Source organism: Argiope bruennichi, chromosome 4 (assembly GCF_947563725.1).
Source record: "Argiope bruennichi chromosome 4, qqArgBrue1.1, whole genome shotgun sequence".
In the NCBI taxonomy this organism is placed as follows: Eukaryota; Metazoa; Arthropoda; class Arachnida; order Araneae; family Araneidae; genus Argiope; species Argiope bruennichi.
Genome location: NC_079154.1, coordinates 92077303 through 92291530, shown reverse-complemented (window position 1 = coordinate 92291530; position 214228 = coordinate 92077303). Strand labels below are relative to the sequence as shown.

At 28.3% G+C, this 214228-nt stretch overlaps 1 protein-coding gene and 2 non-coding genes across 5 annotated transcripts; 1 reads left to right on the top strand and 2 right to left on the bottom strand.

Annotated features, from left to right (window-relative positions):
- Window positions 1-81499: 81499 nt before the first annotated feature.
- On the bottom strand, window positions 81500-81572 carry Trnak-cuu (transfer RNA lysine (anticodon CUU)). Its single transcript has one exon. It is a non-coding gene; the product is annotated as a tRNA-Lys (tRNA).
- A 1939-nt stretch (window positions 81573-83511) lies between these two features.
- Trnag-ucc (transfer RNA glycine (anticodon UCC)) lies at window positions 83512-83583 on the bottom strand. Its single transcript has one exon. It is a non-coding gene; the product is annotated as a tRNA-Gly (tRNA).
- Window positions 83584-110875: 27292 nt separating this feature from the next.
- Window positions 110876-205395, top strand: LOC129965805 (paired box protein Pax-6-like). 3 transcript variants are annotated; one of them, XM_056080006.1, is made up of 9 exons: window positions 110876-111220; window positions 142320-142440; window positions 147965-148311; window positions 164741-165071; window positions 190094-190237; window positions 198597-198679; window positions 201728-201921; window positions 203072-203256; window positions 204166-205395. In XM_056080006.1, exons 2-9 carry the CDS (start codon window positions 142428-142430, stop codon window positions 204258-204260), a joined length of 1392 nt encoding a protein of 463 aa, XP_055935981.1. In that variant the 5' UTR covers window positions 110876-111220; window positions 142320-142427; the 3' UTR covers window positions 204261-205395. The 3 variants fall into 3 exon arrangements, with proteins under 3 accessions (XP_055935981.1, XP_055935982.1, XP_055935980.1); XM_056080007.1 differs by having other exon boundaries at window positions 142320-142461; window positions 190094-190177; XM_056080005.1 differs by having other exon boundaries at window positions 142320-142461.
- Window positions 205396-214228: the final 8833 nt, after the last annotated feature.

The window sequence follows — 214228 nt, the reverse complement described above, 5'->3', positions numbered from 1 at the left end:
ACATATTTGGATAATTCTTTGCAGCTGGACCAATTATTATTTTATCAGTTTGAGGCTCCCAAGTTGTAGTTCTTTTAGAATGGAACAAATTTCCTCAGTTTTCTCGACGACATCATTGCGTCCTTGGAAAAACTACGCGAAACAATCTTAACTATTCGGGTGAATAACAAGCCATGATAAAATTCATTCATCAATTCCAATCATCACTTTTTTTATCATTTGCAATAATCCAAAAATGCAAAAGATTTTATTTTATTCGCATAAAATAATTGTTTAAAAAAATTCCAGTCTGCATGAAATGCGTTGCTTAAAGCAAAATTATTGCTAAGAAGCATAATCATTTATTTTCATTGAAGATAAAAACAAATTTATTTGTTTGAGGAAAAAAAATATTTTATAAACTCGTATTCTATTTTTTGTGATAAGGAAGCAGCTTATTATCAAGATGTGAGAACTGAATGGTCCAAAGATTAAAAACTAAGCACTTAAAAAGTCGTTGAAATGATTCAGAGAATAGAGAAATTCCAACTGAATAATGATCCGAAACAAAGAAAGAATTCACTATGGACAATAAAATGATAAACAGAAAACGAAAAAAATATTGAGAAAATTAACTGTTTTTTCTCTTGGGCGTTTATTTCTTTAGAACAACATTTTTTATATTTAAATCCTTTTCTATTTTTTGAATTCATTACTAATAGCCTTTTCAGTTCAGATAAAGAACGTTTAGATAGTGATTAATTGCGATTGATAATATTGATTGAGTTGTAAAAGGCTGTCAGTAATAAGGCAATTTCACTGAAAGTAAAAAGAGTTTAGAAAAACAAATTGCGAAGTTTTCAAAATATATTAACAATTGCTAAGCTTCACTACTTAATTTCGCAAAGCTGTTTTCCTCCATGAAACAAACATTTCGAAACAACATAAAAAGATAATTGGGAATTCACATTTTTTTTTTCTGGAAGAAATCGGTTTTGATATGTAACAAATGAAATTTCAATACGGCTAGAAAATTATTGATTGTTATTGGAGACAATCAACTAATATAATAGCTTTTGAAGTATGCCTTATTTAATTTAATTGTAGTAACTTTCTGCTTGAGCCTACATAAAAGTTATTTTGCTTGATCATAATCACAGATTCGCTAATTTCATAACTTTTAAACTTGATTTGTTTATTTCGTCTTTCCACACCACAACAATGGGAAAACTTTTTCTACTCGATATAATAGGTAAAGTAGTCGTAAAATAGTCAAAGTGAACATACTAAAATAGTCATAGTAAACATAATAAAATAGTCATAGTGAACATACTAAAATAATCATAAAACAGTCATTGTGAACAGGTAAAATACTCATATACACAGGGAACTTTTTATGCAGATGGTTTTCGAATCCATGGTCACTGGTCAGGACGCTGGTACTTAGCTACCAGCCCTTAGGTTTAATAATAAATGTTGGAGAGATTAGCAGAAAAAATTGTGTAAAGAATTAACTTAAAGAATTCCGATAAGACTTAAAGTTTTAAATTAATTATTTTTGCAGAAAAGAGAAAATGATTTGCTCATTCAAAAATTCTCTATTACTTTTGTTTATTTAAATAAATAATGTTGAATAGATTACAAAGCATATGGGTTCTCATCATGGTTTTTTTTTGCCTTTTTTTTCATAATATTAATCAATTAATTGCTTTCTGAATTATATATTTTGAAACAAAATTTGAAAAATACAAAGATTACAGAATTGGATTAATAAAACTTTCAGAATTCTGCCTATATTCAATTGAAGTTATTCTGCTGCAAGTAAATTTATGAATTTTTTTATGATGATTAACAAAGAAATATCATTTCACTTTTGTTATATCATCAACTTTTGGTAGTAGATTAGATTTCATATTTTCATTTATCTGAAAATTATTCTAATGATGCTTTCCTAGCAATGATATTTTATTTCTAATTCACAGTAAATTTTCGCCATTGACTACGTTCCTTCCAGATACGAAAAAATTGAAATAAATTTAGTCTATGTCTTTATATACTTAGTGATTTATTTATTTCTGGAATGTGAAGTACAAAGAAAGTATTGTAATCGTCAAAAAATTCGAGGTCGAGATTTTAATGGATCTGAATGTGTCAGACCTCCCAATTTAAAAAATAAATTTTTTTTTGTCAGTGTGTCTGTCTGTCTGTCTGTCTGTCTGTGAACACGATAAGTCACAACCACTTTGAGCTATACGGATGAAGTTAGGTACACGGATTTACGACTAAATTTGTAGATTTCTATCAAATTTTGAACGAAATCCATTCATAGGAAGTCTGTCTGGTTGGCAATTCGATTATGAGTGAATTCGGTAACACCAAAACGCTAAAATCTAAGTAGATAAAAAAATTGGTACACAGGTTTAGCATCTAAAATATAAAATCATTTTGAAGTAAATTTATCAAATGATTAACCGTCTGTCTGTCAACTTCGGCATACATGTAAATTCAATAAGCTCAATGATTAAAATCAATGAAATTTGTCTAAATGGATTCAGCAAAAAGCATCCAAAGTACATATTATCACGATAGATTCAGTAAAAATGCTTGATTCACATATTTTGTAACTTTCGCTCATCAATGTCATGCAACATATTTACTGCATTACCAAAATCCATAGTTTTATGCAAGAGGGGAAAAAAATGTTATTAAAGAGTGCGAGGAACTTTTTTGGAGACCACTTTCACTAGATTTTTAATACATTAAGAATTCTATTTATGTTAGAAAAATCCTGATGTATTAAACACATAAAAATTATATACATAATCATCTGGAATTCAAGAATAGGTTAATATATTTTTCAATAAATTGTATTTGAAAAATAAAAATTGTGCTTACGAAGGGAAAATCGAAGTTTGATTGTACATTTCTCCAACATTTCATTTGTCTAAATTGAGAACAATTTATCTATAGTGAGTGTAATTACGAAAAATTAATCTATTGTCTGAAGAAAAAAGCGGGGGGGGGGGGGGGGAATTGATAAGCTGAGCATTATTCATAATTTTGTGGAAATAATAAGCATTCATAACTGTATTTTTTTAAATCATCATGTGTTGTGCATAAAAAGGAGAATCAAACAAGAATAGATTTGAAAATTCAGATGTTTGAAAATTAATTTGAATATACCCATAACGCACCTGGCAGCATGAATAGCATTGAAAATTAAGCAAAAACATCTATTGTCAAACGGAGACTTACGCATTATCGACCCCGATTAGCATAACAAAGCCTTTTATTTTCGTTTTGCGTGAAACATAATGCCTTGAGAAACTACGAATTCGCGTGGACTCAAAGAAACAATAGCAAAAAAGAGGCACACGAAAAGAAAATTGTGCTAAAACTTTAACTTCAAAATAAATTCTAATCAGCACAGTGCCAACACAATGATCCCAGATAGCTTCACACTTGGCCCTGAAACCTAGTTTCTGGAAGACGTATTATGTCACTGCCAAGCTGTCTTCTCTGATAGAATCATAAATTTCGAAATTAATAAGCATATTACTCGAAAACCAGGGGGCGTGGAAGAAACAGTATATTATCTCGGATGCATACAATGGGTCGTTACGCCATATTTGTTCGTCTTCTGTTTCAGTTTAATAATGTGGACACTCCAGCAAAAAAATCGTAAAAGAAATTAGTCGCAAGCGGAAGTGAAAAATCATAAAACCTTTCAAGAAAAGCACTTAAAACAAGCGTGTATATTTTGTTTATTTTCGTCTGAGACTCTTTTTTGAAGGGGAATACTTAGTTAATGATCTTAAAAATAACTTATTCTTTTCTTAGAAATATGAACTAAAATGTATTTCGCTTTTGTGTGATGTTTTGTTCATTATATATATATATATAAAAAAAGAAATCTAATTTTTTTCTAAAAACGAGAGTATTAACGAAGGGACGAAATAATTTCTTCTCATTTTTTCTGAGAAAAGATTAACTTATTTTTCCATTATTCATATAATACCTGATTCTTATCTTTTCCCAGTGGCAATAACTTTAATCACCACATACACAGATGAAATGGAAAAGAATAGTGTAGGACACACCCCTTACAACTGCACTGGGAATTAGAATAATTGATTTATTTAGGACTATGGTAGTCCTGTACCTTTTAATTTCATGTATTAAGCAATATTACAGATATGGTACAAAATCCTAGATAAGAAAGAAAAAACATTAAATAAAGCGCATACTTTAAATCAACTTTTAAAAGCTATTCTGCATTCATTTCGTTCCTAGATTCTTCATACATACATTAATAAAACTTCTGAACATTGATACTGAAAAATAGACGAGCATTGAAACGATATTTTAAAATATGCTTATATCTGTTCAAATATTTAAATTTTTATATATTTTATAAATAATTCTTAGTTGCAAATAATTTAAATACTTCAGATTGTGAAGTACCAAAACAACTATAAAATACTTTTAAACGAATAGATTACTATTCTCTAGTTCAGAAACTGCAGAATATATTGAGAAATTGTTATACCAAATTGGAACAAAAAATATGAATTGGATTTTAATTTATCAGATTTTTCGTAAGAAAAATCAATCAAAGATTAGAATTTGAGAAAACAGCATCAAAAAATTAAAACAGCACTAAAACATATATTATACTAGTATAAAAATTAATGTAACTTCCCAAAAAATAGAAATAAAATTTTAATGGTTTTATAGAGAAATGTATTCAAACATTAAGAATATCAAATTTTAAAAAAATCACAATTTCGCAACAATCGACTTTTTAAAGTAGCTACTCTTAAACAGAACTAATAATCATAGCTAACCATTGGCTACTTAAAGTAGCAATTTTCAATAATAAAATAAGACATGCTTTTCTTTTTTCTTTTAACTCCAACTTGTAGCCACTTCAACAGCTAGATATCATCATGAGAGAAATAAATTACATTCTGCTCATATCACAGTTATGAAAATGGTGGAAATATATCCCCATATTGATCAACAGAAGCATCTGAAATTAGTGGTAATACAGATTTACTGATAAACCAAGTTTGAAATCAATTTCACAGCATAGTGCACGCTAAAAACTTTCATATGATTTATAAATATAATAAATCTTGAGAAAATATAAGTTATTCTAAGCATGACAATGTCTTATTATCTACTAATATAAATTCATTGAAATATGTGTGATTATCAAACAAATATTATAAAGCAAATTTACTTTTCTTCCAAATTCTCGGTTTTTAAAAACTTCAAGGATTAGCAATATTGACATCTGAGATGGTAATATGTGACGTAAATAAATCTTTGAATATTTTGACTGTTTTGAAGAAACTTTCCTGTTTGCCTCTTTCTTTATTGAAAAGTAGGGTGGTGTGATGACCCTGCCCATTCTTTTTAAAATTTATTGAAGGCTCTTGCAGTCATCTTTCAGACTAAACAACTCGTTAGCATATGTTATGAACAAATATTAAGGAAACCCTACGCTTTTGAATGATTGTAGTTGTGTCTTACACAAAACGTTCAGGGCTTTTCCGCTAAAAGTAAACAGATAAATACGAAATCAGGAAAGGCCAAATGTCATATGAATTCATGGCTTATGTCCTTTTTAATAAAGTGAAAACAAAACATTTTCCTAATAACTAAAAAGCGAATGAGAACTTAATTAGTTGCTGTCTAGTTTAATTGGCTTTTGTATGAGATTGCTGGAAAAGCATTTTTTAGCTCTTTAAAGAATCTAAAACAGATCGCTTGATCATTTAAATTGATTTAATTGACGTTTCATACAAGTGTTAATTATATATTTATATTTAATTCCATTGCTAATTCTTTTAATTTGGATTCAGGTTTTCGTTAGTTGCCGAACTGACACGGCAGAATTTAATACATAAAATTTAGATATTTCAATGTATATTATTCATCACTAAAGATAGGGGAAATTTGCTAGAATTGCATGACTGTGCGGGTTTTAGTGATGAATGTGTAGAATACGGGAAAAATAACTAAATTTACCTTATTTAAAATTGGTGGTGAATTAATTTTGCATTATTAATAATATTTCTTGTAGAGATATTCGTTGTACAAAAATCACTTGATAGCGAATATCTGTATTGGCCTGGTGGTAAGGTCTTGGCTCTTGAGCCGTTAGGTTTCAAGTTCGAGACCCGATTCCACAGAAGAAGTTAAGGGGTCTGTTGCACGCTAAATCAGTCAGGCCAAACGTTCTCCCGCTGGTGTGGTGTGGAGAAGGGGGTGCCATCTCAGGTGTCATTCTCGTCATCTGAACGCGATTCAAAATTACGAGGTCCGTCCCTAAAAAGCCCTAGTGTTGCTTTACAATGGGACGTTAATATAACCAAACAAAATGTATTTCATTGCTGCAATAAAATTCAAATCCTCTTGTTTCGGCGAACATTCAGGACGGCTGTAGTCTGATGGTAAAGTCTCGGCCCTCAAAGGTCCTGCTTCGAAACTGATTCCGCCGAATAACCGTTCAGCATTAGGGCTTGGTACACGTAAATCATTCCGGTTAATTGCTCACTCGTTGGTATGGTGCGGAAATTTGGACATGCGAGTACCGTTTCCGATGCCGTTTTTGTCATCTCATGGTTTTATTCCGTTCCAAAAAGCTACAAAAGTAATAATACGCTTATTATCTTGGCTATTTACAAGAATTAGGAAGTAAAATTATATTTCTATAGAAGACAACAGACAAAAATAAAAATTAAACAGAAAAGCTACTAAAAAAACAGTTTTTTTTTTTTTTTTTTTCATAAAAGAGAATTTATAACATCTTTAATAATGGGTTATAAATTCAAAAGTTAATGAGTTAAAAAAATGAAAAAGAAATGAAATATTCAAAAGTTTACTGTAGTCAAAAAAAAAAAAGTTTGCGAAATTTATAAATGTTTAAAGTGTTTTTATATAAAACCTGATCAATAAATAAATATTATAACTACATTATTTACTTTTAATTATGAAATTGATTAAATTATTCAAATATAATAGAAAACCTTTGCTGTGAATGAATTTATATTTTTAAATTATTGTTTGCTGATAAACACATTTTGTATGTATAAGTAATCGTTGCTACAATTTATAGTAAATTATTCAAATAATATTAAAAAACAAACAAATCAAGTTTATAGCAGCACCATGCATCTAAAAGATCGAATCTCCTTTAATTATTTTCTTATTTCTGAATTGTGGGATCATTATTCTTATAACACTGCTATGAGAAATTTTCTTTGAAAAGTTCTCAAATTCTGAATTTTAACCTCTCTTTCATTAAAACTTTTCTTTCGTTTTCACCGCAGTTCAATACGGGTAAAAGAATCAAAAGCAACCTGCAACGTTAATTGCGATGCAAGAAAAACGTGCTCCAACAAGCAGTAAAAAAAAGTATGTAAATAAGTCATAAATAAAGTGGTGAAATTTAGTCTTATCACGCGATAGTTCTGCCCCCTAATGAGCTTACTTCTAAATGATCAGGGCTAGCAATTATTCTTAAGCCCACACTTCTTTGCCCAGACATTAAACAAGGCAAAAACAAAACGGAATATATTTTTTTATAATTTCCCGATCTGAAAGAAGGTCAGTTTTTTTATTTCCAGAACCGCGATGCCTTCCTGGTTACACGGAATAGTGAACCCGGTTCATTACCAAATTCAATTCAAATAACAAGAGCGGAAAAACTTGACCTTTCTGCTCAAAACTAGTAGTCAACTAAGCACGGTTTTTTTTATATATATTTGTTTCCTCCGTTTTCAGCGTTTGTTTGTTTGCTGAATAATTGACTTTTGAATATTTATGAAAACGAAAACTATCAACTGCTATAGGTGATGTTAATGCTTTAATTAATACTTCTGGAATGATTTATTCAAAATTTTTAATTTGTAGTTTTTCCTTGAGATAAAGCAAAATGATAGAAGATGAAGCCTAGTTTAAATTTTTTTAAATGTTAAGCTTTTTGAATTCCGGCTTAAATTAGGAATTTTATAATGCACTAAACACCTTTTATTATGTTAGTAGGTGGATTAAAAGTTGATAAAAATTGCAATTAAATATTTCGTGTGGTTTGATCTTAATAGCATCTTCAGCACTATATTTTTAAACCTCAAATTTATATAGACGCTTAATTCATACTACAATATTACAAAACTTTACTCAGTTCTGTTGATTGTGCTATGCATATTCTTAATTTTCTGTGTTATCTTTATACATCACAGGAAAGAGTAGCAGTGTTTAACAATAAATACACTTTAATATTTTTTTTGCTTGATTTCCAAAGTTAAAACTTTTAATTACAACAAATATCAAAACTTTTTCTATAATTTATGGTAAATTTTTGCTATAATTGCCTGTCTCGTACTTAAACCTACTCAACAGGAAAAAAAAGTCAAATATTCATATCTTAATCATCAACAATTGAAAACGCAGCCAATATGAAATATTAGCATAATAATGAAATCAATTTGAGTTCAGCAATGGTTTACATTAATGTAAAATACGCTTAAAATATTTTTAAAAATGATTAAAAATCGAAAAATATGTATTAAGGAAAAGATAATGCTTTGAATTTTAAGATGATGTGAAAGTCCTTTTTGAACTGTAATATTTTAGAATCTATTGCGGTAAAAGCTTAACTTTTTATTAATTCATCTTTATTATTTAACTTTTAATTAATTCATCTTTTAATTAAAATTTTTAAGAAAATCGCTTCATAATAGACATTGAAAGGAAGATATGTGGGCCAAATTTGTTCAAAATATTCGGCCTCTAGAATAGTAACATACAAACATATACATGTTTATTATTAGAAAAGATTCAATTAAAGTAATATTATCATGAAAGGGTAGCTCATCAGCTTAAGATCCCACAGAATTAAAAAATTTATTTCTGAAGTTTTGTTATTTATTATATGTGCAAATCAGGGGAAGTCTTCTCAGTTTAACTCTCTTGAATAATTACTCAATTTGGTTCGTTTTGTGTTTACACTTATATAATTTGACTTCTTTCTATGGCCCTGTTTTACACAAAATTTACAATTTTGATATCAAGACCATATATCAAAATTCTTTTATTTTGCTCAGTTTATTTTCGCCCCTTTATCTAACTGTTCACATAAAACAATTTGGAGGATGCTTAACCTAGTCAGATTCAACAATCGCATCAGACCCACAAAAATTGCAAATTTTGGTAATCTCGGGTTAATTGACTATGTTTTTGGTACAAAGCTAGATTTGGCCGTCTGCGCCAATCAGACTGTAAAAAAATGAAAGAAGCTGAAAATTCATATATTATTAACAGATTCTTGAAACTGATTAAAAAAGAAAATTTCAAAAGTAAGCAGATATATTAAAAATGGAACGTTAGAAATCATTTAAGAAAAAGGTAAAAGAAAAAGTCATTCTGGCAAATGAAAATTTTTAAAATGAATAAGAACACCTAAAAGGAATAAAAATGTAACAAACTAATTGTCTGTAAAAACAGAAAAACATTAGGGTGAGAATGGTGGGCTTAATTCTGAGATTCGCTGTTGCTCAGTTTCGAAGTCGGAGCTTCTATCAAACGAACATAAATTTTTATCCTCACTCTTTTAATGAAAATGATGTAAGATCCTTCTCCAATTAAATCAGCTCGGAGTAAAATTTTAAAACGCCTAATCTATTTTAACAAATTAAATTTCATGAATTATCCTAAAAATAATGAAGAAACTTTGCTCCAAATGAGATGCAAGCCTCTAGAGCAATTTATATCGTGCACTTCTGTGCTATTAGTTATAAGTATACCATTTATACTAACAAGAAATAGGTTACTGTCAAGGCGAGTAATTGATTATTATCACTAATAACCACCTTCGATATTAATAATAACCCATAATTATTCATACTAACTAGAATTTTAAATCATTTATCATAAATAATAAACGCGTTTATTATAAATAATTACCGGTTATTATTAATACTAACCAAGTTATTATTTTAACCGTTAACTATATAAGATTCGTTTGTATAATACTTTATTATAGTTAAATTGCAAAAAGTAATTTTTCATAGATGTTACATCTTAGGTCGATTTCCGCATTTTATGCCATAATCATTTAGTTTATTTATTTATTATTTTATATTTTGTTATTTATTCTCATATTCTCTTTGTACAACACAATTTATTACTCCGGTAGAATTTAATTCACTGCTTGTGTTGGTAGTAAATGCTGGTTGATTATAAATTAAATTTTGGATGAATACATATCTTCCATGCTTGTTCTGTGCGATTTTCTTTTTTGACAGTCAGTCATTAACTAAGATGACGAGAATGGATTTTACTAATTAAAAACAAAGCATCTTTCTATCTTTGTTGGCTTTACTTGTTTATTTGTTGTAGTTACAAAGAGAATTATTAGCGCAATTTAGACTTAGAAAAGTCTAAATTAAAGTCTAAAAAAAATAAATTGAAATCCCCTAATATAGCTTCAGGATGTATCTAAAATATGTTTGATACATTTATTTATAATTTTATTTTGGCTTCGCAAATAATGCATATATTTTTTGTTCAGTAAACAAGAACTTAGTTCAAATCTCTTTTTTAAATTTGAATTATATAAATTCGATTTTTTACAGCTTCATGTCCCAATCCTTCTTTTTGTGAGCTGTCAATATTTTTATTTTTCTCTCTTTGTTATGAAACAACTATTATCTCACGAAATATTTAGTCGATGTATCATTTCCTGTCTATTTCTCCCTTTTTAATATTAATAATCATTGATAATGATGTGTTCCGGATATAACCGGAGTTCCGAATATTTTTAAACTCTCCCTAATTTCCGGATTGTGTAATGTAAACTCATTGTATCCGAAAAATAAAGATAAACATAGCAGTTGTTTTAAGTGTTGGGAAACTGTGCAGGTAAATAACTTCGTAAATTGATGCTGTAAATCACGAACTAAATTTTAAAAATATATACTTTTTGTTAAACTAATGAAATTATCTCAAAATTTTTGTGTGTGCATGTTTATCTCATTAATATTCTGAATTATTTATAAATATATCGGATTTTTATTTCAAAGTATATTTTCGTGTTTTTAAAATAGAATCGTTACTTTCATTAGTTTGTTCACTATATTTCAAAATCATTCAGTAATAAAAATATAGGAATGCATTCCGTTTTATGAATGCCATATCTGGCATTAAAAGTTAGTTAATTAATGAAAAAGGAAATTTTCTTCATATGTCAAGAAATATTTAGGACATCTTAGATTTTTTTTTTATTACTATGATACTTTCCTTCTTGTACTTTGTATATGAGAAAATAAAAAAAGAATGAATAACGGATATGTTTGCTTCAAAACTATGAGAGTTTTAAAAAATAAATTATTTTGAATTATTCAAGTTTTAAAGGTCTTAAACATTTTACAAATTGCCACATTTGTAAAATGCTTTTTAAAAATGGGGAGTTATGGTTAACCATAATGGTAATATATGGTTAAAAATTTTATTTAATCTTATTTTCTTTTGGGACATTTGTAAAATGTTATTTACAAATGTAAAATTTAGGTAATATATAGTTAAAAAATATTGAATACTACGCATAAATAATTTAAATATAAACGAAAAACATTTTAAAGTATTCATAAAAAGATTTAAATTTTTATGATATTTAAAATTAAATATCCAAATTAACTCCCGAGCAAAACGAAAAAAAGTACTAAAAGTCCTTGTTGACAGAATTATCAACAGCAGGCTATCATTCATGACAAATCATCACGAGAACCCATTAAAAACATACATTACAAAAAATTGCATATGATTAAAAAAACAGACTCTTATATGCAGACATGGAAAATCACTCCATATATTTACTTTTTCAAAACATTTTCTCAAACAGTGCAATCTTTATAAAAAAGGATGCAGCCTAAAAATGTTAGAAGCACAGAACGAATCAAGCAATTTACTTACAAAGTGCCTTATTTATTATTTTATTTAACGACAACGCATTCCTGGTGAAATCAATAAAAGTCAGAGTCTGTGTTAGATTTATAAGGACGCTACTGCATCAACAACTACTTTTTATAGAAGAAAACTTTTTCTCTTCAACCTCTTCTAACAAGAGCCTAGTTAAGGCCTATATATAAACAATATGCCGGAGGAACTGGGCTGTAATTTCGGGGCCTAATGGGTAATGATTACTACTCTAAATGTCTCAGCCGTCACGCTATGACCTTTTCTTGACCTTCGGAATATCATTCCGTTATGTCATGTCTGGCGTGCTGAATCCAATCGGAGTACAATTAGCGTATGGCTGCTGAAAATTATTCCTCCTTTAAAAGGTTAAAGTTCAGCTCCGTAGGGATTGACAGAATTCGTTTTCATGCGCTATTTTTGGAAGTTGTTTCTCTGGAATTGAATCATTTCTTTCGCGTAAGAACTTATTTCATTCTTCAAAAATTGCGTGATATTCAGAACGTTGATATAACATCATTATACAAATTATCTTGTAGCTCTTAAAATATCTTTCTGTTGAATGTAATGATATAAGAAAATTATTAATGCAATTCAGTTAATTTGCTAAAAAATTTTAATCTCAAAAAATGGAACGTAAGCTTTAATTTCTGCTTATATAAGTACTTTGAACCAAAAAAGACAAAAGTTTGTAACATTTTCAAATAAGGTTACTTATTTCAAAAGAGCTTGATTATTTGAATACTTTTAATTCGAATTCGTTGGTGTTTCGAATTATTTTCCTCCCGCCTGCTTTTTCTTGATATTAAATTATCTTTATTAATCGAATTTACTCCGATTAAATAAAATTAGAAACAAGAAATTGTAAAAAGAAAAATATTTTTTTTAATTGCTTTTAGTTACTAAATACTCTTTACTTTGTATTTTTCGTGTCTGCTTCATTTTATATTCTATGTATTTATTAAAACTGATTGCTTTTTTTAGAATAGTTATTTTTAAAAGTATAAAAATTTATTATTTATAAATAATTGCTATAATTTTTTTATATTAATGATGATTTTTATCTTAATTATTAATTACGTAATGTTTATTAAAATCGGTAAACCTTAAAAATAAATCCAAAATTTTTAACTTAAAAATTGCCATTTCTTTTTTCCTTACTGGTCAGTTTTCCCTAATTCGCATTCTCAATAATGAAATTTAAATTACGATTCCAATACCTTTTATTTACCAATTTCAACAACATGACAATTTCTGCGATTGAAAAGAATTAAACAGAAATCGGAATATAAATAAACTATTTCACTCACAAAAGAAAATCTAACACATTCGCTAGCAGATATGAATAAATTTTGCTATAAAAAATTTTTGGGTGAAAGTTTACTACAATCAAAAAGAGGTAGAGTCTTGAGGAAAAGTTCAGAGAGACTTATATACAAACTGCACTCTATAATCGTTTCTTTACTGCATTATAATTTATCTCAAAAGAGTTAAAATATTCAACACTTCTAAAAATAAAGTTTGCATGGTTTTAGGGAAAATTTAGGTTAATGAAAAATGTAGAGGTTAATTAATTGTTGCGACAACTTCATTGAAATTGTACTCATGCTTCAATGTTTGTGAGTGAAATGTTAATTAGAAGAAAAAAAGAACTATTTACTATATATATCAGCAATGATTTTTTTTAATATTGAGGAAACGAATAAAATATTTCTAATAAAAAACTATACTGTAAATAAATGCATTTTTTTATTATTGCTTCCATTTAAGCTTTATAAACCCATATTTTCAGCTGCTTTTATTTCATTATCAACGTTCTATGTTTAATATCCAAGGTATAAAATAATATCTTTCATGTGCGTTATTTTTAAAACTAACACAAAAACAATTATAGAATTTCATTGGCATAAAACATCAATAACTGTCATTTTGGAGTGTGCAGAGATTCATAATAGTTTTGCTATAGTAAAATGTAAATTTTGTGATGAAATTTTTTTGTTTTGAATCTACAGCTATTTAGTTATTTTTGAGTGAGATTAGAAAATGGAACTCTCTATTTTCTTTTCAATTTTTCTTATTCCTTGACATCATTTTGCAAACAATTCTTCTGATGCTGAGCGTTTCTCCGGTTTCAAAAATATCCATTGTTTAAAGACATTCTCAAATGAAGAAATATAATTGCTAAAGAATCGTCAACAGTGCGGAATTTGAACAATGCATCCATCTAAAATCAAAACGAATAATCTTTTTCTTCGGTTATCAGTGAATATTTGAAATGAACTGTGTTGAAAATAATTCCACATGTTCTTGCTTTTGTTAGCTTTCAATTTAAAAATAATGAATGTCTGAAATACTCTAAGTTGCGATGATCAATTTTATTTCAAAGTTTTACTAATGTTTTGTTATTATTAAATATAAGACTGTCAAAAATATTTTTTTTAATTCTTCATGAAACACTTTTAATTTTATGAATTTGTATATAAAAAACAAAGGGATTCCTAAAATCATTTATTTTCAAATAAAATTGGATGCAATTTTTAAGTATAGTATTTAAGTAGTATAATATTTGAATTAATGAATTAAATGATACCATTAAAAATAAATTAAATATTTAAATTAAATAAAAAAAATATTTAAATTAAATAAAAAAAATATTTAAATTATAACTGTAGACTTTTAAATTGTAAAAACTGACGTTTAAACTTTAGACATTGGCTTTCTTTAAATCGATATATTTATATGAAAAATTTCCAAATTATTTAAGAGAAAGATCATAAAAAAATCTATTACGATTTTCTTTTAGTAAATTCTAAAATTTTCCTATGAAATATTATTGGGTAGTTCCATGCAATTATTGAAGGTCATTGAAGTTGAAAATTGTAATATTATATCGCTGTTTAGCAAACAACATTAACGATCGTGATATGGTATGTTCCGAATGTTTTAATTTGTATTCTTTTCGCATTTGAAAATTTACTAAAAAGAAGAACATTTATCTGAAGACAAAATTCGGAATTCCAATTTCCTTTTCGTGGGAAGGTGCATATACAGCTGCCAGCGGTTTATTTGGTCTGATAGAAAATATAAAACTAAAAATTAATTGAAACGAAAAACCGTTGCCAAAAATAAACATTGCAACACAAAACATAAAAATTTAAAACACTAAAAAAATAATAATAATAAAATATTGAAGTATAATGTATCGTCTTCTGCGATAATAATTATTATAAAAATAAAAATGCATCTCAAGGGACATATATAAAATTTTGGACAATAATATTCTGCAGATATTTTGAGATTAACAACGCTTCGATAAATTTCGGAAAATTGTACAAATTATTCAAAAGTTTTAATCTGCACTTATTAGGAAAAAAAATGTTTCTAAACTTTGCAATGATATAAAAATGATACCTTTTTGACGAGAATATTTGTAGATGAAAAAAGATGCAAGAAAACAGATTTATCACTTGTGCCGATTATTTATAGTTTTTAATTTAATTCCAAAACGCGAAACCGTCTGGATTTTTACAGCGGCGATAAAAACGGACAATAAACAACAACCAGTGAGAATTTTGGCATTTTCACGAAATCCATCGTAAACACGTCAAATTTTATACAGAGAGTTTACGAAATCCATCGAGAAAACTCAAGAGTGATAATAATGTCAAAACGAACACACAATAGAATGTAACACGCAATCACAAATGGCATTAAAAGAGTCACGATCATGAAAATACATATACAAATTTTGATGGGGCAGAAAGAAGGCAAGAAAATTAGCACTGAAAATATTCATAGGACAGCTTAGGTACAAAACAGCAGAATGCTATTTTTGTTCATTTAATAGACACACAACAGCTATTCAAAGTAGTAAAAATACACATGTAACCAATAGACCAATAACTCACGGATACGCTTTATAATTCCGGAAATTTTCTGGATTTCTTCCATAGCGATCGCAATATCAAATTTTCAGGTGTAATCTGATGTTTCATAAATGAAATATTTCAGGCAATCATAAAAGAAGAAATCCAATGGTTTAAGATCTGGCCAGTATGGAAACAAAACAACTGCACCTCCGTGTTCTATCCATCTCTGAGAATACGTGCATTAAATTGAGTTTTCAGGCAGAGAGTAAAATGAGGTGGTTCACTATTATACATGAAATAGAATTCGCATTCCAAATGCAGCTACAAATAACTTTCCTCTGCATTAGATGTTTCGTCTATCTTTTGGAAATCTTTCTTCCTGTCAAAAAAATGTGTGGCGTTTTCTATTGGTGAATCGAGTTGAAGCACCTGAGATCATGCTGAGAGCCCTCGACTCCGATTCAAACCAACCTTTAGAATTTTCAAGGAAAACTGGACCACATTATGCTTTACTTAATCAAAAACCAAAACAATCTACAGAAACGAGACGAAGCAACGAGAAATTCATAGCTAAATTGCACCTTAGGCGCCAACTTTAGGAATAATTCTTGTTCTTACTATAGACAAAAATTAAATCTATAATTTTCTTCCTCCAATTTATGCTCCTTAGCTATGACATTCGATTACCCACTGGGCCACAAATGGATTAGAATAAATTTTATAACAATACAGTGTTAATAGGACTAAAATATTCTCTCCCGTGATTCATGGTTGTGATTTGAGCTATCTGTCTAATTTATAACTCTTCTTTATTATCACTCACGTATAGTCAGTAATAGATTTTGATATTTTTAATTCCTAGGCAGTGCACATTACGAGGCCCTTCTTTAAACAAATGAATCATTTTCACATTTCTATGTATGTTAATGATTTATTTCAGGTTAATCTTTTTTATTTTATCATCTTTGTTAAAATATATTTGTTTTATTTATTATTAGGATTCCAGATTGTCCGACTCCTATTTTACACAATATTGTAGCCGAGATTTGATGCTTATAAATATTATGATAATTAAATTAATGTAATGAGATAATTAGGAACCTTGCAATTATAATTGAAAAGGTGTGTATATTATCCTAAATTTTATAATTCATAGAATTTATTTGGAAATTAAGAAAAGCAGTTTTTTTTATCACCACGCTTTCGGCATCCTCTCAGTCTTGTGGCCCTATAGGCAGCTGCCTAGTTTGCCTGGTCAAAAATCCTCCACTGACGGTAGTTAGGAAGAAGTCATCTATTTAGATATTAAGAGTGGATCAAAGGAGAATCACATGGCAGCCATTGTGTTAAAGAGGAATTTTTATTAAAATTGCATTCTAGAATATATTTTGCATTGAACTCATGCAATTTAACAATTTTATTTTGCTCTAAAATTATTTAAAATAAAAATAATAATTTATTGATTTATTTACAAAAAGGCTTTTGACGAAACAATGTTATTTTTCTATTCAGTGTCTAGAAATATTTTATCTCATGGTCGCTTCATTGTTTTAGTCTCTCCACATGTTTGACTTTCACTAGAAAACTTTAATAACAGATTACTCCTGAAACAAAAATCAATTCGTTGGCACCTTCAAAAAACCCTGGAAAGCCGTCAATAGCATTCAATACTATTCATTCTTGTAAATGTTCTTTTTATATTCAATTGTAAATTAAGGTCACACAATAATTGTCTTGAAAGTAAATTACTTTTCAGATGTCTGCACACGAATTACTACCAGGTGTGTTTCTGAGCAATAAACCTGACAAAGAAACTGTTCTGCTCAACTTTTGACCTTTCATCTGTCTTTGTAATTCCTTTTCAAAATTTATATCTTATGAAAAACATTTGTAACTAATTCTCGGGCTGAAGTACTCTATCTTGTTAGTCAAAGTTGAAAGGTTATTTAAACTAATTTAACTAAACATATATCTTTGAAAAATAGAATAGAATTTGAAACAGATAGAGTTCGTTTATAATCTTTAACGTATAAACTTCCAGAACTGATAGAGGCATTTCTGGCAGAAGCAAATTTTAATTTACATGTAGTATAGGATAGTAATTTATATTTTATACTTGCTTTTTCTGTCTTCTTAAATTTTCAGAAGGTAACTATCTGATAAAATATTAAAAGACTTATTTTTAAGAGCTTAATTCGGATTGTTTAATTGTTTCAAGTTTAAATTATTTCCAACATTTTTCAGTGTAAATTCAAATAAGTATTACGCTTGAAAGAGAAATAATGGCAACGAAATTAATGAAAGTGAACGTTTTAGTATATTTTCTTTAAGATTGCTTTAATGAAATCTAATGAATGCTCTGGGTGTTTTTAATCATATATTGGATTCCGTGTTCGAGACCCGATTCCACTGATGAAATGTCGTGTAAGTGGGTTTGGTACAAGTTCAACCCATTGGGGCCAAATGTCCTCCCATTAGTATGATGACGAAGCTTGGAGGATGATGCCCGCTCAATTGTAGTCCACGCTATCTGACCAGGTTCAAAATTATGAGGTCTGTCCCAAATTAGCCCTAGTGTTGCTTTAAAACAGGGCGTTAATATAATTAAACTAAATTGGATTTTTCGTGAACTTGAATGAAAGAAAAAGTCTTATCTTTTGAAAAATATCTTTTACACGGTTTTAATTAATTCTTATGAAAGTATGTAAATATACTGTATGAATGTATACTTTTACATTTCATGGGGGTTCTTTTCTATCTGTGCATTAAATTACTTGAGAACTTTCAGCCGCTTAACTGTTTTGCCCGTATATCATACGTGAATCGATTTATAGAATTTTGATAGTTGTATGCAAAAAATAAACCATTCTTAACGAATATAATTCAATATTAAAATTACTTCGAATCCATAGATAAGTGAAGTATTCAATGGATTTTCATTTGAATCAAAATAAGAAAATATTCCCAAAATAGGTGTCATCTTATCAGAAAGTCAAGAAAATAAAGGAGTTAAGTGGTTAAAGAGCAGTTTTATTCCATTGACAAATTAGTATATACAGAATCAAATAACATGCTACGAATGTTGGAAAAAAATAAATATTAATAATCGTATTTAACATCACCATCCAAACTATCAATTTTAAATACTGTAATTTCTCAGTAATTCGGCAGATACAAGACCAGAGATATGCTGGATTAACGAAATCGTTAGAACAATGGAGGTTTACTTTATTAAATGGATGTTAATAGCTATGTTTATAGAATAAAATATTCAAACTATTCTCAAGCTTTGTATAATAGATATTACAAAATATAATTCAAAGTCTGAGAAGTAGCCTATTATTTAAATTGCCTTATGGTCATTGGTATGACAGGAAGCACTATATTACAAGTGGTTCTTTACTGAATAGCTTTCTTCTACCAAACTGTCTATTCACCTTTCACAAGTTTTGATAGCTATTATGAAAATTATTGATCAAAAAGCAGTTTTCGTTTCTTCTTTTTTTTTTAAGTGCAAAATAATTTTCAACGAACTAAAATTATGCTGATAATTACCGTAGTATTTGTTTTTCTTTGATACTTCTTTGTTATATTTTTTTAAATTATATTTCTCACTTTTCTTATTTTAAATACTTATTGATAAAGTTTCTTCTTTTAATCCACAGCAAGAATATCATTAACACTTTAAAAATTTAAAAAGTTCTTACAAAACTTTCTCCACGAGTTGCACTTTATAATGTATTTGTTTTATTTTAAAATATATTTCGCAATCCGATCATGCATTCCTATCAAACATCAGCTGTTTAAAGTGCAAAAATTACACATGTGAAATGGCAACATATAATCTGCACTTCATTAATCTCGCATGTCACGTAAGCAAAATCATGCTGAGAAACACGGTGCGTGTGCACTTCATGTGAAAGGATGCGCTTGTTTTACAGACGAAATTCAACCCACCTCGTTCAGATTTTACTGGTCCACAAAGTGAACTATATTTGAACTGACAAGACCTCAGGTTCAGTTTCTTGTTTTTTTCCGAGAGCAAAACATTACAAAATTACTTAAGCAGCAAATTTCGATATCACGATCTTCCGTGCCGTTGTTGTTGAATTGCCGTGACTTCATATTGCGAGTTATCGTTCCTGAGCACTTCAGTCTGGTAAGAAGAGAAAAGAAGACTATACAGCATTAATAAGTGGATTTCTTTTGGACATCTCTACTAATAATGAAGGAGAATGTGAGTGCTTCAGTGCATGGCGGCGCTTTAAAAAGATAGTTTGAACAAATGCCATCAAATTTCTTTCATATCTGTATTGGAGAATAGTAATCTGCATCTCAAAGTATTTCGAAAAAAGAATTAATTAGAATTATAATTAAAGAGAAATTAAACAAAATTTTGGCATACATAAAGAAATTATTGATTTAAGTTAATTTTTACAACAATTTAAAATTTAAAATCGCTTTCTAATTATACAAATTTAGGCATCGTGCAAATTTTTTTTCTGAATTTTACGTTCTATTCCCATAAAGCATGAACAGACACGCGTTCGCTTTTATTAATAATAGAGCTGGATAATAACAAAGGATACATTGAAGCACTTCTTAAAGAAAAAAATTAGAACTACAAATATATTAACACCATTTATTTCGTTTTACTTTATCTATTACAGAAATATGCAAAAGATGTTGAATTATTATATTTCAATAGTTCATGAAATTATAAAGTTTTGTTTCTTTAACTAGATAGCTTTTGTAAAATAAATTTATTTGCTGTTTAGTCGAATAACATTTTGTATGAAGAACATTCATCAATCTTTAACAAAATATAAAGTTGTTAGAAAACACATTCAATACTAAAATTCATTACCTAAATTCTAAATGGTCCATTTTATTCAATCTATTTTATTACCGTAACAATTTTTTTTCTTAAAATTGCATATTTCCTAAACTATTTCTTGATTTTTTTTAATTATAACAATCTAGAATTAAAAAATGCATCGGTACTTTCTTCTAAAAGTTAATGGGATACAAAAACAAATCAATAAAAATAAAAATAAAAAATTTGACTTCCTTTTCTAAGATAAATCGTCACTTATCTGACAAGACTCTTAAACCTATAATAGAATGGAGAAAGCGAAAAGTGTGTTGCAGATAAATTGGATTTGAAAGGTGTTTATCTTCGTAGACAAGCGGTTGTTACCGCTAATCCATCTTTCTCATATGTTCCTTCTACCTGTTTATATTGTCTTACCGCTGATTTGAAATATCATGACGTGGCATCTGAAATACTGTGATCTCTTTTGAAAAGTGCAGATATTCAAATCAATTTTTTGTACTTATTTTGAAAATCTAATGCTATACTCGTATATTTAACTGGAAGTTGATGGCGCTGACTGAGGTGATTTATGTTACACATATCTCATGTAATATTTCTTTTCTGAAGTTTAAAATTCGTTAGAAATTAAAAATTAGCCATCTTTGCACAAAAATTATAGTAAATAATTTCATATTTCATTATAATTTAGATGAAATTAAGTAATTTCTAAATATAGATAACAATAATACCATTATTAAAATAACCTAACCAGAAAATATGTATCTTTTTAAGGCTCTTATATTTAAGGCGCCTTTTATTTAATCTACAACTTTTAACTGAAATAACTTCTCGGAGTTTCATAAGATTTGGTTACAAATGCGTGCAGAAAGAGAGGATATAAAAGGTAAAATATTACTGCAAACATTTATTTAAATTGTCTTCTAGTTACCATATTCAATTTGTTAAGTGCAATGCCTGACAATCCTGTTAAAAGGGTACTGCTGTCGTTGTCACAATCAGAATATATGTTGTCAAGTACAACATGTATTCCTTCAAGTCATGTAAAACCCAGTGATGAAATGAGCAAGACCACCATTCTGCAGCAAATAAACAATAAAATAATTCTGTTTTAGAATGTTTTTAACATATTAATTTATAACATAGAGCTTTTAAGTAATTTGATATTGATGGAAAATTTAGCGGCCTATAGACCAACCGAAGATCATATTTTTATACTAAAAATTATTTGTAAAATTAAGTATTTATTTGTTGAAAATGCTATATCAATTCTTTGTTAATTGTCTTCAACACTGATCCAAGACTTCTAGCGCAACGGTGGAAGACCTGATTAAAAACAGTTTGAAAATTTTGGTTATGCTCAAGGCGACTTCAAAGAATGTTTTTTATTAGGATGTGTATGTGTAGGATGTTTTTTATTAGGATAGTATATGTATGTATGTGTTTTTATTAGGATGTAGGACCTGTTGTATTACATTTAAAAGTTCTCATTTAAAATACTATCTTTTGTATTCTTTTTAAAGTTCTTTTCAACAAAACATTTATAGAACTATCTACAACGACTTAAAAGTTATTGCAGTCCAAATCTGTACATTTATTAAAATTCACAGTATAGGAATACTACTGAAAAAACACCTAAAAAGTTTATCTAAACCCTATTTATTTATCTTAATGTAATAGATTAACATTCTGTTTTGTAGAGATAGAAAACAAACCTTGTCGTTTTGAAGTGTAGTCAGACGGTTAGAACAAATTTGAGCATAATTACAATTTAATATTTCATACTTTAACATCATGAAAGCATTTGAAACAATAGATTTAATATATTTGAAGAAATTATGAGTTGAATATTCGATAGAATTAAGTTTTGAAATCAAAATTCTCTCTACCAAAAGCTGAGAACAATTTTTTGACCTTAACATGTATAAGCAGAAATTTTACATGACGAATGGCAAATAAAACTTCTGACTTATATCTAACTTTCTTTAAATGTTTAGAACAACCCTGTAAAAGAGCCAACTAAACTAAGAGGATGGAAAGCAATCAATTTCGTAATCAGCTCTTGTTCTTCAGAAGACGTAACAAGAAGGAAATCTAATAAGCTTTATTCTTGATACAATACTCTGGTTTCCCTTCAATGTCCTGCTAATCTCTCCCCTTTTTTTCTTGATATAAACAGTAGCATTAAATGATGGGTCTGCTACCTGAAGTAATACGATTCTCTTTATAATTAATTCAAGGCTCGATTTTATTCTGAAGGCGATTCTTGTAAATGAATTTGTATTTTATTTTACTAAATTTTTCCCTTTATTTTTTTAATTTAATTATACTTTGGATTGATAATGTTCTTAATGACAAGACCGTCGCGACAGCATTGCCGGAACTAAGATTGAGTCTTAAACGCCTTCACTGGCCACGGTACAGCCCTTCCCATGGAAAGCACGTCGCATTATCAGTAAGGAAGCAATTGGCCCGATACCATTGCTGTACCCAATCGGGTGGCGAGAACCAATCACCATGTCGGAAGTTTTTCATCCTCATATCTAAAACGCCCCCTACTGGTAGGAGTTGACTTAATAGAAGATAAATATCTTCATAGACTTGTAAAATTTCTTCTCATTTTAGTAATGATTTTTCACAAAGAGATGAATAATTCTTGAGCCATAAATTCCCAAGAAATTCTAAAATATTTAAGTTAATTTTAAAGTGTCTTAGTAAGCTATAAATTCTAAAATATTTTAATAAATGGGTTATGACAGCTCATATTTAATATTTATTAACAATAAAGGAGAAGGCGTACGTTGATTCGTTACAGACAGATCATTTAATCAAGAATTGCCAAATCTTTTAGATTGTCTTGGAGGGTAAGTATGCGCACCCTGATCTGAAATTTTAAAAAGTTTTAATTAAAACCTAATTAATTAAAAATTTGAACAAGCTTTTGACATTTTTTTCATAAATACTGTTCCTAAAATACTATTGCTTAAAAATGAATTTACACCATTCTAAAATTCAATAAATTGTCTTCCTAATTATACCAATTTACTACTGCGCAATTTCTTTTTAATTTGGAGGATCCTTTTTAGAATGTTATTGCGCATAATATTCGATTTTTTTTATTTTATGGTTAAAAATATTTTGCTAAGGGAATCATAAACATCAACATATCGATGAAAATTTTGATTGAAATTAATTGCAACCAATATTCTTAGCGAACCAGTTAACCGCCAAAGACGGCTAGTAATATGATAAGTATAAAAAGCATTGACATAAACATATGTAAGTATACATTTATTAAAATGCAATTACGAGCATTTTCACAACTCAAACATTTTCTTAAAAATGCATAACAATAGACATGAAAACAATTCATAATAAAAAAAAGATTATTCTAAACTGTGATGAAACTTGTTCGACATAAATTAAATCACCCCGTTTGTGCCCTTTTTATGAACCTTATTTGTAAGAAAAAACAACCCGATTTATATAAATCATGAGTTTGAGCTTTATTTATTTCAATCCTTGACGTCTTAGACCATTCATAAACCTTACGCTTTCCAATTATGCGAAACTTTCCTCTTTTTCAATTTACAGTTAAAACTTCTAGAAGGAAAAACATTTTTAATAAGCATTCTCTTGGCAAACGCTTTTAAATAGCACATTGATTATTTCGCCAAATGCGTATTTTTTCCTACATTTGGGTGAAGTACTGTTAAGTATTAGCAATCAGTTTATGTCCGTTTAACGAACTATATTGCAATACAGGTCTTATGTGCTTTATGAGCCTTAACATTGTCTTCGAATTATTAGAGATAATAATATCGTGCGTGTTTCTAAAATTTCTGGTAATTTGTTTGGCTACAATACCAAGAAAAGAGTATATTTTCACTGCAAAAAAGAAGGTCTATTTAGCTGTTGAGACCCTTAAAACTTTGCTTTTCTGTAATCTGAAACAAAAGACAATGAAACTGCTGTGAGTAGAAAATTCTGAAAGGGTTGTGAAATCTACTGTCGTAAGAGCAGCTGTTTGTAACAAAATGTTGTATGTTGTTTCCAATTTATGTCAATTTTTTTCCATCTATTTTTTGGCTACGCAAAAGACAAATTATGCGAATAACGTAATACAAGGTCAAAAATATTATTCTTTGACGTATCTGATTATAAGTTGATCTTATTAAAACAGCCACAATGTCATAATGCAAGCCCTTTTTTTTTGTATAATGAACTGATTTTCATTCTTTTAAATAATACAAAATTACCCATTTAATTAATTATGAAAAAATCTACGTTAATGCCTTGTTTATAGTTTGGAATTTATAAGCAAAATTTAAAATTTTTATAACAACAAATATTTGCATCAAAGAATAAAGTTTTAAACATTTCAGCTTTATTTATATAAAATTGAGAAATTCATATTAAGTATTTTGCTTAGTTTGTGTTTATTTTCTTAAATTTTATTGCATAAATTTTTATCAATCTTATTTAAATATTAACCGACACTGATATAATTCATTTTCACTCTAATGTCCAGAGCTGAATGAAATCTTTAAAATTTAATTTGACTAGGAAAATCGCGGAAACTTTATCAAGAACTATTCGACTTAAAAAAAAAGAAAAAAAAAGTTTAAATCACCTCAAGGTATAAAACCGCTTAATCATAGGGTAGAGGAAAAAAATCAAAAATTAAAATGATTATTAAGAAACTGAAATAAAATTTTGAAAACATTTTTTTTTTTTTTTTATGGTTTCTGTAAAAAAAGCTTGCATTATTTTTCGAACTGCATAAAAATTTAAATAAATCCTTACTTTTTAAAGCTTTAAAATTTTATTCAAAATATCATAAAATTATTAAATTTATTCAACAAAACTTATATACGTTATTTATTTAAAAAAAAAATCCAAATGACAGTTTCATACAGAATTTTGATGAAAAATAATTTTCTTTTCAATTAGCTTCTTCTTACAAATATATATAAAAAAATTAATCTAGGCTGGTATTTTAATTAAATATTTAGCTACACAGAATAGCATAATAAATAGTACAATAAATTAAATAGTATAATAAATTAAAACCGAACTATAACTTGCTACTTGTTTGGTTCTTATTTATAAACGCACCAAATTACTTTTTTCTTAGCGAATCCTATTATGTTAAAATCAATTTAACATAATTCATTGTGATTAAGTCCAAATGTCTTCGAAAACGCAATCTAGTAGAAAATAAGCTTATATGATTTATGTGCAAACATGATTGTTGTCTGAATTGCCCTAATCCTAGTGTCAAATTCCCCGTTTCTGGCGAGCATTTCGTTACTGTAGCCAATAATTCAATCTACGATGAGAGCAACTCATTTAAATGAAATACCTAAATAATAATGAGTTTCTAAATGGTCGAATCAGCCAGTTTTTTATTCCCGAAATAATCATATCAGTCACTAAAGCTTGTAGATCTCATTTTTAAAACCGAAAAAAGAAAGAAATCTGATTTTTATCTTTGCGATGCACACGATTTGTAGATTGACTTTTCACCCTTTCTGCTAAAGAAACGAGCTGGGACGAACCTTTTCATGTAGATTTCTTAAAGATTAAATGATTCGCGGGGCCAATCTTTCGTTAAAAGGGTTTTCGAAACGAGATTAGGTTTATTTAAAAAGTTGGAAAGACTAGTTTGATCATGAAGTTAGTTTATTTACCCAAGTGACTTCATTAATTTGAAAGTCTAAGTTTCACGCAAAGGAAAAGAGTTTATTTTGTGCTTCTTTTGAGAAATGTATTTTTAACACACTTGACTTCTTTTCATTCTTTATAATCCAACTTTTAATATCCTATTTAATCATCCAAATTTTCGGTCATTTTTATGAGTAATTTTTCTTTCAAATTTTGGCACAATAAAAAAAAGCTTCAAAGGTACTTTTGTATTTTTTCTACTAAGAAAAGGTTTCGATACTTTTTAGATACAAGTAAAAATAAATTAATATTTTTAATACGCTTTTAGTACGCCAGTTTAATAATCATTCAATTTTTCTGTTTAAATTTGTTAATTTAAAAAAAATAAAATCATTTTCTTATATATTTTTGAAAATATACCTCTGTTCCATATAAATTGACTTTTCACTATTTCTAAGGATAGTTAATTTTATGTTTTTCTTCCACTGCTAGAAGATAAAAAAAAATTAAAGATTATATTTATTTTACAGCATATTTTGGCAATATCATATAGAATTTTCACCTTATTAATTTAATTTCTTTTATCAATTTTTGTTGAAATGTATTAACAAGATATTATGTAAACTTGGATAAAGCCTACATAACAAGTATAACCCTTCAGTATATCGAATCAAGATTATACAAGTATTATCCTTTAGTATATCGAATCAAGATTATACAAGTATTATCCTTTAGTATATCGAATCAAGATTATACAAGTATTATCCTTTAGTATATCGAATCAAGATTATACAAGTATTATCCTTTAGTATATCGAATCAAGATTATACAAGTATTATCCTTTAGTATATCGAATCAAGATTATACAAGTATTATCCTTTAGTATATCGAATCAAGATTATACAAGTATTATCCTTTAGTATATCGAATCAAGATTATACAAATATTATCCTTTAGTATATCGAATCAAGATTATACAAATATTATCCTTTAGTATATTGAATCAAGATTATACTTGTTATTCTGAAATTTCCTTAAACACAAGTTTTAACTCTCTCACACACACACTTCACTCACTTTCTCTTTCTCTTTTACATTTTCAAACAAGAAAACATTTTCAATTAAATAACCTAATTGATTTAGTTAATAATCAAAAAATTTAACTTGTGCCTTTAGCTGATATTTAATGCTTGCTGTCCGAGCTACACTTTCTGGGTTCTTTTGAATGCTATTTGAAAATATAGTCATATAGCAATCAGCCTGATTTAAACGATATTTTAAAGTTCCGTCATTAAATAAAGAGTTAAGGTGATTAAAGTTCTGATATAATTAAAACTTTAATATCTTTTTGCATTAAACAATTAGAAAGGGCGAAATGTGAATTTGCTGCTATACTCAAAACGGTTTTTCTCATTTTTTAAATAGTCTAAATGAAAAAGAAAACTATTTCCTTCAAAATTTACTTATTTCAATTTATTTATATTATTGAAGTTTTATTCAACATAATTATTTAATTTGATTCGTTAATCTTCTTTCGATAATATTTTTCATAGTAGGTTAATAATTATTTGTGCCAGTGGTCCCATATAGCCATGTATTTCGGAAGAATTTCTTTTAACGCTTTCCTCGCAAATGAATTTAGAGATTATTTAATAATATATTATAAAAGTATTTCAAATCTTTAATTCAAATATTTTTTGTTTTAAAATAAAATTTGCATGTACACGATATATGAAAGCTAACTTGTCTTATATGTACTTCTTCATGGCAAGTTTTTGTTATCTAATTCATTTATTTATTGAAATATCTTTTTTTATATCAATTAATCCTACATTATTTTCAAATGATTTAAATAAATAAGTTATTTAAATAAAAAATTAAAATTAAAATAAAATTTTGATTTAAATAAAAATTTTGTATATACCCTTAGATTACGATATTTTTAAGTTTCTATGCAAACTTTTTGAAAAAAAAAATTCAGAATGGAAAAACAACATCTAAAGTAACTTTTTTTATTTAAAGTTTTTGAAAAATATTTGCTTTTGAATATATTTATATTAACGAATATTATTTCATTGTATTAACAGTATTGTTTGCCAACGGATTCTAAAACTCTCCACGCTTTCGCGCATACGTTTAGATGAGTTTAATTTGACGAAGTAAAGGTGAGGGGAAAGATGAAAAGAGAATATGTTTACATTTAAAAAAAAGTAAATTCCCGAAATGCGCACATCCTTCGACGTCTCAACCCTTAGTGAGATAAAATCGTGGAAAAGTGGTCGTCTCCGGATTCTGAAACGGACAGTACCTCACATGATTATAACTTAGTAAATAACACTCAAAGAAAACCATTTTATGTAAATTAAAGAAGATCCTAATAAAATGATTTTTCAAAATGCTGCAAAATTTCGCCTAAAGAACATCTCTTGCATAAAATATTTCCCTTAAAGTTTGAAAACATACATGAATCAATATGATAATCGCATTCTTCAGTTACGAATTTTCCCTATGAATCAATAACCATAGAAGAGTGAGGAAATTATTTTTCCAACAGAAGGTCATTATGTGTCGATAGTGGTAAAGTTCGTATGTCAACAATTCATTAACTTACCTGTAACTTTTAGCCTTTCGCTTAACTCGGAAGCTTTCGGTAATGAGTAACATATTGAAAACCGTGCAGTACGGTCTGTAGAAAAGCTTTCTGCTTCGCGGGAGGTGCCAGGAATTGAAGAGTTACTTTTAGCTGAACTCGGAAGCATTCAGTAATAAGTAATATTTCAAACCCCGTGCATTATGATCTGCGGAAAAGCTTGCTGCTGCTACGCGGGAGGTTCAAAAAACTGACGAAGAGTTAATTAAATGTGGCAGCAGACAACAGAAGCATACAGTAGTCAGCTTCTTTATTTTCCTACTCGATATTCAATAAACAATCTCTGAGTGGAGTCTTAAAGGAAATTTATCTTTTATCTTATAACTTATCCGGCACTTGATAAAGCAGTCTTCTACTTGAAACTTTCAAGGGGTTTATGCAAAATTAAAACTGCTTCCTGCTTTAAAGTGATATAGGTAATAAAACATAGGATATTGATAGGAACTCTACTATTAAAACAATTAGTAAAAATGTACAAGTACAAATAATTAGCTAATTATTCTTGGAAAGAAAAAAACAATATCAATTTTGTTTATAACAGTTGTTTAAATGTTACAAAATATATCGATTCACATATTGAAACCATTTTTTGAATAAATATTTTTTATGAATGAAAGCATTTTATTTTCACATTTATCTTAAATTTGTCAAGGTTATCTAGTTAGTTCCTATCATGTTACCAGAAATAAAATCAACATACTTGAGAGTTCAAATATGTCTATGTGACAAACGTAAATGTGTGTGTCATCTAACGTCTGATTGCATTCTATGTTATACTGTGTTGTGATTATTCATTTTTACTTTTTCGTATACAAATTATACAAGGGAAAATATTGTAATTGTCAAAGATGCGAACCTCAGACTTCGAAGAATCTCCATGAATTTCCACGTTCGACGAATCTCGACTCTCTGAGTCTTAAAAAAAAAATTTGAATAATTTCTTCATCTGTCCATCCGACTGTCTATCTGTGAACATGATAATGCAAGAAGACTTTGAATTAAACGCATGGTCTCAACTGAAAATTTATAGATTTCTGTCAATTTTGAATTAAATCCATTCAGAGAAATTCTGGCTCGGCTGTTTGAAGAAAATTTAACATGATTTCTATAAAACTAAACGAGCTAGACGGATGAAATGTGGTGCATGGATTTAAAATCTAAAGAGCAGAAATAAATTTGAAATCGAATCCGTCAGAGGATTGGCCATCTGTCTGTCTGTACTTTAATAGCATAGACATGATATCTAAAAACCCTTGGACATGACGTATAAAACTTGATATGTAATGATCTTGTGACTGCAATTGTAATTCACTGTCAAATTTTGGCTTTAATAGAGTTGAAAAGAAGGCATCCAAAATTCAAATTTGATTTTCTGTTACTTTTGTTCAACCACATCCAACGATTAATCGCCAAACATTCAGCAAAGATCGCACTCTAATAAGCTATTCCATAACTATTTTTCAACAATGACATTTGGTTACTAATATATAAGTAGAATTATTAGAGCGAGATAGTATCGTTGAGACCACTCCCATTTTTTCGATAAACTCCGAAATTAAATAATACTTTTAACATAGTTAGAGTGAACGCTGAATTAATCTATTGTTTAAGCAAAGGCTTCGAGGCTTTTGAAACAATAAAAACCAGTGTTTGATATTCAATTTAAAATTCAACTTTATGATGAAGACCTTTAAGAATGCATACACATTCAATGAAATATTTTAAATGTAAACATACATTAAATGATTTTTATTATTCATCGAATTTTCTCTTAAATTTATCTTTTAGCTGTTTATTTAAACATAATGTAAAAAATAATTTTCAAATTTCAGAAAATTTTGATAGATTTAAAAATAAGTATCTATAAATATGTTAAATATTATTAGATATTATTTTATCCACCAATTAATTTCAATGATTTAATCTTTCTGCTGCATTAAATGACAGTTATAGTTTTAAAAATTTGTCACCATTAAGTATTAAATGCAAAAAAAAATCATGTTATTTCTTCAAAACTTTCAATAATGTGTGATTCATTCTTAAGAAAAATGATACTATTTGGATGTCTTTTTTTGAGTATTACTTTATTTTTCTCTTTGCATCTTCACAATTTTTTAAGTTAAAAGTGAAACTGACGTGCATTGAATTTACTGAACAACAGAACTCTTTTATAAAAGAAACGAAAATTCGCTTCAAGATCAATAGAATTTTACAAAATCTTTCAGTCTAACAAAAATTTAAATATTTTATTCATACGAAATTTTTTTATCATTAATTTATATACATTCAGAAATTTATAAGATAAAATTTTATTTAGTGAGAATTTTTATCAACAAAAATTTATTTGCTTGGCTAGTATCTAAATCTACTTTTCATTCCATTAATGTTTATCTTTAATGAAAATAATAATAATATATTAATTATATTAATATTATTATATGAAATAATATTATAATAATAAATATAATATTAGTAATATAAATAATATAAATAAATAATAAATATAATATTATATTAATTTTACATAAAATGAAACATAAGCATTTATTTATCTTAATACAAAATTTATTATTATATTTATTATTATTATCATTATTTATTAGTTTATTTTAATATAACAAGGATATGGCTAATATAAAGAATCATATATGACATTAAGTTCCAGTGAACTTGTGATATTTGTGTATGTGCGCACGTGTGCGTGTCAGTGTATTCATTATTTACATAATTAGGGTTTTTTTTTATATCAGTTTTATTTTTCAAATAATATTAACAAACAATCTGTGCTTCTTGTTTAGTCATTCAATAACTACATAATAAAATAATAAGCATTTTTTCGCGCAACCATCGTGTATCTCAGTTTAATTTAATAACACGCGGAATGTGTGTTGAATTCTTAAATGCAACCTGGCGCACGATTTTGACACTTTAACAGTTCGTGTTGGAAGCGGGTTGTTTAACACTTCGTTAGACAAATAAAATCCTCCTTCATAAACAATGGACTCAGTACATAGCGATACATCCGTTTTGACAGCCTATACTTAATTCTAAGAAGCACTTTTGTATTGACCTGCGAAATATTGATCAGTTACGGGCATAAATTTCAATGAATAATCCTGACTAGGACCCTGACCTTGAAGTGGAAGTAGTTTTAAGGCGGAGAGAAGTATTTTCAAATTGTATGTGGATAAAGACTTCAGAAATGTTCGAATATCAGTCGTTTCGCCTCGAATATTTGTGATTTAAATTAAATCTCTTATTCATAACTTAATATTCATGATTTTTCAAAAAAGGAAGATTATCCATTGAAAATGAGTTCCCTGATATTAGATTGTTATTAAAAGCATAGGTGTCTTAGTAATCTATTTCAAATAATATGTAGCGGCAAAGTTATTTGGTTTTCTGATTCCTTATCTCAAATAATTAGCAGCACTTTTCTTCTTTAGTTTTCAACAATTTATTGGAAATCATGCAATTATATATTTGATGAAGTAATTAATAAATCTCTTTGCAACAGTTATTACTATTCTCGGAAATACAAAATAGTATTTTTAAAAATTGTCAACATTTAGGAAAATTTTTAATGGCTTACTTAAATTGGTTAGATTAAAGAAGTAATCTTTAAAATTTTAAAATACCAGTAGATTAAATTTGTACTGTAATACTTTCAGAAGGTATTGTGAAAAATTGCAAAATTCTGCTTAATTTCTAATTATTTAAAATTCTAGTTAAAAAAATTCTTTAAATCTCTTCGAGGTGCACATTCTCTCCTTCTAAAGTATAACTGTGAAGAATTTGATAACTTTAGATCTGATGGTCTGTCCTGTAAATCTTCAACACACACGTACATGCAAAATCTTTTCATAGACATTCACTCATCGTTGTAAAGTTTCGTATAGGATCTGTCATAATAACCACTGATTTTTTTAACGCTTAAAGCCAATTTTTCTAATTGTTACTGCATGTTTATTACTATTATTACTGTTTCCAACTGATATCATACAGTTCCAACAACTATTAAATTAATTATATAAACTATATGAGCAATGGGATAGTGAGAGTTAGAGAAATCATGTTTATATATTGATATAAATAACAATAATTAAATAACTATATCTCAATTATTTTTATTTCCGTTTTTCAATAAAATTATTTCGTAGATTCATATAGATTATGCTTAAAATTTCATAGTGGAATTTTTAAAATCGTTATCCAAAGACATTCTTTTTAATCTTTTTCGCGTATTTATAATAAATATTTACCAGCATTCTTTATTACTTTTATCCATTTCGTCAATAATATTAATAAAAACCAGAAACAGAAAAGTTTTTCGCAATTATTATGATGAGAAGTATTTTTCTTGTTCATTAGTGATCTTTACCTATATAAGAATTGTACTTATATACTACTAAAGAGCTTTCAGGTTGAAGAATTTAGCTAAAAAAATTATTAAAACTTCAAGGTTAATTTAAAAGCCAAGCGTCACACTTTGTATCTTTCTGAAAATGGATATTTGGTATATTATTATAGCTTTTCTCTATATTTTTTTAAATTTAACTTTAATTAATACTTATATGGCAAGTTTACTTGAAGAATCAGAAAGTGAAGTTACTTTACTACAATAAAGAATATGAGTTTTAAGTGGATTATTCAGACATTTTTACTTATGAATATAATTATGATGTCATATGAATCAACTTCATTGTGCAAATTTCTTATTTATTGACAACATCAAGAGCATCAAATTACGCATAGGAGATTCATTTGAAATTAAGTGCATCCAATATTCCAAACGAATCAGCTATTTGCAAAAGTGATTAGTATTCTTATAAGTATAATGCCAAGATTTGGCGTTCTTAAGAACATTACTTTTTCTACAGATTAGTGTTACTGTAATGCTAATCATACATTATAAGATTATCCGATTATCAACTTTTATACTTGAATTCTTTATATCTCAAAAGATACTTATTTAAACAGGTGGAAATAGTCTTCTCGAAACTTTCTAGTATAAAAGTTTTATCCCCATTCCTCTGCATGGAATTGTGGACTTTGGATAAAACCACAAATGCTTTGCTTGGCATTGGCGAGGGATAGTTACAAAACGCATATCCTTGGCGGAATCTGTGGCGAAAATATGTATTTTAGAGCCTCTTTCCCTGTCGATTGGCACCAAAATTTGACGCAGAACTGTAGTAGTAGTCACAAGATAACATACTGAATTTCAATGATTTAAGTCATTGCGCTTATGGGTCATTTCATTTACATATATGCGACAATATAGACTCTCAGATGGTCAATCATTTGAAGAATTTGTTTAAAAACTTCATAAGTATCTGTATTTTAGATTTCAAACCTTAATGGCAAATTTTAATTATTTTGCTTTATGCGTTTTGTAATTATAGAGTTCACTTGTACTCGAACAGACAAACAGATTTCTTGCCAATGGATTTAATTCAAAATTTGACAGAAAAATACAATTTTAGTATTACATAAACCAAAATTTAGAAGTATAGCTCAACATTTTTTTTGTGAGTTATTATGCTCACAGATGCCAAAAATCTCATAATGCCAAAAATTGTTTTCGGACTCAAGGAAATCTGAAACGTGGAAATTCGTCAGAATATCGAGTTCTAATTTTTCGAGGATTATGATAGTTCCTCTGAATTTTATAGACTAGAAAGTAAAACTTATGATAATGTTATCCTATGGCATTATTTCTTTAAAAAAAAATAGCGTCTAAATAAGTAAATGTAATAGTCATAAATACACAGACGAGTGCTCTTTTGGGGAAAAGTATATCTCTGAGGTTAAAAAATCATCGTTAACCCACTTTGAAATCTAAATGAGGTCAGAAAAGCCATGAACTTGATCGAGAAGCAGGTGAAAATGACTTATCAGAAGTATTTTTCCGATTGCTCGATTCGGCTTGAAAAAGGGGTGGTCAAAATCACGACGATGCCTGTACTAATAAACAAATACTTATAAAGGTCGTCTATACAAAGTTCGAAGAAATTTCCAGTTTCCTTCATTCATTTAAGTAATTCAATCTTTCGTTTTATTTCAGTTTGTATGTAAAGGTGTGTGAACTAGATATTACATGTTTTTGAAATATATTTGAATCACTGAGAACAGTATTGAGTTCAAGTTTGCAGTTCAATGTTTAGTTTAAATATCTTTTATATGCCAAAAATTAATGTAGAAGTAAGTTTTCCAGAATTAAGTTTTTTGATGAAGTTACAGCATAAGTAAAGCTGTATCTTGAATATTTTGTAGCATAGATTCCATTTCATTTAGCTTTATTCCTTTAATCATTCTGCTCTAGTTTCGTAGTGACCTTAAATTTTCGATTTTCAAATTTAGAATTTAAAATTAAATCATTTAAAGACATTATAATTATATACAAAAATTACACATACTCCACAAAATGCCTCAAGAAATCTATAGACTTTTGATTGAATTATTTAAATAGCACATTCTCGAAATAGAAGATTGAATTATTTAATATTATAATGAAAAAAATAATAACAGTTAAATCATTAGTGCTAAAATTTCAATCATCAAAATAGTCGTTAACCATCAATATTCTTTAGAATACAAACCATAAAATATTCGTTTGCTTTTGTTCTTCATTTAAAACTATTATCTTCAGAAATTTAAAGGATAGAAAGAAATATTTTGCTAATCAAACGTTACTATAAATCTGTAGGTTTTTCTTTTATTCAAATGAATTATGAACGATCTAATAGTTCTTTAAATCCGAAAATACCACATTTCATCTATTTCAAAATTAAAATATCTATGAAAATATACAAAATATTAAAGGTTCATATTAAAAAAAAAAAACTAGAAAATGTTTTTATTCCTTTAAAACTTTTTAATTTATTAAATTTATATTTTTGTTTGTAATTTAAATCCTTTCATTACACTTACTTTGTTCTCTAATTGACATTTTTTAAATAACTTATATTTTAAAAACATGTAGGATCATTCAGAGATTTCTTAAAATTTTTCGTAATTATAAATATTTGACTTATCATGTGTTTTAAGACAATACGTTTTTTCCTCACCTGGTGACTAAACTTTTAGCTACATGATTAAATATTTTTTTGCAAATTGCTTACAGAAAATATCTTAAAAGTGCACATTTCCAGCCTGCAATTTGTGCCGAATTTAGTAGCACTAATCAAATGGTCTTTCCTGTAGAGCATTAACACACACACACATACATTCTTCTTCATTATTAATAGAGAATAAAATTCGTAGAAGAAGGATTGCTCGAGTATTACAATGTAACCTTTACCTCTACTTCTCTTTTTTTTTTTAAAAAAAATCTATGCATATATACATTTCAACCTTTTAAAAGCCCACAATGTAATAAGAATAGAAAACCTCTGTTAAGTTTGACAACTCGTATAAAGATACATACGTGTAAATGATGAATATATGCAGGTCAAGGCAACAAGCCATAGAATAAGAAATGAAATATTGTATTTTTCCCCTGACATTGAGCTTGCATGTACAGACAAAAATAAGCTGTCATGCTGCTTTTTCATCCTGCCAGACAAATGTAATGTTCACAGTCTGTTTCATGCTGAACTGGCATCCACGATGATAGAATATTGATTAAATTATCAATACTCTAATACAAGTTATACGAATTTTTGCAAAAATATTGCTAGCTGTCAGAATTTGAAGTTCAAAATATATACATATTTGCATTTTTCGGTTGTTTAATTTTACATAATTAAACGTGTTTTTGCATGGAATGAGTTTTCTTGTTTTTTACGTCATTTAAATTTTGTAAATACCATTTAATTTTATTTTATATTAATTGTTTTTAAATAAGAAATAAATATTAGATAAACACTTCGAATTATATTTTCTTTTCAGATTGAGTAAGCTTAAAGATATATCCTGGTTTTTGATTTCATAAGAATTTGTAACGAAAATTAATCAAAGATTTTCAAATTCTTGTTCCATTCGGTCTGAAAGAAAGGTATCCAAAATACATATTCGATTTTCAGGTACTTGTATTTTAACATGATTCCAAGGGTTAATCACCAAAGATTGCATGATAAATTCAGTAAAAGTATTACTCAAGTCAATTATATTTCTTAACTATATTTCGCCAATACCATGCAAGGCATTCTTGGGCTTATCAAAAGTCCACTATTTTATGTGGGAAGATGGGGATAATGTTGTGGTGAAAGCTTATAAGCCAGTTAACAGCTACGCTACACGAGCAATTGCTTTTGTATTGTGGTCATGTTACTGAGCTGCGAACCATAAGGTCCCAGGTTCTATCCTCGTTCATACCAATCCGCCACAATGTATTAGGAAGTGTGCCAGGGAGTTTTGGAGAGACCATTCCAACTGATTTTCAAAGTACGATTCGAATATCTATTGCTCCTTGAATTCATATTTTCTAATAGATTGCTCTCATTGTTATTCATTATAATAAATTCTGAATTAAATAAATACTGTACATCCAATTAAGATTAATTTATTAAAAGATTACACTAGAAACACTATCAAAGCAGAATATTATTACCAAGTTATGTGAAATGGTTAGTTCTTGTTAGTTATCAAATTTATGATTATCAGAATCATGAATTTATGACAATCAGTTAATCAAATTCATGGTACTTTGCTGACGACTAACTAAAAACACGCTCCCTTGAGAAAACGCACTTAAAAATCTTTTTGATAGGAATCTTTCAATTTAAATGCGAAATTCCAATAATTAACATATTTTGAAAGGAAATAAAAATAAGCTGTCATGCTGCTTTTTCATCCTGCCAGTCAAATGTAATGTTCACAGTCTGTTTCATGCTGAACTGGCATCCACGATGATAGAATATTGATTAAATTATCAATACTCTAATACAAGTTATACGAATTTTTGCAAAAATATTGCTAGCTGTCAGAATTTGAAGTTCAAAATATATACATATTTGCATTTTTCGGTTGTTTCATTTTACATAATTAAACGTGTTTTTGCATGGAATGAGTTTTCTTGTTTTTTACGTCATTTAAATTTTGTAAATACCGTTTAATTTTATTTTATATTAATTGTTTTTAAATACGAAATAAATATTAGATAAACACTTCGAATTATATTTTTTCTTTTCAGATTGAGTAAGCTTAAAGATATATCCTGGTTTTTGATTTCATAAGAATTTGTAACGAAAATCAATCAAAGATTTTCATAAACACTTGAAATTAACATTTGTTAAAGATGAGATATATTCTTTAGAATAGTTTAGATAGTTAGAATAGTTAGAATTTAATTAGAGTTAACCGCCATTGGCAACCAGTTTGTTTCGTCTGAAATATTTGTTTCAATGGCTCTGGAATTACTACTATGAAATATTTTCAAAGTACCGTTTTTACCTATGTATATAAGATATTAAATTTTTAATTATGTATTGAATTAATTTTCCCATAATTTCTATAGTCTGCATGTGAAATTTATTGACTATTAAACAGACGATTTTTTGAGGGAATTATGATTTTTTAAATATTTGAACAGTCTTCTTTATAAAACCGTTATAATTTTGTTTTAAAGTCAATTTTCGGGGAAGTTACACTGATTTTTATAATTGTATGTGCATACGTTTTAATTCTATTTTACATCTTTAGATGCTATTTTCTCAAATTCTAATCTTTCATAGAATTTTCTTACGAAAAGCCTCAAATTAAAATTTAATGTAATTTTTTTGTTCAAATTTAGTATACTAATTTCTAAATATGTTCTATTGTTTCTGAATTTGAGAATAAGTAATCGATTCATTTAGAAATATTTTATACTTTTTTTAGTGATTCACTATGTGAAAAAAAAAATTAAATTTCGTGTTATTAATCAGTCGAACCCCAATACTTAAAAAAAGAATAGAAATGCACCTTTTTATTTATTATTATTATTTTTTTTGCTTAGGATGTGAATAACGTGAATCTTAAGCTATGTGCAAATCTTTAAGCAAATTATTTGATAACTTTTTAATTAGAAGATTTTGGCCTTATAACTCTTTTTACCCCAAAAAAACTTTCTCTAATTTTAAAAGCATTTTTGCCACTTAATTTGTATATTTTGGTTTTACAGATGCTTTTTTCTTTTTTATGCAAATATTCAAAAATATAACTGTCTCAACCCTATTTTATTGAATTAAACTCATCTTAACGGCATACCCAAAGCTAGAGAAGTTTTAAAATATGTTGGTAAACAACAGCCTGGGTAATATTACATAATATTAATTTATAACTACATATAAATCATTTGCTACAAATTGATAAAACAATTAATATTCAATATTTTAACGGAGATTAATGTATAATTTTAATGATAAATTATTTCATAATTGTAAAAAAGTATCCAATGAAAAATTCATGACATATAAATAATGTATAAACTTCAAGTAATACTAATGGGAGATTTTCTTCTGATGCTTAATCTCATAAACTTTCAATAACATCAATTTTTTGCAGATATAACATCGACATGAAATATTTTTATTGTTATGTTTTTGATTCTTCCGAGATATCAAAAACAGTTTATGTTGCTTTATAGTCTGAATTATGAAAGCATTAAAATGTTTAAGTTGTTCATCCTAGCACTATGAAAAGGATGAGTTTTTAGTGTGGATCAAAATAAATCATATAGAAACTTTCTCTCAGAATGATTTAGAGCTCATAAAATGTTTAATTTTTATTAATATGGTTTTTTTATTCCTTCGAATAATTTTTTTTACCTTCATAAATATCTTTTTGCTCTTTCCTTATAATTGTAAAAGTTTATACTTCAAATCTTGAAATATTACCAAAATGGCCTCTCTAATAAGTGTTGACTTCTGAATTAATAATCATATAATTCTACAGTTACAGAATATTCTCAAGATTCCATTTTAATACACGATGGGTTCTGAATTTATAATCCTGCATTTCTACGCATATACAATATAATAATCTGCTTGTAACCAATGAACCGAAAGGGTAATATATTATTTTGATGCAATGAACTCTAATGCACGAACTAAAGTTTTTTTAAGTCATTATATTTTTAAATTATGCGCTTGGCAACTTATGTTGTAATAAAAAGATAGAATACATGCCTAAAGTTACGAACAAGATTAGTTTGGTTTTAAAATGGCTCAACGTAAGTATATGTAAATTTTAAACTAATTTTTTTCTTAAAAAGTCTAAATTCTTTTATTTAAATTTAGATATAATTGAATTTGAATTTGACAGTATATCCGCTATGGATCGGTCGAGATTTTTTTTGTTTTGATATAAAATATTGATGCAATAATTCATTCTTTTTCAAATGGTATATTTTTATATCATTGGTTAATTATTATCGTAAAATTAATGTCTATTTAAATCGTAAAAGGAACGTAGAAACGCAATTTATAAAAGTTGAATGAAAAATACACATTTTTTAATGAAGAATTAGCATAAAATTAACTTTTAGCTTCCAGCTTAATTCTTTTCTCTCTGTAAATTCGTAAATCAAAAGGAAAAGGAAAAACAAAACAGTGTGTGAAACACAGACGATTGATGCATTACTCACTCATAAGGGGATGAAATTAATGTAGACCGTAAAAGGAATTATAGTATTTTCTGCAAACAGTATCGATCAATTAAGTGAAAAAATTAATGCTATAGAACACATATTATTATATATATGATCATTTTTAAATTTGAAACTATGTTTGCTTACTAGATTTTATTTACTTTTAGATTAGATTGTTTAGATACAGACTTACTAGATATAATTTATTTTTCATCCAATCTTTTAAACGTGGTGGGTAAAAAATGTTATTTATTCTGGAAAATCTGAACATGTGATTATATTGTGTAGATACAAAAGTGACTATCACCATTTTCCTCAATTATGTTTTTCCTACATTTTAAGATCATCTGACTCTCTTATTTCGTTCTATTTCTAAAACATATCGAATGACATTCAGTTATTATTATTATTGCACGACATGATTGAAAGGAGTATTTTAAATGTCTGCTTTTAGTTCTTGATTTTAAGAAATAGTAAGTAAAAAAAAGAATTTCCATCATCCATTTATTTCTTTAAAACATTAATTTCTTTATTTTACAACTGTTGAGATTGTATTTAAATTTCAAAAAGACGATACTATTTAAACCCCAAAAAGTGTCTGCAGAAGTCACCTTAAATTCAAAAGGAAAAAACAAAAATACTACTATTCTCTAAAAGAATTAATCCTTTTAATTAATAACTTTTTGATTTATATCTTCTTATAGTTAACTATTAAAAAATATATCCTATTAAGTCTCAAAAATATTACATTTTGCGTTCAAAAACGAAATAATATTTATTTGAAAACTGTACAACGAATTTTCATTCAAATATTTAATATTATCGTAATCAGATGAGATAATCTATCGATAAGTCTTTTAATTATTCCATTCAAATGTTCAGAGAACTTAGAATTAATTAATTATGGGGTATGGGAATAGGCTTAAAAACATTTCATGTATTATTTTTTACCCATTTCGATGATTAAGGAAATCATTCAAAATTAATGATATTAACCCGCAACTTCATACTGACCAAATATCTAGCTAAGATTATTAGGGCAATTACTGTATTTAAAATTAGAATAGGAACTTTAATGCTTTACCTTTTATAAGGCAAAAGGTTGGTATTCTTCAAAATAAAACAAAAACATGTTTCTCTCTGGTTTTATTAACAACCATTTTTTAATTGATCTTTGACCATATCTCAGCCGTTAAAAAAATTATGTTGGCATTTCTGTCATGAACATGTCACGTTATTCAAATAACGGCAAAAAGATTAAATCAAATATGCCACACTGAATCATTAAAGAGCTTTCGAGGCACATTAGAGCAGAATAATTAGAATTATTTATAACTATGAACTTTAATTGAGGTTTGCTGAAAACATATTTTAAATTTTAAAGTGATAAATTTCCTTTAATGTTCATGAGATAAACTGAACAGTCATTAAAATTTTCATCCTAAACATCCTTGTTTTTTTTTTCTCTTTTTTTTCCAAGCATCATAAAGTAAATAAATTTATTGTTTTGGTGATACCTCTGTATTTATTTTACTAACAATTAATTTTGATAAAATAGTTCTACGCTAATCGCTTTTGGTGAACCAGTTGGTTCGTCAAAAACATAATTTGCATTCCGTTTCAATTAAATCGCTTATACTTGATGCTCTCGATTCCCTCACAAAATATTTTAAACCATCAAATTGTGGTAGATATTAAAATTACATTATTGAAATGCCTTTTACTTGTTTTGCTTATTCTGTAAATGATATTTCTTAATACAATCAAGTCTCATGATATTTAAATGCGGTTAAAAATATAATTATCTGAAATTTTACCTATCTTCTAATTGCACGTTGTCTAATCCGTAGTGCTGTAAATTTCACCCTCTTATTCATCTTGCAAGTTCAGCAGATGATTACAGAATCATTAGTTTTGAATAATGGAAGAAAATCATGCGATTAAATATTTCATGAAATATTATAAAAAGTTTGAATTTGATTGGAATACTGAAACATAATGACAAAAACTATACAAAAAAATTTTGAAATTTGTCAAAATTTAGGTAAAATTCTTGCCAATTGGTATCATTAAAAAGCCATATTTTAAGATGTTATAAATGTTAATTTTGTGCTATAATATTTTCTACTATTGTCATGTGAAAGGGTCAAAATCACGTCTAATTTTTAATTACTTAAAAATTCTCATTAAATTTTTTAAAATCATTTCGAGGTGCTCATTCAGTCTCCAATATATATGTCTAATTTGGTATTTCTAGATCAAATGGTTTGCTCTGTAGAGTGCCCACAAACAGACACGTCTTCTCTTGTATTATTAATAAAGAAAGTTTATTATTAAATATTATTAGTGAAGGTACTTCCCAAAAACGTTGTGTTGAAATAAAATGAAGATTTACCATCATATAATTTAAATTTTCAATTCTTTTTATCTATTTCCTAATTTACAATTATTATATACATATATAGAATATGTTCAATTAATTCATTAAATATGAAATTTTCAAATAATAAACCAATTTAATAGGAATTTATTTATCTTGAAAATTTCAACTAAGAAACTGCAATTATTTAGAATTGGCTTTCTTAACATCATATCATTCAATTTCAATCAGAAAGAAAAATTACCATCCTCCCCACAATGAAAAGCAATCAAATTGAAGTATTAAATTTTAATTAAATTTTTTTACCAAAGTTTAGCTAGATCTGTAAATACAAGATGATTTTTCCTATTGATTTTACTTTCATATATTTAAAAAATTGAAGAAAGAAAGAATTGCGAAACTTTTCACGATTCCAAAGATTTTCTGCAAGGTCCCACTTATAACTACTCCACAAGGTTTTACCCATTCTCATCCGTAAAAAAAGAAAAAAAAATCCTCATGAGAATAGTATCAATTATCTCTAGCAGCGGAATGATTATAACCACTTAACACTAATAGCGACATATTCCGCTCTTACGAAATTCTACTATCATTGTAAAACATTGCATGCGTTCTTATGATCAGTCCAAAGAATTTCTAATAAAAAATAATTAATTTTCTACATATAAACTACTAAATTAATTACATGGAATTACGAACTATTTCAGTACAATTTATATACAAATATATAATACAAATGAGTAATATTAATAATGAAGAAAAAGACAATTGATTTGCTATAAAGCAAAGTCATGCGAACATTCTACGAGATTGGAACATCTCAGATAAAAAAAATATCAGACGCATATTCAAAGTTGTAATGTAAATGGGTTGAAACATCCTGATTTATTACTAACCACCTAAATCGACACAGATGACATATTAGTCCCAAGTCGAACAAATTATTATGCAGTTCCTCAAAATGTTTTGAACCTGCGTAGGTTTATTCAACAGTAATAACATGAAGTCTCAAACTGCCTGCAAAATTATCTTTAACTAGTTCTAGATTAGCATGCCTTATCTTTTTCATGCGATTTTTAAAAATCTCTAGTTGCATATTTCAAAGAACATTAAAATAAATTAAGAATACAAATTACTTACTTAAATGTATTTCTAACTCGGCCAACTGCTGTCTTTACACGATGGAGTAAATCGATTGATTTTTTTCTTTTCCATTCATAAGCAGGATTTTCGAACGAATTTGAATTTAAAATTCGTCGTCGTGTTATATTTTCAAAGTAAATCGCTTGAAATTATTACTGATTTCATGCATTTATTCATAGATAAAAGTAAAAAGGCAGTTCGTTGCATGCATTTTCTTAAAATCCTTTTAATTTTCAATCTATCTTCAAATTTCAGAATACTTATGAACTTTTGCGATTTTTCTTGTAATAGGCAAACATATCCATGAACGATTTTTTTTTTTTTTTTGCAGCTGTCATTTTATTTGGAATTTATTTGCAAACGATTTATTTCTAACCGGATGAAAAATAGATTTTTAAAAATTTCACTTGGAGATGAACTCATGATATAAAATAATGTCACCTGCATATTTTTTTTCATTTTTTTATTGTTGATTATATACATATACTAGCCGCCTTTGGCGACCAGCCGGTTCGCCAATCTTAATGTTCGTTTAAATTTTAATAATTAAATATTTTATGCAATTACTATTTTAATAGCTTCTTCATCAAAATATTTTAAAACTTCAAATTTTGATAGTCATATAATTCTCTCATAATATTATAAACGCCTTCAGTCATAACGTAATATGTATCTCTGAAATTTTCTGTTAGTTTCGTAGAATTTATACTATAAATTAAAGTGGAAAGGATTAATCTGCAATTAATATAATAATATTTTTTACTGAAACAAAGTAATTTTTTGTAATATGATTACTGAAAACAGTCACTGAGCGTTTAAACTTTATGGGCACTAAAGAATATCTTTCCTAATTTATGTAATATTTCAAGAATTTGTCAACAAAATATTCTCAGATTCATTATGACCAGAACGATTAATTAACAATGTTTAATTTTAAATGCATCAAACACTAAGAAAATAAAACGAATCGTTTAAAATAATCGGTTGAAAACAGGTTAAAAAAACTAAAAAAACGATGTACTTAAAACTATAAGCGTATACAAAAAATATATAACTCACAAAAATACAATTTAATTACAAAAACATGCAACTAACCTAAAAATAATTTAAATCATCCGTTGATAATGGTTGTCATGTCAACAATCAGAACACAATGCGCATGCGTGAATTTTCAACGCCAGTTACGGTAACGCAAATGCGTGAGTTTTTCTACGCCAGTTGGGGTTACGCTATGCAAATTAGAAATTTTTAATTTTCTTTATTCTGTTTTATTTTAATTCAAAAGTACTTAAGAATGAATCTGAAAGATCGATTCATTAACAATGTTTAATTTTAAATGCATCAAACATTAAGAAAATAAATAGAATCGTTTCAAATAATCAGCCGAAAATGACTGTTGGGAAAAAAAACTCGAAGCCGTACTCATTTGGCTGTGGGGGAAATGAAAGGATTTTTTGGCGGGAAAGTTAGTTTTTAATTAATAATTAAAATTCTAATTAAAAATTCAAAAAAGGGCTATCCTATCTTTTAAGTTAGATCAAACTGCACGCGGTGTTCAAATTTGATTAAAATCGGTTAAGTAGTTTAGGAGTCCATCGCGGACAAACAACGTGACACGTAATTTATATATATTAAGATTTGTTGAATTTCAAAAATAAAAGCTTTGGACAGAAATTTACGATTAATATTTATTCTTTATTAGCAAACGGAAAAAATTCACTAAACGTTACAATTACTTAGTAAACATTATTACGTCATCAATCAGATATTGGTATATTATTTTCTGTTGTGTTACGGATAATATTTTTTTTTTCTTTTTTAAGATCTACTATAAATACAATCGTAAAACACCATAAAGACAGAAGGTAAAATAGTATGAAACATTTGATTATATATCATAAGAACATGAATTGACTTAATTCATTATTTTTAAGAGATAATTGTATTTCCTTTTTTGTATGCGATTTTAAGGATTCTTTTTTTTTATAATTCTGTGAATGAGCTAAGTAATTTTTTATTTATTTATTTATTTATTTATTGCAACCTGAATTTGTATTTTCAGTGTGGAATTTAATTTTGTAATCCCTAATTACTTAAATATCTTATTATAATAGTATACAAATAATTTTAAGCATAATTCAAAATTAAAATTTTATTTACACCGATTAATTTGCATTTTTCTCACACAGAAATCAGAGTATGATTTTAGAATCTATTTTTAAAAATATATAATATAGAAGCATAATATACTTTTTAGATTTAAACTTATGAAAGTTTCCTTGATAGAGTACTAGTTTCATATATAAATTTTTAATAAAAAATTTACATTTATGTTGTTTAAAAAAAAAATCGAAAATTGTGACATGTTAGGGGTTGAATTTTAATACATTTCATGCTAGAAGAGTAAATTAATTTATTTCAGAGCAAACTCAGCAATTACTATAAGATTTTTGGCAAATTTTAAATATCATATTTCTGATTAGAGGCATTATTTAAAAACATATTTTCACAATAAAACTATGAATATAATAATTACTATGCGAACTACTTAAAAAAATACGAATAAAATTTCGAATCCTTCTGATGATAATATATTAAATTATTATATTGTGCATTGTATCTAATTTTGGAAAAAAAAAAAAAAAAAGAGATGCATTTTCAGTTTAAATTTAAATAATAATATGTAGAAAACCCAAAAAATTCATTATTTTTATAGATTATGTCCTCTTTCAATATCAGTTTTCATTTCTTTATTCTATATTTTATTTCCATAATTTGTACAAAAAAAGCTCCAATAAATGGTTTTTATATATTTCTGCATAAAAACAGTTAAAAATCATGGCAGTTCTAAATTTTAAGAACTTTTTTTGTCATAATTAGAAACATCTGCTTTTGTTTAATTATATTTGAGTTTTTGATTATTTTTTTTTTTTGAGATAACTCAATTGGCATTATCAAACTGTAATTTTTTACTTTATAATATTCGGAATATACAAAGAGAAAATATTGTAATCTCGAGTTCGAAAATTTTGACAAAAATTTGAAATTTCAGACATCTCTGATTTCGAAAATCACATTTTTTTTAGTTATTTCGTTCCGTCTTTGAACACGATAATTCAAAAAGTTTTGAGAAGGAGACAAATGACTTAAAAATGTAAACTCGGATAGTTACAATATGTAAAGAACTAAATGAATAAAATTCGGTCTTCAAGTTTAGCACCTAAAGTTTAGATTCTTATCAGATTTTGAACCAAATCTGTCAAAGTGGTGACCATCTATTGATAAGTAGCTTCATATGTATTATTATTAAGAAAAGGCTTAAATAAATGAAATTTGGAATATAATCTTGTGATTACAATTGTAATTACAGTGTCAAATTATGTCAAATTCTTGTTCCATTCGGTCTGAAAGGAAGGTATCCAAAATACATATTCGATTTTCAGGTACTTGTATTTTAACATGATTCCAAGGGTTAATCACCAAAGATTGCATGATAAATTCAGTAAAAGTATTACTCAAGTCAATTATATTTCTTAATTATATTTCGCCAATACCATGCAAGACATTCTTGGGCTTATCAAAAGTCCACTATTTTATGTGGGAAGATGGGGATAATGTTGTGGTGAAAGCTTATAAGCCAGTTAACAGCTACGCTACACGAGCAATTGCTTTTGTATTGTGGTCATGTTACTGGGCTGCGAACCATAAGGTCCCAGGTTCTATCCTCGCTCATACCAATCCTCCACAATGTATTAGGAAGTGTGCCAGGGAGTTTTGGAGAGACCATTCCAACTGATTTTCAAAGTACGATTCGAATATCTATTGCTCCTTGAATTCATATTTTCTAATAGATTGCTCTCATTGTTATTCATTATAATAAATACTGAATTAAATACTGTACATCCAATTAAGATATAGATTTATTAAAAGATTACACTAGAAACACTATCAAAGCAGAATATTATTACCAAGTTATGTGAAATGGTTAGTTCTTGTTAGTTATTAAATTTATGATTATCAGAATCATGAATTTATGACAATCAGTTAATCAAATTCATGGTACTTTGCTGACGAGTAACTAAAAACACGCTCCCTTGAAAAAACGCACTTAAAAATCTTTTTGATAGGAATCTTTCAATTTAAATGCGAAATTCCAATAATTAACAAATTTTGAAAAGAAATAAAAATAAACTAAATCAGTTATTTTTTTATACAAAAATCTTTTAATAGCCACCCAGCCTATTCGGCAGCTTCAAAGAAAACACTTCTGTTAATCAGGGAGGCCAACATTCTGTAATTGCACTGTATTTTTAATTTGGGCATACGAGTTTTACTTGTACTCTGTAGTGTAAATTGCATAATTTGTCAGAGTTTCTTATGTACGTATCAGAATTAATAAGTTTAGCTATAAAAATCACATCACTAAATACAAAAATATCATTGAAAAATTAATATAGCCTGAATCAAAATGAGAAGAACTAGTTTCTCGAGAGAAATCAATCTCTTTACAGCAATTCAATTACAGAGCTCAATAACCTTCTCCAGACCTTGATACTATTTACCAAACTGCATCATATATCACTCTGCATTCCAGTTTACTCAAATCATTACCAATAACCTGCATTCCAGTATTTTCGAGCTCACGGTAATTATCAGCCAACCACTTAAGCCATTGCTTTGTTTTACGAGCAATATTTGGGATTGAGTTGGAAGATCCAAAAAAGAAATAGGACATTGATGAGCTTAAACATATTTGAAGAAACCATCAGCCGAGGGCTACCTCGTGAGGTCCCGACCCTTTTGGAAGACGTAACATCCTCTTATGGGTGATTCTCTTCCCACGCCGCAACTCCATGTGAATATTAATGGAAGGATTGATTTACGATAAAGTGCGATGGTGCACCCTAACTGAAATCATGAAGAGGTACAAGTTCAAGAGGGGGCTTGTGCGTGGACAATTAATAATTCATTCCAAAAAATGCTTAGCATTCAGGCAGCATGATGTTAATTGGTTAATCTATTAACGATAAATTATACTCGTACATGTCTCTCATCACGTTGGCAGTCAGATTAATTCTCTTAAACCTTGTAATAAGACAGTCTGTTGTCTTCATTACAATAAGGGTTGAAATATAGTAAGGAAATATGTCAGATTAATTCTCTTAAACCTTGTAATAAGACCGTCTGTTGTCTTCATTACAATGAGATTTAAAATTTAGTAAGGAAGTATGCTCAGCACGTATAGCTCCTTGAATTGGTTTTATTTAAGGAACAAAGTAGTCTTGTATTTATTTTAATCATTCGTAGCTGAAACAGAACATTTTTTTTAAGATTTTCGGTACATTTGGTATCTTGTAATTAAAGTGGAGCCAATGAATCGATTCCTTTTATTTTTTTCAAAAAAGTTTTTATAATTTTTACTGCAGCCAGAAAATTTTGAAAACTATTTTTCAAACTGGTCATACATTAACTTTCATAAGGCTTGTTATAAGACAACCTGTTGCCTACATTTCAATAATATTAAAAATACAATTAAGAAATATGCCAGGCACATACATTGTCTCTTGGGGTTATATTTATATTAGGAACAAATTAGTTTTTATATTTTTAATTATTCACAGCTGGAGCAGAATATATTTAGGAACAAGTATTATACTACAATTCAAGTAAAACCAATGAATTGATTTATTGCTATCAAAAAATTTTTTAATGCTTTTTACTATAGCAAGGAAATTCTAAAAGAAATTTTACTTTTTCAATATCAGTTCTCATAAGGCATGTATTAAGGCAATATATTATACTATAGCCATGTAAAGTTCGGAAGATTGATAAAGTAGCTATAATAAGTGCAATCAAACCTTAATCACTCATGTTTGAAACAGAGTATTTACTGGAACAATCGATTTCATTTGGCTATTCAAATGGTACCAATCTATAATTTATTATTATTATTATTGCCAAAATTCTGTGAAATGTTTTATGTATAATATTCTGAAAGACATCTTGTATATAAGCTTACTTCGATTTTATGAAATATACAGTACAGGAAATTTATATTTTAGTAAATAATCTAACTAATTTTTATCAGAAAGGATGTACTTAATGTACTTTGAGCTTAATATTTTGCAATCTGAATATAGAACTGGTTTAAATTGAATGCTGATAAATAAAACATCGAATTTCATTGATAAAAGAGAGTAACGAATTTCATTTCATTCATTCATAATTTTATATTTAGCTGAGGGATTTTTATGTAAATAATAACAACAAAATTGGAACTTCTATTATAAATAAATTAAACAATTTTTAAATGCTGTATTGACGTGTTTGCAGGAATAGAAGGTGAACTAGAAAATATAGATGCCATGGAAGACAGGGAGCCATGAGGGCAAAATAATATAACTTTTTAAATTAAGAAATGGTGGGAGTAGAAAATATAATATAATGCTTTAGAAACAATTTACATTAAGTAAATCGTTAATGATAAATGCGATGAAAAAAATCAAATTATTTTTCTAGTGCATTTATCGTAACTATATCATTGCAATTTTTCGTAGTTTATTTCAAATTTTATAAAAACTAAATGTTTGTCTAGAAATGAATTCTTTAATAATCAGTTATTTTATCAGCGTATTTATTGTTTTATTTATAGTTAAATTAATAAATTTCAATGTTTAGTACGAAAAAAGTATAATTTCATTTATAATGCATCATATCAAAGAGTAAAATCTAAATCAAGCAATTGAATTTAAAACAAAATTATTGACAAAAAGAATAACTATATTTTAACATTCCTACCCTCAAAATTGCACTGTATTATAACGCTGATGATCATATCGAATTAAAAATTAATCAACAGCTAAATAAATAAATCAAAAAATGTTTACGTTTCTTTAGTTAATGTTTAGATACGTTTCTTTAGATAAAAAAATGTATACATAAAGTTTAAGTCAAATGGTTGTTCTTAAATACTACTTAAAAATATAAATACTTCCAGAGATTTAACTTCAAAAACTCTTTTTGAAGAAGATTTCAATCAACAAAAAGATGGAAACTAATAAAAAGGATTAAAAAACGACACCGAAATTTATCAACATTTCTTAGATGCTTAGATTCCTTTTTTTAGAGCGTGAAAAATATCCCTCTTAATCCTCTTAATAACGGCCATAGCTTGTCATGCCCTTGCCACAAGCTATGAAATATTACTCATATTCAAAATTTGCGCATTTAATTCTTCTCACACTTTCTGTAAGGAGGTGCAATGCCTGCTGTCGTTACCTCATTATAAACATATTTTTCTTATCAAAACGCACCTCGCTGCAGTCTGGCTGTCCTCTGCATACTTGTCACTCTTGAAGGATGAATGGCTCCGAATACCTAATTCGGATTTAATGTATTCTTTTAAAATCTTTTAAGACGAGATTGACCATCGAGGCAAAGGTGAGATAGAGGTCATAAGCGTTATCGTTGTAGATTATAGGACGCTGATTTGTGTTTCCACCTCTACTCTCTAAAAACGTAATTTCTGGCATGCCGTTCGTAGCCTAGGGAGTACCTTCGTGAGAGGAATAGCCTATGGAGTTCAGAAAGGTTTTTTTTCAATACAAGCATTTGAATGCGTTCAATTTTTACCTTCAGTAGATCAAGCTCTAATGTTCTATTTATTCATGAGAAAAACAATTGCTGATGGCAGAAGATTATCATAAAGTTTATTCATGGCAAACAAATTCAGAATCTTCACCAAGCATTCAAATTAAATTGAATATTATATAACAATTTTGAAGAAATTTAATGAACAATGAATTTGTATTGAGATTTAATAAAAGAATTGAATAATGGTGAAGAGAATGCAAACATCAAAAAAGTTATTAAATGTTTCGTGAAAGAAATGGCTTATGAAGTTACGAAAGATTTTTCAGTGTGTACATTTGTATTTGTGCAATTTTTAACGAGAGATGTGCGATTTTCTAGAAAAGCTTAATGTTCTATTTATTTGTGAGTGTTGACAGCTATTAATAGTACATTCATTTGCAAATTTATTCATTCTAGTCAAAGTTTAAGATCATAGACAAAAATTGAATTGAAGCAAATAAGTGAAATTAAGCTGTATAGTATACATAATGTTAAGTAAAAAAAGAAATAACTGTACTAAAATATATTATAAATAATATGACTAAGAAGCTAATTCAAAAAATTGTTGTCTAGCAAAGTCTTTGGTATTTATAGCTAAAATATTAATCAGTATTTTTTTTTGAAGCTAGCATAAAAAATAAAAGTTTGCATTCAAAATGGAAGAAAGTACTTTTAAATCCATTTAAATATAAAATAGCGATAAGAAATAGACATACTGCTGACCATAACTGTAAAATACAGATTTCGTTTTTCAAAAATGATGCATCAATTTTTTTTTTATTTATAGTATTTTTGTATGAGAAAAGTTATTTAATTATCAAATAAAAAAATGCAGTACTGCAACAAAAACTAATCAATTCTATTTTAATCTGTCAATATTTGTGATTTTTAGTTAATTTTTTGCAAGATATTTCTTGCACAAAAATTATTATTTTGAATGATTTTTTTTTAACTTTATGGTAGTAAATTTTTTTTAAAAAAATTGAAATTCGATTTTCTTTGGTTTAAACGCAATAAAATAATTTATAAAGCAAAACCAAGAAAAACTATGCCGTGGGTTGCAAGCTTTTTTAGCATTAATAAAACAAGGTAATAATATTTCTGAAGTAACAATATGTAATCGTGAATTCTAAATAAATGAACTTAAAAATTCTAGTATAAATTATTATTATTATTATTATTATTTCCTAAGAAATATGATATTTAAAAAACAGTTAGCACTTTAGGAATATTCAAATAGTGCACTTCTACAGAAAATAGTTTCATTCTGAAGAGGAAAAAAGAGGACAAAATTTAATATTTAAGAGGACAAAATTAATTTTCAAAGAAGTAACATTAATTTTATAAATATAATTTTATAAAGACATCACTTTTAACAGTTTGAAAACTGAATATGACCATGATACAATTATTGACAATTAACAAGCATTTGAAACTAATTAATAATTAACAAAAAATGCTTTAATGAAAAAAAAAGTTTTAATGAACATTTTTAATATATTTCTACAGCCAATAAAAAAAAATCTTAAGTATCAGAATGTTTTAAACAGAAAAATATATAATATTTATCTTTTTTAATAAATTACATTTTAAATTCATTGTCTATCTTCATTTCTTAAAATTTTATAAAATAATTTTTTTTTCTATTATTAAGGGAAAAGTCCATTCGTATAAAAAGTTATATCTGCTTTTACTCAGCACAGCCAAGAAGATTAAGTAAACACTGAAAACATTTTGTGTGAAGAACAATTTATGGCCGAAAATTTAAATTTTGAATCTTTGATAACTTTACATTTTACTGTAAACATACATGTCGTTAAATAAATATTATCTAAATGTATAATTTGGATTATGGCCTCAAACATCCGAAATTTCCGAAAACATGAATCCAATCTAAAGTGAACAAAAAAAAAAAGAAAGGGAACAATTGGCTATTCTTTTTTCCCTGAATGTCTTTTAGAAATCGCCTTACAGTTTAAATCTCCATACAGCGATTTCTCATCAAACATGTATTGGAAAGGAATGCGGTTGTGCCGAATACCGATTTTTAGACACAGAAGCCGTTGTATTGATTCCAAGCCCTCTCACCCTTAAATCTGAAGCTTTATGATAGTCCATTTTACTTCCTTATTTTCTGTTTGGGGTGCACAGGGTTAGGTCAAGCCTCGGTTGGGAGACCTATTCTTAGGATTTTCTATATCGATATCTTTCAGTGCATTTAGGTGAATACTCATTACATATTATAGATTTGCATTTCGATGTTTTTCAAAGCTTTTATATTACCACTTTAAAGCAGTCTATAATAAAAAAGTTTTTACATATTTATTAATCTTATTATTATCATAAAATTATTAACGAATTTTTAACATATCACGTAAGAAAAGATTGGCAACATTATGCTATTTATTATTGAATTATTTTTATTACAAAAAATCTAATTTCTTAAAGAAATTTTACAATATAAGAGGATTGAAATGTATATACAGTAGACTCCCGATTATCCGCGCCTGCCGCACAAAGTTTTTTTTTTTTTTTGGTACAAGCGTAAAGCAAAGAAAATAAAAATATTCACAAAACTGAGCGAAACGTTAAATTTGCTAATATCGTGTTTATTTATGGCAAAAATATCCCAGGCCTTCTCGGAATCTTCCCCTCAAGCAAACCCAAGAAGCAAACACAAATGACTGATTTTTTCAAAAAGATGTAGTTTTACAGTTATGCTTTTGTAATTACATAATACATTACAGTATTAAAACAGTACATACGTATTAATTTTTCTGTGTATCCATGACGCCTCCCTTAAGTACAAAGCACTTTTCTGTTTTCATTAACAAAATGCATTTTAGGTTAATTTTGAGTGATATACTAAAATATTAAGCGTTATTCAAACATTTCCTGCTGTTTATTTTACGTTTTATTGTGCATAAAACGATTTTTCAAAGTTGGAATGACTGTTTTCTCTTTTGCTATACCCGATTTTAGCCTTTTTCGGATTATCCGCGATTTTTGTTATCCGCGGCGGCCGCACCACCCAATTCCGCGGATAATCGGGAGTGTACTGTACAAGAATTGCGTTTGCTTACATTTAATAGTTAGAGTATTACTACTCATTCCAATAATATGTTTCTACTAATATAAAAAGGTGTGTTTAGCGTCCGTGTGTGTATGCGAGCGTGTGTGTGTGCGAGAGTGCGTGTGCCTGTGAGCGTTTGTGTTAGCTCTCTTCAGAACATAGAGGTACCAAACTTGGCACATACATAATTTTGAGTGTATGAATGTGCACTCGGTGCGATATATTTTGAAATTTTATTTAAGTAAAAATTAAGCAAAGTTTTAACATTTTTCCACCATCATTCCCAAAAATATAACAGTGAAAAAAAAAACGTTTTTTACTTCAGCTTAATTTTTTTTAAATTATCTTTTCAATGATACTAATTAGTTTTACCTGCAAGCTCATTCTAAATTTTGTCAACTTTTTTTTTTTTGAACTGCCTAAATACTAAAATTAAATTGCGTTGTTGCTCTGAAATTCCAACAGTTTTCATGGTTTCAAATGTTTAATCACTTGATTTTCTTCCATTGTTGGAAACTAAAGAAAAAAAGAATATATTCACTATCCACGTTGCTCACAAATCTAATTAAAAAATAGAATTATAATGCAGAGAAAGTTAGAAGATAGATGAACTGGGCATTTACGTTTTTAATAGTGCTATGATGACAAGGGACTGGTCTCCGTAAGACTTTAAAATAATACGACTTGAATATATGAAAGTTTGATAGAAACGAATTAGTCGCCGAACTGACAAGTGTATAAATAATAATCGTACAATAGCGCAGTTCTTTTTATCATACAGGGTGTTTATAAAGTCTCGGACCCATTTTGATGTTTAATAACTCATAAAATAATGAAGATATAAACAAACTTATGGCATTTATTGATGGAATAACTCATATATTTTCCTTTTCATGTTTGAATATTTTTACTTTTGTAAATATCGTCTGCACGTGTGGTTAACTTCAGATAATTTCATTTTCCAGTCTAAATATCTGTACTTTTCTAAATATCGTCTGCTTATTAATTGCATTTTTCTCTTTTGTTTTTGGCTACTCTTGCAATGTTATGTTTACTTTTGATATGTTTGTTCTATGTAGTACTTTTGTATGTGATGTTTTATTCGAGTGGATATTAAGGAGAATGCATACACCACAAGAGAAAGCACAGATTTTATGGTGGTTCATAAAAACGAAATCGATAGTGCAAGCACAGAGAAATTTCAGAAGAATATACCAAAAAGATCCTCCATCCAAAAACAGCATCTTGCGGTGGAAAAAGAATTTTCTAGAAATTGGAAGTATCGCAGATAAGAAACGTTCCGGACGTCCTTACACAAGTGATTTTGATGTTGAGCGTGTCAAAGAGACATTTTTACACAATCCTAGAATATCTGTGAGATCAGCGGCAACAGAATTCGATATGCCAAATTCGACGGTGTGCAAGATTATTAAGAAAAAATTAAGACTGTGTGCATACAAAGTTCAAATTGTTCAAGTTTTGGAACCGAACGATAGGCCTAGGAGGATGGCCTTTGCAACAGATATGCTAAGGAGGATAGAAGATGCTACCTGGCGTGAAATTGACTATCGACTTGATATTCTCCGTGCGACGAAGGGGGCACACGTGGAAGTTCATTGACAAGGGTCATGAAACTTTTTGAGTCTATTTAACCATTTATGTTATTAATTTTAATCTATCTTTATTATTTTATGTGTTATTAAACATCAAAATGGGTCCAGGACTAAATAAACACCCTGTATTTATTACACGTAATCGTCAGAATCGTTTGTTTGCGAAGTGCAAGACATTATCACAACATCGATAACTTTTGTTCATAATTTTACTTTTATAAGATTTCATTTATAATGTGAATACTGGATTAGCCATTAGAAATAACATTATAATCGATTCTATTGTCAAGATATTGTTTATTTACAATGCTATTTGCTTTTATTTTGAAAAATTTGTGGTAGAATATAAAAACTAAATAGAAAAATTGTAGGTTGTTACTTGTTGAACACGATTGATTCAGAAGATAGAAAAAAATAATATTTTTTCTTCTCGTGTATCAAATATTTTTCTGAAAATCATCACAATTTCTTTTCATAATCCCCCCCCCCCGAAAAAAAAGCAGAAAAGATGAAAATAATTTTTTATGACTTTATACTATTTTGTCGTGTTTATATTTCAGTGGAAAAAAACTGGGTTTATTTTCTTCTTTTCATTTTTATTTAATATTAGATAATCATTTTATTTATTCAATCGATTATAAATTATAAATATGGTTGTTTTGTTATTCAAATACAATTTCATTTCCTTGTATATTTAGAAATTAGTTTATTAAATTAAACAGTATTTTATAAAGGATTACCACTTGTCTGAATTCATTCAAAAATAAATCTGAAAACAGATTTACCTTATTAAAATAAAAGACTAAACAAGGGTTCTGTACGATGAAACATTGTAACCAATATCATAATACTAACAGGCCACCAATTACGATAACTTCTCTAACTTGATTAATCACTTTAGAAAACAACGCGGAAGCCTGAATTCTACTATCTTTTTATTTCCCTACAATAAAGCCCTTATAAAATATTCACAACATGAACGAAATACTTGATCCAATTATAATAATTTATTCAGTTAACTTTCTTGTTTTTTTCTCAGTTAACACATTCTCCATAAGTAATTCGCATTCTTCGGTGTATCGAATGGTTTGACATCAGTAATTGCCTTACGCGTGAAGCGATCGTGCTTTACGAAATAATAACCTTGACAGATCTGGTCATCAGAATTATATTAGGGTGGGAGGATGCGGTAATGCAATAAAGTGTTTAACATTCTAAGCGTGACCATAATCTATTTAATGAACGGTTACGTAAGTTGAAAAGAAGCTGTCGGAAGGCTTGCAAACAAAGTTCGGACGTGCGTAAGGTTGTTTGAGTTCTTGAAACGTTATGATCAACAAGCGATCGATTATCTTCAAAGTTAAGATCAGTAGTAATTACTATGCACGTAGTTTAGTTGCAAAAAAAAAAAAATGGCACTGTTATTGATAAACAAAAGAGTACGGATCGAGATGAGATCCAATAGGGATGAAGAATATTCAATTACAGTAGCCTGTTATTAAACATCAAAATTTTAAAAAGAATAATTACGTATCTTAATCCAGATGTGGCACATTTTAAAGCCATTAAAAAAAAAAAACGGGAATAAGTAACTTTTACATCCGAGTTCAAAACCTTTTTTAGCATATAGCCATTATTTCACTAAATCCGCTATAATGGTCGTTCCTATATGTCCTGTTGTAAAAATGATTGCTTTCTGTGTGCCTTTACTAAATTTAAAGTTTGTAACTGACCTTCAAGGCATGTTGTAAATTAAAAAAACATATGAATAGAGATAACATTCAATCCAACAAAATAGTAAAAAAAATTAAATAGATAACGTCTTTGTTTGTTGTTAGAGATCAAGGGTTAATAAACAATGGTTGAAGTGACTTTAGAAATTTTCATGGGAAGTTAAAAGTCTTATTTGTGATATTTTCAAAAGATTTATTCAGATTTTCATTGCTTGTGCTCAAAAAAATTTCGAAAACCTAAATCGGTATCCCAATTTCTGTTTGACCACGTGGCCCATTTTTTTTTCTATAAAAAATAAACATCTCATTCTTGATATAAATCTTGAATTGCTTGTCTCTCACGATAAAATATTTATATCATCAGTCTCAATTAATTAATATCAAATTCAATAAATTAGTTATGGCAATTTTTCATTGTACTTAAAGATAATTTATTAGAAATATGTATATTTATAAAGGATAATTATAATCTGCCTATCAACCTATTTGCGAAAATTATACTACCAGTGCACAGTTTCAATATTTATTTATTTCTTTTAAAATATTCTAACGTTGTTAAATCATTAAAAAGTTTTTCCATCGATCTTAGAGTTAAATTTTCTTCTATATTGTATTGTATTTATCTACAGTATCACATGATTTCTGAATAAATATCCAAGAGATGTGCATCTAAAATACAATTCTAGGATTTTGCATTTTATTTTATTTTTATTTATTTTGTAAGCATACATGCTCCGCAAGATTGAGGTAAGAGAAAGAAGGTCTACAACCGATAATGCTATTTATGGGAGACCTAAAGTTATTGCCGATGCGCCATCAAACACTAAAAACCAAATTGCTTGATAGACAGTAATCGAACTCAACACCAAGCCTTAAACTTGTCTTGTTAACAGAACCCGCCAGATGCAAGACACGCATTCGACCCGGCGATATAAATAAAAGAAAATGTATTAATCTTAGCTGTTCGACATACCTAAAAGTTCAATGTCTTCAAGAAATAGTATCCTATATTCAGAGTCAAACATTCTGAGGAATTTTCATACTTTATTTTCAATCATCAGTATCCGATAATTTGCAGTACTAATTATTTTATTGAATTATTAAAAAATTATTTTAGTTGATGAATTTTGTTAATAAAGTTCTAGAACTTAAAACTGAGTAATTTAAATGAAAGAATTTCCTTTTCCTTCTTTTTTTTTATGCTTTAAACTAGAAAATGGATAAATATCCATCTTTTATTGCGTGGCTATTTACTTTTCTAATAAAAACATAAAATTTCACAAAGATATATCATTAATGATTAAATAGCAAGAAACATTTTATTTTAATATTCCAGTCATCTAAAAAGTAGATTCAAAATTTTAACTAGAAGTTTATTTAAAAATTTAAGAAATTCCGTTAAAATTGATGAAAGTAATAAAGGTAAAGAATTTCAATTACATATTTTTAACTATGCTTTTAAAAAGTGCTGCGACTTCTCTTCAACTAAATACATCAATAATTTTAGCCAAAGATAATTTTTAAACATTCTTTATATGAATTGGAATATTGAGTTACTGACTATAAGTAAACATGTGTAGTTGTTTCAATCCTTAAAAGTTAGCAATCAAATTATAGATATATTTCAGTATCAGTATTTTATATATATACCTTATTAGAAAAATCATAATGATCTCGAAAGGATAGGAATATATCTATAGAATGCTGTATATATATCTGTAAAAATTTCTGTTAATTATTCTCTAGTCAATTATTTTTAATTAAAGCCCTTTTACAAACTTTTATTTCATCCTGAGTATATAAAATTTTTCTTATTCAGATTTTAACTTATAATTTTACATGAATGCAAAGATTTTAATAATAGAAAAGTAATAATGACCGCCAATGCAATTCATAAATATGAGTCGAGTCAGGAAAGGTAACTAAAAACAAGAAATAATCGTAAACGGGGACTATTAAATGCATCAGTGAGGTCTTAGAGAGCAAGGAAAAATGACCCTTTTTTAAAACGCTCCAGAAGATAAAATATTTTTCTGATTTTTCTCTGTATTATTTTCTGAGGCATATTTACTTTAGTTCCAATCGTGTTTTAAAAGAAATGAAATCAAAACTTTTCCAAGTATCATTATTCGTTCTTTATATCAAATATATGCACGGTAAGTTTCTGAGTTGTATATTTCTCAGCAACTTATTATGGATATAGAAATAGCAAATAAGATACAATTTTCGTTTTATTTTTTTTCTTGAGGAACAGTATTCACCCTAAAACATTTCATCACAGAATAAATGGGAATAATATTTAATAAAAATCTGTATTTTTCATAAATAAGGAATAATTTATTATATGACAAGAAATAATATTAAATATAGGAATGTGTTCGTTCCGCCAATTTTATTTATTATTTTTATATCAAATTTACAACTGACAATTTTTAAGAAACTATCATGTAATTGATATATATATCACTTTTAATGTAGGAAAATTGGTTATAATTTAATTGCTTATGTTTTAATAATAATGTAAAGACTTAATATCAATTATGAAGAAAACAAGGTAACGTTTCGACAAGAAATGGGGATTTTGGAGATGAAAGAAGTGGCTTATTTCAAATCATTCATCGTTGATTTTTCAATAAATATGCATGTTTTAATCGATTATGTTGAAATGGCGAAATTTTAAACAAATACATTCCATATTCATAATTTAACAGTAGGAAAAGTAAATATTCTGGGAAAACAAGCAGATCGCTAAAAGTCATTAATTTTCTTATATTTATTGCTTATAGTGTAGTATTATCTGTACAAGTTGATGTATTTTGTAATATTTTCTATAGTAAACATATCCGTTGCTTTAAAATATGTTTTAATGAACTTCTAGAAATCTTGCACTTCTATTAATCTATTTGTCCTGTAATTTAATACCTGTCAGATTAATGAGAGTCAACTAAGTTAGGAAAAAATACTTTTCAAAAATAAGAACTTGTAATTTAAAATTTAAATTTCTCAAAAAAAATACATCAAAGAATCTATAAAATATGTTGAAATGAGTTTTAAAAAATAATTAAAATTTTTAATGCACTGAAAATAAGTAACGATGTCTGTGTATTTAGTGTGATATAGTATTGTTAATATTTAATGTACTAATACTTTTTTTGTGTATTAAAAAGTATAAAATAATTTTTTTTATTAGAAATGGGCAAATCAAAATAAAGTAACAAAATGCGATACGCTTTGAGAAATATTCTAGATAAACTGAAGTTTACATAAAAAAAATGATTAAAACTTTTATATTTATAATGCATTTTAATGATCATTCAAGAATAATCTTTCTTGTTACGTTCTTAGTGGCTTAATTTCCAATTAGAATTAATTTCAATTCCACAGAGTTTTTTTAAATTTTAATTCTATTTTTAAAACTTTTTAATTAATTTTTATTTTTATTAATTTTTGGACCTAATCTTTTTAGTGAAAATATCAAATTTCCATTTATTATTACATTTATAAAAGAACGCTTTTAAAAGCGACTTTTTTATTTATTGCTTTATGAGTTTTAGAATATTTCTAAATTATTTATCATAAATATTATTGAGTCATGAAATCAAACTTTTCTCATAGTCACTTCATGGCGCATAATCTAAATTTAATTAAAACAAATTATTAAAATTACTAGGAATTCTTATAATATTAAACTAACGCACCTTTATGGCAACAAAATCTTAAAATTCTAATATTTCAAGAAGTGATGAAAAATAACAAAATTCCATTTCAAAGAATTTAATCAAAACGCGATATAAAATGTCAAAAATATGATTTTAATATTACAAAATTTCATTACAAGTATTCTATGAAAGTATAAAGAAGCTCTGAAAATAGTATAGAAAGTATTGCCATCTTATTGCTTTTATTGTAAAACTCTATTCTAAGAACGAATTTCCAACTAGGAGGACTAGGCAGTCGCCTATGGCATTAAGTTGAGAAAGCAGTAAGAAAGTAGATTAAAAATATTATATTGCCAACTGCCAAATAAATATGATTTAAAAATATTAATTCTATGAACGATTAAGTAATAGAATAATATATTTGACAACAAGTTATCAAATATGATTGATCAGACACTGTATGTTTTCATTACTTTCACTTTATTATTAAATTTTATTTATAAAGCGAACATCTAAATCAATTGTATTGTCTAACATGTAGATACTGGGCATTTTGGAATCCTAATAATGAAAAAACTGTATGTTCACAAAGTTACTGAATTATAAAGTATTAATCTGAAATAAATCAGTGACATGTTAAAAAATGTACTGATATTTGAGACTAAGTTACTCGCTTTATTAAAAAAAAAAAAAAAAAAAAAAAAAAAAAAAAAAAAAAAAAGCACCATAATATTCACTGCCTAAGGACTCAAAACATGTAAATCTGCCACTGATTCTATCACATCGCGAAGTGAATAAAAAAATCAATTTTAAAGATAAATTTATAAGACATTTAGCAAACCAAATTAGGTTACAGCATTAAAAAAAAATCTGGATTGACAAAACAAAGCTTCTGTAATGTAAATTGTGAAAAAAAAATATTAGTGTCACACGTGAATCAAAATTTTACTAAAATTGTTCAATGAAATGGTAACGAAATTATGAAATTAGTAAAATATTGTATTGTCATATTGCCATCTGAAACTGAAACAAAAAGCTGTGTAAAATTTTAAAACTCTAGCACTTCAAGAAGTGAGCAAAAATTAGTTATAGAGAACTCGATCTTTACAGACATAAAGCAAGTTAAGTTAAATGAAAGCACATAAAAATAACTCGGGATTGCCAACAGAATTCTTCCTCATAAAATATGATATAATACGTGAAAATTGTCTTAAGAAATAAGAGCTAATAATTTTCAAATAAATCCTCGTGAAAAAAAATGACAAGAAATATCTCGATACCATAAAATTGTAATCCTCTCAGAAAACCGGTTACTTTATATATTATCTTTCACTCTCTCCTTTTAAAAAATGTATTGTAATAAAAGATAACCACGAAAAGGTCAGCCTAAAATTCCATAATCTCATCCTACCCTTGACCTTTCTGAGTGACCTTTCTCCGGTAGAGTCCATCCGGGTTTTTTATTCAAAGAAGCCCTTCAGCCACTTGCTATTCCGATAACGAGTGATCAAAGGGTTAACGATTACAGGTTGCTCTGCAACGATTATTTTTTAACTTCGAAAAAAAAAAAAGGCTTGTAAAGACGGTTCGTTTTGTTTCGTCCCTATCGATAACTAAACGATAAAGTCGTTTATATCGATGTCACGTCTCGGTGTGAAATGGGGTTGAATGTGTGACAGAATTCGCAGTAAAGCGATCGTCGTTTGTTCGTGCCTTTTTGCTACAGAGAATGGATTATATCGCACGCAAAGAGGGCCAGGATGTAATTGAAACTCTTTCCAGCTGGAGGTCGCAGTCGTGACGAATATATCATGCTTAAATTTAGATTAGATTCTTTTCGAACCTATTATTGCAATTATGATTAGAATGTGAGCTATTTTAATGTATGTGTTGTGCATTGGATTGTGAGAAATTATAGCACAACTTTGCGTATTGAAAACTTAAAGCAAGAAATAAAAATCAAGATAAATTAGGTATTATTTTATTGATATTAGTAATGGTGTTATCAACTATAAAAATGGAATATCTTTATACAAATCTGTCAAAAAAAAGTTTCAGTTTAAAACTTGAACCGTTTTGACCAACATGCTAATTGGTGGAGTGAAATTGGTCTAAAGATACCTAGAAATTCCATATACTGATTCGCCTTAATTTTGGAGGAAGAAATTTAGTTAGGAGTTGTTTAAATAAGTGAAAAGTGAAAACATGATTAGAACTTGTAATTATACAGTGATCTATTTTACAGTGACATACGTGGCATTTCAAAAAATTATTCATACAGAGAAAATTAATAAAAAATTAATTACTAGTAGCAAGCGTAGAGTTACACTATGAAAGATAAGTCAACCATCTAACTCTCCGACCCGCCCGAAGGCACACGGATTTAAATAATAAAAACTGAATGACCGCCGCAACAGCAACATTAGTGGGAACTGTGGTTGAGTCCTAAGGGCCGTCACCGGCCATAGTACAACCCTCCCCGAAGGAAGTACGTCCCGTCATCGATGGGAGGATTCAGATCCCCCACCTATTAGTGTACCCTCCAGGGTGGCGAAATCCAACCACCATGCAGGAAGCATCTCATCCTCATTTCGAGGTGCCCCCCGGGGGTTCACTATGAAAGATAAAATAAACCTGTTGATATCTAATATAATAATTGTGCATCAGATTCAAATGCATATTGTTTAATCAATGAATCAATAATAAAATATGTCAAATATAAGACATAAATGCGAATACAAAATGAAAAATAACTATTTGTTTATATCAATTCAAAGGTAAGCATGCTATTAAATATTTAAATGAATGTATAAATAGAATAGAAAAAAGTCTTTATTATATGTAAAAGTGAAAAAATTATTCATGTATACCATCAAAAAAAAAACCTATACTTGTTTTGAAAAGACGTTAAACAGACGAAGAAGGGTTACTATTTTTTTCTTTATTTAATATGTAACAGTGCAATAGGCACTCATATTTCGAGTTATCATTCTGATGGAGCACCACATTTTTCTAACTTAAAGCACTCAAATTCATTAATATATTTGGTATTGAAATGTAAGAATAAGTTTTACCCTTTTACTTACTGAAAAGTCCAAATAAGAGATGAAAATTAGACATAAGGTAATGTATTGTTAGTGATAGCAATGTTAAAGAATAGAAATATAAATAGTTACAGAAATATAAATAGTTACGCATATAAGAATTTTTTTTTTCAAAAATTAAAGCATGTGTCGGGTATTAAAGCATGAAGTCGGGTATATATGATATTTAGTGAATATAACATAAAATAAAAGCTTGATAAATGAGTTGTTTTTGCCATTTAATGAACTTAATATCGCATAGCAAAAAAGGATGAAGAAATTGAAATCAACGATCAGATAAAATTATTTTAAATAATTAATAATAACTAACTTTATAATACTTTTAAATAATTAATATAACTAATTTTATAACAAAATTATTTCTACTTATATTTTAATTTGTTTAAAAAAATTGAAAGGAATTTGGATCCTATAGTTCGAAACACCTTTGCATGATAATGTTTTATAATTTAATAATTTCTCTTTATTTTAAAAAAAATTTGAGCTTAATTTTATATCAGTGCACTCAAAAAAATATACATATTTACATTGTCCCAATGTCCACGTGTTTATAAATGTAATTACTAAGACAATGGAAAATATCGTTACAATTTATATTATAAAAATATTTCGTGAAATGTATTAAAATTAGAGAAAAAAATCATACGGAAATACAAGTGATATAGCTGAAAAAAATTTGTTTTTAATTTTACAGTGATATAAAAGTAGATTTTTATTCTATTATATAGTCTGAAATCATTAAATTAAATTTCGATTCAATTTTAATTAATTAAAAATGTAAGTAAAATTTTTTTAAAGCCCATTCTTTTTTAGTATTTTAGACCTATGAAATAATTACATACCAATTGTGACAGTTTCAACAATCTGCCCTGTACTGTGATATGAACGATTCCTGCATTATACAAGTTTCGCGACTCAATACTGGATAATACACGAGCCTATAAGCAGAATTATAGTAATAGTAATTTCATATTTAAAATTCATTTTACAAAATTGAAACAGATTGTTTATATTGCCATGTATTTTTGGAATGTGCTGTCACTTACATTTAAATAAGAGTCGATAGAAAATTCAGATGTCCTTCTGAGTTTTAATTTGTAATAATAATGCCTAAGAATTTCTGAATTTTATCATTACTAGGTGATAATTCGATATTCTTATGATTTATGGCTAAGTGCTTAGGAGAATAGAAAATAAATACAATTTCTTTAGAAATATATTCTATATATTTTTATATATAATGCTTTTAAATTTTGCTTTTAAGAGAAATATGTAAAACTTAACTGAAGAATGGAAATGTAGTCTCTGTTCTGTAACAGGAAATGCCTATTGAATAAATACTAAAGATTCAAGGGAAGGAAAATGAATGTTTTTTGTACAACAGGTACTTTTACAGAAGTAACTGGTACTTCTACAGGTTTTTTTGAAAAATCTTACGCATAAAAGTAGTAGATAAAATTATTTAAAGTTATTGATAAGTAATTTCTTTACGGATGCTTATGATAGGACTTATGTAACTGATAATTAACCATTGGTTAAAAAAACACTTTTAAAATCGCCAGTAGTAGTCTTCAGAATCTTTTTCGTATATTCTCTAACATGTTACCTCCCTTTTTCTCACTTAAAATTGTAGACTTGTGCAAACCTGTGAATGTCATGAGATTTTTTTTATTTTCGCACGAGAATTGTGCGCATTGTAATATAAAAAAGAAAAGCAGCATATGTGTATTAACTACAAGACACTAGTTAACAATAATTTCGAAAGATCAATCTTTAGCGTGAATCTAACGCTTTCACTGAATATTGTATGTGATCCATGGCGATTAATCGATAGTATACAGTTAATATAAAAGTTCTATAAAATAGGAAGTACCTTGAATGCCTTTTCTCCCAACCGGTTTAAATCAAAATTTGACATAGCAGTTACAAGATTATATACCAAATTTAATTTACCTAACTTGTTATGATTTTGAATTATTGTATTTCATTCATGCAAAAGTATAGATTGACAAACGGTCATCTCCCTTACCGGATTTTCTTTAAACTTTGATACGAATTTACATTTTAGATGCCAAATCTGTGTACCAAATTTCATCTATCTAACCCTTTGATGTTTTATAATTATCGTGTTCACTTTAAATTAAACACTCAACCCCCGGAAGGGCACCTCGAAATGAGGATAAGATCTTCCCGACATGGTGGTTGGATCTCGCCACACTGGAGGATACACTATAAGATGGGGGATCTAACTCCTCCCATCGATGACGGGACGTACTTCCTTCGGGAAGGGTTGTACCGTGGCTGGTGATGGCCCTTAGGACTCAACCACAGTTCCTGCTAATGTTGCTGTTGCGGAGGTCCGATCATTCAGTTTTCTTTATCCGTGTGCCATCGGGCGGTTCAGAGAGTCAGTGATATGATTTAACTTAAACACTCACAAAGACAGACTTCATCTGAATGGATTTCATTCAAAATTTGATAGAAATCTGTAAACCTGATGTAAAGATCATACAAGAAAGTTGATCCTTTTTTCTTAAAGCATTTTTGAACTATCGTATTCATAGACATATGAGTAGACAGACATAACTCCAAAAATGGGTTTTTCTTAATTAGATTTCAAACATGGAGAGTAGTATAACACTCGAATTCGAATTTATTGGCGATTTTCTTTGTCTACGAGCAGGAAGTATTGAAAAAATTGAGTATAAATAGATTTTTTGTAAATAAGAAATGCAATAATTAGGAAAGTAAAAATTAAGTCCCAAATGATTCTAGGATTTCCTTTGATTTCTAGGAAAATTCCTCCATCCAAAGGAAGAGTATTTTTTAAAGAATATATATATTAATATAGCAAATTATAGGATGAATACTGTTTTAATGAACCAATAGGTAATTTAAACCGCTATAAATAAATGTATATTTCTCATTGATAAAATGCTTTAAAAAATAATTATATTCTTTTTAAGTCATTAAATGTACTACTGAAAAAATTACTAAACTTTTATGTAATCTCTATTAGTCATATTAACTATCTATTAGCCATATTAACATGATATATACATTAGTATTTTAAACAAAATAAAAGTTCCAATCTTCTGCAACTTAAACAAGCTAATTTTTTTTTATTTGGAAATAATCGTTAGTATTATTGATTAATCCTTGAGATCGTTTGAAATCATTTCAATCACGGCTTCGAGGATGATCCGCCAATCAACCAGAGACTACTGACGAGCCTATAATTATGAAATTTAAACCTATACCTCTATCGTTTTTAAGCGCAAAATAATAAAGCTTCCTTCATTTAAAATTAGTGTGTCAAGAATATTTTATTAAAGGAAGACTCAATAAAAAATGTAGATTAAAATGTAGTTTAAAATTTAGTTATTAAAATGGTATAAATAGAATGAGCCAAGAATGAATCATTTCACGCCAAATGTGGCGCTATTTTTATTCATGGAATTTCTAATCTTCTATTAATATTACATACCAGAACACGCACTATACACGGCTTTTCGATTTATTTCTGGAAAGACAACGATATTATTTTATAAGGAAAAAATCAAAACGGAAATAAATACATAAAAAAAATCAAAATAAGCATGTAAAAACAAGAAAATTGTTACGCTGTGATAAATGTATGAACGGCTTCAAGATATTAAAAAAAATCTTAAAGGGATAAATTATTCACTCAACATATTTAATCACCTTGTTATACTATAATATAAAAAGCATCTGAAAAAGTGAATAAAACCTACACATATTTCCATTACTTTTCAATTTGGTTATCTAATTATGCGCCAAATTAGCAACATGTTATTAACTACGCTATTCGGCGATTTGTTAGAGTAGATGAATAATGGAAATTTTATTATAATGAGTGTGGATATTTAATTATTCTTAATCGACTGTTCTCGATGAGATAAAATAAATCTAAGAGTTTATTTTTTCTCTGATCAACTAATATTCATTAGAATTATAATAGAAATATGTTATCGATGCGATTATTATAACACAATAATAATGTTTATAAAGTGTTTTAATTAATAAGATTTTGAAGTTAATGTCTTAATCGGGAAACTATTAAAATAAAATTTATATAACAATATCTATTTATATAACAGAGATATTTTAACAAACATTCATAACGCCGTTCTGATAAAAATCTCTATGCTAAATATTCCTAAATATTTTATATATTACTCTTTTGTAGGTGAACTACATTTACTCTCAAATTTTAAATGATATTAATTGCTGTATATTGTCACAAAAAGTAAAATATCGCTCTTAGTTCAAACCTCACATCAAAATTTCTCATGTTTTACTGTTTGGGATTTTTGAATACGACACTGAGTGCCAATATGCCTTTTACAGATAACATTAATCATCCACTGCAGCATATTTCTTTGTTGTTATTATTATTAAAGAATTTTGAAGTTTATTGAAGTTTTTATAATTTATTTTGAAAATAATTGATGATTTCAGTGGCCTCGGAGTAAAATCAAGACTTTAAGCAAGTTTGAAATAAGATTCTACAAAAGATTTCTCTTGTATGTTGGTTGGTATTGAGACGGAATATTAAAATAATATTGAATATTGAAAAATAATATTAGTGTGGCAGAGTGTAAACTGGTTTAGAAATCTGACTTGTCATCTGATACGTGACCAAAATTACGTTTTCAGTTCGACAATATCTCTCATGTTGCTTCAAAATATACCCTTTATAGAATTAAATTTAAAAAAATAATAATGGAATTGATACATATGTTTATACGTATAATCTAATAATGATGCTTATATAAATATGAATATTATTAAGTCGAAAATAATCTTGTAATGTCATAAATCTTGGGTTACGTTTAAAAATTTTGAAAATATTGCCATTGTTTCATAATATTTTACTATATAACGACGACATTGTTATACGAACTTCATGATTTTATGACGATATATTAACAATGTTATCGAAAAATTTGTGCAAATGAGGATTCTATAAAACAGTTAAAGTTCTTTCACAATCAAATTAAAATAAACTAGATTAACACTTACTAAAAAGTAAACGTTCATTTTTATCTTTATATTAAAAGATTAGATAATGCCTTTATCTCATATTATTCCCTTTAATCTAAAACCCGATGTCTTCTGTTTAAATGATTATTACAGAAAACCTTTAATATATATCAAACTTTTTCAAATGATAGTCACAAAATATTCCTTAACGATTTTTTTTTCGACAACCTACTGCAAACCGAAACCAAATCTACGAAAACCAAATGTATAATAATCAGCTACATTTCGAAAGGATTTTTAATCTTCATTCATCTCCAAGATGCCCTATCAATAGATTTCACTATTTAATTGAGATATTATCATTTCAAATTAATTTCTGTTCAAGGATCGAACCAGTTGCGTGAACATTTGCAATGAATAGGTGAGCTGATAGTACACAGCAAGACAATAATATTTGCTATAGAATGCAGGATTTCAATCCACTCATACAAGAAGGAAGAAAATAATTACTTTTGCTCATTGATTCTTCATTAGAAGAAATAAAAATGATAAAAAGATCAAAGATGTCTCTTCAATTAATTGCGTCAAGAATCCTCATACTAGCTCAATAGAGAGCATCACAAGTTCAAATATATAACCCGATTTGTTACAAAAGTAATACGAGTCTTCTCTTCCACAGAAGAGCTCAACAAGATGTATGGATTTTACTAAATATGAAAATCTCAGAATTCTTTATCTGAGTAAAATTGCGTGGTTGGCAGATACTATGATAAAAGCAGAGTATCGCTCTAAATTCAATGTAGAAGACGAAATGAATATAGCTGTTTCCAGTTGAATACCATTATTTCAGTAAAATTGTAGTTTATAGGATAGAGGAATATCACTGTACGAAAAGCTCACAGAATTTTAATTCCATTTCCTATTTTTTTATTCTAGTAAAACTGGGTGGTTGGCAGTTACTATTTTAAAATTAAAGCAGCAAAAATCAAGAAAGAAAAGGGACGAAGATACCCGTGACCAGTGTAATATCATTATCTCAGTAAAAGTGTAGTGATTGACAAGTACATCTATTCTATGGATTATTGTGTATATTAAAAGCATGTTCAGTAATTTTCTTATAACCTAAAATATGGTTTAATTACTTTTACATAATCTATACAAAAATTATTGCTACTAAAAATTGGAGACAATATTCATATAAATGTCACTTTTGTCATTTTTAAAGCAAAATATGAGAAAGGGATGAAAAAAAATAGTATTTTGCCATTGACAATACTATGTTACTACTTGTTGTAAAAAACCTTATTTACGCTAATGTTTTTTAGGCTATTTCTAGTGATTCTGGGGGAGGGGAAATCACATTATGCATAGAGTCCCCCTTAACTTGCTTGACGCCATCGAACTGGAGCTTCTAGATAATGCGCCATCAAAATATTTTGTAATCTGATATTCCTTATGGAATTATCATTGTACTATGAATAATATTCTTTTTTTTCATAAATCTAGCTTTCATGTATTATGAAACTACTTTTTTATTCTTTTTTTTCCCAATTAAATAAGATTTTTTTTGGAGTTATACATTGCGCATTATGCAATAAAGTATCGATTGCCACGAACTTTAGTTCTCATTATTATGCTTCGAAATTACCTGATAATGTGTATCATTATTTAATGATGTATATATAAAAATACAATTGGCGTTAATTCTTTTTTTTCCCCCCATAAATATCCAATTTAAGAGCATAAAATTATTTCGCTGCTTGTCAAATAGCAAAATGTTAGCGCCCTCTTTGAGCAAAATGTTTAGAGAACATTTCTGCTCAAAGAGGGCGCCACAAATGCAATGATCATTCTGGTGAGCAGTTCTTTCAAAGAGGTAGAACACAGTTGGTTAGAAGTAGGAATTCATTAACTGATAAAAATTAAAAAACGTGGTATCTGTGACACAAAAGAAATCTTTTTTTTTAATTTATGCAAATCAGAATGGTGAAATTGTAGTCATTTAAAATTTTCTATAATTTTGAGAACAAATGCACATAACTACTTTCAACAACCTTGCTAAAAGTTAATTTGATGTGTTTGAAACACACAAAAGGATTGCAACATTTATCGACCACAATTACAACGTGAAAGAAAATTTCCTTCCTCTTTCAAGTTATTGTTAACAATGATGGTCTTAATAATCAAGCCAAGAATATAACCACAGTGGCTTTTTAATAATTTCCTAGAATACTGACTGATTTACAAGGCCAAATGATGGGAGATTTGCTGAAATAAGAAAACGAATGTATAAATCTTCATGTTTATTTCTAATATTCCTTCCGTAGAATTAGAAATATTCTTTTCATTTCTTGTATCATAAATCCTTACACTTTTTATAGCAGGCACACCCAAATAGATAACTAAGTTATTTTCAATAGAAATTGACTAGTATTGAAAATATTATTGAGAGTTCCATGTTTGAAATTGAATATAAAAAGAAAATTATTTCAGATTTAAAAAAAAAAAAACGAAAATCACGATTTTTCCCCTTTTATTATTGTTCTGTGAGGGGGAAGGAGGGGGGAGGGAGAAAGTCATCACCAATAAAAGAAGTTTCAGTCAATGTATTATTTAACCCTTATGTTCATTTTGTATAGTATACCATACATACAACTTTATAAAAATATACTACCACTATAAAATATAAATATATATAAAATATAAAAAATATAAAAATACAAAATATAAAAAATACAAAATATAAAATATACAAAATAAGCTACCTATATACATTTTTTTTTATTTATTTATTTATTTATTTTTTTTTTGCTTTTGCTTTTCTTTAAAAAAGCAATCTTGCCACGATAAGGGTTAATATTTTTTCATTTGAATTGTCTTCTTTTTGATTATTTTAATACTTTTATGAAAACAGAAAAATTATTTATTAATTAATAAGCTGTTCTCAAGAAAATTTATAAAAATTTATGAATCAATAGCATTAAATAAGAAAAAGCAGTAAATCGCTTTTTTTTTTTAATACTTAGTGCCGGCTTATTCTAGGTTATGTGGGGCTGTTCTAATTTTAAGTATTGCACAATGTAGTCAAAGTTTTTCCAAGATTTATATTACCCTCTTTTTTTTTAATTAATTTTAAATAGTTAAGTAATAAAAATTATTACCGCATTTTTTTACTTGATGATTACTCTTAATTAAGAAATGAATAATTTTTAATTCATTTTATTTCATTTTAAAATAAATTTTCACAAATATTTTTCATATGATGATTGTGAATGGAATTTAAAAAATGATCTGAAAACTGTAAGTTAAAATAAATTCATAAAAAAAAAGAAAAATATTATTAAATATAAAACTAAAATTATTAAAAATATTATTTCATGTCGTGTCACAATCAAATCGCACGAAGATTTTCACAGATGGATAGACAGAAATGATTATTTTTTGATAGATTTCATCCAAACTTTGATAAAGATTCATAATTTTGGTGGTAAAACTTCATGACTTATTTTATTCCTCTAGATTATTTTGTTTGTTTCTTAACTATTAAGTTCTTAAACATATGGATATATAGACAAAACGTATAAAGTTGGAAGATGAAAACAAAAGGTTCAAATGAAAATATTTGCCAAGATGCTTTATAGGTATGACTATACAAATTACGTTACATCTGATCAGATATTTCTTTCCAAAATCCAATTTAGAATGCAAAAAAGTTCATTTTCAAAATAGGGTGAACAATATCTGTTTTTCAGATTCTTAACTTGACCTACTTTTCTTCCTTATTACTTTTGGGAGCAAGAAAATTTGATAGTATTCTTAATCAGTCACCCTCAAGTGATGTCTCTAACGATCATATGCCGAACTGTTCGAAAATGAGTAAAAAATTATGGTTAATGGTGAAAAATTTGCTATTTCTCATTATATTCAAGAACAAAAAAAAAAGCTGTAGATTTCTTTGGAAAAGATTCGTAATAAGGAAATAAAACAGTCGAATTTTCTGTTATTTCTTTTTAAAAACTTTTATATTCAACTTGACTTCTAAACATTTATTTAACTTAGCCTGAATTTAACTTTCTAAAGATGGGATTTTGTGGTCAATTTTACTCTTACTTTCTGGTGTGCTAGAACTTTCAAATTTTGCTCTCTTCTGGTTTGTAAGAGAAAACACCTTATTTTATTATTTTGGGAATTTAATTATTAGTTAATAGGTTAATGAAATAAAAATTTTAATTTTAATGCTCCTGATACCATTTAATACTGAATTTGATGAAAAATTATTTTCAAATTTCATAATATTTGGTCCACACGACGACACGCCTACCCGAAATGGTGTAAGATCTCGAAGATCGCCGAGAAGAGAGCCATTATTTGTATATTGAAAGGCTATATTTATTGATCGTCAGAATATGGGTGGTAATTAAAAGTATACATTACAGTTCATTTGAATAAAATATTTAAATTAAATAGTAAACTATCCAATTCTGGAGTCAAGACATTTAAATTGGAAATTACACAGAGAAAGCAGTAAGACACATAAACATAATAATATCACACTGTCCAAAGGAGGGAGTATATAATGTACTATATAGCAATATCAAACAACTTGTAAATATTTAAAACAAAAAATGAGCTCATGATATAAAGTGAGTAATAGTAAATAGCATAAATACAAAGTGAAAATACAACACAGATCTAGACATGATAAATCCATAAACACCGGAAAGGAAAGAATATGAGCAGAAACATACAAAAATTGTTAACAATTATAATCCTGAGCGAAAAATAACAATTAGAAGCTGTACCAAAATAATTACATAAATAAAGTGTCAAATAAAACAAGACCGCAAACAACTCAGAGTACAGACCCATCATCTCAGCTTATTCTAAATTTCATCAAATATCTCTCGATATTTCCCCAATCCTTCCCATCATCTTCAGCGAAGCTTCATTTCTGAGTACTTTAAGAAACCAGTGAAGTTTAGATTCGTTAGAAGGACGAATGAGGTGATAAGAATTGGTAAGCGTACATTCAAAAGCGAAATAGTCGGCCGTCTAGCAGATTTCATAATATTTATAAAATTCAATTATAAATTAAAGATTTAAAAGTATACGATAATAGAAAAAACTATAAATTATTATTAATCTCTGATAGACTTACCGAGCTATGCTTCCTATGCTTCCTGAGCATAACAAGAAAGTTAAGTTTTATAAATAGCTCTAAGTGAGGCTAAATGAATGACGTCCTGCTGTGTCGATAAACTTAGCGATGAATTTGGAGGCAAAAAAGGAAGATTCTCGAATATGAGAGAATTTCGGTGATTTCTTCGTTAGATATCACCAAAAAATTCGAAACTCAAGTTCTTTTATTTCTTCTAGAACATTCTTTGTCCTGTCATAGAAGCTATAAAAAACATTCTTCTAGAACATTCTTTGTCCTGTCATAGAAGCTATAAAAAACATTCTTCTAGAACATTCTTTGTCCTGTCATAGAAGCTATGAAAAACAAAGATACAGATGAGTAGATCAGTCGAATAAAAAAATAGTTATATGAGTTTTATTTTTGAAGTGTTTATATCCATCAAGTTTTCATTGAGTGCTTTGTGCTATTGCGGACAAACAAATTGCTGCGTGCGCGTATGCTGTTAATTTTTGCATGTGTGTACGTTTGAATTGCGTTTTATTACTCGTATTTCTTATTTGCCTGTCGTAATCCGTATCGCGTTTGTTGAACTTTTAACCATTCTCTCATCTGACGCATTTCTCATAACAATATTTAATTTACGAATAAATTGTGTTTTTAGTTTACCGAGTTTATTAAATAGTTGATTCTTAGTTTTAAAAGTGAATATATTCTAATTTCCTTCACACATCATAATAAAAGAAGTAGTAAACATTGCTCTGTACAAAAACATTTGGAAGCTTGTAAAGAATTTTGTAAAGAAGCGTTACCGTTTATCTTCACATCATTTAGGAAACAAAAAGAAAAATTTGCCACTTACTCATTAGTTACCACTAAAACGTCGATACACGAGAAAATACCATATAATTTAGTAAATTTTACTTCTATAGAATCCGTCATCCTGTACCCAGTGTTTTTTTATATGAAACACTGACCCTTCTAAAATGCCACAAACAAGATGAACAAAATCTCACATGTTGTCTTTTTAAATATTTAGATTCGAGTTTAATTTTTAATAAAATTGTATGACTATACATCTATCCATGCATTTGTGAAAAAAATAGAACAAAAAAGTATTGTGAGATAATTCAACGAAAATAATTGCCCTCTAGCTTCTAAAGTAAACCAGTAGGAAGACAAGTATAATTTTATGATGTAATATATTACAAATTAATATTTGCTTCTCTATTACAACTCTAAATGCAAAACGTTCCATTGTTAGGAAGCGTTTTTACACATATGATGCTATCCAAGTGTAAATTACATTTTTATAAAAAATTTGAAGTATAAAAGTTCCTACTTTTATTTCTAATTTCTTCCACTGTATAACATATCCTACAATATTTTCTTTTTCCGTCTGATTCTTTCTTTCATCTAACTTACTGATTTTAAATTCTCAATAAATTTCACGTTTCCTGGTTTCATATTTAAAAATAACATCTTATAAACTGAGAGCAAATGTGATATAAACAACAGCTTATAGCTTCTAAAAGGAAGTACACCATGGTGCAAGTGTTATGCAATGCCCCGTGAAAAAAATAAATAGACAATAGAAAGTATTTCTACTTGCAATCGCTTTAAATCTCAAGCATCTTTTGAATAACTCTTATCCGATTTGCTATGATTTATTGGATTTATAAACTCCCGCTGAGGCAATGTTCATAGTCTTAATCTTCCTAAGAATTTTTTTTTCATACAATTTTTTCGTTTAGTTTTTTTCAAAAGCATGGCAGAAAGCGAAATAAACCTTCGAAAAGAAACTTAAATGGAAAACGTGTTTTATCAATTAATAAACTCAATCTCTTCAAAAGCTCTTCTGGTTTTCGCGTGACGTAGAATCAAATCTCATTCTACAAAATTCTGCTTCTAAATGCTTCATTAATTCCCCCAATCTTAATAAATAAATAAAACTGCGTAAAAGCCTTGTAACTCTTCTGTGTCATATAGCAACCTTGATCTTATATACCCCAACAGGACTAAAACTATACAAAAGCAACGATAGCTAATTACTGTCACCGGACCTAAAAATCGTAACCTACGAGACGGATTCGACAACTTTTCAATAACAAACAAAAGATTTTATTTTTTTAATTTGATATTTCCAAGACAACTTCGTGGTGCTGCGATAGAAAAGAAACGAAAAAATCCGATGACATGCTAAACAACCTTATAAAGTTGATATTGCGAAGTGGTTTCTAGAAACTGGATTTATTAATTTGTAGGTACAAGCGGAATTATCATCAAGGACACTGCAAGGGGAGACTTGGGTAATGAGTTTCTAATTTGCGTCTTCGGGTTTTCCCTTCGAGGTTGGCAAGCGGAGGGTACTTTTTATTTGCAAATTTACCACGGGGGACTTAATAACAGTCCAAGCAAAGTCTGCCAAATTACTCTGCCATAAGCTGACCATGCCATCCCAAGAAGAGGGTTAGAAACAAGTCAAAAGTAATTATTGACCCTAGGTTTTACGCATTTAGGGATTGGAATTATAATCTCATTAGGGGACTTTGTTCCATCATGGAAAGGTGTCACAGTGACAAATATATTCATCACTGTAGGAGGACGGATCTCTTAATAGAGAATCGTTCCTTGAGAAACTGGAAAAGAATTATCGGTATTCCATTAAGTGATGTTATGAAATAGTATTCAAATTACACAGCAAAATGAAAACGATGTTTTTATGTTTACTTTGGTTAATTAATGCCAGCTAATGGATGGCAAGACGTCTTCATGCGTTCTTCTAAGAGAAAAATAATGAATACCAGTACGCAAAATTATGGTAATCTATTATCCAAATCCAAAATGAAATTTAATTCTTTCAAGTTAAAAAAAGTATTAGTGTCACTGCATGGAAAAAATAGCGAATGCATGTTTTCTAATATGCGTAAATGATAAGCTAGTTGTCAAGTGTAATGTATGAATTCATTCTTTTTAAATAATAAAAACTTTCTACATTTGTCAAAATTTATACTAAAAATCTGGTTGCTGTCTTCATAATTGTGATTGGCAACTAAATATCATACTTTATATGTGGAATTTAGATGATGGGCAATCAAAAGCTTCATCAGATCTCATTTAGTTCGATAGAATTTAATTAAATATAGAAATTATGACTTCAGAACTGTACAAATAAAATGGGAACTAAGCACAAATTATTATTATTAAAATTTTTGACTGAAGCAAAAGTAGATTATTTTTTTGACTATTGAAAAAATAATGATGACGATTATAATAACAATCATGATAAAATAATTTTTAACCAAAGACGACATGTTCTATATCGGATTTCCAACTGTCGAATATTTAAAAATTCGTTTCTAAAAAGTTATATAAAGTAAAGTTTGTGGCCATATTTTTTCGGCCAATTGTAACTAAACAAACATCATATATTTTTTTTAATTCTTTTTATTCACAATGTCACCTGCGCTGCCTATATTATATTATATATATATATATAAATCAAATTTTAATAGAATTTAAAAGCTACAAAATATATGCTTTCTTTAAAGTAAGTTCAAGACAATATATTTCAATTTGTTCATGAATAATTCTCCTTGTAATAGTTACTTGTTAATCATTGAAGTTTCACAATATCAAGAACTGACATACATACATTTATCTCGGTATGATTTACTAAAAATCTTTTCTGCCTTCCGCGAATTTTTTTATTATTTCATTGCGCGTTTATCAACATTTTTTTTTATCTACCATTTCCAGAAAATTCGTCTGGTTTAAAAACATATAGAAAGAATTGTTGCTTAAGTGTTTATCATTTACCCAAAGTTGACTAAGAAATCTGAAATAATAGTTATTTTTAATCGTCGACATTCAACAGCTGTCGGATATGAAATTTTATTCTTCTAAGAAATAAAATTTCCATGCCTTCAAATGATCATCAAGTACTTGGAATAATTTATTCAGAAAAATTTCAATAAGCTATTTAACCTTTCACCCTTTTTGTTTTGTCTGAAATCTTAAATATTTTATTTTTATTCTGTTCCAGAAAGCTTTCGATAGTTTCGTCATAATCAAAAGTTTAATTGAATTCAATTTGCTAAATGACAAACTCGAATGATTATACATTACTTAAAAGTATCAAAGAGCAAATGCCTTTCATATAAATTATCAAAGCGCAAATGCCTTTCATATAAATGTATTCTTCAAAATAATAATAACAATAATAATAAAGAAAATTTGCACTTTCAGTCCGAAATAGCGTATCATAATCATAGCATGATAATGTTTTAGACTTGAGTCATCAATCTTTTTAATTTATTTTTAGTTACATTAGAATTTTTAATTATTTAACAAAAATATTGTTTAATTAATATCATCGTAACACGTATCCGCATAAATTAAATTTAAAACAATGAAATTTTTTGTTATAAATATACTTAAAATATTTTTAAAAATTTATTAAAATATGCGGTATACAATAATCATGCAGTACTTAAAAGCGGCACTTTTAAGCATCAAAGCGCAAATGCCTTTCATATAAATGTATTCTTATAATTTCTTTTACATAATGCAAAATAATAATAATAATAATAAAGAAAGAAAATTGGACATTTTAGTCCGAAATACCATAATCATAACACAATGTTTCAGACTTGGTTCATCAATATTTTTTTAAATTTTATTTGTTACATTAGAATTTATTTTTGTTTATCATAAAAAATATTGCTTTATTAATATCGCCGCTTCACGTATCAGCATAAATACAATTTAAAACAATGAAATATTTTGCTTTAAAATATGCTTAAAATATTTTTAAGAATTTATTAAAATTAGAAATATATGTACAGAAATAAAAGATTGTGTTATTGAAAGTTATTTTTTTTTAAATTTAAAATGTTTGTGCTATATGAAGATCTAAATTAATTTTAAATTAAAAATCTAATTCAAATTTTGATTAATTAACAAAAGTCTTTAATCAATTTTAAATTTACTTTCTTTTCAAGGACCTAATTTAGAAGCAACTACAAAAATGGTAGCTCTAATGGTAGCGACTACAAAAAATGGTAGCTGTAAATTTAATGGTCTACTGTAGAGAACGTTTTGGCCGATTCATCAATCAAGGATATAGAAATTTACCTATATTATACCAACATATAAATATTGATCTCGTTAATAAGTTATTGACAAAACTTGGTAGTATCAGAAAAGCTATGTGGAAAATCCTTATCCTCAAATAGAAAGTTGCAACATAATTTTATTTCAACAAGACTATTGCATCTGTGATAATTATAGCACAAAATTTGGTTTTCAATGCCATTAATTGATATTCTAAAAATAGAGCATTTGAAGTAAAAAAAATGCTTACTGGGTTTATCTCTGGAGGACATGGGAACATATATTATTTCAGTTAATGGTGAAACCACCATCCATATTTACGTATTTTGTAAACTACGTAAGTGCCAAAGGCAGTATTGTCGCAATATACGTCAAAATGAGTTGTTTGACTGCAAAAAAAAGCGTATCTCAACGAACGTCAGAAATAGAATATTCGATAAATAACAAGAGTCACCGTATGAATTTTTAAATCCTTTGATTTTTTTTTATGGAAATTTTTATAAATTATTCAAACATGTATAGAAGTCATTGATAACACGTTTCTCTGGCAGTTTGTTACAGTTTATAGGCAAGAATATTACAATCAAAGGACTATTTTGTGACAAAGACGATGGTGCAAAAATAATCGTTGGTTCCTGAAGTAAACATATCAAAATTATCTTTTTAATAAGGTGATTTGTTCAAATTAGATTTATAAAGTCAAAATTCATGTAAAGAATGTCATGTAAAGAGCATTATCATTGGTCAGTAATGTACTTTCAGTATTCAAGTAAGCAAAAAGAAATCGTTTGGAATTTATTTTTGTGTGTCGATAACCAAATCCTTGTAATTTATTATTCATTTGAGTTATCATTTTCTTATTTGTTTCATTTTCTTTAACATTTATACATAAAACAATAAAGGAATTTTTCTACACTCTAATTCGTAAAATTATTACTTATATGCTTAAGAAAAAAAATAAAAATTGTTTAAGATTCGGTAGTAAACCTTTTTATTGAAGTCGTTCTGGTTCACGTCAAATAAATCAATCTATTTGGTTAAAATTCTAACCTTTACTTAAACAACTTAATTTCTATAAACAACTGTTATAAATGTAAATTTTATATCATGCCAAACTACAACATTTACATCGTTTCCTGGTGACTTTTAAAATAGTTAAAAAATTATTTAAATTAGAAGGGGGGGATTTAAAAACTATGTAGTAAATATTTTTAAGGAATTATTTTAATTATTAATCAATAATTATTTTATAAAAGATTCAGATTTGGTGAAAAATGTTAGCCCTATGCACACGAAAAAACCTCATGAAAAAAAATTATAAGAGATCTTATAAAAAAAAAAATTGCTCGCCCAACGTGGGGCTCGAACCCACGACCCCGAGATTAAGAGTCTCGTGCTCTACCGACTGAGCTAGCCGGGCGCTGGATAGTCAGTGAAAATTAAGTTCTTTTCCATATTTCTGAATGTAATAATATTTACAAATATGAAAGTTTGTTACTTTTTAATGCTAAAAATGTTTGGTATTCTTTCTCATATACAGTTAATGTTTGTGTACTGCTACAATTTTTCGGCTTTTAAATATAAAGTCATTATTTAAGAATTTAAAAAGTTAACTAATAACAAAATGAATAAATTGATTTGTCTATTTTTAAAGGCTAGAATCGTAAAATTATCTTGAAATTTTGTTAGACAGTCAGAATTAAAAGTAGGAATTATTTTATTTTTCATAATCTGCTTATTTAAAAAGCAAACTAAATATTTTTCTATATCACAGTTTGCAGTTTTAACTAAACTATAAAGTATAATTAAGTTCATTTTTAATAATTATTTTTTAATGCTTTTATGGCAGTTTTTAAAAATAAATTTCATTTCGTGGAAAGAATTAAAATTATTAATATGCTAGTAGAGCTCATGGTGCCATCTAGTGTTAACATTTTACAACGATTTAAAAGAAATTTTAGAAAATGTAACACCACCATGCCGCCATCTTCAGAATTTGTATAGCATTATAAACTTGAAATCAATATGGATTTTTTTTAAATTCAGATGCTAATTTTGGTAAATTTTGTAAATTTAATTTAGGTTATTTTAATTATTGTACTTAAATAATAAATCAATCTTTTCAGTGTCAGTACCTCATTAATTTTCCATCATTCGTTTATTCGTTATTTAAAAATCATTTGCTTAATATCAATGAGAGTATGCGCATTTACACAGTGAAAAATACTTAAATGCTTCACGAATAAGTTAATTTTTCTTCATTTCACTTTTTAAAATTCAAGTCAACTGGAAAACATTTTTTATAAAAATTAATCTAATATTAAAGAATTTTAATAAAATGATATTCATGATCCTTTCCATTTTCCATGAACTTAGCTATATGGACTTTTATTATAATATTTAATTTTTTAAAGATTTTTTTAAAGCCTTTAATTGTTATATTTATATATGGTGTATTCCTACTGGCGATTCTGAGTCTATGAATTTTCAGAATTTTGAAAATTTTTATTAAGAAGGCTCAGTGTTTTTGTCTCATGCAGTGTACTTTGACTAACTAGATCTTTTTAAATTTTACTTTTCTGTGACATAAATTTAATGTGATTTTATTCAATTTATTTTGAATTTTGAGGCAATTCAAAGTTTTATTTTAGTCCTGTCGGCTATAAATTCTCCACTTTCCCATTTATGAGTTTAGAACTTGTTCTCGCTTTAAAAAACATTGAAGGAAAGCATAAATGATCTGAAACTGCTGTTTAATTTCATAAGAAACTTTGAATTTATTTGAAATTCACAAGAAAATTATGTGTTACAGTTCAAATGACTTATTTATAGATAAGTGAGAATTAATTTAAAAGTAAGAATTAATATTTTTTTAATAGTTTATTTTTCCTTCCTTTACCCTTTTCTTTTTTTTTTTTTTTTTTTTTTTTTTTTTTTTCTTACTTATAAGAAGTCCATTTTTGAAGCATTTTAAACTAAGTTACCTTTCTAATGTATTAGTTATCTTGAAAATAAATATGAAGGAAAAAATTTATTATATTATTTTTATTATTCAATAGATAAGTTTTATTTATTTTTATTAATGATTTAGCTCTTTGAATTCATCCTTCATTAATCGGGAAATATATTTCATAAATACAGTTATAGGAAAATAAAATAAGCAATCAAACTAGTTAAGATTAGCCAATAATCATTGGTGGAATCCATGCGATGTATTTCGCATAAAAAGTTTAATTCCATTAAAGAATTTAAAAGTGTTATTGTACTCATACAATTTGTAAGTGAAATACATTTTAAAGCTAGACATTAAGTTAATTAAGACCCTCAGATCGAAAAGCAAAAGTTGAAAAAAGGGTACTTGCGTCGGCCGGGAGTCGAACCCGGGTCAACTGCTTGGAAGGCAGCTATGCTAACCGTTATACCACCGACGCTTCGAAGTCAAGTCATCTCAGATTACTTATATAGCATATTTAAAATTGTGTAATTTACTATTATAAATGTAGATGATGTTTTTGTTATTTCATTGATTTATGTAATTTCTATAGTAAAAAGGGAATTCAAAACATTTTATAGTGAATATGCTCGCAGAATATAATCTAACATATATCCTGGCAAAGTATCAAGCTTTTGTATCGTAAATAAGTATGTCATATGATATTTCAGACAAAAGTAATTGTACTTAAATGGTAGGTTCATGATCAGTAATATATATTGGTTATCAGTTAAAAAATCGTTTAGAGCCGAGGAAAAATTTTAATAGCTTCAACTTTTTCAGTCAATATAATTATACCATTTTCACCAATCTTATGTCCGATAATAAATATTCAGCAACAAAAACATTTTTATTGTGATTTAATTAAAAATTAATTTATTCGATCAAAAATTTGTTTAATATGATCTAACTACTACAAAGTGGATGATGCAATTAGAAAATCAATATATATATATATATATATATATATATATATATATAGAGAGAGAGAGAGAGAGAGAACAAAAGTTTAATATCTATCTTTAGTTAGTCTTTAAAGTTGAGTATCTATCAAACGCTCCATTGTTTTAGAAGTACTACGTAAACTGAAAATCATAATATTAAGTTGAAATACACTAAAAAGATTAATTAAAATAATCATTTTACTTATCTTCCTCATACATTGGAATTTGATAATGAGTACATTTAAAATCAAGAATATTAAAAAATACTTTTGCCAAATAAGTATTAAATCACCATATAATTACTTTTGCTAAACAAGTATCAAATCATTACCATATTAGTATCAAATCACCATATAATTACTTTTGTTTAACAAGTAATAAATCATTACCATATTAGCATCAAATCACCATATAATTACTTTTGTTTAACAAGTAATAAATCATTACCATATTAGCATCAAATCACCATATAATTACTTTTAGTAAACAAGTATCAAATGAAGTTGATTAATTTTTTATTAAATATGTTCACAAGCACCATCTTAACATTTAATACTCCATAATCACCATATGGTCTCCAAGAACATCGGATTTTTTAAAATCACGACTAAGGAATTTGCTCAACAACTGAAGGAAGGATTACTAATTTCATTATGAATTAAAATTTGAATTTCTTTTTAGCTGCTCTAAGTTTATCGGGAACTAAATGCCATGTCTTAACTCCACCCTAGGAGTGACAAAAATAAATATTTCAACATGTAACGGCTTTGAAACATCGATAGGTGATTATTCAATGATATATGACCAAAATAGAAATAAATATTAAGGTTAAATGCAAAAATGGAACAAAAAGAAACAAAGAAAGAAAATATAAAATCTTGCCGGAATACTTTTTCAAGGGTCACTCTCATTTAGGGGTTCAAATCAGAATTTTATTTGTGGGGGATTTGACTTTCGTCCATGTATTGACCCCTCCTGACCTAAAATCCCAAGAAATTCAGGATTTTGAATGATAAGAATTAATATTATAAAATCAGAGACAATAAATTACACAAAAATAAACAAAATATTATTTCAAAATTCAAAACTTAGCGAGACCAAGTCAAAAATGAATCAAACCAAACTACAATAAGATCATTAAATTCATAAAACAAAAAAAAATCAATAAATGGAAAGCAAAGAACATACCAGTTGAAAGTAAAAACTCCAAAAACGTTCATGAAGAAAGTAAAACTATCGGCACAGATTCACAACTTCAAACTAAATTCAACTTTCCCGCGTTTAAAGCTGAATACGCCCATAATGTTTGATCTACTAGTAGTGCCTCGTCATCATAAGAAATAAATTAAACGTTCCTAGTGCCATCTATTGAGTTAAAAAAGAAAAAAATTATTAAAAAAGAAATTATTATTAAAGAAATTAATTATTAATTAAAAAATAATTATTATTATTAATTAGCATTATTACAAATCAAGAAAATAATTATTAAAAGAGAAAAGTTATTAAAAATTAAAATGATATATTCTTTGCATTGATATACTACTGTGACATTTTTGATACATATTTTTCAAATTACCTATTCACCATACATGTAGTCTTGGTGATTTGTTTCAAAGTGAGAAGAAATATATACGAAAAAAATTAAAATCTTTGTCAACATTTTCAGACGAAGAAAAAAAAATCTGTTTTTATATGCATAGTATAGAGAAAGTATAGTAATCTTCAAAAAGTTCGAATTCGAGATTTCGACGTGACTCCACATTTTAGACCACCTAGAGTTCGAAAAACACATTTTTGGGAAATATCCGTTTGTGACATCTATCTGTGACAAAGAGAGTTAAGATGGTTGAAATTGGGTACACGGTATTCACACAAAATTTGCAGATTTCTATCATATTTTAAGCTAAATCTGTTCCGAAGAAGTCCGTCTGTCCGGCTATAAATTAACAGGATAATAACAAAATGAAGAAAGTTAGATAAATAAAATACCGTACACAGATTTAACATCTATAGTGCAGACACCTGTCAAATTTTGAGTCAAATCCAACAAGTGGTTGGCTGTCTTTTGATCTGTAACGTGTCAATGCAATAATTCAAAAACACAATGGCTAAACAAATTAAATTTGATATGTTATTTTGTGAGTACAAAAGCAATTTTATATCAAATTTTTTGTTTCAAATGGTTGAGTAAAATGTGTCTAAAACACAAATTCGATTCTTGGTACTGTTACAGTCTGCAAGGATCAACCATCAAATAACTCGACAAGAATGACATAATAAATTCAGTAAAAATGCTAAATATATCACAAAAATTAACATTCCGGAACTATTATGCGCCAGTGCCATGTCGTGCATTCTCAGGCATAACAAGCTTATGGTGGATTGAATTGAGCGAGGATAGAGACTGTGACCTTGTGGTTCGCAGCCCAGTAACATGACCACAATACAAAAGCAATTGCCCGTGTAGCGTAGCTGTTAGCTGGCTTATAAGCTTTTCACCACAAGATTATTAGAGAGTATGCAAGAAAGTTTTTAGGAGACCACTCCAACTGGTTGTAATTATTTTACTCGTTATGAATTGATTCGAAAATCTTTAATCTAATCTTTCAGATTTTTTTTTTTTTTCTAAATCAAACTATGAAAGATATCTATCTAAAGATGAATAAACACGTGCCAAAATATAAACCCAAATTAAAAGGCAGGAGGACTATAATTAAAAAAATACTTTAATAAATAAATAAATAAATATTTTCCTGTGTAGTTGAATCCTCTTTTACCCATAATAAATTTCATCTGTCTTTAATTTCCTTAATTTCCGTGGGTGCAAAAAATAACTATAACTTCTAATCAAAATTCATGTTGCAAAAGATCTCCAAAGTTAACTATTGGCCGAAGATTTTCATTAAAGATTTTTTCCACATTTCTCAAATCTCTTGAATGAGTAGGATTTGAATCTCCTTATTCAAAGTCGCATTCGAATTTCTCTGGCACTTAACGAAGGATTCATTGATGATGATGATGCCGTGTTATCACGGAAAGGGGGTGCAGTGGCTTAAGAGAGTAAAGACCCCTGAGCACCCGAGGGCAGAAGTCTGACTTCTAGCTCATATGAAGATGAAACTCGCACATTCGCTTGCGCAACCCCTTTTCACAGCAGGGCACATTCGCACACCTCACAGATGAAGAACAACCATGCCCGAACCAGGATTCGAACCCGGGACACCCAGATCACGGGGAAGATGCGTTACCCCTATACAAGAACGCCAGTGAAGGGTTCATTTCAGTCATTAATAGTATGTTTACAACATACGTTTTTTTTTTTTTTTTTTGAAGTTGAATGTCCAGTAAAAAATTTCTCAACACTGAATCTATGCAGTATGTTTTAGCTACCAAATTTAAAGCAACTAACTTTTCTTAGTGAAAGTTTATTAGGAAATATCAAAAAATAACTACACGTCAAATTTGATAGGTAACCTTGCAAAGTATTTCATGCGATTTTTTTTCTCTCTCGTATATGTAGTATATTTATAATAATCGTCAAAAAAATTCCAGATCGAGATTCTGATGAATCTACTTTTTAGATCTCTGCATCCGAAAAGCACATTTTTGGAAAATGTTCGTCTATCTGTCTATGACAAAGATAATTCAAATACGCTTTGATCTAGGGGGATGAATTTTGGTATACGGTCTATACTTGTAGATTTCAAATTTTGTACAAATTACGGTCAGAGGAAATCTGTCTGTCCGGCTGTTCGAATATGATTTAACACAATAATTACAAAACGAAGAAAGCTAGATAGACAAAATTCGATGCATATACTTTATATCTATACTCTAGACAACTAACAAATTTTGAGCAAACCCAACAAAGTGTTGACCATCTGTTGGTCAGTACTTTTAAAAATATATATACTATAACTCAAAGACGCAATGATTTGAATTTATCAAATTTGAAATGGGATTTTGTGACTGCAAGTGTAGTTTTGTGTCAAACTTTTATTTCAGTCGGTTACGATAAACGCGTCTAAAATACAAATTTGATTTTCGTATGCTATTTACCACATGCTAGGGATTAATTATCAAATAACTCCTGAAGGATCACAGGATACATTCAATAATAATGCTATATTCAAGCCAAAGGTTAATATTTCGTAACTATTGTACGCCAATGCTAAGCAAGGCGTTCTCCGGGATAACACCAATATTAAGTCGCGTTCCGACTGCCTGTTGCCTTTACGGTTATGGTCGTAAATCTACCAACCCATTGTAGGACACCCCTGCCTGTGGATGTCGATCGAGAGCTTCCCGCAAATTGACGGTAAAAGGAACAAACAACAAAGAACTCCGGAAAACCACAATAGAAGGGAAAGAGGGCAAAATGCGTCTACCTGAAGGCCACGCAGGCCGCTAGAAAGTTTTGGAGAAGCCTGTCACACAACGTATCACGCAATTTACATAATAAACGTTCCTCTTTTATACTAATTTAAAATTCTCGTTTGATTTGTTAATATGTAAAATTAGATTTATAACGACCAAAAATTTTATCTCTCATTTTGTTGATTGGGCACATTAATTAGAAAATAAAATAACCAAATCCTCTAAAGGATTAAAATATTCTAAATTAAATTTTAAAACTTAATTAGAAATATTTTTTTTAATTGCAGAGAAGTAAGAATCGGATGGTTGATCAAAAAATTTAAATATCAATGAAATAGAAGAAGTGAAATGGTAAAATTTGTAAAGATAAAAGTCTCTAGCAATTAAAAATTAAAATAATCTGTACAACTAATAGTTAAAATACATAAATAGATTGTACGCTGAATAGCTTTTCTTCAAATTTCGTTCACAAATACTATAAAGCAATGAGAGGGGTGTAACGAAATTTTTGTGATCATTAATTAAATTGTAAATTTAAAATTATTTTTTAAAAAAACTACTTTTTTTATACATAAAAAAGATCATATTTTCTTTAGAAACATCATTACTAGCGAATAAAAATTTTTCAGATATTTCAAATATTTTAATTAAATATTTAAGCAATTTTAATTAGGTATCATACATTTTTTGAATATTATTAGTATCTTAAGGAATTTCTTAATTTTATAATGGAATGATCCATTCAGTCATCCATCTTTTTTTCATTACAATTCATTACTTGTCAGCATTATCTTGCACAACTGAAGAAAATCATAAAAAGTCTTTAATAGCAAAGACCATAAAATAGAGAAAGTTTTTTAACCAACGAAAATTCCATCTCCATATTTTTATGGAGATTCCCATTTTTCATTTATTTTCTTCTCCCATTTTTTATTTATTTTCTCCATTTCACTATTTGAAATCTATCCGAGTGCAATATTTTTTTTTCTGGAAAGCCATCAGAATAGCCATCTATATTTCAGAATAGCCATCTATTTGTTTGTTCATGTGCATGTGATTATAAGAATTCAAAAAGCTGAAAAGGATTAAAAGTTGATTCTGAAGTCGAAGAAATATCTGCTTGGCCAACTGATAAAATACAATTATTTTTCTTCGTCTCGGAATAAGAGCAACGTAAAGCGAAATTTTGGAGACTATTGAAATAGTTAAACTGGCATATATAAAGTGCCTGTGATAAAAGAAGCAATGGTGTAAAAACAATTAACATCTATTTTTGTTTTCTCATATAAGTAGCTATACAAATAGAAATACTATAATAATTTTTGTAATGTGTGTGTGTGTGTGTGTGTGTGTGTGTGTGTGTGTGTGTGTGTGTGTGTGTGTGTGTGTGTGTGTGTGTGTGTGTGTCGTTTGTATTCATTGTTCTACAAAGCACAAAACGTGCTTTATTGCATCGGCAGACCTGAGGATACTTCTTCTTGCGGACTTTCCCGTGACTTTTGAAGGTTTGCAGCCGCCTTCGCCTTCTCCCGTAGTACAGAAAATGCATGATCTTACAAGAAGAAACTGATAAGATGCTGCTTCTCTGAGTGTACAAGAAAGTCGAAGAGAGAACACTCACATTATTTAAACATATGCTACTAGGGTAAGTGTATAAAAATGTTACTATAGTCTTATCACTAGAACTATATATTTAGACTAAATCCACCGGTGAAGCTAATAAAGGAGAGAACATAATACTATGAAGCTTAAAAAGAAAAAAACTTTTATTTACAATAATATTTTTACTACGACTGATGCTATTCACATGAAAATAAAATTTTATACACATTTTTGATAATGTTATTTATTTTTATGCATATTTTTGTTCACACAGAATATATCTTTAAAAAAATTTTAATTGTTATGTTTTTATTTTTCTTACCCCAATTTACATTAAAAAGTAAAAGCCTTAACCATATCTATTTCTGCACAATTTATCAGGATTATAAATTAAATTATGTTATTAAAAAATCGTGCATATTAAAAGTGAAAAAAAATTTAAAAAAAACAGAGAGAAAAAGAGTAACCGAACTGACATCATAAATTAGATATCTTTGGTGAATTTCAGTATAATATACCAATTTTTTTTAGGATAGTAGTTTTTGAAATTTATTGTCAATAAATCTTTAAAAAAAAAAGGCTACCGGAAAACAACAGTGTCGTTTGTCCGTAGAATAATGAAATTTAGATATTTTTAGAGATTCTTATGAATATCAATCGAGGAACAATAGGTTGCATTAAACTATTATTTGAATCGATTCAATTTTTTTTCTGTAGTTCTGAAATTAGACTTCATGCCGTCAATAATATAAATCGAGTTTTTGGTAACATCTTGAGTTCTGTATGCTAATTAGCGAATGAGTTAGAGATAGTATTTTTCTTTTTTTACATCATTAACAATGGACTTTGAACATTCTTCTGGAATACATTACAACCCTTTCTAATGCCATTAAAAAAAAAGGAAGAAAGAAAGAAAGAAAAACTTCGGGAGAACTCATTATAAAATGCTCACTCATTAATTACAGCCCTTTAACGGCTATTGTCCCTCTACTTATGCTCAGTGATGTGTTCCCTTTCAGGACGAATCATTTCCATCGATTCTTTTTACCAATAGATGTCGCTACGTGTTTAAGCGTTTTGTCGAAGATCGATCTTCAATTGCCAGAACAATGCAATAAAAATCGAATTACAAAAAATTCACTTTTATCTTCTTTTCAATTCAAATCCACATCGGTTTTTACACGATCTATCCTTTTTTTTTTTTTTTTCTTTCTCTCTTTCTTCTTCTTTACCCTATCATCATTATCGAAGAAAATCCTCCTGCAAATGAAGATGTCTCAAAACCCAAGCTGTTCTTCCCGACTCTGGCTTTATCAATGAATTAATTCAAGCGTTTAGCAATTATACTGTGGTGACCGATAAAAGTAACTTTAACGCATGACTAAAGCCTCTTGTAAGTGGTTTATAGGCTTCTTTTGCGAGATAATTATTTGCGAGAAGAGAAAAGTTATCACTCCAACAAAAATAATTCGAGGTTTTTACTCCAGCAAAATATTTATCGGCTTTATTCACAGAATCATTTTTACTTCATTTATTGTTTTTTTTTATTTTATTCTTTTTCCGCAGACGATCCTTATTGTTGTCTTAATTTTGTCGCGGATTTTTCACGCTAGGTGAAATATCGTCTGCAGCGAAAGCAGCGGGAGAAGAAGAGGAAATCTCATTATCTTACGGAACTGGGGAAAATAATTAAAACAAAGCCGATAACGATGACTAACAATAGCTTTAATCTTAATTGAAAATCGCAATCGCACGGAAAAAGAAATTTTTCGCGTAAACAATACAGCTTCCCGGATTTAATTGGGTTTTGATCATGCGTGCATTTTGTTTACATAGACTGATTGTTAAAGGCAGAATTTGGATTCCAGTGTTTCCTTGCAGCCGTGCGTGGGTTTTCGATAACAGCGAAGTGCTCAAATTTTTATGCGCGCTTATTATACATTACGTAAGGTCACGGATTTCCCTCAAACAAAAGCCGGGCTTATCTCCTCGAAAGAAATTTGTTCTAATGAAATCCCATCTAATATAAATATTATTTCGAGAGAAACAAACTAATTGTTTGAAATTGCAGCATGCTCATTCAGTCAGAAACTGCACACAATGGGCCAAGTTTAAAGTTTTCTATTGAACCTCGCTTTCTCACAAGTTCTTAAAAAATGAAAGGGGTCGCAATCCTCACAATAGGATAATATACCGATTCAAAATAATTCGAACTTCATTAGAAAAATAATCATCTTCCTTTGTTCTAAAATAATTAGTAGCATTTGAGTCAAATTGATTGGCTTATGTGATAGAAATTCTAAATTCCTTTCTTCACTGATATGCTCCTTATAATTTGTTTTTATTATTTCTCGTATTATGTATTTCAATACCTTTTCAAATAGTTAATCCAACTGGAAGAAAGCAAATTATAAACACACAAAAATGGTTCATCATTTTATTTTGCTGATAAAAATTCTTTCATTGCTGTTTTTCTTATCTTTTGATTATACTTGTTATTTCGTGCATGTCTAAGGCTGTATTAAGCTTTCTAGGAGTCTTATAGGCAATATAAATTTTGGGTTTATTTTACCTTCCAAACTTTCAAAACCAAATATATTTTCATCGATTTTATATTTAATCTTATATAAGAAGTTTTAAGCGGCGTATTTTGACAAATTGAAACACACACATACACAAAAAAAAATCCTCAATTGCTCATCACTTTCTATAAAAATTATTTCAGTATATTTCGTATAAAAAATTTACACTTAAAATTTAAAAGTAATTTAAAACAAAACGGTAAGAAAAATGATAACATTTTCCTTAATACCATCTAAATAATATTTAATAAGATAGGAATTTCTTTTAAATTTAAAAAAAAACACACAAATATTTTTTCAGTATATTTCGTATAAAAAATGTACACTTAAAATTTAAAAGTAATTTAAAACAAAACTGTAAGAAAAATGATAATATTTTCCTTAATACCATCTAAATAATATTTAATAAAATAGAAATTTCTTTTAAATTAAAAAAACACACAAATATTTTTTTAGAGTTATAAAATAGCATAATACAAAAAATTAATTAGAAATATGGCTAAAATGATGTTTTAAAATTAATTTAAACAGTACTTGTATCTACTTTGAATAATTCGATTGCACATTCTTTATGATTGAATGAAAACACAAGATTAAATAATTTTTTGAAATTCAGCAGAAAATTCTCCAGGACTTTGTTTATTTATTAAATTGAACCCTATGCTTTTCGTAACGCAGATTATTACTCGTATGAAGGTCATTAGATTATTTATTGAGTTTTTATGCAAGCGTTCTAAAGTAAACTAAAAAAAATTGCGAATAATCTTTAAAAAAAAGCACAGGGACCACCCACTCAAAAAACGAATGATTTGTCTAAATATTACTAACATTTTAAATACTTAAATTATATATGAAATATAAGTAAAAGGAATAAATTACTAATTCAAAGATAGCACATCAATCAAAACTCTCTTTATATTACTTTCAGTTATTTTAGATTAGTAAATTTGTTTTGTTTTAAATTAAATTACAAATTTCTAATGGCAACTTCAAAAATTGTGATTCTCTTAAGCGAATAAGAGAAAAGAAATCTCCTTCAGGTAAGTTAGAAAAATCTTGGTATTCAGAATTTGAAAAAGAATAAGCGTGTATCAAAATAGAAATTCAAGCTTAATAAAGTTCTCCTAAAATGATTCGGATAATAATGTTTCTGCAATTTCGAAGCATATTTATTACTTTTGATTTGAATAAAGACTTGCTTTTGAAATATATTTAGGACTCGTTGTGTAACATTAACAATTACTTGTGCACAAACACAGTTGTAATATATTTTTTAAAAAAAGGATTCATGAAGACTTAATAATGCTCATATTCTGCACAAATTTTTGCCCAGACTGACAAATATGACTTAAGTTTTGATTAAGTTTCTCAGAAAATTCCAACAAAATTAAAATTTAGGTTTAAAATATTCAATTAGAACTATAAATTAATTAATAATGAGAAAACAAAAATTAATAATTAATTATTGCACTAAATGAGAAAATGAAATCCTTCATTGGTTCAAAGAATTTTTGTTTGAATTTTTTTCTATGAGTGTGTTGTGCTTTTTTTTTTTTTCTTTTTTAATTAACATAGTCTATTGATTGACTATTTCAACCGAAACAAACCGACAATCTTTCAAAAGTTTCGAAATAAATTGTGTAAGTTTCAAATGATTAAAAGGAATTTTAAAAACTCCGATAAAAAACACGCCAGTCCATTACAAAGAATATGAATAATCTTGTATATGTATTCAAAATCATGAGTTAATTTCTAATTTTTTTTATTAATTTCAGTGTGGAATATTAAAATACATAGAATATGATTAAATTATATGAGTTCATATTATATCAAACAGAAAAAAAAGTGGCCAAAAATTTGGTTGTAGTATTTATAAAATCTGACTTAAAACATTTCATAAAATTATCGCTGAAATATTTATCAACATCTAGGCATAAACAAAATCATCAAGAGGTAGCGAAATCGAATTATAATTCTAGGCAATTTATGACAATAATTTTTCTATATTTCTAATGAGTGAAAATATCAATTAATACATTTTAACTATTTTTTTTATTATTATTGGTTATAATTAACCTCAGTTTTCCTTTCAAAGAAAAAAAAACAGAAAATATTTGTGTTACTATTTAAAAGTTTTTCAAAAAATTATTTTCCTTCCGCTCTTTCAGATATAAGATAAAAAAAAAAAGAAAAGAAATTACGGAAGAATATTTCAAGAATAGAAATAGAATAGTTTATTTATCATTACTGAAAGAGTTCGGAGTCATAAATTATTTAAAATATTTAATTATATTAAAAACACGTTATTACATTAAAAATACATTATAATTAATTAAAAATACATTATATATTAAAAACACATTAATTACATTAAAAATCTTTTGTAATTATTCGAAAACTATTATTTACCAAAGAAAAACGTAAAATTTAAATGACATAATTTCAAAAATTAACTAAGACGTATTTAGTCTATTTATTAGTTATTTTTTACAGAATATTAAGCGGTTGTGAGAGTGTCGGGACATTATTAGAATTTTTTTCCTGTGTGTATAAGTGAGAAATAATTTCACCATCTCAATATAAAATTCCTTTTTACGAAATTATAGGTCAACATTATTATTATTTTTATTATTCTGTGAAAGTTTAATTATACAAGTTTCATCTTAGAACTTCCGGATATGCTTGGGCAAAACATAACATTCGAATATCGTAAAGAACAAGTCAAAGAAATTTCGAATTCTAATGAACATACGATTCTATCAATAAAAGGAGCAAATCAAATTCGCATTCATTTGGTTCTCGTTCATTTTTGAAAATACTTATAGCATGGCTCTGACCAGTTGGCGGTTTCTGTTCTACCTCAAAAGGTGAAAGCATTACTGAGAGGGGAAAAGTATGAAATGGATAGAGGCTCTCAGGCAAATAATAGGGATGTAATACATAAAATTTTGTTGCTTAAGGCATATTATTTCAATACTTTAAATGATTATTTACGTTATGATTAATTAAATGATTAAACGTCACGGTTATCACCTAGTCAGAGCCAAGTTACACCTTAAGTACAGAATCTTGTGAGAATTTGTTATTTGAATCATATGTCAAGCTTTAAATATTTTCCTAATTCGACAAAAGTAACAAAGACAATCCCAAATCCATCTAATAATCTTTTATCCAAGTTGCTGGTAAAAATAAAAAAATTAAATTAAAATAAGCAAAATATGTTAATTGTTACAGTATTCAATTAAAAACAAAGAATTTATTGATGGTGCACAGATTTGGCATTTATTCATGGATTTTATTTAATCAAATTTTTAGATTTACTTTATTTAAATCAAAACTTTACATTTAATTATTCTCCTAACATAAAGTCACTATTCTCTTGTATTCAACGTATGGCAGTGAAGCCTAACTTTTGTCAATCTCGATAAAAGTTATTACATAATATCATGCAATTCTTTTAATTTGAAAGCAAAATTTCCGTTTAATAAATGAATAAAATTAGAACTAATGATTTTTTAGATCATAAATTATTGCTTACATCAGAGAACATTGAAGAAAGCAGTTTTCAGTTTTCAGTGATGATATTTATCAACGTCGTGTTAAACATTACTTTATTAAAATGATAATTTATGGATAATATTTTTGGGTTCAGCAATAATTACAAGCTATGGCAAACTGCTTATCACTGATAAACTATTATCAGGACTATGATTACTACATTTTTAATATTCTATCTTTAACTTAATAGAAGAGACATGTTCAATTTTACGCTCATGTAATTCTTCTGTCGAACCAGATTCTTTCATTACCAAAATATAATATTAATTTATTCTTTCTAATATGTATTTTAAACAAGATATTAATTACTCGACGAATTTAAATGCATTGATAATGAAATTTAACAAACAAAATTCATTTTAGAGAGATAATAAACGAATTTCTGGCGTTATAAAATTAATATAATTTATTGGCTGCTTCATTTTAATTTATGAAACAAACACAAAAGAAATTGCATAAGAAACAATGTAATAAAGAATTGAATATTAATATTTTCGGAACAAAAGACTAAAATATTTTTTAATCGAACGATATTAAGATTTTCGGTTCTTGTAAAACAAAAGATGCTGATTATGATATTCGCTTTAAACAAATGAAGAAATCGAACAAAACAATCGCACAGTTTTATCAAAACAAGCCTAAAAATTTCATTCCTAACGTTTTGATTCTGGTTAAATAATTTTTCTGGTAATAGATAATAGAAGCTAAAAGCAGTGTGTCTATATTTGCAAATGAAGAAAGACGGCATTGAAAACCTCGCTTTTGATGCAAATGATTTCGAAAGACATTTGCAATAGAATAACCATCACTTTTGTTTTCTTATTCATTCGACTTTTCCTCTTTTCAAAGTTAAACAAAACTCGGTGGCAATAGAAGCGGATACCGCTTTACGCGATTCCATGTTTTTTTGTCCCAATTCTTAAAACTCCCTTTTCATTTAACTTGGAAACGAATTTTTAAATTATACTTTGCTAATGAGCATTAAAATTAGTATTCATGGAATCATTGAAGTGATACTAAAGGACTCCAGAATTTCCCCCTCCCCCTCCCTTTTTTTTTGCTGCTTTCCCTATTTGTTCGAATCTGTTTTCCGTTTTGATACAAGATTCTCATCTGCACATCTTTTGTGTTCCACGGAGAAAATTTTAAAAATGTTCTCAATTCTTTAAAAAGGCTCGAGTATATATCTATAAAGTTAACATAACAAACTGCGTCCATGAAAGAAGAAGAAAAAGAAGAAAAAATATTGGACGTTCTGAGAAAAGAATTCAGAAAATTCCATAATTTGGAACTTCCAATGTATACAAAAGAGTCACGCAAAGGCACTGATCCCCCTAGAGGTTCGCATTGTTATTGTACATTGTTGAATTCTTTTTAGAATTTCGGAATAGTATCTATTGTTATTCAATGCATTCATTAGTAAGCTTATTTTCCAGGGTTTTTCGAAACTCCAGTAATTAGGAATCAAAAACTTGAGAGTAGGATCTTTTGTTGCAGGGGTTTACCCATATATTGCTTGGCGTTTCTTCAGAATTTTAAAGTGGACGTAGGCCTATATTGCATCGGCTTTAAAACACATTCAAATACAATTTAATTTTTGTCCAAATGCAGATTTGATTAGGCATAAAAACTTATATTACATTGTTGAGGTTGTAAGTGGATTTTTTTTTTTTTTACCACACCATAATTCAATTAAATTATAAGTGTCTATTTTCCTACGAATAAGCTTTTATGAAGTTGCAACTATATCTCCACTCTCCCTAAGAATCCGAAGTTGTCAGATGGCCGTCGATGCGAGAGCGCGGACACAAGAATCAGGGTTGCGTCTTAATGACCGTCACCGGCCACGTTGTAATCCCTCCTGTCGGAAATATGTCCCATCTTTGGAGTAAGGGCATCTCCACTGCACAGCCAATTCTTAGACAGTTTAGGGAAACCTTGGGATAGTTGATTAATAGACAGCTTGATTTTAAAAATTGTTATTAGTTCAGTTGCCAAATAAATTTATAATATGTTCAAATTTTATTAAATATAAAACATTGAAAGAAACAGTAAAAGGTTTTGTGAAGCATAATTGATAATGTTCCTCTTTATTTAATTACAGTCACTTAGTTATTTCACTATAAGTACTGGAATAAAATAATTAACCTAAAATAAGAGAATACAATAAGTTTAAAATTTATCCGAAATGTAAAAATAAATTCACCAAATAAAGGGGTCTCATAATGTGCATTGCTGAAGCTCATAAAAGGCTTAAATCCACTGCCCATGACTTTGCTATCAACCACTGAACCTGAAGTTACTTATTTCATATATGAGTTACTCTCCTGTGCTAATTTATAAGATTATAAGGATAAGAAAATATCTAATTGATTGGATATTCTTAATTTCTACTTTTTCGTTTATGAAGCGAAAATGCTGCTATTGTCAACAAATTCTTCGTCGAGATTTTGAAGAATTTTTGCGTTACAGAGTTCCCTAATTCCAGCAAAAGACATTTTTATATTTTTCGATTACATAATTTGAAATAACACCTTAAGTATATATTTAGAAGGACAGGTAACACTGAAATTTATTGACAATGATGATGAAGTTCAATGTATGGCATTGGAAGACAATCGCGTTATTCTCTTTCATATTCTGGGCATCCTTCGCATAAAATCAATTTTTCTATTTTTCTACCATAGGAAAAGTAAATAAGTCAGAAAGGGTTGAGAAGACATAAAATAGAGGAGTTCTGATGTAAGGCCTTTGATTCAGCAATTGCCAACTTATGAGATTGATACCACGGATAGAGTATTGGGCCTGGGAATTTCCTTTTTATATTTGTTTTAGGTACTGGTATCCAAAAATGGAACCAATGAGTTATTAACCTTTTTAAAGAAGACTGTTTAAAGAAAATAAAAGTACTATTAAATGAAAATCAGTCAAATCATATATCATGTGATGAGATGAAAAGCGTTTTTTAGAATAGTTTCTTTGAATTTATTCCGCATAATGTACGGCAGCAGTTCTCATCAATTAGCAAACTTGCACTGAGATATTTAATAAGATTTTCGGCAATTTATCGGAATGAATATGTTTTCCCAACTTTCTTTTAAACATAATTGTAAAAACAAACTGAATATGGAAGATAACTTCAGGCTGCAATCCAGATATTCATTCTGTCGTGTGGGAAAAACAATATCAAAGATCCCTGTGAGGTTTTATTTATTTATTTTGAATCTTGATCTCGTGTTTCTGAATTTTCTTATATTGCGACACAAAATAATGATGATGTCGTGTCAGCGTTACCAAGTAAAGGGGGTGCAGTGGCTACTGAAGGTAAAAACCTCTGAGCACCCGAGGGCAGAAGTCTGACTTCTAGTTCATATGAAGATGACACTCACTTGCACAACTCCTTTTTACAGGAGGGATTCTTTCACACACCTCACAGATAGAACACATGATGAAGAACAACCATGCCCAAACACGGGATGCCCAGATCATGGGGAAGACGTGCTACCCCTCAGGGACACAAAGTAATGACAATATTTTTTGTTTTTTAAGCAATATATTTTTAATCCTTTTACAGTAATCATTTAATTAATTAAATAATATAAAGTATATTTTTAATTCTTTAAATTAATGAGTTATTTTTAATTCTTTTTCAGTAAACTTTATTAGTTTTTGATATATACATGCATATAATATTTATAAGTATGTGTGTGTACGTATATATGTTGAATTTTTTTACCTATGTATTTAATAAGAATGCCTAAAAATTGTTTTCTACTGTTGGTGGTCAACACAACTTAAAGGGTTGGGAACTGCTTCTCTGATAAATGAGAATCTAGGCAGTCTATCCTTATCTTCAAATCATATTACATGGAAAATGGTTATATGAACACATTTGCTGATTTATTTTTCATTGAAAACAATATTAAAGTTTCACTTGCGGTCATGATCTTCGGTGTTATTTTCATATATTCATATCCTCTTTTTTTAAGCTCATACTTTAGAAATCAGAACTGCATGATAAACAACTCACTCCTTTTATTTATTTATTTATTTATTTATTTTGCGATCTGTAATTTAAAATCGATATTTAATTGATTTTGAAATGTTTTCTGAAAATTTTAATTACTGTATTATTAAATTTTAATAAATATTTGTACGTTTATCACAAACGTTAAATGTGCTTTTTAACTTATGTATTGAATGAAGAATTTTAATATTTGTCTCTTAATAAAAGAGTTATTCAATTTTTGTTTCAGATAGAGCGGCGGACAAATCTTCGATTTTCATACATCACCGCAAGAATGGACAATGAAACATTTATAAAATAGATTTTTTTTTTTTTTTTTACTCTTACAAATTATCAGATAGAGCCAAAATTTCAAATTGAATAATAGACAAGTTGAAGAATTTATTTCAGATTCAGTCAAAAAACGTATCATGATTTTTTTATTTATTTATCCCTTTCTCTAATCATTTGGAATTGTCAGATAGAGGCAGAATTTCAAATAGAGGAATAAACTAATTAATAAATTTCATACTTTAGCTAAAAAACAAACAACGAAATATTTTTTAAAAAAATTGCTTTTCCCCCCCTAATTGTATGACCTGTCACGAGGAAAAAAAATCTTTTCCTTTAAAAGTGTATATCATCTAATGTAGTTTATGTTTCATTAAATTTATTTTTGTCTAGATTTTGGTACAATTACAAAGAAATTCTCTTTTAATATGGCTTTATTTGGAATATTTGAAATATAATTACACAGAATACAACATTTGAATTTCATGAAAAAAATATGTTCAAACCGTTATATAAGAACAATTTTTAATTTTTTAATTTTCTGAACTTAATTTCTAAATTTGTATTCGTACGAGCAATGAATATTAATTACTTTTATCTGTATCACTATGCTTATAATTGTTCATAAATTAAAAAGAAACAATGTCTAATAAAATTTCGAATTACTATTACATTTTAATTATGTTTTTTTTAAATATTAATAAGTGATAAAATTTATCCTTGAATAATAAAACTTAAATATTTTCCGTATGCTTCTTCATTCCGATTTCAAAAACACTTTGTTGCCCTGTGTACGAACCAAAAACGCTTTTTGCAATCGCAGTTGTATCAAAAAGTAGAAAAACAAAAATGGTATAATAAATGGATTCATTAAACAAATAAAATAAGGCATAAATGAAAGATCCCTAGAAAAATGTATTTGCTACATTCATTTATAAAATTTTAATGGAATATTTCAAACCAAATTGAATTTCTGAAAAAATTATACTTACAAATATTGAAGTATATGATGATATACTAATTCTATGTCAATAATTTCACGCCTTACATTCAAGCGTCATTTTGACATTTTATTCAAAAATATAAGAATAAATATTTTATCTATATTATGACATAAAACAAACTTATTTTTTATATATAAATATTTAAGATATTTTATTTTATTGCTTTAAAAAAAGAGTGTTATAATACAATAGTAATAATGATTTACGTTTTTTGAGCAATTTATATTATTTGAATTTTTTTTTATTACCCATACTGGAGACGTAACTTTATTTCAATAAAAATAAAATTCAGAAATTATGCCTTCCTTGAATCGAAAATATCTAGCAATTTCTGTCCTTTAAGAAAAAGAATATAAAAAGAAGAAGAAAAGTAACTAAATAGAAGGTCAATTTAGAATTCTACGCCAGTACCAAAAGCTTAAACGATAAAATGTATTTGCTCAATTTGTGCACTGTCCCTTTCAATGCACACAAAACTTCACTCTTCACGTAAGAAACTCGCAACGATCTTGAAAAGGAAGTTCGCTGCTTAACCAGTCGTTAAACAAGCTTGTTGACATGACGAAACTACCTAAAGATAGAGAATAAGGGATTCAAATAAGTAAGAAATAGAAGAAGGGAATGAAAAGAAAAAGATAAAAAGGGGGCAGGAAATCAAAATGAGCTCTACACCCCCTCCCCCCTTTTCCATCCATTCGTTTGGTTCGCTCTTTAAGCAGAACAGCCTTCACTTCACTAAGTCTATTTTTATTCAGCCACCATTAGCATTCTTATGTAAATGAGCCTTTTTCTAATGCTAAGAAAAGCGAGCGAGTTTAGTAGCTCATACCACTCGGCAGAGGTCGCTGCTGCTAATAACCGAGCTGCTCCCGAATTCTTTTTCCTCCTCCTCCTTCACGTTAAGGCTCTTCTTCTTCAAGTCACGCTGATTTATTTCGTGGTCGCTGAAGTGCAGTGTGAAAGTTCTTGGCCACCCATTGGAAACCGACGAAGCACAACGCATGTAATTATAACGCTGAATGTGGCGCGCAGCGAATTGGATGAGAAACACCGAGGCAATTACTCTTGCCGCGAGTCTCGTACCGTGCTGCCATCTGTCGGGTGAAGCAGTCGCTACTTGACAACTGTTGACTTGCAGTGAGAAAGATTAAGTGCAAATGACTAGGATTATAAATTTGCGCCCCGAAACGAAAGTTGACAAGTGGCTGACTGAGCTGATAATATCTGTCATCGTTTCGAAGCTGCGGGAAATCTTTTTCGATGTTTAGCTGTTTTCAATGCATTTATATTTTTCTATGCTATTCATATTAAATTTGAATAAAATCAAACAAATGCTTTTCTGCAGTTTTCTATTAAGGCATCTTAGATAATTCAAGCTATTAAATTGTTGAATCCTAACTTATAGTTAAATCGTTTGAAAAATCATTAAAAATATTTCGTGATTGTTGCCTTTTATTAAAATAATCTTCTCGTTTATATCATTTATTAAATAAAACACACTGATATTTAAAACGAATGTTTGACATTTTCAATAAGAAGTTGTTATTATTTTTTGATTTATTTAAAAATATTCATATTTAAATATTCTTTTATGATTTATGGTTATGATTTATGATTTATATCAAGATGAATGACAATTTTTAAAAATTTGCATTTAATAATCACTTTTATATTAAATAAAGATATTTATTAAATTATCTTTCGATTTTGTCCAAAGATAATTTAATAAATTTTCATTTTTACGGAAAGTCCCGATAGTTTTAAATCTATTAAAATAAATTTTGAAATTTTCTCCAGATTCAAATTAATTCCAAAATGAATAAAATATAAATATAAATATAAACGTGCATCCTGTAAGTAGAATTTATAAGGAAAGTTTAATGCAGAATATTTTGGCAATATAAAAAAAATAACTTTATTTCTGTTTATTCTATCCATATCGAATTTTTTTCATGAAGCAGAGTTTTTTTTTCCTTTAAATTTTGCATTCAAATTGGTAAGAATTTTTGTAGCTAAAAAAATGTATTATGACTAAATTTTTTTAAATTTAAATTTAAAAAAACAAAATACATACTTTTATAGAGTTTTATTTAAATGTCGCAAAACTTTACTATTTAACAAACATATCACCTTGTTATTAAATGCTATTATTATTATTATTATATTTTTTTAAAGTAAAAAAAGCCTACTTGAATATAAAATTTTATGGAAAAAATTAATGATGGACCAGTTTTTAACAGTTCTTTTATAAACTTCAGCAATATTATAATTTATCTAAGAAAAAAAAAACACTTTCATAATAATTATTGATTTTCTTATAATAAATTCTTATTATTTTAAAATTACACACAAAAACAATATTCAAAATGAAGGCTTCTGCATCGCACTGACCATCAATGTGCCAATCTTCTGCCCTGCATGACATAACGGTGCATGTTTTCAAGATCACGGGCTTTAATGCAATAGCATTCATTTTTCTTCTTATCTAAAATGACATGATTACTACAGTGTTCAATTTTTCAATTCATTTACAGATCACGGGAAAATTTACTGCCTACGAACGTGTATAATGGGATTAGATCCAGAACTAATGAATTCTGATCCCGAGCTGAGATTTTCCTTCATTTCCTTCAATACATCGAAATATTCTGGGAAATGCTATTTTCCAAAGAAAGTTGAAATGAAGACAAATAGTTTAATAAGAAGTAACAATACATACTCTTGGTTATAAGAGCATAATCAATTGCCTAAGAGTATTGCATATTTTAGACGTAGTGGGAGATGATTTGATGATATAAAAAGTTGTCTATTTGGAGAATATTGATACTATGTATTAGCGTAACTGACTTGATGGGTATTCGGTTTATTTTGAAATTTCCTTGGATTTTTTTCAATTCAAATTATTCTTAATCCTTAATAAAAATGAAACTAATTTTCAACAAACCGAATTTTCTTCTATTTTTTCCTCCCTTTCTTTTCATTAAGTCTACAGATGAGTTGTATTTTCATAAAGTGAATATGAATACTCAGGGAAAAAAAACCATTATTTTCTTATATTTTATGCTCTTTTTTCCATTTTCTTTGCATCACAAGAATAAAGCAAGATATAACTTTTTTCGATGATAACGGATAATTAAATTTTTAAAAACATTCTGAGATGCCATTTATGGTATTTTCTTGAAATAATTTCTGATAATTCGTATTAAAATATTTTAGAATCTTGAATTTTAAATTAATTTTTGTCTTTATTTTATTTAAATAGTCACTATTCATTTCTCATTCTATGAAAATACATTTCTTAGTAATTTAAACGATATATATATTTTAATTCTTTGTGAATTTAGTACTACATTCAATTCTCCGCAGCGGTTTATTTATCGTTTTAAAGTTTTTATAAATGTTATTTCGGATGTTTCAACTCTACTGCAGGATACGGGAGAAAGTACAAAATAATTTATTTAATTTTATTGAAAATTAGAGAATTGTTGATTTGTGAAACTTCTCTCCTATTGTTATACAAAATCAGATGTATCAGAAAAATTGAGTCTGCGAACAACTCAAACCCAACAAAAGATTAAACTCATTTTTAATTTTCTACTTTGCAAACAAAAAATTGTTTGTAAAATAATAAACAGTTTATTTTCTCAATTTTAAAAGTCATTTTATGCTAATTTGCCCGTTATTAAAATACATTTTTAAAACTTGGGACTCCATTATTTCATTACATATTATGTAAACATTCAACTGCCTTCACTCTTTTTATGACTGGAATTTCCTTCTATATTTATTACATCAATAAATAATTATACATGACTAGTTTTTATCATTTAATCTGGAATTTATTTTATTCAATTATTCGAAAGGAAGTTTAGCCTTTAAACTTACTTCTCACTTAGAAACAAGTGAATTTTTAACACAATTAATTTAACAATCATAAGGCTATTTCAGTATTAAAAAAACCAGATATACATTTGAATCAGATATATAGTTATTCTTATTAATATTCTTCTTCTCAAATTAATTATTGATGAATCTGGAAAATAAAGTATCAGCTAGAAAGGTCCAGTTAGGTTTATCGAAAAGATACTGAAAATAATCAATATTTCCAAGTCTGAAAAGGAAAAAACCGATGCAAAATTTGAGTCAAGAGTTAGTTCGGTGGATTCATTCCTTGCCATATGCTCTCTAATTAAAAAGCTGTCAAGTTCCCATTTGGAAAAGAATAAGTAATAGAATGCTATAATGCACTATTTTTGCATTATTTTTTTAGAGTATGAAATATAAAATGCATGTTCTATAAGCAGAACTGAAATACTGCCTATAAGACAGAACTTTAATAGGCTTACTAAACTAATTTTGGTACAAATTATTTACAAAGAAGAAAAATAATGGTTAATAAATGGTTTTAAGAAAAAAAAAAAGAGGAATCAAGAAAAGGTTTTCCCAAAATTTTAAATTTCTAATTACAATTTATTTATTTATTTTGTAACTTGTAGAGGTGAAATCTTCAGTTATTAAAACAAATATAAAGCTTTACAGTCTGATCATATTTTGGAACATAATACGGCTGCTCATTATCTTTGATCAGAAAAAGATAATATTTATCATAATAAAGTATTGTGCAATATATTTTTCTTTCCTTTTTTTTTTTTATCTCTGTTTATGAAAGTGGCATTTAATTCTTTCCTATTTTATACAACACTAGATTTATACGAAATTTATCACTCATTTCAAGACCGATGAGCTTCCGCAGATCTGCCCATGACTAGCTCGACCGCCTATGACTTTAGAATTCCCCGCACGAGTGCGTAATTTTTTTTTTTTTTTTTCTTTTTTCTTTTTTGCACATCTATCGTATATGATTATGTAATTATTTTTCTCCTCAATTCACAACACCAATATACCTTCATTCTAATTTCCCTATAAGTAGTTTTATTTCCATACTTTATTATTCTGGAATAGACGACACAATGGGCAATAAGAATGAAGCCACATACCTTATTTTTTCAATAAATTGGAGAGGATAAGAAACAGCTTCTCATTCTTCCGCCGAAATTTCTATATGTATTCTTATTTTCAATTACTTGATATTTTACCCATCTGTTAGCAGAAGGTCTTATCATTGAAACATCAGAACTATTTCTAATCTAAAACTTACAATATTAATCAACGATAGTCGAAAAAAATTGCTTGATGTTTTACTTAGATTAATAATTCATCAGCGAATAAAATAAATATTGCAATAAGTATGACTGTAAAATTTTGGGAAAATGTTAAATAAGATAAATAATTTTTCATTAAAAAACAATTATTGTCATACTAACTACTACAATTTATGGGGCAGTGTACCTTATTCGAAAGCTAAACTATATCGCTAATGTCTTATTAACCTCAGTATTCTTCTGAAATGAATTAAAAACCCCCTGGGGGCGTGGGCACCTCGAAATGAGGATGAGATGCTTCCGGCATGGTGGTTGGATCTCGCCACCCTGGAGGGTACACTAATAGGTGGGGGATCTGACTCCTCCCGTCGATGACGGGACGTAATTCCTTCGGGGAGGGTTGTACCGTGGCCGCTGACGGCCCTTAGGACTCAACCACAGTTCCCGCCAATGTTGCTGTTGCGGTCATTCAGTTTTTATGGTTTAAATCCATGTGCCTTCGTGGCGGGTCGGAGAGTTAGATGGTTGACTTCTGAAATAAATTATTGTCAATATTCATTTCATTTTACCTATAATTGAATATTTATATCGTAAAAATATTCAATGCTTATATTATTTACCTATTACGAATTGCTATTTTAATAGGATTATAACAACTAGTTTTTAATCGTGTATAGGGTTTGCAATATCGGACCAAAAGTTCAACACCGGTATTCGGTATTTTTTAATCTTAATACTGGGATACAGGTTTTAGTACCTGTAGAAGAAACTTTAGAAAAAGAAAGAAAACACAAGCATTTCTATGTTTTATTGGCCAGTTTTATTAGAGAGTTTAAGTCCTAAATTCTATTTTTTTTTTTTTCTGAATGAATATTTATATTTAAATAGCGTCTATTTCTTACACTTGTCCATTCATCAAATATAAGACTAAATTTTTCACCATTTACTTTTAATTGTATTAGCTCGTGTTTGAAAGAATTGCGAACACCGTTACTGTAGTTAATAACAATTCTTCTTATAGTGTGAATCGATGTTGGTAGAATTTTTAAAACCTCTGGTGGATAGTGATTTTTTTAATACAGTATAAGTGCAAAACACTCGAAATGGCAAACCATCTAATGCTGTCATTTTACTTATAATTTCATCCAAATTATCTTTTTTTTTTTTTTTTCAAAATAATTTATAATTCCTGATGGTGTGGGCTTAGAAACTGTGCTCAAATTTGTATCTTCATCGCAATTAAATTCTTTCATCTTTAACAAATTTGTATCATGTTTCGTTTTTAAATTTGTATGGAGTCCGCTTGTAGTTCCTCCATTCACTTTAATAACTCTTGAACATTTTTTTACACTGTGCTACCATATTCTTTTCATCATATAAATAATGAAACCAAACCGAAGTATTATCAACTTATTTTTTTATATTCTTTAAATATTCTTATTCATTATTATGGATTATTATTTATAAGTATATATATAATAAATCTGAAAAATATTTTGAACCCTAAAGTATGATATGCAAATACAATGTGAATAGCAAACTCACCAATTTAAAAAATATCGAAATATTACGTACTTTCTACACAACTACAATCTTGTTTTCACAGATACAGAATTCGCGCAGAATTTTACGCGTGTGCAGTATCGCTCGGAGCTGTAATAGGATAGTTTTGACCCGCCTCCTTGGATGATTCACTACCAGTATTTTATCACTTCTCTTGATTGTACGATGCAACTTTGTATTCACAGTCTAATTAATTTCGCCCATTAAAGAGACATGAAAACAAAAACGTATACTATTTTGCTTTGTTGGCTATCAAGTAAATACCGAAGAAACGGTATTTAAACTTGCGAATACCGGTATTACAAAATTGTACAAATGGCTCAAAATACCGGTATTCAGTATCCCGGTATATCGGTATTGCAATCCTAATCGTGCATTCTTAAATATTTCTAGTATGTAAAATTACATGAAAGTCAAAAGCAATATATATTAAAGACAGACGTCGTTACAATTGTAGTAGTCATCAGATATAGATCAAATTTCATCAGATATAATTGATGAATATTCTTATTTAGTGTCCTAACTAAAATTGTTTTCATAAATCTAAATTATGTTACTGAGATTAAGAAAATTTTCACTTAAAATTTTCATACAAAAAATTGTAAAAATGAAAAATTTGTCATTAGTTATCTTAATTGATCACTTAATTGCTGTAATTTGAATACAGTACTCATTTAGCGATTTATTTGCAGCACACATTTTTACTCTGAGTTGAAGTAGCTTTGGAATGAATTCATGAAATTCTGCATTCCGCAAAAGTGTAGATACTGTAATTGAAAAGCAATAATTGTGTTAATTATAATAAATATTATTTTAGAAATTACTATTAAAAATTGGCCATTCCATGAAAAAAAATTTCAAATAGCTTTTGAAATTTTACCTTATTGGAGGTAATAACATAATACTTGAAAAAAAAATGTTTACAAAAATCCATGGAAGCATTAGGATTATACTCCTCTTTCAGTGCAAACTTATGAGGTGCTCTGATTATATTGAATATCCGAGTTTTTAAAATTATGTATGGCGATTCCAAATGGAAGGAATATCTTAGGCTTTTCACAGCAGTATCTTGTACAGATTGTTCAACATTTTTAATATAAATTCAAAAATTCACCAGGGTGTATAAGATTCCATTTAAATTTGATAAATCCTTAAAATTAATTAAATTTTCCTATTAATTGTTGGTTAATATGATGTTTAGTTATTTTATTTCGAAAATTATGGACACGGTAATTTCTGAAGGAAATAGAAACGTAATTTGTTTTACTGCTTGTTAGTACTAGTGGACTACTTTACTGCTTGTTAGTACTAGTGGACGACTTTATTACTTGTTAGTACTAGTGGGCGACTTTACTACTCGTTAGTACTTTCGAAGAATAAGAGCATTCGAAAAGAGTTATAGTTTTTTCGTCTATTGATTTGAAAACGGAAAAAATAGTTTCTTGAATGTAAGATTGAAACCCCATCTTAATTGGGTATTTTGAGAATTCATCAAGCCGAAAAATGAATATTGACAATAGGGGGGGGGGAGAACCGTCTAATTGTTTTCATACTTCACCTTTTCTATGAAAAAAATTATAGATTTTTTAAATTTAAAAATCAAATTGAAAAATTTTAATTATATTTATTTTAAATGTCCTTTCCCAGAATTTTATTGTTTATATTTTAATCCGTTTTATCTTTCTATTCTCAAACACAAAATTACTATAATCTAGCAAAAGTGCCATTATTGTATTTCTTTGTAACTAGTCTTCATTACAAAAAAAAAAAAAAAAAAAAAAAAAAAACCTTTATTCGATCAGTTTTATACGCATAACAAAAGCTGCACATTGTTTGATATAATTCTTTTAAAATCTACTCAAAGATTTCACGGGAAGGTTACACATTTTAGTATCTTGGTCCAAAAATCAATACCTGTTCTGGTACTGCTCTCTTTAAGCTTTTAAACAACACTTGAGCTGGTACCGCACTTTCTAAACTTTCAAACAATATCAGCGCAAAGATGTTTGATTTTTGTTGGCAAACTATCATCGTCCACATCCAACTGAGCGGATACATTAGGCTATTAGAATCGCTGTGCGCCAATTGCAAAGACGATTCTTTGTAGGCTGGCTTCCGAATTTTCCACCAACACTAACGGAGTTCTTTCAGATGAAATGAATTTCATTCTGGCGATTCCTCAAATCACAATAACACAAATTGTTCTTAGCACTGATTAAGGCATCTCAGTTATTCACTCCATATTATTATCTTATTCACGAATAATAATAGCAATAGTGGTGATTACCTTTCATTTACTCATCCCTTAACTTAAATACACTCTAAAGCACAACAAAACATTTTGTTAACAATATTAAAGATACGGTGAAACAGAAACCATCGTATTTAAACAAGAACATCTTCATATAAATCAACAAATCGAGTGGCAGAAACGACACAAATCGCGTGTTAGCCACGTGGATGCGACCCAGATCATCATCAAAATTACCCATAAGTGAAAAGAAAAAAGAAAGCGAAACAACAATAAAAGCATCCTTCATTTGACAACTTTCTTCCCCAAGTGCGTTTCGCTCCTGATAGATGGCAGTCTAGTTCAATTTGAACAGTGGGTGGATGAGAAAGGCGTGGTCAGGAGAGGCGGAGCTCCGATCCCGATTGGACGCGGCTGCTAATCAGATTGTGCACTCACTCGGAACATCTGATTGCACACGCAGTGGCGTGACGTCACGGTCACCTGGCAGCTTATTGGCCATGCAGCCGGACGAGCGGCGGGCGTCGTTTTCGTTGCCACGCTTTCTTTGAAACAGGGAGAGTTTTACTAGTAGTTGGGTGCTTCTAGTGTCAGTCGTACGTTCTTGTGGTTTTGTTGTGCTCTAGTGACTCTTCTGCCCCTGTCATAGATTTTAGGGTTCAACCAAAGTGACAGTTGGAGCTGGACTTCCGCTCATTTCACATTAACGCTACTTCGGCTCTTCTTGTTTCCTGCGGTAAGTGGAACACTTTTTCCATCAACCTCGTTGTATTTTTTTTTTCACTTCTTTTTTCTCCCTCTTTTACAGCGGTTCATTGGAGACACTTTTTATCTCCAACTTGATGAACTTACAGATGTTGAACCACGTGTGTACTTTTGCGCTTGTTGAGTATCTACGAGTTCGAAGGGAGAGAAGATTATTTTTGAGCAACATGCTTTATTTGAATACATTCTTATGTAGTAGCGCAAGTTATTGTTACTTTGTAGCAAAAAAACAGTAATCCTAATTTGTACATATATATTACACCTAGGAAAAATTATATGAGAAATGTTTCGGAAACGATGCTATGCATATCAGTAATAATGATAATCTGCAATCATAATAAAGGGGTTTTCTATCAATATCACTATTCTTTTAATTAGAATATATTTCTTTGTAAATTTATTTTAGTTAAAAAATTCAATTAAAAATCAAAGCCAAAAAATTTAAAACCCCATTCCCGGTAACATGTTTTAGTAAAATTTAAAATTCATAAATGAGATTCCCTAATTCTTTCATCGCCTTTAAAGTTTTAATAAAACAGATTTAATATAATTTTTCGTTATAAAAATTTTGCTATGAATTTTGAAAATATAATCAGCCTAATATATATATTATTATTATTTCATACTAATACAGATTGTGATAGTTAATATATTTATCTTTCAATGAGTATTTCCATTTTGGTAGCTCTTCTTAACTATGGTTAGTATACCTAAAGAATAAATAATTTAAGTTACTTACTTTTATTCAAATTTTAGAAGCGCTATCAAAATTATTTTATGTGGCTATTACATTCAAAAAAGCAATTGTTGTTTGGAATTAACTCTTAAGAAATTATGTTTTAAAATTGTATTATTGTATATTGTATTGTATACCTTAAATAATGACTCATACTTTGTAATTACTTTTCTTTCGCGTAGAATTGATGCATACTTTTTAAATAATATTTAAATTTTGAAAAAGGTTCAATTTATTAAAATGCTACTTATAATTGAAAAAAATGAAACGCTATCATATGATAAAATGGCAGTTTAAACGAGAAAAAGCAACACTGTTTTAAAATTTCTACATTTATACTGTTATTTCATGATTTGACTATTTATAAATCTGCGAATATTGATGTATTTAAGATACCTATATAATTCAGTATTTTATTTATTAAGTATATTTAAAATACCTATATTAAATTATTTTTTAAATTTACTTTTTAACGGAAATTGAAAAGCATTTCATACAAAGAGAGCATAATACAGAAATTTCAATTTATTTAATTAAAAAAAGTTTTAAAAATCACTATCGAGTTTTTCAACAGCTATTAAGAAAAAAAAATTAAGATTATATAATTCGAAATCGTTCTAAAAATATAAAACTTATGTTACTTGAGGTTAGATTTTGGGTGCTAAGAAATTTTGATTCTGAAATCAATTTCACACTGATTTGTTTTATCTAGTAGATTCTAAAATAGGGAATTAAATATATTTTTGCGAGATCTAAGATATTTGCCATGGTTTAATTTTTTAAAAATTAAAACAATGTTGGAAAAGCTTTTTTTAATTTTAACGTATAAACTATAGCTTAGTTGAAAAACATCAATTGAATTGATTATTGATATTTACAAATTAGATTTTGTCTACAATTAAATCTAGAATCTAAATAGATTCTTTAATTTAATCAATCATTTAATAAATATAAAAGTACTATTGAAAAATATATCAATAAATAAGTATCAAAATTTGCATATGTAAAATAAAAATGTTTGATGCATATACAAAATAAAAATGTATCAAAATGTTTTATCTTGAGAGAAGGGCAGGACGAGAGGAAAAAGAATTGTATCCATTTATTATCTATTGCAAAGTTATAAAAAAATAAAATAGTTCTCATGAAGGTTTTTTTTTTTTTCGGTTTTAATTTAAAACCCATAGCTTAGTTGAAAAATGCGTCAATAAATAAGTATCAAAAAGTTTTGATGCATTTGCAAAATAAAAATGCATCAAAAAGTTTTTTCTGGAAGAAGGGGGGGGAAGGAGAAGGGGAAAAAGAATCGCATCCTGTAGTATAAAATAAAAAGTCTTTAAAAAATATATAACAATTTCAATTGTTAGAAAAATGCATTTATAACGAAAGTTAACTATGAACTATGTTAGTGTTATGTTACAAATAGGCAACAGATTTAGGTAATTTTGGCAGGATTTATATAAAATAATAGAAATCTGTTCCAAGAAAATTTGAAATTTAAAAAATTACAATAATAATTAATTAATTAATTAATTTCAATATTTACATTCATCCACGTACTATTTATTATTCAAAATAAGGAAGATGCATAAAATAGAAACTAAAATCTTGAGCATTCATATCTATTTACGATAATTCGTTAAATGATTTCATTGAATGCTATTTTTAGTGTTAAATTTATATGCATATTTCTGTCATCATTCTTTTCATGTTATAAATATTTATTGAACATGTTATATATGTCATACAGACTTACTGAACACTTTGTGAAATATTAAAAACTTTTATTGTAAAGATATATTTCATTGAATATTTCAAATTCAATGTGCGATTTTAGTGCCAAAACAAGCAATTCAATTTCTTCCCAAACATTCTGATTCTACGATAATTTCCACCATAACTGTTACATATAATTTAATCGTAGCTATCATCAACGCTCATTAATTTACATAAACAATTGTGATATAAACCATATATTGATATAAGCATTGTTTTTATTTTCCATTTTTGCAAAGCAAAGCAAACATCATTCCCCATTGAGCATATCAAAAACAGAGGGAAAAACGAAGAATTTACTATTAAATGGAGGAGTATACATGAATTACGACGCGGGATTCCCTAGAAGATGAGATTACCCAAGGAAAAAAAAAAAGGAGATCCCCAGCGTCTGATTCTGATTACCCTCCCAACTCACTCCTCCTGATTCTTCGAGCAATGAATCAGTGGGGAAAGCCGCATATACAATGGGGGGAGGACTCGCGATGCATGCTCAACAAGATGCTGCTGGATTCGCTCGAAAAGCAAATCGATAAATTAAACATCATGGTCGGGGAAAAACGTCTGCCAAATTATTTATCGTTGGCTTGTGTGCGATATCTTGGAGGGAAATTCTGAGTAAAAATTAAATGGAGCAGCTCGCTTTTATGTATTGAAATCTTAGTCAACATTCGGAAAATATGCCTTATGAGTAAAAGAAATGTTTTTCCCCCATTTTGGAAAATACACATATTGTAGATTCTTTAAAATAAAAATAAAATGCATGTGTAAAAATATGTATGAAATAAAAAGCAAAAACGTTAAGAAATTTAATTTTATGCGATTTATTTTTGAAGTTTATTTGTTCAAAAAAATGAAATTTTTTTATGAAAATAATTTTTGTTTAATGTACGGATTAGCAAAGGCTGCTCATTCTCATTAAGAGTGACAAAGAAGTGGCATTCGTACTTTGAGCAGTTTTTTATTTAAACATCAGACGCAATTATTGACGAATTACAAAGTAAAAGAGAGGGAAAATGAAATTTAGAAGAGTAATTCAAATTACAAGCTGAATTTAATTCGTTCAGTGAAATTCAAATTACCCACTCGAACTCTTTCAAAATATTAAATATAAAAGAAATTTTGATTAAAAAATATTGTATTACAACTTTCCAGATTACGTAGCTTTCACATACATATGCTGATAAGTCATAAAAATATATTATATAAAATATTCTTAAATTAAATAATTCCATTTCTATTCTAAAATAATTCTAAAATATTTCCTCGCCTTCTCTTTTAATGTTGTAGAATGCTTTTATTATATATTTGTTCTTAAATATATGTTCTAAAATCACTAAAATTTACACTTTTTTTCTAACGATAATTTTTTTCCTAATTGTCAATTCAAAAGATAATCAAATGTTAGATAATACAAATCTCCTTGAAGGAAATAGTTCTAGCAGATTTTATTAAAAAAGGAAACAAAGAAAGAAATAGTGATTAAAACTGAAATCTTTTGAAGAAAATTATTACATGTTATTTAGAATTCAATGCAGGTAATTTCAGAAAATCAATGATTTTTTTTTTTGTATACTTTCTTTTTTTCTGAATAATATTTTTTGTTTACTGTTTTACCCTCCTTTTTCTTTCTTTAATTTTTTAATGCATGTTAACTAAAAGAGACATTCTTCTATTTTCATTGATTAGAGTGTTTTTGTTTGAAAAATAGTGCAAAAGTACTTTCAATGCTATAATTTTAAATAAGTCATTGTTTATAACGGAGAATATATCTCAATAGCGAATTTCAGAAGGAATTTTTCAACCGAAATTACTTTTTATAAATAGATTGCATAGCATGATAATTAGAAGCTAAACATTCATTCAATAAATTATCTATTTAAATTGCTACTGGTTCACCGCCTGACCTCATATTCGAAGCCAAATTATCATTAAAGAACCGAAAGACTAATATATATATATATATATATATTTACCTGAATTAAATAATATAATAATTTTAGCATTGGCAAAACTATAACTTATATTGTACGTAACTTGTTAACAATTATTACTTTTTCATATCCTAGTTATTGAATTATTGTAATAAAACACCAGCTGCATGGAATTTATAATGCATATTCAAATAATTTTCGGTCTCTACTTTTATTCATGCGGAAGCCAAAAAAGGTAATCTTTATTTCACAATGCTAAAGAAAATAGACTGAAAATATTGCATAAATGTAACCACCTTGATTAACTTTATTTATTATTTAGCAAAATATTCAAAAAATTATTTATCGGTTTTTAATATTCAATATTCATAAAGAGCCTATAATGCGGTTCCTTTATAAATATGTGGAATTTTGAATATATCGTTAAAGCTCTTTCTTTTATTTAAAAGATAATGTAGTTTAAAAGCTATTAAAAACCAGAAAATTGCAAGAAGTTAACCCTAATGAGTTAAGAAATAAAAATTCCTTTATTGTATTAACTGTAAACACTTTTGTACGTAGCATATGAAATCTTGAGATTGAAAATCGTCGACTTTTTTCCAACCGAAAAGGGAGAAAAGCCGAAAAAAAATTAGAAGTGGTAATGTGGCGCCATCTTAAAGGTATAATCGCAACTAAGTTTCTTCATGCACTACTGAAAAATTGCTAACATTAGGAATGACTTTTTTTCCCTCCTTTTAAAAAACTAAATTTCGGGACCAATTAACTAATTTTTTACATCCTTCTAAAATAACATAAACATTCCATAAATTCTGCTAAACAACTGAATAATAATTTAATCTACATTAAATGAAATTATGAAAGAGTTTATTCCTGATAAAACTTTCAAAGCATTAATGAATAAAGAATGTTAAGAAACTCTTCAAACGTTCTTTAGTTTAAAGGAGAAAATTGTAAAAATCTTTTATTGTAATTTAAAACTGAGAAGAGCAATCATTTGTTTCCACTGCCGTATACATGTTTATCAAATTTCCACTTAATAAATTTTGTGAACAAGCAATGAAATTTGCATTAATATTAACCAGTAATCATCAGTTTCTATATTATAAGTATTAATGTAGATAGTATGTAAGCGAGTAGAATGATATTGCTATGAAGATGCTCAGACGCATCACTTTCATCAATTGTGCATTTTCAATTACTATAACAGACCAGCATTAATATGGTTATATATCTCTGGCATGTCACCATAACCCTTAGACAAATCTTTTTAAAGAAAAAGAAAGAAAAAATTGAAGTAATTTTTACGTCTGTGTACATCTAAAAATGACCAGGTCAAAAAGAAAGAGTTTTTTTTTTTTTTTTCAATAGAAAAAATAATTGCTTACATCATTTGTTTTACATTGACAGCTTGCATTGTTTTACTTTGACAGAGGTGGCATTTTAAAAAAACAAGAACATATTAATTCATTCTTCTTTTTCTTTTTATTTGCTCGGCTTTAGTTGTTTACCAAAGATATTTATTAGGAGTGTAAGCAGTTTAATGACAGATTTCTAAAATCACGTGCAAATTTCATTTTTTTACCTCTACACATAAAAAAATATTAGTAGCTTTAAAGCGTAAAATATTAGTAGCTTTATTTATCATCCTTTTTTTTTTAAATCAGCTTATGTATCAAATTCAGATGTTTTTAAATCTTAATGGTGCGCAATATAAAATATAGACATTAAAGCATTTTGGGAGAAATAGTTGTAATTTCAGAGAAAATGTGATATGTTTATGAAAATATTTTTAAAAAGAGGGAATTATGAGAGTTTTTCTTTTGAGTTGGTATATGATTTTTACATCGAAATGAAGTGAAGTGGGTGAAGCCACAAATACCTGTAATTGTAATAATACAAATAATACTAATAAAAAGCAAGTACCCAATTAAAATTATACTTGTAGTTTTTATAAAAAGTAAATATTACGAATTTCTGATTTTGTTTTGGTATATGATTTTTACACAGAAATTAGGCAAACTGGCTAGTAGGACCAGAAATTCTAAATACAAATAAATTTCAAAATTATAAAAAAAATTCTACTTTAAATGTCTTGTTAAGCTTGAAAGTAGTCTATTCCATTTAAATCTAATTTTAAGTATTGTTTGAAGTTTATTATTTGTTTGAAGTCTGATTCTTATATTCTTTTTCGATTTTCCTCTCTATAAAATATGTATGGTATTTTTTTAAAGGTATGGGCGATATACTTTCAAAACAATAAAGATTCTTAGATATAACTGTTCTTCGTGATTTTAATTTAAACTGGCTGTTGGTAAAAGAAATCTTACAAAAATTATTTTGCAAATAAAAAAAGTTATAACTTTCTCTATATCAACTATACATTAATAATAAGCTTTAAATGAAGAAAATTTTCATTTTCTGTTGATGTTTCATACTTCATAATAAAGCAAGTATAGATTTGTTCTATCTCAAAGCTTTCCAATAAAACAACGAAAAAACCTAATTCAATACAATCTAATCCAGTGTTACAATTTCATGGACATTGCTTCCATGGATATCCTCTTCCTTTGTTAGAATTAAGTCGGTTTTTCGTGCACCGTGTATCAAAGCGGTGCCGAAAATTGACCAGATCCACCCCATCGCTTTACACCCCTTAAGAGGCGCCTCCCCCTTTGCTAATACAATCAGGTATCACTCTACACTCTAGGGACACCTCCCTTAACGAAAATCATTAGTCTGATACGATAATAGTCTCTCCTCGTGTTGTATTCAAATGAGAGTGGGAACATAGCATCGGGCAGATTCGTCTCAATTGTCACCCAATTACAACTCAATTCACGCAGACCCCTTTCGGCGTGCCCTCGCGGACTCGTTCTGGGGTTTTTATTTTATTTATAAGCGTCCGACCCACGTGTGGGGGGGGGGGATATTTGGGGTTGATTCGGTTGTCTTGTTCGAAACGGGCTGAAAAATCCATGCCAGATGTCGCGTTCAGAACCCCTGTCAGCTGCACGGTCAGCGCTGACAGCATAAAGCGATATGGGGTAGAGATAAGCGTAGATGATCAGATGTAGATTTCATGTTAATTTTTATTTGTTGCCTAGTTATTATCTTTCTACTTTATTAATGATAATTAAAAGTAGAATGTGTATGTAATTTATGATCAGTATAATTTAAAATCAAATCAATATGATTCAGCTAGATATCAGTAACAATTAAAAGGATATTATTAAGAGGATAAATTAGCAATTTTTTATAATAATAATATTTTTTGCGTGTAAAGCTTAGAAATTGCCTTTAATGGAAATTAAAGTACTATTACTTACTAAAGTACTTTACTATTTCTTTAATCCCTTGACATTCGTATGGCACATCCTATTTCGGATATTTATTGTTACTTGGATAATAATAATATAAGGAGCATTTGAGATATTGAAGCGTTTCTAAGTGATTTTTGCTTTTTTAAATATTTAATTTTGTCCCTTAATTGCAGACTTAAAATTAAAAATTCAGTAATACGATACGCATGTCAGACACGTCATTGTATATGAAGGATTTAATCACTAATCTTTTGCTTTTATGCCGTTCGTTATAAAAAAATGTGCTCTCAAGAAAAGATGCATTAAATGCTCTGTAAATAAGTTTTTATTCAAAGTGCAATTCTCATGTCATATATTTTTAATTTACGAAAGCAGTATTTATTGCAAAAATATACATTTCATGAAATGATGCATTAAATGCTGCGCGAATGATGTACTCCTTCAAAATTGCAATGCTCATGCCTAATATCTGGTTTTTAAAGTATTTATAATAAAAATATGTAGCTTTTAAATAAAGCATTGAAATGAGTTTGCATGGTGCCCCAATACTTTTTTAAATCATTGTATATGTACATGTATGTGTGTGTGTGTGTGTGTGTGCGTGCGTGCGCGCGCGTGTGTGTGTGCGTGTGTGCGTGGATATAACTAAAAAAAATTGATTTTTATCATTCAAAATTCTAAAATTTATTTTTAAAAATTATGTAAAGAAAAAATATGGAGTTAGAATTGGAATAGAAATATTCGATTCCAAATACTGATTAAAATTGCATGTAATAAATTATAAAGGCTAACTGATTAAGAGTCGAACCATAGTCCTGATATATAATTGTATTATATAATTATATTTTTCCTTTTATAGTTGTGTTCCTCTTGCTAATCGCATTTTGTCTGCCGTCTGATTATGCTTTTTTTAGAATAAAAGAACCAGATATCACTGTCAACGTAATGCAAAAGATAAAATCATATAAAATTGCATCAAAGGAGAGAAAAAAAAATTTCTAAATAAAAAATGAAGACATTTATATATACAAATAATAATATGCTTCACTTGCGTTTTGTATCATTACAATTACACTATCTTATTATAATTTTAAAAATTTAAACTGAGAATCGAAATTCTTTAACAGTTATTTTAAATGGGAACATAAATTTAAGTTTCAGCATAAAAATTTTTAAATCTTTTATACTCTGAAAAATAATAAGATACCTAATTATATATATATATATATATATATATATATATATATATATATTAATTATACCTTGAGAGAGAGTAGGGATACATTAGAAAGCTCAGAAATATAATTACAGGTTTATTATAATTTCTAAAAATGAATGTAAGTGTTAATCTAATAATATTGCGAAATTGATGCATCTTTTGGTGGGTCAGACTCGTTGGTTAACTCGGAATAAAAAAGGATTAAAGAGATGTTTCGCATGAAATTTAGGAAATAATATTGTCATATTTTCTGCGCACAGATGACCTATGAAAACTATTCGAACCCTAACAACGACGGGAAAGATGATGAATCATTCTTCAGAAGTTTAATTTTCTTTGTCCTTTTGTTGTCTTTTTTGTGCATGGAGGGGGGAAGTTTCTTCTTTCTTTCTTTTTTTTTTTAAACTAAACTTTATACGAGTGAAAACTTAGTAAAATCAAGAAGAAAAAGTCAGTCCCTGTCCTTGAGACGATTGAGATCTCCGCCTAAATGCCGTAAAATGATAGCATTCTTTATTCTGACTTGACTGCAATATCGGTTTCAACCAGTTTCGGAGATTGGCCAGACACGCTTTCAACCCTGAAACTGGTCTGACTTGTGCACATTTCCTCTTATTTTGTAACCTCTCAAGGATTCCAGAAGTCAATTGTTTGTACTCTCACCTTCCGATTCAATCATTACGATGTTTTAAGTTACTGAACTTGACGAGTTAATCAAGAAAGGACGAAAATGTTTGCGGAAAGATGTTCAACACATTAGAGATAAAAATTTAAACTGACAGCAAGTGTGTGTTGATTTGAAAATGAATTTTTATGTATTAATATGGTTAAATAATTTTTCATTTAAAACAAAAGTTTATAAATTATTCAGCAATTGAAAAAAAATTACTATGCATTTATTAAACTCCTCCTTGAATTGTAAATGACACCTTTTCTTTTTCATTAACACATGATTTGAACGCGTATATTTTATACTAACAAAAGTTGACTTCACAAGGTTTTTATTAACCAATTATTTCATAAAATCAGTCAATCGAAAATTCTTAACACTTTGATTAGATTGGAAACGTCAAAATCCGTTTCAAAAATTTTGCTCTTGAAAGATATTATTATCAGTTTAAAATTCTCTCTTCAAAATAAAAATAAAAAAAAATATTTTATATAAAATAAGATGCGTTGACCCATTGGAATATTGGAATTTTTTAATTCGACGAAAATAGAAACACAATTTTGAGTTGTTCGAATTCAAAAAGTCAATGATCTATAAAATGATAAAAGCATCCGGTTTGTAAAAACATAATTTTGCAAGTTAAAAGCTGTTAAAAATTTGATAAGTAATTTATAAATATCTGTGAAAAGCATTATAAAATATTAGATTATTAATGGAATATTTTAGATTTTCCGTGTAAATACAAAAAAAAAAAAAAAAAATAGAAAATTAATTATTTCAATGACAAAATAAATGCCGCACAGCGCAGATTTTCAAAATAATTGATTATTTAAGATAAAAGAATACGTATTTAATGGCATTATTTTGTATGAAATTATAGAACACAAAGAAAACTTTAAATAATTTTCTTAAACGAGAAATGATTCTGCAATAAGGAGATATTTGAAGTTTTCGGTATCTCTGTCATACATAATCTGATATCAATGAAAATTTTGTAATCAAACCTTTATTTAAATTATTTCTATATAAATAACAACCATAATTTGTTTACATCTTTAAATCAATCCATTTTCTTTTCGTTATACTGTTCATCACTAATGAATGTGTAAAAATAAGCTATTATACATTTATAAAAATCGAACGAACAATTTGACAAAAATATAAATATAAATGCCTTTTTTTTTTTTTTTGAGAAATGGTTTTAATTGGATTTTTTGTTTATTGTAAATAAATATTTACTTATCTGCAATAAATAATAAACTATAAATATTTTAAAGAAAACCTATTTTCTCTTTACAGATAATTCTCTCTCTCTCTTTATATATATGTGTGCGTGCGTGTAAGTGAGTTTGTGTGTGTCTAGGCATAAAAACACTTCTTTTTAAAATCTTACTGAAAAACTACATCACCTGTAATTCTTAAAATAATGATTTAATCCATTCTGTTATTTTTACTAATTTAGAACAGATCTTTGCAATATATACATATATTTTCTTCAAAAAAAATATAAAAAAGAGTTTTTCAGAAATTTTACTTAAGCTTGATAATATCTTCTTAACGATATTCACAAGCGCACATTTGTACCAAAGCCTATGTCTTACTAGCGACTTTAGAATTTGAATTGATTGCACTGCTAGCTGATGCTTGTATACAAGAATTTGCACTTGATTATATAAATATTTTTTTTTTTCTTCTAATCACTACCATCACAACATTTCCTACGGCAGACTAATACATCTGCATTATTTTCTACTGACAATACCGCATTTACCTTGCATAGATTGTGGAATACTCCCACAATGGCAATCACAAAGAATATCATATCTTAACGTGGCACGAAATCCGAAGCAGCAGCGGCTCTGAGGAGCAAAATTCTTTCGCATGCCCTCACTCCCCCTGCGGAGGGCTTTCAAACTCATCCTTCCATCCCTAATGATATTTTAGGCTTGCTTGAGTGCCCTTCTATGACTTGGAGGTTGCAACCCTCGCAGAGGGCTTTATGAAGTGGTTAGGTCCGACTGGATGGCACAAAGACCTTGATGGACGATCGTTTTAATTTGTCGAAACCTCTGTGCTCCGAGATCGACATTGTGCTGTGCCCTCTCTCTCTTTCCCCCTAACTTCCTACAACGTCAGGACAGACTGATTGCTGGTCTCCTTTTCGACAAATGTGTGCTTCGTTACTTAGCTTGAAAGATAACTTTAGGCTCTGTTTTATTATTTAACGCCATAAATTGAGAAAATTGACTGCTGTAATCACCTGCTGTTATTATAAATAGATGTCTCGCTCTAATGATGATGTCTGTCAGTGAGTTGAGTCATAGGTCTTTAAAAAAAGTATGTAAAATTTAAGCAAATTATCGTACACATTTTACTATTATGACTATTTAAGGAGATGTTTTCGTCACTTGGCTTGAAAAGTTATTTTAGAATCCAATTTATTATTTATTATGTAGCATTTTAAATGAAAAAAATTGATTGCTGTAATCAAATTGATTGCTACAATCATGTCTCACTTTAATGATATTGTCCTTTAATCGAGTTCAAAAGCTTAAAAAAAGAAGAAGTATATAGACTTTAAGCGAGGCTTCTTACACTTTTCATTGTTATGATAAGATAAATTAATATTTCTTTACTTGGTTGAAAAAATTACTTAAGGATCTATTTTTAACCACAAAGTCTATTGTATTTTTTAATGATACTGTCCACCAGTTCAATCAAACATCTTTTTAAAAGGAAGCATGCAGATGGGGAAACACGCCTTTTTCACTCATGATCTCATTTCCAATTAAAGTTCTTTAGCGCATAAGTATTTAAAATTATATAAGAAAATGAAACACTACGAAGTAAAAAAATAAATATAATTTTGCATATTAAGTTTAACTTTTGAAAACCTAACCAGATAGCTTTATAATTTCTGTATTAATTTCTGCAATATAAAGTGAGAGCAAATATCAAAATATATATTTCGGAGTTGTTTCTAATTGTGTAATTGTTTACTATTGATGATAAATTAGAAGTAATACTATTTTCAGTATTCATTCATCATTTGAATTAAATTATCTAAATCAGATGATGTTCTTAAGCATTTTTTCTTACAAATATTGTAAAATCTGATAGAATAATAAATACTGAAATAGTCTACACAACTCACAGTTTAAAAAATATTTAAAGTAATGTTGTTTACTAATGCGGGGAAAAATGGATTATAATTTTCTTTTTTCAGTTCTACATTCCAAATTCAATTTGATAGCAATTTTTTTAAAAGAATCACAACCATATCATTGAAAATTGATAAATTTATACCCAATAATTTCAATAACTTCTGGTTTTCCGTTAAATAAATAAAGTTTCAGCTCCAGTTCTTCTTCCGTATTCATACTCTTTAACATAGTGGCATCTGAAAAGAAATATGCATTGATTTTAGAATAAAGCAACTTTTTAAAATCATCTCAGTATAAAATTAAATTTATATCTTCTATTAAAAAAATGTAATGATTTGAAACTCATATTTTCCTTTTTAATTTGTAACTACAAATAAATAAATAAAGTTCTTTTCCATAGCGTTCAATTCTCTTTTTTCTTTGTGTCAGAAAAGATAAAGCAAGAAATTCTATTTAGATACAAGGAAGTTAAAGGCTATTTAGAATCCTTTCAAGTATCAAAATTTTCATATGTTCTGTAAATCGGGAAAAAAATTGTTAACTTATTTACTCACTTAACTGTTTCGACTTCTTCAAAAAATGTGTATCTAAATTGAGGCGCAAAAATTTAGCGATCACGAGTATATTCGTCAAAGACAGAATAAATGTAATATGAAATTATGAATATGAAAATTATGTTGTAATGAAATGACTTTAAAATTTTTTATTTCAATAATCACATTCATTTATTTACTTATGCTAACATTTACATTTTTAACAGTACATTTTTTGCCTATGAACGAAAATAACATAAAAATATTAATTTATTATTTTAATTTGCTGTTAGAGAATGGCATTGAGCAAAGTATGGTAAAACGTATAATAATCTTTTATTTGTTCCTTTGATTTCGACTTGGCTTCAAAATATTTTAAACATCTTGAACTTCACGAATATGTTTGAATTTTTAACGAAATTGCAAATTGTCACTACTTTTTACTCCTGATGAATAAGCTCGTCATAATGCAAAATATTGTACTTTTTCCATGACGAGTATACTCGTTAAAAAGAGTTAAATGGTTAATGATACAAATTTTATTTTTTATCCAAATTCATAAAAGCTTTCGGCTTTTAGTTTTCCTTTATAGCATTTCTGAACGACAACAATAAAATAATTATAAGCAAAACAAAATATTAAACGTTATTTTAATACTTTTCAGAAATCAAAAATTGTTTTGTTGATTCAAAGCAGCTTCAACATTTTACCATCAACAGCAATCCAAATGATTTCCTCAATTCCACACTCCTCCCTAAACAAAATTAAAAACCACTTACGCCATTAGAAACGCCCCAGCACTTCTATTCTGCATCCACTGATGTTTAACTCTTAATGAATTTATCTTTTATCTCACTGAACCAATTTTGATTTTCGAAAACACTATAAAATCGCCGTCGCTTCCGAACACATCTTCCACATAATCCCTCACTCCAAATCATCAAAGCGTAAGAAACGACAATTTAATGCCATCGACGCGCCTCTCAAATTCCATGGCCATCACGCTTCGCAACCCCCTTTCTCAAAAAAAGAAAAAGAAGATACCTCAGTTGCATCCAAAATGCACAAAAGCTAGCTGACAGCCTGTGCAAGCAGCGTCTCCACCCCACATAAACAGCAACTAAACATGTAGTATCTTCTTTTTCTGCGGAGTTGTGCCTCCCCTGGGTACTTACCAGGAGTATCGCCGTAACAACCCATAATCTCGTTTGCCGACGCCTTAGCATTGATATAGATTTGCTGTTCATTAGTATAACAAGATTACGGGCAAAAGCGATTGGAACGCAGACAGCCAGGCCCGCAGAGATCTTCCGCACCACGTTGGGTGTGAGATCCTTCCCGAAGAATATTTGATTGAGAACTGGTGTGTGGGGGTGTGGGGGGGTGTGGATGGAGGTATCTTAGGAGAATGCTCCTCTTTTTCTTTTGCTTGTGGTGCGCAAGGGTGTAGGTAGTTTTTGTACACGTTCCACGGGTATGCTTCAATTAATGTGGGTTACTTGTTGGCAAAACATTGGTGCTTATGTTATGATGATTGAGCTTGTCATCTGGAAAGTATGGTGAAGACGCTTTTTTATTACTTTTTGTTTGGAAAAGATTCTGAAAAATTAACTATGGACAAGGGCTTCTGTTGATTGCTGTTTCCTATTAATTGCTGTAAGTGTCCTGAACACATAGATTTGTTTCTGAATTCTTACAAAACTAATTTCCTCAATTAGCTTTTGTTAGGTTCTTTCAGAATCTGAATTCCATGTTTTTATAAAGATTTATCACAAACCTTAATTACGTCATTTTCGCAGGCTTTCAGTGTTGCTTTTCTTATAATGTGTCCTTAAAATTATTGAATCATAGTATCATAATACACGTATTGTAAAAAATATTTTATTCAGAATATGGTGATATGGATGGATGGAAGTTCTTTGGAGAAACTACATTAATATTTTTTGCTTATTATAATACTGAATTTTGGTAATTGGTACATAAGCTCCTTAGTTATCCTTCAATGAATGAGATATATTAATCGTTGAAAGAGTCCAAACATATGGACATGCTTCATGATTCTAACAGAACTTAGCATTACAATTAGCTTCAGTTCTTTCTTTCATGATTACCTCAATTAAAATGTTTTATAAGGATTTTATTATAATCATGAACTGAATACTCTGTGGTGGGTTTTAATAATGAATTCCCTAAAACGTGTTTGCCCTTCAAATGCGTTAAAACAAAATACCACAATGTTTGCTTTATAAAAAAACACATTTAATTCAGAATAGGGATTGAGGATACTTGGATCTTTAAAGACTAATCCATCAACCCCCTTACATTTATACGTGAATTACTTAAAGTACTATAAGGTATTATTACACAGTATAAAGAATTACTCATTTTAAATGGGAAAAATGATGCTAATTTTAAAAAGAATCATAGCGTTATCAGTTATTGTCTTTAATTTATCCAAGCAATAATTTAATTATTATTACGGGTTGTATTTTTTCCCCTCCCTTCAATGGTATGATATTATTTTTTCATATCTTATTTGCAAACAGTATCAGAAAAGTAACTTATAATTATACCATTTTATTAAAACTGAGAATGAATGCGCAGAGGTGTCTTTGGAGAAAGCGACATCACTTCCACCCTGTCTTTCATGGCTTATAAGAGTGTAGGTATTTTTTCCATTAAGAGTCTTTTATTGGCAAAATACTAGTACTTGTTTCAGCGAGGACTTTAACCCTTGCTCTGGGAAGTATATTTTAGACCTGGGAAGTTTAGATTATGACCTAGTATTAATCTTCGTATGAATCCCCAAAATGTAACTAGCAACATATAACTAACCAAAGATTTTTAGATTTTTCCAACTTAATATTTTTTATGACAATGTCTTAATTTCTGTGTGGTTTTTAATAAATAATTATGAATGTATTTTTTAAGGAATAGTACCTTTACATATCTCATCTCATTTAACAATGCTTTAGATCATTTAGCTATAATTATTGTTTCTGATTAAATTGTTTTTACCTGGAATCAGAGATTAGTAAATATAAAAATCTTTAAGTAATATATATATATATTTATGATTATAGGGATATAATTTTGTAATCAATTTTTTTTATATCATTTTGTTGGAATTTTGGAATCATTTCATTTATATCATTTTGTTGGAATTTGTTTGTTGCGTCCTGGCATAGGGGTAGCTCGTCTTCCCCATGATCTGGGTTGGGGGTCATGATTGCTATTCTTCTATCTTCTATCTGTGAGGTGTGTGAATGAGCCCCCCCCCCCTGTAAAAAGGGGTTGTGCAAGTAAATGTGGCGCATGAAGCAGCTAAGTCGTACTCTTGGCCGTAGTTGGCGCTACTGAAGAAACCAGAGACGCTCATTTGGCTTAAATCGCAGACATATCTGTCTGCGGGCTTGTAAAGTGCCATAAGTAGCAACAACAAAAATTTTGAATTTACACTTAATTGTGTGTTAATTGTTAGCAAACCTAAGAAAATACATTTTTTTAAGAATTCATAATGTGTGTAGGTATTAGTTATGATTCAAAGATTGAAAAGTAGAAAATGATTAAGTAGAAAAATGTTTACCATTAAGACAATTAATAAAAGTTTTTTTAAAAACTGATTTTATTAAATATATTTTACGGACAAATTGTAGTAAAAAGTATTTATCAGTGATTAATAAAGCAATTATGAAATAATAGATTTTTATGCTAGTATAAGTCTCTAAAGCAACTAAGATTTTATAGTTGCTTTTGTGAAAAACTTCCTTCCACATGTTGCTATTTCCCACTAAGTAATAATAAAGTAATGCTATTTTCTCTTTTCCCAGAGGAATTAAATTCTCTAATAAGTCAAATTTTTCCTCCATTTGTTTAGCATTCCTTCTTAGCAATATTCAGCTTGATACTACTTAAAAATAATCATTGCTAAATAGATGAGAAAAGATTTAAAAAAATTTCTTTTAAAAAGAGATAGTTTTTTATATAAAGCAATGATTATAGAGCAATGATTTTATATAGAGCAATGATTATCATGTTAAGCACTAAAACTATAGATTGAAATATTTAATAACGAACCTATTAATAATATTTACCTAGAATTACCGAATATTTAATTGATAATTTTGTAATTAATGTTGATTTGATATCAAACATTTAGCCTTCGAATTGTCGATTATTTTTCATGTAATCGAAAAGATGGATATAAAATTATATTAATAAAATAGAATTAATTTTTATAATAGAATTAATAGAATTAATTTTTTTATTGCATTCAAATGCTTTAAATTTTAAATTAAATTTTTATCATGCCTATCGTAATGTTCTGACAACTTTTTTCTTAGAATTTGAAACTTACATAACATTAAACTTGTATTACGTTATTTTAAGTCATAATTCCACATAGCTGAATAGAAATTTAAATAAACAGTGCAATTGTTGTTATAAAAAAACAAGATAACCGTAATAATAAATTGGATGTTGGCATTTTAAAATAGCTAATTAACTTTCTAAAAGTTGGAATTTTATGAACTTGCACAATTATGAGGGTAAAATAATACCAAGTGTCTTAAGATTGCGCCTTTCCTATTTGGATAAAATCGCCTTGATATAAAACTTGCCTAACGTTGAAATTCGATTCCAGTGTTAGTTATAGGTATAGTCCCGTATGGCTAGCTAAACTTTATATTGATCAGCAGGAATGATCTCCCAAAGCTTTCCCACATTTTCTGTAATAAATTTGTCATGTAGATAATAATAATAATGCCGTAATAAATTTGTCAATATTAACTTTTCGAGTGAATTTAGCATTTTTACTGAATCTCGTCCTTGGCGATTAATCCCTGACATGGCATAGTATCCGAAAATCGAATTTGTGCTTTAGACACGTTTTTCTCAGCCGATAGAATATACATTTAACTCAAAATTGCACTTGTAATCACGAAATCCTATACCAAATTTAATATATTTAATGCCAGCGTCCTGGCATAGGGGTAGTGCATCTTCCCCGTGATCTGGGCGTCCCGGTTTGGGCATGGTTATTCTTCCTGCTCTATCTGTGAGATGTGTGAATGTGCCCTCCTGTAAAAAGGGGTTGTGCAAGCGAATGAATGATGCGTGAGTAGTCAAGTCGTACTCTTGGCCCAAGTTGGCTCTACGATAAAAACAAGAGGCGCTCCCCCTAAGGCTTAAATCGGCTGTCTTTGAACAGCGGGCTTGTCCATAGCGCCATAAGAAACAACAACAAGATATTTAAGTCTTTGCTGTTTTGAATCATCACTTTTACATGTTTCTGAAAGTATGACTGTCAGACAATCAATCCGAGTTTGGATTTGGCTCTAATTTTGGCAGGAGTCTGCACTACAGATGTTAAATCTGTGCACCAAATCGATGCACTGCGTTTTGAAGCTACCGTGTTAATTAATATTCGAATAGTCGAACTTCCTCTGAAAAGATTTTACTCGAAATTTGATGGAAATCTGCAAATTTGGAGTAAAATTCGTATACCAAATCTCATCCGTCTAGCTCAAATCATTTTTGAGTTTTCTTTGTCACAGACAGATAGACCTTTTCCAAAAATGTGTTTTTTGAACTCAGAGAGGTGTAAAACTTGGAGATTCGTGAAAATCTCGAGTTCGAAATTTTTAATGATTACTATACTTTCTCTATACTACGTATACAAGAAAGTAAAAAAGTATTTGTTGCTATAAAACACAAAATAACCACAATAATAACACACTACCACTCGCATGAGAGCTCCCATTTTATCATTTTGCCTCAAACAGCTATTTAACTTCCACAGAGCAGGCGCTCCGAAAACTCGCCACGATCAGGCAAAAAAAAAAAAAAAAATACCAAAGATCTTAAGATTCTATTTCTCTTATTCAGGTAAAGTCGCGTTGAAAGGTCTTTTATCGACAGAAACATTTTACCTCATTTCTCCCCCCATCTTTCTACTTCACTCTTTTTCTTCTTTCACCATTTCCTTCTTCTTCTTACCACGTCAAGATCTCATGACAGTGTCTGTTTGAGACGACATCCCTCTTTCTGTGCCCTTATCCCCCACCGAAATCAAAAGGGAGGGAGGCTTTATTCTCTGCCCTCCTTCCAAGGACTCCCCTCTCTCTTATGTAGTTTCCGAAGGAGTAAAAATGGAATTTTTTTTTTCATAGTTGACGGCCGACCAAGTTGGAGAATAACCCCGTCGCCGAAGAATAGTGCACGAACGTGTCTCCTTTTGAAGTATACTTATACGTGAGTATGATACCACGCCACCTACCTCCCTAGTATCCCAACACACTGAACCCTAGAAAAGATACGCAGTGTACATGAAAAGGCAAAGTGGCCCTATCGTTTACTGGAATGGCGACTTCATATGTAAACAGGCGCCCCTAAAAAGTCTGGATTCTTCAGATCCAGAGGATTTTCGTCTTGATCTGGAGAGGTATGATAATAATAGGGAAACGCGACAAAAGATGGTTCATATTTGAGTTAAGAAGAAGCTATTGGATTTATAAGGAGATTTTGGGTTTACGTAGGCAGGTTAGATAAACATATTCTTGAGATATCTATTGAGGAGGTTATTTTTCTTTGAACAGTTGTACGTGTGAGGTCTATTGAGCGTTATAATCCATCGGATGAATAGAAATATGAAAAATAAGAAGTTGACAATGAGTTTGATTACTATACAGTACTTATACATTATACAGTACTTATACATTGTGCGTCTTAAGTGGAAACCCTTCAATCTTTTCGTATGAAAATTGTAAGCGTAAGCTATTTAGAAGCTGATATGCACTATTTGGAGTTGTTTTTCTTTCTGTTTATGAATTCCAAATTTATTGAATTTCTTATACATGCTATGAATAGCAATGGGTTACAATTTATAATGCATGATATTTGAACAATTCCATTATTTGTGCAAATAAAGAGACAAGTGTTGTATGGGGAGAAAAATCCAGAGAGTTCTTTGTGTGTATGATTAGTCTTCATACAATTAAAGCAACAAGGAGCTAAAAGTCGGAGTTTTTTTTATAAGAAAATGTTAAATTTTTTGATAATTGATTTTTTCTAAAAGAAGTGTTTTCACTATGAAAAAAAACACCGTCTTTTTTTATACATAAAAAGGGATACTTATGGGTAAAATACTAATCATGCTCATACAGAATTTCAATAAAATGAACAAAAGGAAATGTTGCGTATAAAGAAAAGGAGGAAAAGTGCTTAAAAGAATGCAACTATTTGTAAATGAAAAAAAAAAAAATCTCCTTAGTTAGGAATACAAGAAGTTCCGATTTTTGCGAATTTTAAAGATGTGAGTCTAATAGAATTTTAGCTTTTGTATAAGTTGCTAAATATGCTTGCTGAATAGGTAAAAAGTTAAATACGGTAGATATTACTTGAAAATTTATAAAAAATAAAAATATAAACATATCATATATCATAACACATATGATATAAATATCATATAAAATATCAAACATTTATAGATATCAAATGCTTTTTTAAAGATAAGAACGGATTTTGTCTATTGCATAACTTTGAAAAATAAATAAATCTTGCTTTATATAGGCAATTGCTTTAACAGATTTAGATTGAAAAAAAATTGAAAATAAAATTTAGGATGTAAAATTTTTATACATTCTCTAGAGTAAAATTGAGATTGAAATTTAATTGAGATTTGATTCCCTTCAAAAAGTTTTAAATTTGTAATTGATCTTTTAATCGCTTTTCATTGATTACTTAATAATAAAAATGAAACATACTTCACATCAAGCTGTTTATAAAAAATAATTATGCGAATCAAAAATCAAATATTATTGAATTTTATGCGAATCAAAAAATAATTTTACATATTTGTTTGATTGGAAATTGTAAAAATTTCCAATCAAACTTAGCATGGCTAAAATAATCTTTTCATCTCATTTGATTCGCATAACTTTTCACCCAAATTCGATTTTCTTGAATTTATTCTTAAAAGACGACTTTCGTGTCAATAATTATTTCGAAACATTGTTTAGCAATTACAACTCAAACGTTAAGCTTAATTTTTAAAAAAATTGTATATAAACAAAATCTCAATATAACATAATTTTAAAAAAACTTTTCTCAATATTCGGTTCACATATTTTTCCACCCGAATTCAATTTCATTGAATTTATTTGTAATTGATAACTTTTTAACTAGTAATTAAGTTTCAAAAAATGCTAAATAGTAATTATGATTGAAATTTTCGTCCTAATAATTACATTATAAAATTATAATATAATAATATAATCACATTATATATATATTATGTAGTATAATCACACTCTAACATGGTGAAAGAAAATTTCTCTCACATTTTGTTTCTACAATTCTTTTATCAAATTTGATTTCATTGAATTTATTTGTCACTTATGACTTCCATACCGGTAAATATTTTTTTAAGAAAAAGGAACTAAATAATAATTGCAACTGAAATGTTTATCATGATAATTTCTTCAAAATATGTGTGTGTGTGTGTGTGTGTGTGTGTGTGTGTGTGTGTGTGTGTGTGTGTGTGTGTGTGTGTGTGTGTGTATAATCTCCTTCTATCAATATATATATATATGGAACTCAAAAGTCAAAATAAATTTTACTTTCTAGAACTCCGTGATGCATGATGCGCGCACAACGATCCAACTAATTGCTGCGATTAATACAGATAAGTCCTCTCTTATCATGCAGACACTGAGGAGCTACTTGATGTCTTATCAACGTAACTGACAAGGCCTCTGTGACCCGAAAGCAAAAGTAGTCATGAGGGGAGAGGGCAGGGATGTCTGTGTATGAACGGTTGACGTTTACCTCCAGGTCATAGATGCTGGTAACATAATAAAAAAAATATATGCATAAGCAAATCTCAGGAATAGTTTGACGCGTCTTTTGAAGCCGCCGACTATAAAGAAAAGTTTTGCATGCCATGAATACTTATTAAAAAGACCAGGCGTAGTATTTGGAGTTGCCTGCCAACAATTACTCAAACTCTCGTCCATTTATCATGTGTACTTCAGAGGGAGAAATGCTTTGCTATGAAGTTGTGAATAATTTCGGTTGCGAAAAATCAGCTGAAGTCAATTTTAAGCTTATTTTTTTGTAGGAATCAAATCAAATAGGAAATGTAGGCAACTGCCTAGGGTAATCGCATTAGAGACCCCGTAATTTCAATATATTTGTTTTCTATATTTTCTGATTTCCATTAATTTCCTACTTCCATTTAATTTACAAGGGATCTGCCTCAAACGTATTCAAATTCAAATCAAGTATCGAGTAAATGGTGAAACATTATTCTAATAATTCTAATTAATTATCTTTTACAAATTCCATGCTGTTTAAAAAATTAAGAAATATAATGATTAATATTTTTTAAAAAATGTCCGATTCTACAATTAAACGTTATTTAGATTGTTCTCAAAGGTCTTTTTAATAATATTTTGTTTAAAATTGTTTTAAATTTCAGTTTCGAATTCTTTGAATATGAGATATACTGAAATTATCCCATTCGAAAGGGCCCCATAATTAAATACAAATGCTGATAGATACAAGTAATTAAAATCAATTAAAATTATAGGGTATAGGAAGTAGGAGATTGGAAAAAAAAAAAAAAAAAGAGGCCCTGAAAGATGCATTTCTTAGATCCTAGAAGGCTTAAACCGGTCAAGCTACGGACTCAACTTATTGAATATATTTTTTACTTTAAAAATATACTTTGCTCCATAGGAAGAGATAACTTGTGAATTTCGGATTTCTTTTCTAAAAATTAGAGTCTCAAAAACTTTTCCCAAAATTGTTTGATAAGAGAATTTACCGTAGAACATTCTAAAATGTTTTAGCCATTTCAGAACATAAAATGGATGATTAAATAATTGAATTATATGTGTGTCACCTACTTCTGCTTAATTACAGTTTATTACCACAAATGTTTTAAAACCATTATTCTTGTTTTATGTAATAATTTTTTTTTGCGATGCATTTTTGCGGATTTAGTAGTTTATGCAATTTAACTTAAGATTTTCTGAACGTTAATAAGCATTTGACTTTTAAAAAATGTATAAGTTTCACAAATATTCAATATTGTAAAAATATTGCTGGAATTGATTTTTTTTTCTTTTGAAGAATTGATAAGCATTATAACTTTTTTTTTTGTAGATATTGGCATAATTGTTAAAGATAAAAGCTATTGGATTTAACTTTTTGTATCAAAATTTGGGTAATTCTTGTCTTAACCACTTTCGAGCATTAAATGTGATGCTAACATGCATTTCCTGTAAACGCATAATAGTATAAAGAAAGCACCAGTCTAATATCATAACATTTTACAACTTCTATGTAAGAAATATCCTTTTATTAAACTGCAATAATAAAGAAATTGAAGCTACAGAATTTTTAAAAGGATTATGAAGATTTTGATATAACCAACTAATTGCCAAAAAAAAGAGCAATTTCTATCTTTTGAGATTTTTCACATATGTAAAGATACAGTAATTTCTTCTATCTTGGTAAGCGATTAGAAGCATGTATTTATTCTTGTTCCAAAATCTATCTACTGCTCAGCGTCTAATATAACAACCCACAAATCAGTGCGACCAGAAACTTTGTATGTATTCCGAACATACCTTCTCTATTGACTTTCAAAACAGACTCCACCCCTCTGCTTTACTCAGAGGGGGTCGGGAAGGAATAAGAAATCGGGGAGCCTTGACGTTTACGATTTTTTCCATGCTCTTATTAAGGACAGAAAACAGGGGGAAATGTCGAAGAAAAAAAAAGCATTCCCTCTGAGGCTGAAAGAAAATTCTCTCTCTTTTTTATTAGGGCAGGGCTGTTCCATAATTGGCTTCAGAGTGTCTTGGCGTGATTGTTGACCCCTCCTGGGTATTTGATCGATTAGATGTCGTCTGGTTTCTACGGGAGTAAGAGAAGATGTTGACAGTTTAGCTACTGCCCTGTGTGAAACTTGGCGATTGCTATTGTTGTGGTTTTGTTTGGATATTTTTTGCGTGATGCGGTTGGCGACCATTGCCCTTTATGTCAAAACACTAGTTGGCGTATTTTGAACTGGCAAAATCTTTAATGAAAGTCTGTTCCATCATTCGTGCTAAATCATTCAAGCAAAGTTGTAATTCATTCAAGTAAATTCAGGTAAAGTTGTAATACATTCAAGTAAATCCAGGTAAAGTTGTAATACATTCAAGTAAATTCAGGTAAAGTTGTAATTCATTCAAGTAAATTCAGGTAAAGTTGTAATACATTCAAGTAAATTCATGTAAAGTTGTAAATCATTCAAGTAAATTCAGGTAAAGTTGTAATTACTTCAGGTAAATTCAGGTAAAGTTGATGCCACTTTCAATCTATTTACCTAAAAATAAAAATTCTAAAATGGGAAAGACGGATAAGAATGAAGCTTTTAGTAACATTCTATTTCTGCATTACGTAAGCGAAGTATTTTCCAAAAAACTGACAATACCGTTTAAAGTGTTCATGCGTTTTATATCTTTAAATCCAATTATTCTTGTTTATGCCGTGATGAAACAATGATTAGTAATAAAAGTGTAACATGATTAAGAAAGTAGAAACTGCTACTATTGCAACATTTATCAGATATGCATAAACTGATTCAAAATGTTGTTCGTAAATTTTAAAGGAATGTAATAATACCTTTTCACAATAGAATGCGGGGCCGCAAACAAAGAGCGATATGTCACCGCCGGTTCTGTATCTGAGAATTAAGTAAAAGAAAGCGAAATAGCAGAAAACATTTACAATAAAGGTATAGTTGAATATAGATTTTCGATAGCACAATAACATAATTGCAAAATTAACAACAAACGGAGCGTCTATTGCTTTGGACGACAAATCCTTTGAAAACTTATTTAAAGAACGAAATGATTCCTTTTTGATAACTGCTTTCAGCTTTTTATTGCATCAGTTATGCTGTATATAACATGTAATAGTACATATAATAAACATGTATTGAATTATTTTGTTGCGCTATTGTGAATTTGTCTTCCATTACATCGGTGTTACGCAATCCTACTTTGATGTATCCCCTCTTTTTTTTTGACTGATTTATTGACAAAGACCTTTTTTGTTGTGATTTGCAACCCTCTATTCTGCTGTAAAACTGACCTATTTCTTTATATCTGACCACTTTTAAAGTTAAAAGTGACCTTTCTGGGCTGTTTACAAATGCGGCATTTTTGAAATTTAAGAAATCGTAGAAGATATACAACCATTCCTTTGTATTCTTTTAATATTATAGTAAAGCAATGTTAAAAATGTGTTTTTACTAATAATATATAAAACTTACATGCTCGGCTGCTTCAAAACCCTTTTTAACTCTTTTAAATTACAAATAGCATTTAAATGCATAATCATTTGGAATCATTGCATTTCATTTAATCACTTTCGTTTAATCATATCTACATCGTAAAATATTTTTTTAAATTATAAACATCTATGTTTATATTTATGTTTATTACATATATGTTTAAAAACATCTACGGCATAAAAATTATATACCACAAAAATGTTTTCAAAATGGTTGATAATGATGATTTTCAAAATAGTTGATAATGATGATTTTCAAAATGATTGATAATAATAATTTTCAAAATGATGACAGTAAAAATTTAAAGTAGAAATTTTTAACTTGTCATGCCCCTTTCTTTTTGTTATTATTGATGAATCACGTCATTAACCAGATACATAAAGTAAGACAAAATTGTAAATGCCTTATTTCATGTTGATCTCATTTATTGTTTTATTCATAGACCATTTAATGTTTAAATCAATTGTATAACATCTGTTTGCTAATGTATGTAGGTGCTATATGAAAAAGCCTATAATTTTAAAAATAATAATAATTTGGATTATTATTAAATTAATACTATTAAATAATTTCTTAAAGTTTAAGTTTTACTCGAAAGTATATTTTAAAATATTTCTGGGATCAATATTTCATTTAAAGAATGTTTTTTAAGAAGAAATTTTTGAATAAGTTGTTGAAAAATATAACGGGAAAATTCTAAAATACATTTTAAATATTCATTATACAATTTATTTTTCTAATTTAATTTTCTCTAATCTATAATTTTATCTAATTTAACTTTCTAATTTATAATCAATTTAATTTTCTAATTTATTTAAATATTCATTTTACAAATTATATAAAACACAATGTTTTTGAAATATTATTCGAAATTTTTGACAAAATACTTTCTCTACTAGAATTAGAACATTGTCATTCTTTTCCCAACTTATCAGTTACATTTCTATAAAATTATCCATTTTGATAGAAAAATTTGCAATACTTAATCAGCGTTTTTATGAAAAGAAGAAAAAAATGCATTCAAATGCTAACAGTAACGTTCAAAGAAATTTTCCATTTCTTTCAACCCTAGATAATCGCTTGTTAAAGTAAATGTGAAACTTCTATGTTTTATTTACTTTCTACAATTTAAGAGGAAAATTTTGATGCTAATTAAATTCATTAATAATGATCCAGAATCTTTTTATCCTGTATGAAGTGTCAGCATACAAAAAAAAATTATAAATGAATTCGGATAGACTAACTACTTCTGTTCTTTAAAAAAATGACTAATAAAAAATTATTCAAAGAATAAGATTAAAAATGTTTGCCTTATTTTATTCTTTTTTTCAAACATTCTCTCTTCTTAGTCTCTTTTTCTATTTTTTTTAAAATCTTCCCCCTTTTTTTCGGTTATAATGCAGGAAATCAAAAACATCCTTTACGCAGATATTGATTATAAGAGGTTATCCTTATTAATAAGCTGTTTTTGATTTACAGTACGATTGAAGGACCTCTGACAAACAACGATTAAAAAAAACATGAAGCAGAGGAATGCGAATAAAGAGAGAGAGAAAAAAAAACAGGAGAAAGAATATCCGTAAAAAAAAAAAAAAAAAAGAATGAAAAAAATTGAATAAATCCCCCACAAATCCTGTCCGATTTCCCCTCTTCGCGTATGCTGCTTCAAAAGATCCGATGTAGTAGAATAAAAAAATAAAAAAAAGAAAAGAAAAGAAAAAAGAAGAAAGGAAGGGAAAAAAAATCAAGGAAAATAAAAATAATAAAAGGCGTAGACGGAAATGAATTGATATCGTATTTTATCAGGTAGTGCGTGTCACTCAGATGTGATCTTTACCGTTCATTGGCCAGCTCGACCGAGCATGTGATTGGAAAGGCGTTGCCTTGGATTTCCTTAAGCCACGCCTCTTATCTTGGATGCTGACTGTTAAAATGAATGTCTTGAGAGTCGGGCACAAACGCCTGTGGACGGTCTTGCTGTAAAGATTATTATCCCATTTTATTTTTCTTTTCTTTATTGTTCTTTCTTTTGAAGGTCGTTTTGTTTTCTTTTCTTCTTATTGTTTATCTTTTCCGCTTTCACACGTTTAAGTGGAATGGAAGCTAGTTCTTGTCTTTTTAAATCAATAAACTGCTAACTTGAAGAAGATAAAAAGTTATTTCAAAGCATTTACAATCGAAATTAAAAATAGGATCTAGAAGAATAAATTAGAAAGGAAATAAAAAGAACTGATATCATTAATTCATTATAAATAAATAAAAATGACCTAGAATAGAATAGCAATAAATGAATTAAAAATTTTGAAAATATGCAGTTGAAAAAAATGTAGAATTAATAATAAAAAAAATTATTTTTGTGATTTATATATAATTTATAATTTTTCAAAAAGAATTCTATTATAAGATTTATATCTCTAATTTAAAGTTCAAAAAATTATTTAAGTATTATTTTTTTCTTCTGTTAAACGGTAACAAGGAATGAATGAAAGAATGAATTTATTATGAATTCAAATGATGAATGAATGTATTTATTTTTACAAAAATAATATATTTTTAAAAATTTGAAATTTTTTGATTCATTATAAAATTAAGTATTGAAACGAACCATATTTTTTTTTATAAGCTGCTTATTTGTTTCATCCAAATGCAAAATAAATAAAAGATTATAAAAACAATTTTATCTGCTACTTTATCTTTTTCAAATTGAATTTATTTCATAATTGCCCACAAATGTTACTTTTTAGAAGAAAAAAAATTATGATTCCATTTAAGTTTGATAAAATGAAAATCTATTTGATACAAAAAAAAAATCTGTTATAATTATTTTACAATTGTTAAAATCTTAATGAAAAAAATTTTATTGTTTATTATTTGACATTAGTCAAAAAATATCTATTTATTATATTTTCATTTCTTTTAAAATCAAATGTTACTGGAGGGGGGGGGATTATACTCCAGGTCCTGTTTTTTGTTACTCTAATAATGGCTTAATGAATAAAATGATGAATTAATTTCACTATAATTATTGCCAAACTACTGAACGTTTACCATATTGTACAATGAATAATTGATAATGTACTTGAAGGAAAGCTTAAAGTGTTAACATTAGGACAAATTTCTTCTCCATATGTTATTAGAGGGCAATAAAATATTTCAAACTCAAAATCAAATTCTGGATACCCATTTAAGATATCTAATTTTTTAAAGCAACTTAATACAGCCAATAAGTGATAATTTCTATTATATAAAGATTAAGATTTTTTTCGCATTGCTTCATTAGATTTTTTAAAACATCATTTAATAATGTTTTTTCAGTGAATAGTCTTAATGAAAATTGCTATTTGTAATTTGTGTTGTCAAATAAAATACTTAGGAAAATATTTTTGATATGCAAAGATTTATAATCGATATATTTTTGCTAAAACAGCATTTTTTAAACGCATATAAAAAAAAAGTAATAGTTTCAGCAAATACTTTAACGCGTTTTTATTATACTAAAATTTTATATTGCACTAGAATTTCTTTAAAAAAATTAGTTTGCAAATGTTTATAATTGCTGAAATCAATTATGGTTAATAAAAGATTTAGAAAGCTTTATAAACAACATGAAACTAAAGGGCATATTCGAATACATTGTAATTAGGCTGTAATAAATTACTTTTCTAGAAGCCAGCACAAAACTGTCATTTAAAGTCCATTCCCCTTACAATTTTTATATATTTTTTTATACATTTATATATTCTATTCAAGATTCAGAAAAACTCATTAATTCTTTATCATCAGCAGGTAAACAAATTTTAAAATTTCCGAATGCCAAACAATGGTTAAAAAAAAAAAAAAAAAAAAAAAAAACGAGCACTTTTATCGAGGGTCCGGTTTATCTATCAACGCCGTGTGAGGTCCTTGCCATTCTATTTCCAAAGGATTATTTCTTTCGAAGAAAATAACAAAAACATAAAAAGTAAAACAAAAAAACCTACCTCCAAAAACTATATCTAAGATGATGATCGCTAGTCTCTTGACATATTGTCAACGCTCGGAATTTTACTCCACAGAAAAAAAGAGCAGGAACTGGTTTTTCGGGCGACCAGAAGGACGGAAAATGTCACGTGAGGAAAAAATATCTGTTTTCTTTCTTATGTGGGTTATTTCAGGCAATTGTTTTCATTCTTTTTATGAAAATTTGCACATCAGCCTGTGCTGCTTATAATTAGCATGTGTTATCAAAAACAAAATAAGAAGATATTTGGATTTAAAAAAAATAATTTTAAATGCTTTTTTTTTGTGTGCATGTGGTTGATAATTTTAAGAAGAATCGAATTCCATCAGATACTTTCTTTCTTTTACTGATTTTTATTTATTAATTATATAAAGTATCTATTAAAATGCGTTCAGAAATCACTTCAAAATTTTTCATATTTTCTTTATAGAAAAAAGGTTTAAAAAATATTTTTTTTTAATTATTAGGAGGAAAATTTTGATAGTATGGTATTATAATATTAAAAAACCCTTGGACTTTTTATTTTTTTCTTCACTAATTTCTGAGCATGTTGTTTCACAAATTCCTTTTTTATATTATTTTGAATTTCAAAATGTAGTTTTTCGATTATACTAATTTTATTCCCATATATGTTTTTAAAAAATTGAAAAATAATTATTACATTTTCTGATATTTTTTTTTTATGTAATTACATTTATATGCTTTCAAGTTAAGAGGATATGAAATGCAATTTATTTTAATGAACATTGTCGCTCTATATAATAGTTGGGTTTTTTAAGAGTGAATTTAAAAAAATAAATTATTGTAAGCATCGCAGTCATTTAAGAGAATTCCTAATTATTATCAATTGTCCATAAACTTTTTTCTGAAATAAATGAATGCTTTATGTTTGACATAGTGGCGAGGATACTTTTCTTTCAATGATTTAGAATCTTTTTGTAAAAATTTTTATGAGAAAATCTTTTTTTCATCCGAATATCTATTAAAAACTCTCCCTCTCTCTCAAAATAATAATAATAATAATTTTTCTTTTTTTAATAAAACTGATATCGATTATTGTAATCCATCTAATTATGAAATGGTGGTACAAGGTACCGTATCGGTACCGTAGCTTTGACTCCGTGGACAAATTCGGAAAGTAAAATGAATATGTCTTAAAACATTATCATGCTGCAATATTTCGTACTAGAGATACGAATCTCTTAAAAAATTGCTTTGTCAATTAAATGAGTTATAAATTGCCTTGGAATTCATTATCCCAATTATTCTAATTATTTATTAATATCATTTAGTATTTTTGTGATTCTAATTATCCATTATTGTCATTTTGTATGTTTGTACTCTAATGATCCATTTTTGTTTGTAGGTCTCAAAATTTTAGTCCCAAACGTTGCTTCCACTGGGCACCTCACTGGAGTGGCCGATTGTAGGTCGGCCAGGAGGAGGTGCTGCCGCCTTTGGAGCCTACACAACGATGCCCCATAAAGGTACGCACCCTTTCATCATAGGTACAGTAGCTTTTGGTGAAACATTTTAAAAGTGTTTCTTTTTTTTTTCTTTCTTTTACCAATATTAAATAATCCGTGAATTTCACTTTTGAAATTTATAAGTATACAGGATGTCTAAAAAGTCATTTACAAACTTTAAGGATAGATCACGCATATAGAAACAAGTCATTTTTATTATAGGGCATTGGGGCTAAGGAAGGGACAAATTCTTTGTCAGTGAAATACAAGTTAAAATAGAGAAAATATATCTAACACAATTTTAATGGAATTAAAGTCTAACATAATTTAATAACTGTGCAACATATGAGGGGTGTATCACTTTGAAGGTCAAGTCCTTTGAACAGTTACTTCAAATAATATAAAGATATATAGTTACTATTGAAACTGTGTCTTTATTGCTATTAAGGTATCTCTCACGCTTTATACGATTTATTGTTATTCAAAGAACTGGGTTGCTGTTCTGCTGTAAATTTGCATTTCATTATACCTTTGTTGTATATTTTCTCTGGTGCGTCCTTTACATTTACTTATTTCAGCGACAAAAACATTCTGCAACAGGACCTTCCCTACGATTCCGACCCCAGATGTTTTTTAAAAAATGATTTACTTCTATACATATTAATGTCCTTATATACTATTTCTGCTTAAAAATGAAATCGCTACTAATAATTCAAGACAATGAATGTATGCTGGTGCTTTACAAGACAGATCGTTTGACCAAGAACTGTTAAATTCAGTACAAATATACTTGCGAGAATCACAGAGGAACGATTTTTTGGGAGATTTTAATTGAAATATAAATGCTTGTAAATAGACTTTCTAGACATCCTGTATACTCTTATTAACAATAAATTTAATGTAGTTTAATTATTTAAAAATTATTTGTCATTCATTTCATTTATGTAGTAGAGCGAAAAGCTGATGATTTTTTAGCTCGGTTGCGATTTATCTTGGTGTCAGCGCTGGCTTGTCCATTGCGTATTAGGATATCTCTTTAAAAAAATGAAATGATGTAATATTCAGAACGTAGATTATATTAATGTCATTTGAAAATACTAGTGCCTGCAATTTGTATAGAGAATTGGAAGGTTAGAAATAATGCACATCAAATGTTATTTTAGTTCCTAAAATTTCACAGCCGTTGTCACTGCTTGATGAAAAATGAAATAGTTTTCTATTTCGAATTCACGGTTTTGTACTTCGAATGTATTTTTGAATATGAATTCTTTCTGGGGAGTAATTTTTTTCACCAGAAGCAAAAAAGTAATAGTGGCACTAAAATCTTGGTGGGTTTTTTTTGAACCACTAAGAGTAAAATATTTATTATAAACATAAATGTGATACTAATTTTCTGTCACTATCTTAAAAGTGGCGTCTTTGTCACTCATTCCCCCTACCCACAGCGCTCTCCAATCGCACGCAACATTGCTGAAAAATCAGCGAAAAAAAAAATCTTATAACAAAATACAACAGTTGTAGATGAAAGGAAAAAAACAGTTTTTTCGCCCATTCTAGGCAATAAAAATTGGGTTACCTAACCAAGCAATTAAATGATATTCGTTTATTTTTACGCGTCCCGCCATTAATCGCCAAAAAAGTATAAACCGTCTCCAACTTGGTGATCACCAACTCGGCGTTTGCAATCTCGGCGTAATCTGAATATCGCCAAGTAAACCCGAAGATACAAACATTTTGGTTAAATTCATGCATCTTATGTATAACGAAAGTTGGTGGTCTTGACGTAATCTGATAATCGCCAAGCAAACCCAAGGGCATTAAAATAAAGATGATTATTATGTAACATTTCCTTCGAAATAAATTTATGTTATAAATTATATATTTATTTCACAAAACTTATAGTATGAATTAAATTGTTTGGTCAAATTATTTGCTTAAAATCAGCACTTTTCATAATTATCTTTAAACATAATTTCTGCATCAAAAAGAATCTTCTGACAGTTGAGGATCATTACTGAAACATCACAAGAATTTGATTTCACATATTCAGATGCAATACGAGCATGCATCGAATAATTAGTAAGATTGCAATTTTAATGAAGTTTGCAAACGAAGTGCATGAGCAGAAAGAATCAATGAGCTGAGAAAATGGCTATCTTGGCTCAAAAAATATCTTCAAACAATGGCCAACTACTTCAAGTGTCAAAGAAACATATTGTTCAGAATTCAGTTACAAATGTGTTGAGAAGAAAAATCTCCACCACATTTATCAATTCGCAGTGGAAGTGGAAAATAAACGACTGTCGAGAAACCAAACGTTGTTTACAACTGACCAAGCGCTAACGGATATCTTATCTGACATCTCAAACACGGCTAAAAAACTTTGACATCTCAATTTTCCCCTCCTTGCCTTATCTATATTCCCCCTCCCCCTTTCTGATCGCATCGACATCAATCAAAAGGGCGGTTCGCATTCGGGAGGGTCACCCTTAGTCTTTGTGCCCTTGGAGGGACAAAAAACAAAAGATGATTGGAATGGCGGAATGTTAGATATTTAAAAATTCAGCTTGTTTCATAACATAGTTGAAAAATTTCGATCTGTTAAGTGTAGGCTTCTATATCAGATACAAGAGGACATTCCTTATGCTTCTTATTGCTTATATCAGACTATCTAATCAGGTGCTTATATTTCAGTCTCCATACCTACATTTTATGCAAATGATGTAATAATATCTAAAGGAAATTAAAGAAAAATAAAAGCAATCGCAGAAAAATTTGATTAACGAAAGTGGAATTTTAAGAAGTTTTGACTTGAATGAAAGAATGCTAGATATTTAGAAATTTAGACGCTTTTGTAAATTTCGATGCTATTAAGTATATCTGTGGTGGAACTTCTATAGTAAATACAATACATTACTTATGCTTCTCAACACTTTATTAAATTGACTAATTAGTTGCTTATAATGGTATCTTTAATACTTTCATTTTATGCCTATGGTATAATAACTTCAACAGAAATGGATGAAAAAATGTTAAATATGTAAAAATGTAAGGAATTTGGCAGCACCGTTGTAACTTTTTGAGTTATTAAGTGCAAATTAGGTGGATTGATAGCAAAAAGGAGACTCTATCGTTTTCCAATTTTTTATTAGAACAAAGAATAAATTGTTTAATACATTAGCTTATATACTCAGGATTTAATAAAAATTCCTGCAGGTATTTCAACAATATTACGATAAAAGAAAATGTGGTTTGAGGAAAGTCTGGTGATAATGGTATTTTAGAAAATTAATTCATGGCAATTAATTATGTGATGTATCCATTATCTATTTCTTTTCCTCTTTCTCTCTTTTTATTGACAATAAAGGTCATCCTGGCATCAAAAGAATTTACTATGAATTGAAGAGAAAAAATTTAATCATTTTTGGTTTCAAAAATCATGTAAAGAAACTGATAATGATATAATAATTAAATAATCGATAGGTTAGGTTTTCATCTCCAGAAATAACGCATATGCTCTCACGAAACATACATACGAGGGAGAGAACAAATTGTGAAAATACTTTCAATGATTAATTAATTATTAATCATAAATTGAAAATCATAAATTCATAATCATAAAATTAATAAATTAATTCAAAATCATAAATTGCAAATAAAGTATGAGATAGGAATTCTGAGAAGCTTTCAATGAATATTTTACACAAATTTTAGAAATAAGAATATAAAGTCATTTTCTAAATGGATTTTATTTCTAACTGCAGATCTAAATTACATTTTTAAAATTACTTTATTAAATTATACAATTATAAGATAAGATTGATTAACAAAATCCATCCGATTTCAAGCATGTAAGGTATCCGCTCCAAACGTGGCCCAGTAGTTAATTTCTAAGCTATTACATATAAGCATAATTCAAAAATTTTATGCAATCCTTCGTTTCTACAAGTTATATTTAATGAAATATTCTCGACGCTTTAAAATTTTAAACAAAAACAAATGTTTTTCTCTTCTGTGATCAAAACTTACCAAGTTATGAAGCTTTGATTTTTATAATGATAATCCTATCAACAGATGCCTTAAGAAAAAGAAGTTCATTGGACGAGGATGATTTTCATTGAGGCAGTCACTGAAATTGTCTAAAAAAGTAATATTCAAAGTTTCAAAATCAGTCTAGCTTTGAATAAAAAGTGAGTACTACGAGAAGAATAAAAAGTTAATCTGTGAAAGTTTGGAGAGAGAAAGAGACAGAGACTGAATAATTGTGTTTTCAATAGAGCTATGATGTCATGGGACTAATCTCCATCAGGAATGCTCCTGTGCACAATAAATGTATATATGAAAGACAATTGAAATAACACGATTTTATTGTCAGATGGAATGATCGATATGAAATTACGTTTGATCGACTTAACTAAAATTAAATATAACTAATATTCCTGATCAACCATCTGGTTACCTAAAGAAACTAGTTATTAAATAAAGAAAAGAGTTGATTTTTTATGCATATCAAAATCTTCATAATCTTCTTACTTGTTTAAAAAAGATTTCGCCAAAGAAAAGTTTTTGAAAAAATGGATTTATATACTTGCAGTCAATTTTAAAGCCAGGCGGTTTCTTTCAAATATTGGTAAATTAGCATATCAACTTAATATATTATTGTTAATCACAGTCTCTCTCCTATACAATCGAAAACATTCATTTAAGGTTTAATAAAACAAAAGCATTGAAACCTTGGATTGTGCTTCCATTCTATAATATCTATTCAACAGTTTCAACGATGCCACCATAATATAAATCGGATGTATTATACATGGTTGATTCACCTCCGACTTTTGACATCAGCAGCGCGCAATTAATGGATGAAGTCTGCATGGCGTCAGGTTTAGTAAGTATATCATTCTGCGCATGCATCAGTCGTCCTTGTCATAAGCAAAAGCGCTTGAATGATCCTATTTCGGGAAGGAAATTATCGCTGGATATAAGCTGTATATCGCTAGATAAATACTTATATTTCCAAGATATTATAGTTTGTAGATGTGCAAAATATTATATTTATAACAATTTTTAATTAGTATCATATCATGTGAAACATGAATTAAGAGTTTAAGATATAACTACACTTTATCTTCTAAACTTGGAATTTATAAGACCTGCAGCCATTGTTATGTATCGAAAATGCAGTAAACTTTTTCGCGTGTATGCAGATTTTATTAGGTATGCTGATCCCAGGACAATTTTTAACAAGTATTTTCTAGAAGGTAGACAGATAATTTTCATTACATCAACGATATGAAGGTTTTTTATTTTGGTGATACCATAATTTAAATTAATCTGTTATTTTAAATTTATATAAGAAAATACTAACAATAATTCATTTATTACTTTGAAATTATCTGTTAAATTCGTCTGTTGTTCATAAGCCAACACGAAACGAGATTCTAATTCAGATATCTCTTTTTTGTTTTTTAATCCATTACTTTGAATTAAAAATTTCATTTATTATTTACGTTTAAGTTATAACCATAAATTTTTTTCATTTCAGGGCACAGCGGCATCAACCAGCTGGGCGGCGTGTACGTGAACGGGCGTCCTCTGCCAGACTCCACGCGTCAAAAAATCGTGGAGCTGGCCCACAGTGGCGCCCGTCCCTGCGACATCTCTCGCATCCTCCAGGTCTCCAACGGCTGCGTATCCAAGATCCTGGGCAGATACTATGAGACAGGGTCCATCAAACCCAGAGCAATAGGCGGCAGTAAGCCACGCGTGGCGACACCACATGTGGTGGCCAAAATAGCCGACTACAAAAGGGAGTGTCCATCCATATTTGCTTGGGAAATTAGAGACAGATTATTGTCCGAAGGCGTATGCAACAATGACAATATACCTAGCGTAAGTGTAGCTCTCTTCTATATGTATCAGAATGACCTTGATATAAATTTTATGTTTTAGTTACTGCACCATTAAATTATTATTATTATCTATTTTATTTATTACCCCAAAATATATATCATCATGTATATTATTCTGCCTTGAAAAATAAATACACAGGAAACTCGAAAGTATCATACATCATTGTTGAATTTCTTTGTAATGAAATTTTAATTACAAATATTCGTTATGGAAAAAATACATTTTCAAGCTGTTATTTATGTTTAGGAAAGCGATCAAAATTATAGAAACAACAAGTATAATATCCCTTAATTTTTTTTCATTTTTAAGTCAATTGTCAGTAAGTTTCCCCAAACTCAATAAGCCTTGAAAACAAAGAAAAAATAAAAACATATAGATTTCAAGTTTTTGAAGTCGTACTGCTTTAAAAAGGTCGTTTTACAGTTTAAAACTTCCTTACATCATATATCCTAAACAAGAACATCCTTTCAGCATTCGTTCATGTATGAACACTATATAGGTTTCTGCATGTTAGATGAGCGTCCCCTTTTAAAGTGCTCAAGGACTCATTTAAGCCTTGTGTCTTAATTTTGAACCTTCGATAATTGATATATAACATGTGAGGTTTTTTGTGTAAAACATTCTTTGAAGAAACAGGTGTAGAGGTCATTAACGGCTTTAATTCTTCATAATTTTAAGGAAGCAATCCAGTTCTGATCTAGTATCAAGATTATTTTGTTTTGTCAAAGCTATAATAAATACAGAGCAGAGAACTGACTAGGAAAGCAGAAAGCAGGAAAATAAAAAAAGCCAGAGAAAATATCTTTAGCTTATATAGTTTCAGAAAGGAATTTGCCGATACACCATTTTGGTTTTGTGAAAAACTGATATCGCACGTAACTTAGAATTTATAGTGAAATAGCAGTTCGATTGAAATTGCTTTTAGAACGTAGATTATTTAAAATTTATCTCTCTCTCTCTCTCTCATACACACACATAAATACACATACACGCACGCACACATATGTGCGTGTGTTTGTGTTGCTTTTATAGATGAAGAAATTACTCATTTATTTATATGTAAAATTAATTTAAGATTTCTTAACTGAAATTCTAGATATTAAAAGAGAAACGCTTAAATAAGTTTGTCAACGTTAACGCGATCTTCAAAACGTTAAATAGTGAGATTTTAGAACTATGTTAATCTTTCAATGGTAACGGGAGAAAAAAACATAATAAAATTATCGTATTTTTTGTATTTTTTTATTTCTTAAAAGAAGGATGCGGGAGAAATATTTTCACGCTGTTTGAAAATCTCATACGACAACTAATTTATGTTATTTCCATTCTATATTTTTCTGCAGTTATGTTGAAATTTAAATCAGTTTCTGTTTATTTTGATTTCCTTTCATTTATCCAATCTTAAATTAAGCTCTAATCAATCACTCGCAAAATATTAATAAACATAAAAATAATAAACAATCAATATCTTATTACAATTTTAAAGTATTACGAAGATCCAACAGTTTAAAAAGTTTAACATAAAATGAATACCGAAAAGCAATTTCCCAAGTAAGATAAACGGAAGTTAAAAAAAAGGATGCATGTATTTTTTATTGAAGTATTTTGGATCTCCGTTTTTAACTCTGGATGGCGATGAATGCGAGAAAGCGAAAGGGGGCTAAATATAAATTTACGTGTTGCCTAAATAGTAAGGGATCACAATGAATACGCATAATCAAAATGTTTATCAGAATTTGAAGTCAATTGTAAGTTTTTTATAAAATATCCATGCGATATTTTTCAATAGAAATCACTATGTAGTCATTTAATATGAAAAATTAAAAATAAATATATAAAATAGAAATAAGATGCATTTATTCAAGTTTGTAGGGTAAAATTATAAGATACATTTAATAAAAAAATTATTAAAATTTTGATGTCTTCTTATACCATTGCCCAAACTGTTCAAACTGATAACATGTAGACTGTTACAATGTCCGTATATGTTGTGAGTGTTAAAATACATGTTTTCGTATTCCTGAAATCCATGTAAAGACCGTCATGAAATCAAAAGAACATTTGATTTACAAATAAAACAAACACTTTTATTTTTTCTTGTTTAACTCTGAGACGAAATTGGGAGCAGCTTTTGGCAGTTTTTGGCAACCCTCATTGTGCGTTGGAATTCGATACTCTTGGAAATTTCAACCAAGTCAAGTGTCAACCAAATTTAGTAAAGAATGAAAGCACTTTAATATGCAACTTTTGATTTATATTCTGAAATATTTAACCATCGTAACGATATATAGGATAACTTTCGATAGAATTTGATACTCTTGGAAAATTCTCATTGTTGATTAGAAGTTAGATATTATAATTGTTTATTTCTGTTTGATTGTCCATTGTTGCTTTCAAATGGACAATCAAACATGGACAAGAGAAACACACGGAATTTTCAGAAAAGAAAAATTCTGCGCTCTGAAAAGCCACTCGCAAACCATTTTACTGATTCAATTATTGCTCAGAGTGATGGAAAGTGATAAACAGCTCAGCATTTCATTTCTCATACTTTCGATAAGTTTTAAGTTTCAAGATCTATTTTATCCCATTAGTAAAGAATAAAAGCATTTTCAAATTCAACTTTTGATTTATATTCTTGAATATTTAACCAATCGTAACTATATATAGGACAACTTCCCTCCTAGTCGGTTTGAGTAGTTTTTTTAATACAACCTGTTGCATGATTAGCGAAGCCACCAAATCACTATGCGATTCGAATTTCATGTTCACTGACACTCCCAGGTGGAGGGATTCAAGCCTGACTACACGATAGAAAAAAAAAAAAAAACTCACTAGGCTTACCCACTAGGCCACTTTTCCATGGCTTACTTTGTGGTAGAACTCGACCGCCACTGCTTTAACAGCATGAAGCCATATACAATTACTACCCACGGTGAAGCCCCATTTTGTTTTCACTTCAGCAGCCAGTGGCGAGAAGATTATTTCTTTGCGGTAGATTGTGAAATGCTTGAAATATTCCGAATGCAAAATGGTGACACGTGCACATGAATGGAGTTTCCGACATGGGTTGAAGTCCCGCTCGCGAGCCAATTAAAATAAGTGATTGAGTAAATATCCCTTGAATAGGATTTACATTTCTAAAGGGTTTAACAAAAATGTACACACTCCAGAACTTTCCGAGAAATTTCAACTGCTAAAGAGTTATCTAAACAGTCAAGTACTTATCCTCAGCTACAAATGGCAGTAAAATGAGAATTCCACTTGAGTAAAGAACGTTTTGGAATGAATTCCTTTCTATGTAATATCTTTGGTGGTCTAACCGATAGGTATAGTTTGGTGATAAATCATTTATTGATGTTCATTTTAACTATATAATAATATACATTGCTAATCGTTCAATTGCAATATGCATGGCATTCGTAGGATATGTAATTTGATTCGGAAACGATTTGCATTTTTTTTAAGTTTAATTCCAGGTACCGTCGTGAGTGTAACTTCTCTATAATTTCTCAAGTGTTTAAAATTGTATTACCAAATTTATAAGAATATGATGAAAAGCAATCTAAAGCAACATTTTTTTTTTAAAGTACACAATAGAAAAACCAAGTTGATGCAGAAGAAACTTAAAGGATAAAAATATCTTATCAAAAAATTTATCCCTTTAGTAATTAGTTTAATAATTAATATAATTTTATTATTAATGAACACAAAATACCCTCCCCCTCCCACTCAGTAATCAAAGCATTTTAAGTTGAATTTGCTTTACTAATAATATTTATCTCGTTAAATGTAACATTTTTTTTACTGTCCGGAATTTAGAATCTCTTTTTACTTTCTCGTAAACGAAGTATAACAAAGAGAAAACACTTTAATCATCATCATCATCATCAACAACAACAACAGCAACAACCCAACTTGAAATTTTCACAAGTATTTTGCAACCAACAAGTATTTTGAGTTTACGTTTCAAAACTCATCGAGTCCAAAAGTTTTTTTTTTTTTTTTTTTTTTTTGTCTGAAACAGAATTATATCTATCTGAGAACATGATAACTCAAAATCGCTTTCAGCTAAATGCGTGAAATTTTACACGTAAACTTAATACAAAATTTTCAGATTTTTTAAAAATTAAATTTTGAATGAAATTCTGTTTATGAGAAAGCCTATCTGTCCAAATATAAATTAACATGATGATTACAAAAAAAACCTAAAGAGTTAGACAGAAAAAACTGACACACAAGTTTAATATTTAAAATACAATTTCTTGAAAAGTCTTGAACTAACGCTGTGGAAGGGTTGACTGTCTGTTGGTCTGTACTTTTTCACGCAAGTAAACGCAATAACTCAAACTTAAATAAATGAAATTTGGTATTTGATTTTGTGACTGAAACTGTAGCTCGTTGTCACATTTTGATTTTTATTGATCGGAAAAAAGGTGTTCAAAATGAGATGGATTATCAGTATTGTAACCCTATTTGGCATCGATTTATTAACTGTATCATTTAATCGCCACAAGCTAGATTCAGTAAAAATGCTAACTTTGTGCCAAGGATCAGTAATTTGAAAATATTGCCATGCAAGACATTTGCGACTTTAACTTTACTCCACAATTTTATGCGGGAGATGGAGGAGTTGAATCGCACTTTTAATATAAAGTATTTGAGAAACTGTTGAGAAACATTTATTTACCATATCGTTTAATCGCCACTAGCTAGATTCAGTAAAAATGCTAACATTGTGCCAAGGATCAATAATTTGAAAATATTGCCATGCAAAATATTTGCGACTTTAACTACGGTCCACAATTTTATGCGGGATATGCCGGCGTCCTGGCATAGGGGTAGCGCGGTTTCCCCGTGATCTGGGCGTCCCGGGTTCGAGTCCGGGTTTGGGCATGGTTGTTCTATCTGTGAGATGTGTGAATGTGCCCTCCTGTAAAAAGGGGTTGTGCAAGCGAATGAGTGATGCGTGAGTGGCAAAGTCGTACTCTTGGCCCTAGTTGGCGCTGCTATAAAAAATAAGAGACGTCCCCCTCAGGCTTAAATCGCTGTCTTCGTAACAGTGGGCTTGTCAGTGGCAAGTGCCATAAGAAACAAACAAACAAACAATGCGGGAGATGGAGGAGTTGAATCGCACTTTTAATATAAAGTATTTGAGAAACATTTATTTACCGTATCGTTTAATCGCCACTAGCTAGATGCAGTAAAAATGCTAACATTGTGCCAAGGATCAATAATTTGAAAGTACTGCCATGCAAGATTTTTGCGATTTTAACTACGGTCCACAATTTTATGCGGGAGATGGAGAAATTGAATCGCACTTTTAATATAAAGTATTTGTGAAACTTTTGAGAAACATTCTCGTAGGCCCTTCCTAGAAATTATTTAGTTGTCACGTTAATCAATTATTGAAAGTAATTAGAAATTTTATTTTTAAATATGAATTGAGAAATGTAAATAAAATTAGGGATGTCGGCGTCGTCTACTTTCTCCGTTTTGTCACGTTTAGCATTAGAAATTCCATTTCACGTTTGGCAGCTGAGTATGATAGTCATTTCGCAGGATCTGTCCGCGTGGGGTCTCAACGGGGTCCCGAGTCGGGGGCCTTTGACAACCCGGTGGGCTACCATCGGGACATATCAATAAAGGCACTTTCGGAAACATGCTGCCTATCATGCGCGTTTGAAATCGCAGAAGAGGAAGAGCGGAGGTTCTGAAAAAAAAAAAAAAAAGGCAGCACCGGGTGTTGATGGAGGGGGGGGGGAGGGTTAAAAAAGAAATTTGTTTTCTTTTCATTATGAGCAACAGGGCTTGTCAATCAAGTTACTGAAGCAGAAAATTGTGTGGGTATTTCTTCACCTCGGAGCGCTTTGCTTGTTAGAAACAGTAAAGTTGCAAAGCACAGTTGAATTAAGGATGATTGGCGTCCATTGTAGCAGTCATAGCACACGCCACCGCTGACGATGACATTTCATTTATGTAACTGGAGTTGTGTGGAAAATTTATGCGAGAGCGACTTTTCCTAACGTTTTGAAAGGTGTGAGTTTCATACGTGTTTTTTCAGTTACATTGAGCTTGCTTCATTTGTAATTAGCCGTCTTTGACGATTAGTTGGTTCGCCGGGATTAATGGTTACTAAAAATTTCAATTATTTTGTGAATCTCTGTCTTAATTGCTTCATCGGCAAAATATTTTGAAATTTTAAATTTTAAAAGACATAAAGTATATTATTTTAGAAATCTTAAACCGTTCTGTCTATTGTGTTTTCATTATCCTAACTTTTGGTTTATATCTTTATTATATCACAATACAGAGCAGCAATATTTAAAAATGGCCGAGTTATAAAAGTTTTTCATTATGTTTGATTCCGGAATTAAGTTAATTATAATTACTTCAAAATTTCAAAAAAAAAAAAAAAATATTAAAAGCATACTTCATATTGAAATCTACACGACATAGAAAAATAAGCTTTATCTTCGTATCTTGATCATTGAAAAAGGGGAAAAAATATCCAGATATAATATTAAGCAAACAGTGAAACAGTTTGAGCTTTTACTTCAATGATATTGTCATAAAATACGTTACAATTTTTTTTTAATTAATCAAAAATAGATAAAATTGTACAGCTAGAAAACAGGTATTTTTGAATTGATAATTTTCTGAATGTTAATATGATGTAAAAATTCTTTTTGTTCTGTATTATTTTTGGAATTTATAATAGAAACAGCCATAATTTCGCTTAATTTTTAATAAATAAAATTGTAATTTAACTGAAATCTTCAATTTTAATCAGTTTTTGCTGAAAATTGCTATCTAAATATTATATTTTGAAATTTAAAATAAGTAATATGAAAATACACATTGTCTTATTTCTAGATATCTATTTTTTTAAGGATAGTGTTCTGCTTTTTCCCGAAAAGAATACATTGCTCTTGTCGTGGTTTTATTAGTCACTTATTTATTTTTTTCCCTTTTTTTTTCTTTTTTTTTTGTTGCCTTCGTGTTTCATCATGTTTTATTATCCCCCCCCCTTTACATGAAGAAGCGTGCCCAACTAGGCAGTGATGTAATAAAGATAAATTGAGCCCAAGGCATTATATGATATTTTTGCTCCCCATCACAATCATTAGATTTATAAGTATAAGTGGCACCTAGACATGGTAATATTTTTTCGCTCAAGATCATATTTATTCTTAAAAAATGACGTAAAGCGTTAAAAGCTTGGTAAGATATCAATAACTCCCTGCCCCTCGTTTGCTATGCCACTGTCAGCGTGAATTTATTTTATTTTAGTTACAATTATGTCCGGTTAGAAGCAGCATAAGGTTATTTCGGGACGGAATTTATGATTTTGAACAATATCGAGCATGTCACAGGGCCACCACCTCAAATCGAAACTTCTGTACTCCATCAGTGGGAGGAGAACACACGGAGGACTAATCCGCTTATAAGGTGGTTCTTCGCTAGAATCAGGTTACGAATGAAATGTCCCATTTTGGGGGAACCGCTCATTTATACAGAAAATGGGGAAAAAAAGTAACAGTTACCTTTGAACGATACAAAAACCGAAATTTTATTACTTGAAATTCTGATAATTAGATTTCGATAAACTATGGCTTCGGTGTAGTGCCACAGTATAAACGTAACTATGCATCTTATCTATGCATTTTAGATAGATTATCTTATACCATAACATCGTGCTTCTTTCTCCCCTTTTCCTTGTGGAAAAGTGTAATGGATTTGAAAATTATATTGACGTAGCGCTTTTCATGTGTGTTGTTACTTTGAGTAGAAAATATGCAAGATCATTTCATGTGAAAGATTTTAATAGAGTAACGATATTAATGATTTTTTAAATTTAAAGTACATCATTAAATAACATGAATAAAAATACAATCAATATTATGATAACTTTATATATAAAATAAGCTATAACTCTCTGTTTTAAAAGGTATTATTTAGAAAATTTTTTGAAGGAAATAAAAATAAATAAAAAGTATTATGTCATGTGTTTCTTTCATACCCTAACTGTAAATAAGACTTTAAGACTTTTATATGAACAGAGGAGCAACAATTTCATAACTAATTAATTTAACTAATAATTCAAATAATTAATTAAGATTTTTATGCAATTTTTTTATGGATTGAAAAGATGAACAAAAAAGTTAATAACTTAAGATTTTGAATTTTAATTTTCCCAAATTATTTTGAAACATTATAAATAACTAAAATTATTAAAATAATTAAATGATTATTTCACCAGTTAACTGTTTTTAACTAGTATATTCGTCATGGAAAAAGTACAACATTTTGCGTTATGACGAGTTTATTCGTCAGGAGAATAAGTAGTGCCAATTTGCAGTTTGAATAACAATTTTAGTAAAAACTCAAACATATTTGTTCATTTCAAGATGTTTAAAATATTTTGAGGCCAAGTCGAAATTTAATGTTCATATTAGATTTAGTAAGAGTAAAAACAGTAAAAAAAAACTGCAGTAGGAGAAAGAATTTAAAATTATTTAATTACAGTCTTCAGAAAAGATATTTTTAATTCTAAAAATGAAAGGAAAAAAAACTACTTGCACAGAATATTCTTGTTATTAAAAGTATGTTTACAATTTACGAAACTTATCAAAATATAATAATTTTATAGAATATTTTTCTTAAATATCTTTTCCATAAAATATTTAAGTGATATAAATATGAATTTTACCCTTTACTATTATTTATAATATCACCTGCAACCAATGAAAACTTGAAGAGAAAATATACAAAGAGCTAAGAGAGATTTGTACTACACTCGATTGACATAATATGCGCTTCTACACATTTTATTGCATGGATTGAAACAACCTTTAGTTTAAATGCCGAGTTTTATTATTAAGAACATCGCTTTAAACGGAGTTATATTTAAATGTATCAATTATACAAATCGTTACTTACAAGTTTCTTTAGCTTGGCGTAATGGTATACCAACATAATGTTAATAATTAGAGTTGCCTTTGGCTATAGCTAGCTATTCAGTGCTTTCCTGTAACGATGAACAACTTTGAAAAATCCTATTTTAACGAAGGATATGATTCTTTGTTGTTTGGAAATTTGAAGCTAAATATATGTTTATCTTGATAAGCATATTTGCATTCCCCGATGCTTAAGGTCGTCATTTGATTTTTCCCAAAGGGAATGTTAAGTTTGCTGAATTTGTTCATTGCATATAAAAGGCAAAAGTGAAGTTGAAGTGTTTTGCTACATTGGGAACATCAAGTGCTATCATAATTACTCAAGAGCGGTTGTAGTCTTTCCTGATACTTGATCAAGTATTTATTTTTATTCGACATTGGAGAATACTTGTTTGAAAAACGTTTATGTGAATGTCTAATAAATGGAAACGTTTAATTTCTATTATGCTCATTTTTAAATTGAGCTACTTCGTGTTCGAGATTAGAATGGATTTCCTATTTAATTTAATTCTTATGATAAACAATTACCAATGGCCCAGCAGAAAAAATATTACTTTCACAGCTGCTACTTAGTTTAGATAATATCAATACTGCTCGTTTAAGAATCCCGAGATTAGCAGTTTTCGACGATTATATTTCGCTGATGGATAGTAAGCAAAAAGATGAGCAATTATCATGCCTCCTAATTCCGAGAATTATCTGAATCCACCTTTTTTTAATTGTAAATATCTGCTTCTTTGATCTTACCTCCCACTCCTTTTTTTTTTTAAACAAAATAAACGCTTCCTGACGTGTGCGCAAAAGCTCAGAGGTTTTTCCGAATACGATAATGAACAGTATCTGATATTTCCATAAATATATTATAATGTTATTTTTGCAGTTCAGATTATTAAATATTTTTTTTAAAATTTCTTTCTTCATTGTAGAAGCTTAAACTCAACCAGTTCAATGTGAAATATAATTCAAATTAAGAAAAATGTTACTGAAAAACTTACTGAAGTGTTAATGTTAACTTAATGATACTGAAATAAAAAAAAACAACCTCAAAGTATTTTCTCAAGGTCTCTTTTTCCTGCTTTCTGCTATAATATTCGGTTTGGTATGCTGCTCTTATCATGGCTTGATTAAAGAAAATTTGTCAAAACCTAAAAACTGGATTATTTCATTCAAATTATGACGAATAAGAATCGTTAAAGAACCTCTACGCCTGCATCTGCAAATTATGTTGTGTGTGTGTTATTTCGAATAGCTGTCGTTTACATCATCTACTTTACACAGTATAAACATTATGCAATTTTAATAAACATTTTTGATGCAAATTTTTTGAAAACTTTTTAAAGGCATTAAGCCCATTTAGAGAATTTACAATTTTAGGTCTAATACCTTTATCCAGATTTACAAAGTTTAACATTGTTATAAATTTCCCTTTGTGAAATGAAACAAAATAGTTCTTCATATAGCTGATTTTAATGACATGATAGTTCATGATGAAATATATTTCGTATTACAAAAAAACTGAAAGATGACCAATTCAAAAACAGTCGTATTACTAAGCACTTCCGTAGGAAAGCGAGAATTGGTTTATAACCATCCTGGATAGATAATTTAAATGCTTGTAATTAGCTTAATTTTTTTCTCAATCAAAATATGCATCTTTAAATGTTTGATATATACGAATAATTATAAAGCATCACATTTCGTTGAATATTTCCTTTTTACACAATTGAATATTTTAGCCTGTGTATTTATGTAGGCGGTTCAAGGTCACATTTTCTACCGCGTTACTGGTACTAGACAACCAATAGAGAGGTAGAAAATGTGACCGTGAACCGTCTATAGAAAATACACAGACTATAATTATGTGTAGTAATATAATGAGATTGGTTTCAGTTAACAAATTCCTTACTTATAAAATACAGGGTGTTCATAAAATAACTTTCCTTGCTGGAAGGCATCTGCAGCTAAGAAATGCGAACGGAATGACATCATACTTCATATACAGATTGTGGAAGCACAAGAAAATAACTACCACAATAATAATAATAACAATTTAAAAGTGCACACAGAATATACACATACACAAATAATTAATATAAATTTAAAACTCACTAAAAATAATCTTTCATTAGTCAACAGTAGAGTTCAGTATTCCATATGTAATATATTCAATTCCTTAACGTTCCCTGTATACAAGGTACTGCATCAACTTCTTCAGATATTTTTAGTTATGGAATTTCTCTCATACTTCAAATAAATTGCATGTGAAATTTGATTTTATTCCTTACATTAGTTTTAGTTGCTCCAAACAAGAAAATTTATAACCATGTTGTTCCTAATGCGGACCAGTTGTTGATGATGCTATTAAGGAGAATGAGCGCATTTGAATACTTCTAACCGATGTCTATAAATACAATGCAAATCATAAATATTTTTGTATCTTTTTTTGTGCTGTTTCTGAAAAAAATTCAAATTAATACATTCAAATTAATTTTATTTGAGCAAGGAGCAAAGTTAGCTGTGCTGTAATCTGTCGTCTGCAATCCTGTATATTATAATAAAAATTAATAAAGAAATCTAAGAAGTGTAACTTAGCAAGTTATAATAAAAGCAACTCGTTGATTACTTTTTTCTTATTTTTTTTTATCTCTCATGTTTTAATAAACAGTGAAATGTTATTTGATACTTGAATATGTAAAGTAAAAATTACATATTTTTTGAAGAAATACAAATAAAAATTCATAGTAAAAAATTAATGAAAACTCACGCTTTTGAATTGTATTAACTTTAAATGCATTTTTCTGAAATTTGGAATAAAAATCTATTTATTTACTTTGAAGCTTTTCTTTTACCTCTTCGTCGTCCGTAACGGGTCTAACGCGTTCAAATAAAATTTCTGCAGGGCGGCCGTAACGCGCTTCAAGCGCTTTTCTACATTTTAAAGATTTTTTACGCTTAAAACGCTTTCTAAATATTTACCTGCTTGAGCTTTTATTTTTGTTTGTTCGAATGCGGTGAAAAACAGCGGAAAAAAGAAATTTTCGCGGACAGAAGAGGACGGCGAAAGGGTTAATGACGGAAATTCGTGAATTAGTTTAAAATAATGAAGTCCTTTAAATAATGCGGCACTTTTACGATATCTTATTCATAATAATAGAGGCCCTGTTACAAATTATATATAATAATTATTATTTCAGAGGGATGTTTATCTATTAAGAGAACTCATCTTTTAAGCACTTTTATTTAATTTGACTTGCGTCATATTTGTGAAGATTAAATTTCATAATCCTCTTTTTTTCCTCATTTGATGATGAGATAGAATTTTAAAATTTCCCACGATTGCCAGAATTGTCACAATATGAAATTTGAATTTCATATGTGTGGTGAAATCGCAATATATATATATATATTCTGATATTTCACGTAACTTATAATAATGTATCAATAATTAGTAACTAAAAATAGTTGATAAAAGTATATAATTAGTAACTAAAAGTATATATAATTAGTATATAATCAATATCTAAAATTTTAAAATACTGAAAATTTAGTTTTCACTATTTTACAATACAAAAATAATTTCAATACAATTCAATGCAAAATATAATAATACAATTCAATACAAAATATAATTGTACAATTCAATACAAAATATAAAAATAATTTCAACACAAAAAAAATTAGTTTTATCTCTCTAATAAACGAATGAATTGCATTTCTCTAATAAAAGAACTCTTTCAAAGAATAGTTTTATAAAATTTATTTTATCTATATAATCTAAGCAATACCACAATTTTTTTCCTTTTTTGTTTAAAAAAATTAAAGATAAATCATTACATTATGATATTGCATACATCGAATAGCATAGCATGTATTCATCATTATATTGAATACATACATGCTATTCAATTGTTTTTATCAAAGCCAGTTATTTATTTTTTCAACGAACAGCACCAATTTTTTTAAACTTTCTCATTAAAGGAATACTGTAATCATAAATTCCATCATTTGGAGTTTTTGATCTTTCATCATGTTTAAAAATTCATTTCATGTTGCCTCTCCCTCCTAATTATCTGTTTAAGTGCATGATAATATCAAAGTGTCATAAGTTGGATAAAATATGTGTCCTTTGCATCAAATTGTATAATTGCAAAAATTACTGATTATCTCACAGTTAAATTTCGGTCAAATCCATAAAAAAAAAGAAGTTTGTTCATAAGCATGTGGGCACAATAACTGTAAAGCATAATAAGCTAGAAAAATAAAATTTTACTTCATAATTTTAGATCTATATCAAATTTTGGATCTGATCCTTCAATAGAAAGAGACGCCGTTTCAAAATTATACTTGATTCTCTTTATTACACGATAAATTAAATGTAAAAGATTTTATAAATATATGAGAAAGTTGACGGGAGAATACTCTTCCCGGGACGTTTTGTAGCCCTTGCTTTGAATTTCAGTATGGGGTGAATGACATCTAACTCTCTCATACAATGATGTTTGCAATCGATTGCCATCATTTCCACTTCGATCACTCTTGCAGTTAGTTAAGCCGTTTCTGCGAAACTGTGTCTGCCTGATCGAATTTCTCCCGAGATATCTTCATCTGATTAAAGTTTATCTGAAGGTTCATTTAAGGTTAAATATGAAATTGTAGATCCTTAAATCAGTAGAACTGTTCCTAGTTTTTATCAATCATTGTTTAACTCCAAGCATTCATCTTTGCATCGCTTTTCAAAACCTGATTTGAATTGTTTTCATAGTAAACAGGTATATGAATTTTATTGCATGACTAAATGCGGTAGCTGCAGCTCGGCCTCCTGCGTTTATAGAATGTTTTCTCTCTCTCTCTCTCTCTCTCTCTCTCTCTCTCTATATATATATATATATATATATATATATATTGTTTGACAGCGGATTCTAAACCCCTCCGCTCTTTTGCGCATACGTTAAGATGAGTTTAATTTGTCAAAATCGGAATGAGAGGAAAGATGAAAGGAGGAGATGTTTATATTTAACAATAAAATAAATTAGGATTGCTCGCGGACTGAATAAAAATAATACAATCAGAAACGACACGATACTCACATATACGTGAAGCCAGCGTCCTGGCATATGGGTAGCGCGTCTTCCCCGTGATCTGGGCATCTTGTGTTTGAGTCCTGGTTCTGGCACGGTTGTTCTTCCTCTGTTCTATATGTGAGTTGTGTTGAATGTTCACAGATAGAACAGAGGAAAAAGTAAAAAGGGGTTGTAACAGCGGGTAACCTGTAAAAAGAAAAAAAGGGGCTGTAAAAAGGGGTTGTTCAAGCGAATGAGTGATGCGTGAGTGGCAAAGTCGTACTCTTGATCTTATTGGCGCTGCTAAAAAAAAGAGACGCACCCCCTACCGGCTTAAATCGCTGCATTTATAACCGCGGGCTTGTCTAAGCACCATAAGAAACAACAACGCATATACGCGAAAAAAAAATGAACAAGAAGTATCTTATAGGGCGAAAATCAAGGTCAAAGAAGGACCAAGAATTCGCACTATATATATATATATATATATATATATATATATATATATGTAAATACACATTAATTTATGTCTCTGAAAAATTAATTTTTTAAATGTTAGGTTCATATAAAAATAATTTATATGCAATAATATATTTTAAAATTATGATGAAAAAAATGTAAAAAAATCGTTCTACCTCTATTTCACTGTTTTTAAGGGACAACAAATTCTTCAACAGCAGAGTTAATTTTTCTTGGTGCTAAGGAATATGCATTCCAACTATGTTAGATCCTGTAAAGGATGTGGAACTGTATACGATTCAAAGAAACAAATAAAAAAAATTAATTTTACACGCGTAGATTCTTTTGTAGACAGAGTTGGTCAGAAAAAATTGGAGCCTAATTTTTAGTATAAATAGTGGAGTTTAATAAATTTCGTAAAGTAAAATAATTTCATTTTGCTATTTATCATTCTGTACAAGTTGGTAAAATAAATAACTGAGAAAAAAAAATTTTTAAAGTTAAATAGGTAATTATTTTCAAAAAGTCAATATTTCAATCATATAAAAGATTGGTAATAAATATGTATTAATAATAATTGTTCCATAAACTTTTCAATACAGTTCGATATGTGAATTACCAGAATAAGATAGAAATTCGTGATTTTGCTTAATTTTCTTAAGGCTTCATAGCAAATTTATTGATAATGTAGTAATAAAATAGATTTATAGCATTTTTCCAATTTACATTTATAGCATTTTTCCAATTTACATTTATAGCATTTTTTCAATTTACATTTATAGCATTTTTTCAATTTACATTTATAGCAATTTATAGCATTTATAGCATTTTTTTTACGAAATCTGTCAGTGGTGCGAAGTTTTCAGAAGCACGGGCTCTAGAGCGCTTTCACTACTCGCACTCCCACACGAACATCAAGCAGGCACTGACTGTAGCTAGAAATATTAAATGTGCTATATAACGAATACTTGTTATTAAAATTATTTACAATTCCCACATGAATAAAAATTTCTTAGAATAACAAATTACAGCGAGAGAGCGAAAAATGCTGAAACGAAATCAGCGTGACCTTGAATTAGACTCACTGTCTCGTACTAAATCGATTCTATTTCCCGTACGCTTTCATTTTATTAAAGTTTTCAGATAGCATCTTGCTATCCCTCAGATAAGTAGAAAATATTACATACTTCTTAAAATTTGTTTTCAATTATCCATGACAAGAAACGACCTACTTTTGTGCCTTTCTAAAGAGAGGAAGAGACTACATTATGAGAATAGCCACATTATTTCAATTTCAGCATGAATCTGTTGGGAGCATTCCAGTATTCGCGCATCTAAGTAGAGCTTTTATTTTCAAGGTCATCATCGATAACTGAAATCAAGGCATTGCGAAACATGCTGTCATAATTAATTTATTTGCTACTTTTTTTTAATACAATGCTTTTCTGGTTTTTTTTAATTACATTTTCAATTTTATTTTCAAATTACAAGAAGATAATGATGATTAGCGAAAAGAAAATTTAAATAATTCAGCTAATTTTTTTCACTTAAATTCGTTAAGTGATCTTATGATAATTTCGCACCATACATATGATACAATAGTTACGTTAAATTGTAACAATTAACATATACTGCCATGTAAAACTACATTTTCTGACCGCCCAGCAATGGATATAGCATATCGTTTATTCAGAGCACATTTATTTTTATATCTTGGCAACATATTTGTATTTATTGTGATTAATTAGATATCTTTTGACATAATTTCAGATTTCTTCAATCAATGCTTCTATGTATTCAATCATTTACATTATTTTTCCTGATTGTTCAGTAATCGATGCAACATACCACTTATTTAATTATTTTTATGTCTTAGCAACATATTCGTGTTTCTCGTGATTAATCAGCTATCTTTTGGCTTCATTTCAGGTTTCTTCAATCAACAGAGTGCTCCGTAACCTAGCCGCTCAGAAAGAGCAACAGCAACAACACCACCAGCACCAACTGACGGTGCCGGGAGCCGAGCTCGTGTACGACAAACTGCGAATGCTAAACGGCGGCCAGCCGTGGCCCTGGTACCATACCGGGGCGTCGCATCTGACGGCTGCCGGCGTGCCCCACGGGACGTCCCCGGCAGGACTGTCTGCGGCAGCCGCTGCAGCAGCCGCGGCGACAGGCAGTCTGGTCGGCCCCGTAACTTCGGCGGGTCTCGGCGTTTGCAATGGACAACACAATGGAAGTGATTCTAGTGCCAAAAAAAGTAAGCAGTATTATATTTTTTAACTGTTTTATTAACCTGCACCGTTTTTGAGATTATATTATATATATGGTATATGAGATCTTTTGTCAGTCACATAATCATTTGCACATATGTATATATATGTCAATTTAATTGTCTTCACTAATATATTTTGAATATAATCAATTTTGTTTTTTTGAAAGAGGAATATTGCCTTCCGCTGATTGAAATTTTACTAAAAATTGTGCTTTGATTTTTCTTGATTGAATGTTAGATGTCGTGTTATTATTACGAAGAATGTTATATAATGTCCCGTACATTTTGAAATTTAGAGATGTTAAGCTATTTTTCTTTTGATTTTAATTATTGTTTCTCTTCTTTGTTACGCATTTATTAAATTTGAAAGTTTAACACTTATCGCACATTTGAAAGCATTTATCGTATGCCTAAGACAATTTTAGTCAAAGAAAATTTAAGTTCATCAAACACAAAATTTTATATTTCATATAAAAATAATTTAAAAATGATAAATTTTTAGAAAGGTAGATTTCTAGAAATTTATTTAAAAACTGTCAAATATATTAAACCGACATTCGAAATACTTCAGAGCATTTAAAAACGCTGCATCTGTATCAATAAATCGACCCCGCAAAAGATATTTTGATATGTATCTTGTAAATTCACTTTCTACTTTGAAGAACCTTTCTTTCATATATGAAAATGAATTTTGTTTACAAAAAGAAGCCAGTGTTGAATTAGAAATGAATTCATAGATATGGATTAGAAGTCAGTTAAAGAATAAATGGTTCTAATAATTACAAACATAGGGCATATTAATTTTATAAATAATGATGAAAATCCATATATATGTATTATAATAGTTACACATTGATATGATTATATAGTTACACATTGATTAGATACGCTGATTTCTTAACATATCAATAATTTTTATTAGTAAGAAATTATTATTTCTGTGTATTAAAATACCAAATCAAATTAATATAATCAGATTACTGTGAAAGCTTTCTTTAAAAAATAGCCAAAATATAGGTGAAATTTTTTAACATGATTTAGTTGTAAGTTATCAAAATAGTGATTTATTAGTACAATATTTCATATATTTATTCTGAATTATGCGGCTATTCAGTGAAGAATGCGAAAAGGTTAAAAATATCAAACTGTGTGGGAAGATTAAAATGTCTGTTTTAATCATATCTTATATCTATATCTTGCACTGTCACAATCCATTTTTAGTTCATTCTCTTTAAAACATTAATATTGGACTTAATTTACATAATTTTTATCATTTCATTTCTTTTCACATGAAATATACGAAATTACATTTTCATCGAAATGCTCGTTTAACCGTTAAAATGTCATTTTATTTCATCAAACAACATTACTTTGTTTTCAAAAATGCACAATTATTTGAATTTGCACTTACAAATACTTATATATATTTAAAAAAAATTATTTATGATAATGAAAACTGGAAAAATTTAAGAAGATATTAATTGTTAAAATGCGTTTAAATTTCCTTCTTATATAATGAAAGGCTTTATTTTGTTTATATTAAGGAAAGAAGCAGCTTCTTTTTAAAAGCAAATTTTAAGAATAATTCTCATTTCAAAATTTCTTACTACTATCTTTTGACTTCTCGAAATATGAAATGCAATAATTTAAATTTAAATAATTCATTCAAGACTGTATGTAATAAATGGAAGAGAGCGGTTTCTATAATAATCTCTAAATAATCAGAGGATTTCTGCATCATCTGTTCTATTTTACAAACTGTTTATAAAAATTTCCAGCTCTTCCCAAAATTTCAAGGTCGAGCTGAACATACATAACGAAATGTATTTATTATAAATTTTTTTAACTTGGAGCGAACAGTATCAACATTCTACATTTTATAAGCAAAATTACATTTAAACTTTTAAAGGGGCAAGTGCAAATTATGCCGGCGTCCTGGCATAGGGGTAACGCGTCTACCCCGTGTTCTGGGCGTCCTGGGTTCGAGTCCCGGTACGGGCATGGTTGTTCTTCCTCCGTTCTATCTGTGAGATGTGTGAATGTGCCCCCCTGTAAAAAGGGATTGTGTAAGCGAATGAGATGTGTGAGTAGCTAAGACGTACTCTTGGCCCTAGTTGGCGCTACTAAAAACAAGAGACGCTCCCTTGGCTTAAAATCGCTGACTTCGTCAGCGAGCTTGTGCATGGCAAGTGCCATTATAAACAACAGTGCAAATTATGATAATTATATTTTATTGGGATTGTTTATTATTTTTTTTTCAGAAATGTAACAACAATTTGAAACTAAAAAATCGGAGGAACGACGTAAATGTCTATAATGTCGTAATCATATGATAAAATTAACTGTTTAAATTAATTAATATTTAATATTAAGTTATGTAATACTATGAAACCAACCTATCCAATGGACTCTATAAGTATTACTTTACTAAGAAACATATTTTTTCCTTCTACTTGACGTATGAGGAATTCAAAATTTAAATATTGAAATGCTTTTGATAGCAGCACGTAATGCGTTATGATAGATAGAATTAGGAAAAGAATATACATAGTTAGTAAACTTTAAGGAGTTTTTGTACTGCCACCTTTAAAAAAATTATTCTTCTAGAATTCCTGTTTCTTGTTAAAATTTTCAAATTTATGGCGATGATTATTTCTCATATTTCATAAATTAGAAATTATTTAATATATTTAAGGGTTTACGTTATAAAATTTTAAAAATTTTATTATGTAAAACATAAATCTGGGTTCCATAATATTCAAAGCATTGTAAAAAACAATTTGGGAAATTGTTTTTATTAAATTTAAGTTATTTTTCTTTGTTTAATATAAAAACTATTTTAACTCTATATTATGTAATATAATTTAGAAATTTTGATGTAATTATTAACCGTCAGAAGGTTATAAATTTAAAATTATCAATACGCATATGTGTAAGATGACATCATTTTGTCGTCTACATTAAATATGCTAAGTGATATTAGAGATCTCCGATATTATAAAGAAAAGACAAATTTCAGAAATTTTTTGAAATTAATATTATTTTTTTATTTACTTTTTGAAAAATCAGTTATCTTTCCTTAAATAGTTATCTTTATCTATATATTATTGTCCAGACCTAATTAAAATATATAATAGAAAAGCTAAAGAAAATTATTATTGGTTTAATATTTTCAATATTTAAACGTGCCAATACACATAAGTGATATTAAACTATTACAAAATAGTGTTTGATCCTATTTCAAATAGAAATCCATATCAATATTTTATATATTTTTATTCCATACATTTTTTTTCTATAAATTTTTTTTCTCTTTAATTTTTCTGGAAATTCTTTTTTTATTAATTGCGAATTTATTATTATTTTATTACTTTTGCACTTTTAACTCAATAATTTTCTAATTATTAATTTTAATTAATCATTAATTTTAAAAACACTTTTCGTGAATAATTTTTATACTTATTGATATGGATTTAAACATCTTTAATAAAAATTCAAAAAAAAAAAAAAACCTGTTATATTAAATCAGTAGGAAGTTGGAGCAAAATTGTAAAAAATATATAAGTTCTTCCTTCAAATGAATGTAGCTGAAGATTATATACGGCCCCCTTTTGAATGCAAATCCCCCTGATCGTGTGTGCGGGTGTGGAGGGAAAAGAGATCGTAATGGAGGGAAAAAAAAGCGGGAAAAGAGGGAACAAGAAACTGTTGTTCAGGGCGGCGAACATCGCCTCGGCTGAGGTAATGAAATTCGTTATCCTTGCACCGACTATTAAATTTTTTTGGCTTGGAAAATACTATTTGGCGGGAAATTCCCTGTGGAGATTTAAAATCGAGTCCGATAGAAAATCCCGTTTATACGCGGACGAATTTCTTGAATAAATGCGAATTACACAGATTTCGGAATAAGCGATGGCGGGTTTTGCCTATATTCTTTGCTCTTTTTCATTCTTCAATTCTGTACATGAATGTATGCAATAAAGAATTGATTGCTCCATGGCCTCTTTCTTCCTGTGTTTTGAGTTGACTGTTTAAAACTTTTTCATGCGATTCATGCGCGGAAATAAAATTCAATTTGTCGTCGTTTATGGGAAATAGTTCTCTGATATGGCTGTTGTCAGTTAGTTTTAAAAAAATCGTATTAAGGTTTTGGATCTTTTCTGTAAAAAAAGTAACGTCTTTCTATTGAATATTTATTTTTGGTTTCAATTATATTCGTTTAGAGTCGAAATAATGAATAAATATGTAAAAGTAATGTAAAAATACATGATTGCAGAAAAGTTTATGATGCTTGTTAGGTATTCATTCAATCGATAATAAGATAATATAGTGATAGAACACGATTTAATACTTAGGTATGTTAAATCTAAAGGAAAATAATATATTTCAACCTATATTAATTATTTTATATTCTATGCAATCTCTTTCTAAATGAATGATAAAAAAGTAAAATAATACTAATTTTATTTATTTATTTTTTTGATTTGATAAAATATAGAAGGAAAAGAGATATGTATTCAAAAATTGAAAATGTATTATTTAATTTTCCAACAAATTATTATTAAAATTATTTAATTTTGTGATAATTTTATAGTTTGTTATTTAACTTGCTTCATATTGTAACGATGGAATTTTATAATTGATTTTTTTTCTTTCACTTTCTGATTGTGTTTTGAAATTTCGTGCACTTATCTATTTTCGATAAAAAAAACAATAATATTTGATATTTTCAGATCTTAATTTTTAACTAATAAATTAATTTAATTTTAATTCCATATAAATGGCGCCATATGGTAATGAGTTTGAAGGAATAAATTGATTTCAAAATTCCATGTTAATTATAAAGGCGAATTACAAATTGATGACTAAAAAAATAAAGATATTTTTAAAAAATTCTATTTTTAAGTATATGATAAAAATACGTTTTGAAAACTTTTCTAATCATATGCATTGGAAAGTAATTATTCATTTCACAAAAATTAAAGAAATAGAACCGCACTAAATGTTGTTTATTGTAATTGTTAAACGAATTTTATAGTGAATCAATCTATTCGATTAATTTCTAAAAGAACGGAATTTTAAACACTTTTTTTGAGATTTCATTTTGACACGTTAATACACCATTACATGACAATGAAAAAATAAATGAATAAAAAAAAGAATATAGATACAATACAACATATTATTGCATATTATAAATTTTTATGCTATTGCTTGTGAGTTTCATTTAGCCAATATCGGAAAATGTTATGTGATTTTTTTTATGTGTGATGGAAAAAAATCATAGTTATTTTTTATGTGTATTGATTAAAAAAAATTCTGTTATTTTATTCATTTACCACCATAAAATCGTCTGTGCTAAAATTATTTATCCTTATTTCAGCCCAAATAGATTCTTTTTAACTTATTAAAAATTTAGATTCTTTTAAATTGTTTCATTTAGGAAAAATAATAATTTTTTTTTCTTTTCTAACATTTGTATTCTTATTTACTCAAATTATCTTACTTATCATGAACTAAATAAATGATAAACCTGATGAGAAATAATAAAATACGAACTATAACAATTGCACAGAATTTCTATTCCTCCTATAATATTTTAGAATTCAATTTTTATTCTGGTTTTATTGCATGGAATCATCCTATACCATCACAGGTTTGTTTGGTTTAATTGCACAAGAACCGGCTTGATTGTGATTAATCACACATTTTCTGATTGAAGAAGTGCGTTTGAACTATAAAAAAATTCACACTGGTATCCATGTTGTCATGCAAAACGTATTTTAAAATCTCTGTAACAAAATTGTTGTTTATCCAAATTCCATCATTACGGCAGCAACATTGCTGTAAAATTTAGCTACCAAACATAAGTTCTTGTCTTGGTTTTGGACAGTGTTCGACTTGATTAATGAAGGCAGCATAGAAAAGGAGAAAATTGAACTAGGAAAATTATAATTTTTGAAATAGATACACAACTACGGAAGAATTAGAAACTTTTCACGAATCCGTGTATTAATCCGTGCTTGCTTAAAATGGCAAAAGGCTATACAAGTGCTACATATAGCCAAAAGTGCTTTTTTTTTTTAATGAATATGATTGGAATATGATTAAAAAGTGAAATTTCGAATACCAGAGAATTTATCAGGAAACCATAAAATTTGAGTTTCCGACCTCATTTTCCGTTTCAGAATAAGAAATAAAGAGAAAGAAAACAATTAAAAATCACGTTTTCTTAACAATAGACAATATGAAATGTTTGATTACATAGATATGAAAACATAAATATTGCAAAATTAATTTCCCCTCAAATGAAGAAATTAATCCGGAAATTAATAAACATACAAATGATTATAGATATTCTAATTACCCCCAAATTCCATCTTATATCAAAGAAACTAATACCTTAAAATACTCTTTCCAATATTTGTAAACTACAGGACATTACAAAATTCAAATTGCGTTAAATTAGATTTTTATACCCTTCAATTAGTTTCAATAAAGTTGTCAAAAAAAAGTGTTCCTTTTCAAAAAACATATCGATAAAAATTTCTTCCACTTAGTGATTAACTTTATAATAAAAGAAAAGACATATGACAAATGAAAGTAAACATATAAGTTGACATAAAAGAAACTATGACACAAAAGAAAAATGACATATAAAACTGTACATCAGAGGTTTTGCTTTCTCCTTTAATTTACAAAGCAGAATTGGCAGAAAAAATAATTTCCGTAATTAAATTGTGGATTTTAAAATAACATTTTCTTAGAGCTGTACTAAATTATTAAATTCTTTCAGACATTCATATTTTCCAAAGGAGGATTTATTCATGTTTTCTAAAGGATCTCTTTGATGGAAAGATATACATTCATGAATGGTAAACATTTCGTTTCTCTATAACGGATCTGTTTTTACATAACAAAATAAGTTCCTTGATGTGCATTATACGTTTTACATTGAAATATAGAAATTTTTTAAGTGCGTTTACAAATATGCAAGTTTTAGGAGGAGGCAAATATATGAATAAACCATATCTATAATTTACATGCTTCGTCTTATAAACAGAATAAGATTATGTTTATAATAAAAGTTAAGGAAAAAAAAAATCTTGAACAAAGCACGTTGAAGTTTGATTTTACATTTTTTTCGACATATGTAGGGGAAATTTTCGCCATTCATGTGCTAAAACTGAAAAAAAAAAATGAAGGTCAAATACCTATTTCTCTGGTGACTCTTAGGCTGCTCTTAAAGGGAATTTCTAAGAGCTTACCATCTTTGACGAAGTCCAAAATATTTGCATTAAAATAAATTTCCATTTTCATGCCTCAGATAATTCACCATCACGTGCAATCACGGATCATTTACACCGAAAGACATCAAACCAGGCGTCGATAGAAAATAAAGTTAAACTCCTTATTTTTCTGTTCCCACAAAAGCAGTTGGGCACAATTGCATTTCCAATTCTTCAAATTGTCTGGTTCACACTTCACCAACCCTACGTGAAGGCCCATGAAAAAAACATCTGAACATTTCTAGATGCATCGAAATCTGCACTTATTTTTTTATGAAGCCGTCAGAAAACACCATGGATTGCATGCATATTCACCTTCGATGGATGGAACACTCTCATTCATCGTCCCCTTCCATTTGCTGCCCCAGCGTCGGGGAGGGTGTCCTGCCTAGCATGTAATTCGCAATTCCAGAGCCTATCCCCACTCTAAGTAGTAATTACAATCTCTATTTGCTTCAGCTGTTGGTCGACAATCGGCAAGGCAGGCCGCATTGATGGCCACTGATGCAAGGGTACCGGCTTTTAAGGCGTCTTTGTGGGTAGGGGCATTAAAAATACGGTCCCGATTAACACCGTCTTAGATCGAAGCCGACCCAGGCCCACCAGAAGGACCACATGAAAAGGGACTTTTTTCCTTGGAAATGGAGTTTCCTTTCCAAGTTTTTCTCCTGTAGACCCTTTGTGCAACGAGATCATGTCTGGAGGTTTATCTATTGGGCTTTCTCTCTTTTTCGTACTTTCTCTCTCTCTCTTTTACGTGTTTGTTTGTGAGGAGGCGCCTCTCTGAGATGCTAATCCTTTCTTTCTTTCTTTCTTCTTCCATTCTCAGCTATTGAGAGCCTTCCTTTCATTTTGGACCTTTCTGGTTATAGGAAGAGTTTCAAAACAAAGGTGGTCCACTGCCTCGAGGTCTTCTTCGGTCTTTTTTTCTCGGAAAGTTGGATTAGTTCAGTAATTGCTTTCTATTTCATTTGCACAACATGCTGTACCAAGAAAGTAATTGAGATTTTGGGTTTGTAAACAAACGATTCAAGTATCTTTATTCGGTTGAGAAAGGCCACGATCGAGCAGCAGCTATTTGCCACTTCTTATAGAGTATTTACTGGCACATGCAAGGATGAATTTGTGTTAAATTTAGTTTATAAAACAAACTTTTGGTTGAATAAACATATCTAAAGGAATTTTTTTTTATTAGCTCCCGGAAAATAAGTCCTTGCATTTATTATGAGAATACTTTTGATTAACTATTAGAAATATATTTCTAAATTAAATAATTTTCCAGTATGCAATCTTAGTTTTAAGTAAACATGAGATTCAACAAGTTGCTTCAAAATCCAAACATATTACTGACAGAATAAAAGTAAAAATATTTACTAAAATCATAGTCACATTCTGCATATTTACGTAAAACTTTTACAAATTGACAATCTTTTCTTTTCTTTCATTCTGAGATATTTAGTGATTTTTTTTTCATTTTTTTATTTACTGGAACATAATCTTGACAACTAGATAATTATTTTTAGCTTTTAAATGTTGGGCAAGGTTTAATTTGTTTCAAATTTCATTTACATGGCCGGCAAATTACTTACTATTTTATTATGAATTTTTTATTTTCATGTTCTGGATAAATTTGTTAAATTTCAACTTGCAAGAAAAGATTAAAAGCTTTTTTTTTGAAGAAATAAAATGCTCATAAAATTTTAACTGCTTTTTAAATTGGAAATATATTTTTAGTGGGCGTTTTTGATTGATTGATAGAGCACTTTTGTAAATCTATTATTTTTTTAAATCGTTTTATGCTCATATAAAATAGATTGAAGATTTCCGTCAGATGTTTAAGCCAAATTAGTATTTCCAGTGAATGTAAAAGTAAAACCTAAAATGAAGTCGAAACACTAAAATACTAAATAACCCTAAAATTCATTACTGAGATTATTGAAGAAAAGAATTCGTGATCATAACTGTCATAGAATTTTGTATTTCTAAATTTAAAGACATTTTCTGTTATTTTCAGAATACTGAATTCACTCAAAAACTTATTGAGTTATTATTATTTGAGTTATTTGAGTTCTTATCCTATAGCATATCGTACGTTTTCGCTTTGATTAATTCGATATTAAAGTTTTTTTTTTTTTTTTTTTTTTTTTTTTTTTACTTTCCAAAAAACAAACAACTATATTTTAAAATTTAAGCAGCATATACTAATAAAATAGTTTTCAAATAAAATAAGGTTATTTATTTTTTGAAACAAGTTTGAAATACATCCTTCGTTGAAATCATTTGAAAACTAATAGTTTTATATTGAAAACACATCTAAAATGTTTTTATTTTGGAACGGAATGAGAATCATCCGGAATACGAGTTTAAATTTCATCCAATTTTAAGATATCTTTCGAAATCTTTTGAACTTATTTTAATCTTTACTTAACTGGCTAAATAATATAAAAAAAAGAGGAAGGAAATTTTTCGGTTCAAATGCAACGAAAATAAATGGCGCCAAAGGCGTGCTATTTATTTAAGATGTAGCCTTAAAAATAAAAAATAAAATCAATGATATTTTGTTTTTCCTGCCAAGATTTGCGAAATTTAGAAGAACTATTTCTATAGAAGCTATATTATTTATTTTTTAAATTTTTTCCTTGTTTAAAAAGAAACTGTTCAATTTTATATTTTTTAGTAAGTATTTAATTTTTACTTGCTGGGAATACATATTAACGCCAAAGGCTTTTATAGAATACTTATGTTTTATTCTTTTCTTATCGTTATTTATTCAATATATTTATGTTCTGATATGGCATATAATAAAGTGTTTAATATTTTTAATATTAAGTTTTGTTCTTAAAAAGTGATATCAAAGAATTATTTTTAATTCAAGCTTTTCCTACAACTGCGATAAAAAAAATAACTAGAATGCTTCATTTAAAATACATTTATAGTAGATATGGCCTTCAAATTTTTATTAAACCTTTTTATTATTTCTATAAATATCTGGCAACAGCCAGGAATTTATTTCATATTATTGTCTAATTTGTTTATAATGAGATAAGAAATATAACTTTATCTATTTTCCAAACTGGTATATATAATTGAGTAAAGAATATACATTAAAATTTGTTTGTACAAAGCAATACTCGACAAAAAATCTGCGAAAAGTCTTTAAAGTCTGTTACTTGTAAGAAATAAATCTAGAACATTTATCATAGATGAATCATGCTCTGGAAAATCATCTACTTCGTATTATCAAGCTGCATGTCGATAAGATTAGAGAATTGGCGTTTAGTGATCGTCATTTAAAAATTAGAAGCATTATTAAACAAGTTCATATAAAAAAAATCGAAAAATAAAAACATTGTGGGGCAATAATTCAAGGGCTTTGAAAAATGAGGACATATCTTCTCACTGTGTCTATATTTATTACACGTGGTTTCTTCACGGGGGGAAAAATATGGCTCTACATGCTCCATATTCACCTGACATAGCACTGCGTGACTTTTTTCCTCCATTGTTGGAGGAAACTTCTTCGTGGTTACCAATTTGAATCCTTTAATTAGATAAAAGAAAATTCGCTACCAACTCTGAGGGGTTTCAAAAAAAAAAAAAAGATTTTTAAGGCATATTTTGATGATTCGATAAACCGTTAATAGTAGTGCAATGCAGACGGTGAATATAACTTTGAAGGAAATGTAATAAATTTTGACCAATAAATTGATGTATTTATTTATACTTCATGATTTTTAAACACAGCAGGGTTTTCACTTATAATATTCTTGATGCAAGAAATAAAGTCGAAAAATGGATGATTAAAGACTGCATTTACGCACCTGCATATTTCTTAATCAAAGCAGATCTCAACATTTTAATATCTAGAAACAAACTCTATGTCAGTTTTTATACGTTCACAAAAAATTGTCAAGCTATATATTATAACATATAACTTTTAGCTAATTGCCTTTTTGCCTATTTTGAAGCAAGAGCTTTAATACATACCAACTCCACAGAATTCAGCGCAAGTGTTCTACTCTCCTAATTTTTTTTTAGGTACTAAAACATTATAGAGTATGTTATTATATTTTTACTTCATAGGACAATTTAAAAAATTGGTTACAGAATTATGTTTCTTCCCTTTTATGTTTAAAATTTGATACAAAACCACGATGTTAGTAATAATGCCCTAACTATATTTCATTTGTCTCAGTCATTGCACTTTCGAATTAGGAAGTACTCGTGCAAATATACAAACTAAACGAAGTAAATTCTTTTAGGGATTGAGTCCACAGTTTCATATAAACCTGAGATTGTGGCAATAAATCTATATGCTTAGTTTCTGTCTATAATTAGCTGTTTCACAATATTCTCTAATAATTCCATTCTAATTTTAATTCTAACAATTTTTGTTTCATATTATCGTGTTAGTTTGGACGCAGTTCAACAAAGTTTTTTCCAGATTTGATTGAAATCTGCAGTTTTGTTGAGAAGTCCATATACTAAATTTCATTTCTGCAGTTCTTATTGAATTATCGTGTTTATAGACAAACATAAAGCCCAAAATATGCTCTCCGAATCCAAGAAGTTTTGCAAAGTAGAGATTCAAATTTTCTGAATCGAATTTTTTTCAATGCCTACAGTACTTTCTCCCTGTGTTTATCGTATACGAGATAGTAAAAAATACCTATAAAATAGTAACGTTACCGGAAGCAGCAATGTCCTAATGGTAAAGGTTGTGGATCCGAAGGATTCTGGGTTCGATTCTCCTGAAATATCCACTGTAATTGTGAACTTGATGCCCGCTAAATCCAACGTCATGTGCAAAACATTCCGTTGGAGAAGGCATTGTTGGAGAGGCGCGGAAGCTTGGAAAGGGCAGAGACAGTTCAAATTCCATTTTCGGAAATTGTCTTCCTTTCAAAATGACGAGATCTATCCTAAAATAGACAAAATGGGACATTAGTATGACTAAATGACAAGCATGATGACTCCACATGTCTCATGAAGTTTCTGAATTATTAAACATTTAAAATACATTAAAATAAATAATAATAATTTAATAAAAACATTTTGAATTTTCTTTTTATGATAAAAAAAAGTTCTCTTAAGAAATTCGCAGTTGTTTGAGAAGTAAAAGGCGATAAAAATAGAGAGAGGGTTAATCATTAACGAACAAGTAATATAATTTTTTTTAAAAGTCAATTCCTACTCTGGCAAGAATTGAACTAGCGTTCTTCAGCTACGCGTAAAAAACACTGTAATCCTTGCATTTTACCGATTGAGCTAAGGCCTGTTGATTTCAAATTTCATTAAAAGATGCTAAAACTCTATTTAAATTATTAAAAATTAATTAAATTTATTAATTAATGAATTAATATTTGAAAAAACTGTATTAACATCAAGTGTGATCCACTACAAGTTTAAAAAAATGTATTTGAACTTGAATGGATGAATAAAAAGTATTTTATTAATGATTGAAAATTTGAACAAGATATATAAATATATATAGGGAGAGGGTGAACTTATAGTAGGAATTGAAAAAGGATAGAGTTTAAATTAAAAACGCTTAAGGCTATGAATTTTAAGTGTTTATTTTTTATTGTGAAATTTTTTCGAACATGATCAATTCTAATTGATTCGATGAAAACGTTTATTTCCCCGAATGAAATAGAGTTGATTTAATATGATTGAGATAGTTGTTTTCATTTTGAATTAAATTATGTAGATATCCAAATTTCCCAAAGAAAAGAAATTCAATTAAATTTTTTGAAAAAAGAAAGTATTGTGTATTTTGCATAATATTTCCATAAATTTAGGTGCGAAAAGCGATGAATTCATCAATAAGTCTCTAAATGCCTCTAAAAACTAATAGGCATTTGAAATTTAGTTTATGAAATTTTTAATAAAAAGCTAGTAATATTGTAATATAGAGAAATGAATCAAAAATATTTATGTATTTAAATTAACTGCATTTTAAGTAGAAAAATTTTATTATCTGCAGAGTTAACTTTTTTTCTTCCATATCACTACAAAACACCTTTCAGAATCAATTAAATGGATTTTTTTTTTGCAATATTTTATAAATCCATTTGCTATATTTTACATCGATTCAATGCTCGGGTGAAAATTTTAAACGGAGTCATTATATTCTTTCCATATCTTAACATTTAAAAGGAATCTTCTCAGTAAAGCAATTCTTTTCAGAAATTGTTAATTTTTTTAATAAAAAACCTTTTATGTTTTATTCATTTTTTTTGTACGCTATCGATATAATTTATACAAATTCTTTTTATAATAAACTATAAAAAACCTGAATGGAAAACTCTATTCTTCTTTTTCAGAAAGTTAAATATTTTCATAACTTTAGGCATGCATTTTAGAATTACTTTCAGATGAATTGCTGCAAGACACTTTCAAAGCTGATATTTTTAGTCAATGCTTATTAATTTAAAATAACAATTACTAAAAAAAATAATTATAATTCTTTTCGGAAATTTAAAAATAATAGTTTAAAAAACAAAATTCGGCTTTAGAAATACACAAACAGCATAACATTCGTCTGAATATTGAAATTTATTTTTGGGTTTTCTAGCCAGTTATATTTGTTCGCCATGATTTTTTTTTATATTAAGTTATTAATTTGTAATGCATTTATTTAAAATTTTAGCTTGTTATTTGCTATGAATGAAAAATATGAATTTAATGGAATCAGTCTTTTACAAACTTGCATATTTAAAAATATATATATTACGATATTAAAATAGGAGAATTCTATTTTAGTCCTTTAATCCGACCCTACTAGAAAATCCAGCTTCAGCGTTAATGCAATTTTTCATCCTTTATCATTATCAAAAGTAAACTATCGAAAGATTTGATGGAATGATGGTATTGGTTAAAAATCTCATTATCATTATGATAACTTTTTTACAGATTGTGTATTAATTTAAATTTAGAAAATTTACGAAAGTTAATACAAAATTTGTGAAGACTGACTTGAAATTAAATAATAAAAAAGTACATTTAATTTTTTTTTTTTTTTTTAGTTTTAAAGTAGTGCAAAAAATATTTTCTGAAATAATATTTTCGGTAAATAAAGCTGAACACCAAAGAACTGGCTTAATTTTTAATTAATTTATATTTTGACTAAATTTGAATTTTGAAAGGTTGACAGTGATTTTCCTTTTGTCTTGCAAAGCATGTCTGTGAAATTTCATCAAAATAATACAAACATTATAGATTTTATAAAAGCCATATAAGCAAATAATCATGTTAGTTATAAAATAATGCGTAATTTTCGACATTTTTCCATATTTTAAAAAAAAAAGCCTTATTTTTATATCAGTTATACAGCTAGGTTTGATTAATGTTGCATGAAAAGCTTACATGAATATTATTGTGGGACTGGCCTCTTTTTCTTTCGAATCGCGATCAGAAAACAAGGGCGACTTTCTAAACTTCTTTACTACACCTGATGATATTTGAGCTACACGAAATTGATTTTCATATTCGATATGTCTTCTCAGAATAAAGATTTTACAGTCCTTTACTATACTTTAAGATGCTATTTGAATACAAAGGGGTACAGAAGTCTTGAGCAATTAAAAAAACTCGCAAATGAATCGTGATACGAAGAAGCAGAATGAACGGATATGGAATAGAAATATCTTATGCAATTTAAAAAAGTTGATGGTTCTGTAGTTGGTGTAGTGATGAATTACGCAGCGTAAGCCAATCAGCAGAATAACGACCACCAAATGTTTTCAATATATTGTCATTCTCCATTAGGAATTAGACTAGCAACCACTTCTTTCGACGCATTAAGTACATTTTTCTGATGGTACAACCAGTAGTGTAGAAAGAGTAAATTGTGACAAGGTAAATAAAATGAATATTTACCTCCCCTAATTGTCATTAATGGATTTTACAAATCTACATGAACCATAGCCTTATTTTTCAGGCTTATCATCACAATTTTCAAAGAGTGTCTTGTCTTCAAGGCGTCCCTAAGGCATCCCTCGTCTTCGGTAGCTATTCCACTAAACATAACAGAAAATGAGCACCTAATGAGAACCTAATCTAGAGAATTTAATAAGATTCTCTATTGCTCAGACTGGTGTCTTATCTTATGTAACGCATTCCCTGACAACCGCAATATTATCTGAAATTTTAAATTATAAACTAGACTACTTTTATTTCAGACTTTTAAACGCTTATTTCATATTTATTAAGTTAAAATTTTAAAATTTATTGTTTCCTTTCTTCCTTACGTACTAGAGTTTTCAAATTTTGCATGCTTCTATATTTTCGATAAAAATATACTTAATATTTTTTTTGAAATGTATGTTAAAGAATTTAAAAATTAAATTTTCATTACATATTTATAGCATCGTCTGCAAGTGAATGCAAAATAAATAAATAAAGACATCAGGTTGCCGGCGTCCTGGCATATGGGTAGCGCGTCTTCCCCGTGATCTGGGCGTCCCGGGTTCGAGTCCCGGTTTGGGCATGGTTGTTCTTCTGTTGTTCTATCTGTGAGATGTGTGAATGTGCCCTCCTGTAAAAAGGGGTTGTGCAAGCGAATGAGTGATGCGTGAGTAGCAAAGTCGTACTCTTGGCCCTAGTTGGCGCTGCTATAAAAAATAAGAGACGTCCCTCTCAGGCTTAAATCGCTGTCTTCGTAACAGCGGGCTTGTCAGTGGCAAGTGCCATAAGAAACAAACAAACAAACAGACATCAGGTTGCTATAATACATTTCTAATGATGAATTATGAATTGAAAACTAAAAAGTAGATAATAATTGGAATATTTAATTGTAGTAGTAAAGTAGACAATAATTGTAAAAGTAGACAGTAATTGGAAACTTTAAAAAAGTTCCATTTTTAAAGCATTACTAAAAGCTGTTTTTATTATTTTTTATTTATAGATTCGTTCGAAAATTATTGATTTTAAAACCGTCTCCTGAATTATCGTTGGAAGTCAGTATATTATCGATGGAAGTTAAATTATTTGCCAAATTTGTATAATATTGCCGCAAAAGCAAGCGCAGCTCTCACTTTCATACATATTAATATTATATTTTGCACGCGCTATGTTTAAATAGTCATTTCAAAAGGAGGGAGATCGATTCAGAAAGCGTACAAAGCATTTCCTTCGATACACGTATGCCATTCTCAGTCACTAGGTCACGGTTTGAAACGTGAGAAATTCTACGATTCAGTTTGACCCTATTAAACTTAAATCTCAGATGGATTACAAGAATTACATAAAAACTAATAATACAGAAAAAAAGCATATTTTTTACAGGGAAAATGCAGCGCTTCTGGTCCATAACACGCACAGGTCAAAATTGCTCTCTTAACAGCCTGAACTTGAATAAAAGAGCAAGCGAAAAGTAAAAAGCCCTCTTAAAAGGGGGGGGGGCAGTAACTTTCTTTTTAGTACTTTGCACGATATGAATTCATATCGAATAAAAAAAAGCGCCGCCAAAATAGCATATCCAATGGCTTAAATAGCCAACACATCCGAGGTGCAAAAGAAAAATAGGCTGGAGGGGAACTGGAAATGTGAATTTGGAGTTGGCGGTAAACAGGATTACATGTTGCCAGGATCGCACGAGGATTTTTGGAGATTTGAGACTGAAATTTCGTAAACAACATGACCTGAGGGATTGTGGTTCACAAAAGCGTTACAAGCAGGGAGAAGTGTTAAGTCGGGATGTGCTGAAGTGGAAGATGCGATAGAAGATAGGATGGAAATTTAGAAGGAGGGGTGTTTTCTAGGTGACGAAGTAAAGAAGCCAAGTGTTACCTCGAGGGTGGATGGTGATGTTAAGGGATGAAAGAAGCATTTATGTATTTATAGGACTCCTATCGTCAGATAGGAGTAAATTCATGGAAAATGTACCTGTAACTTTATTTGGGAGGAAAACGTTATTTATTCGACTCCCAAATGTATTATGATATTTTTTTTTAAAAAAAGAGATTTTTCTGTGATATGTGTGGAAATGTTAACGGATATTGCAAAAATTCAGTTAAGGAAAAGGATTTTTTTGATTTGGGCAGTTTTACGTAGTGATGGAATTTTATTAAATAAACGGGCTGTTTTGTATAAAATGTGATGAAATATGCTTAGGATAATAACAAGAATTTCTGGATTTTGATATCGAGGATATGAAAAAGAACATAACTTTTCAATTAATCAGTTAAATAAAATGAAAGCAAAGAAAAAAAATGAGAATAAAAGCAGCAAGAGATATTTTACTATTATTTTCTCTCTCTTCAGATGTTTTATACACACTAATTGTGGAACTATATCATAGAATCCATTCTAATATTTTGAAACTCAAGTTTGAATTACACAAAGTTGACCTCCTTTCTAATTATCCAATTCAGACAATTGGAAATGAAAGTTTTTCGAAAATGCTTTTTTTTAAAAAAATTTAAACTACTTTTGAATAAATGAAAAATTATATCATTCGGAACATTTAATTCAAATCGGCAATATTTTCAATCTGAAACGCAGAACTGAAAATCAATGAAGAATACAGGAATGGCTGATTGCTTTATACTCATTGAAAAATTTCAAATCAAAGGTGCTTTAAAATTGACATTTCTTAAACTTCTTAAACATTAAAAACTAATTTTATTTTGTAGAAGAACTAATTTATGACTGAGATTCAGAAAAATTCGGAGCTCCTAATCAAAATTTTGAACAAATCAAGACAAGAATGCATTTTTTAATAATGGATAGATAATCAAAATCGATTGAAACAACGTTTTGACGTTTAATCACTAACATCAAATTGCTGATTAGTTTTCATGCAAGTTCAATACACGACATAAAGAGAATATGGAAGTTGATAATATCCACGCATAATAAAGAATGTATGTCTTTTAGTATTCTGCAGGTCATATTTTTTGATCAAATACTATAAAAATCTAGTTCCAAATTTATGTGAAAACGTGCAACTTGGAGTAAATTTCTGAAAAATTTAATTAGAGTTTTGATTAATTAAAGATTAAGCTCCAAATCGGCAGTTCCTCATGAATCTCGAAAATATAATTGTTCTGCACATTTTTTTTTTCTAAATTTTGATTACTCAAAATAAAATCTTCGGCATAAATTTTAAAAAGAGTTTTTTTTCTATCAAATCGCTTTCTTTATTTCATAAAATATACAATCACTTGATTTTCTTCCATTGACGAAAACAAAGGAAGAAAAGTTGGTTTATATGAGAAACAAGAAATTGGAGTTACCTCATTGTGAAAGATTGCATTTAAAAACTAGATTACTTTGGTAATTAGGTTTTTATAGGAAATATACTATTTTGGGATCTAATTCCATTAAGAAGCACCAACAATGGGCCAGGTGTAAGGGGATTAAAAAAATAGGGCTTTAATTGCTATCTCAATTTAATAAATTTTTTTATTTGAATGTATCATGAACATCATGATTTATTGACACGAAACGCAGTCAATATTCCTTGCAAATCAGTCAGTCACCAAAGTCTCCTGTAAAATGTAAATTTAAAAATAGTAATTTCATATTATTGTACCATGTACGATTCCTTAATAAATATTTTCCTTCGAATTCTTTTAAAGATATCAAAAGTACAAATAAAATCGTTGTTGTTGTTTCTTATGGCACTTGCCATGGGCACACCCGCTGTTGCGAAGACAGCGATTTTAAGCCGGTGGGGGAGCGTCTCTTGATTTTTAGTAGCGCCAAATAGGGCCAAGAGAACGACTTAGCTACTCACGCATCACATCCGCTTGCACAACCCCTTTTTACAAGGGGGCACATTCACACATCTCACAGATAGAACAGATGAAGAACAACCATGCCCGAACCGGCACTCGAACCCAGGACGCCCAGAACACGGGGTAGACGTGCAACCCATATGCCAGTACGCTGGCTATAAACCGAGTAACTATATAGAGCATATTTCATTAAATAAATATCAGAAATTTTGTAATGAACGGTAACAAAAAAGGTAAATTTACGAGTGTATTTGCAATATTGCAGTTATTAATCATGAATTTTTATCACCGAAACCATTGGACTAAAGTATTGGCATTTAAACATTGTTTCTAAATAATAAAATAGACTGTGATGTATCAAAAAAATAAATAAATAAACCGAATTCCAAATTATGGAGATGCTGGATAAGTAGATGAAGAGTTCATTATTCCTAGCAAATTTAAGTTCAAATAATAAATGAGATAACAAATGAGTAGGAAGGCGCATAGCTGAATGAACAGGAAATGTAAGGTTACTGAAATTACACAAGTTAATTTCGATCAAAACTTGATGTTAAAAAACAATTTGCCTAGAGAGCCAATAAGATCTGCCAATTACCTCAAAGGACCAACTGATCGCCAACGACAGATATTATATGTAATAATTGAATGTTAATCTTTAATAAGTTTAAAAATATTTACGTTTTTTTCAACTCAAAATTTAATTGGTTCATCTTAAGATATGGAGCAGTTATGACTCATCTTCACATGTTCGTCTTATACTTTTATGATCGTCGCGCCCGTGGTAATTAAAATCATCCTGCCTATCTTATCACGAAAAATCTTTATTGCATTAAGCCAGCATACGAAACTTAATGACTTGTTGAAAAATATTGTTCAAAATATAAGTTTCGTTGAATATGAAGTACGAATAAGAATAAAACCGTGGCACAATCATTGATTATGAATGACTTTAAATGTTTTTAATAGCCGTTAAAACATTCACTGTGGACACTTTTAAGTATTGTACGTTAATTTCCCTAATATTTATTTTTGCCCAATTGGTATTCTATAGTCTTTCTCACCCTGAGAAAAAATTGTTTAATCGTAACCGTGTTATTTAACTATTTATGAGATCGATTCCTACATAGTGGCTTAATAATAATAATCAAGGTTTTAAATAATAAAACTATCACAAAATATTTTTTAATTATATTTCACAGTTTAATAAAAATAATGAGCAGCTATATGAGTAGAATCATTTAAAAGGAATTGTACGTGTATTCTTGAATTTGTAAAAATAAATCCAAACTTAATTAATTCACCAATTTATTTTACTCATTAGCAGAGAGCTAGATTGCCGTTGTAAAAGCGAATTCGTTATTATTAAAAAGATAGACATTAAAATTCTTTGTTCTCGATAAAATCGATTATAACAAAACGGGAAAGAAACGAATTTATCTCTTGATATAGAGGGTAAAAAGTAAAATCATCTAGTATATACCTGCAAAGAATTTTTTTTTAGTACCGCTGTACATGTAGTATCCATATTATTATAACTTAATAGAAACGTGAAGACTTTGTTAAAAAAAAAAAGGCAAACTATTTATTTGTTCTATTTGTAATTAAGTTTAAAAAGAAATGAACACATCCATATGGAAATAACAGAAAAAAAAATCCTAAAATAATTACGTTTTAGAAGTAAGAAATTATTTAGGAGTTCAACCTTTTTCCCTATTTTCCAAATCCCTATTTTCACAAATAAAAAATTATCGTTCTTTTAGTTCCTTTATTATTGTAGCAGTCTGATTTTTTTTATTGAATAAATAAATATTAATACTTAAGTAAATATATATATATATATATATATATATATTCTGCCATACGTATGAAACTTAAATGTTGAATGATTTTTCTTTCTATCATATTTTTAGGTGCCTTGATTCTGCAAGAATATTACTTTATTAGTTGAAATTTAATTACAATTCTTTCAAAATTATACTACAGATTTTAAGCGAGATGACAGAAAATTAAAGAGAACTATGGCACAATTTTAGTAATAATATAACGCTTCTGAAAAAATACGATTTATATAACCATTAATATTTGACGTTTTTGATAAGTGAAGCCATCACGATTAAATTATATGCTATTCAATAGAACCGGTTGGTTACCAAAGGCGGTTATCTTAGAATAATATATTCCAATTATAGCAAATCAAGCATGTACGAATAATGCATAGAGTACTACAAAAACAAATCAAGCATATTTCAAAATATAACTTTTATTATTCTCTGTTGCAGGAAATACAAATAAATGAATAGCAAGCGTTATCATGTTCCCTTTAGCATTTATTTCTCATTTCAAAGCACCGTCACAAATTTCTGTCTTCGCTTGTCTGAAACACAAACCAAACTCATAACACTTAAGCGACAAAATTCTACATATATACAATACAGCCCCCCACTTCGCCAATACCTCTTGCCGATCTATGAAAACAAAACAAAATTTCTCTAACAATACCATCTCGCGCGAAGTTCATTCCGTATGACAAATCACTGTGAAGAACAACAACTGGAAAACTTTCTTGCTTCAAGCGACGATGACAGACAGACAACAACTATGATAATCATCACCGAAGCGACTTCGCTGTAAGAATGCTTTTCATTTCGCAATTGCAAGCCAGGAGATACTCATCCATCTTCCAGCGCTTTTCTTGAAACAAAGAATGAGGGGAAGGGGGGATGGGGGAAGGGGAATAAAAGCGCGGGAAACAAGTACGCCGCAAAAGCTGACAGGAGTTGCGTTTTGGAGTGTTTCAATGATTCTTTTTCCGCCGGTGCGGACGCCATCTTTGGTGGAAAGATAATGAGTCTGTTGACGCGGAAGCGGGATTTTTGGAAGACGCAATTAGAAGAGGGTGTTGTTTCCTTTTGCAGTAAATTTCACTGTTATCTTTTAAGATTTGTTAAAGGCAATGGAGAGGCGAATCCATCAAGCTCGTGTTGGAGAGCACAAAAGAAGAGGAAATGGTCCTGGGTGAAATCTGGTTTTGTTCTGCTTTATTAATTTTTTTTTCTTAATAAACTTTTAAATAGCACCGATTTTTTTACATAAGAAGATAAAAAAATTGTAAGAAAAAGTGATAAATTAATTAAAATTTATTTAACTTTCTATTGTTTTCATTTTAGGATGTTGAGAATTAAACTGGTTTTCGAATTCTCACATTTTATTTAATTTACTGTTGAAAAATTAAAATTTTTTATCGACTCTATTATCGTATCGCATTTATTAGTAAAGATAAAACAAAATTAAACTTTTATATATATACGTTTGATATAATTATATTATGCAATTCGAAAAGCTATATGTAAATATCTTTAAAAGCCGAATTCGTTTTAAAATTGCTCGAAAATCCGAATTAAAATATTAAGTACGTACAATATTTTATAATGTTTATCCTACAGAAGTATAGCTCTAAAAAAGATCTAAAATAAAAGCATAAGAAATGACAGTTAAGTGAGAGGGTTCTCGCTTCCTTGTAGATTGCAATAACATAACACCGTTTCATACCCCTGCGACTATAACCTATTATTTATTTAAACAGTGTAATGGGCTTAAAGTGGGAGATACATCTAAAGATTCTTCTGAACTATCTATCCTTGTGATTATCACCAAATTGCCCGACGTCTGACATTTATTGACTAAAATTTGGTAAGTGGATTTTAATATTAGGTAAAGGAAACAGAAGGCTATGAATTGGAGATTCAAATGAGAAATGGCAGTGATTTTGTAAGCAGACTATCAACAGGAAACTAAAAATCTATGCAAATACTACAATTATGGTGTTATTATTGTCGATGATGGGTGATATCTCCTACTGAAGAGATTGGTGCATGAACTGGTGAAGGGGTATAACTGACTTTAATACCCATGTTCAGTTCGCGGGGATTGTAATTCAGATACACTTGATGGCTAAGTGCCGAGCTGAAGAAGCATTTTTGAATTTTACTTCACAAAAAACATTAAAGAGAGAAAAAAAAATAATCATTGCGCAGATAAATACAACAATTCGAATCATAGTATTTTGTTTGATAATTTTTTCTTGTGGCAGATGCTTCAAATTTGTCATGTCAAAGACTTTTACTTTAGGTTTTTCATGAAACTGTAGTCTGATAATTACCATTTTTACAGCAGCAGGTTGTAATTTGTGGAGGAGATTGTGTTTAAACTTTTAAAATATATTTTTTCAATACATTCAGCAGATGATTGTTTGATGAAGAGAATCTGCCAATTGCTGTAGAAGTAATGTATTTCTTAACACTCTTTATGGTGTGAGAGGTATATTTGTTATAAAATTTTTGTGTATAATATCGAGATTTTGTATTTATTCCTTATTTAATTTGTGGTTATATTTCGCAATGTGTTTCAAATGTGTAATGCTCTATTTTTACCAACCCTAAACTATCAACTGTCAAATGGGTTTTTTTAATAGGGTTTCCCACACTTAGTACACGAATGGTGACAAATATTGCGCTCATTTTGGGATAACCTTTATTAATATTTTAACAAGTTTTGTTTGTCTTATAAGTTTGCTTTAAAACATTAAGTAGTTTAGATAAAAGAATTTGTGAACGCTGCTAACTTTCTTTGTTTTCTTTGAATTTTTGAAATGATTATTTAAGAATGTTCTCATAAGGATGATGCAAAAGTTTTGATAAGAAGATTCACGAATGTTAATGATAAATATTTCCTTTGCATTTTCCTTATTCAAAAATATTTTCGAAAGAATATTTTCTGTCTCTCAAAATACGAAACTTTCTAACACATTTTGAGTGACAGGTTCTTTTTTTCAATGTATGGAATGCCCTCAAATGTAATTCTGTTTTTTTTTATTTAAATAAATTCTTCAGTTATTAAAAAATAGTTTTGAATAAGGAATTTTACAAACCTTCGTATCCTGAAAAACGATTTCAATGACAATTTTGGTATTATTTTTAAAACAATTTGATGATTTTATTAAAGAACGAAAATACAGTTCGATTTTCTGGCATAGATTCATTTACTGAAACTGATCGATAGAGGTATAGATAATTGGAATTCTTCTCTACTCAAAATTTCACATGTGGAAATTAAGTTAAAGTTGTCGGTCGCAATTTTGCACACAATTACGAGAACAGTTTTTTTTTTTCCTTCAAGTTCTTAAGGACTGTAAAAGAAAAAAGCAGAAAACAAAGAGAAATTATTACAAAAAAATTTGAACAAAAATGCTAACGTTCCCACATAATCACGATGCATATTCAGGCATTTGTCGTATTGGTGGATTAGGTTTTCCGATCACTATTTTGAAAAATATAAGATAGGCTTTAACATTCTTTTGGAACTCCTCATTAGTCTGGAATTATTATTTTAGCCTTCTATCCATTTCTACACACCAGAAAAGACATGAAAATCATTCGGCTTTAAGTCGCGTTCTCGATGAAGAAGGACCATACTGTCTGATTTATTTAGCAAATTAACCAAGATTCTCGAAAGAAACCGAGGATACTGGAATTCCAAACTGTATGCTTGCTGAACGGTATGACAAAATTGTAACTTTGGAGAACAAATGTTTAGACATTCCTTATCCACATTATTTCCTTAAAAGGAATTTCAGAGAATTTCATCATATCACTGGCGGCCCATATAATATTACTGCGGCAAAGTTCTTCATTGAAGGGATTGGAAATCTGGTCTATTGATACGATAGATGTTTAACTCTTCACCGTGATCAGGTCAAAAAATATTTTTCTTTGTACATAAATCTTATTAAATAATTAAATTTGTTATTGTCTGTTTTTAATGTTCATTGGAGCATTTAAAAAAAGTATTTTTGTTTTCTTTCTCTATAAATACAGGCAGACTTGAATGATCATATCAATATTCATTTTTTATGGATTCATATCGGACTGGTTATCAATGTTTTAATTATAAATAGTGTCATATTTATTTTCAGGTGGAAATGAAGCAACCTCTGACGGGAATTCAGAGAACAATTCATCAGCGGACGAAGATTCACAGATGCGCATGCGCCTGAAACGTAAGCTGCAACGAAATCGAACCTCGTTTGCCAATGAGCAGATCGAGGCCCTTGAAAAAGGTATGCCCTCAGACAAAATGTAGTAGAACCTTGAAAGCTCGGAATTTCCAACTTTTGGTTGGAAATTTTATTTTGCATATTCAAAATTGCGGATAGGTCAGTTTATAAATTTATTTTTGACAATTTTTTTAAAAGAAAAAACGAAACTTGAGTTTTTTAAACCTCAGAAATTAGAAATAAAAAGCATAAATTATTTTAAAGCTCAGTAAACTCAAAACTAAACGCTAAAAGTTTTATTGAAATTAAATTAATTTTTTTTTTGTATTTTAGATTTTGATTGCATTTTATTTTTCTTAAAATGCGCCTTATACAGCCGATTTTTTTTTGGACAAAAATAATAAATCAGATCAAAATGGAAGCTAATCAGTTCTAGGAATGTTTGCCTTCAATGTATTAGTTGCCAGCATTCAAATATTAATAATCAATCAATTTTTACATTATTAATTTATTGAATTTTTCAAATGTATTCAAATTAATAATTTAAATTAAATTATATGTCTCAAGATTTTAACAAATTACCCTGTTAAGCTATTTTAGTAACATTTTATAGAAACTTTCACAATTAGATAAAAAGTATAAATTAATATGAAGTATCACCATAACAAATCAACTTATTGTTATCACTATTTCTTAAGTACAAAACTATCCGTTTGCATTTGGAAAGCAATATACTTAAAAAGTAAACAAATATTTCTGCTTAGTAAAAGTTTTTCCCAAAAGTAAATTTCAAAATGTCGTTACTCTGTGCTTCCTTTGAATAAAGGTCTTTCCAAAATAGCTAAACTGCAATAGGTCACCAGAAACTTGTTGCAGTTTAATAAAGCTCAGAATTCCAGAATATAGCGTTAAAAATCCCTACAAAATATGAACAAATTGAATACAAATAATTAGACGTTATTATGATGCGTAATGCCGTTCCGAGACACTTAACGTTAAATTCTTTATTCAAACGACAATCCTCCCCCTCCTAAATGCATTACTTTTTTATTCCTGTTATGAGATAAGTAAGAAGTAAAGCAAAAACGAAAAGCAACTGTACTTAAAGCAATGCACCGTCTTTTTCAGGGTAAAATTTTAAGTGGAATATGTGGGCGATAATACATAAGCGAATCAGAACTATCTAAAGCCTTAGCGCATGTTTTATCCGAGACAAATCTGAAAAATTTGTAAATTAGTTACAAAATAGTTGAAAGCGAATTTAAAGTTTATTATGAATCAATATGCAACGATATAACATGGCATTTGCTTCTTATTGCCATTACAACATTATTCATTTATATTTTTATCAAAAATTTCACTATCAATTTCATTGCAATAAATTATTATCAATGATTAGCGGGTGAAGCCTGGTTTTTGGATAATTTTAGATGTTTTATTTTATGCCGCTTTGAGAAGGCTATTTATTAATAGAAGGATTCATTTTGCCTTTGCAAAAAAGTAAATCTTTCTTAATTCCTGTAGAGTTACAATTTAGTTTAAAATCAAGAAAGGATTAAAATTTTATTGATTTTTTTCAAACATTTTTTACAATAGTGTTATATTTACATAAAAATTAGATTGTTATTTCTGTATACGAAACACTAAATTTAAAAAAAATCAGTTTAATTTATTGGGGTCCAACTCTGAAAAATGTTAGAGAGAGAGAAAAAAAGAAAGGCCTTTTTTTAGAATAATTATAACTTTCCAATATGACATTGGAAGCTCGTTTTTAAAGCTGCTCATTCCTTTTTTATGATGACTACGAAAATATCTGGAGATTTTAAGACAATTCATATTCTAAAAATGTTAGAATAATTTTAATATCAACACTAGAAGTAAGAAATTCATAATATAATTCTGTTTGTATATTATTCAAAAGCAGTGACTATGTAAATTTCACAATATCAAACTAAATAGGAAAAAGCTTCCAAGTACATGGAAAAATTAATTAGATTGAATTCTTAGAAGATATACCGGAGTATTTATTGATATTTAAAACAAAACGTATCCTTAGATAGCTTTCCTATTTCTTTAAATATTGGAAACCTTTGCAAATGCAAACGATTTAAATTTCTACATTTTCTTGTGGTTGAATAATTCCAAGATACCTTTTAATGAAAAATTCAGTTAATGTAATAAATTTTTTTTCTTTAAATCCTGTTTTATGACTATCTAATACTTTCACTGGCAACTTATTGAAGGCAAATGTGATTATATATATATATATATATATATATATATATATATATATATATATATATATATATATATATATATATATATAATACATATAAAAACATTATTGTTGATAAATTCAGTTGAAAACTCAAACTCACATACTTTCTCAAATAAAATCCATTGAAAAATGCATAAGTTAGAAAAAAAAAGTTATTTGGTTTCTTTATAGAAATTTAAATATTTTGAATTCTTCCGTGAAGAATTTTTTTGAGGAAAGATCACATATTTGAAACCTCAATTAAATTATTATTCTATTGGCGTTGAAAGAAATGCAATAAAAGTATTATGATTGGAGAATTGATTAATATTACTTTTTAAAAATCGAATTAATTACGGCTGTATACTGAAGGTCATTTTCAAGGGCTTATGGTTCTGCAAATATTTGATGTTTGTTTGGTGTAAAAGCATTTATTTCTCAGTAGTAATTCTGTATTTTTGCATGAATTTTATTTTAATTTGTGACCATATCTTTATGCATGCATATTTGAATGCTTTTGATTGTTATGTACATTAAGAATTTGTAGTTTTTAGAGTTAAAAATGATAGAATTACAATAAAATTATTATAAAAAGTGAATTAATTCGTTGAATTTTTCTATATTGAATGCAAATTTCTTTTATTTTGCATGATTTAATAAATTCTTTTCGCAGACTGGAAGAAGTTGTTAAAGTTTGCATAAAAAAATTATAGATTTTCAATATTTATTAAATGTTTATTAAAAGTTTAAAGTTTATGGACAAAAATTCCAAAGATAATTTTTAATATCTTTTTCATTTTATATAAAAAGAACTGTTTGCTCAATAATTTTACCTAAGAAAAGGAAATATGCATATCTGAATTAATCAAAATGCATATTTTTTAGTTTTTATGTTGAACTTTTAGTCAGAATGCTACTCCAGATCGATCAGAAAAATCCTGTCATACTTCATCAGATTTTCGAGAAAAATTCGTTTTTAAATATAATATTTATTGAAATAATTCTTTTCTGAATTAATGAAAGAAAGTACTTAAAATTCAAATTTTATTTTGTTTAGAATGAGTCGACAGCAATATTTTAATGCATTTATAGTTTTATTCTTCTAAGTGAGATGTATAAGATCGCTGAGTGTTTAAATCATGAGGCGAACTTCCAACATCTGAAACTTTTTTCATTATTTACGCTTCAGTGGTGCTGCCCTCTGTCCTCAATATGAGAAAGTAAATTTGTTGAAAAAAAATGATTCCGCTTTGTAAATTTAACTTTATCGCTTCCCCAACGATTTTAAACAGAAAAATGTATCGGAAAGGTTTTCATATTTTGTACGATTTATCATTTAAATAAACTGAGTTAAATTTTCAAAAATATCTATTACATGGCTAAAAATGGACGAGAGTTTTTCTAAATGATTTTTATCATAAAATTTTGGTAATGTAGCTGACAAATTTACAATTTGAATGATTTTAGTTCATTTCAGTTATCGTTTTTAGTATATTCCTAGTGATGCGAAACTATGTACGCATATTTAAAACACATTATAATATTATAGATCACACATTATAATATTATTTAAAAAGACGATGATTGCATGTTGTTTTTAACAAATCGATAAGGAATGAATTAAAAATGTATTTCAATTATGAAAATTTCATGGAAAAAAAATCTGTAAATGAAGTATATTTTAACTTTTACCAAAAGTCAAAGAGTCGTTTAGTAGTAGTTAATGTATAAAGGAAATTGATCAAAAATATTTTTTTCCTCTTCTTGAATTCTATTTTAAATTCAGAAAATTTAAGAATGTGATTTATCTGATTATTTTTTTAAGTGTTGAGTAAAAAATTTTTGTAGAATTGATGTTTTAAAACTGTGGGTCAAAAACTCCGATTGGAATCTCACAGAATCTGCTCTTTCCAATAATTCTAAACTAAATTATTACAGAAGATAATTAATTTTTAATTAAATATTTTTAAATAATTTCTGAATATTGCAGTGGCATCAAAAATGGGGTGATGAATGTTTCCTCCTTAGAAGGTTATAGTAGAAAAAATTTAAGAAGGCCTACTGTTTTTTTATAAGAGATCATAATTTATGAAATATTAAGTTTTTTTTAAAAATTAATCATTAGATAAATTTAAGTTTTGTAATTAATCATTAAATATTGATACGATTATCTAAATTAATGTGTTGTTATTATTATTTCTCACTATGCATGATTATCATCAATGTGAATTATCTGTATCATTTTGAATATTTTGTTTGCTGCTTTTTTAGAGTAAGAACTCTCTCAACAACAAAAGAAAATTACTAATTTTTGCAATAAATAGCTAATTGTTTCTTTGTTTACCAATTGAGGGATAAAATATTGAATGTGAATATTAATTTTAGATCTAACAAATCACAATACACTAATGTTTTATTTTTAAACCAGGCACATACTGTCATATAACATATTAAATGAAAGGATGGACAGGACTTCATTTTAATATTTAAAGTTAAGGAAAGAATATGGCTGAATTATGGAAAATAATAATAACACTAAAAAACATCTAAGACGAATTAAAAATTAATCGGAAATATTAAAAGCAATAAATATGAAACTACACATATTGGATAAATTTGCAAAAGTGTTTATAAAAAATATTACAATATTTTTTAATATTATTAGCTTACAACAATAAAATTCTATTAAAAATTCGTAATAAAATATTGCGGACATCATGCGACGTATTCTCTTTTTAAGATTTAATCTAAATTAATAATTCGTTTCAGAATGTCAAGATTTTTTTTTTCTTTTTTTCATTTTTTGTTCTTAACAGAAAATGCTTAAGATCTACAACAAAGCAATCTTTCAGGAGACTAATAGAGAGGTTGCTCGAGATTGACCATAAAAAAATTCCTGCCGTGAATTTCAAAGATTCTCATTCAAAATCTCATTTCGCTTAAAATTAAAGTATACAAAGCAATGAAGTTCCTTAATTTGTTTATTAAATCCAAATAAAATAATTAACGTTTTTTCATTTAATGAAAACTTTGTTAATTAATGGGTAAGAGGTAAAGTTTATTAAAAACCTTTGAGGACCTGGTTTTAATTTTGCCAAAAATGACTTTGCTTATTGTATTTAGCGACTGCTGGACTAGAGTTTTAAGAACGCACCTTGGTCAAGCCATTCATTTTCAAAATATAGCCCTATTTTTGGCTAAAGTGTGAAATATATTCGAATTCGCCTTTACTTATGATAATTAAAATAATACTAAAGACAAGGGAAAAAACACATAGCAAATATGCTAAAAGTGATAGTTTTATAAATAATGCTATTAAAATAATTATTCTATTTTATTATATTAAATAAAATTATTTATAAAAACTGTATTATTCGTTATTTTTAAATATTAAATTGCGAATGATTTGTTTTTAAATTTATATCATTGTAGAGAAAAATTAAATTTTATGAATTTGCATCTGAAAACATTAAACTGTAAAACAAATAAGCTTTTTAATCATATTCATTAAATTTACAATAAAAGTGCTCATGAAAGCAGTGTTTTCTATTTTTGGGTTTAAATTGAGCTGATTAAGCCAGCTGTTATTTTTAAATTCGAATATTCTTTTTTTCTTTTTGAAAAATAGAGTAATAAACAGAAAGAATAATTTAAAATAACAGGAAAAATGCAAGATATAATAAAATAAAAAGATTTCATGTGTTTTCAAAATAATGCACTTTTATCGTATTGAAACTTGGTATTAATATAAAACAAATATATCTTTCGAGTTCAAAAAAATCCATTTTAAAGATTTTACATATTAAATATCAATTGTTTTCTTTTTGAAATATTCATCTAAATTCATTTCTTTATTCCAGTTATAGCTTAGTTAAAATCATCTATAATTCAAATTGCCTGAATCAAAAGATTTAATACAAGGCACTTATAAAAATAATTAAAACAATTTAACTTAACAAAAGGAATTTTTCATTAAGAATTTAAAAAAAAAAATTGCCTACAATTTTTTTTATAATGATCTGTCAGGATTGGAATTTTTCAAAATTATTAATGAATAATTAAGGTTTTATTTGATTCTTAACATTTTAATTTATGAATGAGCAATTTCAAACAATAGATTTTAATCGAATTCCATTACTTAATTACCATAAGTAACAATGGGTACGTTAATGGGGAAACCGATCAAGTGATTCAATGCCAGTTTTACAAAGGTTCCTTGAAGGTTATTTTAAAGTATTTATTTTATTTTATCAATGGGCCTTATGCCAGCTGTTAAAGCAAATAAAAAATTCTTAATGATTTATACACAAGGTCATAGACAGAGTGCTATCATTACTGAACCTCGTAAATAATGGAGAGAGTGAAAGCATGGTTTTCTATTTTGTAAAGTTTAATGAATATAAAATCTTAAAGAATTGATAAATTAATGCTTTTTTATAGTCATATAAAAATATGAATATTGAAAAATGTATCAGTTTATTGAAGCATTAATTTATGTTTTGAACGAAGACTCTTAAGAAAGTACAGCAACGGAAGAGTTAATGGAATTTACAGAATTGCAGAGCAAACCATTTCGGAACTTCTTTTTATATTCCTTTGATTTTTTTTACACTTCAAATAATAATTTAAATAAATAAATAATAATTCATACTGTCATATAATTATATGGATACTGAAAAATACCTCAATCTATTAATATATTAATCTATGTTTTGAACGAAGACAAAGGAAGTACGGCAGCTGAAAAATTAAAACAATTTACAGGATTGCAGAGCAAAGCAACTCGGATCTGCTTTTTGTATTGCCTTAATTTTTTATACTTCAAATAATAAATAAATAATAATTCATTCAGCATTGTTATAAGTATTCCAAGATGCAAAGAAATTTGTAGAGACTTTCTAGATTAGACTTCTGACTTAAAGAATCCTATCTAATATAGTTTAGTGAAATCTAATTTTGATGTCAAAATTAAAATTTATTTACATTAAAAATTTAAAAGATATTTACGTTTACCGAATTATTCAAAATTAATAATTTAAAATAATCACATGAATCATGTTTATGGAAATAAATCAAATAATGTAAAATAAAATTTGCAATAAATTAAAGTCTAATTTAAATATTTTATTTTATTAATTTTATTTTATCATTATTATATTGAAAGAAATCCCCCAAAAGGGATCGTAATTGAAAATGTTTAAGAAATTATATTCTATTGTACCATTTATGTATCGCATGGTTATGACTGTTCATGTAGTAATTTCATAGGTGTGTATGCTCATGCATTTCGGAACAAAATTTAAAGCAAAGAAAACAAAAACGTATCAATAATAACAAATGTATTAATCTTTTAAATTTTAGAAATTATTTTGCAAAATATTCGTATTTTAATATTTTTAAGTTAAACCGTAAAGAATAAATCTTTTACTCAACAGTACTAATAAACCAGATCTTATTCGAAAATAAAATAATTAACATTCTGTGAAAGGAATATCTATCAATTTTTCAAGATGTGGTAATATTTTTTTTTTTTTTTACTTGTACGAAAAAAAAAGTTTCGGGAAAAAAATAAAATAATGAAACGTAATATTTTGAAAAGCATTAAAGAATGTAGCTACTAATTTAATTTCCAACTTAATTATTCACCCACAAGGTAATTAGCAATATTTTTGTAAAATCTGAGAAATAAATTGAAATATCTTTTTAAATAGAGACTTAGAAAATGGATCGCAATTTCAAAGCAATTGTCAGACGATTACTTATTAATACTGCGTTATAAAAATAACTTCATAACAATTACTAGAAATGTAAATAGGAATGCAAATAGGAATATTTAATTAAGTAATTTTAAATCGAAAATTCAAGCCATAAAACATATTTGATATTTACTATCTAGGTGTATATTATTTATTTTCTCTTCAAAGCTGACTAGTATCTTATAAATTTCATTTCCGTCTTATTAAACGTGTTAAACTTTGTTGAATTTTTGATTAGTATTTTAAAAATATATTTAAATGCTATTGCTGCAAATATTGAAGTTGTAACAATGCTTAAAACTAGATCACTTTAACCCTTATGTGTTTGCTCTTGCTTTAATTCATAATTTAAAACAATTACTATATAGTAAAATAAGGAAAATTCCAATATAACATTTTTCATTTTTAGAATTTGAAAGAACTCATTATCCAGATGTATTTGCAAGGGAAAGGTTAGCAGAAAAAATTGCTTTACCAGAAGCTCGAATACAGGTATGAATATTGTCCAACTATTCCTTTAAAATCTATATTGCAATAAAGATTCAAATTTTATTTTTTTAATTTTTAACTATTTTTATTTACTTAAAGTGAATATAATATGAATGAAGTAATTTGGTCAAAATATAGCGTAGACGTTAAATAACATTGTAATTAAACATTTTAAATTTATTTTAATTTAATTCCGATAAAAATATTTTCTAATTCTTAAAAGCATCACTGCTATATCTTATTACTGTTTTTTCTTAATCTCAATGGAATAACTAATACTACTAATAATAAAAAAATTAGATTGGAATTTGTCAACATAGACATTTATTTTAAAGTTGATTGCCCAGTTGTACATATTTGTTTAATGATTTTCAAATTCCATCATAAATTGAAATCGGTGTTCGAAATTAAATTTATCTTTACAACTTACCATCTATGAAAAATCATGAATTTTTTGAGGTACTTACTTCCAGGTTCAGAATTATGCGTAATTATAATTAAATATATTCAATATCTGCACATCCATGAATCTTTTGAGTTCAAACAACATATTTTTTGAAAGTCTATTTCTCTGTCTGGGAACACAAAGATAATTCAAAAACACTTTGATCTAGATGAATAAAATTTGGTACATGTTTTTTTATACCGAATTTGCAGATTTTTATAAAATTTTGAACGAAATCCATTCTCTTGTCTGTCTGGTTGTCCGAACATATGTTAACATAACTAAAAAAAATAAAGAGAACTATATGAATAAAATTTGGTATATTAATTTAGCATTTAAAGTATGTGTATGAATCAAAATAGAAAGCAAGTCCGGCAAGGGGTTGACCATTAATCTGTACTTTCACAAGCAGGTAAATGCGATAAACGAGCGTATAAACGCAGTGACATAAATTCATGAAATTTTGTACGTGATTTTGTAACTACATTTGTAGTGTGTGAAATTTTGGTCTCAATCGGTCATCAAAAAATGGCGTCCAAAGTACACATCTAATTTTTTGACATTCGTGTATTAATTACAACTTAGCGATTAATCGCAAAAGATCGCACGGTAATACGCTTTTTCATAACTATTGTACGTTAGTGCCACGCAGTTCATAACACACCAATACATTTAATAGAAAGTATGCGAGAACTTTCTTGATTTCAATTCTTACTAATTTGTTATGCTGTTTTCCATTACATCTATTTTTTTCATTATAAACAGTGAAGAATGTAGGTAGTTTAGGCTCCTAGGCACTTTATAAGGCCCCTTTTTTAATAATTGTTCATTTTAAGTTTACATTTTTAATAGAATTAATTATTTATTTTTGGTCGATATTTTTTATTTTATTGATTTTGTAAATTTAATATTTTTTATTTTATTTATCGCTTATGACACCAGACAGCTCCGGCATCCGCGCTTGTACGCAGGATTATTTTAAAGCAGATATTCAGTTTTATAATTATTCCAATGACTAAATAAAATATATATTGAAACCTGGCCAATTATATTTGAGAAAGTATTAATATTATTCTAATTTATAGAACTGCATTCTTTACAAACTTATTAATTTTTCAATTAAGAAAATAAAGTTTTTAAATCGATCTGCTTGCGCTTCCTCTCAGTCTGGCGGCTCTAGACAGCTGCCTAGTTTGAGTAGTGAGAAGTAAGTCACTGATTATAAATATATTAAGACGTCATATCAAATCAAATATAATTGAAAGCAGGTTTCCACATTATCTCTAGTATCCACATGGTAGGCATTTCAATTCCTTATAAACCTAAAAAATATTATAATTTTTTTAAAAATTTACTGTCTAAACATTTATATATATATATATATATATATATATATATATATATATATATATATATATATATATATATATATATATATATTAAGCAGATTAAAAAAAAAATCCATAAGCAGAAGAGTTGGTTGAATGTTTATTTAAACAGTTTTTATCGATTCTTTTTTTTCTTTTTTTTATCGGAGCATCTTAAAACAAAATTTTTGTTAGATTGTAATAGAATGGAATAATGAAATTTATGAATACTTAGAACTGTGTTCTCTCCAAGGAGATTATTACAAATCAGATATCTGTTTTCATCAGATTTTCTGCTATTAGTGTACGTATATGTTATACGTACACTAATACCTGATTTTTTTTGCAAAACCTTTTGAATAAAAATATTTCTTTCAAACTTAAGTTATTTCACGAATATAAGAATAAAATAAATTATGAATGGATTTTTGCATCTAAATATTCAGTCATCTCGCTCATTTATGGATTTTTTAGTAATGCAATGCAAGTATCAAAATAAAAATATTGACACTTGTAGTTAAAACCTAAATCGGTAATTGGTATTCTAATTGGTAACGTTCCCATTCCCTTGAGTTATGAAAATTTTCAACTCATCAAATCGAAACAAACGCGCATTTATGTACCATTGTAATGAATATTGGTTGTCTGGAACCAGTAACGCTGTAGAAAATGTGACCTTGAACCGCCTACAAAAAATACACAGACTATAATATACTTAGAATATTACTCGAAGCAATTCCAAAATCGTTTAAAAAATTAACCTTTTTAATTAAAAAATATCGCTAATTTAATGATAATTTAAATAAAAGGACAATGCATTAATTAATCCAATTATATATTCTGATTCAACAAGCAGACAAATATTTATTGTTTTTTACTAATTAGAAGACCTGCTTAGTAAAATTATTTATTTCCTGCGCATCAAGATATCCGCTATCACGTAACTATAGCAAATTCATTGACTTATAACAAATCAATAATCATTTATTTAAATAATGAAGCTAAGTAAGTATTCCAAAAAGAATTTGTGAAACATCTTTATCTCGAGGTAAATACACATTTACAAAAGCTCGTGACCCTTTTCAAGTTTTTCAAAAAGCATTATCGAATCTCCATAGCTTATCTAGTATGTTTCGGATCTTATTTAGCACGTGAAGGCCAAATGCATAGTAAACGAAGACAAATCCAATGATTTATTTCATTCGTTTTCTAAAATGAACACAGTGGTCTGTCTCACAGGTTTGGTTTTCAAATCGTCGAGCAAAATGGCGAAGAGAAGAAAAGCTTCGAAACCAAAGAAGGACGGTGGACCAAGTCAGTGCAACAAGTGTCGCCACACCCACTGCCGGTCGGTTACCATTAAATGGTACCTTTGCGAATACCATGTACCCCTCATTAGGACAACCCATGGGAGCCATGACAGATTCATACGGGTAAGTAGCTTTTATCAAGATAGAATTATTTCGACAAATAATCAATCACAGCAAAATAAATTTTGTTAGTGCAGTAGGCTTTCTTAGTTTGATACTTCTAATAACATTTCTGCTGATATAGTTATTTTTAATTTAAATTATCCTGCTTGAAATCTAATGTTTTGTGGTTGTTGTTTTTTATTTTCACTAGACTGGCACAATAATCGATGCTCGTAATTTAAAATCATTCATTCTTACCAATCCAAAATAATACTTCTTATGTACTGAGTGAGGGTGTATTCTATGGCGAACAAAATAAAAAGTAGAAATAAATATATATAAATATATTTAAAAAGTGAAAAATTGCCCCCATATAATGAGAGGTATGTTCTATTAAATTAAAAGTAAAATGTCGCTCTTTGAAATTAGAGAGTATAAACATTAAAATCTCTTTAGCAGTATTTTAATACGGATAATTAAGAAATTGATTGGATATATATATAACGATACATTCCACTAGCAGTAGAATCATCAGGTTATTAAAATTCTAAACTATGCTAACTGTTAGTTCTTCCAGGAAAAAAAAATCCAGTTTCGTTTTTTTAAATTTTATTTTGTTTTTACCCGTTTGCGAATTACTGATATTCAAAACTTGCTGAAGGCTTCTGAATCAATAGCTTATTTAAAGACGTAGTTCGTGACCTACAACTAGAATAACCTCAAGTAATTTAGATAAATCATACAATCATTCAAGTAATTTAGGAAAATAAAGTTATATTTTCGTACAACTGTGCGTCCGTCATTAGATTTTGTTATTTTTGCGATTTCTGTTGCTTATGCATTAATTGCAATTACGAAAATAAGCAACAGTGTACTTTGATCAGAAAATATATTTCTTGCTGTATTTTGTCAATTTGAATAAAATTATCAGAAAATCATTGTAAAAGTTATCGAAATGCTATTGAAATGCTGTTTTTTTTCTTTCTTTTTTTTCTGGTTTCCGGACTCTAAATGACTTGATAATTTTTCAAAAATTGAGGACCAATTTCAGGAATATCTTTCATTCACCCACTCCCCCTAAGATTTCGGTCATTGAAAATAGGATTTAAAAGCACCATTCTTGTTTTAAGGCCATTTTCTAATTTTATTTCGTTTACCATGTGTTTTTCAGCATGACGCCCGTTTCGGGAATGACGCCGAGCTCTTGTCTACAGCAGAGGGATCCTGGAGCTTATTCCTACATGCTACACGATACTCTCAGTTTAGGAGCGTATTCGCGTGCATCGTGTACTCCAGCGCAAGCAATGAATTCACATCCTTCATATGCAGTCAGTGGGACAAGTCCACACAGTGCTGGTAAGTTAACTTAATACTTCAAGAGCAAATTCGTTTGGAAATATAAACTATCACATGTTCCTTTATAAACTTCTGTGTGCTTTCATAAATTGTTTAGTTAAATTATTTGGAAGAAGAAGATGGCAAAAAGCATCGCCCCTTTACTTACTCTTTCCTTCTGAAGTTCGAGATTATCTTTAAAAAAAGAATTCGAACATTATGATAGAAGCTTCTCAAATACTTCGCTGTATCTCTGAGGCATATATGGAATATGTATATAAGGGAATTTAGATATATTTTTTTTTAACAATGAATGTATTTTTTAAAATGAATTTTAAGAACAGCAGTTAAGCATTTTTGTTGAAGAATAACGCCTGCTTTCCAAAGAAGTATATCTTAACAAAATGGGGTGATTATCTTAGCATCCTCTTTTTATTGATTCAATGTTTCTAATTTTTTCCGTTTTAAACACGGCAAATATTATATTGATTTTAATCATCATTTCTTTCGAATGGGATCACTGTAGAAGCAATTAAACATATAATCCATTGAAATATTAACATATAACCATAAATTCTTCAGTAACTGTTCAATGTTGCAGAGTTAGTTTTAAATAAAATTTTATTATGAGCTATAAGAGTCTACTCATCTATAGATGCATTTAAGTAAATGGTTTGAGAAATCAAGGACTTTTATAATATTTCTGACATTAATAAATTAAATATATGTATTTTTAGCAGTAATAAAAAAAGGATGTCACTGCAATTTAACACATTCATCGTAGCTAAAGCACATTTGTTGATTTTTCATGCATCAGTGACGAAACTATTTGAAACTATAAGATAGAGATAGTAAATTCTCCTTGCATAATCACAGCGATGAATGTGTTAAGCACCATTCTCACGGAATCTTACTAGAATTATTTTTCAGGTGTCATATCTCCAGGTGTAACAGTTCCAGTGCAAGTACCTGGACAAACACCCGATATATCGGTCACGAGTAATTACTGGCCTCGGATTCAGTGACGAAAGGACTCCAGTGGTCGTCACAAGTGGTCGTCCAGTAGTCATCAACACCAACACCAACAACAACAACCGCAACAAATTTCCCAACACCAACAACAAGATATGCTAAATGACCGAGGTCTTTCGATTCTGGATGGGTTAAGGTTGGGTGAATCCCCTTACCTACATCCTTTCTTTCTACACTTGGCTTCAGGTATGGAAAGAAATCATCACCAATGGAATATGCCTCCTGTTGAATCCACAGCTATCCGAGACACAGAAGACAAGACCAAAGTCGAAGACACCAAACCGCCTCCTGAACACAGCCAGCCGTTGGTTCAAGATTTCCAAAAGGTTGAATAGTTTCAGTCAAAAGGATTGCTTTTGTTTTTATGGTTACACAAGAAGACTTCAAGTATCACCAAATAAGGTTGAGTTTTATAGCCTGATTTCGATGTTTGCAAAGAACTGAAGTTACAAACTTTACATAACTGGTATTGTATCAAGTTTAAGTATGTGGCTGTTTTACAGCCGGTGTATGTATCATTTTTTTTCAATAGATAATGCGAAGCTTTATTTTTGTCTGAGCAAGTTTAAAATTATCTTATTTGTGGTAAGAAGCATGTATCTTCTTATGTATGTTTAAGGATTAATGTGATACAATGTTTAATTACAGCACTTCAACTTTTGAAATATTTGTAATGTCAGCCGTTGAAGTATTTTTTGCTTTCCATTCAGATGCACCGATAAACTGATATATTCAGTCCTTCAATGTAATTTAATAAGAATTTTTTTAAAAATCTGGAACCGCTAACTACATTTAAATATCACTGTGTGACATAGATGTATATTATCCGGAATTTAAACCTTTATTTTAACTATAAAATGTTTTGTTTTGCTGCTTGGTGTTTGTTACAAGGTAGTATCCATTGGGAAATCTGAAGGGCCAATAGCAATTCTAAGTATATATTAAAACTAAATTAGCTTTTTTTTATCTTTAAAGAATAGATAACTCCGAAAATATTTTTTTTTCTCTTTACTTCTTCTGTTTGTGATTTTCAACAACGTTGAGCTTGAAGCAAAATATTGGAGCAATACTTCAAAGAACTCTAATTTCTGTGAATATATGATATTTGTATATTTAGTTTTGTATAATATTGTAGATAAAAAGTTCTGTTGCAATTTTTTTTGAAACATTTTGAATTTTTTTTTGTAACGAATGTGAGTGTTTTACTGATATAAATTCGAGCTTATTATGTTAAAAATTTAAATAAGATAAGAAATAACTCATGAATTTGTATGTATTCTGATCTTGATGAAAATTTCATATGTTTTTATTATTTTTTTTGCTAATTATTATTAAATTTAAACTATTATTTTATGAAATAGTTTTTATAAAACTATGAAATATTTTATAAACCATTGATATTAACAGCATTTAAACAAAAGTTGATTTCAAATTTTGTATTTTTGATTCAAGTATGAATCTATAAAGACTTCTTTCCGGTTTTTTATTAAAATATGAAGAAACTATAACGATATTTATTTACAGCCGTGGTAAAGTTCAATATTTTTCGGAGAAAACTACGTTCAAACTCAGATATCAAGAACGATAGCAGTAAAACTAATCCATCAAACTGGATTCGGAAAAAAACCCATCCATAGATTTCATATCTACTTCATCAATCAAATCTTCTGTGGGGAAAACTAACATCAAAATATAAGACGTGAAAGTAAGAAAGAAAGAAAATAAAAATAACTGAAAAAAAAACTGAACTGCAAATTTATTCAAATATGCAATCGTCTATTCAGACCACTCATATTTGTGATAAGAATCAATCTCTAAGATATCGAATTACTACTTTATCGATATGATTTATCTCAAACAATAAAAGCTTTTGAGATCGAGATGGTTTCAGGCACTTAAATAATCAAAAATTCAAGAGAAGTCTTTAACGAAATATGATACTGTACCTGTTAACTAATCGCATCACTTTTATGAATTCTAATGAGATGGACTGTCTGGTTTATTGATTTCACTGATAATATGCAAAGTCAAAACTATTTAATAAAAATAAGATAAATTCAATGAATTAAACTTTTTATTATGATGTGGATGAAGAACTTCAAAATAAAATTTAAAAAATTGAATAACATTAACTTATTTCCTTAAAGTAAGATGAATATCAGAAAACTTATAACTAAATTCATGTAAGTAAAAATATTAAATAATAAAAAAATTATTTTTTGTATGCTTCAAATGACATATAATTTTTACATGTATTGATTTGAGGTAGATATACAAAACTAAATTTTTTGTTCTAATAATTTAAAATTGCACTATTTTAGAGTAGCTAGATTTTGTGTTTGAATTATTTCAAGCAAAATTTTCTCACATGAACTTTCTTAAGTTTCCTTAATTTAAATTTATATATATTATTATGAAATCTAAATCTCAATTAGAAGTTATTTAAAATTTTCAATTTTAAAATATTTTGTTAAAAATTCTTGTTCAGTTAATTAACGCATATTTAGCTTTAATTCAATTTAAATTTTTTCCGAGATTTCATTAATACATAAAAGGTATTAATTATTTTTAGCTTTAATAAACGATATTTATCTAAAACCGGGGCTAAATAGTTTATCTTCAATTTTATTTCAGCTTCAGAAAGGTTATTTGGTTAAAAAAAATCAATAAAACAGTGAAATGAATAAAAGAAATTGTAATGTGAAACTAAATAAGAATTGCTTAAATGAAATCGTTATTTTTTATTTCGAATAAATATTTTGACCAATATGACATTTTCCGTACAAAATGACCTTTTCAAAAATTTGTCCGCACAAGTCTTAAAAAACATCTAATTTATGAATATCCCCTTTAATTCATCAAACTTTGTTATAGTATTAACTGTTAAACGAAGAAATAGTTTATTATTGGATAAAAATGATTTAACTTCAAATTTGGAAATGTTAATTGATAAATTTCGATTAAATTATTGGAATGAAAAAACATTTTAAAATTATTTTCGCTTTCCATTATTTAAAATAAAGCCGTCTTAAATATTCACAATCTATTTGTCCTCATAAGAGATCCCGTTTTGTGTAGCGACGCACATTTTAAAAAATTTGAAGGAAAATTATCAAGATTTACGTAATATTTTTGCATATAAGGATTTAAAAAATAAAACAAATTAAAATAATTTCTAATTTTTTCAAAATTTTTATTTTGTCTGTCTTTCTTAAGAACCTTTTTGATATTGCAATTCATATTTTAAAAATCATTTAGGAAAATGAAAAAGTTTTACATAAATTTTTTGCATATAAATAATTTAAAAATCAAACGTGACAAAACTTCTTTCTTAATTTCCAAAATTTTCACGATCTCATTGTTTTTATAAGGGATCCCCAATCAGAGTAGCGATATTGACTGTATCTTCATGGCGAAGTTTGCATTAAAGTAAAGCAAAATAATGATCATATTATAGTTATTTTTAAAGATGTAAAGCGACGGAAATGGTAATGGATTTACATTTTGCTAGTCAAAAATATTCTGCTGAAGTGATAAAAGTGATGAAGATACCAAAGGATTATGGAATACTTAATTAGGACCAAAGTGAGCAAATATGTATACAATATATTTTGCGCCATGAAACCTTCAGATATTTCTGGAGGTCAAGGCATTTTTTGACGTTGTATTAAATGTTTCTATGTAATATATATTTCTTGTCGGACATTTGCTTCTACAGATTTCATGATCTTATTCATGTGCCATAATTTTGTTCTTTTTTATCATGAGATTAATTTATTTGAAAATATTTTTTAATCTTAAAGATTCTTGTGTGATTATCTACTTAAAAAAAGACTTAGTATTTTCATCAATAGCTACAATTCTTGGAAAAATCAATAGCGTTCACACTGAATTTATTTTGGTCGGAAAAATTATTTATTTATCTCTGTTATACAATATCTGCATTAATTTTTAATATATATTATATATTATTATTAAATTATAAAAAATTTAACTGAATTAAATTCTGAATGATATTGATAACAATTCTTATAATTTTAAATTGAATTTAGACGATCTATACAAAATAATATGCGAGAAAAGAAAATACTAACAGGATTTTAATAGGAAAATTATTATGGCAAAATTATATTAAATTATTAAATTTTGATTTCAATTATAATTTTTTAAAATCTTTTCCTGGATTCATTTCAAACTGTACATAGCAAATATGAATAGTCATGATTTCAAATAAAATTTAAAGTTGTTAATTTAATTTCGGTATGTTTATTATGCTTATTTTTTCAGCTCATGACAAATGAAAGACAATATGAAAACATTTAATTTTTGAAAATTAATTGCCTATATTAAATTTTATTAATTATTATTTAAATTTGTTGAAATTTTTAAAAATAAATTTACATCTGATATTTAAATTAATTTATCAATAGAATTACGTTACATTTATACATTTTTAATATACTAAAAATACTTATTTAAGTTATGAATCTTATATAAGAAAATCTTTTCAGTGTGAATGTGCCTAAAAATAATATTTCAGTTTTCTTATATGTAAATTCATCCACCATCATATCATGAATATGTATATAACAAAAAAAAAAAAAAAAGAAAATCAACATAGCGTTTCGCAGTCATTCATTTTAAATAAATGGTTTTAGATGTATTATCAATCTTTTTCTTCCAGATTAAACACCTTTTTCTCAAAAAGTCTACTTTCTTGAACTTATTTTATGTATAAAGTTTTATTGTACAGTATCTGGAAAAAACTTGTCGCGCAAAAGAACGTCCGCGAAATAGCATGTTTTTTGCAATAAAATGTTGTCCATATAAATTTGTGTTTTTTTTATTGTATTTATTCAACATTTCCAAGAATGTTAAGAAGTTGTCATATACGGTTCAAGTTTTCTGTTTCTCTTTTTCTAAAATTACCACTATTTCTTATCAACACATCAAGTATCATTCATCGGTATCTTTTGGAATATTAGGTATACTTTATCTGTTTATGTTGGTATCTAGAATCGTTTATCAGTTACTAGGCGCATTTAAAGACCAACTGATTCCCTGGGAATTTTAGATTTCAATAAAATCGTTTAAAGAAAGTTTTCTTTTGGCATCAAGTATCATTTATCAATTACTAGTCCCTTTAGAAACCAGTTAGTTCGTTAGAAATCTTGGCAATATTAAATTTCAATAACAATCTCTTAATGAAAATTTAAATTCAAGATCGCCCAAATCTTGCATGTTTTTTTAAATATTTAAAATGAAACCGATAATCTATACGGGGTACTCATTCTCTTCTTCCAAAGTTCATTCATTCCAAATTTAGTTATTATAGGTCAAACGATTAAGCATGCAAAGTACCAGCACAGACATATACACATTCTTCATTTTAATTTGTGGAGATTAAAAATATACCTATATTGCTTTGTTTTCAGAACCAATTCCACGCCTAATACTTTTCAAAGACCGTAATTCTGGGTGAAATTTTTTCGAGACTTTAAGTATGCATTCATAAAAATTAAAATATGGTAATTATTAATAAAAAATAAATAATATCAAATGATAAAAATTAATCATGGAAGACTTAGTCTCTAAACATTATCTCGTTCCGTCCTATTGGATATACTGTAAAAATGAATAATTAAACGGCTGCAGATAAAAATACGTTTAAAATAGACCCCATCGTGAGTATCTCATGTATGGAGCCCCAGCAAGAAAGTATAGCTCGCCACTGACGATGATGGTCTTACCAAGTGCCGCCAAAATACCACCAAATCTACCATGTTTTCATCTTTGAAATCAAGAATACCTCAGATTATCAATTTAGTACAGAGTACGATAATGTTTGATGAATTATCTTAATTTAAATAATCATATCGTTAATTTTTCCCAGTTTTAATCTAAAATGTAGACAAAAAAGTCCGGTTCAAGAATTAGAGAGTAGGGTGACCTATCTTAATTTTAAGATTCCGAGAAGATAAAATGCGAATATTTCCTTTTAAAACGATAATTATAATATAAAAACCAGAAGTGATTTCAGATTTTTCAGATTATTTTAAGATAGAATTTTTTTTGTGCTTTTTAATCAGTCGTGGAATTATCTATATTTGCTTTCCAAACAGTCTTGTATGCAGGTTGATTCAATAGAACAAGGGAACAGTATATTACCAATAATGTAATTTGACGTTGAAGATTGTATCCATGTTTGTATGTGTGTGTGTGAGGGGGGGAGAATAGTTTAGTTATATTGACACCATGTTTTGAAGCAATTAAAGGATTATTTTGTGCCATGGTCAGAAACCGGCACCAGAATTAGCACTTCCCTTTCCAAATTTTCATGCGACGTCAGTTACGGAACATTTAATCCTCGAAATTAGATCTAACATGTATGTTGTTCATAGATATAATATATTTTTAGCAAAACTGGGATATGACCCTGAAATTTTCCATTCACAATCCTTTAATGTTATAAGCAAGCCATAGGGGCCTCTCAAAAGCGTGTGAAAGGAAGAAAACAGATGGTTGAAAACGTAATAGTTTAGGGGTATAGCATATGCAAATATAAAAATGAAAATAGCTCTTATGATGTAATACTTGTAGAAGTATTATATCATTGTAGCTGTACAGTTGATCATTGATCATTGTGTTGTACACTTGTACAAGTCACATTCATATAGTCAATTTTCTCAAGGGAAAAAATTGATTAAATGAATGTGAATATGTAAAATATTAATTTTTATTTCACTTATTTTCATAGTTATTAGTAATGAAATTTTTATATTTATTTCAGAATAAACAAAATTTTTATCTAAATTTTTATTTGTCAGTGTGTTATAACACTGTGCGTAGAACATAAAAATAACTTTTTTACAAAATAGTCAATCTTTTTTATTTTAAAATCTGCCAAAAACTGATGAACTAAATATTTGAATCGATATTCCTAGCAAGAGGTCGGTATTTAAACTTAATTTTTCGACCCAATTAGCCTCTAAAGCACCTAAAGAAAAGATGTCTGCATTACTGTTCTATTTTTAACGGTTAGAGTAAATGTCTTGAAATGATCTCGTTCATTAGCTCTCTTCTTCCAAAACAGGCTATTTTTGAAGATCGAACAACATTTCGTCCCACTCTCAAGGATGTTTCGTGGCGTAACTTATGGAAAACAAATTCCCCGTTAATTTTTTAGGAAACGCATAGAAATAATTACTTCGGGCGCTCTTTTACGTCATAGGTTTAATAATAAGAGTTAACCCTTTGTGAAAAAAAAAGAGGTGATTTTAACTTGATTAAAAAATTATATTCATTTAGATTTTCTAAAAAATGGTTTCCCTCCTGTATTTTGCATTTCAGACAATACGAAAAAAATTGAGAAAAAAATAGAATAAATATTAAAAAAATAATATGCTAAATATTTCTCTCTCCCCTAACTTCTGCTAATGGTATACATAAATTCTAAATCAGTAAACAGAAATAACTTCTATATTTATTAGTGGTCTTTTTAAAGCAATTAAAGCACAATTTAGTCAAAGAATTTTTCTTTTTGCTGTTATTATTACACTTATTTTCTTTTGTGAAAGATTTTTTAATTTATTACAAAAGAAGAAACTCTTTCTTCCATTCTTTTTTATCTTTTAGAAATCTCAACTAATATTTAATTTCTCTCTCTTCAAATAAGTAAATGGTGAAAAATAAATAAATTGCAGATCTCACGCTAAATACATCACGCTAATTTAAATTTAAAATGCACTGGGCATCTTTAACCTTAAAAAAACAAAACAAAATAAAAGTATGACGCAACAATACTCATATGCATTGTTAGATTCTAAGATGTAACTTTCTTAAGAAACTTGACAATTATCCACCTTTCTCAACTAAATCTAAAATAAATATTTGTTTACATAAATTACAAGCATATAATTTACATTTCCAAATTATGGGCTTATCATATTCAAGAATTTCATTGTATCGAAGAATTATAGTTAAAAACCCTCCAGACTTCTGTGTTGTCAAAATACTGCCAAAATCAATCTTAAATCTGCCATCTGAAAATTACAGTTATATTACAGTTAGCAAAATATCTGTTTTCTTCCCAGAATAACATAGTCCCCGTATGTTAGCAGCCACATGTTGTTATTTTAGCGCCTGTGCCCACTTCATATTTGGAATGTTTCTGAAAAATATCTGCTACAGATATCAGGATACTTTTTCCCACCTGCAGGGGGAACGAATATGTTGTAATGTAATTGTTATGGGAATGTGATATCACGTGATATTTATAATAGATTAAATTTACAGATTTCAGTCAATAATGTCATTTTTCGCTTTTGAATAAGTTTATATATATTTAGATATATCAATGATTAGTACAGCCTAAGACAGCGTAGAGATCAAGAACATTGTGCAAAAACTCTTTTGCATACTAGAAGCGAGATTTTGCTACGCATAACTAGATACGTGTTAATTTTATATATGTTATTTATTATTATTATTAGCATTTTAATTCGTATTTATCATATTAATATATTTTTATTTATTACATGTTTCATTTTATAGTTTTATCATATTTTTAATATTTACTTTCCTTCTACTTTATTATTATTATTTATTTATTTTACATCTTATTTTATATTTAATAGATTGTATTTTAAATGATTATCTCGACATTTTGCTTTTAAAACTTTACAAATAATAATACACTTTAAATTTGCAAATTTTATCATAAATGAAGATTTCTTACTTTCTGAATTTTTGTTGCATATAAATTTTGTTCTATATTTTATTGATATTGTTAGAAATTAAAAAAATATGATGAGTCTGAAAGCCTCTGTCGTATCTGCCTGTCTTGCTTATTCTGGATATCACCCATTGTTGTGTAAATTACTCGCGTATCAGTTATGAATTCATCGGGTTTCTTCATCTTGGAGTTCCCATCCTCGAGGGAGCTTCCGCATGTATATGAATGAGAAGTCACATGGTAAATAAACCGTTTTCAGTTCTTCTTGGGTGTAAAATAATGGTGTGCGATTGAATTATCTCTGCTCCAATGAGGAAACATATCTCCCGCTGAATGGATTGGGCACGGACTGATGCTGACTATTAGGACTTGCTCTCAATTTTCGAATGCTATTGCGATAACGATAATCTAGAGTAGCTCTTGAAAGTTATACCACCACTTGGAATATTAACTTCTTAACCATCGAAGGCGTGTGTCAGTCAGGTATCGAACTGCATTTCTCGAACTTATATGTTGTAATGAAATCTTTTAAATACTCTTCAATTCGATGCAAATATTATACATGATCCAAAACACTTTATATACTCTATGGATTCTTAATTGAATCAGTAAAATAGCACATTCCTTCAAAAGAAGTAGTCATCCTATTAGTTAATAAGAAAAAAATAAACCAGTGAAGGGGTTAACACTTTATTCGTAATCAATAATTATTTTACTTTTTGAGATATTTTAATAAATTATCGAACATTTTAGTAGGGTAATTTATTTATTCAGTTTTATCTTACGTACAAGTTTTCAAGTTTTCAGTTTTACAAGTTTTAACATTCTGCATGTTAAAACTTGTTGTAACTCATTCTACATGATTTCGATTGATTTTAAATTATATTTATAACCATTTTAATGTATAACTGGGATCTTTAATAAAATGATGAAATTTCTTTTCACTAATTTATTTTAAAATTTCAGCTGCGTATCTTATTTTGGATTGCATGATTATTAATTTAAATTTAATTGATTAAGATTATTCACTCTTTATTTGGAAATACATTTACATGTTTAGAACAATTGATGTATGATAAAGCCTAACAGTTACAATATATTTTTGCTTTAATAATTTCCAAAAATAAAAGTATAATAACCACTGTGATATGCTTACTCTCGTTATTATTATTTAGTTCTTGTATCGAAGAAAAGAATATTCTTCCCATTCTGAAAACGATTAACAGC

Bases quoted from the DNA above. Each gene is read 5' to 3' on its own strand.
- LOC129965805 (XM_056080005.1), top strand. From the start codon at position 142,428: ATGCCCCATAAAGGTACGCACCCTTTCATCATAG. The intron at 148,312-164,740 runs GTAAGTGTAGCT...GCTTCATTTCAG, and splicing joins ACAATGACAATATACCTAGC to GTTTCTTCAATCAACAGAGT. The intron at 165,072-190,093 runs GTAAGCAGTATT...ATTTATTTTCAG, and splicing joins TGATTCTAGTGCCAAAAAAA to GTGGAAATGAAGCAACCTCT.